The 241646-nt window shown below is 37.6% G+C and overlaps 3 protein-coding genes and 1 long non-coding RNA gene across 4 annotated transcripts; 2 read left to right on the top strand and 2 right to left on the bottom strand.

Moving 5' to 3' along the window:
* The first annotated feature begins 10482 nt into the window (after positions 1–10482).
* Positions 10483–36040, top strand: IL17D (interleukin 17D). The gene is made up of 3 exons (XM_043991311.1): positions 10483–10858; positions 11374–11672; positions 34745–36040. The coding sequence occupies exons 1-3, from the start codon at positions 10844–10846 to the stop codon at positions 35061–35063; spliced, it is 633 nt and encodes a 210-aa protein (XP_043847246.1). The 5' UTR covers positions 10483–10843; the 3' UTR covers positions 35064–36040.
* A 9265-nt stretch (positions 36041–45305) lies between these two features.
* EEF1AKMT1 (EEF1A lysine methyltransferase 1) lies at positions 45306–71739 on the bottom strand. The gene is made up of 5 exons (XM_043991310.1): positions 71637–71739; positions 65258–65412; positions 57672–57754; positions 47593–47873; positions 45306–45497 (listed from the first exon to the last, which is right to left on the bottom strand). The coding sequence occupies exons 2-5, from the start codon at positions 65402–65404 to the stop codon at positions 45352–45354; spliced, it is 657 nt and encodes a 218-aa protein (XP_043847245.1). The 5' UTR covers positions 65405–65412; positions 71637–71739; the 3' UTR covers positions 45306–45351.
* Positions 51539–65365, top strand: LOC122745853. Its single transcript, XR_006355496.1, has 3 exons — positions 51539–51672; positions 61538–61592; positions 65305–65365. It is a non-coding gene; the product is annotated as an uncharacterized LOC122745853 (long non-coding RNA).
* A 12735-nt stretch (positions 71740–84474) lies between the features above and the next one.
* XPO4 (exportin 4) lies at positions 84475–207714 on the bottom strand. Its single transcript, XM_043995953.1, has 23 exons — positions 207612–207714; positions 178818–178923; positions 173486–173627; positions 164469–164607; positions 149838–149954; positions 148583–148736; positions 134698–134810; positions 131578–131735; positions 131161–131335; positions 116983–117159; positions 114792–114934; positions 114181–114326; positions 112504–112681; positions 109123–109282; positions 108389–108558; positions 104665–104839; positions 103018–103311; positions 101576–101756; positions 94967–95085; positions 94067–94197; positions 93032–93149; positions 91700–91792; positions 84475–88321 (listed from the first exon to the last, which is right to left on the bottom strand). The coding sequence occupies exons 1-23, from the start codon at positions 207678–207680 to the stop codon at positions 88124–88126; spliced, it is 3456 nt and encodes a 1151-aa protein (XP_043851888.1). The 5' UTR covers positions 207681–207714; the 3' UTR covers positions 84475–88123.
* Positions 207715–241646: the final 33932 nt, after the last annotated feature.

The following is a 241646-nucleotide window of genomic DNA, read 5'->3' as shown; positions in this document are numbered from 1 at the left end:
AATTGAATGTTTAGGATTTAACAGTTGGGGCTGACAATTTTTGAGAAACTGAGAAGAGACTGTTAATAGAGATGTTTTGAGAAAAACCGTGGAGAAGAAAGAAAGATAATAAGGAAAACTTTCTTGGCAGAATTGTCAACTGTTATAAAGAGAATTTTACAAGTGAGTCTGAAGAGGAACTGTCAAGGGTGATGGCTTGAAAGAACTGAAGAGATTATTTTTCTGACATTGCTAGAGAGAAGACAGTGAGAAAGAAGATGGAGTGGTCTTCTTTTTTGATAAAACTGTTTTAACCTGTACCTTACAAAAAGGATGAAGATCATTCTTATGAGGAGACTGTACCTTTTGTTTTTAGTTAATTGAATGGTGGAACTGTATTTCTAAAAGTTAGAAGTCACTTGCAATTATAATGTCATTTTTTTCAAGGTGTTTTTTTTCTCTTTCTCTTTTTTCTTAAAAAAAAAACCTCTTTGTTATAAGGAATGGCGATCTAGGAAGGGGAGAGGGAATACAAGAAGAAATTTAGGGGATATAACAAAATTAATCAGGGGCAGCTAGGTGGCACAGTGGATAGAGCATCGACCCTGGAGTCAGGAGTACTTGAGTTCAAATCCAGACTCAGACACTTAACACTTACTAGCTGTGTGACCCTGGGCACGTCACTTAACCCCAATTGCCTCACTAAAACAAACAAACAAAAAAACAACAAAAATAAACAAAAACCTATTTTATAAAAGAAATACACTTTGAAGAATAATAAATATAGGGGAGAAGAAAGTATAGAGTGTGAAAAGGGCCAAACTATTGGAAGTAGAGCAGAACAAGACCATTGTTGAGAGCACAAATTGCACCTTCTGAGAAACAAGAAAAAATCTGAGGTGGAAGACAGTTAATAGAATGATAAGACCAATGACCAGAGGCACGCTAATGGAGGCATTCCACTGATGATAGAGGAGCCATAAAGAAGAGCTTTGATTTGGGGCAACCAACTTCAACTGGAGTACCCCCCAAGAAAGTATATAAAATCATAGAGATTGCATAGACCTTTGGGGACAATTGCTCATTGAGGGTATATTTCTTTCCATAGGCTCATATATGAGAATAATAATAATAATAATAAAGATCTAACATTTTTATTTTGCTTGAAGCTTTGTAAAGCACTTTACATATGTATGTGGGTATTATCTCAATTGATACTCACAAAGCCTCATGAGCTAGATAATATTATTATCCCCACTTTCCAGATAAGGAAACTAAGGTTGAGGAAAGTTCAGTAACTTTTACCAGGTCGCACAGCCAGTAAGTATCTGAGGGAGAATGCAAACTTAGGTTTTTCTCACCCCAGATCCAGTTTACCTAGCAATTTTACCTAATTTTTTTCATCAACTTGCAAATAAAACTGTTTTAAGTTTTGAGCCTTGTAAGTCGTGTGCCTGAAAGAGATGCACATAGCTTCTTGTTTGTTTTTTTATTTTTTATTTTGGTTGGGCAATGAGGGTTAAGTGACTTGCCCAAGGTCACACAGCTAGTAAGTGTCAAATGTCTGAGGCTGAATTTGAACTCAGGTCGTACTGACTCCAGGGCCAATGCTCTATCCACTGGGCCACCTAGTTGCCCCCTGAACATAGCTTCTTTGAGGAAGTGCCAGATACTGATTTCCCCAGATCATCTAGGTGGGGGAGCCAGAGAAGTGAGAGGTCCCCTCAAAGTCTATCCAGATTACAGATAAAAGGATTGCTGAACAGCATTGAGTATCCAGTCGAGGTTCGATATCATTGTTCTATAAAAAAAAAACTTCATTGACCCAATTTCATTACTTAACTGAATTACTTAATTGAAAAAAGTGGAGTTTTTCAAGGGTTATAGATCAGTGATGCAAATATATCAGAAAGACAAAGGATCAAGAGAGGAAGTGACTTGCCAAAGGCCTCCTAAATTGTAAGTGGCAGAATTCTAGTTCAGAGAACTCAAACTTAGAGCCTCTAGTTCCAAATCCATAACTTGTTCTACTGTTCCAGGCTACCTAAGGTGTTAATGAGAATGTGGTTGAGCTGACACAATTCACTTAAAACTTAATTGAGGGGGCAGCTAGGTGGCGTGGTGGATAAAGCACCGGCCCTGGATTCAGGAGTACCTGAGTTCAAATCCGGCCTCAGACACTTGACACTTACTAGCTGTGTGACCCTGGGCAAGTCACTTAACCCTCATTGCCCAGAAAAAAAAACCAAAAAACTTAATTGAGCTACTTAGGGAGGAAAAGAAAGCTAGAAAGAGGTGCTAGAGTGGGAGATTAGAAAAGAATAGAGGGACTAAACATCACTCTGTGAAGTAGAGGCAAGATAGTGGAGAAGGAAGAGGAAATACAACAAATTCTCTCTTTAAATCCACCAGACTGCATCCTGATTGGTAAATCCAAGTCAAAAAATCATGGTGAGGGGGCAGCCAGGTGGTACAGTGGATAGAGCACTGCGGTGCCCTGGATTCAAGAGGACCTGAGTTCAAATTCAGTCTCAGATACTTGACACTTACTAGCTGTGTGACCCTGGGCAAGTCACTTAGCCCTCATTGCCCTGCCCAAAAAGAAGCAAAAATCATGATGAATCATTTTTTCAAGCCCAGATCAGCATTGTGAGATAATGTAGGTTAGGGTCTGGCCAGGAGTCTGCCATTCAGAGCATTCCAGTGTTCAGGAACTAAAAACTACCTGAAGCCTAGATGTGATACTGCAAGAAATTTTAAAAGGAAACTTCTAAGATCTCTTAGAACCAGTGCACAAAGTAGAAATATAAAGAATCCAATGGTCACCTCTTAAAAGAAATTCCAAAATGAAAATCCACCTCCCCCCCCCCAAAAATAGTCAGGATCTTGATATTCCAGGTCAATAAAAAAAAAACAAACTGCAAGTTGATAGAAGTACTGAAGAGCCACAGTCAGGATCACACAAAATATAGTAGCTACCACAATAAAGGAGCTGAAAGCTTGGAATTTAATATTCCAAAAGGCTTAGAGATAATAATAACTTACCCAGAAAACCTGAATATAATCCTACAGGGAGAAAAATTGACCTTTAATAAAATATAGGACTTCCAATCATTCCTGATGAAAAAAATCAGGGCTGCTTAGAAATGCTGAAATTCAAACACAGAAGATAAGAGAAACATAAAGGTAAACACAATCATAAAGAACTAAACATGTTCCTGTTTTTTCAAATATGAAGATATGATAACATTTGTCCCCTATGAACCTTATCATCATTAGGCATAATAGAAGGAGTATATTAGACAGAAGGCCTGGAAATGGTTCTGTAATGTCTTGATCTTAAAAGAAAAATGGAAAGAAAGAAAAAGAGAAATGCATTAAGAGGGGAAGGGAGAAGGTTAGGGAAATTATCTCAAATAATTGAGTGCATAAGTAGAAGTCTATACAAATAAGAATGAAAGGAAGAGTGGCTGACACCTGGACTTCATTTTCATCTGAACTGGTTAAATGAGGGAAGAATACACACACACATGCATACACACACAGATAGGCACAGAAATACATTTACAAGGAAATTGTTATTTGTCCTTCATTCTTGAAGAGGACCAACACATTAGAAGGTGATCTGATTTGCAGTGAATTGGATTTAAGTGAGGCAGGGCTGTGCAAAATCACCAGCATCACTCTATCCTCCAGAGCTATCTGGGTCTGGTGGCAAGATATATATCTCAGGACAATTGGAGATGGCCATGCATGTTTAAGGCAATTGGGGTTAAGTGACTTGCCCAGGGTCACACAGCTAGTAAGTGTCTGAGGTGAGATTTAAACTCAGGTCCTCCCAACTTCAGGGCCTGTGCTCTAACCACTGTGCCATCTAGCTGCCCCCCACAAGGAAATATGAGGGAAAGGAGAGAAGGGAAAAGTAGGAATTAGAGGGAAGATAAATTAATTCAGGGAATATTCTTAAGCAAAATTCTAAGAATGTACAAAATATTTATAGCTCTTTTTATGGTGGCAAAGAATGGGATTCTGAGAGGATGCCCATCAACTGGGGAATGGATAAACAAGTTATGGCATATAAGTATAATGGAATGCTATTGTGCTATAAGAAATGACACTAGTGATGACGTCAGAGAAACCTGGGAAGACTTGTATGAAGTGCTGCCAAGTGAACAGAACCAGGAAAACAATTTATGCAATCACAATAATATTATAAAGACAGGGGCAGCTAGGTGGCACAGTGGATAGAGCACTGGCCCTGGAGTCAGGAGTACCTGAGTTCAAATCTGGCCTGAGACACTTGACACTTACTAGCTGTGTGACCCTGGGCAAGTCACTTAACCCCAATTGCCTCACAAAAACAAAAACAAAAAGAATATTATAGAGACAACTTTGGAACTCTAGGAATCAGTATCAGTGCAATGACCAAGCATGAATCCAAAGGACTAATGATGAAATATGCAACCTACCTCCTCATAGAGAGGTGACAGAAGCAGATTACAGATTGAGACCTGGATTTTCATTTGGACATAGACAATGTGAAAATTTGTTTTACCTAACTATATGTTTGTAATAGACTTTCTTCTTTCATTCTAAATTGTGAAGGTGGTGTAGAGAAAAAGATTTTTGCTGATTAGAAAAATAAAATTTAATTTAAAAATAAATCCTATGAATTGCTTAGCACATTGTCTGGCACATAGTAGGTGTTTAATAAATGCTTGTTTTAAAACAAAAGTCAGCATGGTATAGAGCTGGTTCTTCAGGAGTGAGAGGATGGGAAAGTAGATGAGAGAGAAGGTTGTGGTCAGAGGAGAATTCCAGAGTGAGAAGCCAAGAAGAAAAGGTGTATTCACTAAAAGAAACTGTTGTACATTCCAGTCTTTAGTAGTTTGGAAAGCAGCAAAGGATGGGGTTTTCAATGTTACCTCTCTGAAGGATGAAGACTCTACTCAGCAGGGAGAATCAGAGTTCTGCAAAGTAACCTCCATCCTTGTCAGGGAAAACTTCTTCCAGGATTCCCTAAGATATTCCTGAATGAATTAATACCATGGGAGCTTCCTGTTCTGAGTTTATTTTTAATAGTAAATAGTAAATTATATTATCAGCTATGTGTCTGTTAAATGTGAGCTTTTGGTGAGGTTTTTAGTAGCACATGAAAAGACGCCTAATCTATCATTCGTTCATGTTCCATAATTCTTTTTGCAATTCAGTTTAACTAAGAATTTGCACTTTTGTCAGATTTCCCAAAAGCAAACTCACTGGCGGCCCATAAATTATGTTTTCTAACACTTTCAGGTAATGAAGTTTCTTTTAGTAGCTGCCCCATATTTTTCTTTCCTAAGAGTCTTTCTTTTATTGTATTTTTTTATATGAACAATTATGCTCATTAGTTTAACATTTTGCTACCAATAGTACAGTTGCTAGACCTTCAATAGGCACTGAACAAATGCTCATAGAATGAATGCCAGTCCAGCGCTTGCCCAGAGAACATTGGGTATGGGTTTAGGGGTACCTTCTTCCACTGAGGAGCTATTCAACTCTGGGCTCACTTGGACTGCGTAGCCAGACCTTTAAAGAAAGGATTCAGGCTCTTTCTTATTATCGCTGATTTTTTTAATGTGCCACTGCCTATGATCTCCCCAAAAGGGATTATTAGTAAAATCTCTTCTAGGAAGTCAATATACAAAGTAAATCTAGTGTAAGACAATTATTCCTTTCACTAGAGAAGAAATAACTCCTATTAATACTCTTTATGGTGATTGATACTTAAAACATCAAAAAGGAAACATTTTGTGGGACTGTTGAACAGACATTTGCACCTTCACTGGGCTCTGCCCTTTGTAAATAACTCCATCAAGGTCTTTGTGTTCTGGTATGGCTTGGGTTCATCCTCCTAGTGGTGGTCATTTTCTCTCATGATCAATGTTCAGTCTCCTATGCTCAGGAAAAGAAACACAAGTAGAAGAGGCAGCCAGGGACTGGGGTCCAGGCTCAGATTTACCTAAGCAGGAGATGGCCTGATGGCAATATGCAAGCATCTACCATAGCTTAGGGGAGGGAGATGATGCTTTCTTACACTTTCTGGTGTGAAATTTAAAATTGGATATTAGATCATAAATCTCCCCTACTTAACTTTTCCCTTAATTTATCTCCCAGACTAGTAAATGGAAGCTTCTGGTTTTCTAGATAGAGCCTTTATTGTATATAAGGTGTTGTTGATTAGAAGGATAGGAAAGTAGAAATACAGTAGAAATCGTCTTAAATCTAGGCTTAGTCTATATTTCTTATAAAAACTCACCAAACCAAAAAAGGCCACCTTTGGAGTGAGGGAGACCGTCTGTCCTGCGCCGCCAGGAGTCCCGCCAAGCAGGCAAAAAGGCCTCTTCCGTTCTCTCCACCCCGGAAGTCAAAAAAAAACCCCGGCAGGCAGTCTGACATGCGCAGCAGGCGGACTGCACCCGGCAGGCAGTCTGACATGCGCAGCAGGCGGACTGTTCATCTCCTCCCCAAAAGGGTGGTCCTTGAAAAACTGGCGTCCTTCAGTTATCCTAACCGACTGTTAAAAACTTTCATATTTTACTACATTTCCCCCCTTTGCTTCCTCAAGAAATGGAATGTTTCCTTGATGGAACAGTAAAAAGAATATAATAACCTTTGCTGACTAATAATATGCGAACAACAATACAGAAAAGGAAGAGAGGAAAGTTTTGTCCAGAGGGGCGATTTTTTTTTCTTTCCTCATGAACCGACGCTTTGACATTTGTCTTGCAAAGGGAGAGCCTCTGCAGAGAGTACATGTTACAGATAGTATATAACAGAAAGGAGATAGTAAAAGCTAATAAAGCAAAACAGTTCATATAAAGTCTCTGAGTTCTCTTGTCTTCTTGAAGTGGTAAGATGTCATCAGGAGGAAACTGGATTCTGGTCTGGAAAACTGGATTCTGGACTCTGGTCTGGATTCTGGACTCTGGACTCTGGTCTGGAAAGCTGGATTTCTTCTTTAACTGTTTGAATTGCTGTATTTTTTTTTTTTTAACTAAACCTTAGCATAGCATTTTGCAATCAGTAACACTTTTTACCACCATGTGTCTGGATCAAAGCAAATTTAGTATGTGTTCATGACACCTGAAAATGTTATGGAAAGGTTATCATACCATATCTCATGGTTCCGAGACAGCCAGTGATTGTGCTAGGCCACAGGTGAGTTCAACTGAGTGAGATAAAAAGATAAATAAGTTCAGTTAAATTAGGTTAAATTAGGAGGGAGAGAGGATGAATACTGGACTGTGCCTAGTAATTGTGCTCTACATAGTCACCATCATAAGCAAACCATGGACTTATGTATACCTGTCTCTCCTTATATTCTCTCCAGGGCCTGCATCAGAGTTCACAGCAAGTTAGTCTCTGAAATGATAAGTTTCCATATTTCTGAAATCTCATTAATTTCACCAAAGACAATATGATGGTAAAAATGTGTGCTATGCTGCATAACTGAGAATATATTAGTGATATATACAATAATTCCAAACCATACCCAGAGTATAATGACATATAAATAATAAATGAATGTAAATAGCTGATTATATTAGACATTGTTACATAATCTTCTTTTAGACATTATTACATAATCTTCTTTTAGCAAGTAGACCACATCATCTTATACATGAATTCTCTAGTATAACAGTAGCAGATACTTAAAGTGGTGATTAATTCATCAAAAAGAAATAAGACTTCAATTAGCAAGATTCGATATTCAATAGCATATACTTAAAATGTCTTTGAAAAGTCACTTAGTTTACAAAATCGGGTTTTTAAAGAAAAGCAAAAGAAACAAAAGTAAAAAAAAAAAAAAAAAGCAAAACCAAAAACCAAAAATAAAAGGCAAAAGATTCGCTAAGCACCCTTTTGTGCTCTTAAAGAATTTAAAGGTGTGGTGAATTCCAGGTCTTTTCAGTGCCTTTCAAAAGTCAAAACAAAACAAAAATTTGTTAACGGCTAAAATTCTAGCTAAACTGTCTAAAATATCCCTTCGTGGTCGCCAAACTGTGAAATTTAAAATTGGATATTAGATCATAAATCTCCCCTACTTAACTTTTCCCTTAATTTATCTCCCAGACTAGTAAATGGAAGCTTCTGGTTTTCTAGATAGAGCCTTTATTGTATATAAGGTGTTGTTGATTAGAAGGATAGGAAAGTAGAAATACAGTAGAAATCGTCTTAAATCTAGGCTTAGTCTATATTTCTTATAAAAACTCACCAAACCAAAAAAGGCCACCTTTGGAGTGAGGGAGACCGTCTGTCCTGCGCCGCCAGGAGTCCCGCCAAGCAGGCAAAAAGGCCTCTTCCGTTCTCTCCACCCCGGAAGTCAAAAAAAAAACCCCGGCAGGCAGTCTGACATGCGCAGCAGGCGGACTGCACCCGGCAGGCAGTCTGACATGCGCAGCAGGCGGACTGTTCATCTCCTCCCCAAAAGGGTGGTCCTTGAAAAACTGGCGTCCTTCAGTTATCCTAACCGACTGTTAAAAACTTTCATATTTTACTACACTGGTAATGAATTTTCTTTTAGTAGCTGCCCATTCGTAGGAATCTTTGTTTTATTATATTATTTTGTGTTAAAAATATATATATACTCAATAACACCCCCCATAGTCCAAGAGCTGGGCCTTTAGTTGGCATTCAACAAACACTCATTGAATGAAAAAAAGTGTAATACCAGTTCAGCAGTGGTCCAGGAGGCACTGAGGTAGGTGTCCTCTCCCACTAAAGAGCTACACATCTCTGGGATTACTTAGCAGTCCAATAGCTTGGCTTAAAGAGTCCCTACAAATTCAATAAACCAAAGGAGAAAACATACCAGAAGGTATAATTGCTCCCTTTATGGTCTACTGTCTCACTGGCTAAATCTCTTTGATATAGTCCCAGGTCATAGAAGGTGAGGAGTACAGTGGTTGCACATTTTCTTTACCAAGTGCCTTAAACTCCTGTCCCATCACCCATAGGGCCAAAACACATGCTCCAATATAATCAGCTCTCTTACAAATATCTGAATGAAAAGCAAACTGTAGTCGGTCAATAAACATTTATTAAGCCCCTACTATGTGCCAGGCACTATGCTAAGCACTAAGGATGCAAAGAAAGGCAAAAGACAGTCTCCTGGGCTCTCTACTGAGCTGTAGGATCACAGAAGATAAGATGAAAAAAATTACATCAAATTTAAAATATTTTCCTTAAGCAAAATCACTGGTTAAAATTAGGAGAGAAACAAATGGGGGGTTGGAATCTTTGCAGCAAGTTTCCCTGATAAAGATCCCATTTCCAAGATATATAAGGAACTGATTCAAATTGATTAAAAATAAGAGCCATTCTTCAATCGTTAAATGGTCAAAGGATATGAACAGATAGTTTTTAGTGAAAGAAATCCAAGCTATCAATAACCATATTTTAAAAAATTATCAGGGGCAGCTAGGTGGCGCAGTGGATAGAGCACGGGCCCTGGAGTCAGGAGTACCTGAGTTCAAATCCGACCTCATACACTTAAATACTTACTAGCTGTGTGACCCTGGGCAAGTCACTTAACCCCAATTGCCTCACTAAAAAAAAAATTATCGTTGGAATCAGAGGACTTGATTTGGAATCCTGTCTCTGGAGCTCAGGCCTCAGTTTCCTTGTATAAAATGAAGGGATTGAGCTAAATGGCCTCTAAAAGTCCTTTCCAGTTCAAGCTCTATGATTCTGTCATTTTAAGAAGCTATATGAGAAGCAATGTACAAATGCAAAGACTGATTGTGAGCAAAAACTAGACAAAAGAATCCTAGAAATCTGCCCTTGGGTTTGGGAAAGTGACTTAATCCCAGCCAACCATATTTCAGCAAGCTCCTCACTGCTGCTCCAAGTCCAGACCCCAAAGTACAAGAATTGATGTGTGTGGGCTCCCTCCAGGATGCACAGAGGGACAGAAGGATTCCAGGTAATCAGCTCCTTCCCAAATGCCTCATTAAAGGCAGTTAAGTTCAATTCAATAAAATATATACTAGAGCAGGAAGGAAAACCCTGAGGCTTCAGGCATCTTTTTGGTTCAAACTTCCCCTCTCTGATGTGGCTGAGCCGGAGCTTTCTGTCAGGTGCTTCTGGCTCCCAGATTAGTCACTCAGATCAAGAATCTCCAGTTAAATTAGATCAATTTAATATCACAAGCCTTTGTTAAGTCACTACACACCAGGAATTAACTGTGCTAGGCACTGGGAGCGGAGGGGTATGGGGGGCGGGGGGGGGGGGGAAGCAGGCGGAAGATAGTTAAAAAAGAAAGAAAGAAAGAGTGCGTGCGCCCCCCTCCAGGAGTCAAACATTAGCCTCCCCTACTTAGGGACCCGCCCCCTCCCAGAGGACCCACTGCTTGGGACTTCTTACTTTGGCGATTACTGGGTAGGAAGCCCACACAACAGTCACCCCTTCCCCCATCCACAAACACACCCATTACTCAGGACTCCGGGCTGGCAGGCTGCTCTTTGCAGCGGGTCCCCATGTCCCGCCCCTTAAGGAGGAGGGGGCGTCGCGTGGGGTTAGTTCGAAGCCTCAACAAGCAAGTGAATGCCTGAAAAATTAAGTGGTGTGCGTGCATGCGTGTGTGTGTGTGTGTGTGTGTCCGAAATGTTCCTGGCATCGGCGGCCAGGAGAGAGGCAGTGAACGGCGGGGCACTCCTCCAACTTTTCCTCCAGTTTCTCCCCTGAGGGAGCGGAGTTCGGGGCACGGAGTTCGCTCCGCATCCGCCGCTGCCTTCACGCGTCTCCGCCCGCACCTAGCGCTCGGCACCCCGCGCTCGCTCAGCATCCTGCCTCAGCATCCCGTGCCCAGCATCCCAGCACTATGTCCCAAGGGAAGGTAAGCAGAATAGTGGGGGCGAACTGTGTGTATGTATGTGAGTGTGCGTGTTGTCGGGGGGGGGGTCTCTTTCTCCCCCTCCTCCTCTTCCTGTTCTTATTACGACTCCGATTATTCCGGCAAAGCTCAAGGTTGGTTTAGGAGCTTTGCCCCGGTCCCCTTACCCACAGCCCAACAAAGTGAAGCGTGTGGGAGGTGGAGGAAAGCAATGAAGAGGGGTGAGGGGAAGGGCTACGGGCTTGATCCCGGGAAACTGAGGCAAGGACACTTTATCCGCCGCCTCGCTTCGCGGTGGAGAGGCATGAAGAGGAATTTTCTGGTGTTTGCGCTCCAACGCCCTCCCACCTCCCGCGAATTTCTCTCAGACGACCCCCACACACACACACACCCCAGGACAGAAGGGGCCAGGGTTGGGGGCTGGGGGAGGCGAGATTGTGCAGATTAGGAAGGGAAGATGGGCAGAGCCTCACGCATCTGCTTCCCTCGCACTCCGCCCGTCTCTCTCTGAGCTGCAGGTCCGGACGCCCTTGGCCATTTTCGTGCTGTCCATGCTGCTGAGCCTCAGCTCCGACGCCTTCCGCGTCAACAAGCGCCCGGTGCGGACTCGAACCTGTGCGGACCGGCCCGAGGAGCTTTTGGAACAGCTATACGGGCGGCTGGCGGCGGGCATGCTCAGCGCCTTCCACCACACCCTGCAGCTGGAACCGCTGGACAAGGAGCGCAACGTGAGCTGCCCGGCAGGGGGCAGGCCGGCCCAGGACAAGAAATACCGACTCCCCATCAACCTGCACAGCGTCTCCCCGTGGGCCTACAGGTGAGCGCAGAAATTCTACCTTCCCAGCTCCCCAGACGAGAGCCATCATTGGAGGTGTGGGGAGTGTGCAGTTTGGGGACTCTGTGGACTAATTCTCGGGTGAGAGAGAAAAAGGGTTTCTCGATTTTGTGGTGGTCATGCTCAAGCGCTGGCTGAGGGTCAGAGCTATAGGATGCTTGTTCAATAATTCATTTCTTATTTTTATGGCACTGTGTATGGGAAGTTTGAGAGGAGGTTGATGTTTGGGTATATATGTAAAACTGTAAGCGCCCTGAGGACAGGGAGCAAACCTTACACTTCTTTCTGTAAAACTCAGGAGTTTATTATTTCATTGGTGTGTGGTTTAATTTCTACTAGGGAACATTTTAACCCACCTATAGCTTAATGGAAACGCTGTCTTATGTTCAATAAGACCTTGAAGTTAAGAAGATTTGGACTTGAGTTCTGTATGGGACACATACCAGCTATATGACCTTGGATAAATCACTTCCCTTTCCAATGCCCCAGTCACACTCTAAGAGGATGTCACAGAAGACATTCAAAGATAAAGGGAAATTGTGTAACAGGATTTCCCTACACCACTGAAATTGTAGATCTAAACCAAAACCAAAACAAAAATAACCCAGTTTTGAGGCTCAGAAGGTTGTGACCTAGCTGTAAAAAGGTTGATATGGACTGATGAATGTAGGCAAGGTCAAGTGTTCTGAATTTGGTAGCCAGTATTTGTCTCTTGGAAATTATGGACTATTTTTTTAACGTGCTTTGCCAGTCACTAAACACATTTTTGGTGTTATTTGGCAATGGTTATTATAATCACCTTGTAATTATACAACTTTGTAAAAACTCTGGCCAGGTAAGGTGAATTATACCCCACATTGAGAGTTCTTAACCTGGCATTCCTGAACTTGGTTTTAGATAGATAGATAGATGCATGATAGTTAGATATAGATAGATAGATAGATAGATAGATAGATAGATAGATAGATAGATAGATAGATAGATAGATAGATAGATAGATAGATAGATGATAGATAGATAGATGATAGATAGATAGATAGATAGATAGATAGATAGATAGATAGATAGGCTTATTTCAATATAATTGTCTTCCTTTATAATCCTATGTGTTTTTATATTATGAATTTAAAATCATTATTCTGAGAGGAGGTCCAGAGGATTTACCAGCCTGGGAAAGGGGTCTATGACACAGAAGAGGTTAGGATACCTACCTATTGTGGTGTATTAAAAAAAGTCAAGAGACATAGTTTCTGGGTAATTAATCATTTTATTAATGATTCTAGCAGATAATTAACAAAAGGGGTCAGTGGCACTCTCAAATGCCAAAGAGCCCTCATAGAACCTACTCAATGATTCTATGCTCTTGGAAGAGAAGGTGTTCCTGAACATAGCAATTAACTCTGAATGGTTAACAATTAATAAGAACAATGAATATTTTAATGAGAGGTTGTATTCTAATTTTTTGTTTGTTATTTGTTTTCTTTTGGAGGGGGGCAATGAGGGTTAAGTGACTTGCCCAGGGTCACACAGCTAGCAAGTGTCTGAGGCTGGATTTGAATTCAGGTCCTCCTGAATCCAGGGCTGGTCTTTTATCTACTGCCACCCAGCTGCCCCCTATACCATACATTTTCATTCTTGATCAATTGTTGCCATGTGCTAACATAGAATATGTTTTGCATGATCTAATACATACAATAAATCTGGAAAAGTAAGTCAGAGCTAGGTTGCCAGGCTATGATGGTGGTAGTTTATTCTATTGTCAACAGAAAACTACTGCAAATTTTTGTGATACAGTTTAGATGCATGTATTAAGTTTAGATGTATGGTATGTCAACTTTGGATTGTATAAAAAAAGATATAACATCTCTATGGGAGAATAAGGAGGTGATAATCTCTCTGGACTATCCTGGTTAGGCAATTTATGGAATACTGTGTTCAGTTCTAGGAGTACCATTTTAGGAAGCAGGGGTGGGAGGAATGAATATTTTTTTGAGGAGGGGGAGAGATGTGTGGAAGGAGAAAGGATCGGCAAGGTTAGGAGCCAGGGTTCATCTACACAGGGGTCTTAACCTGAGATTAGTGATTTTGGTTTTAAATATTTTAACTGCATTTATAAATTTAACTGTAAATATAAATAACTGTATTTGAATATAATTAATTTCCTTTGTAATCCTATGTAATTTATTTTATACATTTTTTAAAACCCACTATTCAGGGGGCAACTAGGTGGCACAGTGAATAAAGCAACCACCTTGGATTCAGGAGGACCTGACTTCAAATCTGACCTCAAACATTTGACACTTACTAGCTGTGTGACCCTGGGCAAGTCACTTAACCCTCATTGCCTCGCAAAACAAACAAAAAACAAAACAAAATAATATATGGAGAAAGAATTTTTTTAAAACTTAAAAAAAACCCACCCCACTATTCTGAGAAGGGTGTCCATAGGATTCACCAGACTGTCAAATGGGTCCATGACACAAAAAGAGGTCGAGAACCTCTGCTCTAGACCGGAAGGGCCTCCCCTTACTGCTTAGCTGTTCATGGTGAGTTGGGACACCAGGGACCACTGCTTTTGAAGGACAGAATCCCCCTCCCCTTTCACCATACAATGACTGTGGTGGAGGAAGGAGTGAATGCTAGGGAAAGTTAAACATTAAGCATCCATTTTCCCATCTGTGAAGTGAACTCACAAGAGAGGGGCAAATTGTTCAGGACTGTGAGAATCAGCAGCAAAAGCAGTGTAGACGTTCCTGTATAGTTTTAACAGAGCCCCCAGTGATTTCACAGCTGTGTTGGACCCCATCCAACTGATGGCACAGAATGTGTGCACTTCCCATAAAGATATAATGTGTTGGGGATTCCTCGAACTTTTTAAAGTATTTAATCAACTGAGTAATATGGGACAAAATGTATGATTAGCTGGCTTTGAGACCTGGCACCACTTCATCCGGTTCATTACAGATGTCACAGGATTTTCAACACACTTTTTTTGGACTGGGGAGGTGGGTAGGGAGTGATTGTCCATTTCTGAACCTTCTGAATAGCTTACTGTGTAGGGGGAGAGAGTGTAGAGGCAGTGGTTTTATGAGAGAAACTGGAATTAGGCCTCCCCTGGCTCAGATCTGATCCAAATGAGGCAAAAAGAACTTTAAAAAAAAAAATTAAAAGGGAGAAAATTGAAGAGAGAAGGAAGCAAGATTCCTAGAAATGTAGTTCAGGGCTCTGACTAATATGGATTCAGAGAAAGACATTTGGCTAATCTAAGATGTCTATTAATAAGTGAGAAAAGCTCCTTTTACTTGCACCAGCAAAATAAAAATGTATCACTTGCAAAAATACCAACAAAGATAGTATGGTATTTTCTTCACTGGTACAATGAATTACTTGGAAATTTGTGGAAAGCAAATTTAGATTGTTGCCAATGCCTATGGAAAAAGCACCTTTCCCTCCAGAACTCAGTGAAGACTATCCTGGGATATTTTTTCCCTGTCCAGGATATTTGGATGAAAACCAAACTGACTGCCTCAGGGGCAGCATGACCCAGTGTACAAGCAAGGGTTTTCTTAAGAGAAAAATACCAAGTATTAGGTGATGTAGATAGGTTGTTTTGTGCAATTTCCTGGCAGATAAAAATACCATCACGTTTACTTTGTGGCATGATGTCTGTTTCTGTTCAGTTTTAAAAATAAAAATACCTAAATAAAGCCAACTTGATTGCTCAGTAAGGGATTAAAGGAAATTGATATTTTTAGAAAGACTCCTATTCATTGCAAACACTCCAGCTTATTGCTGTTTGAATAGGGCCAGTCACGCAATTATGTTGAAATACTAAGAGAAAACACATTCCAGCAATCTAAATAATACTCAGTAGTTCCTTTAATAACTTGCGGTGCAAATCTAAAGAGAGTTTTCCTCCAGAATATGAATCACGCTCAATCTCTTATTTCTAGGCTCTATTTGCTAGTCTCCTAGGGCAGTTTTCCTACTTTTAACTCAGCCTGCAAACAGTTTGACAAGGAAGAAGTTTCAAGAAGGGTGTAAAACAGAGGAAAATCAAAGAAAACAAGAAGGGCTGGTCTGGGAAGAGATTGGGTGGGGAGCAGGAAGTCAGGTTGGAAAGTTGCTATGAAATATGTGGATGCTTTTCAAGAGGTAACAGATTTCCCTGCAGGCTTCCCCAAAGCATGCAACTCCATAGACTCTTAGTTTTTAAAGGAGACTTTGGAGATTACTTTGTTCAGTCCCCTCAGTTTACAGATAAAGCCCAAGATAGTTGAAATGACTTGTCCAAGGTTGCATAGCCAGCCTGTCCATCACAGGTGTGGGTATCCTAATGTTCTTCCTCCCCCTGAAGCCAAGAGGCTTATCATTCAGTAATCTCTGCTTCCTGCTTTTCATAGTCACTGGTGTTTCTGCCCCAAGAGGAGGGGGAATGAAGGGAGAAAGGAAAGAAGGAAGGAAATAAGCATTAGTGCTTTACCTATAGCTCATTTGGTCCCAGTAGCCTTGGGAAGTAGGTGCTATTATGATCCCCCTTTCACAGATAAGAAAACTAGGCAGGGCTGAAGTTAGGTGATTTACCCAGTGTCTCAGAGCTAGGAAGTATCTGAGGCTAAATCAGAAGAACTAGGTGGCACAGTAGAGAGAGTGCTGAGCCTAAAGTCAGGAAGACTCATGCTCCTGAGTTCAAATCTGGCCTTAGACATTTACTAGCTGTGTGACCTTGGGCAAGTCACTTAACTCTGTTTTAATTCCTCATCTGTAAGATGAGCTAGAGAAGGAAAATGGCAAACCATTCCAGGATCTTTGCCAAGAAAATGACATGACTAAAAGGCAATGAATGATGGGTGATCACATGGCTGGTATTTGAGGCAGAATCTGACCCCAAGTCTCCCCCAAATAAAAAAAGAAAAATATTTTCACTCCACCATGCTGTCATGAGTTCCTCATCACTGAAGATCTTCAAGTAGATTCCATATTAGGAATGTTTTTTAGAGGAGATTCAGGATCAGGTTAAACTAAATGATCTCAAAGGTCCTTTCCATTTCTAGAATCCTACAGTACATAGAGTAGACACAGGAAGTTGATGTTCCAGTTAGTTTGGACTTCTGAATTTGGGAGACAAAATAAATCCCCCCTCAACACCTGCTGGGAACCTCTATTAGGACACTAGTATTAGTCTGGGCTAATGTGTGACAAGGAGTCCACAGTGGATCTTAATGATGAAAAAAAAGAAAAAGCAGTAAATGATGGCCTGGCTCAGAATTTGAATAACAAATTGGTCCAGGGAATGTATGCTGTAGAATTAATACTGCCAATAAAGCCCACTGCAGTTTTCGCACCTTAGCACTCTTCATGAGTTTCTGTGGCTGACCACTAAGTCACCTAACTTAGTACTGTGGGGGAGGCAAACTAGCTTCTTTCAGAAATATTGTGTTCCTGAGGCGAAGTAGGGACGGGTCTTTGGCTGAAGTATACCCTATCCCTGAGGCCATGTAATGGAAAGAATGCTAAATTTGGAGTCATAGAACCTGAGATCCTGGCACCACCACTGACGACTACCTGTGTGACTCTCAGAGTTTTCATCTGGGAAATGAGGGGATTGGATTAGATGACCTCTGAGGTCCCTTCTAGCTCTAAATTTATGATTCTATGAGGTGATTTGTTATCTAACCTGCTCACAATCCTTAAGTAACTGATCTTATAACATCAAAGTGTTGCTTTTTATTACTATTGTGCAAAGTAAAAATAGAAACGTTGTGATGTAGCATTATCATGGGACTAAGGTCTTTTGTCTTAAATCAAAGTCACTGGCTGTGGCTCAGTGTTTATTCTCTGTAAATTCTCAGATTTACTGAAGCATGCATGCAGGAGCCAGAGACTGAACGTGATAAAGCTTTATCTCATCAACACTTTTTCAATATTTTCATACCTAAAATGAGATGGTTCCAAGGAACACACCCATCAGGAAGCAAGGTTGGAGGTGGGGGCTGGAGTTTTTTACCATTTAGAGGCAGATAAGAGTCTGTGAAAAGGACAAATGACAGATGACAGTTTAAATTGCTAATCCCCTGTCATTGAATGAAGGGAATCAGCCAGGTTGATAGAGGAATGGTTTTCATTCTTTTTCAAGACCTGTGCCAGAGCACCAACTGGTCAATTTTGGATTATCCAAAGGAGAACAGGTAGTCAAGCTACTTACCCTGAGGGACAGAATTCAGATGGACACATCTGTTATCCCTTTCACATATCTGAGGTTAGGGGAGAGGCACCCCCTCGATATGGAAAATCCACGTGAAAAAATTTTGGCTCTTCCTTTGTACCTGAGAAGTCTGAATTCTCTTTTTTTCTTTTATGGGGTGCTTACAGTACCTTACTGTAAAATTTGAATTAAGTATTTGGTCATAGGGACTGTGTTGTGTGCTGGCCTTCATGTGTCATATGCAGCTTCTGCAAAACTCCTCCCAAATTCCCATTTAATTTCTTATGCCAACCCACAATATAGCCACACTTCAATGGAGAAAGTTGTGATGTGGAAGTAGATTTAAGTTGTTAGCCTGGGTCTTGCTTCTCCCTTAAATGGATAATTTCCAGCTACAGTGAATGCAAGACAACTCTTCTAGCTAAGAAAAAAATCAAAAGATATTCATTTGTATTGACTTAAAAAAACAACCACCCTTCTAGAGTTCCAGAGGTTTCTTCTGTAAGGTCTCTTCTAGCTCTAAGTCCCGTGATTGAGCTTATGGTCCTGAACTTGACCCTTCATGTAGATCTGACATGAAACAAATGGCTTTGGTGTGGGTTTACTGTGTACTCTCTCCAAAGTAGAGCTGACTGCCAAGGCCTCTGTGACTGGAAGCATATTTGGCTCCCCACTCCTCAGTCTCTGCCTTGTTTTTAAGGGAGCAAAGGCTGAGTCGACTATGGGTTACAAAGAGCAGGGAAATAGTATTCAATACTACTAGATTCTAGTCTCAGTTCCACCATTGACTAGTTCTTTGTTTTTTTTTTTAATTAGGCAAGCCATCGAACCACTTCGAATCCCATTTTCATAATCTGTAAAAGAGTTCACACTACATAATCTCTAAAATCCCCTCCAACTCTGAAATTAGTTCATGTTAAGCCCTGGGGATCCAAACTCTGGGTTGTGTTAGTCAAAACTCAATTCAGTTCAGTAAAACCTTATTACATATCCAGTACACATTGGCTTTTGAATCAGAGAACCCTGGTTTAAACCGCTAACTCTGCTATGTACCATTTGTGTGACCTCGGACAAGAATGAATCTTCTCTGAGCCTCAATTCCTTCATTAGTAAAATGGGTGGGGGGCAGTTAGATGGAACAGTGGATAAAGCACTGGCCCTGGATTCAGAAGGACCTGAGTTCAAATCTGGTCTCAGACACTTGACACTTATTAGCTGTGTGACCCTGGGCAAGTCACTTAACCCTCATTGCCCCGCAAAAAAGGGGGTACTGTAATAACTGACCTCTGACATCCCTTCCATCTCGAAATCTATGAATTGCTGGCATGACCCTATAAAATGAAAGATCCTATGTTAGGTGCTGGGTATAAACAAGTAGCCTATAGTCCCCTGGCAGTCCCAAATGGTTCTAGACCCAACTTATTTGTATCTCTTTCAGGACTGACCTCCTGGCTTCACTAGAGTTAGTCTTAGTCTCTGGGTCAGCCTAGGGACTGGCCCAACCTTTTTTCTTATGGAAGAATTAGATGAAGTTCACTGGAGATAGAGACACATACTGGAGTTTTATATGAATGGGCCCCAAGAATAATCATGGGGCCCATATAAGTGTAAGTAGCTTGGAGCAGGAGCTTGCAGCTGGACCCCAGCCTGTCCCAAAGGCCCAAGTGTTCTTACAGCCCTGCTTAGAGAGTCATCGGGTTCCTGGCATTTGCTTCAGTGTCAGACCTTCCTACAAAACCAGGGAGGTTTTTCCACATACTCTAAAAAGACATTCATGAGCAAGCCCGATGTCTGAAGTTTTCTTCCAGAGCCAGAAAGACGTTGTTCAGAGTTCCTTGGCACTGTCCACCAAAGATCTTTGGCTCTCTGAGTACTTGATGAATAGGCTGAGGGTGGGGCTGTCAGTCATAATTTTCAGTAGAGGGAAGCTAGCTGTAACTTCCCAGTCTCCCCACTCACTTCCTTGGCAGGAAGGCTATGACATTTCAGGCCAAATGAGGTATAATCATAGTTAATATGCTGGGATATGGATGTATAGGGAAATGATCCTTGCTTCAGATGCAAGAGGTCTCAAATTAAAATCCTAAACTTCTTAAACCGTGTCACGACCCCATATGGGGTTCCGTGACTGAATGTGGGGGTTGTGAAAAAATTGGCAACAGTGAAAGGTTATGTATATCTATTTTATATCCTACATACCTGGGATCATATAAAAATTTCTCAGGTGAAAAGGGGTCACAAGTAGAAAAAGTTTAAGAAGCCCTGGTTTAAGGAGCCAGATGACTCAAATCCTGACTTTGCTATTTATTTTTGGCAAGTCACTGCAGCTCTGTAGGACTCAGTTTTCTCATCTGTAAAATGTATGGATTGTACTAGAGGACCTCTAAGGCCCTTTCTAGCTCTAAGTCTATCATTCTATGATCTTCTGGGTGACTGGTTTGGTATTTGGGTGCTCATAGGTCAAAGTGCCACTTGGAAGAAAGTAGAGGTTGGGTCTTTCCTTCGAATCTTTCTTCCCAAATCAAATGTTCTACCTTTCCTCTGGACGGTTCAAGTTAACTGTATGTCCTATGTGTGACTCAGTGTTTGTGCTCCCAGATGCAGTGTTTGTCCTGAAGACAGGGATTAGTAGGCATGTTGGGGGTGAAATGGGGCAAAGGGTAGTGGGAGGGCAGACCTGTAACTAGCAATTTGAGTACCCAGGACAGTTTGGGTGCAAAAAGGACACAAAACATGCTTTAAAATCAACTTTGTCATCAATGATGTAAAAATAACATAAGTACTTAAAACAAATTCAGTTCAGTAGAAAGAGTAATTAGGTACTACAGCAAATCACAGCTAGGTGTAAATAGCAGTGGGTACCATCTAGTACCTTCCTATTTTAAGTAATTATTCTTGCTAACTAGATACTAAGTTCAGTGGTTTCTATCCTGCTGAAGGAGTCCGTGTGTTGCCAAAAAGCAAATGTAGCGAATTTTAGAGCTGTATATATAAAAATCATTATTTAAAAATTTTTCACCCTCTAAATGTTGGTGCCTTCGCAGACAAAAACTTCATCACCCCACCCTAGTTCCAGCTCTAGGGAGATGTAACCTGGCTGCTAATAAGTTTAACTATGTTGGGGCAGCTAGGTGGCACAGTGGATTGAGTGCCAGGCCTGAAGTCAGGAAAACTCATCTTCCTGATTTCAAATCTGGCCTCAGACACTTACTAGCTGTGTGACCCTGAAAAAGTCACTTACCCCATTTGCCTCTGTTCCTCATAAAATGAGTTGGAAAAGGAAATGGCAAATCATTCCAGTATCTTTGCCAAGAAAACTCCAAATGGGGTCATGAAGAGTAGGACATGACTGAAACAACAATTAACTTTGAGCAATGTGTTGTTTTTCCTATAACTAAATATCCAGCAGGAAAGACAAGTTGCCTTCAGAGATCATGCTTGTGTTTTCAAAGTCAAGGACTTATTTATTCAAGTCCTTCTGCTTATTCAGAAATAGTAGCATGTGATAATGTTTGTTAGCATGAATCCCTGGGATAAAGCTCTGAAATTCCAATATACTTTCAAAAATACAATATGTACTGAAGTTCTTTGGTTTAAAAGTCAGAATTCAGCTCCATGCAGACAGAAACATAATTCAAGAATTTGCTGCTTATTCTTCTTTACTATAAACAATCACTGTTTGCTATATTACTATTGCTGCTGCTGTTGCTCCTACTCCTATTACTCCTACTACCTAGCTGGCTAGCATTTATATAGCACCTGCTATGTGCCAGGCACTGTGGGAGACACTTTATAAATATTTTGTCATTTGATCTTCACAACAGCCCTGTGAGGTAGTTGCTGGTTTTAACCCCATTTTGCAGTTGAGAAAACTAAGGCAGACAGAGGTTAAGTGACCTGTCCAAGGTGACATAGGTAGGAAGTATCTAAGGGTCAATTTGAACCCAGGTCTTCCTGACTCCAGGCCCAGCAGCCCTTTAAACTATAACACATAAAAAAGACAGTGCTGCTTTAAAAGTTGCAAATAAACTAGCTGACTTGATTACTGGGGAATGACTGAATAAATCATGGTAAATGAATATAATGAAATATAATGCAAGGAATGATGAATATGAATAATTCAGAGAAATATGAGCTCTGCATGACGTAATGGAGAGTGGAGATAGATTCAAAATGAAATCTACACCATGACTACAACTCTATACATTGCTGTGATATAATAATAGAGTTAGGGACCAGATCTGTGATTTCACTGGTGTGAGGAATGCCCTCCCAAGGCAGATGAGCACCTTCCTCACAACTTAGAGCTTTCTAAAGCACTGAGAGTTTAAGGGACTTTGCCCAGGATTGGACATTGAATATGTGTCAAAAGCAGGCCCCAGATTTTCCTAGTTTTGAAGCCAGTTCTCTTCCTACTTCACCATTCTGCCTAATGGTAGCTAGATAAACACTTGTGTTACTTGCCAATCAATCAACAAGCACTTGTTAAGCACCTACTTAATATACCAGGCACTGCGCTAGCTGCCAGAAATGCAAAGAAAGAAGCAATCCTTTCTTACAGGCAGCTTACATACATTTTTAAGGTTTAATTTATTTTTTTCCATATCTATTTCTCTCCCTTCCACCTTGATCCCATGAAAAGAAAGAAAAGAAAACCCCTTGTAAATGAATATGCATAGTCAAGCAAAACAAATTCCTGTTATCAGTCAAATCCAAAAAAATATGTTTCATTCTGTACCATGAGTCTATCATTTTACTGTCAGGAGGTAGGTAGCATGTTTCATCATTAGTCTTCTAGAATTGTTGGGGCAGTTAGGTGGTGCTGTTGATAGAGCACTGGTCCTGGAGTCAGGATGACCTGAGTGCAAATCTCACCTCAGATATCTATTAGTTGTGTGATCCTCAGCAAGTCACCTAACCCCAATTGCCTTTTTTTTTTTGAGTGGGTCAATGAGGGTTAAGTGACTTGCCCAGGGTCACACAGCTAGTAAGTGTCAAGTGTCTGAGGCCGGATTTGAACTCAGGTACTCCTGAATCCAGGGCCGGTGCTTTATCCACTATGTCATCTAGCTGCCCCAGCTTTTTTTTTTTTAAGGCAATTGGGGGGGCAGCTAGATGACATAGTGGATAAAGCACCGGCCCTGGATTCAGGAGTACCTGAGTTCAAATCCGGCCTCAGACACTTGACACTTACTAGCTGTGTGACCCTGGGCAAGTCACTTAACCCCTATTGCCCTGCTTAAAAAAAAGGTTAAAAAAAAGCCAACAACATCTCCAGTCATCTTGTATATCTTGCTACTAGACCCAGGTGGCTCTGGAGGATAGAGTGAGGTTGGTGACCTTGCACAGTCCTCTTTCACTTAAATCCAGTTCACTGTGAGTCATGATAACCACCCAGATTGGTCCTCTTTGAGAAAGAAGGGCAAACAACAACAATAGAATTGTCACTGGTTATTTCATTGATCAGAATTCTTAAGTCTTTCAAAGTTGTATTCACAATGTTGTTGTTGCTGTATAGGTTGCCCTGCTGGTTCTGCTTATTCTACATTATCTTATACAAATCTTCCCAAGTTTCTCTGACACTGTCCCCTTTCATTATTTCTTACAGCATGATAGTTTTCTACCATATACCCTTACCATAATTTGTTCAGCCATTCCAAAATTTATGGGCATCCCCTTAGTTTCCAGTTTTTTACCACCATAAAAAAAGCTGCTACAAATCTTTTTTGTACATGTAAATCCCTTTCCTCTTTTTTTTTTTGTTTGTTTTGTTTTTAATCGCTTTGTACCATAGGCCTAGCAATGGTATTGCTGGATCAAAGGGTGGGCTCAGTTTAGTAGCTTTTGGGGCATAGTTCCAGATTGCTTTAGCAATTTACATTCTAATAGGGGAGATGATAAGGTAGACATGTCCCTCACTTGATAAGGGTATTTGCTGCACTGGTAAGGACAGTGGTTGGCAAGCCCTCTAAATGTCCTCTGAGGTATTACCCTTCTCCTCTGCCTCTGAAACAGAGAAAGACTCTACCATTCTGACTGAGCAACATCCCTGAGGTCCATATCTCTTTCCTTCCCATGAGGAGAAAGAGGCTAAGCAGAAAAGTCCATTTTTTTGTATCTGTGGCACTGGCCACTGAGTAGACAATAAATTAAACTCTTCCATCTTTTTGCCCTCCCCCAGGTTATTGAGTTGTCAATTCTCCTTCTTATAAAAGAAATTACCAGCCATTGACACTTATTGCATAATAAAAATTAGCATTTGGGTAAAGTTTAGGTCACTGTTCAGTCAGAGAAAAAAGTGGAAGATGCATCCTCTGACCTCTGGTGAGAGTTATGTAGAAAGTAGCAGATTACTGATTTCTCCACTGGCAAGAACAAAGTTTTTGGGTAGCTCTGTGATTATATTCATCAGTCATCTCAAAATTGGTTTACGTGAGAGAGTATAAACAGAAAGAAACTGATAAAGCTGAAGGAATCAAGAATTCCTTGGGACAGATGCAAACCAGCCCAGGACAAAGGGAGCGAAGGGGAACAATATTAAGTTGCTTCTTTTTGGATTCCTTGCTGAGACTCTCCTTTTCTTTTTGTTTTTGTTTTTGTTTTTGTTTTTTTTAGTGAGGCAGTTGGGGTTAAGTGACTTGCCCAGGGTCACACAGCTAGTAAGTGTTAAGTGTCTGAGGCCAGATTTGAACTCAGGTACTCCTGACTCCAGGGCGGTGCTCTATCCACTGTGCCACCTAGCTGCCCCAAGAGACTCTCCTTTTCTGTTCCAGCAGAGTAGGTCTTCTTAGTCCTCTCACTCATCATGATATCACTTACACCTTTATATTAACATCTTCTTACAGGCATGGCTTTATATTATTGCATACAGAGTTATGATTATTCTCCCAAGTGTGTGTGTATGTACACATAGATGTCATATGAAGAATACATATAAATGAAGTAAATATAAACAGTTAAATACAAGCTAGTTGGGAAGGGGGGGCACTAGCAGTTGAGGGGATCAGCAAAGGCTTCATGTGAAAGGTAATATGTACTTAAGTTGTCTAATTAATAAAGAGAGGGATTCTTTGAAACAGATGCCAAGTGGACATATAGTAGACAGTGACAAGGAAGGAGCAAATTCTAAGCATAAGAGATGGCCAGTGCAAAGGCATGGAACTGAGAGATGGAGCATTGTGTGTGAGGAACAGAAAGAAGACCAATTTGGCTGGATCATAGGGTGTAGGAGAGGGAATAATGTACAATGATTCTGGAAAGAATCAGGTCCAGGTTGTAAAGGATTTTAAAAGCTAAACCAAGTTTGTTTTTGGTCCTAGAGGCATTGATTGAATAAGGGAGCAAAATGATCAGATTTACATTTAAGAAAGGACTTGGCAACCAAAGGCACCATCCGTTTAGAATATTGGCTTGTTTGTAAAATCCCATAGAAAAGGATGATCAAAGATTAGGAGCAGCATCAACTCACAGAGAGGAGAAAAGTAGAAGATGAAATCAGTTTGAATAAAGCTTGTTGAGAGACCCAACTAAGCAAAAATCACCCTAAGGGCAATAAAGAGGGAAATGGAAGAACAAAAAACAAAATAACGATGAAAAACATCTGCTGTGATTTTTATAATAAACTTTTTTCACCATCAAGAATAGCGTCGGGGGCAGCTAGGTGGCACAGTGGATAGAGCACTGGCCCTGGAGTCAAGAGTACCTTAGTTCAAATCCGGCTTCAGACACTTGACACTTAACTAGCTGTGTGACCCTGGGCAAGTCACTTAACCTTCATTGCCATGCAAAAACAAAACAAAAAACAAAAAAGAATAGTGTCAAGCTGGGGCAGTTAGGTGGCACAGTAGATAAAGCACAAGCCCTGGATTCAGGAGGACCTGAGTTCAAATCTGGCCTCAGACACTTGACACTTACTAGCTGTGTGACCCTGGGCAAGTCACTTAACCCTCATTGCCCCCCCCCCAATAGTGTCAAGCCTCCATACTTGGACTCTAACATTCCAATGCCAGATGTTCTTGTAAAATCCAAAAAAACAGCAGGAAAGTGAAGAAAGATAGAAAAAGTACTTGGATTAGATCAAGTGTACATAGGGCAGAGCTGTCCTGGAGATGATATAACTGTATGGACATTGAGGACTGAGTCACAAGGTATTTGAAGGATGGGAAAATACCAAAGTCATGGTGGGGAAATCTCTCAATTACTACCAGAAAAGGGCAAACATGAGGATATCAACAACTATTGACATATATGTTTATCTTCCTAGTTATACAAAACTTTTGTGAGAATCATCTACACCTAGAGCATCCTTGATGATCAGTCAACAAGTATTTATTGTCTCCTGTGCTAGGTGCAGGGGATATAAGTATAAACAATGAAACAATTCCTACTCATTACATTCAAATAAGGAAGACAAGAAGGATATATGTGTGTATACACAGTATACAATATACATATATACATAATCTATATAAATGTATACATACATACAAGTAAATATATATATTTATACTCTCTATATACACATACACTACACACATATTCTTGTGTGTATATATGTAAAATATATAAATGTATACAAATATATACACATAAATATATATTCATGCTCTCTATTTGCATATATAGAGAAAATATAGTATAAAGTAAATAAACACAAATATATACAAAACATCAGGTAGTTTGGGAGTGTAAGGGGCTAAAATTCTAGCTATACTATCTAAAATCTAATGAGTGGTCGCCAATAAATTATAAGCATTAGAAAGAGTATTTAAGTATTTATTAAAGAGCATTAGGATCAGAGAGAAAGGTAAAAATCTAACTATTTCTAAGAGACCCCATCATCCGACCTGCCATGGCAAGGTCAGGAACCAAAAGAGCAAGGACCCCTCTGCCAGCATCCATTTCCTACTTTGTGTCCTCCTCCCAGAAATGGGAGGCTCCTCAAGTTGATTGGCTGGTAGCTTTGATAGACAGTACCAATGAGCAAACATCACTTCCTGACGCCAAGGAACTGACCACATGGCTTGCCCTCAGATGCCTTCTCCTCACGGCAGAGCTTTCCTACAGTAGATCTCCAGCAGGTGGAGTCATTCCAATTGTTACAGGAGAGAGGGTAGTAGGTATTGGAGGGTCCAGGAAAAGCTTCCTACTTTGGCATTTGAGTTATGTCTTAAAGGAAGAAAGGGACTCTATGAGATAGAGGCAGAAAGGAAATGCATTTAAGCAGGTTTTGCCAGTGTAGATAGGAGATAGCGTGTCATGTGTGAGGAATAGAGAGAAGGTCAGTTTGGCTGGATCGCACCCATGCAAGAGGAAGAATAATGTCCAGTGGAGATAAAAAGGTAGGTTGGGTCCAGGTTATGGGCTGTGTTTGATCTTAGGGGTAGTAGAAAGCCAGAGAAGCTCATTGGCTGGAAGGGTTACTTGATCAGATCTATACTTAAGAAAAATTTCTTTGGTAGCAAGAAGCTTGAGACAGGGAGATCATTAAGGAGGCTGTTAACAATAACGTAGGCAAGAAGTGATGAGGGCCTAAACTGAGATGGTAGGTAACTACTGTATATGAATGGAGAAAGGGGGTCAGAAAACATGCTGTAGAGGCCGAAATAGCAAGCTTTGGCAATTCATTGGATATATTAGGTCAGGGAGAGTGAGTGGAGTAAATAGGGAAATGTGAAAGAAAGAAGGGTTTGAGTGGAAAGATAATGAATTCAGTTTGGGACTGTGGAGTTTAAGATCTCAGTATCCAGTAGGCAAATGATGAGGCAGCACTGAAGCTTGTTTTTTTTTTTTTGTTGTTGTTGTTTGTTTGTTTTTTGTGGGGCAATTGGGGTTAAGTGACTTGCCCAGGGTCACACAGCCAGTAAGTGTTAAGTGTCTGAGGCCGGATTTGAACTCAGGTACTCCTGAATCCAGGGCCGGTGCTTTAACCACTGCTCCACCTAGCTGCCCCAGCACTGAAGCTTTTAGGAGAGACTGAATGGGATATACAGATCTAGGAGACATCCACCTAGAGATGATAGTTAAATCCTTGGAAGAACATAAATATGGAAAAGGCTAGTACTTGCTTTTTCCAGTGATAGTCCTCAGTAGATCATATCTTTATTATTACACGATTGACCAAAAGATGTAGAGACTACAAGATCCTGCTGTACTTATTGTTTGTGGTTTATAAAAAGTTATTTCCTTTTGTAGAGAAAAATACCATCTTAAAAGCTGGATCTCCTCCATCACAGTGGTGAACACCTTTGGAAAGCATGTTTTATGCTTTGCTTGATACTTATGATAAGACTCAATGAACAATGATACCTCTGTTCATACCTTTTAGGGAACTGAATTATTCTGATACGTGAATGGGGAAATACCCAGTTGGAAAAGAGCTTTTAAGATGATGATTTCTCTATGAAAGGAAATGAATTTTTTGGTTTTGTTTTGTTTTGTTTTGTTGCAGGGCAATGGGGGTTAAGTGACTTGCCCAGGGTCACACAGCCAGTAAGTTTCAAGTGTCTAAAGCCAGATTTGAACTCAGGAATTCCTGAATCCAGGGCCGGTGCTTTATCCACTGCACCACCTAGCCACCCCCCAGGAAATGCCCTTTTAAATCCCTGAACAATAAATATAGAAGGATCTTATAGTTGCCACATCTTTTAGTTACATATAACCACTCAAAAGAGTTTGGTATAACCATTCAAACAAAACATCAAGTGGATGAAAAATACCTATTATCCAGATTACATCCTATAGTTAGATATACAATCTATAGAGCTTGTCTAGTAGGATATATTTTGGAGAGTGAGTAAAAATGGAAAAGGTGGACTCAAAATGAAAGAGGAAGAGGAAAGGGAGCTAAATTATCCAAAAGAAACAAAAAGGTTCTTTAAAGACTATTAACTTGGTTTATATATATATATATATATATATATATATATATATATATATATATGCATAGATATAGATATATACACATATATACACCTGAATTTCAGTATCATTGATTTCTTGTATTTTATTTTATGCATTTAAAAACATTAGGTCCATAAGTTTCACCAGCTTCTCAAAGGGATTCACGATAGGAAAAAAAAATTAAGTCCTTGCTCTTAAATGATGCTTCTATTTTGATATCAGATTATGAACCAATTACATTGGGAAGATTCTTAATGCTCTAGGGAATGTACCTCATGGTCTCCTGGAATTTTATCCCTCTCTTTTTAAAAATTGCTCCTTATGAAGTTCAAAATTCCTGAACTTTTATTTTTTTCTCCCCAGACTTGGCTGTCACTCATTCTATTCAGAGCTCAGTTTCCATCCCCTCTGATCAACCCCAGAGGATGTACCCTTTGTTCTAGGATTAAGCAGTGCCAGCTGTCACTCACATGTGCCAAGCTTCATCCATGGCCAGTGTGAAGGTTGTCTGAAGCTCTCAGAGGAAAAACTTGATTTATTTCAAGTATGTTCTCATGCCAAGCACCTACTAAATTATGCTGAAAGACAGAGGCATTATTTTCCTGGAATTTTCCTGACATCTTATCTGATGTCTTATCTGATCTCTCCTTGTCTGGACCCACATTTCTTTGTCAGCTGAGGTAAAGGTGAGCCTTGTCTGAGCCTTGATGACAACTAAACCACTTTCTGTCGTTTGAAAGTGAACCAGAAAAGAAACCATAATGGGGGGGGGGGTGTTAGGGTGATCATTGATTGAGATTTCATTCCAATGCTGTTAAAAGATGAAGACCCTGGTGGGCAATAGTTTTATGGTGGCTCCTAAGACATCAAAAACTCTTCACAGTAACCACAGTGAATAACAATGAGCTTTCTTGTTATTTGTTTTCTCTTCGTAGCCAATAATTCTTCCTCCTATTCCTTGTAGTTAGGGCCAAAGAGAGCCTTCTGCCCCAGGGAAAATGTTTTCTGACTCCCAACAAAGGAATAAAAGAGGGGAGTGGAAATGAGAAGAAAGAAGTGAGAGGGAAAAATAAAAGGGGAGATGATAGAAAGAGAACAGAGAAGAGTAGACGGGACTAACAAGACAGCTTAAAATCTTTACATGAGGTTTGTACTGATGTTCAGCACCACTCCCCCTCCAAATATGCCTTGCCTGGTATACAAATGAAATGTGGTGTAGAGAAAGAAAGCATTTTTGTTTTTAAAAAAATTTAACTTTTTCAGCTGACAGGTGTTTTAAAAATTACTCTGTCCCTTTCATTACCTCCTTTCCCCCTTTCCCTCATACATGAACAAATAAAAAAACACCCTGAGAAATAAAACCCTTAGTACATAGCTTCATAACTTGGTAAAACAAATTCTTACATTAGATATGACTGAAAATTTATGTCTTTTTCTGCATTTTAAGTTCATCACCTCTTTGTCAAGAGTTGAATGGTATTTTTCATCTTCATTCTTTTGAACTTTTGATTTATCATGGCTTTGAACAGTTCTAAAACCTTTCAGAGTTGATTTTCTTTATAATGTTATTTTATAAGTAGTTTTATTTCCAAATACTTCACTCAATATTGGTTCATAAAGGACTTCCCAGTTTCCTCTGAATTGTCCATTTCATCATGCTAATGATGAATACCATAGCTTGTTTAGGCCTTCCCCAATATGAGGATATGTCCTTAGTTTCCAGTTTGGGGCTGCCACAAAAAGAGTTGCTTTATATACTTTTGGACATATAGATCCTTTCCCTCTTTCTTTATTTCTTTAGGATATAAGCCTAATAGTGGTAGAGTTGTGTCAAATGTTACTTCGACAACTGCTGAGTAACTTTCTGGACATAGTTCCAAATTGCATTCCAGAATGGCTGGAACAATTCACAAATTTACCAACAGCATATTAGTGTATCTGTTTTCCTACACTCTCCCTAACATTTGTAAGTTTCCACTTTTGTCATCTTTGCCAGTCTGATAGGTATGAGGTAGGGCCTCAAAGTTACTTTAATTTGCACTTCTCTAATTATTTGTGACTTAGAGCATTTTTGTATGATTGTTGATTGTTTTCTTCTTTTGAACTCTTCCTGTTCATTTCCTTCAACCATTTATCTATTGGAGGAATGGCTTAGTCATATAAATTTGAATCAGTTCCTTATATATTTTGTATATTGGGCCTTTGTCAGAAAAAATTGCTGCAAAGATTTTTCCCATTACCTATTTCCCTTATAACTCTTACATTAGATTTGCTTTTGCAAAAATTTAACTTTATATAATCAATGCTGTCCGTGTTTACTTGTGTGATCTTCTCTAGTGGGTATTTAGTCATGAACTCTTTTACTATCCAAAGATCTAAAAGGTAATTTCTTCCTTGCTCCTTTAATTTATGATGTGACTTTTTATATCTACATCATATATCCATTTGCAAACTTAGCTCAGAATATGTTGCAAGGTGTTAGTCTAAACTTAAATTCTGCCAGCTTGATGTCATTTTCCCAGTAGTTTTTGTCAAGCACTGTGCTTCTATGTTTGCTTCTTTTTGTTGTGTACCACTGATCACCCCCTCTTTTTAAACAAGTACCAAATTGTGAAATATTTAGTATTAACATGTAGATTAAAATGGAAAGAAATTTGTTTGACTTTCTGTCAAACAGCTCACAAAGGCCTTCAATAACCCAGTACTTCATAAAGTGGAAAACATATATTACCTAGGGGAAAAAACTCTGTATTTGATAAAAGTTGCTGAAAAAACTGGAAAGTAGTCTGGATAAATTAAGCCTCAACCAATATCTTATACCATATTCCACAATATTTTCTAAATGCATATGGAATCTTAATATTCAAGATCCTACAATAAAAAAAATTAGAAAAGTAGCAGATCATATACCTCTTACAGCTATTTTTTTTGGGTGAGGCAGTTGGGGTTAAGTGACTTGCCCAAGGTCACACAGCTAGTAAGTGTCAAGTGTCTGAGGTCGGATTTGAACTCAGGTCCTCCTGACTCCAGGGCCAGTGCTCTATCCACTGCGCCACCTAGCTGCCCCCTAGGATATATATTCTTTACCAAACGAGATATAGGCAATTACAAAAGATAAAATAAATAATTTTGATTACATGAAACTAAAAAGCTTCTTCATAGACAAAATTAATGTACCTAAGAAAGGAAGTGGTCTGATGGGAACAAAATAAAACTTTGTATCAAATTTCTCTGACAATAGCTTGGCAACCAAAATATAGAAACATTGAATAAGCATACACATTAGCCATTAAAGATCCAAATAGGACTCCATTGAAGAGACATAAGATGACATTTCCATTCCACCCCTTCACGAGGGTGGGAGGTCCCCAGAGGTTACACATTACACATGTTTTCAGATTTTCAATGTATCAGTCAGTTGTCCTGATTTTTTTTTCTTTCAAAATATTATTTGTTGGGAGCACCTAGGTGGTGCAGTGGATAAAGCACCGGCCCTGGATTCAGGAGGACCTGAGTTCAAATCTAGATCAGACACTTGACATTTACTAGCTGGGTGACCCTGGGCAGGTCACTTAACGCTCGTTGCTCTGCCAAAAAAAAATGTTATATGGAATGGTTCTCTAGGCAAAGGGAAGGGGTTGAACTACTGGAGTTAGATATGATGATGTTAAGAAATAGAAGCCACCAATAAAAACTTATTTTTAAAAAATCACGCACAAGTAGCTCAGTATTCTAACCCTAGGTTTCTTAACCTTTTTTGTGTCTTTGACTCCTTTGTAAGTCTGATGAAGCCTAAGAAAGTGGGTTGGGTTGCACTTGGGAAATTGCAAAACTTCTTTAATGACCAAAATCTATCTTTTTAATATCAACATTCTACTTTTGAATAAGTAGGGAAACTTAGAATGCAACAATTTCTATAAAATTTTAAATGAACATTACACAGAAGACAACGGAGAGAGGTATATATTGGGTATGAGTAGGCTAAAAGATAACCAATGAGGAACTTCAGTGAAGAGGAGTACAAGATGGCATCAAGGAATTGTAATGATAAGAAAAAAAGGGGATGGTCATGCGACCAGAGTGAGTCATGATAGGTGGCATAGCCAGTGTTCCACTGGTACCCTCAGAAAGAGGGAGATGAAGAGGAAGGGGAAGGGAATAAACATTTTTATATAGCACCTACTATGTGCCAAGCATTGTACTAAGCACTTATACAAATATTATTTTATTTGAACCTTACAACAACTCTGTAAGGGAGGTGCAATACTATTCTTTTCCAAAAGTGAGGCAGTTCCCCTCCCTTGGCATGCTAGGTGGATACCCACAGTGAACATATGGAAGGATTCAGAGAAGGAGTGCACAGCATGTCCCCGACATTGATGGATTATAATCTTTATTAGAGAAAACTTCCAAATCAATGCAATCACATATCCATTGCATAATTTGAGGACCATAGAATTAAAGCGGGAAGAGATTTCAGAGGGCAACTAGAATTGTAAACCTTAAACAACGTCAGGTCAAATGGAGATAAAGAGTTGAAGGAATTTGGTACCTTGCAGACCTCTCTAAAAGTAGAGAGGAAAATGGGAAAGAACTCTTGTCACATTAAGGTATCAATTAGGCACCTGCCTACATGGAGAAGTCTACATCTTGAGTTCAGAGACATCCTTGGTTGTCTTCTAGTTTGTGGTGGAAGAGTGGATTGGGGCAAGAAGTCTGATGTCCAGAGTGTGATTGCCTATTTCCTCCCATGAAATAAATAATCCACTCAGAGAGAATATTAGACTTCTTCTTCTGTTAGTGTCTTTCAGATGTTGACACTTAATTCTTTGTCCTGACCAGAAAACAGAAGAACAAGAGGATGCTAGAAATGCAGTATTAAGTTTAAGATGCGATTTTCCTTTTAAAGTAGTCCATGCAAATATATTGAGTTCCCTAGATGTAACCCTCATTCCTTCAAAGAGAAGGGACTTCCGACATTGGCAGTCTGACAAAGGGGCTGTCAATTTGTGGTGATCCCAGTGAAGATGGCCCAGCTGTCTCTCCCTATGTGAGTCACCCAGCCAGGTGGTTCATGTCACTGAACACTATGATCCTCAGTGCAAACCCTTCACTAACATTATCAACATCCTTCTGGCTAACCTGGATTCTGCTTAATATTCTGGCTAACAGCTTCAGAAGGAACATTTGGCAATTGCTCTTGGACTTAGCAATCTGTTGTCCATCAAATAATTCCCACTTCTGAACTTTTACCCTTAGGCTTATAGCATGAATGCTATTTCTCTACTGGCAAATTCTTAATTTTTGTGCATTTCTGCTGAAATTAAAAGGGGGAGGGGGCAGTGTGGGTTTCCAATAGGGATACAAGAGATGGCCTCTGTGATGTCTGTTGAAACCACTGGAAGCCCTGTTGTCTCTTGAGAGGGCCGCATTTGGAGCTCCCTCATAGAGGGAGTATGTATGTTCTCATTTTGCCCTGTATACAGACTGATTAGTAAACTATAAAAATTTTTTAAAAACAAGAATACAGGAAAATAGTTCTAGAAGCCCAAAGGTTCAGGTAAACAATATGTACAATTTCCATCTTCTTCTGCCCTTTAAAATTTCATGAAAGGCAAGTGATTTGTTATATTTAGCATGATTTGCTAGCTTAGGTTGGAGTATGTGTGCATGCTAACTAAAACTGTACCCTAAAATAACTGTCAGGCCTTTCAAAGTTACTGATCTATTTAACAAAAATGGTGTCAATGCTTGTCTTTTTCACGCAACAAATATGAAGCATGATAGATTCATTGGCCGCTATTTCTCCTGGCCATTAAAAAAACACCAAACAGATTACAAATGCTAATGGTCATTCTTAATTGGTAATGTCCTCCAGATGGTCAAAAAGCACTTGCTAAATCTGTTACTTAATTTATTTTTGTGTTTTTTTTCTTTTCCCATGTAGGATCTCCTATGATCCCACAAGGTATCCCAAATACATGCCTGAAGCATATTGTCTGTGCAAGGGTTGTCTGACAGGACTATATGGAGAGGAAAACTTTAATTTCCGTAGTACTCCCGTATACATGCCCACAGTCATTCTGCGCCGCACCTCAGCTTGTGCTGGGGGGCGCTATGTCTACACAGAAGATTATGTGACTATTCCAGTTGGGTGCACATGTGTTCCAGAACAAGAAAAGGAGTCAGAGAGCCTGAACTCCAGCATTGACAAGCAGGGAATGAAGCTATTGCTGAACCCGAATGACAAGCCCACAACGAACTGAACTCTAGGAGAACTCATCAGTTTCTCTCTTGACTTTTTTATCCTTGCACAGAATCAGGAAATTAAAAGTAAATGAAAATCCTGTTCATCCTAAAAGGCTTCCATAGCATGGTAAAACTGGAAGGATTTCACCAGGCCACAAGTTAAGCCACAAAACAACAAAATGAACTGGGGAGGGGTAAGGTGGGGGTGGGTCCTTCTTTTCATTTAGACTAATCTACAATTAATGTCAATGTTGCAACTATTCTTTTTTTCAGACAAAAGCTGATGCTGTTTTTGTATTTTGGATTGAAATGCTTTACATATCGGAATGAACCCATGATTCATATTCATCTACTGTTTTCAACTGCACAGTCTGTTATAGGACTCTGTAATGGGCATGCTCCTAGGATTTAATTTCTCACAATTCTTGGGGCCAAGAGAGCATTGTTCTTGGAAAGAAATTCTCTGGATTACATTTCCCATCTGTCCATCTTACCATAGAGTATGGTGACAACACCAATTGAAGGGCTCTCTTTATTGGAACATTCTTTTCAAAGTGGGAGTTAAAAAAACTGCCAGAAATTTGGGGCAGTGATTGAAATGGGAAAATGGTTAAGATGTTAAGCTTCATAGCAAGGAGATCAAAAAGACCACTGGGAGCCTAGCAAGTTCAGGTTGGTGATTTCTCTGAGCAGTGAGAAGAAATACAGACTTGGAGATGGACTAGCAGAAATTCTGCCAGAGCTGGGAAGGAGCAGAAATGGAAAAAATTCCAGGCAGAATTCAGATGTCCCAAGAGCCAAGCTGAAGCCCTTTAGGCTGCCTCCCCAAAAGGTTAGCTTATCCTCATTCTGGCCACTGAGGCCATACTGAAAGGAGACAAAGACCCATTGACAGTTTTCTCACTCTGAGGGTCAGTTTCCCCAATAGGTAGCTCATAAGCTTTTTTCAGGTTTCTATCCCACCTTCTCATCTTGAAAGATGTATGAAATTGCATTCTATGTATGGGTATAGAGAATATATATACACATATATTATATATATATATAAAACTTTATTTCCTTCCTTGTTATTTCCATTGTTTCATGTTCTCATTAAATGCTTTTACCATTGGATTTATGTGTGTTTTGTATGGTCTGGCAAAGAAAGAATAAAAGTATTTTGGTTAGGTGCTTAGACCATGAGTTGCAAAATATTAACAGTTGCATAATAGATGACCTAAAACAGCTACACCAAGTTTGAAGGGAATTAAGGGATACTATAACTGCATTTTGATTTGGTGTTGGAAAGTTTGATGACACTGTTAAGAGACTCAGAATTGTATTTTACAGTGAATCCTGAAGAGAGTAATAGTTAGAGCTAATGATGAAGATGGCAGTTCCCATAGTGAGACTTCTTAGAGATTTATTACTCAAGTCAATGCTTACCAGCTGAGCAGTAATATTATGACCATTCTTTTTTATGTTTCAGTATGACTATTAAAGTGGGTACTGTGTGACTTTCCATTTAATGTGTTCTAGAGTCAGGTAGAATGAAGGGCAATTTCCTTATCTCTTCATTGTTTTACTTTCAGCAACAAAAATTAGCCTTATTCCATTGGGTATTTGGTATGCCAGACATATATGTGGTTTTTTGCACATACCACTAATTTTCACTTACTTATGGTAATAGGGAGCAAATTTCACAGAATCACAGGATCTCAGGAATTGGAATTAAAGTCATAATATCCAACTCTAAGAATCAAACTCAGGAACAAGAAATTAAAGCACTAAAATAATTGAAATTTACATATTCATTCAATAAAAAATTGCTAAATATCTACATAGCAATAGACTATGTTAAGCACGAGAAGGATACAAAGATAAAGAAAATATAATCTTTGTGTTTTGTTTACGGATTATCTTGAAGGAGCAGACAATCTTAAAAACTCATTTTAGTCAATGCTATAGTTTCGACCTTCCCAACCCAACACGGAATCTTGAGTCCTTGGTCCATTTTCTAGTGAAGATGTTCACAAGCAGTTAAATGATGGAAAATCATAAGTGAGGGGCTTAGCTCAAACTACTAATTGAAAGAAAGGTCTTAGAATAATGAAAATTAGCTATATGCATATATGTATAAAATAAAATTGGGTTTATACATTTATATGATTCAGACGATCCCATGCATCTAGAAAACAAATCTTGGTATGTAATAAATGTCTAGCCACCTGGGAGAGCTTGTGAGCACGTTCAAGCAGCATTGCCATATTGCTATGGTAGCATTGTTATGAAGATCACCATTCATGCTGGTAACATCTTTACTTACATCCTTTCCCCTAGGCAATAGCTATATGAAACGTGCAGGGCAGCCTGCCACCCAAATCTTTCACAGTTAAATGGCAACAACTTTCACTAATACAGTGAGTGAGCCATTTTCTGAGCTGGCAATTATCTAGGGGTATCTTTATATCGGTTTGGGATACTTCTGGTTGGCTTACAAAATATAACACCTCTCTCCCTGCCTTTATGTGTGCAGGCTCTACTCCTCAGCATACCTTTGATGAGTAAAATAGTTTTTCTCTTTGGGTTTTTTGTTTTGTTTTGTTTTAGTTTTTCTCTTTGAAAGAGGAAATTCCTCCCTTCTCCTTATATCTATATGCACTTAAATGATCTAACAAACAACTTGTTTTTTTGTTGTTTTGTTTTTGGCAAATGATCTTTATTATTTATTTAGTGGGGAAATGAGGGCTAAGTGACTTGCCTAGGGTCACACAGCTAGTAAGTGTCAAGTGTCTGAGGTCATATTTGAACTCAGACCCTCCTGAATCCAGGGCAGGTGCTTTATCCACTGCACCACCTAGCTATCCCAGGAAATGATCTTTATTAAAGGTTAAGACTGAAAGTAAGCTTTTGGGGGGAGGAAATCTTCCAAACCCCATTATTTTTCAAACAACCTGGGAGGGACAAGAGAAATAGTATAAGAAGGAAGTGACTAGCAAAATGGGAAGTGTGAATTCTCCCTGGGGAGAGAGAGGGGTGAGAAGAGCCACTATGTCATCCTCCAGGCTCACACTGGGTCAACAATGCAGGTTCAATTAAGTCCCTGATTCATGCTTAAAATAGCTGCCTTCCTTTGTCAAGCCTATCACTCTGCCCAATTCCATGCTGCCTTGTTAGTTTTAATGATTCTCCAGAAACAGTCAATATAGTTTCTTTCAGTTCACACTTGTGAAGACTTTCTCACATCCTCCTTTCTAGGAATTCATTTCACCCCAAGATCACTGGCAAGGGTCTAGGAACTTGTGGAATGTTGAGTATACTGCCCGGCCAGCAGGTAGTTAGTTACCCTCCCCCAAAGGCTGATGTACAATGCCCCTGACAGGCCAAGCTGGTTACAGAAGGAGTATTCTAATACTAGGTGTTAGCTATAAAATATCAGTAGAAAAGAACTAAAAGGTAGTTTCTCTGGGTTATAAGCAAGCATATGAAGAAAGGTTAGGTAAATGGAATATGATGGACTTTACCAATTCACATTAAACAAACCCAGCATTGGCCTAATTTTGAGGGATCAAGAAATTAACAGAAAAGGGGGACAAGGGAAGCCAAACAGTTTCTAGTAATGGATGAAATGAGCAATAAAGCTTCAGGCTACATTTTAAGGTTGAGAATCATCTGATATACATCATAATTATAAAGGTTAGAAATCTTGTTTAATCAATGCTTTGATACTAATAAATGAAGGATGTGTTGGCTGTGGTAATGTTCATTTAGCTCTGGATTTAACTTGCCTAATTTTTTTCATTGAAGAGAAAAGGGAATAATCTTTTCATAATGGTCTTGACTTCCCTTTTGTTGTGAAATGATTTGGCCCCAGCCCCCAGGATACATGTATACTAAGGTTTAACTGACTTGGAGACCTGGTATCTTCTCCATTCCAGCTGTTTTTATGTTGTGCTGCTGTGAAAGTTATTTCCTCCCTCCCAGCCCCTCATTCCTTATTAGGAAATTCAGCGACCCTAATTCTAGTGGGGCAGACCACCTCACTGCTTTGCCTTTCTGGTGATAGGGAAGTCCCCTATTAGTATCATGTCAGCTTCTTGTCTGAAAACTCTAGATAAGTCTGAGTTTTGAGTGACATGGGGCCTTAGATTGGACTGCATCTGTCTGTGGAACTAGGGATAATAGGGGCCAACAGCCTACACTGTTCTCCATAATTATCATTCCTGGGTGACAGTATTATACCCTTTAGAAGCAACTCCTCCTTTAAAGCTGCATTTGTCATATTGTAGCCTATGTAGTAATCTGAATTAAACAAGCTCAGAAGCCATTGATATTTTATATTTACAGTAAACATACATATGTACAAATTTAAATTTTCTTACATTCCTACAATGTTGGTTTGGAAGCTGATTTTTAGTGATACTCCCACAACAAAAAAGATTCCTTTAAAGTTTACTTCTGTGAGATCCTTCTGTGGGAATTTAAAGCCACAGAATGTTAAAGCTTAAAAAAAAAAAGGCCTTTTAAGTTAAATGGTTCACTCGTCTTATTTTTACAGAGACTGAAGCCCAGGGAGACTCAATGTCTTGTCCACAGAGTAAGAGTTAACTTAGTTCTGTTTTCATTAGGACTGAGACAGTCATTCAGGTTCTTCTCTAAAAATGCAGCTAAACTCTGTTCTCTGAAATGTCTCTTCGGACGATCTCAAAGATGACAGTTAACTCTGCACACACTCTTTGCCATTGGTACTTAACTGTCAATCTCTCACAGACTTTCTGACTTGAGTGTTTAACTGTCCAAGTCTCTTTAGGAAAGAATTTGCTAGTCTTCTTTCAGGGACTCTCACAGACTCCTTCAATGACATTTAATTATCAATATCAAGATTTTCCATGTTTTCTTGAGGACACATTAACAACAGGCAAAGTCTTACTGCTAGAGAGGCTATTTAAACTGGAATTATATTTTTATAATGAAAAGGGTGACAGATCTGTGGCAGAAATAATTGTTTCTTTTAAAAATCAAATTAAGGGGCAGCTAGGTGGCACAGTGGATAGAGCACTGGCCCTGGAGTCAGGAGGACCTGAGTTCAAATCTGGCCTCAGACACTTAACACTTACTAGCTGTGTGACCCTGGGCAGGTCACTTAACCCCAACTGCCTCACTAAAAAAAAAATAAAATAAAATAAAATTAAGAGGAATTTAGGGAATAGCATTTAATGATGGTAATATATAGATTATAAGAGAGCTAGGTGGTACTATATCGTATCGTAGGAGCAAACTTCTGTTCTCTTAAAAATCCTAAGTATTAAAGGTGTTCAAAGGTATTTGAAATATTTGGATAACTAATATTTATATATTGAAGGTATTCAAAGTTCTTTACATAAATTATCTTCAATCTTTTAAACAATTCTGGTAACTAGACCTGTGAGGTATTATTATCCCCATTTTATGGATTTGAAATTGAGGTTCAGGGGCAGCTAGGTGGCATAGTGGATAAAGCACCGGCCCTGATTGACATTTACTAGCTGTGTGTGACCCTGGGCAAATCACTTAATCCCCATTGCCCCTCAAAAAAAAAAAGAAAAAAAGAAATTGAGGTTCAGAGGGTAACTTTGTTCAAGATCACACAACTATGCTCAGAGACAAGATTAAAACCCAAGTTTCTCTTGCTTTCAGGGTTAGTTCACTAATAGAAAAAGATTTGAATGAGTTTGTCTGCCTCTGTTTACCTTGTGGTAAAGATGTCTTAAGCACTGAATCAAAAAGGATAAGGGAGGAACTTTGATCATTCTACAAATTGCTCAAATATGGTGTCCCAAAATAATGAAAGTTAACTGTATCTGTGTATGTATAAAATAACAATGGATTTATAAAACACTCTATGCTTCTGGTAGAATGTTGGGTTGGACATGTTGAAACTATACTGTTGGCTAAAATGCATATTATAGGGTTACTTACACTTTGAAGCAGAAACAGCTGGTGGTGCAGTGGATAGAGTACTGGGCTTGGAGTAAGGAAGATCTGTGTTCAAATCCAGCCTCATATACTCCTGGGCAAAACCATTAACCTGTTTCTCTCAGTTTCATCAACTGTAAAATGGGGATAATAACAGCACCTACTTCCCAGAGTTGTGAAGATTAATTGAGGGGGCAGCTAGGTGGCGCAGTGGATAAGGCACTAGCCTTAGATTCAGGAGGACCTGAGTTCAAACCCAGCCTCAGACACTTACTAGCTGTGTGACTCTGGGCAAGTCACTTAAACTCCATTGCCCTAAAAACAAAACAAAACAAAACAAAAAAACTGCTTCTTGGGGCAGCTAGGAGGCGCAGTGGATAGAGCACCAGCCCTGGAGTCAGGAGTACCTGAGTTCAAATCCGACCTCAGACACTTAACACTTACTAGCTGTGTGACCCTGGGCAAGTCACTTAACCCCAATTGCCTCACTAAAAATTAAAATAATAATAATAATAATAGAGATGATATTTTAAGAAGTGCTTAGCACAATGTATGACACCTAGTAGTTGCTATATAAATCCTTATTCCCTTCCCCTCCCTATAATGAAATAGACAAAACACTGGGCTTGGAGTAGGGATGATCTAGGTTAGAATCTTATCTCAGACACTTACTAGCTATGTGACTTAAACCCTCTCAGCCTTGGCTTCCTTATCTGCAAAATGGGCAAAATAATAGCATTTTCCTCATCTGGTTACAATGTGCCAGATGCTTTGCAAACGTCAGCACTATATAAGAACAGTTATTCAACAACTCTTTTCACTACAACAATTTGGATAATTTCAGTTCATATTTATTAAATACCTACTATATTTAAGGCCCTGTCCTAGGTTATGAAAATGATAAATGACACAATCACTTACCTCAAGGAGCTTAAAATCTATCTACTATGTGGGAATAAAACACACCCAGAAAAGCATTAATCAGGGTAAAATGTGCTAAGGACATAGGAGAGATTCAAGCAAACTGCAATTAGAAAATTTTAGTAGAGCTAACTTTCAGGGAGGTGCATAAGGGAGTGCTTCATGGAGAAGATGAAACCCAAACAGAGCCTATCAAAAGGCAGAGATGAAGAGGAACTAATTTCTAGGCATAAGGGATGACTTGCCCTATTTCATTGAAATGGGAAATTGGAAGACGAGTTTAGAAGGCACCGAGTAATCCAGTTTGTTTGAGCATAAAAAGTATAAAAGGGGATCATGTTAGATAAGACTGGAAAGTCAAATTGTGAATGGCCTTTAAAATGCTAATCTAAGGGGTCTGTGACCCTCCTTGCCAAATCTAACCTCTCTATCTTGTGGTACAGCGGGAAGAGTTCTGGACCTAGAGGACCTGGTTCTGAATCCTCAACCTGCCATTTATTACTTGTGTGAGCTTGGACAATGGGCCTCACTGTCCTCACCTGCAAAATGAAAGGGTTTGATTAATAATAATAATAGCTACCATTTATATAGTACTTTAAGGTTTGAAAAGTACTGTACATGTTATCTTATTTAAGTCAAGTCTTTAAATAGGTGATTTGCTCATTTATCATTACCTCTCTCTTACCTTTGATCAGGTCCTAATTGTGTTACCTGGTAAAGAAATTATTATTTCCCTCTTGTATTAATAACTAATTATTGAATCAGGACCAAGGTTTTTCTCCTTTTCTACTTCTTCATCTGGAAATCAACCAGTGGAAAATCTTAGAGACTTACCTAAGCTAAGATATAATCAAAAGACAATAAAAGAAATTCAAAATTTGGGCCAAGGAATAGATTCCTGCTTGTTATGTTTACTTAGACAGCTCTGGGAAAATGTGGATTCTCCCTTTTGTCAGACAGATGATACGGAAAACGATAAGTCTCTTTGACCAAGACTTAAGTGGTCCAAGTCACATCTTCAAGATCCTCATTTTAATATAACCCACCTCTCATTATAATATTCATTTTCTCATTGTTAGCCAATCAAAATTGATTGCCACCCTCATGAACACCTGCTCTTCCAAGGGCATATAAACTGTGACCCTACTACCATGAGAAAACTCTTTGGCATTCAAGAGTGCCACTGACCTCTTTTTATTAATAAACATGCTAGCCTTATTAATAAAATGATTAAATTACCCAGAAATTATCTCTTGAACTTTTTAGATGTCACACTAGAGTTTTGCAATAATCTCCTTTTTTGAATCTCTCCTGCTTCAAAGCAATCCATCTGCCACACAACTGCCAAATTGCTATTCCTAAAACACCTATCTGACCATATCATTTCCCTACTCAAAAATCTTCAGTGACTCCTTATTGCTACTAGGACAATATGCAATATAGAATAACTATTGGTGAGGAATTTTAGGATCATACATTTAAAGGCTAGAAGAGACCTTATAATAAGGTGATTTAATCCAACCTCTTCATTTTACAGGTAATGCAACTGAGTCCTAGAGAGTTTAAGCGGCTTGTCCAATTACACAGAATTAACAAATGACAGAGCAGGGATTAATGCTCAGGTCCTCAGAATCTGAGTCTAGCAATCTTTTCATTTTGCTTTTTTGTAAAGGGGATTAGCCAATGGAAGTCCCATCCTTCAATCATGTACAGTGTTATACCTGCTGCACACTCTTGTGCAAGCTAGATAAGCCTACTTTCATGCATGCATAATGAGTGGAAAGGCCTTGCTCCAACATCAGAGCAGGCACAAGAATAATAGTTCTGTTGCACTCAGTATGTGTTTTTCTAGATTGTTGCTGGGCTAGAACCAAGTTGGCTATATTTGAGTGAGGAGGAAAGGATTGTGTTAAGTAAGCCTTTGGGTAGGGAGAGAGGGAAAGAGTTAGCTTATCATCCCCTCTGGGTTGACTGAAGCCATAAGCACATGGTTCTGCTGTTGCTTCTGGATCTTTTGGGTCTGTTCTTTTCTGTCATAGATGAAAGAGTATCAGAGATAGAAGGGACTAGGCCGTGACCCTGAAAGTTGAGGAAGTTTGGAAGAGTAAGCCATATGAGGTCCAGTGATAGGAGTCCATGCCAGAATTTTTGGATAACTGAGCCCAGTAAATAGCTCAACCCTAAGTAGCTAATGTTTCTGAGTAAGAGCAACTTTGACCATTCATTATTTCACATTAAGAAATGCACTTCATGGGGTGAATGCATTGTACCAACCACTTTAAATTTGAGCCCTTTCTTCTCAAGGACAGCATCAATGTAAGTGTGTTCCATGTTCTTTGGTGTTGGGGAAAAATATATTTTTGTTCTTGTAATATTTTCTCAGTAAAAAATTCCTTTATAAAAACTACAATGTTAATTGGTTAACTGATGTTGGGGTGCTAATCACTGGCAATTCACATTTGGGAGAACATATTGGAATGGGGGCTTGAGCTAATAGCATTGAAAAGAAATCCTCAATTCCTCAGGGTATATTCCCCAGAGCCCAGAAGGGGAGATATAACCTTTATAACTCTGGGAGTCCTTATTCCAATTCCTACTCTATTCTATCTGTTACATACCCATGTGCAATAAGAGTAAGCTTGCTTTCAGGAATGAGTAAATGGGAAGCCCTGCTCCCTATTACAAAATCTTAAAAAATTATAAGGTAAGTCTTTAGCCTACATAGGAGAGAACAAGATTTTCAAGCATTTTTTTTTTTAGCAAACTCCAATGTGCTTATAAGCATATGGTAATTCCTATCATGATATCACCAACACTGACAACTTAAAAAAATTCACTTCTTTCTTCAAAGGAATAAAATTAGGGGAACCCAGGTGGCATAGTGGATAGAGCACCAGACCTGGATTCAGGAGGACCTGAATTCAAATCTGGCCTCAGACACTTGACACTTACTAGCTGTGTGACTCTGGGCAAGTCATTTAATCCTCATCACCCCACAAAAAAAGCCAAAACAAAAACAAAAAAAGGAATAAATTGCATTGCAATTTACATGAATCAGATTCTAGCCAATTCAGACTGACCTAGTCTCCTTCTGTTCTACAAAACCTAAAAGAAAGAAGAAAGAACTATTCTTTTACCTAATGCCATCCTCAACTTGAATTGTACTAGAATGGAGCTGACAGGATGCTTCTTAGAAATGAAAAGCCCTGGGCTCTCACTGCATAGGCACAAAGAATTAACCCATAATGACTTCAAGTTGGTGAAGAATTTTTAGAAAACAAATACCATTATAAATATAGTTCATAAAATTAAGAGATGACAAGATCTTTCTATATTCAAATCTAGACCAGCAAATATAACGGTGGAGATGCCTGTTTAGTAGGAGTATTAGGAATCGGTTAAAAGAAATAGAATATAATTTTATTGAGGACATTCTCTTGCATTATAGTGCTATGAACAGCTAACTTCAGAATTCAGTCCAGAATCATAATTAACATAACATCGAAACTCATTTGCCAAATTTCGACTGTGTTTTGGAATAAATTTGCACATCTTCACTCCAAGAAGTTCTGTTGCTTCTTTCTCCATGATGGCACCTGACAAAATGAGAATAATATCAATCAGAATCAATTAACAGGTATTTCCTCAGAGCACAGAGACTGTATGTGTGTCCAACACTGTTAAACAGGGGCTACAAAAAATAGTATAAGATACAGTCCTTGTTTTTGCACAATTGAAGCTTACACTCAAAGGAAAGAATGGTTTTGAATTAGATTGTCCAAGCTTTAGAACTGGATGACTCTACTACTTATTAATCTTAATAGTTAACGTGTGGTTTTATTTCTCAAAAAATAAATATCTACATACCATAGACAACAGAATTTCCTAGTATTAAACCTTTATGTACTTACAAAATATACAATTAACAAGTCTCATTTTTTGGTGACCTCCCTCAATGTTTAACACTAGGTGGCACCCTACTCACCCCTAATTCCAACTCAGTCTAGAACTATCTGTTTTCAGTAGCAAAAAATTCATATTTTTTGTATTCAATTTTGGCAATTAGAGTAGCTAAAAATGTATTGTAATGGATGGTGTACAGACTGTATTTTCTTAGAAAGCAGCAGAGGGCTACTATTTTTCACAGGCTAAAAAAGAGGAAAAATGAATTAGTATTAACAGAAATTTGAAGAATAATTTGTATATTCACACAAAAAGTAACCTCCAGGCATGTTCTTGTCCTGTTGTCCCTGGCCTTTCTACAGCTCTCTACCTCACCTTCTAGAAGTCACCACTTCTGACATACAAACGGCATTTGTTAATTATTTAGAGTGTCTTCAAGTGACAATGGACTTCCACTTTGGGCTCTATTTTGCCAGGTACAGTGCTATCTCCCACTCTTTGAATATGGGGAGAGGCATCAGAGGCACACACACCTCTCATGCACTTGGTACCTCTTCTATACACATGGAACATTTTACACTGTACAGTGGTAATTTATATTTATGTATTTATCTGCCTATGAGCACCTGGAGGATAGGGACTATTTTACTCTTCCTTGATTCCCTCTCTAATTCTGGCATAATGCCTTGCACATAGGAGGGACACAATAAACTGATAGTTTGAAAAGTTTACAAGGAGTCATTTAAAATTAGAAAAGAAGAAATATGGCTAGGCTTTTTTAAATGAGAAAAGAGCAATCTTGAAAGTTATAGAGCAGTAACCTCAACTTTGTTTTAATATCTTCAGGGATATTCATCAGTCAATTTGTAGTCACCTAGAAGAACAAAAGGTATGGGTAGCAAATACCATGTCCTTATTAGATCAATTTGGTTTCAAACTAAGGGTGACAAAGGGAAGAAACAGATGGACTTAAGAAAGACATTTGATATGGAAATGTTTTAATGATTGCACATGTATAACCCATATCAGATTGCTTACTTTCTCAAGGAAGGAGGAGAGAGGGAAGGACAGAATTTGGAACTAAAAACTAAAAAAACAAAAAGAAAAACGATGAATGTTTAAAATTGCTTTTACATATAACTGGGGAAAAAGAAAATATTATTTAAAAAAGATATTTGATTTTATATTACGTGACTAAAAACAATCAACATTTGGTATTTATTCATAAATATACACCATCAACTTAGAAGGGTATAATTCTATTATACAGAAAAATTGCCTTTGTAACAGAAGTACATATACATACCTGGAGGATCTAAGTTCACCATTTCATGGTTGGCAAAACTGGAGTAAGGACAATGAAATTACACCTCAACAGCATTAGATATTATATGAATGAAGGCTAAAGTATTTGGCTAAGAAAATTATTCCAGAAAGAACAGAATAAGAAGCAGTCAGTGAATATGGGAAAATAGGAAGTAATGATGGTGTATGTACCCAGGGATACTGGGGGGAGGGGGTCAATCAAAACCATATTATATTGAGAAGATTAATAGCCACTTATTTTGTTCAAAGCTCCAGGATACTGACAAATCTCAGAACACAAATACTAGGAACATGTGTAAGTGTACATTTTTATAGCACTTCAAAGCTTTATAAAACCATTTTAAATTAATCTAGTAACTCCTGTACATACATAAAAATGTATTATCATCAGTTTTAATAAGATAATTATGAGAAATCATAAAATATTTTGAAGAAACTGAAAGGCCTGGAGACATACAATACCTGTGCAAAGCAGAATCTTTCCTTGTGTTAGATACTTGATAGTTTCTGCTGTTTTTCTGAGACATTCTTCAGAAAGGTAAGGTGGATCAGCAATAACAATGTCAAAACTATGTGGAGTAAGCTTTTCAGGCAAACTTAAAGGATTGTTGTAATCATAGTAGATGAATTCCTCTCCATATACAGCAAATCTTTTGTCATATTCCAAGATACACACTGAAAAGTCTTCACTATTCAACTCTCTCAATTTCTGGTAAACACTGGGGGCACTGACACATGCTATCCTGGAAGTAGAGAATGAACAAATTCATAAAGGGTTTCCTAAAGTAAACCGAGACTATCAAACATCTATTAAGAACAATGGCTTAGCAAAAAGAAAAAGGGGGTGGGGGCAGCTAGATGGCACAGTGGATAAAGCACTGGCCCTGGATTCAGAAGAACCTGAGTTGAAATCTGGCCTCAGACATTTGATACTAGCTATGTGACCCTGGGCAAGTCACTTAACTCTCATTGCCCTGCCAAAAAAAAAGAAAGAACAATGGCTGGGATTTCCATTGAGCCTTTTTTTGTGGGTTAAATACCGAATTTTTATTCCAGAAGCTGGAGTTTTTGAGTTTATCAAATAGTAGATGACTATAGTCATCTACTACTTTGTCTAGTGTGTCTAACCTATTCCACTTATCCACCACTGTATTTCTTAGCCAGTACCAAATAGTTTTTTTTTTGTTTTTTTTTTTAGTGAGGCAATTGGGGTTAAGTGACTTGCCCAGGGTCACACAGCTAGTAAGTGTTAAGTGTCTGAGGCCAGATTTGAACTCAGGTACTCCTGAATCCAGGGCCGGTGCTCTATCCACTGCGCCATCTAGCCGCCCTCAGTACCAAATAGTTTTGATGACTGCTGCTTTATAATATAATTTTAGATTTGGTATGGTAAGCCCACCTTCCTGTGCATTTTTTTCATTAATTCCCTTGATATTCTTGACCTCTTTTTCTTCCAGATGAATTTTGTTATTATTTTTTCTAGCTCTATAAAATACTTTTTGGGTAGTCTGATCGGTATGGTATCGAATAACTAAATTAATTTAGGTAGAATTGTCATTTTTATTACATTGGCTTGGCCTATTCATGAGCAATTGATATTTTTCCAATTATTTAGACCTGATTTTATTTGTGTGAAGTGTTTTGTAGTTGTTTTCACAGAGTTCCTGGGTTTGTCTTGGCAGGTAGACTCCCAAATATTTTGGTTTGTCTACACTTATTTTGAATGGAATTTCTCTTTCTATCTCTTGCTGATGGGCTTTGTTATGTGGATTTACTTTATATCCTGCTACTTTGCTAAAGTTGTTAATTGTTTAAAGTAGTTTTTTAGTGGATTCTCTAGGATTCTCTAAGTATAACATCATATCATCTCCAAAGTGATAGTTTTGTTTCCTCCTTGCCTATTCTAATTCCTTCAATTTCTTTTTCTTCTCTAATTGCTATAGCTAACATTTCTAGTACAATATTGAATAATAGAGGTGATAATGCACATCCCTGTTTCACCCTTGATCTTACTGGGCATGCCCCTAACTTTTCCCCAATGCATATAGTGCTTGTTGATGGTTTTAGATAGATACTACTTATCATTTTAAGGAAAGCTCCATTGATTCCTATGCTCGCTAGTGTTTTTGTGTATGTGTGTCTCTAGTGTTTTTAATAGGAATCGGCCAAAGCTTTTTGTCAAAAGCTTTTACTGAATTGACTGAGATATTCATATGATTTCTGCTAGTTTTGTTACTAATGTAGTCAATTCTGTTGATCATCAAGCCTTTTTTTTTCAGAAGATGCCCTTACTCTAGCTTCCTATGAGTGTATGCTTCCATTCGATTATATAAAAGACAAAAGACAGTGAAACCACCAGCAGTTGTAGTTTAAAAAGTACTATTTGTAACACTTGATACTACCTAATATTGAGAGAATATGGTATTAAAATCTGCAATAATGTTGAGGTCTGAAAATATATATAAAGTGGCTAATAACAACCAACAACTTAAAACATCAGGAACATATTGTGAAAAACCCCTGCTGTAAATGGCACAAAAGCTAAAATCTCCCTATTGTTTCCATGTTAGTCCTTTCCTATTTATTTCAAGTATATATAAAACCCCAAATTGAACAACTGTTTTTATTCTTTAAATCTTCATAATTTTGAAAAAAGAACTCTACCATAATTCCAAGTTTCCAATAAGGTACCCCAACAACTTTCTAACTTATGAATCAATGTGCACAAATGATTTGGAACCTTTGGTTATAAAGTTTAAAAAATCTGCTATCCAGAAAACAGCCATCCCTACCTGTACTCATGCTTGCCAATATATTGGATTCTAAAAGTCTGTTTTGTAAGCTGATTATCTGTAACTTGAAATGTATTCTTCCATACAACTGTTATAGGCATGATTAAGTTCTTTAGGCCTGTCCACAAAAATCTTTTCAATTTAACGTACCCAAAGTAGAGAACCTAATTATTATGTCACTCTTGAGAGAGGGAGAAAATTCTGAGCAATAACAAAAACAGAGGCTAAAAGGGGCACAGGAGAACAGTGACTTTACACACACATACACACAATGTACACATAAAACCTCATCAGATCCTCATAACAACCTTGTGAAATAAGTGCTGTTGTTACTTACACTTTACAGATCAGGAAAATCAGGCTCACACAGGTTAAGAGATAAAACTAGGAATGACGGTGAAGAGGTGAAAGAGGGAAGGTGAGAGTATAGCCTTCTGCATGTGTCATAGAGCTAGAAGTGACCTTAGAGGCCATTAAGTCCAACTCCCTCATTTTAGAGATGAGGAAACTGAGGCACAGAGAGGCAGAGTGACTTGCCCAGGGTCTCACAGCTAGTAAGTATCTGAGATGGGAGTTGATCCCATGTGCTCTGCCCTACCCCAGGAGGCCATTTGCTTGAATGTTAATCCAACAGAACCCTGCTGATTTTCTCTGTGTGCTCTCGCTTTTTAAACCTGGAGATCTTCTAATGCTTCCCTTTCCTCCATGTTTTTCACTTAGTATCACCACCACCCCTTTCTGTCCTGTGAACTATGCACCCCAAACTTCAGAATGGGTCATAAATTCCAAACTTCTCTACTCTGTAATTTCTTCTTTTTTTTTGGGGGGGGGGGGTGAGGCAATTGGGGTTAAGTGACTTGCCCAGGATCACACAGCTAGTAAGTGTCAAGTGTCTGAGGCTGTATTTGAACTCAGGTCCTCCTGAATCCAGGGCCAGTGCTTTATCCACTGTGCCATCTAGCTGCCCCCTCTGTAATTTCTTCTATAAGCACATAACCTTGTTCACATTTTTCATGGGTTTTAATGCTAGTAATTACAGTAAAAGGGTTTATCCTAGGATACAGAAAGAGAAAGTTACAAAAGTTTTAAGTCTTAAAAAACATATAGGAGTGAAGTGCTTAGCATTGGTTTTCAGTGAACACACAAAAGGAGTTAAACCTTGGTCTTTCTTAGCTCCCTTAATATCCACTGACCTCACTCTTTTATTTCTTCTCTCTGGAGTCAGCCTGACCTCAATCCTGGTTGGCTGTTGTCCCAAACTCTTAGGCTTCTCGCCTGAGGTATATTCAGGACAAGGCTGCTAGAACTGTCTTACAAGTTGAGTGCAGGACCTCTGAGTCGGCCCATGGAGCCGTGGAAGGCTCAGAGGCTCTGATCTCTCATAAGCACCACCCCTTACCCTTTGTTAAATAACTAAACTGAACAGAATCTCTAAAGTCCCTTCTGGTACTACAACCCTATGACCCAGCTCCCCGACAGTGTCCTCCCATAGCCTTTGGCCTTTCTCGCATGGATTCTCCAGAAGCCTCCTTCACCCTCAGTGGCTTTGATCTCAGTCTCGGTCATTTTGCCTAAAGCAAATTTATTTGTCAGTTGTTCAGATGCCTTTCCTTCTGTCTCTTAGCTATGCTTCACCACTTGTTCCAGTTCCAGGTCAGTATCTGAGCCTAGTTTCCTTCTAGAAGTCACATGGCCTAAATGACAGATACTACTATCCCAGAAGAGCCTGCTTCCTCCACAGCTGTTCCCTGTAAGTATCAGATTGGCCCTCCTATTTCAAAGCCTACCTGTCCACCTTCCCTGGACTTCCCACTAAGGCTAAGATGACAGAGGGATACTGAACTAAAAAATGTTCATACTTTTCCTGGATTGGGGTTAACAGCTTCACTTATTTTCTCTGGTTCCCTTTTTACTGATAGAATTTCAAGTGCCAGAAGGAGGGAGTTTAGGATACTGTAGCTAAGTCTAAAATATAGCCAATTTTTATCAACAACAAAAGGAGGGGATTAAGCAAGATGGCGGGGGAAAGACATTAAGCTCACGGGGCTCCTGATACAATAACCCCAAAAATAGCAATAAAAGAACCCTTGGGGCAGAAAAACACACAAAAATACGGGCTGAGAGTTTTCTCCAGCTATAGATAGATTTCAGAGGGCCGTGCTGGGCCACAAATAAAGCCTATCCCCACAATCAGGCCTACACACCAGACACCCGTCAGAGGAATTTGCCCCAGTGCCTCTGAATCGGCTGCAGCACCAGCGTCTTCTGGAACCGAGCAAGCGGTCGGACTGAACGGCTGGCCTGGGGGGGGGGGTGGTAAGTGAAGGGGTCCCAGTGGATTGGGGGGAAGGATTCGACTGTCCCACCCCAGCGGGCAACCAGGAAGAAATCCTGAGCGGCAGGAGACCCAGGTGGGGGAGGGGAGCAGGGGAGCAGTCTCATCTGAAGCTGAGAACCACACCACAGAAAGCTTTGCTGGTTGGTTTCTTAGTAAATAGGCCTGAGGTTATCTCCAGACCTGAGAACAGGCCAGGTGAGATTAAAGCCTGCCCCGCCCCCAACCCAAAATACCTGGGACCCTCTGAAGCTGAGAACAGGAGCAGAGCCGAGAAGCAGCCCCCCACCCCACAGTGGAGAGTTTAAAATCAAATGAAAGCGAGGCCAGGCAGACTGAGAAGAAGCCCAACCATCCCCCAGGCCACGCTGTAGCTTGAACAGTGTGTCCTGGAAGCAGCGCCACACTTTCAGAAGGAGTTAAAAGCCAAGAAATAGTAAGCCAGGATGAGCAGGCAGAGAAAGCAGAAGACCATTGAAAACTTCTTTGGGGGTAAGGTAGGCCACAATACAACCTCAGAAGAAGAAGATAATAACAGAGTCAAAGCTCCAACATCCAAAGTTTCCAAGAAAAATATGAACTGGTCTCAGGCCATGGAAGCTCTCAAAAGGGACTTTGAAGAGAAAGTAGGAGAGATAGAAAGAAGATGTAGAAAAAAGGAGGAAAGAATGGAAAGGGAAATGAGAGCGATGAAGGAGAGTCATGAGAAAAAAGTCAACAGTTTGAAAAGCCAAATGGAAAAGGAGATTAAAAAACTGTCTGATGAAAATAACTGCCTAAGAATTAGGATTGAACAAATGGAAGCTAGTGACTTTATGAGAAACCACGACACAGTAAAGCAAATCCAATTGAATGAAAAAATAGAGGGCAGTGTGAAATATCTCCTTGGAAAAACAGCTGACCTAGAAAATAAATCTAGGAGAGATAATTTGAAAATCATTGGACTACCTGAAAACCATGACCAAAACAAAAGCTTAGACACCATCCTCCAAGAGATTGTGAGGGAAAATTGCCCTGATATTCTAGAAGCAGAAGCTAAAATAGAAATTGAAAGAATCCACCGATCACCTCCTGAAAGAGATCCCAAAAGGAAAACCTCCAGGAATATTATAGCCAAATTCCAGAACTCCCAGGTGAAGGAGAAAATACTGCAAGCAGCTAGAAAAAAGGAATTCAAATACTGTGGAGCTCCAATAAGGATAAAGTAAGATCTAGCAGCTTCTACATTAAAGGACCGAAGGACATGGAATATGATATTCCAAAAGGGCAAAGGAACTGGGACTTCAGCCAAAAATCACGTACCAGCAAAACTGAGTATAAATTTTTCAGAGGCAAAAATGGGATTTCAATGAGAAAGAGGTCTTTCAAGCATTTGTGATGAAAAGACCTGAACTGAATAGAAAATTTGACTTTCAAATACAAGATCCTGGAGAAGCATAAAAAGGTAAACAGGAAAAAGACTTCATGAGGGATATTAAAAGATCAAACTGTTTACATTTCTACATGGGAAGATAATGCTTTGAAATCATAAGAACTATCTAAGAAATTCAGGGGCAGCTGGGTGGTGCAGTGGATGGAGCGCCTGCCCTGGACTCAGGAGAACCTGAGTTTGGGTGTGACCTCAGACACTTGACAACTGATAGCTGTGTGACCCTGTGCAGGTCGCCTGACCCCGGTTGCCTCACCAAAAAACAAAACAAAACAAAACAAAAATTCTTCACAAGAAATTCACAGAAGACAAGGCTGAACTGAATATGAAGGGATGATATCTGTAAAGCATTTATGTTTTGTTCTTTGTGGGGCAGACGGGGAGGGGTGTCTTATGTTTGGGGCTGGATTTGAGCTTGGGGGGCTTCCTGGGTCCAGGGCTGGTGCTTTGTCCACTGTGCCGCCTAGCTAATCCATGACGACATCATTAAAATAGGGTTGAGGTGTAGGAGGAATAAACTGGGGGAGGGAGAAGGGGAGAGATGGTCTGGGGAGAGGTATTTCACATGAAGGAAACAAGAAGAAAGCTTATGGAGGAAAGTAGAATAGGGGGAAGGAGTCCTGGGGAGTGAGAATTGGCCCAAAGAAGGACTAACATACATACTCAAATAGGTATAGTAATATACTTTTGCCCTGGAGGGAGGGAGAAAAGGTGGGGGGGGGAGGGCAGGAGGAAAGGGCAGATTGGGGGAAAGAGCAGTAAAAAGCAAAACACTTTCAAGGAAGATGAAGATGTTCTGCATTACTGCACCAGTATGACATACTGAATTGCTTGATCTCATAGGGAGGGTTGAGGAGGGAGGGAGGAAGAAAAATTTAGAACACAGAATTAGCTCAGGGACCTTGATCTCATTGGAGTGGGCTCATGGAGGGAATAGCTTTCATACCCAATTGGGAGGAGCAATCTATTTGGCCCTGCAGGAAAATAGGAGAGGAAGAGGACAAGGAAGGAAGGGTGAAAAAAAGGGAGTGCAGAGCGAGGGAGAGGATAGTCAGAAGTAAGGCACCTCTGAGGAGGAATAGGTAAAAAGAAGATAGAGTAAATGTCATGGGAAGGGAATGGGATGGAGGGAAATAGTTATGATGATTGACTATAATGGCAAAATGTATGGTACCTACTTTACTGGGCTTTTGTGAAGAAGATTCTCTGTCAAGTTTAAGGTTGATATAGAGGTTGTAATGAACAGGATGCTATGGGGAAAACCTGGAGAGACCTACATGAGCTAAAGCAGACTGAAATGTACTGTATACAAAATAACAGCAATAGTGGGGGATGATCTGCTGGGAAGCATGTAGTTATTTTCAGCAAGGCAATGATCCAATGTAACCCTGAGGGACTTATGAAGATTGCAGCCCATCTGCAGAGAAAGAACTGATAGTATCTGAAAACAGATGGAAACACATGTTAAAATTTTTTTTTCATTTCCTCTTTGACAATTCCTTAATCTGAAGTTCTGGGTTTTTTGACTGTTTTCTCTCACAACTAGATAATATGGGAATGTTTCCATGACTACTCATATATAACTTATTTTGAATTGATTGAGTTCTTGTGGGTAGGGGATGGAAATGGAGGGGGGGAAGAGAAGTTGGAACACAAAGTTTTTTAAAAATTGATGTTAAAATTCTGTTTTTATGTATATGTTGGAAAATATAATTCTATTCAGATTAAAAAAAAAAACACAACAAAGGGAGGGGCGGCTAGGTGGCGCAGTGGATAAAGCACCGGCCCTGGATTCAGGAGTACCTGAGTTCAAATCCTGCCGCAGACACTTGACACTTACTAGCTGTGTGACCCTGGGCAAGTCACTTAACCCCCATTGCCCCACAAAAAAAAAAACCAAACCAACAAAGGGAAATTCTGCAACAATTTTCCATGCTTCTTCCCTCCTAATAGAAATACTGATAACTGATGTTGGCCTTGGGTAGGTTGTTGGGGGCAAGGTAGCAAGGAAGGAAAGCGGGGTGTGGGACATGGAGAAGAAATGGCAACCAGAATCCCAGAGAGCCAATTTTCCCTCTTCTCACTTTTTCCTTTTCTTCCTTCTCTCTACTGCCTCCCAACCACTGCATATCTTCCTGCTAATTAGTTCTGGGACTAAATGAGGTTAGCTAAGTAAGGAAAGAGGAGAAATCCCTATAAGTACTAGGGAAATAATAATAACAATACCTATTATTTATATAACACTTTAAGGTTTGTAAAGCACTTTGCAAACATTATATCATTTTATCCTTACGATACTCCTGGGAGGTAGATGCTATTATCTCTATTTTACAGATGAGGAAAGTAAAGCAAATAGGGGCTAAGGGATCTGTCCAGGATCACATAGCTAGTAAGTGTCTGCAACACTTACTGAAACAACTGAACTTAGGTCTTCCTGACTTCATGTCCAGGGCTCTATCCATTGCATTACCTAACTGCCTTTGAGAAATATCCACTAGATGGGCATTTGTATATTTGTTTATGAGACATATACAGGGTGTCCCAAAAGTCTCAGTTCAGTTTTAAAATTTAATAGCTTATTTGGCTAAAAGAGCTATTAATAATTATAGTATAATAGTTAATATAACATTATCAATAGCTATTGTTATAGTGATTATATTATATTAGCTGTTATTAGCTTAATAGTAATATAATAGCTATTATTAATTGTATATTAATAACTATTATTAGCTTAATGTCAATGTAACAATAGCTAGTTATTAAATAGTTATTATTTAAATAGATATTATTATAATAGGTATTACATCCAAGTAAGATATTAAAGCTTAAAACTGCACTGAAACTTTTGGGACACCCTATACAAGTCAGGCCTATGAAAACTGGGGGCTGTCTCTAGTTTGCTTTTTTTGCCAAATAAAACAGGGTCAGAATGTTACATATCTATATTTGACTAGTTGCACAAAATAATTTGTGACTTTGGAAACCACTGTGAGCAAAACGCACAATTTGGCGGGGGGGGGGGGGGGGGGGGGCAATGAGGGTTAAGTGACTTGCCCAGGGTCGCACAGCTAGTAAGTGTCAAGTGTCTGAGGCTGGATTTGAACTCAGGTCCTCCTGAATTCAGGGCTGGTGCCTTTTCCACTGTGCCACCTAGCTGCCCTGAAAATGCATAAAATTAACAAGGAAATAATTATTGATTGATGTCCTTATCCCTTTACTCCTAAACCCCAGGTTGGCTTTCCCTACAGTTAGGAATGCAGATAAGTACATAGAGAGGGCCCAGAGCTTTAAGCCCACCTCTTAGAAGTTGGAAGAAAAGCCAGATTTCTGGTCTTTACTCTTTAAAATTGAGTAGTCTGGGGTTGGGTCCAAGTTGCTCAAGGATCTGTCTCAGAGCTAGCACAAACCCTGGTGTGACTCCTATTTCATGCCTGAGCCTAAATAACTCCCTTTTGCATTATAGATATGGGATTGTTAAAAACCAAAAACAAAGATAAAATTGCTTCATTAAAAACTATTAGATATTGGATTATTGTATTAGAGGTACAAAAAATAGTGACTCTGGGAGAAAAACAGATATTTTTTTATTTTCTTGATTTATAATATTTGATACAGAATTAACTGCCTTAATCACAGTCATAAGGTTTCATCCAAGTCTATAGCTATATATAAAAGGCTATTCTTTTTGTTTGTACCATCACACAAAAAGATACTACCCTTGGTCTTGCTCATTTCAACCCAGTATCCTGAAAAAAAGAATCCAAAGGCTCCTATGAATTCTAACAAACATATTATTTAGCTATGAAACCACTATTTTAGTTTTAAAAATACAGAAAATAATTCTTCAGTAAATATTTTTTTAAAAAACTCCTTCTAAAGTCTAGATATGGAAGAAAAAAAAGAACCTAAAGACAGGGAATTTTTCACTAAGAAAAATTACTATTGACAATAGAGTTGAGAGGTGAAAAAAGTTTTTAAAAGTTACCTTCCACCTTTACCAGCAGCCATAATAGCTTCAGTAGCTAATCGCAATGCTGTTTCATCGCTGTACCAAAACTGACTCAATTGCTGTGAAAGGGAAATGGGTAGAAATCAATTTTGTTGTTTACAAATTAAAGCTTTTGCCATTTAAAAAAGAACTTCCCTTTACAAATGTATAAAAATCACAGCAAGAGGCATTTTTCTGGAAAACAATAATCCAACCCTGTGTTTGTTCAGTCGTGTCTGGCTCTTCACAATGCCATTTGAGGTTTTCTTGGCAAAGATACTGGAATAGTTTATCATTTCCTTCTCCAGCTCACTTTACAGATGAGAACCCGAGGCAAAAAAGGTTAAGTGACTTACCCAGGATCACACAGCTAGCAAGTGTTTGAGGCCAGATTTTAACTCAAGAAGATGAGTCTTCCAGACTCCAAGCCTAGCACTCTATCTACTGCACCACCTAGCTGCCCCAATGCAACCCTATACATGGATACTAAACAATGACTTCACCAACCTGCATTTCCTGGCATTAAGTTAAATAAAAGAATCTTTTAGACTGACCCTCCATACATGTTCTTTAAGGTTTCACTAACACCTCCCAGTTCTTTAGATCCTCAAATAACACAACTGGACCACAAGGTGGTGGTACTAAAAACATCATAAATGCAATTACTGACACATCAAACTTTTTTTGTTAGTGAAACATACACAATCCTATGCCTCCCTACGTCCCCCCCCAAAAAAAACCCCTCCAAATTTTCCTCTTCAGATAAATAGCTTCTTTGTTGGTAGTTGAAGAAATATACATCTGTATCCAAATACATTAATACAAATAATTAATATGTTTTTTAAACTAAGATCTGAGAGTAAACTAATGATCATCTAAGGTACAGCTGTGTGTGTCTGAACATACACCTTCTTTTGCTACAACTGGGGTATGTACGCATTCAGAACTAGTAAGACCTGCTTGGAATGGTGTGTAGTAATTAATATTTGTGACTGAGATCTCTAAATAGATGACAGTAAATTGGAAGACAAGTGGAGAGTTTTGCCAGCTCTGGGATGAATCAGAAGTAATTATTCAGGGAAGAGTTACTCAAATCTATTATTAAAAGGTAGGAAGGACTATAGATACTAGGGATAAGATAAGGTTTCAGGCACTTTATCTACACAGGCAGTGTTGCTGGCCTTCGTGGACATTCCAGTACCTAGCACAGTACTATGCATATAAGTAAATGCCCAATAAGTATCAGCTGAATTGAATCCCCAGGCAGAGATTCATGGGTTCATAGAGTATTATTAGCACAGGAACAGACTGTGGAAAAAACATTTAATTCACACTCTATAATTCACAGATGAGGAAATGACACAGATATCCTCAGATCCAGGGTGCAGACTGAAACATATATATCTAGGTCTAGATATATTTTGGATATGACCAATGCAGGAATTTGTTTTGCTTGTCTATGTATATTTATTACAAGGGCTTTGTTTTTTCCTTTTTCAATGGGAGGCAGGAGTAGGAGGGAGATAACAGGTTTTTATAAAAAAAAATGTAATTTAAAAATAAAAATTACTTTCATGAAGTTAGGGTCCAAATTAGAGAGCTATGCCAGTCTGTGAGATGATACAATAACCCTACTCCTAGATGAACCTCTGGAATTTAAAAGCAACTGAACTGTGAAAAGCTGGGAAAGTCTCAAGAAGGATATAGCAATGGCGCAGTGGTTAAAGCGCCGGCCCTGGATTCAGGAGTACCTGAGTTCAAATCCGGCCTCAGACACTTGACACTTACTAGCTGTGTGACCCTGGGCAAGTCACTTAACCCCCATTGCCTGCAAAAAAAAAAAAAAAAAGGATATAGCATCTTATATACTAGAGGTATATAACACTGTGATGAAATAACCACTGATGAAATCAAGAAAAGAAACTCCTGAACTGTCCGTGGTAGAGTGCTCAAGGAGAGCTACAGTTGTGCTAGGCCTCTAAAGCAGTGCATTACTGGGCCACAAGCAGTCCTTTAAGAATCACAGGCTCATAGATCAAGAGCAAGAGGGCCTCTGCTCCAACACTCATTTAAGAGAGGAGGAAACAGAGGCCTGGCACACAGCAGATGCTAAGTAAATGCTTGTTGACTTGACTTAAATGACTTGCTTGAGGTCACCCAGGTGATAAAGGGTAAGGGCTGTGACCTGAACCTAAGGACCAATGCCCTTCATTGCATTACACTCCTTCCATAAGGATACATCTAGAGCAAAGCTTCTTAAACTGTGGGTCATGACCCCATGTAACTGGATGTGGGGGTCACGAAAAATCTGGCAACATTAAAGGGTTATATATACCGATTTTATGTACCTATATACCCAGGGTCATGTAAAAATTTCTCATGCGAAAAGTGGTTGAGAGTGGGAAAAGTTTAAGAACCCCTGATCTAGAGTGACCAAACCAGCTAAGGAATCCTATCCACTGTGTAGGAGGTTCATGCCAACAGAAGCCCTTCACATGAAAAGATCCTTTGAAGATGGTAGAGGATATTCAGGAATACATTTTGGATGTTGTGCATTTTTAAGTTAATCTGATTTCTAAGGAGCTAATAAATTCTTGACTTTCTTTAATAATAATTTCATTCTTTATAAGGTGGGGCAGTCAACAGGGAGGGAGTTAGGGGGATTCTATTCTAGCTATGATTCTCACCAACAAGTAAAAACTGATTGCTGGGGTGGAAACGATGGGGAACTCTGGAGGGAAGTGGCCATTCTTTCCTAGAGTTTGTGATAGAGAAGGAAAGGGAAAGCTGGACAAACTGACACACACCTTAGATTTGGGGAGAACAGATTTCAAAGGGCTTGGGAAAAGGCTATATACAACTCCATGGGCTAAAACTCTACAAAGAAAATCAGCTAAAGAGGGATGGAAAATGTTCAGAATGAAAGTTGGACATAAATGAGAAAATTGTTCTCATAAGGAAGAAAACTGGGAGTTATCTGAAGAGATAATACTTGCTCAGAGAACTTACCAACCAACTTAGATTTCCCCCCTTTTAAAAAAATATTTATATATTTATTATTAAAAATATTTCCTCCTGTAGCCTTCTCTTCCCCCCACCTTCTAGAGAGCCATCTCATGACAGATTTTTTTCAAAAAAGGAAAAATTCAGGAAAACTGATCAGTACATTAAAACACTATGACAATACAAATCTCTCCCTTCTACCTCTGAAAAGGATTGGGGGGGCGGGGAGGTGTGTCTTCTTATATCTTTTCTTTGGCGTCAGTCTTGTTCTTTATAATTTTACAGCATTTAGTTTCAATTTTTTTGTAGTGGTACTTCTTTCAATTTATATCATTGTTTTCTTGGCTCTGCTTATTTTACTATACATCAGTTCATGTAAATCCTTCCATGATTCTCTGTATTCATCACAACTGTCATTTCTAACAGCCTATTATATTCATGTATTGTATTTTGTTTAGCCACCCCCAAATGACAGGCATCTATATTTTGTTTCTGGTTCTTTATTACCAAAAATATAAGTGCTCTTATAAATATGTCATGTATACGAGGTCTTTAAAAAAAAATCATGACCTCCTTGGGCTTAGTAGTAGAACCTCTAGGTCAAAGGGTATGGATAGTTTAGCCACTTTCTTTGTATATTTTCACATTTCTTTTCAAAATGGTTGTATCAATTTGTAGCTCCACCAACAATGAATTAGTGTGCTTATTTTTCCACAAATCCTCCAATACTGACTATTACCATCTTTAACATGAGAATAAGAATAAAGAACTGACCTATGGTTTTACTGATACAGGGAACTCTTTGGTGAGGTAGCTTCTACCAATGCAGGTTAACATCTTCTCTGATCTTATAATTTTAGAGTTGCCAAGAGATGTCAAGCTACCCAGGCAGGGAACCAGATTAAAATGTAATAGGTAAGTATTTAACAAATAAATAAAAATACAACATAGATATATTAATTTGTGGTTTCTAAGTTAAATGACTTGCCCAGGGTCACAAAACCAGTATGCATCAGGGGTGGAATTTGAAAGAACGTGTTCTGGTTTCAAGCCCAGCTCTCTATCTACCACACCATGTTGCCTCTTATATATGTGTGTGTGTGTGTGTGTGTGTGTATGTGTGTGTGTATACACACACATAGGTAGGTATGTATAAATATGTAGGTACACAGAGTTAAACTTCAGTTATGTAGCAACTGATACCCTCTAGCAACCATTACTGGGCTGAATAAAGTTCAGGGATCTGGAAAAAAGTAACTTGTCATGAAAAGCCAGGGCTGAGAAACTGAAGGCTGGTGAAGCTCCTAAGCAGAAAAGCTGATAAAACTATGACAGGCTGTGCAACACGGCAAAGAAATTGGCTAGCAACAGGGAGAGAGAAAAGCAATTAGAGCTGAGAGGGAAAGGTGGAAAATGCAAAGACCATGAAGAGAGAGAGGAAAGCAAAGGGAGAACAGGTTGAATAGACCTTAATCCTTAAGCTTAAAACAATAAATAAATAAAATAACTGAAGGGAACAGAAACAGACAAGTAGGACAGCTTTGAAAGTTTTTTATGTGTTTATTATATTTATAATATATTTATTATGTTACACATGTTATATGATATACAATATATAATATACAATGATATGTTTATTATACACTTATATACTTCAAAGGAAAAGCAAGCTTTAGATACTAGAGATTCCAAGTTTCATGTACAATCCTCTTCTTTTTACATTCTACTTTGTATATGAAAATGATCATTTTGTTTTGTGTTTAAGTTCAGAATTTTAAAAAATTAAATCACTTAATTCTGACTTTGCTTACTTTAAAATCAGTTAATCACAACACTCCAATCGGTTTCCTGAAGTGCTGCTATGCTTGGATTTGAGCAAACTAAAAGAATTTCTTAAACATTATAGCTTTGAATATCAGTAGAAGATCAGAAACAAATGTTTAAGACATGAGAGAAATTATAGCTGGGAGGAAACCAGACTGAAAGCATAAATTTAATAAAAATTAAAAGATGCTACACTATATTATTCACAGTACTACTGTTCCCAATTATCAAAAGATCAGTCCTAGAGATGGTCTCAGGCACACGCTTTGTGTGTGTTAAGCCACAAAGAAAGTATCAAAGGCTTCCTGAATCAAAACCTAGTACTCACTATGCTAAGCTGTGAAAGGGGGCTAACAGAGGGAAAATAGAAATTAATAAGATCAGAAAAAAGGGAAAAATTATTTTGCTCCAGGCAATGTCATAAATAAAACAGATTTGTGTGGCTTCAGCACAAGCCTCTAAAGTAGATTTTGTGAAACACTGACTCTATCAGGGTACCCTGCAGTCAGGGATCATAAAGTGATAGGGATAGCATACACATTCAAAACTACCATGTGTGATAAGTGAAGGAGAGAGGTGAAAATAAAGTCCTATATGATTTCTAGAGGAAAATATTATCACTAAATGGGGATACAGAGTTGGGTATCATTCATGAAGAGGTAGCAGTTGAATTCATGGGAGTGAATGGAACTGGGAAGAGGGAACTTTTTCTAGGTCAAAAGGCAATGCCTCTGTAGAACAAGAAATGGCCTAGGAAGCAGGAAGAATTGGGTCCTGGTTTCAAGTCTCATCTTTACACTGTGTGACTCTGGGCAAGTCACTTAACTTAGGCAACTCTCTAAGACTAGAAGTTACCCAGCAGGTGCTCATCTCTAAGTCTGGAGGGAGTTTCCTCATTTGGAGCTAATCTGGTACCCCCTCCCTAAAAAGAGAAAAGACTCAGATTAACCAGGGATTATAAAAAGAAAACAAAACAAATTTGGTGACTTTTAGAGGGAAAAAGAAGGTAAAATATCACTTAATTTGTCCATAAAAAACATCTAAATGTAGAGCACATAGCCCTTCTAACCCTGGGTAAATTTTAAACCCTGTGAAAATGGAAACCTGAATTGTTTATCATGAATTCACTTCACAATTAAATAAAATTAAGGCTTCAATTCTATGTGAGAAGCTTATTTTGACAACTTTCCTGCTTCCTCCAAAACTTGAATAGGTAAAAGTGAAAATGGATGGGAAATATTAAAGTGGGATATGTTCATAATCTCTTATATGCGAATAATTTCTTGAGCCCATGTTGGCCTATCACAGTAGGAGTTATTAAAATATATCCTTCCTTCCTTCTTTTTTTTCATAATAATTCACAGTTATCCTGTGAGAAGTTACACAAATTTATCACCCTCATTTTACAGATAAGGAAAATTGCCAAGGGTCTCACAGCCAGTAAGTAGCAGGGCTGGGATTTAAATTCATTCACATTTGCTGTTAAGCATAAGTCAATTACTCAATCATTTATTTAATCAAGAGATATTTTTTAAGCACCTACTACGTGATGGTCACTGTACTAAGTACTGAGGATACAAAAAGAGGCAAAAGATAGTCAATCCCCTCAAGGAGCTTACAATGTAATAGGGAAGACAAGATGCAAACAAATATGTACTAAAGCAAGCTATATCAGAATAATAAGGAAATAATTAAATGAGGAATTAGGGAAGGTTTCCTGTAGAAAGTGGAATTTTGGTTGGGACTTGAAAGAAGTCAGTTATTGGAACAGAGAAGGGAAAGCATTCCAGGAATGGGGGACAGTCAGAGAAAGTGCCTGGAGCCAAGAGACGGAGTGTCTGTTTGTGGAACAGCCAGGAGGCCAATGTCACTGGATCAAAGAGCACATGTTTGTGAGTAAGGTGTAAGAAGGATAGAAAGACAGGAGGGGGCTGGGTCATGAAGGGCTTTGAATGTCAAATAGAGTATTGTGCATTTGTTCCTGGAGGTAATAGGGAGCAACTGGAGTTTTTTGAGTAGGGGGAATGACATGATTAGGCCTTTATTTTGGGAAAATCACTTTAGTAGCTGAATGGAGAAATGATTGGAGTGAGGCAAGCAGACCCACCAGCAAGATACTGCAGTAATCAATTACTCAGTTACTCAAATAACTAAAATATAAGGCAAAACAAAGTAGAATACAAAAATGGCATAACAGAGACACAAAGTGTTATAGGAATCCAGAGGAGGGAAGTTTTTGAGAGGGTAGAATTGGGGATGTTGAGGTAGGAAAATCAAGAAGAATTTTGAGGAGATTCAAAGAACAGCTAGGAACTAGATTATTGCTGTTTTTCAGTTCTGTCTGACTCCTTGTGACTCCATTTTGGGGTTTTCTTGGAAAAGATACTGGAGTGGTTTGACATTTCCTTCAGCTCATTTTACAGATGAGGAAAATGAGGCAAACAGGGTTAAGTGTAACCCAAGGTTACACAACTAGTAAGCTCAGGCAAGATTTGAACTCAAGAAGATGAGTCTTCCTGACTCACTGTTCTAAATTATATGCTAATTTTTGGTGTTAGTCTTCTCTTTCCAACTTGGTGGTAAATACTCTATAGGCAGGGACTAAGGATGACCTATAATTCATTTGTATAGGCCCATTCAGTGCCTTGCAACAAGTTGGGCACATCACATTTGGGACCCTCAATAAATAATTATTGGCTTAATGACTTTTTCTTCCTTTAAAGCAAGATGTATGAGTCTAAAATGGATTTACTTACCCAATTTTCTTCTATTACCCCAATATTATATTTATTATCTTCACCAGGGTCAGTCATTCTCTGCTGCTGTTCGTCATAAAATTCCTGCAGAGCTGCTAGGGTATGGGAAGAAAGCTGAGGGATGTCATCATCATCAGAATCAGCCATTTCTTAAACTGATAATAAAGCATACAAGATGAATCAAAAATGTATTGTGTCTTATATAATGAACAAGTGTATTCATTCTTTCGTTGGCTTATACAGTTTAGCCTAGAAGTATCATTAAAAATTACACTGGTGGTCGAGGCAGCTAGGTGGCACCGTGGATAGAGCACTGACCCTGGAGTCAGGAGTACGTGAGTTCAAATCTGGCCTCAGACACTTAACACTTACCAGCTGTGTGACCCTGGGCAAGTCACTTAACCCCAATTGCCTCACTAAAAAAAAAAATTACACTGGTGGGGCAGCTAGGTGGCACAGTGGATAGAGCACCAGCCCTGGAGTCAGGAGGACCTGAGTTCAAATCCGACCTCAGACACTTGACACTTACTAGCTGTGTGACCCTGGGTAAATCACTTATCCCCAACTGCCTCACAAAAAAAAAAAATTGAAAAATTACACTGGTTAGATTTGTTTCTGTGCATACTGACCTTCTTATATACATAAGACGGTAGAACTGAAAAGTATCTTCAAATTCATCAACTCCAACCCTCTCATTTTACAAATGAGGAAGTGAGGCCCAGAGAAGTCAAGGTCACACAGGTAAGAGGCAGGGTCAGAATTTGAACACTAATCAACACACTTTTGGGGGTGTGGGGGGGAAACAACACACTTTTCATCTGTACCACCTTGATGCTTCCCATGGAAGATGAAGAGGGACTTCAAGGAGATGAGAAGGGACTTTAGAAGTATCCTCCTTCACTTTCCTCCTATGCCCCTAATCCTGTTTGTTTTTTGTTTTGCACAGGACAATGAGGGTTAAAAACAATTTACCTAGGGTCACATTTGAACTCAGGTCCTCCTGAATCCAGGGCTAGTGCTTTATCCACTGCACCACCTAGCTGCCCCCATGCTCCTAATCTTAAACAGCATTTCATAAATAAATGCTATTGATACTATCAGGGACCCCTGGATTATTGTAGTAGCCTCCTCATTGGTCTTAGTTCCTCCAGTCTCTTCCTTCTCCAATTCATTCTGCAGAGTTGGCAAATCTTTATTCCTAAAGCACTGACATGACCATATCAAACCTCTGCTAAATAAGGATGGATTGTTATAAATCTACCATGATTAATTAAAATAACTTACAGCAAACTCCCTGATGGAAGGTCAATCATTTCTTTGCATGCATTATATTTCATAACAGAGAACTAAAGGAACTATTTCCTCTTGTTTCATCCAGGACCTTGCTCCAGCAATAATCTCTACCTTTCTTATACATTTTCTATCTATCTTCTCCATAGCCCTTTCCCAACTCTCTCCAAACATGGCCAACTCTGTCCCCCAAAAGCCTTTTCTTTACCTTTTTTCCTCATCCAGCTATTATCTCATAAAGTTTGGAAAAAGTTGTCTACAATCAATGGAATCCACTTTCTCACCATCCATTCAGCTCTTGAAATCTGACTTCAGATCCTGACTCTCAATTGAAATATCTTTCTCCAGGATCAACAATGAATTCCAAGTGAATAATTACTCTAAGAGTCTCCCTCTAAGTGTTTATATGTGCATGCCAGGGTATTTGTGAGAGAAAAATATAGGGAAGTAGTATGAGAAAATAATTATTAATAATGAATTTCTTGGGGACCCAGGGATCTAGTTTTAGTTGGCTTTCTCTCCCCCTCACTTCAGAAAGGTCAATTCTTAGAAGGAAGCTTTAAGCCTGTTTAGGGCAAGCCCAAAGAATGGAGATAGACTCTTTTGTCTAGTTCAGTGAACTGAATCTCGATACTACACCTAGATAATGGACTTTGCCAGAGCAATTTAGGGGGTAGTCTTTTGGATACTTCCCCCAGATGTCATATGTAGAGATCATTTTGATGTGGACCACCCTCAAGTGACATTAACCAATGGAATTGAATGATGCTAACCAATTAGCTTTGATCAGTGAATAGTGACCTGCCTCTATCAAAAGAAGATAAAAACCAAGACCACTCGAGGGTCATGGGCTTCTTGGTGTTTTCAGCTTCCTGGACCCACTGCCGGCTGGTGAGCGCTCTCCTCTTAGGACAGGGTAGGCTGGTAGGCCATATGCTCTCTTCGAGAAAATATGGCACTGAGGCCTTTTTCCTGTCTGTGTTAACTGCCACGCAGTCAATTCTTTACTAATATTCAATATTAATTAATAATACTTACTGCCAAAATGGGTGCAATAGCTATTATTAAATAGTCATATATATTAGCCACAATAATTTTAAAAACACAGTTTAGCCCCAATAATTTAGCAAACACAGCTGAGAACAAAGAGATTTGAAGAATGATTTAAGGGGGCAGCTAGGTGGAGCAGTGGATAAAGCAAGGGCCCTGGATTCAGGAGGACCTGAGTTCCAATCCAGCCTCAGACACTTGACACTTACTAGCTGTGTGACCCTGGGCAAGTCACTTAACCCTCACTGCCTCAACCCCCCCACCCCCTCAAAAAAAGACAAAAAATTTAGGATTCTCTTTCACATTTGGGGATTGGTACTTAAAAGACTTCAGATTCTGAGGAAGAAATTCCAGTCTCTCTCTCCTTACACTTTCTAACATCAAAGCAGAAGGAATTCTAGGTCAAGCTGAGTCTTACACAGCACTAAAAGCACCATGGAACACTAATTTTTTTCAGAATTTTTATTATAGCAGTTCGTTTTTTCTTATTCTCTTCTCCTCCCTCTGCTATCAGTGGTGTTTGGAGAAGCTGGACCTGTTTAGGTAGGATCCCAAAGACATAGAAAAAGGTGACGTCAAGTGGAAATGGACAATATGATTGGATAGAAAGGAACTAAGCAAATGTCTGTGTTCAACAGGAAACTGTTATTTGGAAAACTCTACTATACAGTGACATGGGGGTTAGTATGGCCAGATAACAAAACAGACATGTCAAGGAACTACTAAAGTTTAAACCGGTCAACTAGATATTAGGATGGATAGATCTAAGAAGTAAGGGGAGACACATTTCTATAGCAGGAAAGTCAGTTAGGTGTGGCTACTACCTGAGTTAAGAAATAGATAACTCCAGAGGTCAGGACTATCATCCCCCCCCCCCAAAAATCCCCCTGACTCTCAGGAATCCTGCCCCCCCAAAAGGAACTTTCCATTTTCAGGTGGTTACCCCATCTATCCTCTATAAAAGCTTTTGCCTTCCTTCTGTTCTGGGAGGAGAATGTTTCTAAGCCATCTCTTCCCCTTGAGGCTAGGTCTTAGACTTCCCTCTAGGTCACTTTCTCTAGCTTCCAATAAAGACCATTTAAATTCTAATTGGACTGTGTTTGAGAGTGTAATTCTGCGAGAAAATAATGGGGTTCTATGAGACCCAGAGAGCCTGGCCAGACCTTTCTTAAGGCCAGCACAGAGTCAGGAGAATTTCAAAAGAAATGTAGTTGGACTTTGGACTGTGAATACAGAAAACAGAAATTACCTCACTAAAAAGCACACCTACCTGAAGGCTTTTTCCCTTTCGAGGGCTCCTTATGTTGACATCAGCATGTACTGCTCATGGACCACCCTTAAATCTAGTAAACCAATAGACCATGGATTTTGTGGTATTCATTTTATTTAACCTAATTAGGTTTAAAGCAATAAAATACTCAGTAACTGCTGGCTCCCAGAGACCAAACTTCTCTGCTCAAGGGCATTTGTGGCCTATAGTATTGTCCTTTTCTGTTTTCAGGCTCCTAACCTGACTCTCTGCAGCAGCCGTAACATTTTGAGTGGTTATTTCTTCTTTTTTTTCTTTTTCAAAGAATCATAATTTCTCCACAAATCTTATTAATGGACATGGGCAAGGGGTCCTGAAGCCTTCCATGTGTTTCACCCCAAATTTAGAAATATATAGTGTGATACAAAATTTTAATAAGGAAACAATAGATCAGATGACCTAGGGATCCTTACAAGTTCTAGCTACCTAGAAAGGGATGGTCAAATCATCTTACCTGCCTTACTTTTAGGCAAGTAAGAATTCAGACATTAACAGAGATCACCAAGTCTAGACTAGAATTCCCTAAGTCTTCCCTCATCATTTCCCACCTGTATTAACTGCTTTACAAATATTATCTCATTTGATGCTCATCATTTCCCACCAGGCTGCTCTCCTGAACACCATCAGTATCTCCAAAAACTCATCTTCCTGCAAGATGGCATCCACTGTGAAACTCATACCTCCTCACTATCCCTTGCTCCTAGCACCTCCTCCCTCCCTCTGACTAGGTAGAAGAAGGGCACTTCGAGCTCCTTTCAGATCCTCCACTTAAGGAAGGGGCCGGGGGCAGCCACCACATCATTTCCTATCCTTCCCCTTCACAAGGTACCCTCCCCTTCCTTTTTCAGCTTCTTTTTATGCGTTGTCTTCATGAATTAAATTGTAAGCAAGGTGGCAAAGTGGATAGAGTACCTGGCCTGGTGTCAGGAAGACTCACCTTCCTGAGTTCAAATCCGGCCTCAGACACTTTCTACCTGAGCAACTTACTTACCCCTGTTTGCTTCAGTTTCCTCATATGTAAAACGAGTTGGAAAAGGAAATGGCCAACCACCCCAGTATCTTTGTGAAGAAAATACTGAAAAGGCAGGGACTGCCTTTTGTTTTTCTTTGTATCTCTAGGATTTTGTACAGTGTCTGGCACATAGTAGGCAGTTAATGTTTCTTATCTGTCTGACTTTTGCGCCTGTTTTTTTTCATGTGTATCAGAGTTGTTTGTTTGCTTTATGTCTCTTCTCCCCTACTCTCACCAACTCCATGAGATCAAGCAATCTATTTTTTTTTAATCTCCCCTAGAACCAAGCATAAGGCCACAGAATCCAGAGCAGGAAGGGATATTTAAAAACATCTAGTCCAACTTCATTTTACAGAGGAGGAAAATAGCTTAGATAAGTAAAGGGACTTAATGTCACCCTGAACAGGGGTTTTGTGAAATCATCTTTTAAAAAAATTGTTATTCTGTCTTTAAACACAAAAAGGAATATTTTCATAAAAAGACAACACAAAAGAAGATTCTATCTGAATTTCCATTTCATACTATTTTTTTAAAAATTCAAATTCTACAAGTTACTTTCAAAAGCATTCCACTCATCTGTGCTTCCTCTTCTGTTCTGTGCATTTAAAAAAATTTTTCAAGGTATGTCTTTTTTTTTTGCCTATCACTAACCTCTCATCCTATCCAAAAGAAAAAACAAAAGGAAAAAAAAAACCTTGTAAATAAGTATAGTTAAGCAAGATGAATATAGTACTTATGTCCAGAACCCTGACTGTCCATTCCCTTCAAACATATTAAATAACCTATTATTTTTAAATTATGTATGGCAATTTCTTGAATGAAAAAAGATTTAATATTCCTAGGCTACATGTAATTGGAGGCCTGTATAGTCTAGATCTCTGAGTTCAAATTTCGGCTTTGCTAATATGTCACTGTTAGAACTGAATCTTCACCTGTAAGTTGTCAACAAGCACTTATTAAGCTCCTATTATGTCATGTCAAGTTAATAGGCATTTATTAAGCACCTACATTGGACCAGGCCCTCTAAAAAGCACTGGAGATACCAAGAATGGAAGAAAACAAAAACAAAAAAACAATCCCTGCTATCAGTTTAGGTCCAACGGGAAACAACATGCAAACAACTGTGTCAAACATAGATGATTAGATTAAATTGGAGATAATTCCAGGGAAAGGCACTAATATTAAGGGTTATTAGGAAATACTTCTTTAAACCACCTCCGAGGTGTCTTTCATCTCTAAACTGGTCGCTCTAAAGTGCCAAAGCCCATAGTCGAATCCACATGCTGAGGATCCCCAACCCGACTTCTCTCCCTTAACAAGCCGACGAAGGCCTAAGGGCCAGGGCACGTGTTTCCGGGGGGGGGGGGTAGTTGGAGCGCGCAGGCGCGTCGCATGGGGCACTGGGGGCCCTGGGATCCCGGGAGGAAGGCCGCTTCCGCGCTGCCTCGGAGAGCAGAAGAGGAAAAACAAACAGAAACGTCTTCTCCCACCCCAGCTGGTCCAATGGTAGAACGCCAGTAGACCCAGGAGGTCGAGGAGAGATCCGCGCCTTTCCAAGTCTGGGCCAGGTCGGGCTGGGGCAGGCCGGGCGGTAGCCGCCGCGCGTTCCCCCCGCCCCCTACTTTGAGCGCTCTTTCTCTCTCCCCCCCCCCCCCTCCCCACCAGATTCCTCACTCCCCACCTCCCTTGGCAGTCCGCGCACCACGCCCGGCACTCACCAGCCACGCGCGCCACCAACAGTTGTACGGAGCGCCGGATCGGAAAGAGTGGGGAAGTATGCGCCCCGAGGTCTCGTGCTCGGGCCCGGCCTTCGCGCGTGCGCAGTTTGGCAAAGAGGCTGCTGTTTCAGGGATTCTCGCTTGAGCGCTCGGTTCACCCTTCGTGTCTTTCCCTGGAGTGTCGTACTTTGAAGAAATCTCAACCACGTATTTACTCATCATTCAAGGGCACTGGCCTCCTGGCTGTTCCAAGAACAAGATTCTCCCTCTCTCGGCTCTGGGCACTCTCTCTAGCGGTCCCCCCCCCCGCCTGGAGTGCGCTCCCTCCTCTGCTCAGACTACTGGCTTTAAGTCTCAAATAAAATGCCATCTACTGGAAGCCTTCCCCAAATCCTCTTAAGTCCAGGGCTTTCTATCTGCTAAATTATTTCCTTTTTATCCTGTGTACAACTTTGCCGTTGTTTAGTCGTGTCACTATCTTGGCAAAGATATCGGAGCGGTTTGCCATTTCCTCTTCCAGATGAGGAAACTGAGGCAGACAGATTTGCCCAGAGTCACACCCAGGGTCTGAGGGCCAATTTTAACTCTGGTCTAACTAACTACGGGCCAGGCGTTTTAGCCCCTGCGCCATCGAGCTGCCTCAAAGCTTTTAATTTATAGAGACCTAGTTAGTGTTTAGTCGTTTCAGTTGTAGTGGTTTTAGGGGGTTAATAAATGTTGATTGACTGAATGAACCATCATGCCCAAGCCCTTCTCCACGAAGCCAAAGTCTTCCAAAAGCAAGTCTCGTTTTATTTGTATCTTTTGTGCCTAGTACATACAGAGCTTGACACATGGTAATTACATAATAAATTGCTTTAAAACCACTATTTTTTCTAGGATTAAAAAAAAAAACTACCCTTCATAGTCTGGTTCCTAGATACCTTTTCAGGCGTATTTCTCTTCTTCAGAATTCTTAAGTTCCAACCAAAATAAATTAGCCCAGTTTTCCTTCAACTCCATTTTTCCTCCTGACACTTGGCATTTAACGTAAGTCATGCCTACATTCCCTGAACGCACTGCCTTCTCATGGAATCTTCTTAGAATCGTTGTTTCCCTTCCAAGTTCAGCACAGGTAGCACCTTACCTGAGTCTCCTTCGCTGTCACCAACTTTTCCTTCTATTTTCAAAGTCTGTAATACCCCAGAATTGTGATAGTGGAAAGAACACAACTCCGGTTTATCCTGTATATACATTTTTTGGTATGTCATTTTCCCCAGAGACAGGGAGTTCCTTAAGGGCAGGGCCTGACTTTTGCTTTTGTGTGTATCCCTAAATCCTTAACACAGTGCCTGTAAAAAATGCTTGTTCCCTCATTGGAGTTGGAAGGTCTGGCTTCAAATCCCAGCCCCTTGGGCAAGCCACAATCTCCCTTAGTCTTCAGTTTCCTCGTGTACAGTGAGGGGTTTGGTTTTTGGTGGACTCGGAAACTCCTTTCAATTCCATGATCTCTTGAGGTCACAGTGTTTAGTTTTTGTCTTTTTATATACTAGGTGTTTAAAACTGTTTGTTAAATTGCAAAAGAAGTTTGAGGGGTGGGAAAGCCCAACAGTAAGTACTAGTTCACTTCAACACATACCAGAGAAGTCATAGTAATGTGCTGGTGGTGGGGAACAATGTTAAGAGGCTTTATTTGTAGGCATGACAACTCACAAACCTGAAAGTTTTTAAAACAAAGCTTTTTTTCGGGGGGGCAGCTAGATGGCGCAGTGGTTAAAGCACAGGCCCGGGATTCAGGAGTCCCTGAGTTCAGATCTGGCCTCAGACACTTGACACTATCTGTGTGACCCTGGGCAAGTCACTTAACCCCCATTGCCTGCAAAAAACAAACAAACAAAAAACCAAAGCTTTTTCTACACAGTATTTAAACGTTTTGGGAGAGAAAAAAATAACCTGATATTCCATGTAGCACTGGAAAATGCAGGTGTTAGCAAAGGCTGTTTCTTAAGTACTTGAACACAGGTACAAAATTTAAAAGATTAGAAAACTGAGTTGGCCTTATAACTTGGTTAAAGTAGTCTAAAATTCCCTCTTTAATCCCAAACCCCATATATACTGAAGAATGAAAAAGATTATTCATCTGCATAACTTATCTGTGACTGTAGTGAGCATAAAGATTTAAAAATAATAACATTATTGATGTAGGTAATTTGAACAGATAATATAGGCAACTACCTCTTTCAAGGTGTCCTAAAATCAGCTGTTAATTTAACAATCTAGCTATGTTATCCAACATGACATCTACACAAGTTGAGATAGACTTTTACAGTATATTTTCTGTTAAGGGAAAGATTAGCTAGCATATAAATTCTATCACCAGCCAGGAGAACAATTTGGGGGATTTCCAATTTATCGCTGGCATAATTATCACTGTCCTTCCCCACCTCAACTATTTGTTCAGCTCCATGTTCTATCTCCACCTCCACACCTTTGCACAAGCTGTTCCCCACCTGGAATTCACTCCCTTATCAACTCGCTAGCTTCCCCTAGCCTCTCAGGGGAAGCCTTTCTTGATCCATTTAATTAGTGCACTCCAACCTGAAATTATTGTTACGGGGGAAAATTGGAGTACGGGTTTGGGTTAGGGGTAGGGGTTCTTAGGAATTCCTCTTTAAAGAATTACACCCTCTTGCACACAAAAGCAGTTAGAATAAGATGGTAGTTTATTTAGGGGCAAGGGAAGGGAAGGGGGTGGGGAAGGGAAACCATGAAAGAAATCCTTGGGTTTCTCATGGGGAGATAGGTATGGAACAAAGCACGTGGCTTTGAGGTACCAATCTCCTCGAGCAGGAGGCCAGCAGGTACTTTTATAGGGGACTGATGGGGGTGTGACCATCTGCCTGTGGAAAGTTCCTTTAGTGAGGGAGGATCATCCCCCACTGGTGGTGGCTAGAGGAGTTGGGTGAGGAGTGGAGGACCATCCCCCATGGGTAGTGACTAGAGGAATTGGGTGAGGGGTGGCTATGGATCTCTCAAGCTATCTCTCTCTTCAGGACACAAAGGCAGCAGCCATACCCAAAGTTATCTCCCCAGGGGCAAGGGAGATCAGAATGAAGGGTGGAGGTCCCGAAGCTAGCTCAGTTCAATTAGGTTCCGCTTATCTCTTTAGGTGTATCTGTCCTCTGGTTTAGTTTCTCAAGGAGAAGATTCCTCGATGTGCCCCAGAGAACTTCTGGGGTGCTCTGGGCCCACAACATTATCTTATATTTATCTGCTTATTCTTGTATCCCCAATTCCCAAACTAAGATCCTTAAGGGCAGTGATGATTTTTTCATTTTTGTATGTATCCTCATACTTAATATTGCACATAGGGCTTAATAAATACATGTAAATTGAATTTAAACACTGTCATTTTATAATATTCACGAGTTAATGGAACACAATAAAGGGCCACATAGATTTACAAACTTCATAGCACACAGTAAATTCTCTAAAGGCTGTACACTGTGGCAACACAATCTGCTTTTAGATGTTGATCACTTTGAACCAGGCTGTTAAAATGGACTTATAAAAAATAAAGTAAAATGACCCTGCTAGTACCAGGAGTTAGTTGGAAAGAAAAAAATAATAAAACATATACTTCAACAAATAGACTTAATGTTAAAAAAAAAAAAAAGGGTAACCCAGTAGGGAACAACTTGTCCAGTAGATTTTTTTTTTTGCTTTAAAAAAAGTATTGTTTTACTGTAACTGTGTGGACCACTACTGTGGTTTATTTTGGATAGAAAAGTTTGTTAGGAAAAAGTATTCGAATTTTCAGTCTGAAATAGCATTTTTAAAACCTGTAATTAGACTTGCTTTAAAAACACCCCTACATTAACATTTCATTTGCTTAGAAATTTTTACTACTGTACAAAGATTAAAGTTGCTCTCTCTATACCTCTACATTAACAGCCTTGGTCATTTCCTGAAAGCACAGTAATGATTAAAAAAAATTTAGGGAATTTGTGGGGGAAGAAGTATGCAATGCTATTTAAATGTGTCCATCTAAAGTATAAAAAGTATTAAAATCCATCAAAAGCTAAGTAACTCCCGTTAAAATAAATGACAATTTATCCACTTTACAGGATTAAACCTGAAAGTAGCTTTTAAATCCACATCAGTCTGGGGATTAATCAGTTAGTGTAATAAGTACCATGAAATTCCTGAGTTGAAAGGGATATGAGAAGTAATCTAGTCCAACTTCCTAATGCAAGAATTCTCCACAATGTCCTTGAGAAACCACTGTCTAGCCTCTGCTTCCAATATTTCTAGGGACAAGAACCACCACTTTACAAGGAAGCTCATTTGATTTTCACTCTATACTGAGCAGAAATTTCCACCCATAGACCCTATTCTTCCCTTTGGAGTCACACAAAATTGTCTTAATTAATTCCTTTTTCACTTGATAGCCCTTCAGATATTTAAAAGTAGCTATCATTCTCCAGAAAGTTCTGTCTGATAAACATTTCCAGTTCTTTCCATCACAACATGATTTAGGTACTCTCCCCATTCTATTCTCTTTTCTCTGGATGCAATCAAGTTTGTTAACATCTTTATTAAAATGATGTGCCACAAACTAAAAACACCATCAGGATGGATGGGGTGATCATAGCAGAATTAAATGGGGCTATTACTATTAGGCCTGGAATCAGGAAGACTCATCTTCCTGAGTTCAAATATGACCTTGTATACTTGCTAGTTGTGTGACCCTGGGCAAGTCATTTCACCCTATTTGCCTCAGTTTCCTCATCTGTAAAATGAACTGGAGAAGGAAATGATAAAACCACGCCATTATCTTTTTTTTTTTTTTTTTTTGGTAAGGCAATGAGGGTTAAGTGACTTGCCCAGGGTCACACAGCTAGTAAGTGTGTCAAGTGTCTGAGGCTGGGTTCAAACTCAAGTCCTCCTGAATCCAGGGCCCTTGCTTTATCCACTGCGACACCTAGCTGCCCCCCCCCCCCATTATCTTTGCAAAGAAAACCCCAAATGGGGTCACAAAGAGTCAGAAATGATGAAATGACTCAACAACAACGTTACTGTTAGGTTAGTCTGACATAACTCTTTTTTTCTTTTGTGAATGTATCTGGCTTCTAATAATCATTCCCTTAGTGTTCATAAGTCACCTGGTCTGTACTAGAACTCTAAGGTGAATTAATGTATAGAGGCCTATCATCCACTATAAGGGAGGTATCTAGTCACAATATACTCTTCCCTGGTCAGGCTATTTCTAAAATACTAAGGTCAATTTGGGCATCATATTTTAGTAGAGGCCTAATAGAAAAGCTGGAACATTTAGAAGAGGGAAGCCAGAAAAGAAAAAATTAAAAAAAAAAGAGGGCAGCCAGGGTAGTCAGAGGACTGTCAAACATGCCATGTGAGTGTCGCTGAACAACGTAATAGGTACCTTCAAACATCTTAGGGCTGTTGCATAGAGATGTTGCATAGAGACACATTTAATGCTCTAAGTGGGGAAAAACTTTCCTAACCCTTACTGCAGTCTTCAAAAGCAGATTAGGCTACTGTAGGAGGAAGAGAGTTCTCCCACACTAGCTATGTGACCCTGATTCTTGGTTTTTGTTTTTTGGGGTTTTTTGTGGGGCAATGAGGGTTAAGTGACTTGCCCAGGGTCACATAGCTAGTGTCAAGTGTCTGAGGCTGGATTTGAACTCAGGTCCTTCTGAATCCAATGCCAGTGCTTTATCCACTGTACCACCTAGCTGCCCCCTGCATAACTGATTCTTGAATAAGTCAGAACATTTTAGTGATTACTACTTCTCTTTGTAAATGCCCACAAACCATCCTTTTGATAATGTATTATAGAATTTTGCAAGTAATAGAAATTCAGCTCACTGGTTTGTAGTTTTGCAGATTCTACCTGTATTCCTAACTATAATGTACCTAATCCTAAATAGACTTCCTCCCTATTTTTTCTTTGTACTCCCCAAACTGGCATAGATGGGGGCTTATTTGGAAATTAGAGAATGCACTTTAAAAGCAGGATAATTTTTTTGATAAACCCTTAATAACAATATTTTTTAAATTAACATGTATTAAAGATAAAAAAAGATATTAACAGGATACAGCCAATTCTTGATGATTTCTTTCTTTTTGTTTTTTTATTGATGGTAGTTGGCTAAATACCATCATTAGATTGAGTATCATAAGAATACCCCAAACTGATTCTTAAACCTCAGGAGGGTCTGCTATTTACACTGCACCTACACCAAAGTATATGGCTGCAGAAGTAAAAATCAGACCTGGTTCTTCTGGCTCCAAGCCAAGGGCTCTTTCTCTTACACTGCCACACTAAAATAAAGAACAAAGTTTGAATTGCATATGTAGTTAATGAAAAGAATGAAATATTTAGCATAATGTTAGTTTTGCTGCAGTTTCAATCAACATCTATCAGTTTAAGGAAATAATATTGATGTACCTCACAATACTGTTTGGATAGCTGGTAAAAAGTTATTTTACACGGAAATTGAGGGGATACCCATCAATTGGGGAATGGCTGAACAAGTTGTGGTATATGAATGTAATGGAATACTACTGTGCTGTAAGAAATGATGAGCAGGCAGATTTCAGAGAAACCTGGAAAGACTTACATGGACTGATGCTGAGTGAGATGAGCAGAACCAGGAGAACATTGTATACAGTATCAACAACATTGTGTGTTGATCAATTGTGAAAAACTTGACTCTTCTCAACAGTGCAATGGTCCAAGATAGTTCCAAAGGACTCATGATGCAAAATACTCTCCAAATCCAGAAAAAAAAAAAAAGAACTGTGGAATCTAGATGCAGATTGAACCATACTATTCCTATTTTTTTTTCTTTTTTGGTCTGATTCTTCTTTCACAGCATGACTAATGCAGAAATATGTTTAATGTGATTGTACATATATAACCTATATCAGATTGCTTGCTGTTTTGGGGAGGGGGGAGAGAGAAAAATTTGAAACTGGAAATCTTATGGGAACAAATGTTGAAAACTCTCTACATGTAACTAGAAAATAATACAATACTTTTATGGGAAAAAAGTTATTTTACATTTGTTGTTGTTTCAGTTGTGTCCAACTCTTCCTTACCCCATTTGGGGTTCTCTTGTCAAAGGTTCTGGAGTGGTTTGCCATTTCCTTCTCTAGTTCATTTTACAAATGAGGAAACTAAGGCAAAATGTTAAATGACTTGTCCAGGGTCAAATAGCTAGTAAGTGTCTGAGGCCTGATATGAACTCAGGAAGATAAGTCTTCCTAACTCCAGGCCTGGCATCCTATCTATCCATTACACCCTGTTTTACATTAACAACCCTAAATAAGATTGTTCATTGAGTTGTTGTGATGAATTTGTTGCATTATGTGCAATTTCCATTTGGAGTATTTCTCATTCAATTTTAAGGAATATCACTGACTTTTTTACATGCTATTTCCCTCCCTTCACATTTAAAATAAATGGCAAGGGGGCAGCTAGATGGCACAGTGAATAAAGCACCGGCCCTGGATTCAGGAGTACCTGAGTTCAAATCCGGCTTCAGACATTTGACACTTACTAGTTGTGTGACCCTGGGCAAGTCACTTAACCCTCATTGCCCTGCAAAAAAACAAAAACAAATAAAATAAATGGCAAATCTGGCTTACTTTAAAATGTCACACCATGCATGCAAAACCCAACCTGGGTCTTTATGACTAATATAATATGCTTTTATTTAAGAAAATATAGGGGGCAGCTAGGTGGCGCAGTGGATAGAGCACCAGCCCTGGAGTCAGGAGTACCTGAGTTCAAATCCGGCCTCAGACACTTAACACTTACTAGCTGTGTGACCCTGGGCAAGTCACTTAGCCCCAATTGCCTCACTAAATATATATATATATATATATATATATATATATATATATATATATATATATATATATGACTTTCTTCATAAATTAGTATTGTCAGTTCCATATTTACAGAATTTGAGAACTAAAAAAGACTGAGAAAAAGAGATTATTTCACCCTTCTCATTAGCTGAAGAACCTGAGGCTCAGAAAAGCTAAATGACCTTGCCCAAGGTCACATAACTAATTAATGGTAGTCTTGGGGTGAGATCCCAGATGTCTCTACTTGGCTATACTATGCTGACTTAATTGTTCTCTCTTTCATACACTGTGGCCCTGGAGTTGTTAGAATAATTTTAAAATAGTTTTAATTTTTTTTGCGTATGTGCCTACATTTACTTAGTTTTCCCCATTTTTCTTAATTACATGTAAAAAAGTTGTAATTTCAATTGAAAAGCATATTTTAAAAAAATTGATCCTCTTTTAAGATGAAAGGTTATTCAAATTCTCTATTCCAAACCAAAATTTCTCAGTTTATCTCACCTCTTCTTTTCCATTTCTGCCTTTTAAATTCCCTTCTAAATCTTAACATTTTATGATTCAGTGATTTACTTCTGGGGCTAACCTTTTCACTTCTATTCTCATCCCATACTCTCCTGCATTTTGGGGGTACCTTATTTCATTTGTCATTTAATCATTACTTTACATCTTCAGCCTAACCCTTCTCCACTAGTTCCTTCCTCTTTGCCTGCAATCTCTCCGATCTTTGATCTTTTGTATATACATGCATATATATACATATTATATATGTATATGCATATATACACGTGTAAACATGTGAAAATAGTTTACCCTGTCATTTCCCCTAGTTTCCTTCATTCCCTCGTTTTTCCTTACAGACTAATTTATCAGATTAGTTTCAAATTCTAATTCTTCATGCTCAACCCCTTGCTTTTGCCTCAATAGTAGTTTTTCATTTAGTCATTCATTACATATCAGGACTTTATAAGCACCAAAGCCAATGAATTTTTATTATTAAATCATTTTTATTAATTATTCTCTTCCTTGATCTCTCATCTGCATTTGATGCCTTTCTGAAACCCTTCTTTCTTCCTTGGCTTTGTTGCCACTGATTCTCTTGGTGAGCCCATTTCTATTTCATCTTCCTCCTGTCTCTCCACTTTTTCCCTTGCACGTTATGCATTCCCATCTGCACGTTGGCTGCAACCCTGATGCAAATGACTCCAAAATCGCCAATGTCTAACCTGAAGACAGCATTTCCAACGTCTTCTGGATATTTCTACCCATATGTGCTGTTGGCACTTCAGACTAAAAGCCCTGGAACTGGAGCTAGAAGACCTGGGGGATCAGATCCCCTGGGACACTTAATACTTGTGTGACCTTCAGCAAGGCACTAAAACTCCCTGGGGCTCAACATCCTTACCTGTAAAATCAAGGGGCTGGAGTAGATAGATGGCTTTTGAAATTTCTCCCAACTCAAGATCAATGGGCCTATGGCTCTAACAGAACTCATTCTATTTCTCTCAAAGCTCATTCCTTTCTGAACCATTTCTTCTACTCTACTTTTCCTATCCATTCCCAGTTATGACCTCTCAGCAAGGCCATTGCAATAGCCTTCTAGCTCATGCTTCCCTGCTTCTACATTCCCCGTCCCAAAGGGCTTACACAGTGCTGACAAATAACTTCTTCAATAGGTCTGGTTAAGCAAGGCAGAGAAGCAGCAACGTATTAGGGGTATAGTGCAAAGGCACTGTGCTAAGTGCTGGGGATACACACATAAGCAAAAAGGACACCTAAAAGGGTCATCTTTAATGGCTCTTGATTAGCTACAGAATAAGGTGCAACCTCCTTATACAAGGATCTTCCCCCTGCCTTTCCAGACTTATGTTCTAATACTCCATGTCTTACTCTAGCTAACTAGTCATTATTAGAGGTGGAAGGAAGCATAGCAATGGCTAATTCTGTCCCTCTCTTTTTCAGATGAGGCAGCTTGAAGCCCAGTGAAGCTGTGACTTGCCAGTGGTCGGTCACACAGGACTAAAATAGTAACAGCATTTGAACTTAGGTCCGCTGACTCTAAATACACTATTCTTTTTCTACTACATATACCGCTTCCCCCAGAACACCTCAGTGCTCATCATCTGTCCAATTCTTACACATCCAAAGTTCAACTCAAATGTTTTTTTTTCCATTGTCTTCCTTGAACCCTTCCCCCCACCCCAAACAAATTTTCCTTTCAATGAATATAGCACTTAATATCTTTCCAAATGTACTTTTGCATTATACACTCCCAGCATTACAGTCTAGTACTAGACTCCAAGTTAGGGCAGGAATGTGTTTATATAACATCTACACTATCTAGTACATAGTAGTCAGTACTCAATAAATTTTTACAAAATCACTTTTTCAAAATGAACTATCTCAAACTCTGATCCTCTGAGACAATTTTAGACTTACAGCTGGAAAGGACCTTAAAAGTTACCTAATCCAAACCTCTCATTATAGATAAGCAACCTGAGGCTTGGCCCATGGGTAGCACACAGTGAATTAAAACTCAGGTTCACTAAGTTCAAACTTTTTCCATTACATCATGTTGTTGCTTACTCTCAAGTAATACATTCCATTCTTTTACTTGGGCAGCAAAAGATGGGACAGAATTACTGATTCCCATGAATTATCTGTTGAACATACTATAGAATTCTTTTTTCTACTGAATGCTTATAGACTATATCAACAGATTAATTCAAAGCAGCCCCCAAAAGTTACAATTAACCCAAAGGTGAATAAAAATTTGATTGTCACAAATCTGGCAAAAGAAGTCTAATTGACCAAAATTAATGATGTTTCTAAGACCAGGGGCTGACTACATTCTTGTTTGAATATTCCAAGGACAACCACCAGTTTGTTATTGAGAGAAAAGGCCGTATTTGGATTCTTCTCAGGGCTTTAAAGACAGATAGTGACTTTAGTCTCAAGCCCTACCACTTCATTGCCTGAGCTTCACACCAGCACACAGAGCTCTGAGAGGGGAGGCCCCTGGGACTTAGGCCCAAGTAAGGCTTGGAAGGGGGCCAGAACTTTGTGGGAGCCAAGCTAAGTTGGGAGTTCACCTTGAGGAACCCGAGATGATTCCCACGAGACCCTGGTGTTCAAACCCTGACTTAAGTTTTGTTTCTTGAAAAATTATGTATGTTCATTTATGTATGTTAACACAACACTGTTCTAGTGAGAAATGGGGACATTCTTGCCCAGAATAAGGTTATGGCCTAGTGTGGCAATCTGACTGGTCAATTAATGGAGCAATCTGATTGGTTATTAGAGTTACCATATATGGGAAGCTGACAAAATATGCTGTGATTGGTTGTTTCTGTAATGCTGTATGGATTGTAATACTGTTATGATTGGTTGAGAGTGACCCTTGGTGGGTATAAATTAGGGTATGGGACACTTCATTTCAGTGGACTCTCCAGCATATTCAGAAGAGTGCCCATCTTCATGAAGATGAATAAAGAAGCCTTCACCCACCCTCTGCTGCTTGCTTGGATTCTTTGAGCTGTGAGCTGCAAGCAACACTTGAGCTGCGAAACACTATTCAAGCTCTTAGCTGTGTTTCTAACATCATCAAAACTAATTTTTTTGGGAGGGTGGGAGAGGGTGGAATTTTATTTTACATGGGATCTAAAGGTTCTCCCAAAGGGGCATGCAATTGTGTATTTTGTCTTATTGATGTCTTATTCATTAATATCCAATTTAAAATTATTTTGTGAATGTGAAATGAATTCTTCCACGATGGGCTAAATAGCCAATATGATTTAACGAGTATCATAAAAACCTGGAAAATACCCAAGAACACAAACAAATCACACATGGTCAAAACAAAAATGTAATAAAAATATTTAGTGAAAAAGACATTTTTAACCCCCATTTATGGATTTAAAAAATACAAACAGAATTTCATTAGTTTGATATTTAGCTTGTAACTGGCTCAATTACATAGCCTTGATTTACTTCCTAAAGTCTTACTGCAGCATCCTTTGAAAAACTGAATGCAACTTTTATACCTTCATCAGCTATGCTTAATAGAGGTAAAAATTTATACATAGTATATCTGTCCCTGGGTCTCTTAAAAAAAACTGAAAGTCTTTGTATATGTTTAAAATTTTAATATTTATAAATTTTAAAAAACTTACACATGTTGTATGGTAGCAGTGCTAACATTTTGTGACCATAAAACCACAAATTCACTGCATGGAGCTTTTCTTTGTACATAGAACCAAATCACAATACCAAAATTTGTAATTTGTCATAATTTTATGTAGTACAATACACTAAGAGGTCTGTACTCAGAACACACTTGGGTCAGAGTCTCTTGATAGGTATCTATTGCAGAGGTGGTATTTCATTTTAGGCTAGGAAAATTAGCTATTAGTACACAATTAGCAGCTCCTAACAGCTAAGGGTGCTAGGAATGAAGACTGATAGGGAAAGGAACTAAAGCCTCATTTTACAGACAGGAATGAGGAATGGTGTTAGGGGAGGGACAAAGGGATGCATAAGTACCTCTGATGATTGCATGATTAACAAACCACAAAAGACCTTGTGGTTGAGCAGCTGTTAACTGTTCAAGAACAAAATGAGTTGTGGTGTCAGTCCTAGGAGATTAATGTGCATACCACACTCTCCTAACTTCTATAAAAGAACCATCACCAGAGTCACTTTGCTCTAGTCTTTAGAAAAGAGTCCAGAAATAGACCTAGAAGCCCAAAACATTTCTTTTTATCTCTCAATCCCTCCCTCTCCAAAAGAGGTTTGATTTACATTATCAGAATAAAGCAAATGAAAATTTTACACCAGTGCCTGGGCCACACATATTCTATTATTACAGATGCCACATCAGTTACCATTTACAATCAATCTGGCACCTTTCACATTTCTTAAACCATAGTATTCATATCAACTTTAAAAGAACAGGTCCAACTTAAAATTCCAAACACAATACATTTAATTTTTGTTTGTTGAGAAAATTATTAAACTCAGTACTTTTAGAAAAGAGTTAAGCCAAATCACAGAATATTCACACATCTCCAATTTAAAAATAATTTCAACCATTATCATATTCTTATGTAACTAAGTAGTTGTCACAATTTTGTAACTTAACTAAGGCAAATACAAAAAACGAAAAACAACATGGGACCAAATTCTTTATTCTGATTTAGTAGGATATGAGAGTAAGTATAAGGTTACTTCTGAATTAAAAAAAAAAAAACAACCAAACTCAATCTCCCATATTCTATAAGTAACTGTGATAGAAACAGCTAAGATCTGATGACACAACTACTTTTAGTGATGAGAGCTGCAAAAAGACCACCAATAATTTAGTAACTGAAGAAAACTTAAAAAAAAAATTCAATTGACAGGTTCTTTGCTCCACAATGACACTCAATGTTAAAATCCTTGAATATTACAGTGGTTTCCTTTTGGTGCTTGCCTTCATACAAGTAGCAACAGAGATAAGACAATGTGGAAGGGAAAAATGAAAACCTGATATTTAAGTCAGGTTAGTGGATTAAAGTCAACTAAGTACAGTGGGTGGGAATACGAAAAATTTTTGGACAGGGGAGTGAATCACTCAGATTCTTGACTGTAAAAAAGGGAAAATGGAGGAATCTTTTTTAAAGAGTAATAAATATCTCATCTGAATAGAGAAGTGTTATACAATCAGATACATGGTTTACAATTAAACAAGACTGAATTCTATAAACAACTTCTAAGAAAAACTACAAATCTTTTTTCTTAAAAAAAAAATCACAATCCACTCAATGCAGTGATGTTAACATGCCATGTATCCAAAAAAGATTTAGGGATAGCAGGAAGAGCCAAATAATTGCTATGAAAAGGACACTGTCAAGTAAATATAATTGAAGAGGCAGCCATCCAACCAGCAGAAAGAGCACAATAACAAACACCTTTTTTGCTAGAACTATGATGACACCATTTTTTATGCTACTACATAAATACAAAAGCTAACAAAAGACAACCTGATTTTGCCTTTGGAAACCAAAACAGGAAAAGTTAAGGAAATGAATAACTGAATGAACAAAGGAGAAAGTTGAAAGGAAAACTCTTGAGGTTGAAAGACATATAAAGAGGAGAAATTTATATACACACACACATAGTCTAGAGATAAAATACCTGACAGTGTCTCTTTAACATATGTGTATAAAGGGGTAAAAAGTTTTAAAAATCCTTGAAAATTTAATAGGTAGTCAGTTATAACAGGATTGGAATAAGACAGTGTTCTTGATACCCACTGGGCAAGAATTCAAATCAACTACACACACACACACACACACACACACACACACACACACACACACACACACACACACACACACACAGAGGCACAAAACAAACATATCTCTGAACAAAGTTTAGCTGTTTTAGTGTGTTGTTTGGCATCCCAACTTGCTATTTTCTCCCCCAATATGACATTATTACATTTTAATTCTCTGAAGTTTGATTTGGTCCAATACAAAGCAAATATTTTTTTATTCAAAATCTGCCTACAAAATTGCACTAATATTAATAGCCTTGGCATATTTGGTAAAGATACTACAATCTTGGTAGGCAGTTTACTAGTGTGAATGCCATTTATTCATTAAAATTGTTCTCACTCAACCAACTTACTCTTAATTCTTTTCCAACTTGATTTTCATTCCTGCCCCTGCCAGCCAAACTATTAAAGCAACAGCCCAAGTTGCAGTACCCTTTGCAAAGGGATAGATATACATACATCTCTATAACTAGTGAGCCAAAGAAAGGGAAAAACTGAGGCCTTTAGTTAAAATAAAAATGGAAAACCAATGCAAAATAAGGTAGATGCTGATGTACATGGCAACAATCTTATATCTTGAAGGATGAAAGTGAGATTTTAGGAAATCTAAAAATAGCTTCACATTTTAATAAGTCATATTGAAAATATTTTAAGATATGGAAAGATGCCATATCAACTGAATTATTTTTTTCTAAAAAAGATTTATGTTAACAGTCTTTAAGATAGGTTTGCTCCAGCCCAGCTTTTTATTTAATAATGGATTATTATTATTAAAGAGTGATGGCATTTTGCCCTTGAATTCATACATAATGTCACATGCATGGGTTGGACAGAATTTAGATGATAGAGAGACTAGATGACTGTAAATTGTCTTGAGATGAACTGATGAAGATGGCACAGAGTTACAAATGTGATGCTACACACAACTGAGTAAAAAGTGGATATGCTATACACAAAATATTCCACAGCATACAAGTGTCAAGAACATAGTGGAAGGATAAATCCACCCCTCCCTACCAAAACCTTCGATTGTGCTCATAGCACAGGACTGTATAGTTTATCCTCACATTTGCTACTCTGGTTGTAGATCAGACTGTGTTCAGTATGCTCATGGCTTGTTAAAACATGGTCATTTACATAACTTAAGCTGGCACACAGAACTAGAGAGAGCATGGCAGCACTGGAAAGCAAGTCCCTGATTGTTAAACAGAAGTGGGAAATAGTAGAGCATCTAAACAGTGTTGTTTTTCCCTCTGAAATCAAATTTATGTGGCTCCTGATGAAATGAGTATGACATCCCAGTCTAGCATAATTATTGCCCCTAATGCCCCAACTTAAAATATAGTTTGTATAAATCAATAATTTACACCCCTTTGAATTGTTATTGCTTAAGCAAACTATTCAGTGTAGATTGTTATAGCTGTGTGCAATGTAGTTGGATTAAAACAAACTTTAAATAGACTACACATGAACCTCTTATTGACTCATGTTTACAGAAATACATACTATCAAAAGGGGAAATAGGGAGACAGCAGCTAACAACCTAAACCAATTTTTGAAGCATCAAAACTTGTATTTTTACCAAGACGCCTGCTCTTTTTGTATTCCTTTTTTAAAATTAAGGCAATGAAATGGCTACAGTTCCTAAAGTTCTTTTTAGGGAACAAAACATACAGCTTTTTTCTTCCTGAATCTCAGGCACCAGAAAAAATAAAAACCTGTATTACATAAACCTGTAATACTGGATTGATGTAGAAAAACAAAACAAATAAAACACAGAAGTTAAAAAATAAGCCCAACATTTGGTGATATTTGTTGTTGTTTTTTTCCCACTGGATCATGAACTCAATCTTCAGAGAGGAAAAATAAAGCTTATTAACAGCAAACCAGGTAGAGTTTTGAATGTCTACAGAATACTCCATCTAAAAGGTTTTCAGTAACAAAAATTCTAACCTTTATCTGGCCATCTATGTTTAGACAAACGGGGAAAAAGGCACTGAATATATATTTCATGGTGCCATATCTGTTTGCACATATATGGAATTTCATTTTGAAAATTTCAAATTGCCATTCATTCTCTACAATACACATGACAGATTGTGGCTAACACATAGTAGCAGAAGCTGATTCAAAGTTGACCTCTCCTGTGTCACTGAATTATATAACAAACTTTCAGGCTCTTCAAAATCCAAAATGGCCAAAGAACCCAGGAACAGGAACAAGACTCAGTCAACTTTCAGCATTTCAGTGCATTTTGCAGAAAGGGTCTAAATTAAGCATATAGTTTTGTTGTTTATTTTACACAAAGGAGACCACCAACATTTGCCATAAATTCTTCTAAACTCTTTAGGAAGGCCATTTTCTGTTTGCGATCCAGCGTGGGAGGAGTGCTGCTTGCAGTAAGCTTGTTGAAGGCATCTGCTAATCTCTGGTAAATGACTGGGTCTTGTTGACTTGACAGTAAGGTTTCAACCAATTCTGAGTATTCAGCCTATGAAGAAAAAATGCATTAAAAATACAAATACAGGAACTAAGAGAGAAAAACATGGTTTCATAAGACTTTAAATACTATATTCTCCAGGTCATCATTGCTAACAACTTACATTTAACAAATGTAGTTTGTCCTTGGAAAACAATTACTGAAATTATAGTGGTTTGTTTAGTTTATTAGTATGAAAACAAAGTTATAGCTAAGTCTTAGTTTCCTGTACATAAAATGGAGATAATTCCATTTGTCCAGTCTAATTACTCTGAGGTGATAATGAGTGTGAAAAGCATTCTATTAACCTTATTATTTACTATTAATTTTCTTATTAACTTTAAATCACCATATTCCCATCTTAAAGATGAAAACATTTGGCTGATAGAGGTGAACTGACTTGTCCAGGGTTACAGAGCTAATAAGTGTCTGAGGCAGAATTCATATCCAGATCTTCCTATTTCCAAGATCAGAGACCTCACCATTATGAAGCAGAAGGGAACAATATGAAGCAGCTGAAGAGGGAGAGGTAAGGCCAGAGTGTGAAGAGTCCTAATTACTAGGCTACTTAGGAATTTGAGCTTTTTTGGGGAAGGCAACAGAGAGCCATGGAAGGGTGCTGAGGAGAAGTGCTATGACCAGCTCTATGCCTATGCAAGACAAAGCTGCCAGAAATGTGAAGGACTATTTGGAGAGGCAAGAATGGGACGGGGAAGACCTATTAAAGGTTACTGCAGTGTCCAGGTGTAATAAGTTAACAGACAGGTTAAGAGAGGAATGCAGAAGAGTCAAAGATAATTCCTGAGTCTTGAATATGAGAGACAAATGACCTTAGTGTGAACTCTGGTTCTTCCATTTTTAGCAATATGATCATAGGCAATTCATTTAACCTGAGTCTGAGTTTTCTTCCTTTTATAAGAAGGACTGAAATCCTACTTTATGGAATTATTGTGAGGAAACCCCTTCAAAAATATAAATTCAAGGTGTACATTGTGGCCATGTCAAGGTATAGCTAAAGAATAGTGAATAAGGGAGTCACTGGAGTTGAGGAACTGTTTGGACAAATTGCTAATGTGAATAATAAAGTCCCTGAGAATGATAGCAAGAGAGGAGGAGAGAGAACAACTATGAGCCAGCTGCTGAATTCATTGAGGAAATTAAGAATATAAACTTGAGGCTAGTGAATTCTGGATATAAGAATGGGGAAGAGCAAGTGATTAACCTTAAAAAAAAAAAGTAAATTTTAACTCAGAATTAAAGCTCAAGAATATGGAAAAATAATAGTTCAGTAAAAACAAACAAATAAAACTAGGGCAGGAGGACATGCGCTATTGAATATCCTTCAGTATAGCAAAAGCAAACTAAATAGTAAACCAACTTATTCTCAGGGCCATTTCCTAGATCTTTTATAACTGTTAGAACTCTCTGGATAAATAAAAGTAGCTGATATATTTATAAAATGTTTTTGTTGACCACTCTCCACTCTCTCCTTCTAGATACGACTTCCCAGAGTTTTCCTCATACCTGCCTAACCATTTGTTTCTATCTCCTAAGCTGGCACCTACATCACTTCCTAATGTGGAGGTACCACAAGGCTTTATATTTTTCTATCTATACCCTCTCACTTGGCTCTGATGGGCTGAATTATAATCCTTAAGCAGATGACTCCAATATCCATCCATCTAGTCTCATACTCGTTCCTGAGCCACAGTCCTATATCACCCACTATGGGCCATTTCTTACAGGATGCTGTATTGACACCTGAACTTTCCTACTTCTGATCTGTCAAAGGCATCACTACACATCACTACAGTGACCCAGGTTTGTAACTTCAGCATTATCCTTGACTCTTCACTCCACTTCACCTTAATGTCTAATCAGCTGCCAATTCTTGCCATTTCTAGCTCTACAATACCCCTGACATTTATCTGCTTTCTCACTACTCATATCTCTCACACTCACATACTCACTTTACCTCAGGCTCCTCATTGCCTCTTGCCTAGAATATTGCAATGGCCTCGTAATTGGCCTCCTTACCTCAAGTCTCTACCCAATCCAATCTATCTTCCGCACAGGTACAAAAGTGATGCTTCTTAAGTGCATGTAGGACGTCACTCTTCTATTGGCTCACTAGTGACTTTAGGATCAAATATAAACTCCCCTGTTTGGCATTTAAAGCCATTTACAATGTACTCTTCTAGCCTCATTATACATTGCTCCCCTTCCCTCACAATAGTAGGAGTTCTTAATGTGAGGTCCATTCACTCCATTTTTAAAAAAAAACATTTTTATAATGGTATTTTAATATAAATGGTTTTCTTTGTAATCGTTTGTATTTCATTTTATGTACTTTAAGAAAGGTTCATAGGCTTCACTAGATAATCAAAGGATCCATAATATAAAAAATGTTAAGAATACCTGCTCAGTGGTCTAGGCAAGCCATCCTAATTGCTGTTTCTTGCATACATGACACTTCAACTCCTGCTCATCTCCCTGCCTTTGAACTGGTCCCTATGCCTAGAATGCATTCTCACTTCATCCTTGTCTCATAGAATTCCTCATTTCCTTTAAGACTCAACTCAGTTTATTAATAATGTTTTCAACAGAGAGGCTGCACTGATTGTTTATTAACTGCAAATGATAGCTATGTAGGTTTTATATTGATGTAGAGAGACAGCAGCAGACAGTACAAAGAATACTAGGTTAAGAGTCAAGAAATCAAGTTCTACTACTGGGTTTTCAATAATCTTGACCTGTGGCAAGTCCCTTTATCTTATGGAGGGACCTCAGTTTTTTCAATCTATAAAATGAAAGGACTAGATTAACTTGTTTCAAGCTATATAATTATATTTTATCTTTGTGGAGAGCAAAATTGAGGCTGGAGAGGGCAGTAAGTATTGTAGCCTGACTGATATCAGACCCAAAGCAATAAGCAATGGAATGTTTTTTTAATAGACTACTCATAATATATAACCTTGCATGAAGCAGGACTAAAGTCTCAAAAATCTTGCTTACATAACCCTAATCGAACTGCCAGAAACAAATATTGTTATAAATATGGTGGTCAATACCAGATCACTATGCTATGAAAAGCAAATAGAAAAATAGCTAATGATTCCCTGAAACAAAACAGTTAACTGAAGCCCAAAAGGTTCTCTAACATTTTCTCTGCACAAATTACAATAGGTGTCTTGTGTTATTTTTACACATAATCCAAAATGTAGATTTGCTTTTATTTTTCGTTCAGACCTTATCACAGTGCTTAGCAGATAGAAGGCAATTAATAAAAGCTTGTTAATTTGTCAGATCAATCCCAGTTGACACATACAACTAGAATATCTAGAAAATGATTTAACTTCTAAAACACTCAAAATTATAATCATGCAATACCTGATGCAAACACACTAATGTATAGAATGCTTCGCCTGCTGCAGTTGTCATCTCTGTGTTGTGCTTTTGCAATACCAGCATATCAAAGACCAGCTGAAATCATACAACAAATGAAAGTGGGTTTTTTCAGACTATGTTGATTTTATTACAAAAACATGTCTGTTATTGATCAAATAAATTATGGTCATTAATACAATGATATTTTGCTGTACCATAAGAAATAATGAATATGAATATTCCTGATAAACATTTGAAGAAATTTATGAAATGATATGAAATAAATTAAGCAGAACCAGGAAAACACATGAAAAAATGTATATACTCTAAAGTAAAAGGAAAGGTATTTTTAAAGATTAAAAACTCAGAGCTTATAATGACTAGCTTGGATCTGAAGAGGAGATCTGTGAATGTGTCTCTCCTGCTTCTTTGTAGAGGTATGGAATTATCATATAAGTCTTCCAGGAAGACTCTGGGTGGGGATAAAGGAATATACTAGAAAATGAGAGTGATATACAAACAAGTTATAAAATAATTAAGACAAAACTAACATACAAATGAAAGTTCTTAAAGAGCACACTGTCATGTCATCTATTCTGAAAGATCAAGGTAGAAAGATGAGGCTCACAAACCTATTCAACCACCCTTCTCATATTTATTAATTTTAAAATTGAGGGAAACATTTATAAAAATGTCATAGACTTAGTAGGTCAATTACAACATTTGTGGAAGTAGTGTTTAATGTCTATGAATTAATAATATGTTATCAATATTTAAAATTGTAAGGCATAAAGCTATTTATACAATTATAAAATTTAACAACAGTTTTTAATCAAAACTATTTTCAAATTTCAAAACAAAGCTGTTAGAAGAATTCAATGTAAGTTCTTCTGGGCTAGACCTGTGATTTTCTTGGGAGCTGGGGGTTTAGGGTGGATCGTTGAGAACTTTCTCTACCAGTGAAGATTGGCTGGCACCTGCTCGAAAATGTACATCTACAGAGAGCTTGCTTCGGACACTGAGAGGTTGGTTAAATGACTTGTCCAGGGTCATGCAGCTAGCATGTATCAGTGGTGGGACTCAAAGCAAGGTTTTCAAGATTGTAAGATTAGCTTTCTATCCACTAAGCCTTACTGCCCCTCATGTGTGTCTTAAGTTTAATAATTAAAGAAATCAAATCAGCAGCGATTTTTCATCCTTCACAATTCAACAAACACTAATTTGTTAAATTCACAAAAGGATTTTTACATAATTCCATTCTTAAAGAACAGAGAAATAAGAATTATCTGAAACCATCACACATGATTTTTGTGCCATTCCATCTAGATTACTTACCTTAAGAAAGTGCCTTGTTGCTAGAAAGAGTGGTGAATCTGTTTCTTGTGCTTTTGCACACTGCTCAGCTAATGGAGTCAAGGCCTCCAGGCAAAGCTGGCAAACCTCAGAACTCATTCTGATCAAAGGGTCAAAGAATAAAATAGATTTATATGGTCTTTGTTGACATGCTCAATTATCTTTAAATGAATTTCCTAACAGTAACAATAACTGTAACTACTGAGTCTGGTGACAACTTTTCTAGCTAGGAATACAGATAATCAAGCATCTTAACCTCTTCGATCTTCAGAGACCTGCATTTTAATCAGTTTGGGTATATACCCTACACTGAGGCAGAGTATAATCTTATACATAGATAATTTCAGTAGCTGCAGTGGTTTAAACATTTATCACCTTGTGGTCAAACATCTAGTAATAAGTCTCTCCAAACTTACTTGGTGAAGCTGGTCCTTAGAGAAGAGATAAATACTTTATGGCTGAATTTCTAATTGAAACCTTTCCAGTTCAGTGTAACTTGCCAAGGTCTGAACTCTACTAGAAGTGCTTGCTACAATGACTCATGGGAGCAGGCCTCTGCCACCTGGCACTTAAGAAAAAAGGAAACTAAAGTCATGTTGAGATGGCTTATTTCAGTTTTAGGAATTGCCAGAGTTAACAGCTAATTTCTAATGCATATAATCGATGAAAGGATATTGTACTCTATCATCACTGATAGTCATTCCATTGGCAGTGAAAACAAGAAATACCCGGGACCCACACCAGTGACACAGGATTAGCGTCTTTATAAAGTGAAACTTAATTCAGGAATGACTTTGGGACATAAGCCCAAATGCCTACGAATCATTCTGTAAGAGGAGGTAGAGTATAGTAAACTACTAATGGCCTAACAAAAGATACAGCAAAAAGAAGATAGTTTAGAAAGTACTATAATTCTTAAGAAAACAAAAGTGAACTAAAGAAGAATAAAAATCCCAAATATATTATCTTCTGTCCAAAATGGCAAGTTATACAAATACTCATTCGTTTAAAGGATACGATGTCATTCCTAGTTCTAAGGAATACATTAGGCTCTTAAACAGGTCCTCAGGAAGCTGTGGAATTTTCTCAGGAAAGATCTCACAGATAAATGTAATTAACTTGTAGTATTGATTACATAGGGTCGGAAACTGTCAAAGAAGCATATTATTACAAATAAGTTTTATCTCTGGTATTTTTATCCCCAGCAACAATGAAAAAATGGCAACATCCTACAAATTTCTAGGTTTGGGGATTTAAAAGCAATAATAACTAAACAAATAAAAGCAAAGATGCTTTTTAAAGTCAACTAGATGTAATAAAAGCCAGAAGCAAATAACCAAGTAACATTTAGGGGTGAGTAGATACAGGAAAATATCACAATAGATACCACTCCCACAACACTGGGTTGACCTTTACCCAAAGAATAGTAAAGAAAGGATTTATACAGGTAACAATCCTGTCTTATTAGTCAAAATTGGCTTAAAATTTTTTTTTTATCCAACATATTGCTCCTTAAAAAGAACTTCATGAGTACTGGGAAAATAATAATTGTTTGCTCTCTCTTGATTTTGAAAGAAATTAACAAAAGAAATAACAATGAAGACAGGGGCTCAATAATCAGAGACCTCAGTCTCCTCACTTAGCATAACCTAATTTAAACATAACAGGCTATTCCAGATCCCTAGGGTTACGAAAAGGCTTAAGTGAAGATCTGAGTGTATAGGTTGGAGAGAAACCTGGGGGTGGGATAGAAGGTTAACAAGGATGCAGTCAATGATAATATAGCTTTTTTGATGAAAAGCTTTTTCATTTAGTACCACCTTGCATATATAGGAATAGTGGTATCATTCATTATGTAACACCTTTAAATCTTAAAAAAAAATTATCTTTGATTACCATATATTTTTGTTCAATTACCTTTAAAAGATCTTGGGACATCAAAGGCAAAATTAGGTTTACTCCATATAAAACAACATCAGCTGCTGACACTGATCTGTTTGCTGCTTGTCCTGGCTCATGACCTCTAAATACTTCATCTATTAAAATCAAAATAACAAAATTTTAGGGTTATATCATTGAAAATCAAGTTTCCAAAATTATGTTAAAATATTATGCATACCCTTTGACTGAAAGATACTGTTATTATCCCAAAGAGATAAAAGAACAAGAAAAGGAACTAATAGGTATGAAAATATGTAGAAGAGCTCTTTTTGTGACAGCAAAGAAAAACTGAAGGGATGCCCATCAATTGAGGAATGGATTAAAAATTATGGCATATGAATGCAATGGAATACTATTGTGTTGTAAGAAATGACAATGGGAATAATTTCAGAAGAACCAGACAAGATTTATGTAAACTGATACAGAGTGAAGTAAGCAGAACCAGGCAAACAATTTATATAATAACATGTTATGGACAATGCAGAAAGACTTAGGAATTGTGAACAACACAATGACCAACCACAATCCCAAAGGACTCATGAGTGAATATGCTGTCCACCTCCAGACAGAGAAGTTGGTCTCAGAGTGTGGATAAAGGCATATTTATTTTCTTTCTTCCTTTCCTTCCTTCCTTTTTTTGGACTTAACTAGTATGGGAATTTGTTTTGTATGATTATATGTATACATATATATACACACACACATATATATATATATGTATACACACACACACATCCCATATATATATATATATATATATATATATATATATATATATATATATATATATATATATATATATATATATATATATATATAAAATGGGCTTTGTTTTTCTTGCCCCCCTAAATGGGTAGAAAAAAAGGGGAGGGAGAAAATCTGAAATTAAAAATCAAATCAAATCAAATACCCCCCCAATTAGGTTAAAATAAAATTCAAAATAAAGTATGCTCCAAACCAGGAAAAAAACCAACAACAGTGGATTTAAAAGAAATCAGTTAAATTCTGTCATTGTACTGGAGGGTACACACTTCATACTTGCTAAGCAGATGATTATGTTCCCTCAAAAGTTTGCCAAAGCAAACATATGAGGAAATAAAGAGCTAGAGAGAAAGAAAATGGCACAGTTTTAGGTCAAATAAAATTTTAATAGAATTTTTCTCATTGAGTATTAATCCTTTAATTACTCAGACAGACATATAGGTGAAACCCCTATGTTGTCTTCCCAGCATTAGAACGTGAGGTTCTTGAGAACAGTTACTGTCTCCCTCTTTCTACTTGTATCCTTGGCACTTTTCATATAGTAAGCTATTTAGAAAAGCTTTTATATTCATTCATTCGACAGAAACTTTAAGATAGCACAGATCACTTTGAAGGGATTTCTACTCTTATAGTGATAAAGGAAGTCTTCTGGTATATAGAACAAAAATTATTTTTAAACATCAATTTGGATTTCCCAAATAAAAGCAGTCCAATGAATTATGTTAGAGGTTTCCAATGTATGAGATTAATGGCTGCACTCACTCTAAATAGTCTTCAAAACCATCAACACATCTAAAACTGTCATTTTTATCTTTATGTAAGTGCTGACAAAATGATTAGCACTACATAAATAAGCAAATACACCTCTGTAGAGTGAGTATCATAAATGTATGTATTATCATTTTTCAAACATGAATAGATGCTATAATAGATAATAAAACTCACTTAAGAGCATTCCTGAACTTTTAGTAGCTTTTTAATAACAACAATGATAATACTACTAGGTAATACTCATATGATGCTTTATGGTTTGCAAAGTGCTTTTCAAATATCTCATTTTATCCTCACAATAATCCTAGCTGCTATTATTATTATTATTTCCATTTTATAGTTGAGGGAACTGAGGCAGACAAGTAAGTGACTTACCCAAGGTCACACAGCTAGTACGTGTTTGAGACAGGATTTGAACTCAGGTCTTCCTGACTCCAGGCCAAGCTCTTTATCTACTGTGGCAACTATTATCTTAGTCAACAGATGCTAAGAATACAACTATCATGGGTATTTTAATGTTAATTTTTTATATACATTTTTTAACATTTAAAAGGGGGCTCTTATACACAAAAGGGTTGGAAACCAATGAACTCTGATTTCAACTATGGAGAAAATGGAGACCATTGAAAGATTCAGTAGTTATTATTCCTCCATATAGCTTTCCTTAACCACTCCAATTCACAGTAGGAATTACCCTTTGTTGAGCTCTTGCTGCTGTACAATGAGTACCATATATCTTGGAAATTATTCTCTTAAGTCAGAAAGTCTTAGCTTTTTGTGTGTCATGAACTCTTTTGGAAATCTGAGGCAGTTACCCCCTCCCAAGAATAATGTTTTCAAATATACAAAATTTAAAAAAATAAAATTAAAGATGCAGGAGTATAAAGGAAATGATGGGGGCAGGTAGGTGGTACAGTATAAAGCTCCTTAAACGGTGGTCATGACTCCATGAGGTCGCAAAAAAAATGGCAACAGTAAAAGGTCATGGAGACCTATCTTATATGCCTATATAACCAGGGTCACATAAAAATTTCTTGGGCAAAAAGGGGTCATGATTGAAAAAAGTTTAAGAAGCCCTGATATAGTAGATACCAGGCCTGAAGTTAGGAAGACATCTTCCTGAGTTCAAATCTGGCTTTAGATACTTACTAGCTGTGACCCTGGGCAAGTCATTTAATCTTGTCTGCCTCAGTTCCTCATCTGTAAAATGAACTGGAGAAGTAAATGGGAAACCACTCCAGCATCTTTGCCAAAAACAAAACAAAACAAAACAACCAAATGGGATCACAAAGATTCAGATGCTAGTGAAATGAACAACAAAATGAAACCAAATGTTAGTGAAAATAAATGTAATTTTACCCCTAAGTTCACAGAACTATAAAACTCCCTGTAGATTCCTATATTAAAACCCCCTTGAAAAACAAACCACCGATGAAATTTAATATTCTCTTCCCAGAACATTAATGGCTTTTTTGGTAGGGCATAGTCATTTTGGATATAAACTTCTACCTATTCTCTCTCTGCTCTGTGACTTTCTTGGTAACAAAGGAAAAAATAAAACAGATCTCTTGTTTTTCAAATTTTTTTCAAGCTGATTTAAAACTGTTATTAAAACAGGGGCAGCTAGGGGGCACAGTGGATAGTGCACCAGCCTTGGATTCAGGAGGACCTGAGTTCAAATCCGGCCTCAGACACTCAACACTTACTAGCTGTGTGACCCTGGGCAAGTCACTTAACCCCCATTGCCTCACCAAAAAACAAAACAAAAAAACAAACAATTAAGCATGTGACAAATGTGTAGGGGCCAGCTAGGTGGTGCAGTGGATAGAGCACAGGACCTGGATTCAGAAGGACCTGAGTTCAAATCCAGTCTCAGACACTTGACACTTAGTAGCTGTGTGACACTGGGCAAGTCACTTAACCCCCACTACCCTGCCCCAAAAGACCCCCCCCCCCGCCCCCACAAAAAAACCACTACTGAGGGGGCAGCTAGGTAGTGCAGTGGATAAAGCACCAGTCCTGGATTCAGGAGGACTTGAGTTCAAATCCAGCCTCAGACACTTGACACTTACTAGCTGTGTGACCCTGGGCAAGTCACTTAACCCTCATTACCCCACAAAACAAAACAAAAACCACACACACACACACACACACACACACACACACACACACACAACTAAAGTTTAAATTTTTTAAATGTAGAATTATAGAAATCTTATCACAATTGAACTCAACAACAGCAACTATGAAAACAATTTGAAATGTACTCATTTATCCAGTTAAACTACCATAAGTCTTCCTTCTCTGGTATCTCTTAACTTCATTTAAAGTATTTTCCCCACAAAATTCTCACACATAATACTCGCACCCTTTATTCACCATGGGAAGAAAATAATGTCTTATTTGAGCTTTAACATTATCTATTTTGTAGGCAAATGCTTTTGGAATAAAGCAGAGTTGACCACAGAGATGACAGTGTTTGGCACACAGTGAGTACATAACTGCTTTTTCCTTACTTCAGTCCACTACTGATAGGAGACAACTGAGAAAAATGAAAGCAACAACTGGCTCTCCATACTCACTGGGCCAATTTCCAAGGAGAATAAAGAGTCAACACTCTATTTTGGCTCTTTCCAGTTGCCTTGTCATCCTTCCACTTTTCCTGAGATGTGGCAGGAAATATGATTAATAATTGAATGTGCTGGTACAGCCAGAGATCAAGACATTTTCAAACCTCCCCAGAAAAATGGAAAAGGGAGTTTAGGTTTCAGATGCTTCCTAGCCTCTTTCTTCATTAATAAATTCTGTACGTAGTTGCTACCATGAACCCAGCACAGTACCAGGTATTTAAGGGATACACATTAAGTTCAAGAAAGAGTCCCTGTTCACCAGTTTATAATTTATTTATGAATCTATCTGGAAGGTAAAACATACACATAACAATCAAATAACAACGCAAAGTACTTAGTGATCAAATGCTAAAATAAGTAGTAAAGACAATAGATTTCTGAGAAAAAGAAGCTCAATGGGAAATACAATAGGCAGAGATGGTGTCATGGAGGAAGCTGGTGCATTTCACTCTTTGTTTTTGTATCCTCAGTGCCCAATAAGATGCATGGAACAAAGCAGGAGCTGAAAGCATGCTTTGAATTATCCCTGTCTTTTATTCTATTACTTAAATGAATTGAATGGCTCTTCTATGTGACAACTCTTGAAATACTTGGAAACAGAAATCTTGTTTCTTTAATTTTTCTTTTTTAGGTTAAACATCCTATGTGTTCAATTAAGCCTCCTAACAGTATACTGAGAAGCGAAGGTATTCTCTATTTTGATACTAGAAGGACACTGCAAAGAAAGCAATGACCAACTTAAAAACATATGAAAATGTACTTTTGGGAAGCACCAGATTTGGTTGGATTTGGGGGGACTTAGCTATAATAATGATATTTTCCATAAATAATACCATTTCATTTTTAAGTGCCAGGGTTGTTTTTAAAAAGCCGTTATCCACATAAGTTTTATCATTTCCTTAAAAACATTTATTTCTTTGCCAACTACCTTTTTCCTTAGAAGGGAAATAAACATGTGAAACTGGCTGTACTTCCTAACAACTCTGGCTCTTCAAAAATGGGCTGCAGTGGGTGGTAGTTTCCCCTTCACTTGAGAGCTTTCAAAGGCTGGATGGCTATTTCTAGAGATGTTATAGAACTAACTCCTGGTCTATTATGCTTTGAATTAGATGGCTTCAAGTTGCTTCCAATTCATATTCTGTGATTGAAACTGAGCTCACTGGGGATATAAAGACATTACATCTTCCACCTCTCCAGTCCTGGAAGGCAACTTTCTCCCTCCTCATTTCTTTCTCTTAAAATGTTTAACTTCCTTCAAGTTTCAGCTCAGGTGACACCTCATATGCAGAGTCTATCCTGAACCCCCACCTTCCAACCTCTAGGTGTTAGTGAGCTCACTCTCTCCCCAAATTGTATTTATTTATGTGTTTATGTTGTACCCCTACCAATAAAACATAGGGTTCTTGAAAGGAGGGCTGTTTTATTGGATTCTAGATACCCAGAACTCCCCCTTTCCCCGGCAAGATGCTTGAACTGGGACAGACACTTAAATAAACAGCTACTGGATTGAACTGAGTGTGAAGAGCAACATATCAGTGGGAAGATGTTCTCTAAGTATGGAAGTGTAACTCTGGTGAGTAGTCAAGAATGAATCTATGAATCTGAGAATCATTACCACATGGGGTCTTGAAATATATTGAGGATCCCAGAAATGAGAGGTCTAGGGTGACACAATGCCTTTTGGACAGAGTAGTGAGGGAAATTGTGTAGCAAAAAAATCATGTAATGAGTGAACATTAGAACTAGAGGTACATTAATGATCATTTAGTCCAATGTCCTCATTTTACACATGAGGAAATTGAGGCTTCCCTCCCAGAAATGAAGGGACGTCACACAAAGTCTCACACTGAGTTAGCTGCAGAGCTGGAACTGAAGTCCAGGTTTCCTGACTCTCTATCCTGGGCTTTTCACATTATATGATGTTGCCTCTGGAAATTAGATTTCTTTTACACATTAAAAAAAAAGAAACAAAAAACCCCAACAACTGCCATATAAAAAAATAACACAAGTACACAAATGATCATACAGAAGCCATATTCACACCACACAGGAACAATAGGAACGTAATTGGAGAAATGTCACCAAAGTCCTACTGTTAGATAGGACCAGTTCACAAAAGATGAAAAGGGAGCCCAAATGTGGAGATTTAGTTAACACCTACAAGGGTAAAAAGTATTAACAGAAGAGAAAGTAGGAGTATTCCAAAAGGATGGAATAGTCAATAGTTCAAAATCTGAAATTCTAAATTTAAGTATCCTGTTCTCAACCACTTTACATATCCTCTCTTAATCCTTAGAAGTTCTTGAACTAGTATGAGAGAACAAGAATCAGATAATAGGTTCATTTCCTTGCTTTTTATTTTAATTATTTGCAGAAATTATGCCAAGAACATGAGGGTATTTAATTACTCGTCTACTCATACCTGTATCACTGAAATCTATGAATTCTTTTGACAGAAGGTTAGTAAGAAGCTCCATAATGAGAAGGAGATCTTGATATTGTTCCTCTTCTGCTGTAACATCTATCCGTTGCCGACCTAGATTATTCTTGGAATATACTTGCAACAGAGTGAGGCAGGCCTCATACAAGTTCATAGCTTTGGACTGCAAGAAAGAAAAACTTGAGAAGTAAATTATACTATATAGCAGAGTACTCTTGGGAAAACAAAAAAAAATGCTTTTTTAAAAAATGTAATCTAGATAAACAACTGTCACATTGGCTTCTGCTTATTCTGAAACAATGAATAAAAAGTAAATATTAGGATTGCAATAATGTTTAAAATATTCACAAAAACGACAAAACTTTTTTGTTCATTGGCTTGGGCTTTACAGTACCAACTTTATACTAAGTAGCTCTGTGACCAGGGCAAGGGACTTAGCCATGTTGGAACCAGGTTTCTCATCTGCAAAATGGCTTTGGTAATGGATTCTAATATTCAATGATTAAATGCCCCAATACCAACTAGCTCCCTTTTTATACAAATATTTTTAAGTGTTTTACCATTGCTGTGCTATACCAACTAACAATTTTATAATAAGTCATTTAGATATTAAATTAGATGATTTTTACAAAGGGTCCCATGGGAAATACATGAATGGATATGCAATTGTTACATTTATTCCCTATCAGGTACTGCTTATGAGATCTATTTATGAAAAGGAAAAATTTCATACAATCTAACTATCCTGTCTATTCATTAATGAATCTGTTACTATAATACTTAAAAGTATAAGCTTACTTTTGGGCAGGTTCCTCAGACCTAACAAAGAGAAAATTACATATCAGGAGCCCATAAAGAATGGTTTGGGACAGGATATATACTAATATGCTAATGAATACAAATAAAAATCTTAGAATTAGAGCTAACAAACTATCTTTCTAAAGTAATTTCTTTATATACAGTTTACTTTTTCTTATTAAACAGATAAGAATTTAGTAAATGCATATACTCTTTCCTAGGATTTATAAATGAGAGATATGGAAAGCATTTCTTTTAAATCTCCATGTTTTAGTACTGTGCTTTACTACAGCAGGATCCTACTACATGAATAAAAAGTGCATCAATTCTTCTTTCATGGATACATCATTTTGATGACTAATCTTTCAACCTATTTCATTACAAAGAAATCAATAGATAATTAACACAACACATCACTTTGGAAGTGAGAATTTTATTTATTAAGCATGATTATCTCCTTAGTAAATGTATTTTAACTAGTCTATGACGTTTCTGCAAATGTTTGGGGAAATGAAAAAGTATTGCAAACTACTATTCATTAGAGAAAATAACCACGACGTTCTTTACATTTTATTACAACTACTATTACTTTGTATCCAAAAAGGATAAAATTAGATAGTGTTTACCTCTCCCAGATAGCATATCTGTTTATGTGCAACTTCAACAAAAACTTCTATTATGAGGTTAACAGTCTCTGGGGTGTTTTTGTAAACTTCCATCAGTCCAATGCAATTGGTAAGGAAGTCCATTAGGAAATTAAAGAGGATTGCTACATTGTCAATCTGAGTAGCCTCAGCAATGCCACAGAGTGCCTCTAATGTGGCAGTTATTTCCTGTTTGATCTCTTCTTCTTGACATATTTGCTGAAAATTTTCTTGATTTATGACATTTAAGAATCTTTGCTGAAGTGGCTGTAGAACCTATAAAAACAAGGCATCAGTGTCGATATTTTAAAAAGTGAATATTACCAAGCTGGAAGCCTAAGTAGGCAAAAGTATTCTTGCACATGCAAGCATGCGCATGCATGGACACACACACACACACACACACACACACACACACACACACACACACACACACAGAGTTTTGAACTAAATTATCAATTGTTCAATATGAGGGGTGGCTAACCCTGGAATACAAAGCAGAGAGAATTTAAATATCATTCCCTACACACTCATTATTCTGCAGATGGCAGCAGGATGAGGGAGGGGCAGAATCTGTCACCATACCCCATTTCTGCACTAAATGACTAGAAAACTCTAATATTGAGCCCATAATGTCACAGGACCAACAGAAATAATTCTCATCCTCCTAAAATAAGAGTTCTGTTGATAAGTACTTTTCCAATGTTTACAGAATACTTACATATTTTTTCATTATGTTAATGACAACTTTTACAATAGACTAAAACAGTATGAACTAAGTGAACTACAACTGGAATAATTTTAACTGGAATTTTAAAAAGCGATAATAAGCCTGATTTTTCCCTTTGAGTCCAAGATAATGCTAGCTAATAAATACATTCCTGTGGTATAGAAGGGTTAAGAACCCTCACTATATGGTCAATCTGCATGGATTCTAGAAATGAGTGTTAAGATTCTGGTTATATAGACTACAATAAAGCTCTTGCTCCAGATTACTAGCATTACCTATCACGCAAATACAGTGGTACCACCTACATGAATATGTTTGTCAGTTATATCCCATTTCCAATTCAAGTTTCTTTAGGGCAATATAGTCATGTCAGTGCTCTAATCTTCTGTAAAGTATCTTTTCTGTCTAAACATACCTATAAACTCTCTCCTTTAGAAGTATACTTGCATCTTTGTGACAGTGTACTCTTGGGAAAATAAGGCTCACTAATAACTGGTCATAAACATGTTCAAATGTTAACACTTAGTAATTTTCAATACCACCACAACAGGAACATTATATGGCATTAAGACAATAACTAAACATAGGGAAAAAAACACTAATAGGTTGATGTCATAAAGATTAAGAAACTAAAATTAGTTTTAAAATAAGCTGCTTTGGTATCATATAGATATAGTTATAGTTTTGTTTCAAAAGAAGCTACAGGGGCGACTAGGTGGCGCAGTGGATAGAGCACCGGCCCTGGAATCAGGAGTACCTGAGTTCAAATCCGGCCTCAGACACTTAACACTTACTAGCTGTGTGACCCTGGGCAAGTCACTTAACCCCAACTGCCTCACTAAAAAAAAAAAAAAAAAAAAAAAAAAAAAAGCTACAAATGAAATAGATGAAAACATTACCTCTGTCCAGTACTGCTGTTTTGTATCAGTGTCCATATGAGCAAAACCTCCCAAAACTAGTGCTTTCATGAGTGTTCTCTGCACAGAACTTGTTAAGAGGTGAAGAGGTGGACTTCTTCTTGCAAACTGTTTAGCTAAATTCCACCAATTTTCACATTTAATTACTAAGTTTGCCCTATATGAGAGGGGAAAAAAGCAAACGCAACAAAAAGTCAGTAGTTTAAATGAACTTAAGGGCAAAGGTTATCAGCAGAAAGACCTGAAGTTCTACATTTAAAGGATAACTATGCAAAGAAAAGCTCTTCAGAAATAATTTACAAAGCCAGGTATCACAAAGCTTGAAATATCAGAATGCAATTTCAATTTATACAGGTACTGGGCATAACCAATTCACAAATTCTATTAAAAAACAAACTACACACAATACCAAAAGGATCACAGATTTAGAGCCAGAAGAGATCATGCAGACCAAGCCTCATTTTACAGATAAGGAAACTGACATCCAGAAAAGTTAAATCATTTGATGAAAATCACAAAGGTAATAAGCAGAACTGGGAATTCAACCCAGGTCTTTGACATCAAATCTAGAGCCTTTTCCACTGTATCATGTTGTATCCTCTAAAATATAAAGAAATAAGTAAAATGTCAGAATTTATTAATTGGGTTTCTTTTTGGTGGAGGGGAGCAGGGAGGCAGGGTCATGTGTCTCATATATCCTCTTCTTTTTTCCCCCCATGTTCAACTAGAAAAATCTAATTTGGTGCTCTGGAAAAGGAAGTAAGGGATCTAATATTGTAGTTGAATCAAGAAACTACTTCATCTGATTATCACCCATTGTTACCCTTTATAACCACAGGCATAAATTTGTTTAGTAATGGTTAATTAAAAAGTTCAGCTACCAGACTATTCTACTCCATGATCATATAGATTAACTATTACTATAAAAGCTAAATTCTTATTAATGAATATCTCATGTTAAACATCTTTACATACTCCTTCTCAATTTTTCTTATGAACTTCCCCTAATATAGTATATATCTACAGCTACATATCTGCAAATGTACTATATAAAGACCTTTTTAAATCTAACCTAGATTTTAGTATACAAGTGACTCTATAATAATAATAATTAAAATAATAATAATAAAGTAGTTTTCCATAAAATAAAAGGTTTAGCAGATTGTGGGATTAAAGTGATCAAGAGAGAATTTAATTTATTAGAACTTCTCATGTTTATTTAGTGCTTTTAGGTTTAAAAGTGCTTTCCCTATAACCTTGTTATATAAATGCTACAAATTTTATTACTCTCATTTTATAAATGAGGAAACTAAGGTGTAGAAAGGTTAGACATTTTTCCTATGGTTGTAGAAATAATAAATGTTAGACCTGGAATATGAACCCAAGACTCTTAAATCCAAGTCTAGTTTCTTTCAACTGTAGCAGTTTTAAGATGAGTATTGGCCAGGCTCCTATCTTTTAAAACTGGAAAACAAAATTACCGAAGAAAATACAAGGCAAGAATCAGAAAATCTGTCAGCATACTGATTTCAGATTAACTAAAAATATTTTATTCAAAATTAAAATGGGAAGGAACCAGTTATGAAAATATGATGAATCATTCTAAATTGCAATAGCAATCTAACTATGAAAAAAAACCTTTTCTATCCATTTTCAACTAGATTAAGATGTACTATGCTTACTAATAAACCAGACTCTCTCATCTTTAAGAATAATGGAGAGGGACGGCTAGGTGGTGCAGTGGATAGAGTACCGGCCCTGGAGTCAGGAGTACCTGAGTTCAAATCTGGCCTCAGACACTTAACACTAACTAGCTGTGTGACCCTAGGCAAGTCACTTAACCCCAATTGCCTCACTTAAAAAAAAAAAAAAGAAAGAAAAAAGAAGAATAATGGAGAAATAACCATTGGAAAGTATCTCACCACTAGCTAGGATGTGTGATTCTGAGTAAAGTATATTAATTAAATGAAATGCTAAACAAATTAATCTAAAAAGGCAGAATTAGTCTTTTTATGTAGCCTTGTACATAATTTTTGCCCCTTTTTCCATCCTTCTACTATCCTTCTACTCATTACTCGATTTAAATGAACAGAGGCAGGACAGAGATAAGCTATAAACTCTGATGTGGACATTCACACAGTTGACACATAAGCACTTTCATCTCTTCTATATAGAATACTTAGGCTGTTAATTTGTGACTTTTTATTTCAAGTTAGGATTTGAACTCAAATTACTCTTAATTACTCTTAATATTTTTTTGGAAAAGAAAAGGTGAATAGACTCAAGAAACCATTCTCTAAACAATTATTAGAATTAAAGTTAGTGCCAGAGAGTTTTATGGACGGAAGAAGAAATTTCTTCTAGTCTACATCTTCACTCTACAGTTGGAAATCCTGAGTTTCAGGAGAATTTAAGGGATTTGTTTATAGTCATACAGCAAGTTAGTAACAGTGAGGACTAGAATCCAGGTTTCGCAATGGTTACTTTTTAACAAAAAAAGTGGTTCTGAGTCTTTGTTGACCACCTGTAATTCTGCAAAAGATTTATCTGTTCAGATTTTCCAGGACAGATTTTATTTACTTCTTTTTTAGAGAAATCTAGTTCATCCAGATCCTTCCTCAAAAGCTCTTCAAAATTCCAAGGAGTCAAGCTTTGTCGAGGAATCAAAATTCCAAGGAATCAAACATTTAAGGGCTTGTAGTATAAAATATACAGTACCAGATTTGGAATTCAGAAGAAGTGGATTCAAATCCCACCTACATTATCACTAGCTATCTGTACTTGAGCAAATTATTTAACCTTTTAGTGGCTCAATTTCTTTATCTCTAAAATGGGGTTGCTAAATACTGTATTACCTTCCTCAAAGTTACTGTGAAATGTTAAAATGATAAGAAGTACCCATTACTGTGTGTTTAACTAGTGCTTTAACTATCACACTTAATTCAGATCAATAAAAATATAATAAAACATAGGTATAAGTGAATATACTTTGCAATACACAAGGCCTCCTATAATTTGTCTAATACATTTATACCTATTTTAAAGGATTTTATTAAGTATGGCTGAGTAGTATAATGAGAAGAGTATCTACCAGACTAAGATAACACCTGGGTTATGGACCTAGATCTGCTATTAATTAGTTGTGTGATCCTGGGGCAAAAATTAGATAAAATCTCTGGTTGCCAGTTTATTCATCAGCACAATGAAAAAATTTTCATGTTATCTTGGTGTCTCCAAGCTCTAAAATTCTGTAATTAAGAACATAATAAATTTTTTTGGGGGGGGGGGCAGGGCAATGAGGGTTAAGTGACTTGCCCAGGGTCACACAGCTAGTAAGTATCAAGTATCTGAGGCTGGATTTGAACTCAGGTCCTCCTGAATCCAGGGCCAGTAATCTATCCACTTCGCCACCTAGCTGCCCCTAAACATAATAATTTTTAAAGTGATTAGATAGTTTTTAAAGTAATGTCTTTGCTTTTGCAACCTACTATTGATTATAATTACATATTTATTGCTGAATCCTTTAACAGAAACATACCACCCAATTTTGACAATTATGTGATTTCTGGGAATACATATTGATGAAAAATAGGATTATACCTATTTTAGACATTAGAAATAATACTAGAAGTGAAGAAAAGTAGAAATAAAAGGGAGAGATAGGGGGAAGGAGGGAGAAACCTCCCTAATTCAGTTCAATGTTTACCTTTCTCTTCTTTCCACCAATGTAACCAGTAACTGTACAGTATCATTTGCAAGATCCTGCTCACTACTCCAGACTGCAAGGTTACTTATGACTTTTTCTAAGAGGTAGCCAACAATCCACTGAGAACCTTCTGTATCTGCTCCAAATGCTGTATTGAATGGCAGACTTATCTTAGGAAAGCAAAAAAAACCAAAACAAAACTTTTTTTTTTCTTTTTCAAACAAAACAAAAGCTAAGTAAGAACATTTGCTTAAAAAAAAAATAAACAATTAAAAATCATTTCATTTTTTTATTTACCTCAATTTTGTATTCAAATGCCAAATAAAGCCCTGAAGAGTGTTTCATGTACCACTACTCATATTTCAAAATGAAATCCCCTAACATTTATAATTCTATATGAGCCTATACATATAACCAAAGTACAAACATTAAAAGAAAATTAATTCTACAAGAAAAGGAAATTAATTCTTACCTAATTATTGATTGAAATAAACTTACTCAAATTGTATAGTTAAAATAAGGAAAAGAACTTCCCAATCCGAAAGAAATTAATCTTTCTTCATTTAAACTTTATCGGGTTCTAGTTCTTAAATTCTGAATGATTTTGTGTGTGTGCGTGTGGTGTGTATGTGGCTGGGGGGGGGGGGCAGAATTCCAAAGGAAAAAGAATTTCTTGTTTCTACAACTAATCATCATCAACAATTAAACAAAGTTAAACAATTTTGTATTCTGACCTGATCATACAGCTTTTCATCTACCAAAAGATAGGTTTTTGCCCATCGTTTTAGGAACCAAACAATATCTTTTCCCATTTGTGGACTAAGTAGATGTGTTAGATTTGCTCTTATTGCTCGAGATTCAACTTCTGAAACTCTCAGTATGGCAGACAATAACCTGTGGGGAAAAAAACAAAGGTTATTTTTCTATTTCACATTGTTTTTAAAAAAATAAATTTTGTTCTCTTTCTTAATACTCTGGATTTTAGCCAAGCTGACCCTATAGTCCTTTGAATTAATTTAAACTGAGACAGAAGTCTCTTTAACATTGATACTAGTTTCTCCTTGAATATGCATCCAGTGTTTTTTATCAGTGACTTGAATAAAATTACAAGTGAAATGCTTATCACATTTGCTGATCAAAGGGGAAGGGTGAAATAACATGCTGAATGACATATGTGGGAATCCTCTAAAATCCTGATAGGCTAGAACAGACCAAATCAAATAAGGTGAAATTTAACAGTAATAAATCTAACCACAAGAATAAATACAGTCTTGGAAAGATATAGCTAGACAACAGTTCCATTTAGTTAGCTGTCAGTCACCATGTCACCCCCTACTTCACAAACTCTGGTGGTTCCCTATTGCCTCTAAGATCTAATATGAATTCCTTTATTTAGTTTTCAAACCCTTTACAACTTGGCTCAAACCCATCTTACCAGCTTTATTATACATTACTCCTCCTCCTGTACTCTGCGGGGACTTAATAAATAAAAAAAGAACTGTTTTCATAGAACCATAGTTGCTAGAGAAAACAAGCAAAGTTATTACAATTCAAAGGTTTTTTTTTTTCTTTGAATTCTGAACTGGTCAGATAACAATGGGACTATTTACTGTGTTTAGTTCTAGATGCCACATTTAAAGAAGACCAGTGCTACCTTGTCAATATCCTTGTTAAAAGTAAAACACATGGGGTAGCTAGGTGGTGCAGTAGATAGAGTACTGGCCCTGGAGTCAGGAGGACCTGGGTTCAAATCCAGCTTGAGACACTTGACACTTACTAGCTGTGTGACCCTGGGCAAGTCACTTAACCCCAATTGACTCACCAAAGGAAAAAAAAAAAAGTGAAACACAGATTACAAATAATCTATTTTGATTATGAATGAACATGTAAACCCTAACATTCCCCTCAATACCCAGATAACTATAAAATGAAGTCAAAACAGCACTTAGCAAAATGAAATTGGGAAAAGAGGCTAGACCAGACCAAAGACATTAAGAAGTAATTCAGGGGATAGCTAACAATCCTGAAAACAGGGACAGCTCTATAAGTTATTAACCTCATTATCATGACCACTGACACTGACAGAGCACTTTAAGGTTTGCAAAGCATTTTGCATTTTCATTTTATCCTTACATCTTACCTCTATCAGATAAATGCACAGTAACTGTCCCCATTTTACAGATGAGGAAACTGAAGATGAGAAAGGTTAGGTGACTGGACATAGGCCAAATAGCTAGTGAGCATCTGAGGCAGAATTTGTTTGTTTGTTTGTTTTTTGAGGAAGAATTTGAACCCAGGTTTCTCTGGCTCTCTTTAAACCTGGTACTTGATCCACTATACCACAAAAATATTTGACAGAGCAAGATATAACTTAAAGGCTTTCTCCTGCATATGTTAAGATTATATAAGATTCCATGATAAAAATTATGGAGATAATGCTACCCAGTAACCCCAATTATTAATATCGTGCAAGGCATGAAACAGGAAGACATATGCTTGTCAAAAGTACTTGGATGCCGGGGCAGCTAGGTGGCGCAATGCATAGAGCACCGGCCCTGAAGTCAGGAGTACCTGAGTTCAAATCCGGCCTCAGACACTTAACACTTACTAGCTGTGTGACCCTGGGCAAGTTGCTTAACCCCAATTGCCTCACTAAAAAAAAAATAAAAATAAAAATAAAAGTACTTGGATGCCTCCATGACATGCCTTATATAAGGCCTAAATGGAAAAGATTTGCTTTAGATGGTGAAGTCCTTGTTTTCATAGCACCTTGATTATATCAAATCAAAAACTCAAAGGGCAACAACTGGTTGAAGCAGGATTGGTCTTTGTAAGGATGATATAAGGGATACCACCAAAGAGATATTGATCAGAAAATGACACGGGCTAGATTTAATGGACAGGTTGAGTGCTCTGTTGGTAGTCTAGAGCAAAGGCTCTAGCATGTTGGATAGATATTCTGCATAAGAAAAAACAGATAAGACCCATGAAGAATTTATGTGGGTTTCTATCAGCACAAATGAAGACATTTGAACATCAGTGAAATTCTATTAAGTACTTATCTGCATTCTGACAAATTAGGGTGTACCAAGAGGAAGGAGACAAGGATGCTGTGTGGACTTGAAACCATATGACATAAAAATTAGTTTAAGGAACTAAGAATGTTTAGCTTAGAATACTGGGGGACGGAGAGTGGAGAGAGGCATGATAGCCACCATTAAGGATTTAAAGAGCTGTCAAGTAGCATTACAATTGTTTTGTTGGGTTTTGAGGAAAGAACTGAAAATAATAGGTAGAAGTTACACCAAGATAAATGAGAGTTTATAAAGAAAGCTTTCCCCTATTTGGGCTTTTCCTGGCAGAGATACTGAAAGGCTTACCATTTCTTTCTCCAGCTAGTTTTACAGGTGAGGAAATTGAGGCAAACATGGTTAAGTGAATTGTCCAGGGTCACACAGCTACTAAGTGTCTGAAGTCAGATTTGAACTCAGAGATGAGTCTTCCTGACTTCAGGCCCAGCACTCTATTCACTGTGTCACCTAGCTGCCCCTACAATATGAGCTTTCCAAAAGTTAAACAGGTTCATAAGATAAAGAGTTATGTATTATCAGAAATCTTCAAGTGACCCCTGGAAGATCACTTTCATGTAGGATATAAAAAAGGATTTCTACTCAGGTTTGTGTTAACTAGATGACCCCTAAAGTCACTGTCAACTGAGATTCTGTCAGTCCATTCAATACTATATACATACTACCCTCAATTTATAAAGTAATTATTTATTATTAAAAATTCCGCTATATTCAATTCCCCACACAGGTTCTTTTCAGTTCTGCATTAAATAATACTTTTCCTAAAGGTGCTATAATCAATCCCATTTTATTAAGTTCGTAGTAATTTCATAACTCTTATCCTCTTTTTTTCTATAACTAGTATATTTTACCTAAATATGCATAATATCTGCATGTTCCACAAACCACTTTTTATATACCTAAGTATTTGCAATTTTTTTTCCTAGATCATTTAAATATAAAAAGTACTTACAGTCACTTTCTGGACAACTTATTGCTTATAATACTGTGGAAATTATAAAAATGTAGCCACATACTTAGTATTACCTAATTACGGAATCTGTTCTGTTGCACCCTGGGATGGAAGAAGCCTTCTCTCCTGGAGATCCCAAGATCTGAAGTGTTGTATTAATATCAACTTCAGTTGATTGCTTAATGGAATATTCCATTACTTCTGGAGGTATTAACGGAGTCTCTCCCTGAGTATCATCAGCTAAGAGGTAGCCTTCAGTTTCAAAAAATGAGGGGACAAAGGTGAATGCACAGTTCTTAGCCATAAGAATTTACCTTTTAGAACCTGTCTTTTCATTGACATTTTAGAAAGAACAGTGAAATTCTGTGTAAATTTACAGTTTTGCTTATTTAAAGTCTTTATACCATATAAAGATTTGATGCCAATGGAAAACATATTAACATACAGCTAGCTCAGAAAAGACTTTAGTCTCTTCCCTTCTATCATTGTACAATTTTCTGAATAAAGTTAGACTAAAAAATACTCCCCAAAGAAAAGGAAATAATTCATTTCACTAACATACTTTATGGACAATTATATAAATATACAATCACTCTCTTACTAATAGAATTAGATCTGTTACATAAAAAGGTAGTCTATTACTATGTCAAGAGTAATGAGTCAATTATCTGTGACATCATTAATATGCTATCTCCACTAATGTAAATTGCAATGCCTCTATGACTTTAGATAATTCTCAGAAAGTTGCCTGAGTTCTGGAAAGTTAAATACTTGCCAGTGGTTACAGAGCATGCTGTACCCCAGCCTTATTAGACTGTGAGCTGCTTGAAAGCAGGGTCTGTTTTTGCCTTTCTTTGTATCCCTAGGGTTAGCAGAATGCCTGGCACTTGATAGATACTTAGTAAATGTTTATTGGTTTGATTTAACAGAGCTAACAAGTATTGAGACAGGATTTGAACCCAGGACTTCTCTACTTCAGGTTTAACACTCCATTCATTATCTTACATTGACTCTAAACAGTTTCTTCATCTATAAAATGGGAACAATACCTGTAGTAATTACCTCACTTGGTTGCTATCAAATGAGACAAACCTTGGACAGTTAGGTGGTGCAGTGGATAAAGCACCAGCCCTGGATTCAGGAGCACCTGAGTTCAAATCCAGCCTCAAATACTTGACACTTACTAGCTGTGTGACCCTGGGCAAGTCATTTAATCCTCATTGACCCCTCCCCCCCCATGAGACAAATTTTGCAAACCTTTTTACTACTGACAAATAAAGGCAACATTTTGCCATGATTTTTGTCACTATCTCTTTTTAAAAGTAATTATTTCATGTCATTTAGAAAAGGGAAAAACTTTTTTTAATTAAACAAAACCCTAAGAGGCTGTTTAACTGCAGAGACAGCATATTATAAAAAAAAGTAAATGGATCTAAAATAGTTTATAGACTCCTTTCTCAAAATAATCCTGTGAGGAAATAGTGAAATTATTATCTCAATTTTACAGATAAGGAAACTGAGGCTTAAATTGGTTAACTGCTTTACCCAAGTCAAACAGCTAGTATTTGATAGAGCTGAAATTCAAACTCAGGTCTCATCTGTAAGTGCTCTTTCCATTATAGCACACAATAAATACTCTATGCTAAAATACTAATGTATATTAATTTAATAACAACTTTTTAAAGCTATCAGGCCTGAAATTAAGCAGTTGGCAATTCAAAGACAATATTTTAAGAGAAATCTTACCCTACCTGTAACTAAAATAAGCCAGTGAATATCTTCATATAGATCATCAAGCACTTTCTTGTTAATGGCACCCGAACCAGGTGAGGAAAGTAGCTGCTGCTGTTGTCTCTGTAACTGACCATGAAGCCTTGTCACTCTATCTTCTAATAAACTGAAAATAATGAATGACAATAAAAAACCAGTCATTAAGGATTTTTAACAATATAATTAATCTTTATTAACTATAAATGGAACGGATTATAGTAAATATGTTATATATTATAACCATATCATAATTTTTCTTTATTATATGTAATAGCATTAACTAATATTTTTACAAAGACTCATTAGTTTACAATGGACATTTGAAAATAGAATATTCTAAGTGTTTATTTATATGGGTCAAACCATTCTCGTACCATGTTTTCCACACTCTTTCTGCCATCTATCCTGTAGTGCCTGTGTTCCAAATGTATGTGCCAAGGTATGCAACCATGAATATGTTTCTGTCCATTTGTTCCAGTGAGCTGGAATACGGGGCAGGAGTGTTTAAAAGTCTTTAAATACTTTAAGTACTCTCCAGGGCATTTTGAACATAGAACATTTTCTCCATGGGGTTTCTTTGGACTGTTTGTACCTTGTAAGAAGAGGTATACAGTGTTCTGCAGCAATTCTTCCTAGCATTCCTACACTGGCTAGTTGGTCGGAAAACTGGTCTCGGTCATCTTCCTGAAGTTCACTTATTTCTTCTTCCTCACGTGAGGCTACACCATTGGCAGTCTATTACAGACAATTAAAAGAAATGAATTGAAGAACTGTACCATTAACTGATAGGGGCATTACAAAATCAATAAAACATATACTTATTGCATGATATAATTTCCAATATTCCAAATCAGTTAAAGGGATTGCTTAGGATCTAATGAGTTCAGTTTCTTAATTTAGTTGGAGTAACTCTAATCTTATTGTGGTGAAGAATGCAGGAAGAGAAAGAAGTTGGCAGTAGATGCCATTCTGCTAATTTGTGCCTCTATTCATAATGCACCAAACCACCAAAAATCTAACCCCTATTATTATTATTATTATTTTTTTTTTTTTGGTGAGGCACTTGGGATCAAGTGACTTGCCCAGGGTCACACAGCTAGCAAGTGTTAAGTGTCTAAGGCCGGATTTGAACTCAGGTCTACCTGACTCCAGGGCCAGTGCTCTATCCACTGCGCCACCTAGCTGCCCCCCTAACCCCTATTATTAAAAGAATATGGAATTGGAAGGGATGTAACAATGGATGCAGGTATTTGCATAGGTAGATACACTCATATCAAACTGACAAACAGGAAAAATCTTGTGGGTTACTGTGGTTTTAGAAAGAGAAGAAAAGTGAGAAAAGAAGTGGGGAGAAACATATGTCAACAGGTGTTATCCCCATTGTCTTTGGATCTGGTGAAACTACCTCTCCTCCTCTTCCCGCTCTCATTCCTCCATCCTTACCTCCAAAACAAACACGTGAACCTGAAATCTTTAAAAAGGAGGGGAGGGGAGGATTAAGCAAAGTATGAATTTAAGCAGCAATGAAAAGCAGGAAGTCTGACTCTAAAAGCAGACTCAGCAACCTAGCTAGTGCCAGTGAAAACCTTAGAAATGCAGAATCACTGAATTTTATAGCTTGAGATAACCTTTCAGTTCTATGCCATCAGGGAAACTTTCACTTTGTCTTAATTAATACACTGCCTAAAATTCCAACAATTAGGGAATAATTTGGAGTAATAAGAATAATGTTTAATACATATAAACACCATTTCACAATCAGGTATAAATGCCTGAAAGTTCCTTAATGTTCTTGAATAAATTCAACTAATTTGCTTTCCTTCTAAAACATAGATAAGATCATTTATAGTGAAAGAATAAAAGGATTTTTGATCAGAGGAGGAAAGGAGATAAGGAAAGAAAGGTTTTATAAAAGGCAGGTAGGCAGCAAAGTACTTCATTTGGGGTTTTGGGACTGCATTAAGGCACTAGGAGGAGGAAAAGGTTATAAAAAAGGAGGCAGAGGAATACCAAATACCTACTTAAAAACTTTACCTAAGATCAATTACTGAAATTCTTCTCTTTTTCACCCCTGTCCCCAACTTTTAGGACTCCAGAATGCAAACTAGTAAGATCAGCTCTATAGTTTGGCTACATTACAGCAGAAACAAAACTTGAACTAGTCTGGAAAATGAATTATGCCTTAATGATATTACTTGTTTCTCTGAGAAATTATGTTTCAAGTTCCAGACAACATTCTTACAAATACATTTTAGAATAAAACCTTCTACATATGTTTTCCTCCTTTCTATGCTGAGGGAAGAAACTGCAATCTTTTCCTCTACACTGGTTTTCCCCTTCTCTGTCTCACACCCAAACCAATATTGCTTTGGCTTGTAAGTAGCTCCTGAGTCTGGTCAAAGAGGTTTGACCCTGTTTGATAAAAGCAAAAGGTTAAGTACTTAAAGCAGTACTGATGACAGTTAATGCATCTAAATCTTCAGAGATTTTGTTAAGAGGATATTTATATTTCTAGCTGAAACACATATACTCAGGCTTCACCTTGTTACCCAGGAAATCGGGTGGCATAAGGAGTGGAATGTTGGCCAGAATCAACACCCACCTCAAGTATTTTCTAGCTGTGTAATCACAGGTAAGTCACTGAATCTCTCCAAACATTAGTTTCCTCATTTAAAAATGGGCAATGATAACACATGGAGTACCTGCTCAAATGAGATAATGCATCTTTTATATAAATGTCTATAATTTGAATGGGGTGTAAAGTGTTAAATTAAAAAACATACCAAATCCCTTGTACCATCTGGAGCAGCTAGGTGGCACTGAATGTAGGAATTAAAGACTTGAACTGCATGTTGGGTAAAGAAGCCTTTATGGAAATGTTTGTCATCTTGCACCAAAGTCAGCCAGGACTCCAGCAATTTATCATATGCTTCCATATATACCATATCATCTTTATCAAGCTGAAAGGGGAAAAAAAATTCACAAAATATACAACCAGAGAATAAAACTGGGAGGATTAGCAAAAATGCAGTCATAGCTAACCATAAAGACTGAACAAATCATCTGACAAATAATTATTTCTAACTTGACAAATGAGATAAATGGACTAATTTTCATATTATGCAAAACAAAATTTAAAAAACTTCTTAAAATCCCCTAAATCTTTTAACTTTAGTCCTCAATCTTAAAAGATTCTTAGGGGCAGCTGGGTGGTACAGTGGATAGAGCACCAGCCCTGGAGTCAGGAGTACCTGAGTTCAAATCCTGCCTCAGACACTTAACACTTACTAGCTGTGTGACCCTGGGCAAGTCACTTAACCCCAATTGCTTCACTAAAAAAAGGAAAAAAAAAAGATTCTCAGAAAAAAACAAGAAATGATGTGGGGCTTTTTAAGGGATATGTGAAGAATTCAGGGTATCCCTAATCTTAGCACTATTTTTAGCTAAGACTTTTGAGACACCCTGTATTAGTAACACTAACAGTAAGAAACACAAACGGTTATATCAATATAATTCTTTGCAGTAGTCAAAAAGACCATTATTAGAATTTCACACTTTAAAAGGCTTTTAGGAAAACCTGGGAAATTATTCCATGTACCTGTGATTCAAATGGAAAAAAAAATTAATGTTGGCATGGTGAGTATGTAAGGTGATGTTTAAAATATAAACAAAATGTTAGACTCTCTGAACCTGAAAGCAAAACCAGTTTAACCCACTGAGCCAAAAAGATATTTCATTTGGGCATTAAGGAAGACGAGTTCTATGTCATAGAAAAATGATATCTAATTGTCTTTATTGAGTATATTTCCCAATGCTTCAACAGAAAGTTTTAAAAGTGATTTCAATAGTCATTCTTTTAAATATCTCTGAATCAGTGTCTTTAAGATTTAGATTTATACATATTACATCTGTTTGACTCTTTTTTTCAAAGTCTTAGCCCTGTGGCAATGATTAACATTACCTACCTCTATAAAACTTTGGCCATATAAAACATTCCTAACCTACTTTAACCTAAAAAAATGTTACTATAATAAGGATATACTTAAAAACTAGTAACTTAATACCTGGAAAAAGCTTACAATCCTTAAATTCAAAGATCTGATTAATGATGTGCATAAACTAGTCAGAAGCCTTTGAAAGACAGAAACATTTTACATGTATGAGTATCTCAATATTTGTTTATGAAAAAATTTCCTGTTAACTATAGATGATTCCCTTCCAGTGGTCAAGAAGAGTTTATAGAGAAATACTTTACAAATAAGAAATAAGATAGCTAAGACCTGTTCTATGTCTCCTTAACAGCCTAAAAATAATTTATCCCTAAGATAAATTGTCATCAAAGTATGAAATGGGGAAAACCACTCATGAATTTAATGTCATTTGCTTATAATTAGCTTGTTTGCATAGAATTTCCCATTTATTCTGCTGAACATTTCTTAATTTTTCTCTTGCATGCTTTTGGGGGGGGCGGGGCAATTGGGGTTAGGTGACTTGCCCAGGGTCACACAACTAGTAAGTGTTAAGTGTCTGAGGCCGGATTTGAACTCAAGTCCTCCTGAATCCAGGGCCAGTGCTCTATCCACTGCACCACCCAGCTGACCCCTCTTGCATACTTCTACCTACAATTAACAATCCAAATATCTTAACACCAAAGAAAACCAATGAAATGTAGGCAAGACATATTTGAAGGGAGGAAGGCAGAATAGGGTGGAGTAAAGCATTTTTATAAGTCACTGGCCCAAGGAACTAGAAAATGGAGAATACTAAGAGATTACCTCAGCTCATTCTAAAGTTACAGAAAAAAAGAAGATAATTAAGAACAATGGTATTAGACCTATCAAAGGTGGTTGCATTATAAAATATCCCAATCCAGGCCAAATGTGCAAATATGTGTGTGTGCGTATATATTTTTTGTTGTTGTTTTTGTTTCTTTGCAGGGCAATGAGGGTTAAGTGACTTGCCCAGCTTCACACAGCTAATTAGTGTCAAGTGTCTGAGGCCAGAACTCAGGTCCTCCTGAATCCAGGGCTGGTGCTTTATCCACTGAGTCACCTAGCTGCCCTTATATTTTCAAATTTATGTTATATCTATATATGTCTACTAGGAAGACTGAGTACAGGACAAGTGAGAGAGGGGCTATCTCCTGAAGATCAAATTAGTTAATTCAAAAAAGCTGGTCATATAATGAATTTTTTTGTTAAAGCAATTCTGGAAAACTAAGTTAAGAGTGGTTTAGTTCTGCAGTTGGGAAGAAATACCCATACCACTACAAAAAAAAAAATTAAGATCCTACAAATAAGTAAAGTAAGAATGCCCAATAGCAATTATATCTCTGGGTAGGGGGTCTCAAAATAGGAACTGGTTCCAACACCCCTCCCTACCTGCCAAAAACATTCATAACATCATGAAATCATACATTAAAGAAAAGTTTCTAGACATTAACAGAATGGATCAGTTAGTCCTTCACAGAGCCCAAAATAGTTAACAACCTGGTTGAAGAATTCCCAAAAAAGAATTCATTCTAACTTGACTTCTGTGACCTTGTGTTGTGGGATGTTGTAGCAAATAACTTTAACTCTCTAGGTTTCCATTTTCTCATCAATAGAAGAAAGAATTTGGACTATTTTATTTCAAAGGTCCCTTTCAATTTTAAAATTCTATAATTTTATGAACCATGAGGGTTTCTGCCACAGAAGAAATCTTCCAAATTCCAAGGATCAGATTGACACAATCTGGGGGATATCACCATCAGCAGTCATAATGGGGATGGGGTTCTCCCCTCAAGACTTTGAAGTTCATTGGTGAGGGCAACTTGTGGAGTGCAAACTCCTTCAGATTGGAACATCGAATACTGCTGATTGGAAAATTCTCAATAACTTAGTCTTTAACAGCTGAGTGGGCAACAAGAGGCTAAATAGGTAGGTGATAGTCATATAGCTAGTATGAATCAAAGAAAGGGCTGGCAACCTTGACCTACACTATTTTATGCCAGTACCTTTCATTATGTTCCATAAATGAACCAAATTTTGGTTACACCTGAGCATTACTTTAATAATGATAAATTAGCCCATAGTAAGTGCTATTTTTTTTCCCAATAAAAGGTAATGAAAATAGCACCACAGATTTAGAAGTAGAAGAAATCTCAGTGATCATTTTGTCTAATTTTCTCTACTATGCTTTTTTTTGGGGGGTGGGGTGGGGCAATGAGGGTTAAGTGACTTGCCTAGGGTCACACAGCTAGTATCAAGTGTCTGAGGCCAGGTTTTTTTGTTTGTTTGTTTGTTTTTATGAGGCAATGGGGGTTAAGTGATTTGCCCAGGATCACACAGGATCAAATGTCTGTCACATTTGAATTCAGGTCCTCCTGAATCCAGGGCCAGTGCTTTATCCACTGTGCCACCTAGCTGCTCCTCTAGTATGCTCTTAAGCAAGCAATTTTACTTCTGAGAGCCTCAGGTTTCTCATCCATATAATAAGAGGGTTGAACTAGAGGACCTCTAAAGGTTCCTTACAGAGAGGGGAAAAGGAATAAGCCTTTATTAAGCACCTACTGCCAGGCACTGTGCTAAAAACGCTGTACAAATATTGTCTATTGATCCCCACAAAAATTCTGTGATGTAGCTGCTATTATGATCCCTATATTACAGATGAGGAAACTAAGGCAGGCAAAGTGACTTGCCCATGAAGTTAGGAAGTATCTGAGGCTGGATTTGAGTCTTCCTCACTCCAGACCTAATGCTCTTTCTACTGCACGACCTACTTGCCCTTTTGCCCTACTCTAACCTTATGATTCTGGGAGTATGTGTCTGTATGCATCTTAATAAATGTTTACGGACTGAGACTTTAGGAGGGAGGACACTAGCAGTTGGGAGGAATCAAGAAAGGCTTTATGCAGATATTGCTTCTATATATCTCCCTAAAATAAATACTTCTCTATGTCTATTGTTAACGCCACCATCTTTCTAGTTTCCTCACTCTATCTTATCGCACACATACGCCAGCAATCAACAGTTCTTGCCATTTGTACCTCCACAACATTGGTATATCCATCCCTTTCCCTCCACTTACACAGTCGTCACCCTTGGTCAGGCGTGGACAGCCTGGATTGTTGCCTTCTGGTTGGTCTTCCTGCCTCAAGTCATTCCCTACTCCAGTTCATTCTCTATATGGCTGCCAAAGAAATTTTCCTAATGTGTAGGTATGGCCACATGACTCCCCTATTAAGTACACATCAGTGACTCTCTATTAGCTCTAAAATCGAGTAAAAATTCCTCTGTTTAGCATTTGAACATTTAAAACCCTTCATAACCTGACTCCATTCTGCCTTTCTAGACTTATTATATATCGTTCTTCTTTCCTCACTTTAAGAGTCTAGCCACTTCCTAGCTTTGTCCACAGTATTCCCCTTGCTTACCTCCCACCCCAGCTTTCTAGCCCCCTTTTATGTATTGTCTTCCTATGTTCTGTAAAGGGAGGAACTGTCTTGCTTGTTTGAACTTGCATCTCTAACACTTAACAGACTGGCTTATCTGTTTCTTTAATGGGCTTCTTGCTGTACCTCAGGAAAAAACTCACTGCTTGCTACACGAGCCTTTGTCTTGAAGAAAGAGAGGAACTGCACAAGGTGAAAGTGAGAAAGAAGTGCATTCCAGGTATGGGATACAACCAGTGCAAATGTATGAAGATTAGAGATGTAGTGTGTTCTCTTTCACGAGAACCTGGACCTGACCAATGACAACTCTGGTAGTATACCACTGTTGGCCAAATGCATGAAGCTAGTCTATTAGGATGGGCAGAGAGCTGAGTAGAGAGACTCAAGCTAGATGTTCTGTGCCCCTAGGGCAGAATCAGGTATACAGTGCAGTGGCATGCTTAGAGTCCCTAAGATTCGAGCCCTGTTATACTCTATCTGGGAATCAAGAATGGGTAGAATTTAAGAGATTATTATATTAGCATTCAAGTTTCCATGCCAACAAATAATTTCAAAATAAATTTTGACCATTTCCCTTGAATAAAGCTTTAAACAAGCAAACAGGTAGTTTCTCAGTTATTTTTAACAACTTTTCATAAAATATTTGGTGTATAAACAATTTGCATTTTATTTTATTTACGGATAATTTATTTTCACGTATATAAAATTACGTAAAGTAAATCATGGCAGCTCTCATGCAATGAGTACTTCAGAGGATAAAAGAATATCAATATAAGAAAGATATTCCAAATCTTCTATAAATTCTGTGGTCATTATAAGAAACCAAGAATATTCCATTCTTTCTATAATTAATTTCCTTGGACAAATTATATCATAAAAGCTGATAGTTATATGGTATGCTTTCAAGTTTACAAAGTATTTTAACAAGTATAATAAGAAATTTCAGTAATGACTTTAATCATCAGATTTATTATGCGTTTAAACCCTGTACTAGCTAAGCTCTGAAGTACCTAAACACTAATCACTTTAATATTAAGCTGACAATATACTCTGTACTTCAAACTGATTTAGAAATTATTAAATACTGCAGTTTATCAGAAATACTCTGGATATAGAGGACTTTAAAAAAAAGCTTTATTTGACAATATTTGTTAATCCACAAAACAAAAAATCAATAATCTGAACTGAAATCGTCAAGAGAAAAATTTAAAAACCCAATTTAACTTTTGATCTAGGATATTTTTAATTCCTCTTGAGAATTTCCAAATGTATATGTGGTGCTAAGGGGTCCCCTGAATTTGTCTTTTTTAATTGCCATATTTTCCAGAAACTCAGAGCATGCAGGAGGTCCTGAATATGTCAAGGAACAAGATCCCCCCTGAGCTGACATTATAATGTGTTGTTTCACCCCAAGCTGGACTCCCTGTGTGTCCTTGGGAGGCAAAACAGGCACTCATCAGTCTGTGCCAGACTGGGATAATGCATGGGCAGTTAGGCTCCTTTGCAGATACGTGGCCCCTCCTCTCTTCATAATCTAACAGTTCCCAAGGGAAAAGAATGAGGCTTTTGCCATCACTTTACTCCTTCCTCTAGGGATTGTTCTTTTTCATACCTTTTGCTGTACCATTTCCCCTCCCATGTCATACCGCTTTTGCTGATATACCCCCCACCCGTATCCTGCTATTATAAAATTACAAACTCCTGTAAAAACTGGGAACTGCTGGGTTCCACATGCATGTTCATTTCTCTTGTCATAAACCTGGTTTTAACATAAGTCTTGTGACATTGTGATTGCCTTTTGACAGTAATAATCAAAAACAATACATAAAATCTTTTCTAGAGCCAGCAAACTGCAGATTAGTGCTAAAGTAGAGAACAAGTGAAGAAGCAGCTAGTGGCCAGGGTATTTGTACTGCTGGCACTGCCAAGAGGAAACTCAGAAATCATCATTTACATTTTTTAAGGCACACGCCTTGTAGGTTTGGTTCAGTTAGTTCACACTGAACCTACTCATAACACACCTCCACAAATGTGGCTTAACTGAGCTGACTGACGTTATAGTTAGAGATGAACCTGTGATGTGGCTGTTGGGATGGATTTGCTGAAACATCAGAACCAAGTCAACATTTAGTAAGTTTACCTACTATGTGCCAGCTGATGAAGTTACAAAGACAAATGAAATAGTCCTTGATCTCAAGATGTATATATTTTAAAAGAAGCTCTTCAGGGGGAAGCTAGGTGGGGCATTAGATAAAGCCTGAATTCAAATCCAGCCTCAGACACTTGACACTAACTATGTGACCCTGGGCAAGTCACTTAACCCTCCAAAAGCAGTTGATGTAATTCAATCAGAATTACTCTATTTTAAAGAAGAACAAGAACAAGAACAAGAAGAAGTAGCAGTAGCAGTAGCAGTAGCAGTAGCAGTAGCAGTAGCAGTAGCAGAAGCAGCAGCTCTTTGAGGGCAGAGACCTCCTTTGCCTCTTTTTGGCACATAGCAGGTGATTAACAAATGTTTACTGATTGATCAGGAAAAGAAATCCAAGGTAATTGGGGGGGCGGGGGGAGGGAGGAGGCAAAAGCAGCTGGGTAGGGGAGGGTACAACAGGAAAGGCCTTGTGTAGGAAATGACATTTGAGCTAAGCTTTAAAGTAAACTTTTGTTGTTTAGACATTTCAGTCATGTCCACCTCTTTGTGACCCATTTGGGATTTTCTTGGCAAAAACAATGGAGTGGTTTGCCATTTTCTTCTCTAGTACAGATGAGGAAACCAGGGAGTCTAATAAAGTTGAGGTGAAGAGGATCAAATGTACATTCCAGGCAAGTGGGAAAATGTATGCAATGGACCATACATAGGAGAAATTATGTTGGCTAGGTTGAACAGTCTGATACATGTGAAGCTCTAAGAGAAACTGGTTCTGTTGAAGATTAAAGCCAGAGTAAAACTCTCTCATGGCACAATTAAGTATTTACATTTAGATAGAATGGACTGGGAGCAGTGGTTTGATCTCTGGAAATTTTAGCCAGTAGTTTGGTATCTCAGGGATTCACCCATCATGCATAGTCAAAAGAAAAAAAAAAGGCTAATCTGAGTCTTTCTCTTACCTCTCTCAAATTTAGTGCTCTGGACTTCAAGGCAGTTGAATTTACAATTCCAATTCTATCATAAGGACATAAAATACCTGAAAACAGGTTGTCCCAAATCCATTATAATCTCTCTTAAGAGCAGGGATTTTCTAAAGCTTAAGTCTCATATCTATTATGTGCCCCCACCCTAATGGCTTCCTCAATCATCTAAATCTTGTTCTGAGCAGCAGTTTATGATTGTCATGACTAAATGAAATACAAATCACACAATATTGTGTAGTTCAAGTATATAAGGAGGGTTAACAGAGCAAATCTTAATGGCATGAACTTGATTCTTCTATAAGACTAAAAATTCTTAAACAGATCATCATTGTATAGTCTAACATTGACCACAAGAACTAATATAGAAAAGCCAGGATGCTCCTGAACTAAATAATCTTTCAATTTTTTTTCAGCTGTGATTCTATGACTGACATCTTGTTACTTCTTTGTAAATCTGTGTCTAAGCCTGGTGACGGTCTATTGAGATAAAAAAAGCTGTACTCCATTTCTCTAGTAAACATTTAAAGAAAAAACTTTCTTATATTTCATAAATACTTCACTGTTTAAACCTAATAAAAATGTGCATTTTCCCTATAGCTCCCAGGCTCCACATCTTTACTCAGCTATATAAAAAGTAAATATAGTAAAATATGCACAATATCTGTTATGATCATTTAAAAATGTCCATTGAATCCAGAACGACTAAATGTCTACTCCCTCTTTCACCTATTTTCAGTCTCTTCTCTACTGGCTCATTCCCTACAAACATGCTTATGTCTCCCATGTTCTGAAAAAGCCCTCAGTTGAGTCTTCTATCCCCATTATTGTCTTATTTGTCTTCTGTCCTTTGTAACTAAATTCCTCAAAGAGGCCATCTCTTAATTGCTTAAAATCTTGCTTCTGACCATATCATTCCATTGAAACCACTCTCTCCAAAGTTACTAATGATCTCTTAGTTGCCAAATCCAATGGCCTTCTCAATCATCATTCTCCTTGCTTTTGACTACTCTGTAACCTCTGACATTCTCCTTGCCTCAAGTCTCTCCCTGCTCCAAACAATTCTCCATTCAGTCACTAAAGTGGTTTTCTAAAATGTAGGTCAAATCATATTATCCCTCTATTTAATAAACTCCACTGGCTTCCTATTGCTTCCAAGATCAAATACAAAACACTGTTTAGCATTCAAAGCCCTTCATAACTTAACTAACTTTTCCAGTTTTTTTACATCCTACTCCCTGACAATTACTGTTTGATCCAGTGATACTGGCCTACTGGCTTTGACATGGACACTCCATCTCCCAGATTCATGCATTCTCTTTGGCTGTCCCCATGACTGGAACACTTTCCCTCCTTTGCTCTGACTACTGACCTCCTTGGTTTCCTTTTAAGTCCCAGCTAAAACCCCACCATCTTCAGGAAGACTTCCCTAACCCCTCATAATCCCAGTGTTTCCCCTCTTTTAATTACTTCCTCTTTATCATGTATATAGCTTGCTTTGTATGTATTTGTATATGCTATCTCCTCCATTAGATTGTAAGCTTCTTAAGGGCAGTGACTTTAACTTTTTTTCTATCCCCAGAACTTATTAAGCCCCTTCTAGTAGGGGCTTAATAAATCCTTATTGATGGCTTGATTAAACATTACTGTAGGATCAGCTAGGTGACACAGTGGATAAAGCACCAGCCCTGGATTCAGGAGGACCTGAGTTCAATTCCAGCCTGACACTTGACACTTAGTAACTGTGTGACCCTGAACAAGTCACTTAACCCTCATTGCCCTGGGGGGGGGGGAGGGAAGCATTACTGTAGGTTGAATGTAATGAATTTGGAGAAGTAGGGGAAGACTAACATTAAGTAAAGCAAAGTAAAATAGAACCAGGAAAACAGTATACACAATGACTAGAACAACCTAAATGGCCAAGAACAAGAACAAAATAACTGAATTGAACATTGGGAAATAATCATGACCAAGCTAGGCCCAAAGAAAAGCTATAGGAAGGTCCCTCCCTCTCTTCTTGGTAGAGGTAGGGATTATGGGTGTGAAAGGATTCCCTTTTCAAAATTTCTTCAATGCCTTGGTTTATTTAGCTGCTTTTACTTTTAAAAAATATATATTTGCTATTAAGGGATGGCTGTAGAAGAGAGGTTGGGGAGGACTATGTTGGGAAATATGTGGTGTAAAAGCAAAAAATTATCAATAAAATGTTATCTTTTAAAAGTTTTTAAAAAGTGATATTCCTGTTCTTTTCTTCAAAGCTGAGATTTTCACTTCAAAATTATTCATGTAAAAAATAACAGTTTAATTTTACTTTTTTTTTGCAGGGCAATGGGGGTTAAGTGACTTGCCCAGGGTCACACAGCCAGTAAGTGTCAAGTGTCTGAGGCTGGATTTGAACTCAGGAACTCCTGAATCCAGGGCCGGTGCTTTATCCACTGTGCCACCTAGCCGCCCCCAACAGCTTAATTTTGAAAGAGTTAGGCAGGAAAAATTCAAACAGCCTCAAATAAACATGAATAATGAATAATAAATTATTAGAAAACAGTAGCTGCCCAAAGAATAACCTGGGTAAAGAATGGTTAATTTTTTTTAAGTCAAGGACTTGGTTCTACTTCAAATTCAAGTAACAGAGCCTTTCCTGATTTCACAAATGCAAGTGCCCTCCCTACAAGCTACACTGTATTTATTATCCTTATATTTAGCCTACATATGCTTACACCTGTATTTATTATTTCTCTTTTAAAATATAAGGGAATATAATATATATCTTGAAAGTAGGGACTATTTAATTCTCTCTTATTTGTATTCCTTGTGCCTGGGCCATTAGTAGAGGTTCTGAAGTGCTTGTTGACTGATTTAAATACTACAGTGAAAAATAATTTCTGTACATAATTCTATTTTTCAAGGTAAGATTAAGTATTTCTAAATCACCTAACTATAACTAATGAAGATTTGGTTCCTTTCCTTATTAGCTGCCATTTACAGTTATACACAGATTATCTGATTTGGTCCTCATGAGAACATCATATGGTGAGTAGTGCATTATTACTATTCCCATTTTAGAGATAAAAGTCATAGCTGACAAGAACATGCTACTTTAAGGTTTACAAAGTGCTTTTCATATATTATCTTCCTAAGGCATGGAAATGACCATATCGCTCCTTTATTCTAAAACCTTTAGCAGCATCTGATTGTCTCTAGTATAGAAAAGGAACCCCTCCACCAGGCATTTAAGGATTTCCACACTCTGGCTTCAGTCTACTTTCTGGGAATTATTTCCTGTCCCTCCCCCCCTTTTTTTTGGCAGGGTGATGAGGGTTAAGTGACTCACCCGGGGTCACACAGCTAGTCAGTGTCAAGTGTCTGAAGCTGCATTTGAACTCAAGTCCTCCTGAATCCAGGGCCGGTGCTCTATCCACTATGCCATCTAGCTGCCCCCTATTTCCGGCTTTCTCATGTTCTAGTCAAACTGGACTGTTCCCTTTCCTACCTGTGGGCATTTTCACATATCACATTCCATGTCTGGACCTGGAATACATTTCCTTTTCATTAAGACCTTTCACAATCCATATCAGGTATCCCTTCCTCCACATTAACTACTTCCCTCACCCTCAATACTCAGTGACTTCTCCCCCAAAAAATTACCTATAAATTGTATCCCAAACTGAATGCAAACTGCTTGATACAAGGACTATTTCATTTGTGTCTTTATATTAATACATTACACACAGTAGATGCTTAATGAATTTCTGTTGAATAAAATTATTTCCTTTGATCCTCATAATGACACTATAAGGTACATATTTAATCTTGTTTTCAAACAACTCAAGATTTCTTCCACATTGTCTTTCACCAGCCTATAAAATTTCAAATTAACTTTTCACAACTTTTCCTGCTCCTAAAATTTACTGGTCTATGAAGCCTTTCTTCAAATTTCTTAAAATAAGGTAAATAGGGGGCAGCTAGGTGGCACAGTGGATATAGCACTAGCCCTGGATTCAGGAGGACTTAAGTTCAAATCCGGCCTCAGATACTTGACACTTACTAGCTGTGTGACCCTGGGCAAGTCACTTAACCCTCATTGCCCCACACAAAAAAACAACCAACCAAACAAACAAAAGGGGTAAATAAATTTTCTAATCATATTTCTCCCTCCACCCTTGAAAAAAATGTGCTTTACATGGATCCTGCTCTTATCAGATGAATGAATATTATTCAGATTTCCTTCCTATGATGGTGTTAGAGACAGGCTAAAAAATGGGTGCATCAAGTCCTCAAAATTCTATTAAAATAAAATAAAGGATGATGACGCACCAAATTATTTTACTGTTTTAGTAAAGTTCTATATATTGAGTTGCCTTACTGAGGATTACTTGTAATTGTCTTAGTATTTCTCCTCCTTTCTAGTCTGACGTCAATCAAATCATTTAGATTTTGTTCTCTGAGTAGCATAGCATTAGATTATTGGATTATTTGATTGTGAGTTAAACAATTAGTATATTGCTAAGGGCCAAAGGCCTTAAATAGATTATCTCAGCTCTCTACACTATAGTCACTTCTTTTCACTCCTCTATCCTTCAACATGCTGCAACTAAAAGAAAAAGAAAAAAAAAAAAAGAGTCCAAAGCACATGGACCACCATTCCATAAACTTATAGTTTTTTACTTCAATATTCCTGTCAGACGGGGATATAAGACTTGCCCAGATAATAAATACACTAAATACATTAATTTTTCTGTTTTCTGCAGTTCAGACAAATTTAATGATTAATTACATAAATTACTAGAAATTCTATAATTAAGAACCCCAATTTCTTTAAACTGAAAAAAAAAGAGTATTATATTTTTTAAAAGGCAAATCTAGAAAATAAAAGCAGATAAGCTCCAAGTTTATCTTTAAATGTTGTTCATTTTAACCACTTCAGAATAAGAAACAGAAATCAGGAAAGAGGGATATTAATTATGTTAAAATTTCATTAATCTATGATTCACTAATTCAGAGTTTGGACAAGATATAGGCTCAGGCTTTGAATATTTAGACCATACTTCATGTCTACTTTGAACAAATAAACCTTTCTGCCTCAGATATCCAATACCACATTTTTTTTTTAAAGCAATGATACTACCACCCTTCTTTCTACCCCATAAAGAATTATCCCTTCTTTTGCCTTTTCTCTCAGAGTCATACATTGAATTCCATGTTTATTAGAATTCTGAAAGGGCTTAATAAACTTTTACAAAGATTTAAAAAGTACTCACTGGAAAGTATTCCTTAAACAGAAACTTGGTCCTTGAGAGGAATATGAGATTAGGAAGCTATCTTCCAACTATTTTTATATTTCTAAATGCCCCTGAATTAAATATAAGATGTACAGATCTATACACTAAATCATGAATGATTAAAGCAGTTAAAAGAAATTAAAAGTTAATTAATGTAACTTTTTTAAAAAATGGCAAGCTGAAAAAGGGTACCAGCAGATATTTAACAAAACCACAAAGTATTTCTTCTTTTGCTTTTACAAAAGTCTTTCATGGTCACTACGCTGTAAAGGTAAAACTCATTTTAAGCAATAAGAAAGTATATGATAATAATTTGAGAAAACTATCAATTATTTATATCACTATTAAAGTGAATTAATCTAGCAACCACATTATAAATGCAGCTGTTTCCATAAAAATCAGTGTCAACTACTCATTTAAATTTGCTTAGTTTAATTACAAAATAAGGAAAAGTATTTAAGTGTTTCTAAGTACATCCTTAACATTTAATGTTTTTATGTATAATACCAGTTGAACTTAATAGCTACTACTAGAGCACACTAGCTAAAGGGATCAGCACCCAAATCAAAATAGAATGTTAACAATGGCAAAACCAATCATAGCTGGATTATTTTTTAAAAGTTGTAAACTTTGGACTTAAAAAAATCAAAAACTCAAATATACTATCAAACCAAAATCTTTTTAACTTTTAGAAGCATTTTATAAAGAAGCCATACCTGAACTATTAAATAACAATTAAAAGCTCTATCATAAAATAGTAGGCTATTAATATTTTAGAGAGAAATTTACTAACATCTAAGTGCAAGTATTTTATTATATTTAATCCAACACTAAACTATTTTAAAATTGAAGCTCTAAAGACCTGAGTTTTCCATTTGTTGATGTATCTTCAAATTAGAATCTCATAAGTCAATTAGTAAATGAATTTGTCATTCTTCACAGTCCCAATGCATAAAAGACTGTATATGCCCAAAGACTTATTAATGAAAACAAAGCAGGCTACAAAAGTCAAAGAGCCCTCATTGAAGACAAATCTTTATCTTCCAAAATACCACCAGAGTATAGCAGATTTCCAAGTGAAAAATCACTTGGAAGCAACTCCTGCTTTAGAGTAGCTTACTCACCACTTCTTCCAACGCAGCACTTCGCCCAAAAGAACAAGTGAGATGTGTGAGGCAGTTAACAAAGGAAGAGAAGAGTTCATTTGGAATGGCAGTTAAAACATTTCGAGGGAACACGGTTATCAAATTGCTGATAATGCTGGAGATGCCCACCGCTTCTGAATCTTCTATTTCAATTCTATAGATCAAAGACACATTTATTATTCAGCAGGAAAGAAGAGTTCCCTCCCACACACCATCTTTTCATTTTCAAAGATTAGTGCAACTATTTCATGCTAGTCATCAATGCAGATATACTTTGAAATGTCAAGAGGGAAAAAAGTCACCTGCTATTTATTTCTCTGCTAACTTCAAAAATAAAAATAAAAAAAGATTTAAAAGTCACTATTATGTTTAAAGAGGCAAATTAAGTATACATACCCGTTAATGGTATTCAGTAATCCCTCAATGAAATGTGCCAGGTAATCCACTTGTGAACCTTCATCGGGAAAGATGGGTCCGTGAAGAGAGGCTAACTGGGCTAGGCACTGGAGTGAATCCTGTGCCATATCTGAATCTTCTCTGATTTTACGATGTACCTGTAAGAGAGAGTGACTGCCAATTCATAAAAATAAATTCTCTTTATCAAATTACATGTCTACTTTTCCAAAGAAGAAAGAGCTCACACTAGCTGTTTATTTTTAAACAAAGTTTTTAATTCCTAAATTAAAACACACTTAAGTATTTTGCCCTCCAATGCACTAACTTCATAAGCCATAATTTTAAACATCCCCAAACTAACTATTCACTGGGTGCTACCTACATTTTGAAAATTTAACTGTCTACAGCATGTTATGTCTTAAAGAGAGAAACAGATGCCAGCCAGTCAGACATACTGCTCCTTCTAAAAACAGCAATAACGACAGTCATCTGTATTATGCTAACTATGCCTAGGCTAGAGTCTTGCTAAAGTTAGTCATCAAGTTCAATCAAGAGTATATGGATGCTCCTTTAGTGGAAGTAAACAGTGAAGATATAAAAAGCAAATGCATTGCAATCCTTAGAAATTCACTCATTTGTTCAAAATCTTACAACTATAATTTTCTCTTCCCTTTAAATTCACCTTTGCTCTATCTACACTGTCATTTTAAACGAATATTTAATAGTGTAAATCCATTTTGAAAGTCTATCCAGGTTTTATTTCAGTGATGCAACACTGATTCTAAACAACCACCACAGTGCTCTAAAGAACACATTTATGTTAGATAAACTCGTATTGTTTATGATTTCAGGTAAGTTTTAAAGAAATATTTCATCTCTGTCACAGGATACAATGTCATAAAACAAAGTATTTTTAGCTTATATTGCTTAATGTAGTCACCACAAAAGCACATAACTTTTGGAGAATGAGTTAGAAACAAATCACACTTCATTTTATTAACAATGAAAATGGCCACTTTTCAGTTTTGCAAAAAATGTCAACATTTTACTAGAGATTAGGTTAGTTCTTCCCTTCTCTAAACTGTTTTTTATTGTTTGTGTCATCCCTTGTCATCTGACTTCTATATGTTCGACCTATTTAGTTTGATTTCTCCAACTACACTCAAAATTCCTCAAGGCAGGTACTATATTTTATACTTACTTTTTTATCTCTTAGGATAACCTAGCACAGTGCTGGCCACATGTTGGCTGCACATCAAATACTTGATGACTGACTCCATCTTCATCTTTCAGCTTCCTTCAGCTTATTGTTATTGAATATATAAATACTTCAAAAACTCAAACATATCTCGAAATTTTAAATAATTATTTTCTCTTTTCTTGTACATTAAAAATCATTTTGCTCAAGAAATACAAACATCTTTCAAATACATTCAATGACATTCTATGATGTCTACATAGTAATCCCTCATCCATTACTACACAAAAATTAAGATATGTAGGCAGTTCTCAATTAGTGAATAAGTTATATCACAAAGGTTTGTTCTGATAAATCAGCTAGACATATAAGAGGTAGATAAATGTCTATGGGATAGCCAAGGAACCCAACCTCTAGGAACCAAAGTTCTAACTTAGAATTTAGATACAATGAATACAGCCCTTGGTTTCTCCTACTCTCACTTCACACTTCCACTGAATACACTCCTTAACTCTCCCATTCTTGCTTTCTAACACCACTTCTAGTCAAGGTGGCTGGTTAAGAAAACAATTTAGGGTTAAGGGAGACTACATTCCATTGTAACAACAGTTGTAATTCAAACATAAGTGACACTGTCATTGCTGAGTTATAAATATATTACATGATTATAAAGTTAAACCCAGGTTCCAAATAAGTACATAAGACATATAGGGCTATAAAGTTCACAAAGTATTACATGTATACACACAGACAGACATACACATGTGATAAATATGTGCATGTTTGTACACATGTATACATGTATTATCATTTCAGCCCCGCTACAATCCTGTGAAGCAGCTACTATCATTTCTATTTCACAGACTTGTCAATATGGCTACACAAGAAAGAGTTAACTTCCAAACTCACAAGTTATTTGCATGAGGCAGTTCACAGCTGACAGCAGCAGCTGTTTGGTTTGTCTAGACAGCTGTTCAGATTTGGTATAGCTGTTTTGAGTTCTGCCAGCAAGTTTTTCACCTTTACAAAAACTGCTGGAGCAGTATCTACTTTCAATCAAGTGAAACAAATCTTTATAAAGATATAAACGAATCCATTTCAAAATAATTTATTTCAGTTGAGGAAGACAACTGTATTAAAGATTTATTTATATTTAGCCCATTAATTTTGACAATGTTTTCAGCATATTATTTTTGTGAATTGCAAATGAAAATACAAACCAATTTGTTCAATCTCAAAAATGACAAAATCATTTATGTTTACACTTACATATACATAAAAAATTCATTTCAATAGCTGCTGGATATGCTACATAAAACTACAATGCTTAAAAAAACCAATGGTTCCATCTCATCAAACAGGAATATCCACCACAAAAAAAAAAAAAAAGAATATATAAAAGCTGGGAAACTACAAATAGGGGAAAATCTTGGTCTTTAATTGCCCATTTTACCAGTAATTATCCAAATTATGCTTTTATACAATTGCAAATTAGCTGAAAAAATGCAAATATGTTTTCCATCTTCAACTGTTATACTTGGGTAAGGAAAGCAAATATCAGAATGCAGAGTTTACTTGATATTTGCAGAGTGCAATATACAAGCCTACTTAAAACAAGTATTTAAGAAATTGCTCAATATTAGTTTAAAACTTGAGACATTTATAAAAGATACAAAGTGTACATTACTCTAAAAATTATTAAACTTCATGTAATAATTACATATCAACAGCATAAATTACTAAGAACATATACATGTAATTTCTCTAACTGAAAATCACTATGTGAAAAAAAAAAACAAAAAACTTAAAACATACTGAAATATATCCTATATTATAAATTTAAGAAACATCAAAAAACAATTTACTATTTCAGTGGAACTTCTCTGTAGTCCTTATTATCAAAGATGAAGAATTAGACTTACTGTAAAGAAAAGATCCATAACTCTGCTGTCCAAGAGGGTCTCACGCCAGGACTCTGTTGGCTTTAGCATCACATTTTGTGAGGATTCAAACATAGCTATATAATGTCTACCCAGTTATCTGGTGTCAAGGTCAACAATAACATTCTTACTTTGTTTAAAAAATATGTATATCCTGGATACAACAGGATCCATTCAGAAAGAATGTAATGGAAACAGTTTAAGCCTCTTCACATACACTGCATAATTCATGCATGAGGCCAAGGAATAAAAGGTATTAAGGACTGGAAAAAAGAATGCTATAGGCATGTAAGATAACAGTTTGATCATAATTATGTGACATACCAAAGGGATAAATCCACTTTTGATAAGTAGGATGCCTAATGTTCAAGGAACAAAAGGCAAAACACCAATTTTAATTAATAGGTGTCAAAATTTACACAAGAAGGAAAATAATTTTCTACAAGTCTTTCCCAGCCATTTTAATACATAAAATATTTATCTCCATTAATCTAGCTGTAAGAAGCATTTGATCAAATGAAACATGCAAATAATGCAGTGCAAAAGCCAAAAAAAGAATATCACTGGAAAACCACTTCATCCGTTTTAATTCTAAATGAATCAACAACAGTTGAAATAAAAAATTCTATTAAAACATCTATCATTGCAAAGAAGCTTGAAAACTTAATTCAATGTATTCAATGACATTATTATGTGTAGTGTTTATTTACTACATAACAAAATAAATTTCTGACCACAGGACATTCGGACATTCCTGAAGAGACCTTTCCAAATAGCATTTTGATAATTAACTAAACTACTTTAAGAAAGAAGCATGATATGGGAAGAGTTTGACTATGGCCTAGACAGTATTTGAATATGCTGACCTGGATATGTTCAACTCTAAAATTTCAACTGAGGCAAATGTCTGATCATTCAGTTATCCAAATGGTTACTTATAAAAATAAGACAGCAATTCAAAGAATAGGCTATGTCAAATCATGACATAACTATAAAAATAGAAAACAGTATTAATGCAAACTATTTGAAACGCTAGAATTTTTAAAAAAAAACATGGCTATTTTACTCTGTTGATTTCTGAGATCTCTACTATGAATCTGTTCCCACATAGGGGAAAAATACTTTTAGGGTTGAAAGGATCCCTCTTGTTTTTCCACACACAAAAAATTCCAAGAATTTCAGTAAGATTAGTATAATCACCTATCATCACAGGAATTAGGTGAATTTGAACTTTAATTCTTCCTTACCTGCCCTCTAGTGGAAGTACACTGAAATAACCAAAAATTGAAGGAAAGGGAGGTAGGAGGCAAAGCTAGAAGTCTAAATCATTTTTAAAAATAAAAATAAAACAACCTAGCCAACTTCTGAACTACAGCATTAACTATGTATAATTAAAGCCCATAGCAATATATTACTATAAGTATTAAGATATTAGTATTAATTTCATTTTTTAAGGAAAAAAATTCTATGTCACTAAAAGCACATTGCAATTAAGGAAGCAAATACAATGTAACCCATTCTATGTAGCCGTGAAAGATGGAATGAGAGTTATGGGTGGGTCATTCAAAAAAATGGAGATGGTCGTGGTGGGGGAAGATACAAAGGGGGTGGAGAATACATTACCAATAATGAAGTGCACATCAAACTGGAATACCTATTTGATGAATAGGGGGAGGGCCAACCAATCAGGAAGCCTGAATGTCACAGTGATACCTGCAGAAGGCCTCTAAGCACATGGACCTCTAGCTCTTCTACTGTGGATTTATGGGACAACAGAGACAAGTGTGTCACAGGGAAGGAGATATGGAGAGGCTAGGAGCTGCCCCACTGGAGGAAGCTATCACATGGCTGAGATCACATACCCACTGAAGTATATGATTAATTTTTCACTTCCTGTCTTCTAAATTTGTTTTAGTCTTAATGCTACTTTCTGTACCTCACTTGTAGCATTAAAAATATGATAACATTTATTATAAAAATAGAAGCTTAAGTGGATTAAATGGAAGGTCCAAGTAAAAATCTTTTTATTTATGTTTTTCAGCCTCTTCCCTCCTAAAATAATAATGATTCTTGAAGCCAGTAAGAGCTTTGCAATGGAAAAAATACATAATACTTTGAAAGCAAATTATTTCTGTCATTATCCTACCTGAGATACTAGTTGTGTGACCTTGGGTAAGTCACTTAATCTCTGTGGCTCTCAGTTTCCTACTTGTAAAATGGGAATAACAAACACCTACCTCCTGGGATTGTTGTGACGATCAAACAAGGGAATATTTGTAAACCATTTAGCAGAGTCTGGTATACAGTAGGCTTTTAACAAATGCTTGTTCCATTCCCACTAACCTCTAACTGAAATTTAGCATTTTTTTAATTATTTAAATTAATCTGAGAAGGGGTCAATGGGTTTCACCAAAATTACCAAAGCAGTCTATGACACAAGAAAATTAAGAACCCCTACAGCAGGTGTCCCTGGTCAAACATAATTTAAAGGGTTATCAAGGGACTTTCAGTTGGAAGAAACCTTTATCTTTACCCCGAACATTTTACATTAATTAATGACACATCAGATAACACAAAATAGACATAATAACTTTACTTTTACTAAACCATCCAAAATAAAAATGTTTTATAATTGCATTCTAGTTGGTAGACATCAAAAAGAAAAATCTGATAGTTATTAATACTGCACTATACAAAACAGTATTGTAATAATGGAAACCAATTCAACTCATAGTATGAATGATTAGAGAATTCTTGATCTCTGGCTTTTATTTTTTTCCTATGGAAAAAGATAAATTGATGTATTAATATTTTCTATCAGAATGACAGCTCATTTGTACTTCAAACTACTTAATTATACTAATAACATAGGTACACAGCTATAAATGTAGCCTTTTAAAAATTCCCTAATCTTCTTTTCATCCTTTTTTCTCTCTTATTCTGCCTTTGTATGATCCCAATCAAACCAACCATGCCCACAATGCAATTTCCTCTTATTTTTATAGCAAACCCTATCAACTTTACTACCATTTCCCTTCCTATTTTTCAAAAACAACTTTCTGAAGTGATAGGGGTAAAGTTAAAATGACTTTTCTGTCACTAGAGTAGCTACTTACATAATCCCTAGCAAAGGCTCTGATGACTGAAAGTAGCAAAAGAAAAGCCACCTTCTAATCATCATATAACCTCCAGGTAGATGAGCCAGCCTAGCCCAACAACATAGAATAATGACAAAGGAAAGGAAATTTCCTTCTAAAATACCTTAGGGGCAGCTAGGTGGCGCAGTGCATAGAGCACCGGCCCTGGAGTCAGGAGTACCTGAGTTCAAATCTGACCTCAGACACTTAACATTTACTACTAGCTGTGTGACCCTGGGCAAGTCACTTAACCCCAATTGCCTCACTAAAAAAACCCAAAACCTTAAAGCCCTAAAATTCTTTTACTCTGCTAAATTGGGGGAGAGAACTATTATATAAATATATGTTGCAGCACTGTTTTGGAAACTACTAGTAAAGAAAAAGAATAGCAAAATAGGAATCTGGAGGCATGGGACTCAGTCCTAACTCTGCCACTGGTGTTACCTTGGATAAGTCCTGTAAATTCCTTTGTGAGTCAGCTTCTCTCACTATAAAATAGATAACTAAGCCAAAAAACACAATAGATTATCCTGCAAGGATAAATAAGGATTAGATAATTGTGAACTGCTTCAAATATGTTTTAAAAGGTAATATATAAAAATAAGGAATTAATACTAACAACATAGTTGTTGAGGAAGCAACATAGAATATTAGCTAGAATGTTGGGCTCAGAGAAAAAAAAAACTTGGGTTAAAGACAATTCCAAAGGACTAGTGATGGAAAATGCTATCTATATTCAGACAAAGAACCAATGAGTCTGAATGCAGATTAAAATATACTATTTTCAATTGCTTTATTTTTCTCGTGTTTTTTTTTCCTTTTGATCTGTTTCTTCTTTCACAACACAACTAATGTGGAAATATGGTTTATGTGAGTGCACATGTATAACCTATATCAGATTGCTTTCCATTTGGGGGGCAGGGAAGGGAAGGGAGAAAAACTGGAACTCAAAATTAAAAAAAAACAAATGCTATTTGTCTGTATGTGAAATTGGAAAAAATAAAATACTCTTTAAAAAAAAGAAAGGAAACTTGGGTTAAAATCCCATCTTGATAGTTCTAGCTGTGTGGCCTTGGACTCAAGACACTAACCCTCTATGTCTCTGGCATCTCTCTAGGACTTATCTGAGAAATCATAGACAGACTGCATTCTGCATCTGTGTAAGAGGAGTCTATACCAACAGTTACCTACACTGGTAAAATTCTAGATCTTTTTGTGTAGTAGTATAATAATTAATGTTATGAATATGGTTAACAGCAACAGCCACCCTAACCATGAACTACAGAAACCCTCTTCTAAAACTCAAGGACAGTCAGTTACTAGCGAACTATGCTCAGAGCACTTTCGTTAATCCACAAAAACTACCAATAAGCCTGTTATCAAGAATGCATGTTCTGGTATCAGTTGTCACAGAAATGAAAAAGAGTAAAAATAATGAAAAACAATTAGTTTCATATTAATTACTATCTAGCCACCATTTGTATCAGGACACTTTGCTACAACAAAACTTTCCATCATTATCAATGTTTTATGTTATAAAAGGATTTTATGGCAACAATAGAAATTAAAAAAAGAAATCAGCATACTGGCATAATGCCTACTCCCCCAGTTTTAAATAAGAATTTTCAAGGATAATCAGCACAACTTTAAAGCCAAATACAGCATTGTATCTACCACCACTACTTTCATGTATCAGTAACAGAAACTGTACCATTTTCTTTTTCTGATGCCATAGCTATAAAATCATTGCAACTTAACACTATGTGGTCCCAGTCATCATAAGTCCTTAGAGGAAGGGGAAATGGCAGGTGCAGTAAGGCCTCACCTGTATATTTTCCAACCCTTGCCATGGATGAAGCTGACCTTACTGATCAAGAGTCTCTGATCTAGGTGAAAGTCTTTGTATCTCATTACCATCCTTTGATCCTTTCAGCTTTCCCCAGGAGATTAAGTTAAAAAAAAATGGCCAAAACCAAATCTGATCCTTGGAAATAGAATGCCAATAAAAGGCACAGTAATAGAACTAGAAAAAGAAACATTACAGAAGCAAAATACCAGGGACGCCTGCCAAACATTCTTTGTGCAAAATAGGAATTCTATGGTATTGTCATTTATGATGAGCACTGCCAAAACCCTCAAGCATTTATGAACACCAGGTGAACTAATATCTGAACAGTATTAACAGCACAAGCAAGTGCTCAAGTAACTGAGAAAGGAAAGTCACATCGTGTCTGTATTTGCAAAGCCTTCATATGACAGCCCTAATACAATAGGGGCCATCTGTACATCAAAATTCAGTCATATTAGAGACCCACATATAATCTGTGAATAGATACATTAAAAAAACAAACTACCACTGTTGAACTTTGAATTATGTAAAACCAACTTTCGATTTAGTACTACATCTGTTAGTCTAAAATAAAAGAGATAACTAAAGGTATATTATATTACATATGACAGCAATACTAATATAAGTGGATTTTCCTTATTACATAAAATAAATTTAAAATGGCAGTCTATGGCCTCTGGTGCTTATGTGGCATTTTGAATATAGTTTAAGACTTCAGAGTCAGAAGACCTAAGGGTGGTCCAAGGAAGTCACTTAATCTTTCAGCCTCAATTTCCTTACCTGAAAATGAGGACAATAACAGCACCTACCTGATAGGTTGACTCTAAGAATCAAATTCGGTAAGATATGCACAGTATTCTGTAAACCTTATAAGGACTATATAGATGTTACCTACTATTATTAGAGTATGGAGAACAAAGTTTCACATTGATTTAACAATTTGGTTTGCAAAGAAAGCACTTTGTTCACAATCACACTGTGAAGTAAATGGTCCAAGAACTGTAATTCCCCACTTTATAGATAACAAAATTAAGGTTCAAAGTCTTTTATTGATTTTCCCCTGCTCCCTTCAGTAAGTGACAAGATCAGAACTTCAATCTAGGTCTTCTGACAGCAACTGCAGGGATTTTTCTACCACAGCACATTGCCAATGCCTCTAGAAGCCTTTCCTGATAGACTCTCCCAAACCTCATCCTGACACTTGGTTTTTCCCAGATCATTTCATCTGAATCTCTCCTTTACCTCTATTGCATTATTTCTTTCATCATGCATACATTATAGCCAGCCCCACTTTGTAGACTGCATACTCCTTGACAGCAAAAAACATCATTTTATCTTTCCCAGAATTTAGCAGTATCTTTTTTTTTTAATTTTTTTTTTTAGTGAGGCAATTGGGGTTAAGTGACTTGCCCAGGGTCACACAGCTAGTAAGTGTTGAGTGTCTGAGGCCAGATTTGAACTCAGGTACTCCTGACTCCAGGGCTGGCGCTCTATCCACTGTGCCACCTAGCTGCCCCAGCAGTATCTTTTATAAACATTTAATATGCTTACTGAATTAACTTGGAAAAGGTCAAGAGGAAAATAACACAATTATGAAAGGATAAAGATGAACTTCTCCCCTCCAAACCCCTGCCCTCAAAAATGTTAAAAGAATTTGACACATTAAAGTCTGATAAATGTTTCTTTCACTAACAAGTTGATATGCCCATAATGAAATAACATTCTAAACAACATATTATTGTTGTTAGAATAATGGAAAACAAAAATTTATGAAGTTCCACTGAATAATATTGTACAAATATCTATTAAAATTAAACAAAATAAGATGAAGTCTTAATTTGCTTAAGATGAGCTAATCTCATTCAAAAAGAATCTTAAAGAAAAACAGCATAGTGATTTTTTTCAGTACACACCAACACCCTTTCTTCTATGTTACTGTTTGTTTCTCTTGACTCCTGGGCCACTATTGGTTTCCTCTGCTTCTACTCCTAACTAAAATTCACTATTGATCTTCTTTTGCTGGATCATTGCTCTAAAGCTCAATTCTATTCTGGATTCTCTTCCCACTTTATACTCTTCTTGTTTATTGCTGTTCAGTCATTTGTTGCACCTGACTCTTCATTTCAGTCATGTCCTACTCTTTGTGACCCCATTTGGGGTTTTCTTGGCAAAGATACTCGAGTGGTTTGCCATTTTCTTCTTTAGCTCATTTTACAGATGAAAAAACTGAGGCAAGCAGGGTTAAGTGACTTGCCCAGGCTCCCACAGCTAGTAATTGTCTGAGGTCTGATTTGAACGCAGGAAGATGTCTTCCTGACTCCAAGCCCAGCACTCTATCTACTGTGCCACCTAGCTGCCCTCATTCTATACTAACAATTCTCTAATAATCTTAGTCACTTTTGTGGGTACAAACACTGTCCATATGTAGAGAATACACACCCCTATATGTTCAACCCTAGTCTCTTTTCCAAACTCTACTTTCCGTTGCTAAATGTTTGTTGGATATTTCTAAATACATGTCCCACTGTTACTATAAACTAAACATTCTGTATAGTCACTTTTATCTCTAAATCTACCACTACATGCCACTTTCCTACTTCTGAGTATTATCATTCCTCTCAGTTACCTAGGTTTATATAACCTCAGGATCATATCTGACTCTCCCATACTTATTCATTGCCAAGTTTTAACCATATCCTCTCTCATATCCAACTGTCCTGGAACTACTGACATAATTTTCCTAAGGCACAGTAGTTTCCCATTGCCACTATAATAAATTAATTCAATTCAACTCAATTAACATTTATTAAACGTAAAACAAGAAAAGGGCAATGTGTTGGCACTAGAGGTACAATGACAGAAACAAATCAACTGATAAATGGTCAAAGGATATAAAACAGGCAATTTTTCAATGAAGAAATCAAAACTATATGTAGTCATATGAAAAAAATTTCTAAATCATTACTGATTACAGAAATGCAAATTAAGACAACTTTGAGACATCATCTCATGAAGGGGGAAATGACACATGTTAGAGGGAATGTGGAAAAATTGGAAAACAAAAATACTTGTTGGTTGAACTATGAATTGACCCAACCATTTTGGAGAGTAATTTGGAATTATGCCAAAGAGTGACAGAACTGTGTATAACCTTTGATACAAGAAGAGCACTATTAAGTCTGTTCCCCAAGATGATCAGGGAAAAAGGAAAAGAACCTCTAAGTTCTAAAATACTTAGAGTAGCTCCCTTTGTGTTGGCAAAGAACTGGAAATTAAAGAGATGTCCATCAACTGAGGAATGTCTAAACAAGCTGTTATATGATTGTGATTGAAAACTACTATGCTATAAGAAATGATGGACAGGTTGATTTTAGAAAAATATGGAAAGACTTACATGAAATAATGAAAAACAAAGGGAGCAGAGCCAAGAGAATGTTACATACAGTAACAACAACACTGTTTGAAGAATGATTATAAACCACCAAATTATTCTGAGTACTATAAATATTCAAATCAACTGTAAAGGACCTATGAAGGAAGGTGTTATCCACATCCACAGAAAGAACTTATAAACAGAAGTATGCATATTATGGTTTTACATATATTTATAAATCTGTATCAAATGGTGCCCTTCCCTAGGGAGGGGTGGAGAGGGAGGAAGGGAGAAAATTTGGAAATTAAAATGTAACCCAAAAAAAAAAGATTTTTACAATTTAAGGTGTCAGAGAGAGCTAACATCTGGGGGGGGGGGGTGGAGGGGAAAGGGAGATTAGGAAAAACTTCATAGGTAGACGTGGGACCTGGGCTAAACAATGAAGGAAAACAGGATTCTGAAAGGCAGGGATAAGGAAAGGCATTTCAGGCTTGTGGAATGGTATAGGAATACACATGGAAATGAGATGGGGTGTTCAGTTTAGTAATAACTAGTATTCTAGCTTGGCAGGAACATAAAATTCAAGAAGGGAAGTATTATGACATGCCTGGAAAACTACAATGGAGCTAGTAGAGACTTTAATGCCAGACTATAAAAAAATTTCTTTGACAGAATGATAGGATCACAGATGTGGCAACAGAAAGGATATCAGGGATGATCATGTGGTCCATCTTACAGATGAGGAAACTGAGGCTCAGAAAGGGGAAGTAATATATGAACTGGTGTATAGTGAAGTAAGAAGAGCCACTTGTGCATGGTGACAACAATACTGTTTGATGAAGAACTGTGAACGACAACTATTCTCAGCAAAACAGTGATCCAAGACAATCTCAATGTACTAATGATGAAACATACTATTCACCTTCCAAGAAAGTACTGAAATTGACTGAACACAGACTGAAGCATGCTATTTTTCACCCTTTCATTTTTCTTGTATTCAAGTTTTCTTAATACAAAATAACTAAAATGGTAATGTTTTACATAACTGCACATGTATAACCCATATCTGACTGTTTATCACCTTAGGGAAGGGAAGAAAGATGGGAGGGGGTAGAATTTGGAACTCAAAGCTTTAAATTAAAATGTTTATTATTATTTTTAAAAGTTTTTTAAGACACCAAAAAAAAAAAAAGGGGGGGGGGGGGGTAGAGGGAATATTTTGTCCATTATCATATGGGTAGCCAATGACAGAGCTGGATTCAAACTAAAGTCCTCTGACTTTCCTTATTAAATTAGTTACCAAGTCTTATCTATATACGTAAACTTTTTTGTGTTATCTTCTTTTCTCCACTCTGGATCACCACTCTGATTGAAGGAGGCCTTATAACCTCCTTCCTGGATCACTGTCACAGCTTTCTAGTAGGTTTCTCCTCTCCTAGTTTCCCTTCCACACATCTACCAAAAGTGTTGTAATGCATAGGTCTTACTATATGGAAAAAGAGCTGATTTTGGCCTCAGAGCTTTGAAGAAAGCGAAGCCGTCTAAGAAGCAGAGGTTAAGGAAGGAGAAAAGCCTCCTAGACATGGAGATGGGAATAAAATTTAAGGTGGGAGGGCTGGATCATGTTACATGTAAATGACAGTTAACAGGTATTAAATATAGAAAGGTATAACATAACCAGGTGGTAAAGAGGTCTAAAGGCCAAGCAGAGGCTCTCATTCGATCCCAGAGACAAAAAATGTCACTGGGGCTTCTTGAACATGCAGGGGGTGATGTGGTCTGATCTGTGCTTTAGGAATATCATTTTGGTATCTATGTGGAGGATGGATTGGGGAGAGGAGAGACATGAGGCAGACAGATAAATTAGGAAGCTATTCCAATAATCTTCGAGAGAGGTGTATGGAGTCTGAACTAGAGTTGTGACTGTGTTAATGGACAAAAAGGGGACAGATGTGGAAGTATAATCAACAAAACTTGGTAACTGACTGGATATATAGGGTAAATAAATGAAAGTGACATAAAGAATCATAGAGTACATGGATAAAACCTGTGTGCTGTGTATCTGGGGAAACATCTTCCCAGGAAAAGTTGCCTCAGAGATCATAGAAAAGAGAACAACAGAGGTGTATAAAAAGATACAGACTCTCAGTCTTTCAATCCCTTTTCTTCTATCTTAAACAAGGCCTCTACTATCTTAAAAGAACAGCTCAGACATATATATATATATATATATATATATATATATAAACCCAAATCAGATTGCCTGCTGTCTGGGGGAGGGGGGAAAGGAGGGAGAAAAATTTGAAATTGGAAATCTTACGTAAACAAATGCTGAAAGCTATCTCTACATGTAACTGGAAAATAATAAAATACTTTTATTTTAAAAATAAATAAATAAAATAAATATCATTACTATTTAAAAAAAAAAAAGAACAGCTCAGGAGGACTCATCTTCCTGAGTTCAAATCTAGCCTCAGATACTTACTAGGTATGTGACCCTGGGCAGGTCACTTACAGAGCTAGAGAAGGAAATGGCAAACCACTCCCTAGTATCTCTACCAAGCTAACCCCAAATGGGATCAAGAAGAGTCAGATATGACTGAAAAAGAACAACAAAATTATTATCCTAGAAACCTATTTTACCTAGACATTCTGATAAGATTAAATGGAGACCTCCAGCTCTGCCAAGATAATCTGATGGGAATTAACTACAGAGAAAACATCCCCAACAGAATAAACTTGATTTGTGGCATCTCTTAAGAGGTTAACCAGAAGAGCAGGCTAGTTTTCAAAGAAGCAGAGGAACTAGAGTATAAATTGCCAATATTCACTGGATTATGGAGAAAGCAAGGGAGTTTCAGAAAGATATGTACTTCTGATTCACTGACTGTACTAAAGCCTTTGACTATGTGAAGCACAACAAAATGTGGCAAGTCCTTAAAGAGAAGGGAGTACCAGATCAGATCTTACTTGTCTCCTGAGGAACCTGTCCGTGGGCCATGAAGCAATAGTAAAGAACAGAACATGGAACAAGGTAAGTTGTTCCCTTATTTATTTAACTTATATGCAGAGTACATCATGTGAAATGCCGGGCTGGATGAATCAAAAGCCAAAATCGAGGTTGCTGAGAGAAATATCAACAATTTCAGATATGCAGATGATGCCACTCTGATGCAGAAAGTAAAGAATTAAGAAGCCTCTTGATGAGGGTGAAATAGGAGAGTATAAAAGCTGTCTTGAAGCTTAACATAAAAAAAAACTAAGATCTTGGCAACTGGTCCCATCGCTTCCTCACAAATACAGAGAAAAGAAAGTAGAACAAGGGTCAGATTTTATATTCTTGGGAAAGATCATTGCAGAGGGCTATCATAGCCATGAAATGAGAAAAGATACTTGCCCCTTGGAAGGAAAGCTACAGCAAATCTAGACAGTATACTAAAAAGCAGACATCACCTTGCTGAAAAAGGTCCTTATAGTCAAAGCTAAGATTTTTTCAGTAGCAATGCGTGGCTGTGAGAACGGGACTATATAAGGAAAGCTGACTTCCACAGAACTGACACATTTGCATTGTGGTTCTGGATAAGACTTCTGGAGAGTCCTTTGGACAGCAGGAGGTCAAACCAGTCAAAAAATTAATTCAGGCTACTCACTGGAAGGTCAAATATTGAAGCTGAAAGCTTAAATACTTTGCCCACATAATGAGAAGATGGGACTCACGGGAAAAGACCCTGATGCTGGTAAAGACTGAAGGCAAAAGGAAAAGGGGATGGCAGAGGATGAGACAGATAGTGTTGAAAATTAAATATAGTTTTTATCTGCATGCCTCCTGCAAAAAAAAATCATTAATACACAGATCAGAGAAATTAATTTTATAATATCTCCTACCAAAAAAACCCCCAAACCAAAAAACAACAGATCAGAGAACATGTCTCCTACAGAACAAAACCAGATAAATTTTTTTTTTCATAATTTCTGCTACAGGAAAAAACAGATGAGAGACAGAGAGAAAAAACATAATACCAATTTATTTTGTCCCAAGAAGAAAGAAACATGATCTTGTGGAGACTCCCTCCTAGGAAGGGAGCTCAGGGACTCCCTCTTTCTGAGAGTATATAAGGTTTTTTGGTCCACTAGCTACAGAACGTTACCAGTTTCAACAGTACGATACAAAAATCAACCCAGAAGCAAAAGCAGTTTAACAATTTCAGTTATAACAAGTATGGAAGAAATACAGAAGCAGCATAAGATTACAGGATTCCAAAAAAGGGTTTGGCAAGGATGAGGACACCCAGATTTCCCCATAAGATAGGGACTTACTATCCTGAGGAAAGAAGTCACCAGGTAGGGATTTTTATCTGCTAGCTATCTGGGATCAATTTGGAATTCAATTGAAAGACATTTTGCTCCTATTAACCCAGGGTTTCATAAAAAAAATACTTTTGGATAATAAGGCACCTCCATCAAATCCAGGTGATCCATATATTCACATTAATTATAGTGGCATGGAAACATCACACATGAACTTGGGACAGACTTCAAGAGATAGTTGGGGACAGAAAAGCCTGTTGTGCTATGGTACATAGAGTCACAAAGAGTCAGAAACAACAACAACAACAATGAAAGAAGTCAACAAGTTATAATTCCAAAGTTGAAACATTCTCTCCATGCCCCCAACCACCCCACATCCTGCTCTTATTATTCAACCTCCCAAATAAATTAAGTGGCTTAACATTCTCATCAAATAGGCTTCTTTAAATGTTCTAAGGCTGGGTAAACCCCTTTTTAAGTGTATCTCATTCCGATGAGCAGTTGCTAACCCTGGACAACTGCCCATTGTTGTTGCTGAATCCTTTTAATCATTTCTGATTCTTTGTGACCCTATTTGGGGTTTTCTTAGCAAAGACACTAGAGTGGTTTGCCATTTCCTTCTCCAGCTCATTTTACAGATGAGAAAACTGAGGCCAACAGGGTGAAGTGACTTGCCTAGGGTCACACACCACAGATTTAAACTTAGCTTTTCCTAACTCCAGGTCTGGTACTCTATTCACTGAGACACCTAACTGCCCAACTGCCCATTACCTGGTGCTAATTAAATATTCTAGATCTGCCTCTGGATTTTTTGACCTCCAGTCAAACGAACCAAGGCTAGAGGAATTATTATGGTTGATTCTGAGGTGGAAAACCTACTCGGCTGGAACAATGGTGGTTCCTTCTATATGAGGAGTAAATTTGAGGAGAAAGATGATGATTTCTGGATTTAATATACTAAAATCATAAATTTTCCTAGCAAAAACTTGGTTGTCCAAGAAGTACTTTCTGTTAATAAACCTTCTACTACATGAATCTTCATCAAGAAGACCTAGACATGGGGTCTCACCCCCTCAAAAAAATTAAAAATAAGCATTATAAAAACTATACAAATTACTTTTCTGTTAACTATATATAAGGAAATAAATTACCTAGCTTTATAATTATTATTAACCAAATCTTCAGTCATTAAAAGGATATAATTCGGTGGAAGAAAGTTCCAACTTAAGACCTGATTTGCTAGTGCAAGATAACGCTGAAACACTGAAGACATCTGAGCATTTAGATTTTCCCGTCGGCTAAACTCCTGCAGCACTTCAACAGTTAACATGAAGATCTGTCGAAGGTCTTCTTCCTAAAATTAAGCAATTATAAACATTTTTGTATCAAAATAGAAATGTTAAAATGTCCTCTGTTATAATAATGGTGCTTTAAATCTATTTTCTTAAAAATGAGCTTTTCAATTCTTAGGAGTAATCCTAAATCGTTCAGTACTATACCTCCCAATGATAAGGATTTGACTACACTAGTAACTGCGCGCGCGCACGCGCACACACACACTTTAAATATAAATATTGGTCCTATAACAAAGCATACACTCCTCCAGCTATGTCATAGTTATCAAGAAAGAGTCAGTTATTCTACTGCATATAGTCCTACGATTTAAGGAAATGCCTTCACGTAAAACTTCCCCTGAGCAAGATAATACATGAAACAACCAGCCCACATCATCAGCAATAACATTTATTTATTCATTCATTCATTCATTCATTTACTTATTCATTCATTCATTTAGGTAAGGCAATTGGGGTTAAGTGACTTGCCCAGGGTCACACAGCTAGTAAGTGTCAAGTGTCTCAGGCTGGATTTGAACCCGGGGCCAGTGCTTTATCCACTGCACCACCTAGCTGCCCCAGCAATAACATTTTAAAATACATAGCTATATCCTTGGCATACAGCCAAGCCTATTTTTTTGTTTGTTTTTTGGTGGGTTTTTTTTTTTTTAGTGAGGCAATTGGGGTTAAATGACTTGCCCAGGGTCACACAGCTAGTAAGTGTTAAGTGTCTGAGGCCTGATTTGAACTCAGGTACTTCTGACTCCAGGGCCGGTGCTCTATCCACTGTGCCACCTAGCTGCCCCAAAGTCTAATTTTTTTGACTAGAAAAGGTTCAACAACAGTAATTAAATTTGAAAACAGTAAGCAAAAAAACACAGCTAGAACCATTACTATGAAAATATCGAGAGATTTGGGGATGAACCTGATATTAAGTAAAGCTTAAGATATTGAAGATGTTTAAAATTTTATTCTTTTCCCAGTAAAGTCATAGTACAAAATTTCCAAGTACAAAATCTCAGTAACCTGAATAAAATCTCTTTTGTCATGCTTTTTTAAGAGGAGAATAAGGAAGGAAATACTAATTTAAAATGTCTATACCATGTACATCTTGATAGTACCTGAAAAATTCTTTTGCAGTTACCATGAAATTCCATGCTTAGTCCAATGTTGCTTGTTTTACTTGAACTTGAGAACTCACTCAACAGTGCCGTTAGAATGGAACACGCCAGAGTTTGCTTGAAAAAAGAAAAATAAGACAAATACTTTGTGTAGGGTCACTTGCAACAAATATTTTTGTTAGTTTATTAGAAAATTTCTATTAGGTTCCAGAAGCCTCCAAAATTCAGCTATTATGATGATAATAAGTAGTTCTCTTCTATTTACTGAAAACATGACAAATGTCAATGACACTTTTTTTGTTTTTTTGGCAGGGCAATGGGGCTTAAGTGACTTTCCCAAGGTCACACAGCTAGTAAGTGTCAAATGTCTGAGGCCGGATTTGAACTCAGGAACTCCTGAATCCAGGGCTGGTGCTTTATCCACTGTGCCACCTAGCCGCCCCTCAATGACACTTTTGACAATTGAATAGTGTTCACTTGAGAACTCAAGACAAACTCTACTTTCATATTCAAACATGATATAAATAAAAAACTTTGTCATAGAGTTTTCTCCCCCAGGCTTTAGTCATTTCGTTTCTGATGCTGTGTTGAATGAGAAATATTCAAAAATTCAATCCCCATGTTTTGATGTGAATATAAATTATCCCAAGCAGGTTAAAAGGAGAGATTAACTAGTTGTCACAAATCTCCAAAATATTACATAGGTCATATTTAGTGAAATAAGAAATTATTATTTTCTTTCCCAATAACTCTATCCAACATATCCATAACTTCAAAATCATTGGCTTTATTCACAGACTATTTGGAGCCAAGGTGACAAAGATGGACAGAGTGGTAGGAATTGTTAAAAGGTCAGGCATGCTGGCAAGTGTCCATGGGTTAAACAGAAATATGCACACTACCTCTGAACAACCGAAAGATTAAAGTCAAGATGATACTATTTATGCAAGCTTATAGAACAGCTGAACGCATTGCCATCCACCCAACAACTGCAATATCTTTGTTCTGAAATGCCTCTGATGTCAGTACCTTGACCCTACAGATGCTCATTATCTCAGCAAATTTAAATCAAATCTTTATTTGCCTCAAATCACAAATAGCTAAAGATGCTACACTGCAAATCTTTAGTGATGTCTCACTCACTGTAAATGACTTTCAGTTCCACACACGCAAAAATTAAATGCCCATTATGTACAAAGCACCAGCTATATACAGCGATTAAAAGATCAATTCACCAAAAATCACTTTATGCCGGAGCTGAATTGTATCTTGAGATCATCTAGTCCAATCCCCTTACTTTATAGATGAAGAGACTAAGCACTCTGATTTAGAAATGGATTGTTTTTCATTTTAGTTTTTATCTGATATAAAATATGTGAAAACAGGAGTCACTCCCCAATAGTTAATGATCACAGGATATATAAACAAGCATTTTCCAAAAGAAGGCCAATATATGTATTAGTAAGAAAAATGTAAATTAAAACAATTGTGAGGTTCTATCTCATGCCCTTTAGACTGGCAAAAATGACAAAAATGGAAAGGAAAATGTTGGAGAGGCTGAGGCAGATTAGGAACACTAATCCACTGTTGTTGGAGCTGGGAATTAATTGATCCAACCTTTCTGGAAAGCAATTTGGAACTACACTCAAAAAAGTCACTGAACTGTGAAGACCCTGTGACTCGGTAATACCATTACAAAAAATATATACCAAAAAAGATTGAAGAAAGACAAAAAGACCTCTTAGGAACTTTGATCAACTATAATTCCTGAAGACTGATGAAGATGCTATCCATCTCTTAACACAGAGGCAATGGACAAAATATACAAAGTGAGACATTTCTGGACATGGCCAAGGTGGGATTTTGTTTTGCCTAATTAGGCATATTTGTTACAAGGTTTTGTTTGTCTGGGGGAGGAGGGTTGTGGTTGGGAGAGAAAATAAATGTTCTCTGAAAAAATGAATTAAAAATCAGTGAATATACTAAAATAACATAACTGTTCTTTTGCTTAGAAATAATTTATAATTGTATAGAAACTTCAAGTAGACTTTTATGAATAGCTATATATATTGGTAACATTCGGAAGTACTTGCTAATAAAACATATTGTGACAACGTCTGACAACCAAGTAGATACTTCTACTTCCATTTAACAAAACATTTAATAATGCCAGTAACATCAACAAGATATTCTTCAATATATGTAAACATAAAGAACCAACTACACCACCACTAACAGAAATAATTCATGCAAAGAAAAAGACTGCAGGGGGTGGGGCTGGGGCTGGGGGAGTTGGTTAACCACGAATCACAAATTCAATATAATGCAATATGCCACAGCTGCTAAAAGACCTAATGCAATCTCAATTGTTTTAATATAGTATACAATACAGAAATATGATATACAGATAAAGGAATGCAATAATTCCATTGTACTTTGTATTTGTCAAAGCATATTTGGAGTACTGATTTTAGTAATGGACACACTTTAAGGGCTGCTAAAAGAATGGAGTAAGTCCAGAGAAGGTGATTAGGATGGTAACAGATTTGAAAAGCATGTCAGAATGATGAACAGATGCTAGAGGAACTGGAAATATTCACTGGGAGATGAAAAGGCTTAGAGTGACATGAAGATTGGGTTCAAATATCTGAAGGGCTGTCAAGTAGAAAGAGGATTTGATTTATTGTGCAGCTACAATGGGCATAATTAGCTGTGAGACCTTGATCAAATCACTTAACCTGGCTAGGCCTTAGGATTCTCATTAGCAAAAATAAAACAGTTAAGAATTCTTTATTTTAGTTTCACATAAATTTTGTGATACCTAAAGCTTGGATAGTCAGCTAGCAATGACGTCCTAGAGGATGAAGAGAAAACCCAAAGAAAAAAGCCAAGTGACCTCTGGATAATACAAGTAACTCTCTCCTTTACTATGAATGTGTTACCAACCTGTTGTTTTCTAAGGTTCGGTGGACACACAATCTTTAGGTCTCTGGCTCAGTGAACAAAGCCCTAAGCTCCTTCTTTCTGCCCTGTCAGCTAACTTCTTAAAGGACTTATGATTGCAGTGGTGTTGAAGCACACTTCTACAAGGCAGGTTACCCTCTTCACTTCAGATCTTTGTGGGATCTGTGAGTTTTGTTGGTACAGGCCGGTCCTCTGAAAATGCACATAACAAGCCTTCTCTGGCTCAGTAAATAGTTTTCAACAAGATTTGCTGGGACTGAAAAATTCATTGCCATTTAGCCAATCTGACAATAAACCTCTGTGAGTTTCTCTGGTTTGGTCTACAGACAACAGAAATAGTCACAAAGAGGCAACCAAACAAGCACTCCAAGGGCTTTGTGGTCAGGTGCTAAGGACAATGCAGAGCCTATTCATAGTGACGAGAGAAAAAGAACTGTTTTTGAATAATTCAGAGTGGAGAATTTCACTTTAAATAAGATAAAAAATTAAGTTATCAAGTTTGCTTCTGGGATCTGACTAGTCTACCATTAGTATGTAAAAAGTAATGCCTCTTTCACTTGGCATCATAGAGAATGAAGTACATTTAAGTAAAATTTCAGAGTTTTTTTTTCCTTCTTTTAAAACTTTTATTCATCCTACTGACAATTTTTCAAATATATACCTTCATCTGCCTTCTTAAATAAAGTAGATTGAATGTGCTGTGAGTTATAACTCCAAGTCTATAACTGTGTGGGCATAGGACAATTCACAGCCTGAGTCACAATTTCTTCAATGGCAAAACAAATAAATTAGACTAATTTCCAAGGTTTCTTCCAGTTTAAAAATGCTATGGTATTATTTTACAAACTATTAGCTCTTATCTTCAGAGGCTAGTGAGAGATGCAAGGCTGTTAGTATCTACGCCAAAGAGCCTCATTCTGCTAAGTGCATGACCTTTAATATAATGATTCTTCCTATTAACAGGAGATGAGATGTTGTCCTGACTCTGCCATTAAGAGCCGTGTGGCCTTGAATACGTCACTTAACTTTTAATCTCGGTTTTCTTTCTAGCTCATAACGCACAAACTAGGAATAACAAATTTTATCATGTGCCAACTTCAGGTGTTGTTATCCAGATCAAGTAAGATACTATATTTGTATATAAACAAAACAAGTCACTCTCCAAGATGTTCTAAAATATAATTAGTCATATTTCTAATATCACGGTGCTAGTTTCTAGTAAAGTCATTAACTTCATACCATCAAGAAACTATTTCCTGGACACTGTTGTCTCACTCTCCAGCAATTTCATTAGTTCTGTCATAAGAATAACATACTCAAACACCAACCCCAGCTGACAAAATGAAATACTCTTGTTCAGAGAAAGGATTGTCTCTTATAATAGCCTGGCTCTTATCCCAAGAGCTTTATTACCAAGAATAAACTTTATGAAAGGTTGCCATACATAAAGCAGACTTTCAGCTGCTCCTCTAAGCAAACATCAATGAGACTTGTGATAAGAGAGATTAGCCTCTTTATCCCACACAAGGTAGCACTATCCATAGACAATTGAATTTCTCACCCACTTTCTTCCTATCATATGAAAAGGACTACTTTCAAAAGAGCTTGAAAAATAAGCCTATTTGCATTGAAAAACAGAATACATGAAAATGTGAGTCAAGATTGAAAAATTAAGTGCCATTTTAGATTATTTCTTTAGAAATAAAGCTTTAAGATCACTTTAAAAGTCTGTATGCCACATTTCAACAAAACATGACAGAAATTATGAAGATACTAATATTTCTATAATCATGATTATGGGCTTTAAATAGTATGTAATGAGAAATAAGACATAATACATAATTTGTATTATGTGCATAAAATATTCTATATCCCTGAGGGGAAAATGCTTCAATTAAAACGAACATTTTGACAATTAAACAATTCGTTAGGATAGCTGCCTTCCAAAATTACTTGTCAAATCAACAGCCAAAATTATATTTTAAGCATGAGGGAATTAATTTGGCTCTACAGTGAATTTGAAAAGCAAATTCACAAACTATCTCCCATGGTGAACAAAAGTTTCAGCATTCATCTTTTTTTTTATTTTAAATGAGGCAATTGGGGTTAAGTGACTTGCCCAGGGTCACACAGTTAGTAAGTGTCAAGAGTCTGAAGCCGGATTTGAACTCAGGTACTCCTGACTCCAGGGCCGGTGCTCTATATTCTGTGCCACTTCGCTGCCCCAGCATTCATCTTTAAATATAAACATCTGTTCTGCTGATGGGGGTGCACCAAGGATCATTTAACACAGTTAACTTTGTTACAACACTATAAACTAATATAAATGTTGTAAATTAAACTGGTTTAGAGGGACAGGAGGTCAGAAACCAAGTCTGCTGAAAATGAAAATAAAAATAAAAATGCAAAGGATCAGGTTGGGAATTCATGGTCAGGGGCTTGGGCTCACATAGCCTAGGTGTAAGGTACTCAAGGATGGAATAAGTAACTGGTGTGGCCCTCAAGTAAATTCCAGGGAGATAAAATACAAATGTAAATGAACAGAAAACAAATTTAACTCTTTATCAATGAATTAGATGATACAGGCTTTATAAAATAAACCAATGATATGAAGATGGGAAAGGGTATCAAATAATGCAACAGAACTAAAGGTCAAGAGGCTAATAGCTAGAACAATGGACCTGATCCCCTGAGATCAAATTTCATGGGTATTAACATAATGTCTTACCTGTGAGTTAGGAATAATCAACAACCAACCATACAACACTATAAGAGGCCTAGGGAATGTGAAAAGACATTAGAGGATTTTTTATGGGATCACAGGCTCAATAATTCAACAGTGTAATGTCAGCCCAAAACACCAAAAACAAAAACAAAACCAGCTAAAATGATTTTAATGCTTCATAATGCATCATCAATAAAAGTACCATGCCCAGAATGAGAGAAGTGTTATACAGATGTTCCCAGGTGCTTACACCATCTTTTTTCTTCTTTCTATAATAAAATGTGTTGATAATTTAAAGTTGATGATGATAATATTGTAAAAAGATCTCATAGTCTTTGATTTTAATCAGTCAACAAGTATTTACTACTAGGTACACCAAGCTCTCTGCACTGAGGATACAAAAATAAAAGTCACTGCCCCCAACTAATTTATAGTTTTATGAGTAGCAAACATGTATACATATACATACTAAATAAATTGTAAAAAATTAAACACACAATAACTTTTTAGAGGAGAGAGCACTAGCAGCTGGGGGGATCAGGAAAGGTCTTATGCACTTGAACTATACTGCACTGAAATCTGGGCACAACATTTTATGAAAGATACTGACAAGTTGGAGGACATCCAAAAGAGTGATCAAGATAATAATAACAACTACCATTTATATTTATATATGATTCATTCCTGAATCAGCTGTCTGGGTCCAGTCAGTCAGTGAGTCAGTCTACTGACATGTTAGAGCAAAGATCAAAAGTAATATAAAACTAGAATAATGAGAAAAAGACAAAGCATGAAAGTAAAGCAACTCAAACCTAAAACATTAAAAAATAAATTATAGATAACCAAAAATTGGTAATGTGTGGTAGAAAGGACAATGGAATTGATTTTAATAATTTCACACAATTTCACAGATATAATTGCCCAAAAAAAGAAACCAAAAAGACACAAAAAAGCACCTTAGTCAACAAACACTTGACTTGCCTGTCAAGCGGAGAGATATGGCAGTCGAACTAACAATGATTTAGAATTTCATCTTGTTGATAAAATCTTAGGAGGAAGACAGAAGACCATGAACAGGATCACCTTATCAAGCAGGGAGAAACAGCAAAGGATAAAACCAATTTAAAGAAAAATTAGGGAAGTTCTTAACCTTGGGTCCATGGATCTCCTAGGGGTCTAGGAATAGATAAATCCATCAGGACAAAAGGTTTTCCCAGTTTTCTCTCTGCTACTCTTTTCAAAGAGCAACTGTATCAGACCAAAACTTTTTAGCTAAATACATCTGAATGTGTTCCCATAGTTCTCAGGACATGTTATTTTAGTGGCTAAAAATAAAAACACCAAAAAACAAAAAAGCCCCACCAGATTGCCACTGGGACTATTTTTTGCCATGGGTTAAGTTCTCCAAGGGAGAAGAAAAAAGACAATTCTATTTTCTTTTTGGGGGGGGGGGCAGGGCAATGAGGGTTAAGTGACTTGCCCAGGGTCACACAGCTAATAAGCATCAAGTATCTGAGGCAAAATTTGAACTCAGGTCCTCCTGAATCCAGGGTCAGTACTTTAGACAATTCTTATACATTTACTTATTCTTAAAGGAAATGAGAACTCTTGAACATTTAGCTACCACATCCTAAATAGCAATATGGGGAGTAAATAAATAGAAAGGGAATCTACATACAGTTAATCATTAGAATCTAAGGTCTGCAGCTACTGATCAATTTCCTTAGGTAACCCTGCTTATCAAGATCATCAACTAAACTGAACTTACTTTATTTTATAAATTATAAAAATAGGGGCAGCTAGGTGGCGCAGTGGATAGAGCACCGGCCCTGGAGTCAGGAGTACCTGAGTTCAAATCCGACCTCAGACACTTAACACTTACTAGCTGTGTGACCCTGGGCAAGTCACTTAACCCCAACTGCCTCACTAAAAAAGAAAAGAAAAGAAAAAAAATTATAAAAAGAAAATTGACCTTAAGCAAAATCTTGAGGAAACAGTACTTTGATTTTGGATTGCAAGGTCATACAAATGCTAATAGCCTCACACAAGTCCCTGGTCATTTTGAGCAGATAACATTCACCAAGTCTTTCATTTTACTCCTTTGGACTCTGCTAATTAAGTGTCACTTATTCATATATTGTACTAATTGAGGGTTAACACTAAAATAGTCCCTCTGAATAACCAGTTTTCATTCACTTTAGAGTCTTTTTTTTAAAAGCACGAAAGTATAACTTATTTAAGAAATTAATAAAATGCTGATTATTTATATAATTTCTGAAGAAAAAAATTCCAACCCCTGAAATAATTATCTGTTAAGATTAATGAAGGGGTGGCTAGGTGGCGCAGTGGATAAAGCACCGGCCCTGGATTCAGGAGTACCTGAGTTCAAATCCGGCCTCAGACACTTGACACTTACTAGCTGTGTGACCCTGGGCAAGTCACTTAACCCCCATTGCCCCGAAAAAAAACAAAAACAAAAACCAAAAAAAAGATTAATGAAGGAGTCAAGGGTATGTGTTGGGAGAAAGGCTTCCTAATCACTAAGTGACCTGGGGAACTCAATTAAGCCCTTGAAGTCTGTTTCCTCATCTGTAAAATAAAAATACAGACTAATTGATTTCCAATGTCTCCCTCCTTTCCTACCATTCAATGTCTCTTATTTTTATCTAAAAATTTTAACATGGAGAATGTTTAAAGATTTAAGTTCATTTACCTTGCAGATAAGATCAAGTCATAGCCACACAGGTATCTAATATTTTAAGAGATGTCTTTTGCTTCATATGAACTAATTAAATTTCATACAACTAAGCTGTCAAGTACAATTACACAAAATATCATTTGATATTAACATGTTCAAGGTTCTAAGTAGTATGAAGTATATAAGAGGTTCAAGCAGTATATGCTGGAGCTATAGGAAAGCAAAGGTAATGCATATAGCCCCTGCCAGTATGTCCACTACATTGAGGAAAATCAAAGAATGAATGAAAGTTTAAGGAGTCACCATTTTAGATCCTTGCCTCATAGTATCAATCAAATAAAATGCCATACGTAGAGTTCAGTGAGTAGTCAAATAACTGATAACAATGAGAAGAAAATTAGGTGAATAATAAAACGGAGCAGGCTCCACATCAAGTTCTGCTTCAGCCTTATTTCTGACCACACTCCTTTAGAGTTACTAGGAAGCTAGATGTGATTCAGGTTTTTCTCTAATATTAAGGTTAAATACCTAATCCTCTCTTTCTATAGGAGTTATATAGGTTCTCTTCCCCTTCTCCCAACTATAACTTGCAAAAGTAGAGATTCAAACTGCAGGAAGAACCTTTCAATAGATCCTCAATTCCAATTGCATTAGACATGAAGCTGAGCAAAAGGAGCCAGGTCTGCTTCTGAGAGAATTCAGTTAAAAGGAAGAGAAATACATCATAGACATATATACAAAATCCTCTTTCACATAATTCTATATAGTAAGTTGGCAATCACATTTATCATGCATGATCCTTTATAAAAGTGGTATCCTATATTTTTCTTATGAATAAAGTACAATTTGTTCTCCAAATTTTTCTGATCTTTAAGATTACAACTGTATGATTTCTGAAGTTTCACCACCATTATACTTAGTGCACTGCTTTTTTGCAAGTAACATAGTATAATTTTAACTTTTAATAAGATCCCAAAATAGAATCACACATTTTTCCTTTTTTTTTTTAAGTTTAAAAATGCGTATTATTGGGGGCAGCTAGGTGGCATAGTGGATAAAGCACTAGCCCTGGATTCAGGAAGACCTGAGTTCAAATCCAAACTCAGACACTTGACACTCAGTAGCTGTGTGACCCTGGGCAAGTAAGTCACTTAACCTTCATTGCCCCACCAAATTAACCCTCATTGCCCCACCAAAAAAAGCGTATTATTTCAACAATCATTTATTTTTTTCTCTTTCATCCATTTCCTCCACCCCCCAACCGAACTATTATAAAAAGAAAAAGAAAGCCCTTGTGACAAATCTGCATAGTCCAGAAAACAAAATTCCCCACATTAGCCATGTCCAAACATGTTTGCCTCTCTTTTCATGTTAAGTCCATCCCCCCTCAGGCAGGGGTGGATGGATGTTAGGCTTTATCTTCAGTCCACTGGGCTCATGGTTTGTTATTATACTAACCAGATTTCTCAAGTCTTTCAAGGTTGTTTTTCCCTATATTGTTGCCTTTGCATGAAGACAAAAAGATCTTCCTCAATTTCCCAATTTCATCATTTCTTATAGCACAGTAATATTCTAATACATTCCTAAACCATAATTTAATTTATTTAGTCATTCTCCAGTAGATGAGCACCCTGGATTTGTTTCCAGTTTTTGCTATTATGAAAAGAGCTGTTGTATTTTTATAAATATGGATCATTTCCCTCTTTTTTTCTCTTTGGACATAAGCTTAGTTGTGGTACCAATGGATACAGACAATGTAGTGATCTTTTAGGCATAGTTCAAAATTGTTTTTACAGAATGGGTGAACCAATTTACAGCTTCGCTTACAATGCATTAGAATGCCTCTTTTCCTATAGTCCCACTAGATTTGTCTTCTGGGTAAAACTTCCTTTCACTGTATATCTCAGTGCAAACTTAAAGAACTTAACTACTCTCAAATGAGTTTCTCACTTTGAGCAAAAGTAATCTTAAAATACATCTGTGTCTTCAAAAATGTTTTCATCTCAACAGTAGACAATAGTTTGACATAGTTCAATGCTTCAAATACAAAGAAAGATCAATACTTGACTGACCAATCTAGGACATCTTATATAAGATGGGTGCAAAATTATTAGAAAAATCATAAAGAAACTTCATAGTATGTCTCTATTTCTCTTAAGTAAAGGAAACCAAGCTTTTATAATCTTACCTCAGTTACATTTTGACTTTAAATACAATTTATGAATATTAAACCTCACTAAGGACATTTTTGTCGTTCAGTCATTTAAATTATATCCAACTCTTCATCACCTCATTCAAGGTTTTCTTGGCAAAGATACTAGAGTGATTTGCCATTTCCTTCTCCTGCTTATATTACAGATGAGGAAGCTGATGCAAATAGGGTCAAGTGACTTGTCCAGGTTCACATAGCTGGTGTCAAAGGCTAGATTTGAACTTGGTTCCTCCTAACTCCAAGGCCAGCACTCTATCCAGTGCACCAACTAGCTTCCCAAGTGAGGTTCATGAGGTTTATTGAATGGACCTTGAATGACACAAAGATCAGGTCAAAAGTCCAGTGTTACTGAAAAAACAATGAGGACTAATAATGGGAAATTCTACTTTTATATACATGACCTGTTTAAATACAGATTTTTTTTTAAAATGTGTTAAACCTCTAATATGTCTCTCTTGAGCCATACCAAAAAGACTGTCAACCCTGGTATTCTTTATAGGGTAATACACTACCATGGGCTGTCTTGCTAAATTATAGCATCTACCTGGCATTTTCCAATGAAGACACTAAGGTAACTCTAATGATGAAAACACACCACAAAAATATAAACACAAAATGTGTGTTTGCTTACTTCAGAAAACATTACATCCAGTCTTTTTAAATTGGGGGGGGGGGGAGGGAGAAGTAGAAATTATCATCTTTTTAAAAATAAGAAATATGGATAGAGTATTAATTCCAAAAATATCAAGAATCACTCAACTATATAAGAATTCATATGGAAATTAATATGACAGTTTACCCTAAACAAAAATTTATCAAGCATGATTTAAAAGATTGACTCAGTTAATGCCATATCTGACTTTTTGTGATTCCATTTGTGGTTTTCTGGCAGAAATACTGGAGTGGTTTATCGTTTCCTTCTCTAAATTTAAATGATTATAACAATGAAAATGAAGACAACACTAAATAATAGCAAAATTCAAGTCAAGTAAAAATGGGCAACATTCAAAACTATTAAAGGGGGCAGCTAGGTGGCCCAGTGGATAAAGTACCAGCCATGGATTCAGGAGGACCTGAGTTCAAAGCCTCAGACACTTGACACATACTAGGCCTGTGTGACTGGTCAAGTCACTTAACCCTCATTGCCCCACTCAAACAAAATAAAACCAAACCAAACCTATTAAAGCACACATCCTCCCCTGCTTTTGGTTAAATAATAAGCTCCAAAAGTAGATAATAATAAATATCAGTTATCACAATCACTTATTTAGGTGGTTTTACCTAACTATTAAGGGAGTGTGCTTTGAGGCCTGGGAGGTAGGAGAAAGCTGTATACATATGCTAGATTTTATCTATTGGACCAAAATAAAATGTATTTTAAAAAAAATTATATATAGAACATAAACACACACAACACAGAGTAACATCACATTTTTACAAATATGCAATACAACCACATAACAAATACAAGAGCTGATTCTTAAAATTTTCTCCTAAATGACATATTACAGGAAATTACAAGAAAATCACAATTTTTACAAGAATTACAAGAAAATTGCCCTGAAATTCTAGACTAAGAAACTAAAGCAGAAATAGAAAAAAATCCACCAATCACCACCTGAAAAAGATCCCAGGAGAAAAACTTATAGAAATATCATAGCTAAGTTTCAAAGCTCCCAGGTTAATGAAAAAATATTGGAAGCAATTAGAAAAAAAAATAAATATCATGGAGGTAAAATAAGGATTACACAAGACCTAGTAGCTAGCATGGTGAAGGACCATAGGTCTTTGAATACTATATTCTGTAGAGCAAAAGAGCTGGGCTATGACCAAGGATACCTTACCCAGCAAAGTACAATCCTGAATGGGGGAAAAAATAGACATTTAACAAACTGAAGGACTTTCAGGTTTTTGTAACAAAAAAATACAGAACTTAAGGAAAAATTAAACATATAACATCCAGGAGAAATATAAGGTAAACCTTAAAGACTAATTATAATAGACTCAATAAGGACAAAGGTTTACTTCTTAATATGTGAAAATATTAGCAGTGCTCTTATGACTGTCATTATTATTTGGGTAGTTTCAAAGAAAGACTTGGGCTGAACTGAGCATGATGGGGTGATTCTAAAACAATAAAACTGTAAGGAGAGGTAAGGAGTAACTGTCTCATAGAAATGAAGCATAAAAGAAAGAACTGATATAGGAGAAGTTAGAAGGGGGAGAGCAGGTAGCGACAAAACCTTACTTTCATCAGGAATAGGTTAAAGAGGGAACAACATACATACATACATGTATACATATATACATATACACACATACAGGGAGAAGGGTATAAAAGTCTTCTTAATTCAGAAAGAAATAAAAGGGCAAGGGGTAGGGAAGGGAAGAGGATAAGGGAGGGACTTTTAGAGGGGTAGGTAGGTTAAGGAATAGGAGGGCAAGATATGGGATAGAAGTAAAGCAGAGGGAAGAAGGAAAGGATAAACTGGGTGAGAAGGATAATGAAGAAAAATAGGAAGAAGGGAAACACACAACAATTAATTGCAGCTTAGAATGTAAATGGGATGAATTTGCCCATAAAACAGATCTGGATAGCAGATTTAAAATCTGAATTCAACAATATGTTGCTTTCAGAAAACATAAAAATGAGACACACAAAGATAAAATAAAGGGCAGGAACAGAATTTATTATGTAAAAAAAAGCAGGGACAGTCAGCATGATCTCAGACAAAGTTAAAGTTAAAATAGATTTAATAAAAAAGAGAAAAATAGAGAAACTACACCATGTGTCAGCTATAGTATTCAACATTGTTTTAGACCATGTAAAATAACTAGACAGTATAAAATACGTGAGAATATATACCTGCTAAAACAGACACAGGAACTATATAAAAATATACATAAAACACTTTTTATACAAATAAAACTCAAATCCAAATATTTTAAAAGTAACTTTTATTGTTCATGGGTAGGTAAAGCCAATATGAAAAAAATAACAAAATTCATTTGGATAAACAAAAGAACAGAAACTACAAAGAAAACAGGAAAAAAAGATGTAAAGGAAGTAGATTCAGCAGTGTCAGATGTTAAACAATATAAGGTGAGAGCATTGTTGAAGTGTAAAATAGATGATTTCAATGATTTTTAATTGAAAGTTTTTGGTATAAATAAATCCTATGTAGCTAACAATAGAAGGAATGCAGAAAATTGAGGAAAAGCTTTTATAGACAATCTCTCAGATAAGATGTGACTGGGTTCAAACGTTGCTGTAGTAAAGGAAATGATGAGGTGGTTGACTTGGAAAAACATGGAAAGACTTGAATTTATGAAGAAAGACAGTATCTACCCTTAGAAAAACAGATGACAGGTGGAAATAAGTATGTTATGGTCTTTGTGTGTGTGTGTATTTTTATATCTATCTATCTATCTATATCTCCACACTTAATTGCAGCCTTCTTTTTGGGGGGAGAAGGGAGAAAAGGTAAAAATCACACAGCAGAAAACACAAGAAAATCAAAAAGGAAGCAAAGAAAATCTGGGCAGCTTTGAAAACAATGTGCAGCATTTATTATATAGGTTTTCTTGAAATGGTAATTTATTGTTTATATTGAATCCTCTCATGTTCAGCTCTCTTCATGGCATTTTTGTTCTCATTTTGTATTTAAGTCTAAAATAAATTTTAAAATTTACAAAAAAGGGAAGAAATTGATAAATGCTACAAAAACAAAAACAATCTACTAAAGATCCACAAAGAAGAAAAAGGCAGAAGGGGTTGGAACAAACACTTGAAGAAATAAAAGAAACCAATAAAGGGCAAAGAAATATTCATTAAGACCAACAAAAAGGTGACTAGAAATTAGAATCCCATAAAACTAAAATTACATAGCAATAGTTTCACAAAATACAGAACAGATTCAGAAAGTCATTATTATTGATCACATACAACGAACCTTAAAAGTATTAATATCTGGCTAAACAATAATTCAAAATGTATCTAAGCTATATTTCTTATATATTTAACACACTTACCACTGTAGGATTGCCACTGCTTATCAATTGGCTCACTTCATGGAAAATGCTTTTGCAGTCAATTGATTTATCTAATGATCCTCGTTTTACTATTACTGCTACTGCTAACAGAATCTGCTCCCGAACATACTTCTGAAGGCTGTAAAACACAAATTGTTAAACAAATAGTTACTTAAATCCACTATAAAAAAATACATTTTCTAATAAACGTGCAGTTATTTAAAACGCTGCTTACAGAATTTAGAGGAGTTAATTTAAAAATAAAAGCTGGTAGTGACGATACTGCAAGGAGAAAGCAAAATGGCAACAAAGAAACATCTAAATGCTGTAACTTGCTTTAAATGGGAGAGTGAACACACAGGAAGAACTAAATGCCTTTTAAACTTCCCGGCAGTTGTTCCTGGACTGGGGATCCAAGTTTCAGTCCCAGCTCTGACCAGTGTTATGAATTTAAATCCATTTGTCTTTGATGTACAATGGCAAATTAACATAGGATGCTACTATTCAGCAATGTAGTTCAAGGCAGGATGCAAAAAAAAAATTTAAATTCTATTATAGTATTTTTTATAACCTTATGTCCAAGTTACATGTTTTCCCACTTGCAAAGCACATAGAAATAAACATTTAAAACAGGATGATTATTCTACAAGTTGGGGTACACAAGTAATCTCAGATTAATGTTAGTTCTAAAAATTTTAGCTTTATTATTTAAAATGTCACTTTATTTAAAAACAAAACAAGATTGCAGATTACAGGAAGAAAACCATGTCTTCAAGTACTCAGCTTCTTCAGTCCAGGCAAAAGAATTGGGATTCCTCTCAATGATGTCAGAGTATAGCATTCCATGATGGAATACTCAAGGTGCCATACTATTTCAAGGGCCCATAAGATTCCTTTCTTAACAAAATACACAGCATCCATGATCTCTTCTCTGTCACAGAAAGTCTTCCTTTGAACCATACCAATGAAATAAAAGCCAAGAATATCAGTTGACTGATATTCTTTGGGGGAAGATGTTTTAAATGCAGTGACTAATAAAAAATATAGATAAATTAGAGGACAGAAATTTTAACAATTTGCAGTAATTGCCCTTCTAAATTGTACAACAGAGGGGGGGCAGCTAGGTGGCACAGTGGATAAAGTACCGGCCCTAGATTCAAGAGGACCTGAGTTCAAATCCGGCCTCAGACACTTGACACTTACTAGCTGTGTAACTCTGGACAAGTTGCTTAACCCTCACTGCCCCGCAAAGAAAAAAAAAAGAAAAATAAAAAGTATATAACTATATATGTCAATATATATATATATAATATATATATGTCAATAACTGAATTATTTCAGCAATAAAAATAATTTTTAAAAAGGTTTGAGATAATAGAGAATTAAAAAAAAATAAACATAAGACTGGCCCCATATCCACTCATATTAATTTCCTTTAAGGATTTAGAGAGTCTCTTTTTTCCTAGTGTTTTAATAAACATTTTTATTTAAAGTTTTGAGTTCCTGCCTTCCCTCCCTCGAGTGGTAAACAATCAGATAAATTATACGTGCAATTATGTAAAAACATTACCATATTAGTCATTTTGTATAAAAAACTTGAATAAAAGAAAAAAATAAAAGTGAAAAATATAATGCTTCAGTCTGTGTTCAATCAATATCAGTTCTTTCTTTGGAGGTGGATAGTAAGCTTCATCATTAGTCCTTTGGGATTATCTTGGATCATTGTATTGCTGAGAATAGTTAAGTCATTCACAGTTCTTCATGGAACAATATTGCTATTAACTGTGTACAATGTTCTCCTGGTTCTGCTCACTTCACTACACATCAGTTCAAATAAGTCTTTCTAGGCCTTTTAAAAATCATTCTTTAGTAGTTACATATGATACACACACAGGCAGAGAGAGAGAAAGGGGAGAGAGAGAGAGTTGATCAAAATGTGCAGAATGTAAACTCTGACACCTTGTTAAAAGAACAAAAGACAACTCCTAATTAAATTTCAGTAACTGGGACTGCCCAAAAGATGATTTGGTTATCTGGAACCCTAGAAAAGATAGAAACAGCCTGGCTTGTGGATAAGATTTGGTCTCAGAGTCAGGAAGGCCTAGGTTCAAATTCTACCTCAGATACTTACTAGTACTGTGACCCTTGGCAAGTCATTTACCCTCTCTTGGCTTTATTTCTTCACCTATCAAATATATGGGTTAGACTCAATGGCCACTAAGGTCTTTCCAATTCTAAATGTTTGACCCTATCATTCTGGTTGGAAGAAGCTTTCCTTTGCAAAAGTCTATAAAAATGAGCTTACAGATCTTCATAGTCCTTCTTGTACTCCTTTTTAAATATTCTTCTCAAGATCTCAAGAGGGCAGCAGAGTAGAACTGAGTCCTGAGGTGAAGGAAGCACTTTTCCAAATCAAGAGTTGGTAGGAGCTGGGGTAGAGGTCTAATATCCTTGAAAATAGTCGAGGAGCACATGGCAGTTCCCTATTCTCACTCAAGCTAAAGGAAGGAGAGTTCATGAACAATGCTCCTGGAAAATCAATCAATCAACAAGTATTTATTAAATGCCTACTATGTGCCAGACACTGGGATAGGTGCTAAGGATACATTTCAAAAAATTAAATAATCCCCCTTCCCAAGGAGTTTATTTTCTAATGATGAGAATACATGAACAAATATACACATATATATGCATATAATATTCATATAAAGTTGATAAATATAAATTCCTATAAAGCAATTAAATACCAAGTAGCCTGGGAGGGCACTAATAGTTGGAGGGATTAAGAGCAGCTTCATGCAGAAGATGGTGACTGAGTTTTATCTTTTTGCTTAATTTTTAATTTATGGAATAAAACAAGCATTTCCATAACACAGAGCAATTTTTTAAAATGATTATACATAAAACTACAAATTTATTATATATAACTTGCTATTCCTTTTAAATATATGAAAGTTATCGTGTAAATTTCTTTTTTCCCTTTCTTTCTCCCTCCCACCCTATTAAAAAAAATCATTCTGCTTGTCATTTCTTATAGTACAATAATATTCCATCACAATCATATACCATAGCTTGTTTAGCCATTCCCTAACTGATAAGCATCCCCTTGATTTCCGATCCTTAGCCACCACAAAAAGAGCTGCTATAAACATTTTTGTACAAATAGGTCTTTTTCTCTTTTTGGAGATGTCTTTGGGATATAAACGTAGCAGTGGCATTGCTGGATCAAAGGGTATGCACAGTTTTATAGCCCTTTGGGCATAATTCTAAATTGTCCTCCAGAATGGTTGGAAGGGATCTAGAGATTCTAGACTAACTCTAAAGTTTTTAAGTCTCTAGGATAGGGGGAAAATTATACAACAATACAAATATGAACACCTTTTCTGGGTGTAATTTTAGATGTCTTTAAAATTCTGTTAAATGAGTTTAATATATCAAAGGAATTTCCCCAACTTTGTTTCCATATATTAAAAAAAAGGCATTTTCTAGGAATAAAAAATGAGGTAACCAAGTTTTAGTAAGATTAAACAAATTACATCTCTTATACAATTTTTTTTAATTAAGCAAGAATTCTTTAACAATTGTACAGATTACTTGCAATTGCAAGCTGGAAAACTTGTCTAGATTCCTGTTTACCAGTTATTTTTTTAAAAATCAAAAGATCTGGTAACATGCTAAAAGGAAATCCTATTAGGATGAGGCAGCATCCTAAAAGATTAAATGGATGGTAACAGAAAAGCTGAAGTTGGCAGTCATTTTCATCTTTGTTCCTTGGAGCTGGAACAAAGAAAGCTTTCCATATTTTTCCACAATCCTCCTAAATCAGCCTCAAGACAAGATACATTATATACTGGTCTTGAAAAAATCTGTTACTCATTAGAATTAATGTGCTATCACCATTTTTTCCTTATACAACTTAGAATTAAAGTAATACAATATACTGTATTTTTCTACTGTATATTTATGTCTCATTAAGGTATGAAAGCAAACCCTAAGTCCTTGAAGGCTGTGGTAGGAAAGCACAATCTCTCGGGCAGGTCCTGGCAAATCTTCCAGTACAGGTCTCATGTTAGATTGTACATCTATCATCTAGGGATAGGCTAGATTAGCCCATAAAGGTTCAACACTAAATTGACAGAAAGGTGATTAAGTTTTTGGCCACAGAACAGTAAATCTATGAAAGACTACTTACTAAGTAACTGAGTAGTTGGTATCTGTGTGTTCAGTGTTGGAGGGCAGAGGAAGGGTTCTGTGTGAAGGGGGTACCAAGAAAAATCACAGATCCACAATAAGCATAATGAAATACAGCAAACTGTATTGCTCTAATCAGCTTATCTGGTTAAAGCCCTTGTGTTAAGGAGAGCATTTTTTTTCATAAAAGTATTTTATTATTTTCCAGTTACATGTAGAGATCATTTCCAACATTTGTTTTTGTAAGATTTCTAGTTTCAAATTTTTCTCCCTCCCTCCCCCCTCCTCAAGACAGCAAGCAATCTGATATAGGTTATATATGTACAATCACATTAAGCATATTTCTGCATTAGTCATCCTGTGAAAGACGAATCAGAGCAAAAAGAAAAAACCTCAAAAAAGAAAAACAACGACAAATACAGTAGCAACAGTATGGTTCAATCTGCATCTAGATTCCACAGTTCTTTTTTTTTTTTCTGGATTTGGAGAACATTTTCCATCAAAGTCTATCACAGTTGATCAGCACATACTGTTGTTGATACTGTGTACAATGTTCTTCTGGTTCTGCTCATCAAGGAGAGCATTTTAAGGTCAATTCCAATATGGTCAAGTTAATGTCACTTTGTGCTATGGCCTCAAACTGCATTTCTAGTTTGTGACCACAGAACTAAGTCAACTGTCCTACAAACCACAGGCTCACAGAATTTGGAACTGGAAAGGAATGAAAGCATCTAGTCTAAATCCTTATTTTCATAGATTAGGAAACCAAGGCCCAGAGATTATCTAAAGTGTACAAGGTCACAGGCAGTGTGTGGTAGAGTTGCTGTTCCAATCCAGGTATTCTGACTCAAATCCTATGATATTTCCCTACCTCGTGTTATCAGAGGAACGGAAAGCTAAAGATAACAAATGTTTTTACAAAGAAGCAAACTGTAATGAGGAAAAGACAAGGATTAAAGAAGAGATAAGACCACTGCTCCAGACAGATGGGACTATGTACTTGGTAACAAAGAGAAGACATAGCTGTCCAACTCTTATTTTGACTATTTTTGCTGCTGAAAAGAATGAACACTGGACTGGAAAGAATGAAAGCAAAAAAATGGCTAATTTGAAATTGAAACCTAAGATGGGCAAATAAGTAATACAGCACCAAGTGGCTCTAAAGGAGTATGTGTAAATTACCATCACCAGAACCAGTTGAAAGAGGCTACTGAATGCTCTCTGAAAAATCATTGAAAAGAGAAAGTTGTTCTAAGATGGGAGAAAAGCAAGTATCCTAATTTTCAAAAAAGAGAATAGATTGGCACAAACTACAGGCCATCGATCTTGATTCAGATCAAAATTCCAGAATATATTAGAGATACTTAGTTAGAAAGGAACTGGTGATCACAAATCTGAATGGATTTATCAAGAACAGTTCATTTTACATTTATCAATATTAAATATAATACCAAAGGTGGTCATTTTGTGAATTGGTTTTTAAAATTTTGTTTTAAGATAGGGTTTTAATGAGAAGAGAGAGATACTAAATACACACACACACACACACACACGCACACACAGAGTAAAAAAAAAAAGTGGGGCATCAATAAAACTTAAAGAAAATAGAATGTTGTGCCAGATTAACCTTATTTCCTCTAGAGGGTATTAGAATGACAGATCAGGAAATACTATATTTTTTAAACGCATAAGACAAAGTATATCACATCATACTTTACTTGACAAAAGAGAGAGAGATAAGCTACAATATAAGTGCAATTAAAACAATTAGAAGGATTCAGAGCTGGCTAAAGAGTAACATCCAAAGAATGGTTATTACAGGTTTGATGTCAAACAGAAAATTTATAATGTTCTTGTTTAGTACTGTATCAATGACTTGGGCCTTTATCCAATCAATTCTTCCATGGAGTGTTTATTAAATTTGAAGATGGGGGCAGCTAGGTGGCACAGTGGATAAAGCACCAGCCCTGGATTCAGGAAGACCTGAGTTCAAATCCGAACTCAGACACTTGACACTTACTAGTTGTGTGACCTTGGGCAAGTCACTTAACCCTCACTGCCCCACAAAAATAAATAAGTGAATGAATAAGTAAATAAATAAATCTGAAGATGACACAAAGCTAGAAGATATAGCTAACACATTATATGATGGCAAGGATTCAAAAAGATTTTGACAGGTTCAAACACTGAGTTCAAATCTAATAACATGAAATTTAAAGATAGTTTTAGAAGTACGTTAAAAATCAATTCAGGGGAAGCTAGGTGGCGCAGTGGATAAAGCACTGGCTCTGGAGTCAGGAGTACCTGAGTTCAAATCTGACCTCAGACACTTAACACTTACTAGCTGTGTGACCCTGGGCAAGTCACTTAACCCCAATTGCCTCACTAAAAAAAACAAACAAACAAACAAACAAAATCAATTCAAATGTAAGTGATAGAAGAGGCATCTAGTCAACAATTCGGTTTTAAAACACCTGAGTGCAACAGAAGACTGATCCATAAGTCAACGGTGTTTTGTAGCAGAAATAAATGAATAATAGTGAGTCATTATCAATTCATACACAGCTATGCCTTAAACTAGCAAGGTTAAATATGTGCTTTTCCAGAAGCAGTGGTAGATTTTCACTGATTGAAACACATTCTCTCAGGTGGCAAAGAACTGGAAACTATCCCCATCAAATGGAGAGTGATGGAATATATTATGGTACACAAATACAACGGAAAACTATTGTGCCACTTCCTCTATGAGTAGAAGGTACAAAGAGATATATTTTGACTCAGTGTAAGAAAAGAAGAAAGGGATGGTTTCAGAAAAACCTGGAAAGACTTGTATGAACTTATGTCAAGCAAAGTGAGCAGAATCAGAGCAATTCAAACAATAGCAACATTTTAAAGGCAGAGTGTGAAAGACTTAAAAATTCTGATCAATACAATAACCAACTAGATCAAAGCTTCTTAAACTATGGGTCATGACTACACCACATAACTGAATGTGGGGCTATGAAAAATTTGGCAGTAAATGTTTGATTCATATACCTATTTTACATACCTATATACCTAGGGTCACATAAAAACTTCTTGGGAGAAAAGGGATGGCAAATGGAAAAAGTTTAAGAAGTCCTGAACTAGATGATACAACATGCTACCCACCTGCCAACAGAGAGGAAACAGACTCAAGCTGCAGATCAAGACATATTTGTTTGAACATGACCAATGAAGGAATTGGTTTTACTTGACCATATATATTTATTACAAGGGTAATATTGTTCCTTTTTTAATAAAAGGGGCGGGGGGGAATTGGAAGGATAAAAATAGTTAATTTAAAAAATAAAATTTAATTTCAAGAAAAAAGGAAATGAATGAATGAATGAATGAATGAATGAATGAACAAAAAGTAAGAGAGGTTAGACTGAGTTTAGAGAGAAATGGCACCCAGGTATAAGGAAGTTATAGTTCCACTGTACTTTCCGCCCTCATCAGGAGTACTGTGTTCAGTTCTAGTTACCATATTTTAAGAAGAAAATTGATAAACTGGAAAATGTCCAGAAAGAGCAAACAGCAATGTAAAGAATCTTAAACTACTACCATATGAATGGTAGAAAAAACAAGTTAGCCTAGAAGGGAGAACATTTGAGTGGGAAGACATAATAGGTCTCTTCACAGAGAAGGAAGAGAAAGCAGACTTGCTCTTCTTGAAGCCAGATGAAAAAACAAGAAGCAATGGATAAAAACTGTAAAGAAGCAAATTTAAGCTTGAGGTATGGAAAGCTATCACAATAATTAGAAATAGCAAAAAGTAGAATGGGATGTCTTAGGAAGCAGTGGATCCCCTCTCCCTGGAGATTGTAAAAGCAAAAGCCAGGCAACAATTTGTAAGGTATACTATAGAGGGGATTCTTGTTCAGCTCTGGATTAGGCTGGACTAGATGGCCTGAGGTCCCTCTCACTATACTGTGATTCACATTTGTACAATTAATATGGCCACAGAATATTTATGAGTTTCAAATATACTGATGGAACCCATAAATCCAGGTCCAGGGGAATCTGCAATAACTGAAGGTTCAAGGTAAGGATATGAAAATATGGGGTAAAAGGGAGGAAATTAGACTTTTTTTAAATTTCCCTAAAATTACTTCAGGTAATGTATTTTTGGTACACAGATAATTTCACATTTAATTCTTTCTTTTATAGAATTCCTACCTATTGAAATCACATGAATAAGAGTATAGAAAATCCTTGTTTGATGGAAATGACCACTTTTGACTAATTTACATGGCAATTTCTCCTTTATTTAAAGATTAACATCCACACATAAGTTTCTAAAATAGCATAAAATGTTTATCAGCTGTTCTTGAAAGCCTATTTAGTATTTTTAGATTTCTAAAAAATAAAATTGTTCTTAGTGTGCTCTTCTTCAACCATTTGGCTTTTAAAATTCTTAACATTTTAAAAGCCATTGTTCCAAAATGAAATTTTAAAAGTTTTTTTAAAAACCCAACTATCAGTTAACACCTAATAATAATAATAGCTAGTGCTTTAAAGTTTGCAACACATACCTTTGGGAGGTATGTACTATTTATCACCCACATTTTACAGATAAGGAAACTGAGACAAACAGGACTTAAGTCATTTGCCAAAGGTCTTCAATACAACAAACATCTACAACATCCCAAGATCTTGGGGCTACAGACACAAAATCAAAGAAGTTCTTGCCTTCAAGGAGCTTACAATTTTAACACGGGATACAATAATTAACATTTTAAACAAAAAGACACACTCTCAAAGGCATGTAAAATTGCAAAAGGCATTTTTTTCTATGTACTTACTTAGGCCTTTGTAAGACATAGGTTAAAAGGAATGTTCGCAGTGACTCGATGCTACCTTTTTCTAAAAGAATCCATTCTCGAACAACTGCTTCCATTATCGCTGTGGCAGCTTGAAAAAGGACATAGTCCACTTTACTAGTTTCTGTTAGGAGAATAAAAACTTTTCTTCAGACACTTGTTATGAACTTCCACGATGTGCATTTCTTAATTTGAAAACAGAACTTTTCAGACAAGGAATAAAATGATTACCTGTTTCTTTATTTTTTTTCCCGTGACCTTGCTCTAGCACCACAAAGAGGTTAGTTCCTCTCAGAAGACACCTCAGGCAGGTGGCAGCTAATCACGATCACAATTTTCACAAACTTTCCTCACCTCTCTTCAACTGTTACTTCCAAAGCATGAAGAACTAAAAAATAACACAGCTTTAAAAAAAAATAAAAAAATAAAAAAAAAATAAGGCAATCAGAAATTTTCCTAAGATATTCTCACCAGGTATAAATGGTATACTGCATTTGAAGATATTTAAATTAAAAAAAAACAGCTTTTGAGTATTCCCATTTGTGATGAGCCATGTTGTTAAAAGATCTACCTTTACAAATGATATATAGCTTTTCTTTTAGCAAGATGACACATCTTTAACAGGCAACTCAAAAAAGTACATAATTAAGCTTAGGTTATTTTTCCCAGAAAATAAAAACAAAATTATTCTTTATACAAGGTGAGAAGGTCTTATAAATTTTCTGATTGCTCTACTGATCAAACTAAGTAAAAATTCCCATCCTACACTTTGAAGGAATTCAACCTTATCTACCAAGTTATGGTATCTGCACTAAGAATTGGATCGCAGGAAAAAATGAAGTGTCAACAGGCATCAAATTCTCTGTGATCCAGGTACCAAATAGCTCTAATAAATAGTTTGCATATCTCATTTCAAAAAGGAAGAAATAATCCAAAGTCAAGAAATGTGCAGAAATCTGAAAGATTGAATATAATTGCCATATAAACCATACAGTCAGATTCCAGATGACGTGCCAAGACATTTGAACATTGAATATTAGTATCTTTAAACAATTAAAAACAAACTTGTAGCATAAAATTGGAACCTTAAAACGTGTCAAAGTATCTTGAAGATACAGACACCAAAAGGCTGATAGTGGTTTTCCCCTATTCAAACTCTGATTGTTACTAAAATCTTACAAATAGTCTTGGCAAAGATTAGGCATGGAAATCTGGAAGAAGGTTAACCATTAATGAACAACTACCTATCTCTTAAGTCTCCTACACTGGGTATGGTGAAGCTACATGAAGAAAAAAATAAAGAGAAATTCTGGTCTTATTTATTAAAATTTGACTTATTGAATGTAACCTAAGTGTAGATTCTAATCCTGACGGAAATCATGATTCATAAATCTCTAAATACTCTCAAAGGAAAAAAAGAGACAGTTCTCAGAAATTAATGTAGGACTCTGGTAAAGATCTGATAGAAGTAAAGGCTCAATTCACAGTGGGCTGAAGGCAATGAAAAGCTATGTATCTATTGCATTTAAGGAAAAATGTAGAGCTTCCTCACAAACATAACTCAAATAACTTCTTACTACCAACTACTCATAGTAAGACAACACTCACTTATTTCCTCTACCACAACATAGCCATTATAACCAAAGAAACGTGAACTTTTGCCATTGGAACGAACAAAGAAACACTGTATCTCCTTTGCTAATACTGATCGTCTTCCAAAATAAACTGTACATTTATATTTTCATGAAAAATAAAATGTTCTGTTTAGACTCTAAAATGCCTAAAAAGTCAATAGACTTTTCCCTTATTATTTAATAGATTTACAGGTGCCATACTTAGGCCACAAAGCACAACTACGATCATTCATATTCCTTGAACACACTATACCAGATAATATAAAGGCTTCCTAACTCCTGGACCCATAGAATTATGACCTCCAGGAAACATGTATAGAGGAAAAAACCAAAGCCAACAGACAGTATTTCTAAACCAATCCTGCTTAGACAACTTTCCAAAGTACCAAGATAAACTTTTACATACCATCTTTTGCTCAGAAGATGAATTAGCAAGAGATTTTATCTAGAAATCTATTGATAAGAATAAACAGTGTAGCTATGACTATACAACCAATACTTCTGGCAAATAGTATATTTCAAACTTTGGGGTCATCAGAGAATTCTGAGGTAGCTACTTACAAAACAACAAAAAAAGTTTATCCATTTACCATGCTATGCTCATATTTATCTAGCAACATGAACTGTTTGGCAAAAGCAATTATTTTCAAGTCATTTTAAAGGATTATGTTTACTTCTGACTAAAATTAAATCATCTCTTTAAAAGAATCCCATAAACCAAAACATCTGTCTCTAAGTTTTCTGAAAGTGTACACAGTCACACAGTGTAATACTATATGTAAATTATTCATTCTCCCTAAGTAAGGGAGGAAGTTTTCAATTCAACATAAGAGGTTCAAAATATTGGCACTTTTAGCCAATAAAGGAATTGTTCCTCCATTCCTAAAGCCCTCTCTACATGATAATGAATAATTTAGTAAGTAGAACAGTAAAGAACCCTTCAGAATTTACTTTTGAGATTTCCATACAAACTTTAATAGCTGAAAATCACACTAAGACTTTTGGGACAACCTGTATACTTCACCAAAAGCAAAGAAATAATCTTAGGTGAGATTTGATTCATTAAAAAAAATTTCACCATTGAAGTGCCAATTCTCATTGTTGACAGTTTTACTAAGAGAATATTTTCCAAAATTCTGAAATCCAAGCTTTTACCATTATAATTACTTTTTTTTTTGGCTACTTCAAGATAAAAAAAGAAATTATGTTCCCTAGAATATGGACAGAGGTTTGCTACAAAATTAGCACCTAGAGAAAATAAATCCTTTTGCTCATCTGTGTATTTTCTAACAATAAGAATAAAAGTTTCTGAGGATACTTTACCATTGCTTAGTCAAAAAGCATTAGTGTCATGAGACTGAGTGATTATGTCTAAAGGTTTTTTCCTACCAAAATAAACACAAACGCAAAATAGGAAAAAAAAAATAAACATAAACAGAAGAACTAGAAAAAGAAATGAAGAAAAAGGGAAAATATGCAAAATATAAGCTGAAACTAGGAAGGAAAAAATCGAGGTCATACAAAATGGAAAGGTAAGGGGTTTTTCCCCTCTCCTTTCAAGTTTTAGAACAAATTCCCTAAGTGATTCCTACAAAATAAAATTAATTTCCCAAATAAGAATGTGAAAATCCTAGCCTGTGGTTGACTGCCACCTGAATGAGAGGTCTTCTTAGAGGAATTACCCTTCTTTGCTGGTGGCAACTGAATAAAAGATAGTCTGTGGTGTTTCGATGTAAACATGAATGTAACAGAAAGATCTGCTATATATTAATGATGTTATTGGTAATACATGCACTCAAAAGTAATATCTATAACTTTAACATTCCAAAATTCAAAATGATTCCAGGAGGATAGTTGAAATTGGCACTACTACCCCTTCAAAAATTTATTCCATGTCAAAAATACATTCTTAAATAAACTCAAATAGCAACAAAGTTAATACTAATTGATAAAAGTGAAACTTATACACTGGAAATTTTTCCATCTAGAATAAACTAGTAATCACCTGAACTACTAAATTAAGCCACAGGAAAGCCCAGCTGTGTACATCCAGCAAAAAAGACACAAATAAAATAACCAGTTCTCAGAACAAATTTAGATGGACCCTAGATTCGTTATTTTTAACCACAAAGATTTTCTGAAATCTATCAATACTAACCTACTACATGGCACTAGGAGGAAAGGGAAGTGAAATTTTAAATTTGCTTACCTTGAAATTTTGTGTCTTTAAAATTTTCTCTAGGTATATTAAAAAAGCACAATATACTTGTGTCAGAGCCAGTTTGTCATATCAGATCTATACCACTCCTGGGTACAAAATTACCCATTCAAAAAATATAAAAATTTCAGTTGTTAAAAACTGGCCTGTCAGGAAAAGGACCTGTTTACTCAGGAGTGAGTTAACTGACCTACCCTTACCACTTTTGGTGCTAAAAATAGATTATGTAAAAGTATTCTCTTCTTTTAAAAGAAACGGAGATCTCAAAGTGGAGAAGGTAGTTGTATGATTACACAACTATTTAGAGAGAAATAAATTTATTGAGCATATAACCCTTAGTCATAGCATAATGGAACAACAAAATGTGTTTTCTAGTCAGTACATCAAACCTACTAAGGGCACAGGAATAAAAATCAACAGTTCATTCTAAAATTTACTTCTTATGTGACTGAATAATCAATAAGTGTTATGGACCTCAAATAAAACTCTGGACTGTCAAATAAAAGGAAGCTAACTGATCAAAAGCAAAGTCAATGTAAAAACAAATAAAAAGGGAACAGCTAGCTCCATTGTAGTTCTTAGTAGTAAACACCACCACTGAAAGAGGCAGTTTTATAATTCTGAGATGTAATATATAAGACTTTTAATATATGTGTTGTATCAAGGTATCTTCTTTGAGTAGAAACTCCCATAACGGTATTAAAAATAAATTGTCTTAAAATACAAGGTGATTTTTATTTTTTAAATAAGCATTCAAAATGAACATATATTTCTGTCTCACATGATATCTTTTCATTCATTTCTGAGTCACAGTTTAAAAAGTGGGCTGGACACAACACAGAATTTTTCCTTTGAGAGTTTTTCCCTGCTCCCCAAGGGCCAGTGATTCCATTCATGTAGGAAGCTAACAGGGGAGGAAACACCCCCTACTCAAGTAGATCTAGGCAACAATTTGTGCAACTTATAATATTTGAAGAGTTGCCTGGGGCACAGAGAATATAAATAATTTAAAATGAGAGATCACAGATTTAGAGCTAGAAGGGTTCACGGTCACAGTGCCAGCATTTGTTATACTGACTCCAAGGTCCGCTATCCTGGGCTGCCTGTCACTTTTCCTTTGAGAGTTGATCTATTTGAAAAGAACTGAATATCTGAGGTTATGAACACATTATTCTTTTTAAAAGTAAACTCAAATTCTCATGTTGTAGTTTTTAAAATAGGTCTTTCACTTTAAAGTATATTTTAAACAGATAAAATTCATAACTGAAAATAACAAGATTTCCTTTTTTGCTTTGAGGAATATCTTTTAAAGTTCACTTCAGTATAATTAATGTAAAAGCCCTACTATTCAAATAAGTATCTACTTAAATTACGCTATCTCTACAGCAATAATCTTAAAGATTTTAGCAACCTGGATTACACTAATAAGATTATGCAACAGAAATGAAAAATTAACACTTACCCAGGATATGCTTGCAAACCGCAAAAGGTGATTTTGATTTCCTAAATGATAAGAATATATGTTCTGCATGCTGACGTTGTTCATTATTGACCATAGAAGGTGGTGCCTTAATTCAAAACAAAAAACAAAAGAAAAAACCTACTTAGATCCGTCTAATTTTTAAGTTTGCACATATTGTTCCTTAGAATATTCCATGAATTAAAATGCCACCTCAACTTCATATTATTAAAGAAAAGTTTCATAACAATGGCGGGGGGGGGGGGTGGGGGGGGGTGGGGAGGAAGCTAGTAATGTTCAAATGAGTATTTCTGGTATTTTCTACCAATATTAACAACTAATGAAACAAATTACTTTAGCTGGAAAATGGGCTTTTATTTCATTATATTACTACAGGATGAATTTTCCACCTGAGCAAGAACTGACAAATAACTTTCAAGAACAGGAACATTTCATGTAACAAATTTTTAGAAAAAAAAAAAGGGGGGGGGGGTTAATCAAATAATTCAAACAACAAATACTTCTCTAAGATCATCAAATCAAGCAACCATGGAATAACATTAGGTAAACAATTGAATGTTGGCATTTACTGAATGCTTACTCAGGGTAAGCAGTATCAGCCAAAAATCTGGACTATCTTAATTAAATTCACCATTTCTAAACACATTTGCTCAATTTGCCTCAAAAAATTTATTCAAGATACTTAAGAGTATCCCCTTGAAACATATTTCCACAAATATGCTTTAATTAGGCTTTGAACAAGTGTGAAATTACTGAGGAAAAAAATTGGTGTCTTCAGTTAAGCCCCACCAAATGAAACAAAAGAAATTCTTTATAAGGGGAGGAAAAAAGATACGGGGTAACAATGAAACTTTCATCATTCTAACATTAATATTAAAGAAGAAAATTATTTTATTAGGCTCAAGCCATCTGAAGGATGGAAAATACAGAATACATCCTTAAATTGAAACATTTTAAAACAAATGCAAAAAATGTTAAAACATTTTTATAAACTAGCTAATATTTGAGGGAATAGATTGCTTAGTATCTAAGTACTCATCCATTCAATTCCAATCAGTGAAATAAAAGACCCTCTAATTTAACTTTTAGATCTAAGGATCTTAAGCTAAACATCAGACTAAAGCCAACTTCTGCTATAATTTATAGGGATAGAGCACCCTCTAGGGCTTCATCTTTTAAAATTCAGGTACCAAACAATAGCAAAAGCAAGCTTTACCAATAAAATACCATAGATATTTTCTATTTATAAAAAAAGTTCTTCCCATTAAGCACATTTTACGTTACTTCTATGTTACTGGAATACTATTCCCCTATCTATATGAAACTAACAAAGAGAAAAACCTTTATCTTTACTTAATACAATGTATTTGGTATAAAATCAAATGAAGTTAGCAACTCTAGATTAATAGGATTAAATAATTTCTACATTATCTACATCCCCTCAGCATTACCTCCATAATCAAAACACACCTAATAAATATATAACTGTGTGACATGATGTGATGTGTACTACTATACAGAACTCTATAACACCACTCCCTCTTTCTCGGAGCTAACAGTCTAAAATAGATAAACAGTAAAAGATATTAAGGAGTTTACATCAGCCTCTCAAAAGTACCAGTAAATAAGCCAAAACTAGATCAAAATCTTTCTTCCTTCTTTCCTTCAATTAGCAAAATCAAAAAGGAAAATCTATTATTCTTTGTTGTTGCATCATTTTAGTAGTGTCTGACTCTTAGTGACCCCATTTTGGGGTTTTCTTGGCAAAGATACTGGAGTAGCTTGCCACTTCCTTCTCCAGCTCACTTTACAGATGAGGAATGAGGCAAACAGGGTTAAGTGACCTGACTAGGGTCACATGGCTAGTTAAGTGTCTGGGGTCAGATTTAAACTCATGAAGATGAGTATTACTGATTCCAAAACCAGTTGCTCTCTCCACTACCCCATCTAGCTGCCGCTACTATGCTTTATAACTTGAATAAAAAAGTGGAAAATGGCTTTAAAAATTCAACAGGGAAGATATTATAATTTTTATAAGCAGAAAAGTATTTAATGAAATATATATTCAAAAGACAAGCACTCTAAAATTATCTAAATTATTGAATTTAAGTCTAATTCAATAAATCAAATCACTCAAAATATATTAACAAGGTACTCAAATGAAATATTTTAAAGTAAAACAAATTTCACTTATTTAAAAGTTACCAACTGCTCCACATTATACTAGAATCTTCAATCATCATAGATAAGATGAATTTTCTAATATTCACAAATACTTTTCTAACTCCCTAGGGAATTATACTTTGCTTTCAACCTCAATAAACTTCTTTATTTCCTCTGTTGGCTTGTTGTGTATATGGTCATATTTATGGAGGAAAAATTCTCAGTTTCCCACCTGGCTGCACTACTTTGGGACTTCTCTGACTTCTCTACCATGTCCTAAGGATGCTTATCATCATCCCAAAAGATCAAATCAGTTTTGGTACTCACACCTCATCACTACCCTCTGACTGGAGGGAAGAACTATGTGTACCCCTCTATTAATGGAAGACATGTCTGCTTTTCCCACCTGGCTGTACTACTTTGGGACATGACTTCTCCAGTATGCCTCCTCATCTCCCTCCTACTTCTCTAATTTCTCAGAGAATAAAGGATTGTAGAGGAGGCAGATAGCTAATTTGGCCTCTTTTGTTCCTTACCTTTTCCCACTTCCTTTCAGTTGAATGGGAGACTCTTAAGAACCTGGGGGGGGGGGGAGGGGAGGAGTAAGAAAAATCATGTCTCCTGAGACTCAAATAACCCTAGATAGATAGCCTGCTGAAAGGTATCCTTTTATAAAAGGATGCTGAAGCAGTACAAATTAGCCATCAGGAATTAATTCAAATTACAAGGAATTTCTAACCTTAAATCAGATGGCTGTTTGGGACAATGGACTGAAATTCATCCCCAGAAATTAGAGAATCAGAGATGGATTAAACCTCTGTGGGCACTACTTAGTAGTATATGTTCTCAAAGAGCATGGCTTCTGGAGCTGAAGACTTCCTTGGAGAAAAAAAATCCCAACAATCCCTATTCTGGGAACTGAGAAATCTCCCTCTCCTTACAAGAAGAAAGGTGGCTGAGTGTTTTCCTTAGATTGATACTCAAGTGTATACAGGACATACCTTCTTAAAAGAGTTGAAGCCTAAAGCCATTGAGCTCTAAGACAAAAGAGATATGGTAGAGCCTACCCTTTTTTTTTTTTTCCTGGAGAAGAGGCATCTCAGCACCTGAGCGCATTAGTATCTCAGCACAGAATTCTAGTACAAGTTGACAGCTGGAAACAGAGTGAAACCCTGTAACCATGTGCCTAGTGGAACCACATCTACCAATGACCTGAAGACCGGGGGAACACAATCCAGCAAATAAAATAGAAAGCAGGCCTAGCTAAAGTAGTATGATGACATCATCAGAAGACATCAGAAAACTTACAGTTGTACAAGAGTAATTCTCTACATAAATATGCCCTGACAACCAGTGTTCTCATGTGTGTGACCTACCTCCTCAAATATGTCCCTGCTTGCATAATGGACAGTTTCTTTTTTTTCCCTAATACTAAACATTTTTATTTATAATTTTGGGTTTCAATTTTTATCTTCTCTCTCTCCTCTCCCCCCTCACTGAGGAGGCAAACAATCAGATATGGGTTATACAGTATGATTATGTAAAACATTACCATATTTGTCATTTTGTACAAGAAAACTTGATTAAAAGAAAAAAATGAAAGAAAGTGAAAAATAGCATGCTTCAGTCTGTTCCATCAATATCAGTTTTCTTTGGAGGTTGATAGCATATTTATTTCATCAATGGTCCTTTGGGATTGTCTTGGATCATTGTATTATTGATAATAGTCAAGTCATTCACAGTTCTTCATCAAACAATGTCTCTATGTATAATGTTCTCTTGGTTCTGCTCACTTCACTATATATCATTTCATACAAGTCTTTCCAGGTCTTTCTGAAGTCATCCTGCTTGTCATTTCTTATAGCATGATAATATTCCATCACCATCATATACCACAGTTTGTTTAGCCATTCCCCAATTGATGCGCATTCCTTTGATCTCCAATTTCATAAGGGACAGTTTCAGGAAAAAACAACTGGAAAGACTTGTATGATACAGTTCATATGGGCAGCTAGGTGGTGCAGTGGATAAAGCACCGGCCCTGGATTCAGGAGGACCTGAGTTCAAATCCAGCCTCAGACACCTGACACTTAGTAGCTGTGTGACCCTGGGCAAGTCACAACACACACCCACACACACCATAAATGTACTTAACCCTCATTGCCCTGCCCCCCCCAAAGCAATAAATATAAATACACTGGAAAAAATAAGAGACCAGAGTCACAGATGCAAACAGGATTTTTATTTTTGAGCCAAACCTGAAATGTAATCCATCTGAACGAAGGACTATGCAGAAGCTGTTCTCCTCTTCCCTATAACTAAACAGTGTCTCCTAATATGTAACTCACAGGGCAGTGAGAGGTTGAGATTTAGCCACCTTCATCATGCGACAGCAAAGATGGAAGCTTAAGTCTTCTTAACTCACCCACTAAATGAAGCTTTCATTCATCATTTTGCTTATGTGTGGTTTTTCCCCCCTTGTAGCAAGCTGGGGATATATAGTTTTAGGTATTATTTATTTCTTTAATTTGTAGTTGTTTTCTTTAAAGTTGACAAATGTGTTCTCAGAAAACCCCATGGATTTTATTTTTATTGTTTAAAAAAACTCAAAATGAACAAAAGGATATAAATTTTCTCTAGGTGCTAATTTTGTGGCAATCCTATATCCATATTGTAGGAAACATAATTTCTTTTTCTACCTTAAAGCAACAACCCCCCCTCCTCAAAAAAACCCCAAAACCCAAATATAATGGTAAAAGCTTGGGTTTGAGAATTTTGGAAAGTATTTTCTTGGTAATATTGTCAATAATGAGAACTGGCACTTCACTGGTGAAATTCTTTTAATGGATCACATCTCACTAAGATTATTTCTTTGCTTTTGGTCAAGTATTACAGGTTGTCCCAAAAGTATTAGTGTGATTTTAAGCTATTACATTTGGGGGGGGGCAGGCAATGGGGGTTAAGTGACTTGCCCAGGGTCACACAGCTAGTAAGTGTCAAGTGTCTGAGGTCAGATTTGAACTCAGGTACTCCTGAATCCAGGGCCGGTGCTTTAACCACTGCACCATCTATTAAAGTGTATTTGTATGGAAATTTCAGATGTACTTTCCCAAAAAACACCACCAGAGGTATTATTTTAATTAAAAGGGAAAAACATTTTTTGATTCAGTCACTATCAATGACTGAGTTGCCATCTGCTAAGGAAAAATCTTTCCCCTCTACTACCTCTTCTCAAAATCTCATCCTGATCCTATCTAATGAAGCCATGTCTCTCCTCAGTCCATTGTCTCCTCTCCCTCAGCCTGAAACTCCCTTTAATTACAGATCTCTTCATCTAATTGCTCAGGAAATCTAGGTGTCTCAACAAAAAACTGAATCCCCCTGGCCATCCTTACCAATGAGGGTTGACTCTTCTCATTCCTTCACAACTCCAAACAAATAGCACCATGACTCTTCCTCAGCCTACTCACTGCTCCCCACTTTCACTTAGAGAGCCTCCCTCCACCACCACCCTACAACCTTTCCAATTTTGAAATTTACACCATTCAATCTGAATCATCTAATCCAGATCTTTGTTGCTGTAATCTTGAGTCACTCTTGAGTCTTGTCCTCCTTTTGCCTTATCAATATTCCTTTTCCAGGTGATTAATAATGCTCTCTCCCTCTTCAAGTTACCTTGTATTTATTTTTATGTTTATGTAAGAACCAGTAGGTTGTAAGCCCCATAAAAGGCTGTCTTTTTTTTTCATTGTATCCCTGGCACCCATAACATGGTGTGTACTTACCCCTGGCCTCCCAGTTTATCAACCTCCCATAATCTAACCTGAACCTCAGCCACCCCTATGGGTGATCATACTGTATACTCACCATCACCTATAAATCTACCAACCTCCATGACCTTGCTCTCTGATTAGATCTCCTGTCCGTCTATACCTAGGGCTCACTCCTGTTTTTGTTCTAACTTCCAGTTCCTCAACCACTCTGATCTCTCAATCTATCATCCCTCCTCTGACCTTACTTTCCTCTCTTTAAAGTTTTGACCTTACTGTTGACAGGTTCAAAAATATTGTATTCTATCCTTGAAATCGTTGCTCTTTCATCCTACAGCTTGCCCATCATGACCCACCAACCTGAGAGAGGCCCTAGCCAACATTTACTTTCTCAGCTGCTTTTCCCACACAGCTCAAGGCTATTGGAAGAACATCAGCAACCCTGATTTCATTGTAAATTCTTGTTATCTACCATCAAAGGGGCCTTATTAATGCATAGCAATCCTTATATTTTTTAATGATCAATTCTCCATCCTTAAGAGGCTGTTCCAAACTCTTTCTTTATCCTCAAGTCCCCTAACCCTCATCCCCAACCCCTCCATTTTCAGCAAATTACCTCACCTCCTACTTTACTAAGGAAAAAAAGAGGGTATTCCCCAGGAGCACTAAAAATGTTATAACTTTATTTTCATTAACCTCTAATTTAAATTTGACATTTATTTCAATTGTGAATTTTTAAAAAAGTTATTCTGAATCTACAGGCTCACCAAACAGCCAGAAAATTCCATGACAAAAAAAAGTTAAGGACTCCTACTATATATACTCTAGCTTCTTAAACCTGTGGGTTGCAGCCCCATATGGGGTTGTGTAACTGAATGTCTGGGTTTTGAAAATTTTGGCAACAATACAAGCTTATGCACAACTATTTTATATACCTATATGTCCAGGATTGTGTAAAACTTTTTCAGATGAAAAGGGGTTGTGAGTGGAAAAAGTTTAAGAAGCCCTGCTATAGGGGGCGGCTAGGTGGCGCAGTGGATAAAGCACCGGCCCTTGAGTCAGGAGTACCTGAGTTCAAATCCGACCTCAGACACTTGACACTAGCTGTGTGACCCTGGGCAAGTCACTTAACCCCAATTGCCCCACAAAAAAACAAACAAAAACAAACAAAAACAAAAACAAAAACAAAAGAAGCCCTGCTATACACTACCCCGACTAGAGATAGCATAATTTTCCACACGTTCAATTTTCATCACAATATAGATGATTCTCTAATCTAATTATCCAGGCTAACCTCTCTATTTTCCAGTCTCTCATCACCAACTGCTTATTAAACATCTTGAACTGCCTGTTCCCATACACATTTAAAACTCAGCATGTCCAAAACAGAACTCATCTTTCCCCCAAAAAAACCCTCTTCCCTATTACTATGGAGGGACTCCCCCCTCCCAGCTTACAACCTCAGGGGTTATCCTCAATTCCTTACTCTCACTTACCCTACACAGCCAATTTGTTGCCAAGTATTGTCATTTCTACCTTCATATCTTGTAAATGTCACCTTCCCTCCAATCACAAAGCCACCACTCTGGTGCAAGCCCTCATAAATTCACACCTGAACTACTACAAGTAGTTTTAGTTCTCTCCCCACTCAAATCTATTCTTCACTGGAATGCCAAAGTGGTTTAATAAATCAATAAACATTAAGCGCCTACTATGTCCCAGGCACTGTGCTTAGCACTGATACAAATAAGAAAAAGATGGTCCCTGCCTCAAGAAGCTTACAATCTAATGGGGGAAGACAATACATACCCACACACAAAACTGAATGGGGAAGAAGGGGGCAGAATTGTATGGGTAGAGACATGATGGTGGGCTGAATTCAAGAAGTATAGCTGGTAGGAAAAGGTTGGGCTGTGAGCCCCCTGAACCTTCTTTAAATGGAGGTTTTAGGGAAACACTTTTTGATATGCCCTCCAAGAAGAAGGGTACAATTTTCAAAAGCACAGTCCTGACTGTGTTACTCCACAATAACAGCAATATTGTTTGATGAAGAACTGTAAATGACAACTATTTTCAGCAATACAATGATCCAAGACAATCCCAAAGGACTAATGATGAAGCATATTATACACCTCCAAAGAAAGAACTGATGTTGATTAAACATAGATTGAAGCATGCTATTTTTCACTTTCTTTCATTTTTTTCTTTTATTCAAGTTTTCTTTTACAAAATGACTAATATGGTAATGTTTTACATAACTGCACATGTATAACCCACATCTTATTGCTTACTGCTTCAGTGAAGGAGGGAGGGCAGAAGGGAGGGAAGGAGGGATAAAATTTGGAACTCAAAACTATAAATAAAAATGTTTATTATTTAAACAAAAAAGTGTCTACTGGGAATCCAATTGGAAATGTCTGAAAAGCATTTGGAGATGGGATATTGGAGGCCCAAAGAGAGGCTGGGGTAGAATAGGTACATCTGAGAGTCAACAGCATAAAGATGGTAATTAAATCCACAGGAGGATAAGAGCACTAAGTGAAGTAGTGTAGAGGGAGAAGAGAAGAGGGCCCTAAGGTTCTTTTACCTTTTGGTTAAAGGACATTTTCTGGATAAGTATCTAGCAAAGGAGACTGAGGAGTGGTCAGATGAGAACCAGGAGAGAATAGTGAGGTTATGTAACCTAGGGAGAGAGGGAATCCCGAAGAGTGATCAACGATGTCAAAGGCTACAGAGAAGTAATGGAGAATGAGGTTTTGAGAAAAAGCCACTGGATTTGGCAACTAAGAGATCATTGGTAATTTTAGAGAGCAGTTTCAGTGGAATGATATGGTGTGAAGCCAGACTGTAAAGGATTTTTTAAAATGAGTGAGGGAAGAGAAAATAGAGGCACTTATTATAGATAGCCTTTTGAGGAGTTTAGCCACAAAGGGCAGAAGAGATATACAACAATAGTTACTGGAGATGGAAGGAAGGAGTCAGAGATTTTTAAGGATGAGGGAGACATGGGAATGTTTGTAGGGAGTAGGGAAGGAGCCGGTAGAAAGGAAGAGACTGGGGCAGCTAGGTGGCGCAGTGGATAGAGCACCGGCCCTGGAGTCAGGAGTACCTGAGTTCAAATCTGGCCTCAGACACTTAATACTTACTAGCTGTGTGACCCTGGGCAAGTCACTTAATCCCAATAGCCTCACAAAAAAAAGAGAGAGAGAAACAAGCATCAAAGGAGATACTTGTAGAAGGCAAGGCAAGTAATAGGATCTGAGGAAGAAGGTAGAAGAGGGGGTACATGGCAAATGGCCTCAACTTTTTCTGTAAACTACAAGGCAAGATTCTCAGCTGAAAGAATGGGAGGAAAGAGTGCTATGCGAGATTTAAGAAAGGATACAAAGGTTTGGAAGAGCTACTGTGAAGAGTGGGAGACTGAATTGATGAGGGAGGTATTATTATTATACCTTAGCAGCAGTGAGGGCCCAGTTGAGGTTATGTAACAAATTTGTAATGAACCCAATCAGAAGTTGTGTGATTTTCACCACCTTTGTTAAGTAGTTCATGTATAGGAGCAAGGAAGCAAATATCAGGAATGATCCAAGGCTGACACTTAGCAAAAAAGTAATTGTCAATATAATAAGAAGGCTATGGATTCAAGAAAGAAAGACAATGTAGAGTTTAACTGTTTCACTAACAGGTCAAGACAGGGAAAAGAGGAGAAAATAGCTAGTGCAGGGGAGATGGCCTGGGAGAGAATCAAAGGGTCAAGGAATTTTAAGTCCCAGGTGCAGATGAAGATTAGGGTTTCATAAAGGAAGGCAAGAGGGAGAAAGGCCAGTAGTTTATGGTCAGATAAGAGGATTTCAGAATTTTTTTTTTTTTTTAGTGAGGCAATTGGGGTTAAGTGACTTGCCCAGGGTCACACAGCTAGTAAGTGTTAAGTGTCTGAGGCTGGATTTGAACTCAGGTCCTCCTGACTCCAGGGCCAGTGCTCTATCCACTGCACCACCTAGCTGCCCCAAGGATTTCAGAATTTTTGAGCAAAGAGGTGGAAGATTTGTGGGTGATGGTAAGATCAAGGGGATAACCATCTTTGTGAGAGGCTGAGACAGGGTAGAAAAGTAGCTCACACAAAGCGAGTGGATTGAATACACACACACACACACACACACACACGAAAATACACATCAGAGGAAAGGCACTAAGATTAAGGACTGACAAAGACTTCATGTAGAAGGTGTGATTTTGTCTGAAATTTGAAGCCAAGAAGTAGAGATAATGCAGATCATTCCATGAGTTGGGGACAGCCGGTGAAAATCCAAGGATTCATGGAACAGCCAGGAGGCCAGGGTTCTTCAACTAAAGAATGCATGGAGGGCAGTAAGGTGTAAGAAGCCTGGTAAGTTAGGAAGGGGACAGGTTATAAAGGGCTTTAAAAGCCAATAAGCATAGAAGAGGGAAAAGGGCCCACATGTACAAAAATATTTATAGCAGCTCTGTCATGGCAAAGATTTGGAAATAGAGGGGATGCCCATCAATTGGGGAATGGCTAAACAAGTTGTAGTATATGAATGTAATGGAATACTATTGTGTCTTAAGAAACGATGAGCAGGAGGATTTCAGAAACTTGGAAGGACTTAACATGAACTGATGCTGAGTGAGATGAGCAGAACCAGGAAAACACTGTACACAGTAACAGCAACATTGTGATGATCATCTGTGATAGAATTGGCTCTTCTCGGCAGTGCAATGATCCAAAACAATTTCAAAGAACTCATGATAGAAAATGTTCTCCACATCCAGAAAAAAGAACTGTGGATTCTGAATGCAGATTGAACCATACTGTTTCTACTTTTTGGCTGTTTTTTTCCTTCTTTTTTAAGGTTTTTCCCTTGTGTTCTGATTCTTCTTTCACAATATGACTAATGCAGAAATATGTTTAATGTGATTGTACATATATAACCTATATCAGATTGTTTTCCATCTTATGAAAACAAATGTTGAAAACTATCTTTACATCTAATTGGAAAATAATAAAAAAACTTGTATGATTTTTAAAAAAAAGTCAATCGGGGGCAGCTAGGTGGCGCAGTGTATAGAGCACCAGCCCTGGATTCAGGAGGACCTGAGTTCAAATCTGGCCTCAGACACTTAACACTTACTGTGTGACCCTGGGCAAGTCACTTAACCCCAATGCCTCACCCCCCCCCAAAAGTCAATCAGATAATTTTAAATTTGATCCTGGAGGTAATAGGGGACTACTGGAATTTATTGGAAAGGAGGGTGATATGGTCAGACCTGCATTTTAGAAAGATCACTTTGGCAGCTGAGTAGAGGATGGATTGGAGTGGGTAAAGATGAGACAGGGAGACCAAACAGTAGGCTACTGCAACACTCCAGGCATGAAGGGATCCAAGGTATGGACCAGGGTTAATGGGGTAAAGAAACTAATTAATCAAATGGGAAAAGATACAAGTAGGTTATAACAACCCACTGTCCCTTTCAATAGGGAAAGCTGATAGTTTCCTTTTCAATACAGAAAGCAGATAGTAACCAGTGGGTTGAGGCAATACCTACAGCTAAGGAGAAATCAGAAACCAAAGGTCAAGTCCTCAATGAATTGTTTTGCCGATGGCAAGTTTTTTGGGTGGTAGAATCAGGTTCTGGCTCTATTTTCAGTTCTACCGTTAGCAAAAAATTTGCCCAACTATTAGAACTGAATGACAACTTTATCTAACCTACCACCTGTAATATTTAGACATGATTTCAGTCTTTTTCAATCATCCCAAACTCTTTATGACCCTTGGGGTTTTCTTGACAAAGATATTAAAGTAGTTTGCCATTTTCTTCTCTAGCTCACTTTACAGATGAGGAAGCTGAGGCAAGCAGGGTTAAGTGACTTACCCACAGTCACACAGCTGGTTTGTGTTAAGACAGATCTGAACTCAGGAAAACGAGTCTTCCTGACTCTAGACCCAATACACCACCTAGCTACCCTTAGACATAATAAAGCATATAAATTGCAACATTAAAGGCAATCTTAAACAGATGTGCAATCTCGTGGGGAATAAATGGACAAATGCCCTACCCTTGGTTCTCTATCATACCATAGAAAGGTGACCTAACCAACTATTCCTTTTACTGACCTATGATGACATCATATGTCATCCTGGGAGGTTTTGTGTCAATGTGTCCCATCCACCCCATTTAAACTATAGTACTGGGACAAGAGGGCAGTTGGGTGGTACAGTAGATAGAGTGCTGGGCCTGGAATCAAGAAGACCTGAGTTCAAATCTAGCCTCAGACACTTCCTAGTTGTTTGACTCTGGACAAGTGAGTAGATATGCAATAACCAATACCTATAAAGATCATCTAATTGGCCACATAGTGTATGAATTATCCCTCCTTTGGAAAATATGCCACTACCTTCAAGGCAAATAGCTGAATATTCCTGGGTTGGATTTTTCTTGGGGGAAAAAGCTGGCATACTAATTGCATTTACTAGAATACTGCTGTAACTTCAATTCCCCTCGTTCTTTATTATTGTAACCTGATTATAACTTTTACTGTGATCCTATCATTAGAATAAAGTAAAAAAAGGTTATTAACAATAGCTGACAAATGTACAGTACTTAAAATCTGCAAAATGCTTTGCATATATTATCTCATCAGATCCTAAAACAATCCTGTAAGGGAGAAGTTACTATCCTCATTTGGTAGGGGAGCTTCTAACTGAAAACTATCTCAAAAATGAGGGATCAACATTCAGACTCAACCAACTCAATACTTAGATAAAAGCAAGAGACTGGGAAGACACTGGGTTTGTGAAAAACAAGAGGGTGACACAGAGAAAACAGAAAAGGTCTATTTGCAACAAAGTAATGATAGGGTCCGGATATGTGACTTCACTGATCTAGAGAACTCCCAGAGAAGGAAACTTCTTCAACCAATCAGTATCTACAGTTGATCAGTATCTACATTGAGAGGTTAAAATTCTCCTAAATGATATATGATTTGTCTCTCCACCACCGCCACCAGTTATTTGCTTGTACTCTCCTTCCCATTATAAAAATTTAGGTTCTCTATATGCCTCCCCACCCCAATTCCTTCCTCCTCAGTAACTTACAAAAATCACCTCCCAGCTCTTGGGTATTGTGACAGGCAAAATCCTTGTGAGGGCAAAATCAAAGCAAACTGATCATGTAAATAAGATTTCTGGAAATAGTTAAACTACTAAATTGTTTATATTTATTTATTTATAAATATATTTACATATTTATAAATAAAATAATATTATCATAAATCATTAATAATTATTCTCATGTAGTCATTAAATCTTCCAAAGACTTATTTTAAGAAATATTTGCAACAGAATATTATACAGATATTATAAGGAGAGATCCTCTCCTGAGGGGGAGAGGAGAAAAGGTTTGAAAAATCATTGGGTGAATGAGATGGGGAAGATTATAAGGATTGGCATGTCTCCATGATGGCAGAGTTGAGGTTTCATAACATAAATGTGTTGTAGTGCACTCAGTATTATTAAGGAGAATAAGAATTTGGTAAAGAGAGAGAAAGGCCTACATTCATCTAGCTATTAAAGGGAGAGCACATTTCTAGCCCCGCTCTCCACCAGTGTCCTCAGGAAAGAGAGTGAACCCGAGCGCCAGTCTCTTCCTTCCTCCTCCCACTAGCCCGAGTCACTTCCTCACACCAAAGAAAAGACTCCTGGTCTTGCCCTCAAAGACCTTCGCTTCATGGGCGGAACTCTTCTACAGTAAGTCTCCAGCAGGTGGCGTCATTCCAATCGTTACAAAACCATTACACAGGATGAGAAGGCCTGGAGAGGTTGTTATCCACACCACTGGAAGGAATGGTCACATCCAATTAGATTATGATCAATTTAATTACAGGGTGGGCCAAAAATCACAAAGGGGTTTCAATATTATAAAGTATACACAGGTGGGGCAGCTAGGTGGCACAATGCATAAAGCACCGGCCCTGGATTCAGGAGTACCTGAGTTCAAATCCGACCTCAGACACTTGACACTAGCTGTGTGACCCGGGGCAAGTCACTTAATCCTCATTGCCCCACCAAAAAATAATAATAATAAAGCATACACAGGAAATGAATTTACATGTGAAAAATCAAATCCCATAAATGACAAAAAACAAAGAAAAAATAATTTTCAAGAAGTTACCAAAACATTGTAACTTTTGGTCATCTCTGTATAATTAATATTTGAATAAGGAAGAGAGTGTTTATTTATATATAAATGATAAGAACTCCAAAAGAAGAAAGTTTATTGAGTAATGGAGACAAGATAGCCTGGAACCAATAGTGGAACACATATAATAACCTCTTCTTCAGTCCTCAAAGGATTAAAAAATGAAGAGTGAAATGGATCTGAGGAAAATAGAAGATGTCTCCCTTATGGAGGGTTATGAAGGATATCAGGAAAGCCTCATATCAATTCATGTGAGAAGGAAGAAGGCATATTGAAGGAAAAGTTCTAGAATTCAAGGAAGTTTGTCCCAAATATAAATAGAAGGATTAAAAGACAATTTAACCTGAAGAAGAGCAGACTTGAAAGCTGAGGATGGCACCTATTTTGACTATTTGAAGGGCTATAATAAGGAAGAGGGATTGGATTTGTTCTGCTTAACCCAGGTGGCAAGGCTAGAATGATCACAGGAAGCTAAAAGAAAAGCAATTTGGCCTTGATATAAAGAAAAATTTTATATCAAGGAGCTGTCCAAAAATGTACTGGACTAGCTTGGAAGCAGTGAAATGAACGTCTTTACATAGAAGCTGGATGGCTATTTGTCATCAATAGTGTAGAGGGGATTCTTGTTTAGATATGGAGTAAACTAGTTGAAGACCCAAGTACAATAAGGTTCCTTCTAATTCTAATATTCTATGACTCCTGTGATTACATATTAGAATTCTTCATATGATTATATTACTACATAGCATAATATAAATTTTTGGGTCTCTATTGTTTAGACTTGCCAACATGTCATTCTAATCTATTCTTTCCTCAATTCTAAGCACCAAGTCACACCACCTTAGATGCAACCTGCCTATTCTACTTCCCCCATTATGATCAGCCCTAATTCTTTCCAGAGGCATACTCTAATGTCATTCATCCAATTCTTACACTATTCCATTTGTGCTTTATTCTCAACAAACTTCACTATATCCTCATACTTTTTTTTTGTGGGGCAATAGGGGTTAAGTGACTTGCCCAGGGTCACACAGCTAGTAAGTGTCAAGTGTCTGATTTGAACTCAGGTACTCCTGACTCCAGGGCCGGTGCTTTATCCACTGCGCCACCTAGCCACTCCTTATCCTCATACTTTTTAACGAACATGTCTTCCACCTCCAAACTTTAAACAAAACCTCTTTCCCCTGAGAACACTGCATCTCTTATAACCCTCTCCTTAAAAAGCCAGTTCTATTGTACATAGTATCATCAACATTGAGTGTTGATCTACTGTGATGGACTATATTCTTCTCACCAATGCAATGGTACAGAAGAGTTCCAGGGAACTCATGATGGAAGAGGATCTCCAAATCCAAGAAAAAAAAAAAAAAAGAACTGCGGAGTATAGATGCTGAATGAACCATACTATTTCTTTTGGTTTTGGTGCTGTTGTTTTTTCTATTTTGAGGTTTTTCATCAGTGCTCTGATTTTTTCTCTTATAACATGACTAATGCAGAAATAGGATTAATGTTAGTGTGTGTGTGTGTGTGTGTGTATGTATGTATGTATGTATGTATATATATATATATATATATATATGTATGTGTATATATATATATATATATATATATATATATATATATCCTATACCAGATTACCTGCTGTCTAGGGGAGGGGGGAGGGAGGGAGAAAAATCTGAAATTGTAATGCTTGTATAAACAAAAGATGAGAACTATCTTTACAAGTAATGGGAAAAAAAATAAAATACTTTATTAATTAAAAAAAAAAAGCCAGTTCTTGCATTCTCCCTCTCCCCAACTATCAAAGTCAGAAACAGAGGCTGACATACTCCTTACTCTACACTACCACTATCCAGCAACCACGAATGTTCTCACAAGGTATGGCCTTCCCTCTATACTATTTCCCTCGGAGATATCATCAGTTCCAATGGATTCAATTATCTCTAAGCAGATGATTATCAGATCTACTTATCTAGGCCTAATCTCTCTCTTGACTTCCAAGACTCTCCTCTCCAACTGCTTATTGGTTATATTTAACTGAATCAACTGTGGATATCTTAAATAACATAACCAGAAGTGAATTACCTTTCTCTCTGATCCTTCCCCCTCTCTCCCCATCTCTTCTTACTTCCTTATTACTATCAAGATAATTTAAACCTAATTTTTGTTGCTCTTGTTGAAGTTTTCAGTAAACTATTGTTTAAGAAACACAAAAATATAAACTACCAAGGAAAAGATCTTTTTCAATAATAACTGCTAGGAAAACTGAAAAGCAGGTTAGCAGAGAAAAGGCTTAGATCCAACATCTCACACATCTCTACAGTAAGCTCCAAATGGATGTGCAACCTAATATAAAAAGTTTAAATCAGAAAACATAAATTACCTAGGGGAAAAACTTTCCATTTGATAAAAACTACCGGGAAAATTGGAAAGCAGTGTTTAGGATATTAGACTTAGATCAATACCTTACACCACACACAATACATTCTAAATGGATATGTTAATATTAAAGAATGTACTATTATTAAAAAAATTAGGAAACATCGTATACTTTTCACAGCTATGGGTAAGAGATATATTTTTAACTAAATAAAAGATAGAGAGGGGCAGCTAGGTGGCACAGTGGATAGAGCACCGGCCCTGGAGTCAGGAGTGACCTGAGTTCAAATTCGACCTCAGACACCTAACACTTACTAGCTGTGTGACCCTGGGCAAGTCACTTAACCCCAATTGCCTCACTAAAAAAAAAAAAATTTTAATTAAAAAAAAAAAAGAGGCAATAACAAAAAATATAAGATAATTCTGATTACTTAAAACTGAAAAGTTTCTGCACAGACCACATTAATGTACATAGGATAAAGAGGAAAGTGGATAAATGGGGAAAAAATTCTTTTAATCAGATTTCTTCAATAAGGATTTGGTATAGAAGACATACAATCTTTCCATCTATCTATACACCCATTTATATAAATAAATAATTATCTGTGTGTATAAAAGACTAATAGCCCTTCCTAGATAAACAGTTAAAGTATATGAAGAGTTCTCAAGAGAACCTCAATGTATTCACAATCACATGAAAAAATGCTCCAAATCACTAATAATTAGAGAAATACAAATCAAAACAACCTTGAGGTTTTACCTCATGCCCTGCAAATTGGCAAAAATGACAAAAAAATAGTAACGGTCAATGTTGGAAGGGTTGTGGGGAAAATAGGTACACTAATACAATATTGGCTCAATGTCTGTGAAGTGATATAACCATTTTGGAAAACAATTTGCAATTATGAAAATGTCCATACCAGACATTGAAGAAGAGACTCCATTACCAGGCTTATAACCCAAGGAAGGCATAAAAAAAAAAAAAAGCAGTGGGGGGGGGAAAGCAGCACTTTTTATGGCAACTAAGAATCAGAAACAAAATAAATACCCATAAATTGTGGTACATGAATGTAATGGAATATTACTGTGCTATAAAAAACGATTTGTGTGATACAGAGAAAATGGAAAAATCAATATGAACTTATGAAAAGTAAGCACAGCCAAGAAAACAATGTTGCTGTTACTGTGTACAATATTCTCCTGGTTCTGCTCACTTCACTCAGCATCAGTCCATTTAAATCTTTCCAAGTTTTTCTTAAGTCTGCATGCTCATCGTTGGGGGGGCAGCGGTGCTCGGGGCAATGACAGTTAAGTGACTTGCCCAGGGTCACACAACTAGTGAGTGTCGTGTCTGAGGTCCTTCTGAATCCAGGGCCAGTGCTTTATTCACTGTGCCACCTAGCTGCCCCCTCATCATTTCTTATAGCACAATAGTATTCCGTTACATTCATATGCCACAACTTCAGCCATTCCCCAATTGATGGGTATCCCCTCGATTTCCAATTCTTTGTCACCACAAAGAGAGGTACTATAAATATTTTTGTACATGTGGATCCTTTCCCCCTTTTTAGGATCTCTTTAAGATACAGACCTAGTAGTGGTAGTACTGGGTCATAAATTATTATTTTTTTAATGATAGAAGGATATACCTACATAGCTTTCTTAGTTATCGCCAGAACAGAATTTGTAACTAAATAACAGAGATCATCATAAAAGATAAATGAGACAATTTTGATTACATAAAATTAAAAAGTTTTTGCACATACAAAACCAATTTAACTAGAAAAACTTTTTCACTGGGGGAAAAAATCTTATCAAATACCTCTTAAGAGCCATTTTCCAATAGTTAAGTGATTAAAAACAAAAGTTCTCGAAGAAATACAAACTAGCAATAATTCTATAAAAGAAAGTTCTAAATCACTAATAGCAAAAGAAATACAAATCAAACTCTTGAGGAATGACCTCATATCCATTAAATTGGAAAAGACGTTAAAAGACAACAATCAAAAGGTTGTAGGAAAACAGGACCACTAATATTCTGGTGGAGCTGTGAACTGGTACAACCATTCTATTAAAAACAATTTGGAATTTTGGAAGAAAGGTCACTACACTCTTTATACCTTTTGATACAGGTCACAAATATCCAAATTTACCAAAATATTAATAGCTATGCTTCTAGGGATAACAAAGACTAAGAAATTAAGTGGTTGCCTGCTGACTGGAAGAATGGCTTAACAAATGGTGATAAAATATTATTGTGTTAACGAAGCAATGAACATGAAAAATTCACAGAGATGTGGGAGGACTTCTATGAATACAAAGTGAATTAAGCAGACGAAAACAAAATGCATAATGACTAACAATAAAACCAAAAATAATAAAACAAAATTGACTACTGTAATCATAAGCTTAGCTCTGAAGAAGAGATAAAAATACAACTTCCTTTCAGAGAAACACATAATTTACATTTACATGTATGATTGATATAGTCAAAAGTAGATATAAGCAATAATAATAATTTAAATTAAAACTGCCAAACTCAGATTACTGAAGTTAGTAAACTTGGTCCAAGAGAAAAGAGGTAGAAACATACTTCCCTTCTCTTGATAAAGGATAAATGTGAAATTATATACTAATAGTTGTGATCATTTTTTCTGGTCAGGTTTTGCCTAAATTTTTCTTTCTTAAAAGGAAGAACTCGTGGCAAGAAGAGTTTTTAGAAAATGATTCTGATATTAAAAAAAGTTAATGATTCAACAAAAACTTATTACACACTTCTGTGCCTGCTTAAAAAGAATATACCGAATATGCTATAATCCTTTATTGATGGTTAATGGTCATCATTATGAAGGGGAACTAATGTACTATACTGTAACAAAATGATGTGTTCAAAGACCACTGAGATCAAGTTTGACTATTTGTTTTTATACTAAAGAGGGAAGCATCTGCTTTGTAGTAAATGTGTATGTTTTGCTGTCTTCTTCATTATCACCTATCATTTCCTAGTGTATCAGCTGCAATACCACCACCATTTCTCTGCTGCAACCTGGGAAAAACTGAAGGTTGCCTAAGGAAATCAGATAAGCAAGGTCCTTAAATCTGAAAGGTTAATTTTACAAAAAAATTATTAATAGGCTCTGGACAAAAGAAGGTTCTTCTTAACTAGAATAAAGTGTGTGGATTTTTGCCAGCTATTTTCTTCTCTCTTTCATTACTGGCAGGGAGAAAGAGGAAGAAAGAGATGGTAGAGATGGGAAAGGTTAGAGTTTTCTTTTATGCCTTGAATTGAAAGGAATACAGATGTGGGTAAATTCCACTAAAATAAGGAATTCAGTATACCAATAGCTATTACCATTCTCAAACAGTCCATAATAACACTGTTTTGTTAATTTGGTTAATACAACCACAAATGTTTTTCCCACTACAGTATAACTTTCCATAATGAAAGAATTGCTTATCATCAAGTACCTGACCTCATGTCACTTATATTGTAAGTGGAAGTGGAAGGAAGGTTCCTAACAATTATACAAAGGATATAAATCTAGAAAATTATTTGTAGAATAAGATTTAAAATGAGCACTTAATTTGTGCAAAGCACTATGTGAGGCAAAGGGTGAAGTGAGAACTTTATATATAACATTCTCTGTTCTTACAGAGTTCACAGGGGAGGAAAAAGGTGGGGAGGTTAGGGAGTAGGGGGAGGCATAAACACAGAGAATAATATACAATATTACATAGGTCCATTCAAAAAGTGCAAAACATTGTACAAACAACATTAATTAATGTATCTAAGTTAAGCAAGGAAATTTTTTAATGGGTGGGAAAGAATTTTTATCAAATATTTCCATAGAGTTTTGGTATCTAAGATATACCACACCTATATAGACACAAAGACAGACAGACACACTCACACTCTTTTGAGCATCAGTTTGCTCATATGCTTTGCTAATTTATTAAGGAATAGATTTTGAGCATGTGTGTGTTTGTATACATGTGTATATATACACACATATATACCTATATGTACACATATATGACTATATGACTAAAAGCCATTCCTCAATAAGCAAGAAGTATGAGTAAACTTTAGTGCTTAAATTACAAACTATTAACAATCATATGGAAGAATACTCCAAATCACTAATGAGAGAAATTCAAAACAAAATAACCCTAAGATTTTGCCTCATACCACACAAATTGGCAAAAATGACAAAAACTGGAATAGTTAGTATTGGAGGGGATTGTGTAAAGATAAGCACACCTAGGGGCAGCTAGATGGTGCAGTGGATAGAGCACTAGCCCTGGAGTCAGGAGGACCTGGGTTCAAATCCAGCCTCAGACACTTGATACTTACTAGCCATGTGACCCTGGGCAAGTCACTTAACTCCAACTGCCTCACCAAAAAAAAAAAAAAAAGAAGAAGATAAGCACACCTGTGTATCGTGAGTGGAACTATGAATCAGTACAACCATTTTGGAAAGCAATATAAAATCATGGAAATAAAGTGACTACCCTGTGACCTGGAGATTCCTTCTACTAGTAGCCAAATACCCTCACAGAAGTTATAGATAAGTAGAAAAGTCACCACATATACCAAAATATTTCTAGCAGCACTTTCTGTGGTAGCCAAGAAATGGAGACAAAGTAGATGCCCACTGATGGGAAAATGTTTAAATAAACTGTGACACGTGATGATCAACATGGTGAATACAAAAGAAACACAAGACTTACTTACATGTAAGGTAAGTAAGCAGAGCCAAGAACACAATGTACACAAAATTACAAATAAGTCTTGGCCTAAAGAAGAAATATGAGAAAACATCTCCATCCCACTATTTTGCAGAAGTAGAATGTTATTCATGGGTGTGGAACACTATATATTTTAGACTTTTTTGATATATTGATTGGCACTGGGTTTTTTCTCTTCCTCTCTTCCTTTTTTTTCTTTTAAAAAAGTTATTACATGGCTTTCTGGGAAGGGAATAGGGAGAAACACTGGTAGACATTTTGGTAATGTAAAAACAAGTTACCGTTAAAAATTAACTTTTTTTAAAAATTAAAAAGAAAAAGGTACAAAACAGTGTTAAGTGAGATCAGAGGCAGGAGATCAATATTATACTGACCTTGGTGAAGTGGAGAAGTGGCATGAATGGTCATCAAATTTATTTTGGTTGACTAACGAGATACAATTACAACGAAGTTCCTAGGGCTAACTGACACATTCTTTCTCCAAAACACTTAAACAATTCAAGACCCACAAAATGATACAAATGAATGAGAAAATGTATATAAAGGTCAAGGGTGATTATGTGTATATGCATGATATTTCCCTCTTTTCCCTATAATGTAATTATTTTTCATTTCCAACAAGTATGAAGAACATAGTATATTCATCACAACAGCAGCTAGGTGACACAACAGATAACTGGAATTGACTGCAAACCAGCCTCAGACACTTACTAGCAGTGTGACCTTGGGCAAGTCACTTATTTGCCTCAATTTCCTCATCTGTAAAATGGGGATAATATTGTTGTGAGGATCAAATGAAATAATCATCAAGGACTTACCACAGTGCCTGGGCACATAATAAGTACTACATGTTATCCTTTTTTTTTCTCCAACAAAAAATTCACCATGAGAACTGGCTTTAAACACTTAAGTATTTAAATTTTGTTTCCTACAAAAGTATATAATAGAGGCAGTAAGGCATAGAGGACAGAGAAAGCTGGCTGTGAAGCCAGGAAGAACCAGGTTCAAGTTTCACCTCTGAGACCACAGAATAGCAAGTCACATAATTTCTCAATGTTCTAGGGACTTAGTTTCAAAGACTAAAAATTACAGACTTCCAACCTGCATTAGTACACAGGAGTTTCTTCATATTAGAGTTCCCTGTACCAATGAAACCATAGGTTCAGCTCTACAAGTGGATACAAATTAGTTATGTTTATATAGCACTTTACAAGTGGATAAAAATTATAGTTATGTTTATATAGCACTTTTTGTTCTTTATAAATTAAGTCATTTGATACTCACAACAATCCCGTAAGTACATAATCCAAATGTTATTGTTGTTTGTACTTCATTCTTTTTTTTTTTTGGCCTGGCAATGAGGGTTAAGTGACTTGCCCAAGGTCACACAGCTAGTAAGTGTCAAGTGTCTGAGGTCACATTTGAACTCAGGTCCTCCTGAATCCAGGACAGGTTGCTTTATCCACTTCGCCACCTAGTTGTCCCTTGTCCTTCATTCTTGAAGAGGACGAATAACATAAGGAGAATGACCTGACTTGCAAGTGAACTGGATTTAAGTGAAGCAGGGCTGTGCAAAGTCATCAGCCTCACTCTTTCTTTCAGAATTATCAGAATCCAGTGGCCAGATATAGGTCAAGATGAATGGCAATGGCCCCACAGAATGGAACGGGAAAAACTTGAAGGAGGGAAACTAACCAGAATGTTATGGTAATAGTTTAGGCATGTAAGTGGATACCAGGATAATGGTAATGTCAAAGGAGAGAAGTGAGCATATACAAGAAATGTTAGGAAGGCAGATATAATAGAAATTGGAAATGAGGGAGTAAGAAAGAGGAGTTGAGGATGACACTTACGTTGTGAGCCTGGGTGACTGTGAAGATAATGGTACCCTCAACTGTAACAGGAACTTGATAAACAAGTTTGCAGAGCTGAACTGAATAATCCAAGTATCATTATCCCTATTCTGAAGAAACTGAGGCTCAGAAAAGTAAACTGACCTACCTATTTTCAGAAAACACTGAAACTCAGTCTGTTTTTTTGCTCTCACACTGTTATTTCTCCCAATGATAAATTAATGATATACTATGTATCATGTAGAATTTGCTATTTAGATAGTGCAAATAATAACTACAAATAGTAATAAAACATTAAAAACTTTGATGCTCTGAGGCTGAAACCATGCTTTTGCATTTCTTTCTACTTAGTGAATTAAAACCCCAAATTAATATAATTAAATATAAAATGCTTACCTGAAAACTTGTATCTCAAAAATGATTTTACATATTTAATATCTATCCAGAATCAAGAAAAATGTTAACAAGGTAACTTTACATTTTAACTGTTATTCAAATTTAGACCAATACTTAGCCTTAAAGCCTATCATCCCCACTCTTTCACTTACTTTTAGTCTCTCCCTGTCTACTGCCTCATCACCTACTGTCTACAATTATTCCCACTCCATTCGGGAAAAAAGCCTCACTTGATTCTTCCATCCTAACTCTTGTCCTACATCTCCTGTTATTTGTAGTTAAACTCCTCAAAAAAGACTATCAACAAAGGGTCTCTCCATTTCCTCTCCTCTCACTTTTAAACTCCTTACAATTTAGCTTCCCACCTCATCCACTAAAACCGCTCTCTCCAAAATTACCAAAGCTCTCTCAGCTGCCAAATCCAATGGCCTTTTCTCAATCCTCATTCTCCTTAACCTCTCTGCAGCCTCTGCCACTGCTGATCTCTCTCTCTCTCTCCTTGATAGGTTTTCAGGACACCACTTTCTCCTGGTTCTCCCTCCTACCTATCTGACCACTCTGTCTCCTTTGCTGGGTCCTCCTCCAGATTATGCCCTCTATCCTGGGACCTCTTTTCTTCTCCCTCGACATGATTTCACTTGATGGTCTCATCAGCTCCCATGGATTTAATTACCATCTCTATGCTGATGATTAATGATTCTCAAATCTACCTTTCCTGCCCCAACCTCTTTGCTGACTGCCAATCTCCCATCTCTAACTGCCTCTTGGACACCTCAAACTGGAGGTCCAGTAATAATAGTAACAGTAAACATTTAAATAGCACTTAATATGTGTTAGTCACTGTCAGGAGTTCTTTAGAAATATCTCATTTTGTCCTCACAACCACCCTGGAAAGTACATGCTATTATCATCCCCATTTTACAGATAAAGAAACAGGCAAACAGATTTGCCTAGAGTCAAACAGCTGAGACATGTCTGAGGCTACATCTGAATGCAGGTTTTCCTGATTCCACAGCACCACTTAGAGGCAAATATCTTATATTCAATATGACTAAAACTGAACTCATCTTTCCTGCGAAATACTATCCCACCTACCTTCCCTATTACTGTCAAAGGCAATACAATCATCCCAGTCCCCAAACAGATCAAAGAAAGAAAAGGATCTACATATAAAAATATTTATGGCATCTCTTTTTGTGGTGGCAAAAAACCAAACTATGGAGACATCTATCTATTGAAAAATAGCTAAACAAATGCTCTACGAATTGAATTGAATACTATTTACTATGGGAAACAATGAAAGGAATGATTTCAAAGAAAACTGAAGACTTGTATGAATTAAGACAGAGTGCAATAAGTAGAATCAAGTTTATATGACAATGTAAAGGATTAAAGAATTCTAATCAACATAATGGCCAACCATGATTTCCTATAAGCAATGAATTCAAGGTACAAATTGAGACATATATACATCTATGCTGTTGTTGAGTCATCACAGTAGTGTCCAACTCTTTATGACCCCATTTGGGGTTTTCTTGGCAAAGATACTGGAGTGATGATTTGTCATTTCCTTCTCCAGCTCATTTTATAGAAAGGGTAACTGAGGCAAGCAGGGTTAAATGCCCAGGGTCATACAACTAGTAAATGTCTGAGGACTGATTTGAACACTCTAACCACTTCACCACCTAGATGCCCTGATAGACTTTATGTGTGTGAATTTGTTTTTTGGATATGGAACCTATTTTGCTTTACTATGCATTTGTGACTAGGGCTTTGTTTTTTTCTTTTCCTATTATGGGGTGGGGGAAGGAAGGTGGGAGAAATAAAAAAGATTTTTCTTAGTGTAAAAAAATTTTTCAAAGAGAAAATGTTTCTTACCACTAACATTAAAGAAAAATAAATTATTCCTCATCCTGAACTAGAATGCACACAGATGTTATTCTGAACTACAGAGTTCATTCTGTTACCCTCTAGGTCATGAAGCAATACTGCTCATAATCTTCTATCGTATTTCTTAAAATTTTTAAAGAAATTTATATTCTAAATATGTTGCTTTTGGAAGCCACCTTTCTCCACCTGATAGGTAAGCCAAGTGTTTGCTGATAGAGGTTCCTTTCAAGCTCTTTTGGTCTCTTTATTATTAGAAAACAGTCAAGACAGCCTGAATGTTCCACTGGCAACGTCAGAAGAAATTAAGAAAAGCCTCCAGTATGGTGTCCAGGCTAGGAGCCCTGTGACAAACAGGACAAAAACAAGAGTAGCAAAGGAAGGGTTAGGAATTAGATCAGCAATCCATTTGATTATCTGAATATAGGTTATTCATTTCAATACTCCCAGAAAGTCTTTATTTTGTTGTGGATTCCTCACATAGGCAGGTACAGCTTGGGGTCAGGAATGTGGGTTCAAATCCCACCTAGATACCAGCATGTGACCATGGGCAAATCATTTAGCATCCCAAATGATAAGATTTTATGAGTGCAGAATAGAGAAAATACTTACTTCACAGGGTTACTGTACAGCTTAAATGAGAGGGTACAGCACAGAAGCAAACCTTAAAGCACCTATCTTAATAATGTATCTATATGGGGCAGCTAGGTGTCAGAGTGGATAACGTGTTGGGTCTGAAGTCAAGAAGACTTCCAGAGTTCAAAGCTGGCTTCAGACACATTTATTAGACCTGGGCAAATCACTTTACCCTGTTTGCCTCTGTTTCCTCATCTGTAAAATGAGCTGGAGAAGGAAAGGGCAAATCATTCCATTATTTTTACCAAGAAAACCCAAAATGGAGTTACAAAGAGTCAGACATGACTGAAAGATGGCCTTGGAAAGGTCACTTAACCTCAATGGGTCTCAAGTCTTCAACTGTAAAATTACAGGGTTGGCCTAGACTGATTGATTCTTAGCTCCTTTCCAGCTCTAAAATCTGTGATCCTTTGTTAGCTGTAATCACCATTTCTCTATTTATGCCCCAGGAGTTTCATAAGTTTGAATGTGACAAAAAAATGTATTAAGTGGTGACCAATCATATTAAAAACCTCTCTTGTCATCACATGCTATAAACTAAAAAGGAATGACATCTTGGTATCCACACTATAAATACTAGGCATTGGGTAGTCTTTCGAAGAACTTCTTGTACATTAGATGACAAAAAACTGAACATTTACCATTTTGTAACAGGTTATCCATGTGATTTTTTTAAATAATTTTTTTTGTCAAAGGACAAAAAATATCTTTATAAAGTTGTCAGACAACCATTAATAATGAGGTATTTCACTACATACATTTTTACTTAAATACCATTTTAAACAATTGGAATTTTTCAGGTCTAACAGTGATTGTAAAAACCAATTATTGATTTGTTCTATAGTAACTCATTCCATAAGAACAATTTTACTATCCCTTTTTTAACTTAATTACCCTTCTTGCTATTCTAAAGTAGTTTTAGTTCTATAGGGAATTTATAAGCAAATTGTGATATGTAGTTTTAGAGGAAACTGAAAAGGACTTTATGACCTGATGCAAAGTGAAGTGAGCATAACTAGAATTTACACAATAGTAACATGAAAGAGAAAAACCATTTTGAAAGCTTTTAGAACTTTGATTAATGCAGTAATGAACTATAAGTCCACAGGACTGAATATGAATTACAACCACCCACCTTCTTCCAGAGATGAAGGACTTAAAATCCAGAATGAGCTATGCATATTTGAACATGGCCAATGTAGGAATTTGTTTTACTGAGCTACCTGTATTTGTAAGGATTTAAAAAAAAACTAATATTGTTCAGTGGTGAGGAGTGGAAGGAATAACTAAGTACCAAAAATGTTGGTTTTGTAAAAATAAGACCATGGGCAGGGGAAAGTACCAATACATCAAGTTTTCTTTTTCTGACCAGCTTAAGACAAGGAAGACTAATGTTATTTACCTAAAACATCTCCCTCTAAAAGAAGGCCACAAGCTATTAATATTTACATCTATTTGCAAGACTAACAAATTATTTTCTCAATACTAGAACAGAAGCAAATAGTCTCAAAAAAGATGTTACTCTTTTCATTTCAAGATATATATATATATAAAAAAAAGATGCACTTGCAAATCTTTTTAAAAATACTTTTCAAAGTGGGAAGTAACAGCTACTGTGGTAAAGAGTATGTCGGTTACCTCTTCCTCCCCAAAAGCCTCATCCACCCACGACTCAAATGGTCCTGTGAAATTTAGTTGAAGAGTTGAGTAAGTGATACTCAAGACATTTATTTCGTACAGGAACCGGGATTCTCTCAGAGAAAAAGAAATGCTACACTGATTTCTGGCTACCACTGATGGGGGGCGGGAAGGGGAAAGCCCAAAAAATTTAAAAAGCACACCTCACCCAGAGGCCAGTCTTCAACTTCCAAAAAACTTTACCGTCAAAAAAGGAAATTAAAAGTTATAAAAACAGCAACTCCGTAACACACACTATGTTAAGCGATGATGTTTAAGTCGTGGCGCTCCCCTCGCCATCCTTCCCTTCCTCAGCCTTATGCCCTTTAACTCGACCCTGCCAAGTTTTCTGGGCAACTAACTACCTAACCTGGGGCAAGCGGGATGGAGGAAGCGGGAGGCTAGACGGGGGAATGCTCCCCCACCAAACAGACGTTACTCACAGGGGCTTCGTGCAAGAGTAAGATTTGGCCCCGGTGACCTTGGCCCCAGAGGGTTTTTTCCTTCCATTCCTCCCTCCCTCCCACGTGCTGTGGACTGCAGCCACCCCAGAAGCGGCCGCACTTCGCGAAAGGCGCTTGAAGATCCTGACCTCGATGGAAAACGTGGGGTGCTTAGGGCGCACGGTCGGCAACTTCCCTCCACCCACGAGCTTTCTTCCCTGGGGCGGGCGGGCATATCTCCAGACCCCACGGATACCCACGGGTGCCCACGAGCCTCCACCCCGCACCCCTGCGCTCTCGCCGCCGGCCAAGCGGGCTGCAAGCCCGGAACTAGGGCAGGGCGAAGGACCAGCGGTGCTCCGGGACGAGGCAGCCTCCCGCGTCCTCGCGCCGGGCCGGGCGGCGCGGGGAAGGAGGTCTGGACTCCGGGGCAGAGCAGAGGGGCGATGGAGCGGGTCCTGCGCCACGCCGCCGCCGCCGCCGCCTCCGGGGCTCCCCGGGGGCCCCCAAGGGAGCCAGAGGGACCGACGCAAGGAGCCGTGCCTGGGGAGGGGGGTGCGGCCAGGGCCGCTCTAGGGCCGGGGGGCAGGGGCGCGGCGTCCTCACCATTAGAACTTTGGCCGCGTTCTCCAGCTGAGCGATCACTTCTGGGGGCCCCAGCGCCGCCGCCATCATGGTCTCTCTTCAATGACGCGCCATGCGCTGCATTGTGGGAGCGGGCGCCGCGGCCGGCCAATCGCGGCGGGGACCCGGCTACCTCACGCGCGGCTCCCGAGCCAGTCGCAGCCGCGGCCGCCGCCGCCTCGGGCACCGCTTCTTCCTCGCCTGCGGGGGTCCGACGCCCGGGGCCGCGGGAGCTGAGGCAGCCCCCCGGGCGAACCTCCGAAAGGAGAGGTGCGGCCACGACGCCGCCAGCCACCCCCCGGCCCGCGGGACGCCTCTGCCTGGGACTCCGAAGGAGGCGGCGGCCATGCCCCCGTCTCCCTTGCACGGCCCGGCGCTCAGCCCTCGGCCGGAGTAACCCGCGGAGGCTCCGGCGCATGCAGACACCCACACAACCCGGGCCGGTCCTCGACCTCACTGCCTAGATCCCCTTCCCCGAAGCCGGGAGCACGTGTCCCGGCCCTCACTATCTCTTCTTTTCCCCTCACTGGGCCCCCTCCCCTCTTACTTCTCCCCTTTCACACTCTTCCACTTTCCCAGTGTCTCAAACTTCCTATTAGTGCCGCCCCCCCCCCCCCCCCAGCTCTTTAGTCTCTATGGAAGGATAGAAGCATTTCCAGGATGGAGTTACTGGGGGTGGGGGAAACCAGTGAAACTTCATGGGCTTCTGGAATCTCTGCAATAGCTGTGCCTGGATTCGTGCCGGCGTCCAGTTGCATCGTCATCACCCCATTGTTCCTTGGATATGCTTGTACATTTTGCCACTCTGTGCTTAGAATGTAAGCTCCTTGAGGGCAGAGCCTTTTCAGTTGTGTCTTTGAGTCTCCAATACTTAGCGCAAATCGAGTGCTTAGTAAATTCATGGAGATGGATTAAGTTAACCCATTTGGCAGTCCGGGGTGCACTCCTAAACCCAGTCTTAGGGAATGCCAACATCCTTTATGACCTCTACGGTCCTTTTGATTTTTCCTTCCTTTAAGCTTTTATCCATTGTCATGTTTGTTTTCCAAGGACTGCCATTGTTGTTTCTAATTAATGAGATAAACAGAAGAAAGTAGGAAAGTTTTAACCTTGAGTCCTAAGCTTGGGGCATAGGAATCCAGTGAGTCCTTTCTATGAAGGTGTACGTATTGAATTTTTTTTTAAGCTCTGTTCTTACATGCTGAGTATCATTTCAAGAAAATGTCTATATTAGAAACTTATTTGAGATTCCTTAAATATATCTATCCTTTCTCACTGCCTCTTGACAACTATATTTACTTCTAGTCAAATTTCATTTTTAAATTAAGCTATGGGGGCAGCTAGGTGGCGAAGTGGATAAAGGCCCTGCATTCAGGGGGATCCGAGTTCAAATGAGGCCTCCAGACACTTGATACTTACTAGCTGTGACCCTGGGCAAGTCACTTAACCCTCATTGCCCTGCCCCCCCCATTCTTCCTATGGAAAAATAGCAATTAAATTATGTACACAGGTAGCTTTCTTTTTAATTATGAAAACAGTTAAATCTGCTTACAAATTATGTCCTTCATGCTACAAAGTTTGATTGCATAGACTTTATGATAAAGTAGTATACTTTGAGACATTTAATATTTAATGAGTGTTACATTGCTTCATGTTTGGCTTCAGTGATTCTGAAAGCATGTTTTGCCTGCCTGCTATATAAATACTTTGTAGTGAGACATTCTGAGATAAAAGATAAAAGGCAATCAAGTTGTTAACCTAGCCCCTATGACTATGGGTATCCCAAGTGACATTTAATAGAATTTCAAATATATAACACCTATATGAATTTATTTCATATAAGATGAACCTAAAAGTTTCAAAGTAAAGCATATTACACAGTAGGACACTTCTGACAAAATGTAATATTTCAACCCAACTATGAAAGGAAATAAAGTTAGTATAGTAGAGAAAGCTCGGGAACCCCCCCCCAGTCAGAAGTTGGAGTCCTGACTCTAGAACTAGTCAGCTGTGTGACCTTGGGTAAGTCATTTAACACCTATACACATCTGCAAAATGGGAATGATGGTACTTTTAGGATATACTTCACAATACTCTTTTCAATCAACAAAAATTTTATTAAGTACTTCTTAGATAAAAGGCAACTGTGCCAAGCATGCCCAAAAAAATTAAAATCCCCATTTTCGGGGAGCTTATATTCTGTGAAGGGCGATGATAATGGAAAAGATGATATTGTATGTGGGAAAGTCCCAATAGAAAAGCACTATTTAAATTACACTAATTACTGTTTATATCCAGAAAAAAAAGAATGAGAAAAGAATTCTGGCAACCATTGTGGAGGCAACAGATTCCCTTAGGCATGGGAGAAGTTATTAAAGTCTAGGAACTCATAGGTGCTGGGAAATGGTAGTTCATGAAATCTGGAAATCAGTACCAAAACCTTACTACTACAATGCATACATACCATGAACTGGGCACCAAACTCGGCTCTTCCTCATCAAAAGTGTTCAGCTAAGGCCATTGGATAAGTTATTCCATGGAAACATGGAATCTGAGAATTAAAAGGCCACACAGAATTTACTGGTCCAGTCAATAAAGAAGCAGAAATTCATTCCCCAACAACCTATATTTAAATATCCCCCCAACAATGGGGAGCTTGTAAACTAAAGAAGCAGCACATTCTATTTTTTTGAAAATTGAGTGATAGAAAGTTTTTCCTTATATTGTGCCCCAAATTGCCTCTTTATAACTTTTACCCATTACTAAAAGTTCTACCCCTATGACCAAGCAAAGTAAGTCTTAATTCCTCTTCTATTGACAATCTTATAGACAATTATTTCCATACTAAACAATTCTTTTGACTGATCTCAGATGACATGGTTTCAAGTTCCTTCACTATTCTTTTCCTTTACTATCCCTTTCTATTCTCTGGACCCATTCCAATTTGTCAATGAACTAATAGAAATTGTTTCATGTCTTTATACTCCCAACACACCACAGTACCTAGCACATAATAGATACTTAATAATAAATGCTTGCTGATTGAATGATGCAAATTATCTTTAAAAAACAACTTTGGTAAAAAAAAAAACAGCAACAACAAAACAAAACAAAAAAAAACTTTGGTTAAACATATTTATTCCATAAAGCAATGGATATCTATCTACTCAATACTGCTTTTCATCAATGGAGACTGATGCCTCAATACTTAGTTTCATGAGTTTTACCAAAAATGAACAATTCACCTGTTAGCCAAACTTTTAGTAATAAACCTCTCAAAACTTAGCTGAGCCAGTGCTATACAGTCTTTTTGCCCAGCCCATACTCACTCTTTCCAGCTTGCTTGGGTCTAAGAAGTTGGTGCCCATCCTTACAAAACCCAGATTCATATCCTTGCTAAGATATTCTGTTAAAACTTCACTGCAATACTTTCATATATGGGAATTAAAATGTCATTTGGGCAATTCCTCTGTAATATTCTTCAAATCAATACTGTTTGAAGAAGCAAAGAGCTGGTAAAGTGGGTTTTACCATATACCCAGAAAACTAAAAGAAATATTTTGGGGGCAGGTAGGTGGTGCAGTGGATAAAGCACCAGCCCTGGATTCAGGAGGACCTGAATTCAAATCCAGCCTCAGACACTTGACACTTAGTAGCTGTGTGACCCTGGGCAAGTCACTTAACTCTCTTTGCTCCGCCAAAAAGAAAAAGAAATATGCTGCTATATGCAGCTAACCAAAGCCATCCCATGGATTGTCAAGGATGAAAATGGAAGGAGGACTAGAAACAAAATTATTCATGTACCCTGCATTCAGTTACACCTACAGTGTAAGAAGCTAGGCCTCAAAGAACTATAATTTTAGGGTCCATGCATGGTGGTTTCATCAACCTTGACATAGAAAATTTTGTTATGATTTTTGTAACTTCTCTATTTTTTTGAACTCAGGTCCTCCTGAATCCAGGAAAAGTTACAAAAATCATAGGAACAAATTTTTCTATATCAAGGTTGATGAAACCACCATGCATGGACCCTAAAATTATAGTTCTTTGAGACCTAGCTTCTTACACTGTGGGTTCAACAGAATGCAGGGATCATGAATAATTTGGCTACCAAAATAACAGCTTACAAGTTCTTTTATGCATGGTGTTTCCCACCCATGAGTGAGGATCATAAGAGTACCATCATACTTCCAGTCAGTCAGTCAGGCTTACAACCTGGGTGTCATCCTCTACTCTTCATACTCTTTCACTCCCCACATAAAATCAGTTTCAAAGTTTGTTGATACTACCATAGTAGCATACAGCCTTCTTTGCTATGATACTACCATCATTCTAGTGCACTCTATCACTTCATGTTCAGACTATTGCAGTAACCTCCTGGTTGATCTCCCTGCCTCAGCTACCTCCTCACTCCAACCCATTCTCCACTCAGCTGTCAGATTGACCTTCCCAAAGCTCAGGTCTACTTCACCCTCTTATTCAAGACACTCCAGTGACTCCCTATCACCTCCAGGATCAAAAAGAAAAGTGCCTTCAGTGCCTCAGTTTGGCACTGAAGATCTTTCATGAGCTGCTCACTCCTTCCTTTCTCATCACCTAATTCTTTACCACCGTGGTAAAATCCAGTGTTACTGACCCCAGTGATCTCAAACAAAATACTCCATCTTCCAACTTGTATTTTCACTGCCTGTCCCTTACCTGGAATTCTCTCCCTCCTTAGCTTTGCCTCCTGGCATCCAAGTTGCAATTAAAATTTTACCTTCTAAAGAAGATAGTATGTGTTGATCTGCCATAATGCTAGTGCTTTTCCTCTGTTGATTATTTCCAATTTATCTTCTTTATATCTTGTTTGTACATAATTGTCTGCAAGTTATCTTCTCCATTAGAGGAGGGAAGGAAATAAGGATTTATATAGCATCTTCTATGTGCCAGCAACTACAGTAAATGCTTTTTACAAGCATCACCTCATTTGATCCTTACAAAGACCAGTCAAGGTAGATGCTATTATTATCTCCATTTTACAACTGAGGAAACAGGCAAACAAAATTTAAGTGACTTACCCAATGTCACACAACTAGTAATTATCTGAGGCTAGATTTGAACTCGGGTCTTTCAAATTCCAGGCTCAGTACTCTACCCCCTGTGCAACCAACTGCCTCTAGACTCAACTCCTTGAAAGCAGGAACTGTTTTTTTCTAACTTCAAGGTATTATATAATTAGCACCTAAAATAGTGCCTAAGAGGGGGCAGCTAGGTGGCGCAGTGGATAAAGCACTGGCCCTGAATTCAGTAGTACCTGAGTTCAAATCTAGCCTTAGACACTTGACGCTTGCTAGCTGTGTGACCCTGGGCAAGTCACTTAACCCCCATTGCCTCGCAAAAAAAAAAAAAAAAAAAGACAGTGCCTAGGATATGTTATGCACTTAATAAATGTTTGTTGACTTGCCTTCCCTATGGATGGTAAGGTCCTCTAAATGTTCTTATTTGAGGATTACATGCTAAATTTATCAATCCCCAGGACATTTCAGAGCTTCCTGGGAGAGATATAGAATCACTCAAAGGAGTTTGTCCACACAGGAAAGACTAAGTGGATGAAAATATCTGTAGGTGAAATTTCAATAAATACATGGATAGAACTTGTCCAACAGTATGTATATATGAGATAGATGGTACAACTGAACAATTGTTCAGTTGGGCCTGGAATTGAAAAGAAGGAATTGGCTGGATTGCTTTAGGAAAATTACAAAGCTCTTTTACTAACCACAGGCTTCCCATGAAACAAAATATTGCATCTCTCAGCCCTGGAAAATCTCTATGACTGGAGTTTATTGAGTAGGGAGGTGACATGGTCAGATCTTCAATTTAGGAAGATCAATTTAAGGACTGAATGATGGATGGATTGGAGTGAAGAGAGACAAGGCAGATAGGCAGACCCAGCAGCAGGCTATTTCAGTAGTCGAGCCATGAGGTGATGAAGGCCTTCACTAGAATGGTGACAATGTTAGAAGAGAGAAGGTGGCATGTTCAAGACATATTGCTGTGATGTTTAAAATCTAAATGTGGGTCCTAACCTGCAGTTTTGGGGGGGTAAACTGGCTAAAATTACTGATAAATTCAGCAAGAGTTTAGGCTTTTAAGGATTTATTAAAGTATATTAGAAGTTAGTGAAGAGAGAGAAGTTGAGAAAGCCACCTTTATTTAGCTATCCACTCTTCTATAGAGAACCCATGGAGTTGATCTTTCTACTCTGTTCTGCCCCTGCTGCCACCACCCCCAAATCCCAGATGAAAAGATCCAGATCCATGGAGCCAGCCTCAACTTCCTACTTCCTGTCTCCCTCCCCAAAAGGGGAGGTCCTTCAAGCTGATTGGTTGAGAGTAGTCTCCTGTTGATGGCGTAGTCCACAGCCTCTGAGAACAACACCCCACTCAGGGTCAGCCAGGCATGGTCTCAATTTGATTAACCTTAAGGAGGTTCAACTTCTGAGAACAACACCCCACTCACAGCCAGCCAGGTGTGGTCTCGATTTAATCATTTTTTTTTTTTTTGCAGGGCAATGAGGGTTAAGTGACTTGCCCAGGGTCACACAGCTAGTTAAGTGTCAAGTGTCTGAGGCTGGATTTGAACTCAGGTTCTCCTGAATCCAAGGCCAGTGCTTTATCCACTGCACCACCTAGCTGCCCCCTCGATTTAATCATTCTTAAGTAGGTTCTCAGTCAGTTTCTCACCCAATTCAATCAATTCAAAATCAATCTTCAGGTGGTGCCCCTGGGCATCTGCCAAATCCCATTATTTTATCCCATTGTAAAGGTAAAATTGACAGCCCCTGGCAACAGATTGGATGTGGGAGTGTTGGGAGAGGGTAAAAGAACAGGTTTCAAGCCTATGAGACTGGGAGGATGGCATTGGCCTCTATAATAATAGGACAGATTAATGGTGGGGAGGATTGATGAGTAGTATACAGGGAAAAGAGGGCCCAGGACAGAATCCTGTGAGACAATTACGGAGAGAAGGAGTGATGTAGAAGAGGACCCAGCAAAGGTGACAGAAGTAGTCAGATAGGTAGAATGAAAGCCAGGAGAGAGTGGTGTTCCTAAGTGGTATTCCTAGAGAAAATTGAGTACTAAGGAAGAAAGAGTGATCAACAGTGTTAAGGGCTGTAGGATAATAAGGTCAGAAGCTGGATTGTAGGGGGTTAAACAAGTGAGAGAGAAAGTAGTCACCTACCTATCTTATACAGCCTTTTCAAATAGTTTAGCCACAAGGTTAGATGAGATATAGGACAATATCGAGAATAAAAGGATCAAGTGAGTTTTTTTTCACACACACGCACACACACACACACACACACATACACACATACATACACACACACATATATATGCATGTGGTATCCCCATTCCCCAGTCAACTGTATAATCCTCCTTAAAGGCAGGATTTGTGTTTTTATAGCCAATCTTAGCCCAGTACCTTGCACATAGTAAGTATGCTGCTATGCCACTGGATTCGACAGTTTATCCCAATCTAGAAAGACTTCAGATATAATCCTGGCAAGTGATTGTATTTGCTATCTGAAGACCAGGCTAGCTAAACACAGGAAAGGCTTCATTAGTAAGCTGCCCACTTGTTCACTAATTATTTAACCCTGACAATCCAGGAAATAAAAATATAAAATGACCTTTGGGTCAGTGTAACCCATTTCTGTTTCCAAAGTGATGGCAGCAAAGTAGTAAGAGAGGTGAATAGAGTTTTCCAAGAATAAAATGATTTTTAAATTATTCACTGTTGCTACTATTAATGAGAGATCTTTGTTCTAAACCAATGAATTGATATAAAACTGGCTGAATTGAACCATATCGATAGTAACATTCTCACTATGAATGAAACTAGAAGACATAAGAGGAGCTAACAGAATTGGGTGTTTTTGTGTGCTCTAAGACAAAAAGAAATATCACTTTGAGGTCATTTACAGCACTCCTGATCAACATAAATAACAACAAAAACCCACAAAGATAATTGCAACTTATTGTGAGAAAATAATGGGGTTTGGGGACTCCCAGAGGCCTGCGCTCAAGGGCCTAACACAGAGAGCCTTCCCTGAACTTTTAAGATTGGCCCAGAGTCAGTCAAGTTATATTTTAGACTATGAATACAGACAACAGAAATTACCTCACTCAAAACCACACCTACCTGAAGGCTTCCCTCAAATCCAGTAAACCAATAGATTTGAATGATGCTAGCCAATTAGCTTTAAGCAGTGTGTGAGGGCGACCTCTCCTCCTGACCTCAATGAGCTTATGCTCATTCATCTGTCTCTTGGTATTGGGAGGCAGAAGGAGCAGCCACGTGGCCCATTTTCTCTCTCCCCTCTATCATAGGTATATAGGGCTTCTGATCTTTCTGAGCCATGTGCTCTCTCACTTTACTAATATTTAATATGCTTTAATAAATGCTTAATGCCCTAAACTGGTGCAGTAGCCTCTAATTTCTAAGTAGCTATACATTAGAAACCCCAGCGTTTCCCTAAAACTTGGGACAGAAATAGGGCAACCCCAAATAATTTTAAATGCCACATTATACACTAATATCTATTGCAGAAGATGAAATTGAGCACTTTTACAAAGGATCTCCTGATCTTCCAGAAACAGCCAACATTAATTTTAAAGTGAATTAAGTGAGGAAGAAAAAAAAACCCAACCAACTGATGTAGGAGGCAAAAAAGGGGTTAACAGAAAAACCTAAAACCCAAGCTCTAATTTAGATATGAGCTCTAAGAGGGATTCAGACCCCAGTTCATGGATAACTTAAGATTTGGGAGACAAATTAGGGCCTAGGTTCTCTTATCCACATTAATCACCACCCATAACAGAAACATAAAGAGGCAGGTCAGAGAGACTTTAACAATAACAATGATACACTGACAGAGTATAGAAATTCTACTGATAAATGAAGATATTTTGAAAACTAAACATTGGAATCAAAAAGTGACATGTGCAGAAAAGACCAAATTTGTCCCCAGATTCACCTTATGATGGGTAAACCCCCAAAATACACCTTCACAGAAAAAGTTACCCACCTCAGGGGTTGGCTTAGGACCCCAGGAACTCCAAATTAGGATAGGCCCTCCCCTGTACCTCCCTAAGGTAGTGATTATTATGAGACTGATAATCAATTTATCCATACTATAAATATAACTGTCTTTTCTTTCCCTATTCGAGAGATACCTTTCCACTTTTCTGGTTTTCCCCCTGTGTTCACTCACAGTATTGCAATAAAACTTAGGAAACTGAGTCACCGAGTCTTGTAATTCTTTTGGGACAACTCATGATCAACTTGACCCTTAATTACATCCCACATCACACACATTAAGCACCTACTATGTTCAAGGCACTGTTAGTCACTAGATAAAGAAGTGTAACACTCCCTCTGTCCATACATTCTTTTTTTTTTAAATGATCCTTTATTTGGGTGCTAGAGAAAGTAACAGAGGGAAGACTTTGCCTCAAGGGAAGGAGGTGGCTTAGAAACATTATCCTCCAAGAACAGAAGAAAGGCCAAAGCTGCTTCTTTTTTTTTTTTTTTGCGTGGGGGGGGGGCAATGGGGGTTAAGTGACTTGCCCAGGGTCACACAGCTAATAAGTGTCAAGTGTCTGAGCCCGGATTTGAACTCAGGTACTCCTGAATCCAGGGCCTGTGCTTTATCCACTGGACCACCTAGCCACCCCTGTTTATACATTCTTAACTTTCACTTTTATTAGCAGGTTGACTCCCCAAAGGTCAGCTGACCTCAGTGCTCTAGGGGTAAAGCTGAGGGTTTGGATTTCTTTCTAGCACTCTTGCTCATAATCCCCAATCCAGTGTGTACTCCCTAGTGATGAACAGGTAGTATTGACTAAGGTACTGTAACAACACTTGGTACAAAACATTTCCCCCAAAAGTTTGAGACAAGTTCCCATAATTATATCCAGAGTCCAAGGGAAATTGGGTTCAAACTTAGAGAGCACATGTGGCAAAGGAGTAACTCACAGCTCCTTGTTGAAAGTCCTTTTCTTCTTTCATGACGTCCTCATGAAATTCTCCCAAGGTGTATCTGTGTGTTCAGTTCTAAGGGTAAAGGTATAAATGTCTTTGTAGAATGCATAGCTGTACTTCTTTCTGCACTGAAGAAGTCATGTTCCCGGAAATGGCCTTTACTTAATATGTCTGGTTTGTCCTTTCAGTTTCTGGCTAGATGCATTATTTATTACTGGTCTAATCTCTCCAATGACCTGGTCGGTGTTGGGGAGAGGGGTGGAAGGAGAATAATTTCCTACCTCCTGATACCTTCTTGTATAGGTACAAAGTTCTATCTCCTCAACGTGCTACCAAAGTTTAACTCCTTTATGCTTAAATTCCTTCTCTGATGTGTGTGTGTGTGTATATATATATATATATATATATATATATATATATATATAGGCCCTATATATATATATATATATATATACACACACACACACACATATATATATATATATATATATATATATATATATATATAGGCCCAGAAGTGTGTCTAATACCTTCAACCAATCCCAGATTATGTGTAGGGTTATCTGATTTCATCCAATGGCTCAAAATGATTAAGGACTTGTTCTTAATTGATTAATTCTGTAACTCAAAGAATCACTCTCACATGGTAAAGGTATCAGGAAGTAGAGAACTGTCTTTTTAATTAAGTAATTGGGGATGAGGATGTGAGACATCCTTCTTGGACAATCATAAAAAATAGTCTTTTTTATGGAACTTCCAGTGTGCAGAGAAGAGGAAGGTGTAAATAAGACATGCACACAGATAAATACAGGGTAATTTGGCAGGGAAGGGGTTGGGGTGGGGAGGAAGTCAGGGAGGGAGAGATGGAAAGAGAATTTTTTACAATTAGGGGTAAATGCAAATCATCAGGTATGAAGGTAAGGGTAGGAATTCAAAGAAAGACTGAACCAGGTACCAAGGAAGGAGGGAAGGTTTCTCATAGCCAGATTGTAAAGGGCTTTAAGTGACAAATACAGGTATTTGTATTTGATCCTAAAGGTGTCACTAGAGTTTATTGATCGGGAAAGTGATGTGGTCAAACCTGTGCTTTAGGACTATCACTTTTGCAGTTTTGCAGAGGATAGATTGAAAAGAAGAGAGGCCAATTAGCAGGCTTGAGGTTATAAGAGCCTGAGTTGGGAATATGGTTTCATTAGAAAAATCAAAAGGATAAATGCAAGGAAATAAATTCCAGAAATGGTCTGGAGGTAGAACTGATAAGACTTAACTGACTGCATGCTTAGAGTGAAGGAAAGATCTTTTCTTTCTTGTCCAGAGCAATACTAGTCCTTAGCAACATTTAAAAATCTAAATCCTGGGGGCAGCTGGGTGGTGCAGTGGATGGAGTGCCGGCCCTGGATTCAGAAGGACCTGAGTTCAAGTCCAACCTCAGACCCTTGACACTTATTAGCTGTGTGACCCTGGGCAAGTCACTTAACTTCAGTTGCCTCACCAAAAAAAAAAAAAAATCTAAATCCTGAATCTAATTTAGGGCTAATTTTCCATCTTTTGGTAAAGATATTCATATAATCAGTATTCACTTTTACTTAGCTAGTCTTAATTATAGTTCCTTCCATCAGATACTTGTTCACCATCATGTAAGCCCCCTAGCAATGTTTTTTGGGTTCTTTCTGATGGTATTATTTCTTCTCACACAAATCATTAATACTTAGTGAATAATCAGGTTTTACAAGTCTCAGAAGGCTCTCCATCAGCTACACACCCTAGGAAGACAGTATACTTCCCTTTTGTTCACATCAGTGAGGCTATTACCTTAAAATTCTGTCCGTCTACCCCATTCTTTTCTAGGTCATATTCTTTAACCTTACAACCTCCAGATACAGGTTAAAACTGTCTGCATTTTCAGATTATTTTCCTCTAATTTTTATTTTTTAAATTACTTTTCAATTCTTTCAAGGAACACTTTATTCTCTTTTCTCCATAAGCTGGAGAATAGAGAGGTTTTCCTTTCATTCTTTTACTTTCTCCTCTATTAGAAAGACCAATCTACATTTTATGCATGCCTAGCTATTACTGGGCACCAGAATAAATACAAACAGTGCATATTCTGTGAGTGCTTAGCCAGAGAAAACTCTGATGGAGGTCTGTAGTGAGAATGACAAGCAAATGGGGTATATGACCTAGGAAAAGGAGAGTTAGGTTAATTAAATCATGTAGTACTTGGTTACTTCTGAAGTTTCCTTCACTTACCAGATTTCCTCACTTTGTTTTAATCAGGAGTCTGGTCTGTTTTCAGGAGGATAAGTAGTAATATCATGATTCCATTTCCAAATTGATGAGGTTTTATTCAAGAAAGAAAATGATTGGAGATGTTTGGGATGGACTATAATCCTTGATTTGGCCAAAAATAGTATTAAGCTGTTTTCCACCTGATTTCCATCCTTGGCAAGAAGAGGGAGACCTTCCTCCGACAGAATGCCTTCTATCTCCTACTCATGTGCCCTGAAGAAAGACTGCTAGAAGCACAACTTGCATCTGTACCAGGGTAAGGCAAACTCTACCTCCTGCTACCATACTCATCTCCTGCTAACAATGTGGAGAGTCTCTAGTGTGAGGAGAAACTATCTTCTCTTTGACCTCAAACCTTCTATCTCCTGTTGCCATTGGCTCTCAAGAGAAGAGGAAAAGGAATGTGGATGGGGAGTTCATCTTTCATCTCCTGCTTCATGTCTCCTGCCTAATCTCTAGGTTTGAGGGAAGAAAAGTAGTGAAACAGGTCCCCCCATCTGACCATCTGAGAATTGTCTTCCATCTTGCGCTGTAATTTTCTCCTACCTGCGATCCAGCCTCCTCTGGAAAAGGAGTGGTGCTTTCAATAAATGATGAACATTCTCATGCTGATCAAATTGAACACACCTCAGCTATTCTGAAACACCATTGGTCATCATCCAAACCCTGTTCTCCATCCCTGACCACTTGATACCTTATTCCCACCTTTCCTGACCCTACAACCCCTAAAGCCCAAACAAATGCCATCCACACCTTCCACTATGCCTTCTGGATTGCCTGTTCCATGCACAAGTTTCCCTTCATCTTAAATTTTCTCTTGGATTTAAGTGAGGGAAGGCTGTGTAAGGTCACCAAGCTCACTTTCTCCTCCAGAGCCATCTGGGTCTAGTGTCAAGATCCTGATATATATATATATATATATATATATATATATATATATATATATATATATATCAGGATGACTGGAGGTGGGGCTCCTGATGTTTAAGGCAGTTGGGGTTAAGTGACTTGCCCAGGGTCACACGGATAGTAAATTTCTGAGATGAGAGTTGAACTTAGATCTTCTCAACTTCAGGGTCAGTCCTCTACCACTGTACCACCTAGCTGCCTCAGGTAATCAGACTATACCTCTCATCAACTAACTATTGCACTCTCAAACACTCAACAGCTCTCCAAACCCTTTTCATTCCTCCTCAGTCCTCTCATGGCTTCTCCTCCCCTCCTCTCTCAACTGAGAGCTTTGCCTTACATTTTTTTTGTGTGAGGCAATTCGGGTTAAATGACTTGCCCAGGGTCACACAGCTAGTAAGTGTTAAGTGTCTGAGGCTAGATTTGAACTCAGGTACTCCTGAATCCAGGGCCAGTGCTTTATCCACTGCGCCATCTAGCTTCCCGCCTTACATTTTACAGAAAAAAAATTTGAGACCTTTTACCATGAGCTCTCTCTCTTTTGTCTTTTTCATCTCATATCATTCAGATGCTTTCTGCCATTATCTCCTCCTTCAACCCAGTTTCACATGAAGTAGCCTTACTACTTACCAGGCTACACCCTCTTTCACAAGTGATCCTTTTTGTCCTGTCTTCTCCAACAGATTATGCCCTCTGTCATCCCCAGTCAATCACTTATGTTCTGTCTACTGTTGCCTCTCTACTGCCTAGCAACACGTTTATGTCTCATCCATCACCAAAAGACACCTTCATTCTTCTATCCATGATAACTATCATTCTGTATCTCATCTGACCTTGTGGCTAAACTCCTTGAAAAGACTGTTTACAATAACTCTCTCTACTTTGTCTCCTCTCTCTTCTTAACCCCCTACAATCTGATTTCTAATCACATCTTTCCACTGAAACGGTTTTCCCCAAAGTTACCAATAATCTTTTAATTCACATATCCAGTAGCCTCTTCTCTCTGTAGCCTTTGATGCTACTGATTAACAACTTCTTCCGGATACTTCTCTCTAGATTTTCAGAACAGCATTCTTTCCTGGTTCTTCTACCAAATACAAAATCTTCTGGTTAGCATTCAAAGGTCCTCACAACCTAGTCCTCACCTCTATCTTTCCAGTCTTCTTACTATTTACTCCCTACTGTTTTATTCTTTAATCCAGCACTGGCCTCCTTGAGGTTTCATGAACAAGACAGCTTCAGGCATTTTCTCTGTCTGTCTCCAATGCCTGGAAACTGACTTCCTTGGCTTCCTTCAAGTCCCAACTAAAAAGCTAACTTCCACAAAAAGCCTTTCCCAGACTCTCTTAATTCTAGTGCCTTTTCTCATTATTTATCCTGTATTTTACTTGTTTGTACATATTTGTTTGCTTATGGACTCCTCCATTAGATTGAGAGTTCCTTAAGAGCCTGGTTCAGTCTTTTTGCCTCTTTTTATATCTCCAGTATTTAGCACATCCTCATCCTTATTGATCTCTTCATCACTTGACACTATTGATCACCCTCTTCTCCTTGATACTCTTTTCTCTCTAGATTTTCAAGATACTGCTTTCTTGTGATTTTCCTCCTACCTGTCTCACTGCTCCTTCACATTCTCCTTTCCTGGGATTTCATCCAAGTCATGACCACCAACCATGTAAGTCCCCCAAAGATCTCACCTGGACCCTCTTCTTTTTTCTTCCTATATTATTTCATTAAGTGAAATTCTAGTCAGCTTCTGTAGTTTCAATTATTATCTCTATACAAATGACTCTCAGAGCTAGTTGTCTTGGCTTAACTTTTCATCTCCAACTGCCTACCTCAGAACTGGATTTCTCATAGACATTTTAATCTCAGCATCTATAAAACTAACTTCATTATCTCCTCCCTCCTCCCATTTTCCTAAATTACTTATTATCATTGAGAATATCCCCATCTAGTCACTCAGGCCTGCAACATAGGTATCAACTTCTATTCCTCACTTCCCATATCCAATCAGTTGCCAAGTCCCATTGTTTCTACCTTTCCAACACCTCTTAAATCTACTCCCTTTCTTTCCACTGATACTGCATCACTTCATTCCTGAATAATTGCAATGAATTACTGGTTGGTCTGTCTGCCTCAAGTCTCTAACCTGATTTTCCAACCCCACCCCCCACTTGAAGTACAGTGGTTCTCCCTTACCTCCAGGATCAAATACAGAGTCCTCAGTTTGGCTTTTAAAGCCTTTATAACCTGTTCCCTTACCACTTTTCCAGGCTTCTTTTACCTTGCTCTCCTGTAGGTACTCTGGAATTCAAAGACACTGGCCTTCTTGCTATTCCTCACACATGACACTCCATCTCCAGACTTCAGCATTTTCCCTGGCTCTCCACCTGCCTGTCAACCTGAAATAAAGAGGACTACCAAAGTAGCAACAACAAGGCTCTTTAATAGATGGCAAGGGAATTGCAATTGAGGAAACCCACACAGCACCAGAATGCAGAAGTGCTGAAGGGAGCCAAAGCCAGGGCAAGGTTTTAAATACAGTTCAACTGAGGTATTCCTAAGAGGGTCAGCAGAGCAGTTAAGTTGTTTTGCAAAATAGCCAAAGGCTGGGGAGTGATTGACACCTGGTCAGAACAATGGGACACCAGGTGCAGCAAGTTTCCAGCAATACCACAAAACCTATTCCAACCCAGGAGCAGTGAAGTGAAGGTAGCCTCTTCTAATTACTGATTATACCCTTCTTATCTATACTTTCTAGTTTCCCTGGCTTCCTTTAAGCTAAAGAACTACACTATGCAAGAACCCTTTCCCAGTCCTCTTTAATCTTAGTGCCTTCCCACTAAGATTATCTTCAATTTTGATGTTGTTTAGTTGTTTTCAGTCGTTTCTGACTCTTCAAGATCTCATCTGGGGTTTTCTTGGCAGAGATAGTAGAGGGGTTTGCCATTTCCTTCTCCAGCTCATTTTACAGATGATAACTGAAGCAAATAGGGTTAGGTAAGTGTCTGAGGCTAGATTTGAACTTGGATCTTCCTGACTCCAGGCCCAGCATTCTACCCACTGTGACACTTAGCTGTCATATTGTTTAAAATAATATTTTGTGAAAATTAAAACGATTCTCAGGTACCACCTCACACCTATTAGATTGGTTACTATGACCAAAAAAAAAAAAGAAAAATGATAAATGTTGAAGAAGATGTAGGAAAATTAAAACATGAATGCATTGTTGGTAGAGTTATGAACTGATGCAATCATTTTGGAAATCAGTTTGGAACTTTGTCCAAAGTGTTGTAAAACTGTACATACGTTTTGACTTAGTAATACCACTACTAGGTCTGTGTTCCAAAGAGAGCATAAAAAGGGGAAAGGAACCATATATACAAAAATATTTGTAGCAGCTCTTTTTGTGGTGGCAAAGAATTGAAAACTGAGGGGATGCCCATAAATTGGGGAATGGCTGAACAAATTTGTGGTATATAAATGTAATGGAATACTATTGAGAGGAATCGTGTTCAGATCTCATAATTCCCACTGACCCTCCCCCCCTTCCCCCGGCCCCTATCTCTAAAGATGTTCAACTCAAATAACAGGAAAGTCACTCAGGTATTTCAGCATTGCTTTGTAGTCATGTTAATTTTAGAAGGATGACAGGCTTAAAATTTACCTTCAACTATGTTGGGAAATCAAAGAAATCAAAGGTTTGACCAGTTAAGGAATAAAGGAATAAACTATTGTTGGGACCCTAGGGTCAAGGGGATCCTGCTCTGAAAAAGAAATGTGTCGCTGACCATCTGGTCTCAACTTCATTGCCACATCCTGTGCTGAGCATTGTGATTGTTTCTAAAAAAAGTATAAAAACTGCTTGACTTATTGCTTTTGTGTGTCACGTGTCCTAGCTGCATGTGCACCTCTTTCAAAAGAATAAACGAGCTCTATGCTTTGGCCTCCTTTCTTCTTGAGTCACGAGTATAGAATCAGTGGGTGCATTCCCCGACCCACTCAGTTCGGGGCTCGTCTGGGATCTTTGCCCCACTACAGCGGTCAGGGAACTTGGGAGAAAAGGAGGGTGCCCCTGCCTCTTTTGAAAGGCAGCCTTTTCGTTCCTGACATTCCTGTGGCCATGGAACTGGCAGCTGAGACTATGGGACTGGGGAGAGAGAACGCCAAAGTAACAGCAGGTCAGGTAAGAATTAATTGGTGATTGGTACAGGGGTCACATAAGTCTCGTGCATGGAGACAAGTTGGAGGTGATCCTGGTTGGCTGACCACATCCCAGAAGGGGAAGTTAACTTTGGGCAGCAGGGACTGGAGGAAGAGACTCTTGAGTGAGTGTGTGTGTGAGTGTGTGTGTGTGAGGGAAGGAATTTGAGTCTGGGGTCTGAACTCATATAGCTTTCCGGTCAGAATCCTGCCGGGGGTGCTATAACCAGATGACCTATTGATAAGAGTGAGACACCATTAAGGACTCTGCCTTTCAGAGTGAATCAGTCATTCCCCTCCAACAAGGGAGATGTGAGTTGAGAGCAGTTCTCAATGTTGATTGCATATGCAACGACTTAAGTCTGAAACTCTGGGAAGCAACTGAGAGTTTCTCTGTTCGGTGCTCCCGCCCAAAGCCCCTTCCCTGATACATAAGGGAAGAACCTCCAGGAGAAGTGTCAAGTCTCTGATCAGGTGAGGGGGTGGCTTCTGACCTGTGCGCAGAGCTCAGAATGGAAGGGTTACACCCCAAGATACTGGCAAGAGAGATGGGACAGGCAAAATCTAAATCTAAGGCCTGATTGCCAGTGGTACCCTGGGATAGTCCCCTAGGTAACAAATTGGATAAGTGGGATGACCTAGTGGGACCAGAATTTGATAAAGAAAAGATGATAAGGTATTGTTGTCCGGTCTGGGCAGGACAAGCCATTCAGGGACCTGCTGGCCAGAGTTTGGATCTGAGGAATTATGAAAAAGGATTGTGGTCAGGAAGAAAGTCTTTATGCTGCTTTATGGCTGCCTAGAGGAACTAAGATTATGGTAGTTAAAAAGTGAGTTGGGGGGTGGGGCAGCTAGGTGGCACAGTGGATAAAGCACCAGCCCTGGATTCAGAAGTACCTCAGTTCAAATCCGGCCTCAGACACTTGACACTTACTAGCCGTGTGACCCTGGGCAAGTCACTTAACCCTCATAGCCCTGCCAAAAAAAAAAAAAAAATGTGAGTTTTGGAGAAGAAACCTAAATAAAAGTTCACAGGGAAACTGGCAAGGAAAGGGTTGAAGCTGTTAGTCTCATCTGTTGCCTAGGTGAAGGGGGCAGGGTCCAGGCCCAGGGCATCCAATGGTGGGGATGGAAACTTGTTTGGATGATTGAGGGAAATCATCGTTGGTTTATCTGCTCACAAAGTAACTTTGCAGTAGGGCTCCAGGACAGCAGTGACTAAAAGAGCAGCCATGGGGTGGAGGGAGTGGAGAGTAGAGGACTCTGCACCTCAAATGGGAGTAAGGGTGCAGGTATGCAAGAGGGAGGTGGGGTATAGAGGTGAGGACCGGGTTGGGAGCAAGGAAGCTTGGGCAGGGAGTGGGAAGGTACAGGGAGTGCAATAGTCCTGGGTGACAGTACTCAGGAGGCTAGGAATGGGGGGGGGGGGCGGGGCGTGTGCTTGGGTTGAGGGTCCTGGAGAAGCAGGGGTGGTGGTGGGGGACCCTGGCGACTGATACACCTTTTTGGTTGACACCAGGGCTGATAATTCCTCTCTCACAAACCTCATGAGGGGAGGGAAACTTTCAAAACAAAAAGATGCTTTTTGGGCAGTTCCCCTCCACCCCAGCAGCAGAGACATTTTTGCATTTGAATAGGAAGACCCTGAAATTGGAAGGAAGCAACAATTTTGGTAGTGTGTCCTCCCACAGGGATATACAGAATCCCCCAATCTTTTTGGACAAGTCTTGGAACAATTGTTGGAAAGTTATCCCAAGCCCAGAGGACTCACCCTCCTCCAAAGAAAGGTCTGGTGGCTCAGGCCCCGCCTCTGGGGTTCCCGGTACATAGGATCCAGGTCAGAGACTGGGTCCTGGTTAAGTCTTGGAAAGGAGAGAAGTTGACCCCCACTGGGAAGGACCCTTCCAGGTCCTGCTGACCAGTGACACTGCAGTCTGCACCCAAGAACGAGGTTGGACTCATCATACTCGGGTAAAAAAAAAATCATTTTCCCCAGAAGCTGAATGGAAGGTGGAGCCTGGCCCGAGCCCTCTCTGGATCTGGTTAAGAAAGCAAGCAGATGGTCAGTCGCAGGTGGATCCCTTTTGGGCTTCTTCCCAGACCAGGACGAGAAGAAGCCAACGTCTGAAGTAGACAGCTTGTCCCAAGATGTCGGAACAAGATGACCTTGTATGAACTTTGGATGATTTTGGTGGCAGCCCCCTGGACATTGGGGCAAGGAAAAGAACTTTTCACCATTCAGGTCCAAGAATCTAGTGATCCTGTAACTGTGACTTTCGATGCCTGTCAGGTGATAAACTGTGGTGGGTGGGACTCATAGTACATGAGATCGGTTAAATATTTGTGTTGGGAAGGATGGGGAGGAGGTAAAGGCAGTGGGATCCCCTGTCCCACTTGGGATGTGGTATGCTGGACCACCCAGACAGGGCAATGGACATCCCTGAAAGGGAAGTGCATAGTTCACCTGCAAGGTATGGTGAAATTCTTCAAACTAGGGTCTTCCGTGGGTTGCACACCTTCTTAGAGGCAAATAGGTGCAGAGCGGATGGGGACCCTTGTCCAATCGAATCAGTTTGCATTGAAGGTACCTATGGGTTTGGAATAGATTTGAATGGGAAGGACCCAGTGGGAAGGTTTAAAGTGGTAGTAATCCCTTCCAACTGGACCCACCCAATTTCCCCCCATCGGATCAGGAGCCTATGATTGCTCCTGATTCAGATCAACCCTATGAGGTATTTAAGGTCACTGACCTCAAGACAGCCATGGAAGTAGAACTAGGGTACGGAGAAGGGAATGTTTGGTTGGATTGGGTACAGTTCTCAGTAAAATCTTTGAATCGAACTAACTGCTATGCCTGTGCCCAGGGAAGAGCTAATCCAATAGTGGTCCCCTTTCCATTCAACTTCACTACTTTCCCTGAGGAATACACCTGCATTTTGGCACTATTCTGTAATAAGAGTCTACCCAGCAATTGCTCCATGTGAAACACCCTATACCCTCCCTTTCCACCACAAGAAAGAGGAAGGCCGCGGGTAAACCTAGGTTTTCGGAAGCTAGACTGCCGTGGAACTGACACATCCTCTCCTCCTTCATGGTTTAGGAGCAACACCGGAATAGATCATTATACCTGCCCCCTCACCCACTCCTGTTCAGACCTTTGGTGGATATGTGACCCTAAGAGCAACCGACTACTTCAGGTCTCAACTCCTCAAGCCACATGTGCCCTAGTCCAACTGGCAATCCCTTTTACTATTTTAAGTGTAAAACCTAGCCCCAAGATGGGTTCAGGATGCCAAAAAAAGATCAACAGGCTTATTTGAGCTTGATGATGGATTGCCCCCAGGGATCACCCTAGATAGTATAATTTAAGGCGAGAAATCAGATTGCTACAGGATTTGAGTCCTTGTTCTGGTGGGTTACTATAAATAAGAACATGGACTGGATAAACTATATCTATTATAATCAACAAAGGTACATTAATTACACCAGGGGAGCATTACATAGGGTGGCAGATGTAACGATTGGAATGACGCCACCTGCAGGAGACTTACTGTAGAAGAGTTCCACCCATGAAGCAAAGGTCTTTGAGGGCAAGACCAGGAGTCTTTTCTTTGGAAAAGGAAGTGACGCGGGCTAGTGGGAGGAAGAAGGAAAAGACTAGCATTCTGTCTGGCTCTTTCCTTTGGACTCTGGTGGAGAGCAGAGCTAGAAATGTGCTCTCCCTTTAATAGATAGGAATCTAGGCCTTTCTCTCTCTCTTTACCAAATTCTTATTCTCCTTAATAAATGCTTAAAAACCTAACTCTTGCTAAAGCTTATAATTTATTGGCGACCACTCATTAGATATTTTAGACAGTTTAGCTAGAATTTTAGCCCTTAACACAGAACAACTATCAGCAACTAGTCAAATGGCCATGGAAAATAGGATGGTCTTGGACATGCTACTGGCAGAAAAAGGAGGAGCCTGTAAAATCATTGGAGACAGTTGTTGTACTTTTATCCCCAACCATACACCCCGATGGGGCCATAACCAAAGGTATAAGGGCATTAGACAAGCTTAGCAAAGAAATAGCTATCAATTCCAGGGTCAATACTGCCCCTTGGACTAATTGGTGGGATAGTCTTTGGAATGGGGAGTGGATGAAGTTCTTAAGCCCATTACTCAGACTCATACTATTATTATTATTATTATTACCTTGTTTAGTTCCATGTTTTATTATGCTCATTCACTGTACTGTATCTCGGATGTCCCTTGTAGCAACAACAAGTTGGGACCACCAGAGAGAAAAATTCTTACTTCTAAAGAGGTTCTGAGTGAGATCTGAAACAGAGAGTGGACCAGCGAGTAGAATCTTGGTCCTTAAAAAGAGGAGGGACTGAGAGGATTATGTTCAGATCTCATAGTTCCCACTGACCCTCCCCCCCTTCCCCCGGCCCCTATCTCTAAAGATGTTCAACTCAAGTAACACAAAGAGTCACTCAGGTATTTCAGCATTGTTTTGTAGTTGGATGACAGGCTTAAAATTTACCTTCAACTATGTTGGGAAATCAAAGAAATCAAAGATTGGACCAGTTAAAGAATAAAAGAATAACCTATTATTGGGACCCTAGGGTCAAGGGGATCCTGTTCTGAAAAAGAAATGTGTCGCTGACCATCTGGTCTCAACTTCATTGCCACATCCTGTGCTGAGCATTGTGATTGTTTCTAAAAAAAGTATAAAAACTGCTTGACTTATTGCTTTTGTGTGTCACGTGTCCTAGCTGCATGTGCACCTCTTTCAAAAGAATAAACGAGCTCTATGCTTTGGCCTCCTTTCTTCTTGAGTCCCAAGTATTGAATCAGTGGGCGCATTCCCCAACCCACTCACTATTGTGCTATAAGAAATGATGAGCAGGATGGTTTAAGAAAAACCTGTAAAGACCTATGTGAACTGATGCTGAGTGAAGTGAGCAAAACCAGGAGAACATTGTACACAGTAACAGCAACATTGTATGATGATCAACTGTGATAGACTTAGCTCTTCTCAGCAATACAATGATCCAAGACAATTCCAAAAGTCTCATGATGAAACAGTGCTTTCCACATCCAGAAAATGTATTTTGGAGTCTGAATGCAGATCATAGCATACTATTTTCACTCTATGTATTGATTTTTTAATTTTCTTTCTTGTGGTTGGGGGGGCAGAGCCAAAATGGCAGAGGAAAGGCTGTGACCCTTGGAGCTCCCAACACGAACTGTCCACATACCTTCGAAATAATGCCATAAGACAATTCTTGGAGCAGCAGAACCCACAAAAGAACAGAGGGAAACCATTCTCCAGTGTGAGTGAGATTTCCTCCACCCCTTAGATATGAATGATTTAACTATGATAGCAATCAGTATTATTGACTACAAAATGAGATTTACTTAATTTTAAAGGTGATACTTAATCTTAAGTGTTCTCTAGTTCCTTGGAATTTAATAATCTAGCACTGAGCATAGATATTGTGTAACTTGTTCTTTTATGTCTTCTGAATATTCTTTTCATAGTTTGAGTCAATGTGGTACATGTAAACTTGGCTCTTGACCATTGTCCTTCTCCATTGTGGTTACATGTTCAACTAAGGGTCACATATCAGCTTTGTAGTGATGTCCTTTTTCAAAAGGTGCATTGTGGTTAACCTCAACACTAAGAATAGTATCTTCTAAGCTAAAGGAACCAATCAGCAGCAAGAGTTATGATCTGTTGCTTTAGAAGTATACTTCAGGATGAAAGACCTAACCATGTTGCTTTAGAAATATACTTCAGGAGGGACAGCTAGGTGGTGCAGTGGATAAAACACCGGCCCTGGATTCAGGAGGCCCTGAGTTAAAATCTGGCACCAGACACTTAACACTTACTGGCTGTGTGATCCTAGGCAAGTCACTTAACCCCAATTGCCTGACCAAAAAAAACAAAAAAAGAAAGAAAGAAATATACTTCAGGACTGTTTTCCTTTTGTGCTGTGATAAAATAATGGAATTTGGCAGACACCCAGGGGCCCCACCTGATTGATTTAGTATTGTTTGAATTGGGTGAGAATGAGAAACTGATTAAGTACCTACTTAAGGATGATTGATGGAGGCCACACCTGGCCGGCCCTGAGTGATGTGTTGGTGTACTACTGACGTCAGCAAGAGACCACTCTCAATCAACCAGTTTGAAGGACCTCCTGTTTAGGGGAGGGAGAGAGGAACAAGGAAGTGGATGCTCGCTGAGAGAAGAACTCTCTTTTTGGTGAGGAAGAGGCACATGGTGAGAGAGGAAGAACAGGAGTCTCCCTTGTCATTCAGGACATCAGTCTGGTGGTGAGAGATTTCATGTAGGCTGCTAGGAAAGGAAATTGATTTCTTTCTCTCTGGCTATACTGAATTAGATCTAAGCTAGGATTTCCATGCTATAAGGAATCTGTTCTCAATCTCTCTCTCTCTCTTCACTAACTTATAATATATATATTTTAATAAATCTTTAAAAGCCTAAATTCTTCCTGAATTTGTCAGTGATTTTAGCCAGCTTCCCCCACAAGACTGGGGGGGGGTACAGATTAGAACCCACAATTTAGATTTTAAACAACACAGTTCTTAGTTGGCTAGATGGCCTTTGTCACCAAAGATAATGTTTAAGTTTCCATGTATCCTCTTCTGTACAATTTGCAGTTCTCTGAGAGTGCAATGGGAGGAGTCTATGGGATATAAATACCATTTCTTGGTACTGCTCGGGGTCTTTCAGGTTCTACCCCTGACTGACCGGATTTATCATGAAATAGGCCCTCTTTCAATAAACCTATTAGCTATGGCTTGGAGACTTGGCTGTTCCTTTTCCTTTATTGAACTTAGAATTTTCATGACACCAGCCAAAGTCTTCTTTTTTTCCCCATTTTTAAAAAGGAGAATGTTATTTGCAGCATGTCCTTAATTGATTCAATAACAGAGCAGTAGGGTTCCCCAGAAGCCCTCCTGCCATGTCTCTTTGCAGTGTGGAGGGGACTATGAGATCTTGAAGGCGATATGTCAGTGGATCAAAGTCTTCTTAAAAGGATGACAGGAAAGGTCTATGGAACTGGGCAGAAAGAAGAGTACAGTACGCAGTGCAGATCCAACCCCAGGCAGGCATCACCTCCAGAGCTTTGGAACCATGAGGGTCAGCAGCTACTTCTGAAACTTGGCTCACAGACCAGTGAGAGGGTCCAGCAGTTGGCCTCCGGGGAAATAGCTGCAGTCTCTGCTGGAGCTAAGGCAGAACATCCATATTATGAACCAGTAAGCAGACTAAAGTAGCAGTGGCCCAGTAGGGGAGGGGCACAGGCACGCCAAGCTTCCAACCATAGAGAATCAGATTTCAATTAGATTTCTGCTTCCAGGTTAAAGAGTAAACGGATCGTCATTACTTACAGGCCGGGCAAGCTGAGAATGAGCCTCTTATTAAATAGTACCACCTGGGACCCCTTGTAGCTTGGGACAGTATATCCTGGAAGCAGGGCTCCACTGTAAGAAGGAGTTAAAAGTAAAAAAATAGGTTGGCAAGATGAGCAGGCAGAGAAAGCAGCAGACCATTGAAAGTTTCTTTGGCAACAAGGTAAATTAAAATACACCCTCAGAAGAAAATAACAAAGTCAAAGCTCCTATATGCAAAGATTCCAAGAAAAATATGAATTGGTCTCAGGCCATAGAGGTGCTCAAAAAGGACTTTGAAGATAAAGTAAGAGAGGTAGAGGGAAAAGTTAGGGAGGTAGAGGAAGAAAAGAAAGAGAAATGAGAGTGATGCAGGAGGGTCATGAAAAAAAAAGTCAACAGCTTGAAAAACCAAATTGGCCAAATGGAAAAGGAGGCACAGAAGCTCTCTGATGAAAATCTTTCTTGTGGTTTTCCCTTCTGGTTCTGATTCTTTCACAACATGACTAAGGTGGAAATATGTTTAACATGATTTTACATATATAACCTATATCAGATTGCTTGCTGTCTTGGGAAGGTGGGGGTAAGGCAGCAAGGGAGAAAAATTTGGAACTCAAAATCTTTCAAAAATGAATGTTGAAAACTATCTTTACATGTAATTGGAAAAATAGTATACTTCAGTCTGTATTCAGACAACATCAGTTCTTTCTCAAGAGGCATGTTTCATCATGAATCCTTTGGGATTGTCTTGGATCACTGTCTTGATTAGAGTCTGTCATTCACAGTTCATTGTATACTATTGCTGTATGCTGTATACAATGTTCTACTGGTTCTGTTCATTTAATTCAGCATCAATTCATGTAAGTCTTTCCAGGTTTTTTTTTAAATCATCCTGCTTGTCATTTCTTAGAGCACAATAATATTCCATCACAATCATATACCACAGCTTGTTTAGGCATTCCCCAACTGATGGGCATCCCCTTGATTTCCAATTCTTAGCCAGCACAAAAAGAGCTGCTATAAATATTTTTGTACAAATAAGTTCTTTTCCCCTTTTCTTTCTTTTTTAGAAAAATTTCTCTGGATACAGAACTAGCAGTGAATACCACTTGTGGATCAAAGGGTATGCACAGTTTTATAGCCCTTTGGGCATAGTTACAAATTGCTCTCCAGAATGGTTGGATCAGTTCATAACCCCCAACCCTCAATAATGCATTAGTGTTCCAGTTTTCTCATATCCCCTCCAATTTTTATTATTTTCCTTTTTTGTCACATTAACCAATCTGATATGTATAAGGTGGTACCTCAGAGTTGTTTTAATTTGTATGTCTGTAATCAATAGTAATTTAGAGCATTTTTTAGATGACTGTTGATTTCTTTTTCTGAAAACTGCCTGTTCATATCCTTTGACCAATTATTATTTAGGGAATGACTTGTAGTATTATAAATTTGACTCTATTATCTATATAGTTGAGAAATGAGACCTTTATTAGAGATACTTATTGCAAAAATTTCCCCCCAGTTTTCTGCTTTTCTTCTAATTTTGGTTGCATTGGTTTTATTTGTGCAAAAACCTTTTTAATTTTATATAATCAAAATTATCTATTTTACATTTCCTAATGCTTTCTAGAACTTGCTTGCTCCTAAATTCTTTCCTTATCCCTAGATCTGACATACAAACTATTCCATGCCCTCATAACTTGCTTATGGTATCACCATTTATCTGTAAATCATGTGCCCATTTTGACCTTATCTTGTTATATGGTGCTAGCTATTGGACTATGCCTAATTTCTGCCATACTGTTTTCCAGTTTTCCTAGCAGTTGTCAAATAATGAGTTTTTGTTCCAAAATCTTGGATCTTTGAGTTTATCATATATTAGATCACTATGATCATGTACTGTAATGTATTATGTATTTAATCTATTCCACTGATCCACCACCCTATTTCTTAACCAGTACCAGATGATTTTGATAATTACTGTATTGTAATACAATTTGAGATCTGCTACTGTTAGATCACCATCCTTCACATTTTTTCATTGATTCCCTTGATATCTTTGAACTTTTGTTCTTCCAGATGAATTTTATTCTTGTTTTTTCTCAGCTGCTCTATTCTCAATTTACCCTTCATATATCTTTTTTGAACATAGTTGTCTGAATATTGCCTACTGCATTAAACTTTGAGATCCTTGAGAATAGGGACTGTTTTTGCCTTTCTTTGTGTCCACAGTGCTTAGCATAGTGCCTGGCCCATAGAAGGTGATTAATAAATGTTTATTCATCCATTAATAAGTGCAGACTTAGACATAAAATGAGTGACTTGATTATACATTTTTTAAGGACCTTCCCAAGTGAATCATCTATATTTTGTGAATCTATGATTTGATTGGCAAATAGCTTGCCCAAGATCATACAATTAGTAACAGGCCAAGATTAGAATTCAAGTCACCTGATTCCCAGTCTTTTTATTTCATCACACCAATCACTCAGGTAGGGGAAGCACAAGAGACAGATGAGACATTAAGGAATTTAGAATCTAGTTGAGGAGATTAGACTAACACATTAAATAACAATTATGAATAATGTGTTTTCTTACCTTCCTATCCCCCTTTCTACAATTTGTATTAGTGTTGTATATAGTATATTTCTTAGCAACTTTGTATCCTCGTTCATGTTCTAACCAATATGATGGTAAAGACCAGGTGACATAAGTATGGCTTGGTTGAATGTATTTAAATATATTATTTCAAGTTTCATAGTGTCATGTGAAATTTAAAATTGGATATTAGATCATAAATCTCCCCTACTTAACTTTTCCCTTAATTTATCTCCCAGACTAGTAAATGGAAGAAGCTTCTGGTTTTCTAGATAGAGCCTTTATTGTATATAAGGTGTTGTTGATTAGAAGGATAGGAAAGTAGAAATACAGTAGAAATCGTCTTAAATCTAGGCTTAGTCTATATTTCTTATAAAAACTCACCAAACCAAAAAAGGCCACCTTTGGAGTGAGGGAGACCGTCTGTGCTGCGCCGCCAGGAGTCCCGCCAAGCAGGCAAAAAGGCCTACTCCGCTTCTCTCCACCCCGGAAGTCAAAAAACCCGGCAGGCAGTCTGACATGCGCAGCAGGCGGACTGTACCCGGCAGGCAGTCTGACATGCGCAGCAGGCGGACTGTACCCGGCAGGCAGTCTGACATGCGCAGCAGGCGGACTGTACCCGGCAGGCAGTCTGACATGTGCAGCAGGCGGACTGTTCATCTCCTCCCCAAAAGGCAAGTAACATCAGCCCAACTGGGTTGATATGCATTAAATATAGTCCTTAACTGTGAAATTACAGTGTTTGGATTTTTCTCAAAACTAGGGATGAAAGATTTCCATGCGCTCAAGTCACTTGGTCTAAAGGGGCTATATTTTCTGACTTGAATTGGCACTCCCTTTTTACTATGTTCTATAGCTTCCTGCAGAGGGAGTAGTTTCTGTTGATCTGATTCTAAACTTGGATCATCTCTAGTAGAAACAGCCATTTTGAGGTCTCTCTCCATATGTGAGAATTTCATTTCGAGGTCTCTCTCCATATGTGAGAATTTCATTTTGAGGTCTCTCTCCATATGTGAGTATTTCATTTTGAGGACTCTCTCCATATGTGAGAATTTCCCCCATATCATAACAATGATAATAACAAAAACAAAACAAGACAAAAAAAACCCAAAAAAAATAAAATCCTTAGTCGTATGAACTATGGATGTGGTATTAAAAGGTATTTCAATTGCAGGCATAAAATTTCTACTTATATTAAACGTATTTTCCCAAAGATTCTCACTTATACTATTATACAAAAAACTTTTTGCTGCCTGAATGAGGAAAAAACCAATAATGTTTTGAAGGACCATTGAGTAAACTATTCCTCTAAGTCGGGACGTTATGCTGTCCCAATACATTCCGATGAGAAAAATCAAAGGGATAGTAGAATATTCGAGCATCTTGCCCTTTAAACTGGGCTGGCTTTTCTGTTTAAAGCAAGACTTTTAGAGGCTTAAAGTCTTTAAGGGAGATTAGACAAAGGGAAAGTCCGTGGGGGGGGGGGGGTATTCGGAAAATCCACCGAATTAGCCGGCTTATGGCCAAACTAGGGAGGGTGGGAGGGTCCTTAAGGTCCCTTCGGGGTCGCCAAACTGTGAAATTTAAAATTGGATATTAGATCATAAATCTCCCCTACTTAACTTTTCCCTTAATTTATCTCCCAGACTAGTAAATGGAAGAAGCTTCTGGTTTTCTAGATAGAGCCTTTATTGTATATAAGGTGTTGTTGATTAGAAGGATAGGAAAGTAGAAATACAGTAGAAATCGTCTTAAATCTAGGCTTAGTCTATATTTCTTATAAAAACTCACCAAACCAAAAAAGGCCACCTTTGGAGTGAGGGAGACCATCTGTGCTGCGCCGCCAGGAGTCCCGCCAAGCAGGCAAAAAGGCCTACTCCGCTTCTCTCCACCCCGGAAGTCAAAAAACCCGGCAGGCAGTCTGACATGCGCAGCAGGCGGACTGTACCCGGCAGGCAGTCTGACATGCGCAGCAGGCGGACTGTACCCGGCAGGCAGTCTGACATGTGCAGCAGGCGGACTGTTCATCTCCTCCCCAAAAGGGTGGTCCTTGAAAAACTGGCGTCTTTCAGTTATCCTAACCGACTGTTAAAAACTTTCATATTTTACCACAGTCATTTAATACAAATAATAAAAAAACCAAGTTGTCATGGGTGAAAAAGGTAGAGGTAAATGAAACATAACAGTCATATAGAAGGTCAGGAAGGATAGGAAGCCTTTCCTAACTCTTCTTAATTCTAATACTTTCCCTCTTAATTACCTCCTATTTATCCTGTATGTAGCTTGGGGTATGTGTGTGTGTGTGTGTGTGTGTGTGTGTGTGTGTTTGCATGTTGTCTTCCCCATTAGATTGTGAGTTTCTTGGGGGAAGAGACTGTCTTTTGTCTCTTTTAAATCCCCATTGCTTATCACTGTGCCCGGCACATAGTAGGTCTTTAATATTGATTGATTGAATTCATCATTTTATAATTCTTTATCCCCAGTTTGATTTTTCATTGCTAAGTCACAGCTATTAGTCCTCTAAAGAAAAAAATTGTTTTTGTAGTTTCAATATGTAATAAGATTTAGATATGAAAAGTTGTCTTTTATTACAACCCCTTTATTTAAGGAAAACCAAAACCAAAACCAGTCCCAGAGAGGCTATGCACTTACCCAGTGCCATACAAACAGTATGTAGTAAAGCCAGTATTCTAACCCAGATCCCCTGACTCCAAATCCAACATCTTTTGAAAGCTCTCTTAAATAACATATAGTACCATAAAGGCCAAACATGCTTAATGAAAAACTTTGCTCCTAGTTAAAATTACTACCTCAGTCTTCAGAGATTATTAAAACATAACATTATAAGATGCCCACCCATCCCCTCTTCATGCCCTGTCTGCTTATACTTGCCATCTATTATGTAGTAGTTCATATTTTTGATACTTTAACACTAAGCCACTAGAGAGGAAACACAGTATATTGAACAAAGAGCTGAGTCCAGAGTCAGAAAGGTTTTTTAATGTACACAACTAGCTCTTGCTTTTCCATGCAGGAATCCCAGTAAGAATGCTTGTTTGCAGCAGGAAAAATGTCATGGGAAAAAGACTATACAAAGTTGTAGTTGTTTATTTGTAGACAGCTCAAAAACTTCAAAATGGGATCTGCATTTTTACACCATATAAAGTAGCTATTTCAAGCTTGTAATTCATCACAAGGAAACATGTCCCTTTCTGAATAATTTTATGCCTTTTTTTTTTGGCTGGGCAATGAGTTAAGTGACTTGCCCAGGGTCACACATCTATAAGTGTCAAGCGTCTGAGGCCAGATTTGAACTCAGGGACTCCTGAATCCAGGGCCGGTGCTTTATCCACTATGCCACCTAGCTGCCCCTTTATGCCTATTAAAAAAAAAAACAACCATAAAGGTTGGTGGATCTTCATTTCCCTATCAAAGTATATTTAGGCTAATACACAAATTGTTTTTTCACAAAGTTTTGTTTACCACCCCACTATACTTTTTAAGACTTCTCTATCATGTCCCCAGGAACCTCACTACTGAGAAATTTTATCATCCTTCAAGAAGAGCCAATTAGCCTTAGTACTCACAAATTATCAGTACCCTCTGTCCCTCTGATTGCAGAGTGGAGCCATGAATTCCAAAACCTCTATTTAAGGAGAGAACCCTGTCCAGACATCTCTATACTTCCTACCCCACTGCACTCTTTTTGGACTTCTCCATGATGCCTTGCAACGAATACTTCTCTCCTTCCTTCCCACTTTTAGCTTCCTTTTGTGTTGTCTTTCCATCTTTCCCCATTCTAGCTACTTGAGATCAGGGACTGTCTTTCTTTTTCATATTTATATCTCATTGCTTGGCACAGTGCCTGGCACATCATAGGAACTTAATATATGTTCATTGACAGACATTCTAACCTCCAAACATCACAGTGTTTTATGGATATCATTTAGAAGTGTTCTGTAAATGACGGCATTTTCCAAGACTGACATCTCAACTTTCTGCTTTTTCCTCTTAACTAGAATAAATGATACATTTAGCTATTATTTTTATGTGGGTAATTTCCAAATCTATACTTTTAGCTTTAACTTTTCATGTACTCTAGTACAATATCAACTGCCTTTTCAGTCAGGCAAACAATAAACATTTACTAAGCCTTACTATGTTCTATGCGTTGTTCTAAATGCTAGGGATACTATTGTAAAGAATTAATTGTTATATGAGGCTTTTATGACCCCATCTTTTGGCTAGAATTAAAAAAACCCCACCACGTGCACTGACCTGGGGCTCAGGCACAGTGCCTCCACAAACTGCATGGTGCTCCACCCACTGGTTGTAGCCATCGTCATGATGCTGGCATCTCACGTCATCACAAATTGCAGATGCCTACGTGGGGCCTGGCAAAATTATAATGACTGGAAGCCCAGTGAGGGCAGTCATGTGACTGTCGGTCAGAGTTGCCAGCCAATTGGCTTGGGGCTGTGTGTGGTTAGCCTGGGGTCTGCTGGGAAGAAGGGAGGAGTTTCACCATTCTAGCTTGAAGCTGGAAAGTGACAGGACCAAGCTGTGTGTTCTCAGCTGATCCCTGGGCAGTGGTGTTATTCAGGTCATATCCTTTCCCTTCCCCATTTTTTTATCTTTCCCTTAATTCTACTGATCTTACTTGTGTTTTAAAGTTCGTTCTTGTTAATAAACCCTGTTCTGTTTGAAATTTGGTCCATACACTATACAAATAAAAACAAAGACAGTTCTTGCCCTCAAAGCATGATACAGAGTTCCAAAGAAGTCAAAAGCAGCATAGCCAGTGGGATATATGGAGAAAAACCATTCTGAGTCCCCTCTTTGGCCTTGCTCTCCAAACAAAGGGTCCGAGCTGAGGGATGGAGGGTACTGATGAAATATGTAGGATAATGAGACTTCCCAATGATAAATTTCCTGGGGAGGGGGCAGCTAAGTGGCTCAGTGGATAAAGCACTGGCTCTGGATTCAGGAGGACCTGAGTTCAAATCCGACCTTATACACTTGACACTTACTAGCTGTGTGACCCTGGACAAGTCACTTAACCCCCATTGCCCTGCAAAAGAAAAAGATAAATTTCCTGGGGATGGAAAGCATGTTGTAAAATTCCAAAAAAATCCCAAAGTGTTGGAGCTGTCAAGAAAAACAACATTTTCATTTGAATGCCATGCCATAATTTGGACTCCATTTTGTACAAAGCCTAAGAATAAATCCCGTGATCCAATGATTCTATATTGAATTATACAGCTCTCCCCCATACCAACCCCCACCATCAAAAAGCAGTTTTCCTTTCCTTCTTTTTGTCACTGATACCATCATTCTTTAAATCTTTCAATCACCCATATTGAATACCTCTGTCATCTTTGGCTCATCCCTAAATCCAATCAGTCATCAAGTTGTGTAAATTCATTGAATCTATCCCTTCCTTTCCAATCCCACAGCTACCACTCCAGTCCAGTCCCTTATCAGTGAATGCATAGGAAATTGAGGGAAATATTAGAAAAGCAAAAGTTTCAAAATCATTTTTCTTACTCTGAAGCATCCTATATACTTCCACCTAATCTTCCTAAAATGCTTTAATATTCAAAACACTTCAGTGGGTCTTTAAAATGGAATCCAAACTAAACCTATTATTTAAGGCACTCCACAATTTAGTCCTAATCTAAATCTATTCAAATTGATCTCCCACTACTTCCTAACATTTAGATGCTCTTTAGACACATTGGTCTCCATACTGTTTAGCAAACATACCAGACTAAAGGTCACCTCTACTATAGCAATTCTTCCTGCCTCTTATGCCCACATCCTACCTCTACATCTGTTTACTTCTGCTCATCCTTCAAAGTCCAGATCAAGTCCTACTTTCTCCATGAAATTCTCCTCATTCTGCACTTATTGATCTTCCTATACCAACTATAGGTAATTTGTATCATTTAAAAAATACTAATTCCTATACAATTTTATACTTTTATGTCATGTGTATTTGTCTAGTTTGATAAGGGAGATATTAGCCCCATTGAGAAAGATCATACTGTGATGTTTAAAATCTTAATTGTGGTCGCCAAAAATTAAAAGGCTTCAGTACCAGTCTTTGTCTAGAGTTCCATCCTGGTTCGGTTCTTCCTAAAGTCCTCCTTCACAAGCCTGCTTTAATCAGGAACTCCCTGGCAAGCTGTTTGTGGAAGCTTTTTTATAGATCTGGAACAGAGGCGGTCCTTAAACACTGCTTCAAGGTGATTGGTTGGCGTCATCCAAATCCATTGTCTTTGAAGGTGTTCTCAAGTTGAGTTCACAGTCTAGTTTCTGAGAACAATACCTTCTTAAGGGATAGCCAGGTGTGATTACAATCCAATTAACTTGAAGTAGGCTTAATCAGCAGTCAATCACTCTCACTTGATTCAATCAGTATAGATTAATCTCCAGGTTATTTCATCACATTCCCCCCTTTGTTTCTTCTAGGAAGAGGTGTTCCTAGATGAAACAATACCCTACATAGTGCTTAGCATAATAAGTATTGTGGTATTCAATCATCAGGTGCTCAATTATTACCTTTTCTA

This window comes from Dromiciops gliroides, chromosome 3 (genome assembly GCF_019393635.1).
Source record: "Dromiciops gliroides isolate mDroGli1 chromosome 3, mDroGli1.pri, whole genome shotgun sequence".
Classification (NCBI taxonomy): Eukaryota; Metazoa; Chordata; class Mammalia; order Microbiotheria; family Microbiotheriidae; genus Dromiciops; species Dromiciops gliroides.
The sequence above is the reverse complement of the archived record's forward strand: the minus strand, read 5'-3'. Positions and strand labels throughout refer to the sequence as shown.

Excerpts from the sequence above, each read along its gene's own strand:
- IL17D (XM_043991311.1), top strand. Across the intron at positions 11,673-34,744 it reads GTCTCCCCGTGGGCCTACAG|GATCTCCTATGATCCCACAA; the intron begins GTGAGCGCAGAA and ends TTTCCCATGTAG.
- EEF1AKMT1 (XM_043991310.1), bottom strand. The coding sequence starts at position 65,404 with ATGGCTGATTCTGATGATGATGACATCCCTCAGCTTTCTTCCCATACC. Across the intron at positions 57,755-65,257 it reads GGGTAATAGAAGAAAATTGG|CAATTGAGTCAGTTTTGGTA; the intron begins GTAAGTAAATCC and ends TCCCTTTCACAG. Across the intron at positions 47,874-57,671 it reads GCTGCTGGTAAAGGTGGAAG|GATAGCATGTGTCAGTGCCC; the intron begins GTAACTTTTAAA and ends CTCTACTTCCAG.
- XPO4 (XM_043995953.1), bottom strand. The coding sequence starts at position 207,680 with ATGATGGCGGCGGCGCTGGGGCCCCCAGAAGTGATCGCTCAGCTGGAG. Across the intron at positions 173,628-178,817 it reads GGTTTGCAAGCATATCCTGG|AAACTAGTAAAGTGGACTAT; the intron begins GTAAGTGTTAAT and ends TTCTCCTAACAG. Across the intron at positions 88,322-91,699 it reads CATTAGTGTGTTTGCATCAG|GCTGAATACTCAGAATTGGT; the intron begins GTATTGCATGAT and ends TTTTCTTCATAG.